This window comes from Neopsephotus bourkii, unplaced genomic scaffold, assembly GCF_033783945.1.
Source record: "Neopsephotus bourkii isolate Nb327-2 ecotype Australia unplaced genomic scaffold, CSIRO-AGI_Nbou_v1 NB_196, whole genome shotgun sequence".
Classification (NCBI taxonomy): Eukaryota; Metazoa; Chordata; class Aves; order Psittaciformes; family Psittacidae; genus Neopsephotus; species Neopsephotus bourkii.
Genome location: NW_026900709.1, coordinates 14023094 through 14249931, shown reverse-complemented (window position 1 = coordinate 14249931; position 226838 = coordinate 14023094). Strand labels below are relative to the sequence as shown.

The window sequence follows — 226838 nt, the reverse complement described above, 5'->3', positions numbered from 1 at the left end:
GTCCTGCTGAAGTGTTCAGAGAGAGCAACTGGGTGGACATCTGGCAGCTGGCAGGGGTCAACCCACCACAGTAGTATATCCACAGTAGGATATAACCATAGTATTTTATAATCTGGATGTTTTGTCAGCCTATCACCATCCTGCAAATGGTTTTGTGTTTTCTGGTACTCCTCCTGGATATCAAACCCATGCTGCAGTTACTCATCTTTGAAAGCTGGTCTGCGATAGACTCACTTATTTAGTGCCAGGTTATTTCCTAGTAATCAAAGACATGACTTGCATCAGAAAACAGTAGCAAGTAATGATGCAATTTATGTATGTCTATAGGTAGAGCTTGCATAAAAAAAAATAAATAACCAAAACGGGCAGGCAGGGTATTAGAAACAAGGAAGACAGATGAATCAGTGGAGAAAAGACATGATGAAACATGGGAAATCTGAAGATTTGATGTTTAGTATAATGAGTCTCCAGCTGGATGCACAGTTAATATCAAAACATAATACTAAGACTCCACATACTGCTACCTACATTAGCAAAACATTAACTCCCCATGAGGTGATTCTCTCCAAAACAAATAATTTCTTATGTATAAAACAATAGCAGAAGAGAGATGAAAAAGTAAAATGCCTACAGGAAATCATGGACAGAACACATGAAAACTTAACTGGGAGCCTAAACCGCTTTCTTTAATAGGGGAGCCACCTGGGGCCACAAAGACTTTCTGGATGGAAATGGAGTAATTTTTCAAAGCATATGCAGTATTAGTAAAAAGCAGACCCTCTCCTAAAAACGGATGTTAGAGACCAAAGGAGATACAGCAGCTCTATTTCTTTTTTTGTAGTTGAATTTCAGCATAGTCCCTTCTGTCTGTCAAGGTCTCCAATACCAGACCACAGTTGGCACCTTGTAGGCAGACTTAACAGCTAAAACAACGATTTAGTATGTGTGAATCCTGATTTATGTCACCTCTAGAAATCTGCTCCTCCTGCTGACAGAGCTGAATGTGGATTATATTTCTTACACTGTTTCTGCTATGAGTAAGAGTAGTTCAGCTCCTGTGCCACTGGTACTTTTCAAGAGTACTGTTACACTGTATAGTTTTTCAGAAAGAACTGTCAAACTCTTCTGCCTTATGGGACCAAAGGCTAAATTACAGTTTTGCGGGCTAAACCAATCTATGCTATTTTATTGGGACAAAAAACCCAACACACAACTGTTTCCCAAGGTACCAAGAGATCTGCTAAAATTCAGAAAATGTTACATGTACCATAAAGCACTTTAATGAACAGCACCATATTTCAGGTGTGCTGCTTTCTCCTTCCTGCATGCTTTTCATTTATAGTTATTTGGTGCTTCTATGCCTATAACAAGTCTTCCTCTGAGACGTTCTGTCTCATAAACAGGATATTTAGCTGTTATGTGAAGGATTGCTTTTCTATTTGGAACAATTGCTGTTTAGAGCTCTTTAGACCTTTAATTGTGTGAAGATATATTACTTCACTTTTTTTGGTAGCTAAACTGCAGGTTTATTCTGTCAAGTAATGATTTAGTCACCTTACACGCTGAGCTGCGTGCATGCTAGTGAAAAGCTGCCGCTGAAACTTAAAGGCTACTCTTTTAACATGAAATTAATGTTCAGACAGGATATCTGAATTATCTGAATTTCTGTTTACATTTTTATATAAAGTTTAAAATATTAAAAATAATGCTTCTAGAAGAGCTTCACTTGCAAGGATTATTTTTCATATTTCCTCCTTCTCTGTAAGAGTTATAACTGTGCAATGCTTTAGTTCTGAAACACTTGCAAAATTGCCAACTGTAAATAAAGTATGTTTGTTGGTTGTTATTGTTTTTTGTTGGTTTTTTTTTTCCCCCAAAGATATGGCTGGCATTAAATGTTAAAAAAAATATTTTAAAAACCCCAAACCAACAAATACCTCCTGCTTTAACAGAGTAAAATATCTCATGCTTTTTAGTAAGTACAAAATACTATTAACACTGTACTTTCTCAAGGCTTGAGGTGGCTCCTGAACTAATAAAACCAATTTGCTAGAAGACATTTCAGACCAAGCTACTGCAGTGTCTAAACCCATAAGCATTTAAAGCATTTCTTGTTATTTTCTTCCAAACAAAAGCAGGTGTATTCAATGTTCACACTGGACACAGTAAACACAAATGTATCATCGTTGCCATCCAAAAAAAAAAAAGGTGAACAGCTGAAGAATGGGAGGAAAAAGAAATCTACTGCTGTAGTGGATCAGTCTCACCAGAATAACATTTGCATCAAAAGGTTGCTGTGAACGGAAAGAACATGACTTTCAGGTTGTTTATCAGAAGTAGCAGTTCTAAACTCAGCACAGATGAGGGTACCTGCACCTGGTATAAACTGAACAACTATTTCTGCCCATAGTTTCCAATATTAGTATTAACAATAAATTCCTTCATTAAGACCTAACAAACATTTGCTTATGACCAGATTGAGAGGTCGTTTCACTTTAGACACATTCCTAAAATCGCATGAAATATGAGCGTAAGTCATCAGGAATTAAAGACAACTCACCACCCTTCTGAATCAGTTGATACACTACAAAACTGGGTAACTACAAAACTGGTACAAAACTGGCATTTTTTCCTTAAAAAGCAAATGCCAAAACAGTGAAGACCACCAACACTGGAAAGACCCAACTATTATTCGCCTGGGTTGTTAGAGAATGAGACTGAAAACAGGGTAGAGACATTTATTGTTACTAACTGAAATCTTAAGAGTCTATTAGTTACAGAAAAAGAGTGATGATAATGCAGTTGTTGTACCCCTCTCCTGATGTTACATCCACCCTACAACTGCTCCTCTCCATCCCTTGCCTGATCAGTTTCACTCTAGGTTAGGAGAATGAGGGGGTGGCAACAGTGACTTATGAGCATTTGGAGTCCCTGCCCAGGAGAAGTATGATGCTCGTGTTTATGATTTGTTCTTCCTCCTTTAGGATCCACTTGAGGTCATTTTTAATCTTTGCTAGTATGCTTCTTCACTGGTCTGCAGTTCCAGTTCTACAGCTGAACTTACTACATATGTTACCTTTCAGATATGTCAGATACCAATTCTTTGTTGTCCCTAAACCCAGTTTTGTCCATCTCCAGGCCTGAATTTTTTGAACTGACCATGAGTAAGACATAGCCATTGGGTCTCCAGTACCAAGACTGCGCCCCTTGTCAATACTCCTTTATGGTGCATGCTAGGTCTTCACTCTTCTAGATCCTCTGCTAGTTCACCAGGCCTGCATACCTCTACACTACATAACTGTGGCTGGGGTGCAAAGGACCTCATTCTACAAAGAGTAACAGTGATGCAAACCTATCGGTATAACCCTTGAACACAAATTAGCCATAGACTCCTGGTCCACCGGTGGAATTGCTGCTACAGATCAGCCAAGGGGACCATGGGTGCGGGCAGGCCGGGCACAGCCAGCGGGCCAAGCCGCAGTCCCGAGGCCTTGCGAAGTCGGTGCAGCCGTCACATTGCACCGCCACCGCGGAGGGGGATACGCGCGGCTCCAGCGCGGCACACTCACACCCATCCCGCACCGCGGCAGCCGGCCGGAACGCGATCCCCGCCTGCCGCGGCTACGCCAAGGTCGGCGAGAGCCCCAGCCGCAGAGATGCTGCCGGCGGACACGGCTTCAGCGAGGCGGGATCCGGACGGAAAAGAACCGCCTCTCCCCCTCCTTTCGTTTCTCCTTTAAACAAAGCGCCTCAGTGTGAAGTTTGACGCTCCTGCGCACGCGGGGGAAAGGCGATGCACGTTTCCCACCTGAACAGCCGGCCCTCAGCCCCGCTCCCGTTTAGCGGAGCAACAGGGGCAGTGCGAGACCGGCTCAGCCACAAGCGTTACCACTGCCAGCACCCAGCTCCGGGGCTTGCAGCGAGTCCCGGAGAGGCCGAGGCTCTGCCCCTGCCCCTGCCTCTGCCTCTGCCTCTGCCCCAGCCCCTTCTCGGACCCGAGTCTGCTCGGCACAGCGACCCGCACAGCTCCACCGCCGTCCCTGCGGGCTGCCTTCGACACCTCTCACCCTCGGCGATCCCCTGCCTAGAGCGGCGCCCCCTCCCGGAAACAGCGCGGCAGCAGGGGCGAGCTCCCATTGGTCTCTTCTCGTTACACCTTCCCGCCTCCTCGCTGCTGAGCGGGCGGTGATTGGCTACTAGTCTTTGTCAGTCGGAGAGGGCGAACCCTGCCGGTGCTCGGGCTGCGCACTCGAGGGGCGGGTGCTGCTGCTGGGCGCCGCGGCGGCTGGTGCGGCTGCAGGCGGAGCAGTGATGCCGGCTGCAGGGCGGCGTATGGCAGCGGGAGCCCAGCACGGAGCGGCGTGCGCCCAGGTGGGCGAGGGCGGCGAGCGTGGCCGGTAAGGTCCGTCCGCGGGGAGGAAGGATGCTTGCCTCCATGCGCTGCCGTTACACCTCGGGCTGATGGGGCTGGCAAAGCTGCGGGCGGCGGTACCGGCGCAGGCGGAGAAGCGGGCGGGCAGGATGCCCAGGGCGGGTGGCGGCAGTGGGCCGCGGCGGGCTGGGGTCGCGGGCGGGTGCGGTCGCCCGCCACCCCTTGCCATGCTTTTCGGCGCGGCGGTCCCAGCCGTTCCTTGTCCCGGTCTCCGGGCGGGACTGGCGCCGCGGTGGGAACTTCGGTGCCGCCGACCGGTTGGCGGCGGCCGGCGGTGCCCGCGGGTGTCACGGCGGGGGGCGACACTAGCCCTTCACTCGGGTCTGCTGGAGTGGCCGCGGTACTGCCCCTTTCGCTCCTCCGTCACCTCGAGAGGGCTGCTCGGAGAGCGGGGTGGGGGCGCACCGCATGGTGCCGCTGGTGCGGGGCTGCCGGGGAGGTGCGGGTGGTCGCTGTGAAAGGCAGACGGCGCCGCGTCCCCGCACCCATCCGGCGGGGTGCTGCGGTCCCGCCTTCCGCAGCGGCAGCTGAGGAGGGGGCAGCAGGCGGGACGGCCCCAGCGGCTGCCGCTCTGCGCGGGGAGCGGCCTGGTGGCGGTGCCGCCGTCGACACTGGGGTGAGCGGCGGTCGCCTTCCCCTCGCGGAGGGGTCTTCTGCCGGCCGCGGTCCCGGGCGCTGAGCTGGGCGATTCACACGCAGCGGAGATGATGAAGATAGTGGCGGTCTTGTGGCCGCAGACCGTAACCTGAAGTTGTTAGAACAGTTCAAAGAAAAGTTAAGCTAAAGTAAGCGTAACGGTGACGGTTGATACGTGACCACTGGCTGTTGAGACGGAGGAATTCCAAAGTTGACTTATCCCTGTGCACTTTTTCATTGTTCTTCAACCTGCTGTACTTTCAGTGATAGAAGAGAATATTGGAAGGCTCTGAAGTGTTGTCAAATCTTGTTCATTTAGAAAAAATAAAGAGCTTTTACATGCTCTTTATAAGCGTTAATGTAAACATTAGGCAAGGATGAATGACCAGTGCGAGCACCTTTGTTACAAATACACACTGTGCTTTGAAGAGCTGAAGCCCAGTTTTCCAGCCGAGGGGGAGGCACTAGTAAGTGTGAAAGATTGGAGGTATGGAATTTATGACTGGTACAGGTTAATATTGTTGCTTCTTGACAGAATGTAAATTCCTAATGAAATTTCAGTTTCTCATACACAACCTGGATAGATCCAGATTCTGGATAGATCTGGATAGATCCAGCAAATGTAGTATTGGCTAACCACTTTTTCAGAAACCTCATTTAGTTGACTGGAATCAATGTCTTCAGAGTATTTTAGGTTAATTTAGGGAGCAGTCCTGATCCAAGTACATTGCTGATAGCCATGATGCAATGTCTGAGATGTGCTCAGTTGTGCCAGTCTGCCTTATACTCCACTTGTGTTTTCCTTGTGTGCCATCTTAGAAAACTTTTTTTGTGTGTGTGTGTGGTGGTTTTATAGCAAAGGCCAGTAGAATTTTTGCCAAGATTGCAGGCTGAAAACACCAAGCCTTCCCCCCCCTCCCTTCTTGTGAGTGACACCACATTTTAATCTGAAAATCTCATTTTTGAGTGGGAAAACTGTAGAACCTTCAGGACATGAGTAGTCTTTATTTGTGATACTCATTTCAGTGGGACTGTTCTTCAGGAGGACCTGCATACAAGAGAATGTGTGCCACTGTATTTGCTACATAGCCCCTCTTTGTCTTAACTTTTTGTTTTTCTCCAGAATTCGTAAACATTTTCTAAAAAATCAAAATATTTCAATTGTATGTCCTCAGAAGGGTGCTCAACTCAGTGTTGATTTCTCTTTGTTAATTAGTAATCAACTTTTTTGGAGCAGGGATTGTCCCACCAATAAAGTGAATATATATCTATTAACTATTTACTTGTTAAAATATTAATCACCTATAAACTTACTAATATTCATAATTATTGTCATCAAAAATATTCATACTCTAGTTAAAGCTAGAGGAGAATGCAGAAATTTCAGATGTGGTTAGCTTGCTTTTCATAGCTTTCTTCTATATAGAAGAAAATGAGTCCATCTGTACGCCTCCCAACTAAAAGGACGCTCATTAAAATAAAAATTCTTTGATTTTCCTAAGGTGCTTTTATAGTAGTATATATATAACAGGGAAGTACTGCTATATGCAATACAATAAGAAACTGGGAACTGAAACAGTCCTGTCACATTCTTCAACCTGCTGCCTATATAGTTGCTTAGATAGAGATAGATACTAAAATATTATTGGTGTAATTTGCCATGAGTAGTAGGAAAATGATTTCTTTTGATACACTAGGGGAAACAAGTAGCGTGCTTTTTTATATATAAGTATGTGTGTACGTTTAGTTGAACCCCTGAAGAGTTGCAGAGATCACAGAAAAGATAAACGAATGAATGATGTATCTCCTAGTCATATTAGATCATGAAAATGGTACACTGATCTTTTTGAAAAAGCTATTGCTGTTTTTGAACTGCAGTTAAAATACTGACTCGTAGCTGTTAGCATGGTCTCCAACAAACACAGTGACTGTAAACGCTGATGTATGGAAGCTTTGCAGAATTCCAGAAAAACAAGTATAAAATGCCTCCACATCCAAGGGTTCCCTTTTTTACTTACTCACAGACTTCAAATGTCTCCTATCTGCTGCTGCCTAACACTGCCATAGGCATATGTGAATGACCAAGATAGCTGTTCTTCAGCTCTTGTGTCTCTTGTGAATGCTATCCAAGGAAGTTAACAAAAGATGGTCTTGAACAAGACATGGGAGTTCAGCTCCTGATGCTGAGGACATAGCCCTTCAACAGAGTAACAGAGGGAGAGAGGTGAATGAAGGTGGGCAAGTTGTTCTTTGACTGATAGGCAGACAGGCATAAATTTTGGCAGAGCTGTGCAGACTGCAGGTGTGTTGGTGGCTGAAAGAAAGGATGTGCAGGAATCTCTCTGAGCCCTGGCGTGGCTTGTAGGCTAGTATTAATACAGAGATAAATCAAGGTGTGATAATGAATTATAAATCTCATTTTTGAGCACACCCCTCTTCTTGTATCATTACCTAAAATGTAAAATGCTCAGTATTTTGCAGGTTTAGTGGGGCCCGGACACTGTTAAAACCTTCTTGCATTCTGATTTTGTAGCTCTCAATTTAACCTCTCAAACAAATGGAAGTAATCTAGATATCTGCAATAGTTACTGTACTTTGTTATTCCCTTTAGAACTGAAATGTGTAATTTAACATATAATGTATCACAGCATACATTCATGAAATAAATAAGTATACATTCTTTCTTTCTGACTAACAAGAAGTTACCAAATACTGGAGAGGGAGCTAATGGTTAAGAGTGAAGTGGGTAAGAATATGCTATGCAGCTGAAACCACACGAGAATTGTGTTGAGCTATATTATTAATTTCTTTGGAGCATTGCCAGCATACCTTATTCTTTTGCAGAAGGTGTTCTGTATTATCAGAAGGCTCAAAGCATTTCAGTTATGATATGCCCATTTCATGTATAAATACCTATCCTAGAAGGGCAGAGAATACCTTGCAGATACTGACTTCTGCATTCATATTTTTTAAGACTTCCCTCTGTGTACCAGTAAACTAACTCTTGCCATCTTTTGAGACGTGGTATGGTAAAAATGTGAATGACTAGTATGCCTAGCCTTCTTTCTCTTCAAGCTGTTCTGCAGCTCTGCTGTTTGAGGAGCTGATGTTTGTTGCTTTTGTCCCTCAGCAGGTGGCTACATTTTCACTGAAATAGCAGATCCTGCTGTGGAACAACATCTGTGGCTTTGTGGGGGTCGCACTAGCTGGAGTAATTCAAATATTTCCTCCTGGGTCTGACCCTTATTTTTGTTTAAAGATATAGTACTAATTTATTGCTTAATATACGATATTGTAATTTAGTGTTTATAATGAAGGTCTGCTATTACTCAAAACCTGTGGCATCAGAGAAAAACTGAAATTAAGAATATCAGAAAAACTCTATTGGGTCATACCAGTGGCCTTCATACGCAGGGTTTGGTGTCCAGCAGTGACATTAAGGGATGCTATTTAGAGGCTGTAGGTAAGCCTAGCCACTTTATGTATCTGTTCCCATGTATTCTTCCTGCATACTTAGTTTTCACATTAGGGATGGTAGGTATATATAAGGCTCAGTGTTTTTAGAGCCCATTTGTGGAACTGCCAACTAAGAACTTGCCTTTTTCAAACTTGCTGATGCTCATTGCCTTCACAACCTCCTGTGGTAGTAAGTTCCAGAAGCTTACCACTAGCTTTGTAAAGAAGCACTTTAATCTTTTATAAACTAATGTTGTACTAGCTTTGTCGAATACCCCTCAGATCTAATACTGGAGGGCAAAGCAAGCAAAAGTTCTACATTAGTTTATTTACCACCTTCATAATTTGATTGATCATATCTTGCTTCAGGCTTCTCTCCAACTGAAGAGCATCCTTAGTCTCTTTTTCTGAGGCAGGCACTCCATCCTCCTGATGATTTGTTTGCCCTTCTCTGACTAGAATCTGTTCTTGAGATGCAGAGACCAGAACTTCAGACACTACTTGAGATATGGGTAGACAACAGTTGTATAAATGTGCTTTGTCGTGTTCTTGGTGCCTTTCCTCATGATGCCCAGTATTTTGCTGGGTTTTTTTGATTGCTTTTGAAGATAAAACTGTTTCTTCGAGGGGTCTGTCTATAATGACTCCTAAATCTCTTCTCTAAATTTCTTCTTCTTCTTCTTCTTACTTGCTTTAGAGTATTTTTCAGTAGATATATTAGCTTACATATATCTGCATTGAAGCTAATTTGACATCTTTTTGTCCATTCTGAGTTTTGCAAGGTGTTTCTGGAGGTCTTTGCTGTCAGCATGGCATTAGTTCTGTGCTTGAAGTCAACCTAATGGCTTTGTCCTAATTTTGCCAAAAGGATCATTCCTTATGATTTTTTTCATGTGTGCATCTGAGAGAGATAAAAGCCTGGTGGCAAATCAGCCAAGGTGTTCATAATGTTAAAAATGGCTAGTACGTAACATAGATTTTGCTTTTTGCTGTTTCATTTTAGTGTTTATTCTCATTTGGTGGTTGGTTGGTTTGTTTGTTGTGTTTTTTTCTCTGGACCTCAGTACATAGGCGCTCAGAAGAGTGCCAGGTTAAGACTGTGTCCAGAAACTCAGACCAGATTAAAAAAAAAAAAGAAAACTCTGCAAGATACAATTCATAACACATAATCCAACTGCAGCAAATGGGAAATAAGAATGGTGGCATATGGTATTTGATCCACATTGATTGCTGTTAAAATTATGCTTAATTAAAACTAAAGAAGCTTTTAAAAATATCGAGTGCCAAGTGATGTTTACTCAAATAACTTTAATGCTTTCCTAGCCTCTCTACAGATTCACTACATAACAGTCTTAACTGGAATATCGTCTAATTAATCACCTTCCATTTGTGAACTACATTCTGCAGTAACATGAAAATAATAAGCAAAGCTTTTCCCCTCCTCCCTCCCAGAATCATCAGCCAAATTAGAGGTTAGGCTGGAAGCCCACCATATAGAACGGATTTCTTCATGTTCCTTGTTCAAAACCATGCTAGTCATTTGATATTCAGAGCATGTCACTTAGAAGAGCTGCTGCATTGCAAACAGCATTGAGAGTAAGATTTAAAAGAACATTAGAAATATATTATTAGTGTGCTGCATAATTACTTGGTGTTACTTAGTGACTTCAGCAGTGTGTCTGTGATGGTCCTGTCTTCCTTTCTCCTAGTCACAATGACTCCATCCTTCTTAACCCTTTGCAGAACCACTTCTTTGCACATTAATCTGGCAAAAGACAATTCCTCCCCACTGGCCACTGGTTTAAAAAAACAACCTACCAAACAAAACACTTTCTGCCATCTTGAATCTGCTTCACAGAGGACTGTATGAAGGCAGATAGAAGGGAGGATGTAAAACTATGAAGGTAAATGCAAGAGAAGAGCAAGATGGTTGAAAGCCAGCAGTTAAATTGCCTTATGTGCTTGTCAACCCCCAGCCTGAAGTGCTGTTCTTTTTCTTAATTTATTGTTGCTAAAGTACTTGGCAAAAGTACAGGCCTGTTTTAGTAGTCAACCTATTGCTTTGTTAATTTAAATATTTAGCTTAAAGAATTATATTTACATTCTCTGAAGGAAGGCCCCAGCTGATCTACTATCTACTGATGAGGTCATCTGCTTGTAAATCTGGCTAAAAGACTGTGATACCAGCTGTAGTTATTTGCAGCAATAGGGTGCTTCTGTTCAGTTTGTTTTGCAGTAAGATGATCCACCAAAACAGCCTTTTCAAGTTAGCATGTATTCCAGTGTATAACAAATATAATATTTCAACTATGTGAATTTAGTAATGAATGGGTGGTTTAAAGTCAGCTTCCTGATGTATTTAATGGGTGCTGTTTACCAGAATTTGCAGTAACCAAAGACAAGGCAGTTGTTTGCCACAGGAAAAGGTTTTAGTGTATTCTCTTTGCGTGGTGTGCTTGAAACTTGCCTGATGCTAGTTCATGAAAAACGTGTTTTTTATGTACAGTAGCTGCAAAGCCATGGTTGGCTTTCTGTTGGCCGATGCAACTCAAGATTAGTTTTATGTGGAATAGTGAGTTAGTTCACGGTAGCCTGCAAGAATGTCATGGATGAACATAGACACTGTTAGTGTGTAGTCTACCCAGTTTTTTTTCTCCTCATTATTTCTAGCCCATGGTAATGGTAATTGATGAATCTGTGTTAATTTAACAGCATACTGATAGAGGAATGCCACTTGCACTGCTTATCTGCCTTAAACAGACTATCATCATAAAAAGTGGAACTTGTCTTCCGTTGTGTCATTGTGACAGTATCTTCTTGTATTAAGATGTATGCAGTCATTCATCTAACATTTTTATAAGGTAATTCAGAATCATCAGCCAAATTTTTCTGGTGTACTTCCCTAGACAAAATATTTTCATGTAGACAGGATGGTACATGTAAAGGAAACCACAGAGCTGTGGGCATCTACAAAATAGTCTAAACCAGTGAATTTTTTCTATGTACCTTTTCTAAGATGACACTTCAAATTTCAAGAAATCATTCAGTTTGTCAGGCAGCTAGTAAGTGTGGCATTAGTATGTTCATGGCATTGTACTGTAAAGATTTTTATAAAGGTTTACTTCAAAGTTTCAGAATTTTCAAGATTTTTCTGTGTAGAAAAATAAAACATTTTTCTTAACTTTTAGACTCTGTGGGAAACTGTGCCAAGCTTTCAAGTAAGCTAGGTGTTTGCTAAAAAGCCTCAGAAAATGCATCTTATTTCAAATGTAATCATAAACCAAATTCTGCTATATGTAGTTCACAACTGCCTTTGCTTAAAATAAGCTAGGAAGTAACATAGCACTTCTAAAAGTTGGCTGAAAGGTTCAAATGTATTAGCATAGCTGATCATACTACAGGTTTTCATTACATGAATTAAGCTTCAGATGAAAGTTTCTCACCAAGATAGCGTCAACTAGGTCAGGATGAGTCTGATGTCTCCAGTCTGCGTATACTTGCTCAGTATTCACCTCTGTCCTATCAGTTTGTTGAAGAGCACTTTATGACTTTTGCTCTGTAATACCTATTGCACAAATATTTTGCTATGTTGCAGCTCAGGTGAAAAAAATATTTTGCAAACTCTGAAGAGAGTGCCCTACTTGCTGGAAATTTTCAAGTGGGGATTTCAGATTACTGTTTAAAGTCAAACATTCCCATTGATAAATTGGGGTAGAAATAGACTATGAAGGTCTGAAATAGAATTTGAGCATCCAATCTGCTACTGATGTTGCAAATTAAATCATATTAAACATTTCACATGGAAAATATACTGCTGCTGAGATAAAATTGTTTTATTCATATATTCTGTCTAGTTTATGAAATTAGAATTCAATGGGGGTAGAATCCAACACATTATGTCCTAGTTACAAGTGAGGAGGAGATACAGAAATACCATATTGTGGGTATCTAACTCAGAATATTTCTCTGGAATATTCTGTTTGGAATATTCGGTAATATCTGGAAAATCTTGATAGGTGTGAGTATGAGCAAAACAAGCTTGCATAGAAGCATCAAACACACACAAAAAATACTTAAGAACTAGCTTCCAGAAGTTCTGGTTATTCAGCAATGCCCTCACTTAAAAGGGAAATGAATTTCTGTTGTTTTACTGGCATAAATTCTAAACATAAGCAGACAGCTCTGGAAAGTTTAAAGCTATGGTGTTTGCTGTGAGCTGTTTTTCATTTGTACAGAAGAAACAGTAATTCTTCCTCTGTAAAATTTGGCATTGATATTCCGTGAAGTCTTCTGCAAAGTGAATTTGGTATTGCATCTCACATTGTAAAACTACTCTTTGTCATTTAACACAATTAGACAGTGTTGTAATCTTATGAATGGTCATGACAAAAGTAGGTGGCAAGAGAATTTGCTAAAAAAAAAAAAAAAAGGCGAAAAAAAAAAAAAGCAAAAACCTTACCTGTAGGTTTTTGGAGAGGGAGGTCATGCCATAGCATCAGTTGTCCACTTCCAGACATTCTGTCATTTCAGTTTTCTGAAACAAAATTCATTAATTATTTTTAGAAAGTAAAAAAGAAAATGACATACTGGAGATGACTCAATAAAAATGGCACAGAAAATAACTAAGGCATAAGTAACTGCTTTTCCTCAGAAGGAAACTCGTACTAGGTATCAAGCCATAGGAAAATATGAGGATGAATTGGATGGTGCAGCAGGAGTGGTGGATTGTGTAACAGGGAGATCACTGCAGTAGGTTTCTGCTGGGTTTTGTTTACCCTGTAAAGACTTCTTAGAACAAAGACACCCCTCCTGGAGGTAGAAAACTTCCACAAGCCTCTGCCTTTGTTGCATTTCATTGCTGGCTTTTGACTGAGGCTTCTGACTGTTGATGGCTGGGTTATTGTAGATTATTATGGCTAGGTGTCATGAGACCACAAGCCCCTTAGAGGCAGGCACCAAGGTGTAGGTATGGAGCCCATACCCATTTTTTTTATAACTTTAAACTATATATTATTATATTAACCACAAAATCTGGGGAAGCTATGTGTAGTTAATGTGTTGTCACAGCTGAGGTTACCTGGAAATCATCTCCTTTGTATTTTGAAAACTCTGAGAAAGGAAGATTTCTTTATAACCCAGTAAAAGTAAGCAACATGTAAGTGCTAATGGAACTTGTCTTTATAAAGTATGTCCCTGTTTTCTATGTGGTCACTCAGCCAAGTTACTGCAAGCTTTCATTTCACTGTGAGATACTTGTTTGAGGTGACTGCCCTGTAGTGAGACTTTTGACATGAGCAAACAAGTGTATTATGTCTGAGCAAGTCCTATGCACTTTGTACAGTTGTCAGTGAAATGAAAGCTTGGACCTGTTGTAATTTCTGCATAAGACTTTTTGGGCTCAGGTCATTTTGACTTTGACTGCATGTTGCATGATATTTTGGAACTTAGGGTCTGCACTATCCATAATTATTATCAATGCACTTCTTTCTAGTAATACATCAGCAAGGGTTCTGCATGGTTTTCCAATTTTCATAGATCTACCCAAACTGTCTTAAAATCTATTTTACTTGTCTTTTGAATTCTACCAGTTTTTATGTTGTTGGGCCAATATGACCTATAAGCAGGGTTCCACTTACACAGTGTGAAGTTGTTTGAAAGTAATTTTTAATCAGTTTCAACAGCATGGCTTCAAGCAGCTGTTGCATGTTTATATTTTTTAAAAGGTGTTTTGTGATTCCCTTTAAGATACAGCATGTGTGCACAGACAGAAAGAAGTGTCGACTCTCCCGTATGTTTAAACATTCACTGAATAGAAAGAGTAGTAATTAATACTGTTAGTTTTAGTATTAGTTACATTACAAATGCTTTTAGTAGTACTTGTGTCGTTGAGTCTTTGAGACTGAGTTATCTGTAGAACAAGATTCTATGCTGTGCAGCAGAGACATGCTGTCAGTTTTGGCTCCCAGACTTCCTGTTGCACTGAGGACCAGAGCAGATTTGCTTAGGCTAGAGATGATCAAGAGCAGGAGTCCTAGCTCTAAGTGGGCAGATCAGTTTCTGAGTTGCATGCTGGCCACTGCATGCTCAAACCAATTGATCCCAACCACTAGAGAGCAGTTGGGAGAGCCAGATGAGATTTGCTGGGTCTGAAAGAGCTCTGAGACAAGGCCATACATGTGTATGTGGTGGCACTTGTATTTATTGGATGGGTGAAGCTCAAGGGTACTACAGTTTGGTCTTCTAGGAGCCAAGTGGCATAAGCCAAATCCGTGTTGGTGCTGAGGACACTACCAAATCAAGTAGTGGTTAACTGGCTTCCTGACAGCTTGTTTCCATTGCAAAGTGGGAACTTCATGTAGGGCCTGGCCTAACATTTCCACAGTGGTGATAAAAATGCTGATCAGAACATTAACTTTTCTCAGTTCAAAAATCCTCCTATATATGCAATATGTACATATTTATTTATGCATGCCTAAATTGTTAATTCATTATGTTGTCCTGTGAATTCTGCAACTGCTATAGTTTTGTATATGTTACCCTTATGTGCCAGGATTACATAACCCACTGGATTACATTTTTGCCTGATTTGCCAAGAGGGGTATAGTTTAAAACCAGGTAGCTCTATTTTGTTATCTGATGGATTGTTACCATAGAGGAATAATAAAATAGTTTTTGTGTTTACTTTTGTATATTTTCCTTGTTGACAAATAAAATCATATAAAACTTTTGAAGGTGATGACTGTGTCTTTCATATGTAAACAATTACAAATTGTTGTACTCTGTTTCTTTTACTATCTAGTGACTTGATAAGAATATAGTTAATATTAGATGGATAAGAATGCCCAAGTTGGAGTACCAGGTTATTTCATGGAATATTAAAATTTTTGTGATCTTTGTCTCAAAGGACAAAGATTTATGGTTTTTTAACAGTACTGAAAGAACCATGGAGATGATATGGGGTTTAGAAAATCTGTAATGAAAACCATACTGGTTCAATTGAGGACTTAAAAGTGGAAAACCACTTTATTTTTACTAGTAAAACTTATGCTAAACATTCTTCAGTGAGATGCAGTGACATGCTTAAAGACAAATAGATTTTCTAGATGTATGAGTAATAGAGCTATATATTGTAATGAAAATTCAGGAGGTGTTTCCTATGGAGCATAGCACTAATATTTCAGGTATAACCAATACAGAACTGATTAAATGGTGTTGGGACTGGTCTTGTTCAACATCTTCGTTGCTGACATGGACAGTGGGATTGAATGCGTCCTCAGCAAGTTTGCCGATAACACCAAGCTGTGTGGTTTGGTTGATACGCTGGAGGGAAGGAATGCCATCCAGAGGGACCCTGACACGCTTGTGAGGTGGGCTGATGCCAACCTCATGAAGTTTAACCATGCCAAGTGCAAGGTCCTACACCTGGGTTGGAGCAATCCCAGACACAGCTACAGACTGGGCAGAGAAGAGATTCAGAGCAGCCCTGCAGAGAAGGACTTGGGGGTGTTGGTAGAAGAGAAAATGAACATGAGCCAGCTTCAGTGTGTGTTTGCAGCCCAGAAAGCCAACTGTAACCTGGGCTGCTTCAAAAGGAGTGTGACCAGCAGGTCGAAGGAGGTGATCCTGCCCCTTTGCTCTCGTGAGACCCCACTTGGAATATTATGTGCAGTTCTGGTCTCCTCAACATAAAAAGGGCACGGACCTGTTAGAACAAGTCCAGAGGAGGGCCAAGAGGATGATCAGGGGACTGGAGCACCTCCCATATGAAGATAGGCTGAGAAAGTTGGGGCTGTTCAGCCTGGAGAAGAGAAGGCTGCATGGAGACCTCATAGCAGCCTTCCAGTACCTGAAGGGGGGCTGTAAGGATGTTGGGGAGGGACTCTTCATTAAGGACTGTAGTGACAGGACAAGGGGTAACGGGTTAAAACTTAAACAGGGGAAGTTTAGATTGGATATAAAGAATAAATTCTTTCCTGTGAGGGTGATGAGGCACTGGAATGGGTTGCCCAGGGAAGTTGTGAATGCTCCATCCCTGGCAGTGTTCAAGGCCAGGTTGGAGAGAGCCTTGGGTGAGATGATTTAGTGTGAGGTGTCCCTGCCCTTGGCAGAGTGGTTGGAACTGGGTGATCTTAAGGTCCTTTCCAACCCTAACTATTCTATAATTCTAAACTGCTTTACAAGGAAAAGTATGTACCATGGTAGCAAGGAGTACTGTAGGCTAATACTGCATCTATCTAAAGATGGATTGTTTTGTGGCAATGAAATATTGTAATAACCTTGTGCACCTCTAGAGAAGAACATCAACTGTAGCTCTCTGGAGTTATTCAAACAATATTATTATTCTGCATAAATAATTTTTATCCAAAGAACAGCTACAATGAACAAACACAAGAATGAAATGTCCATGTTCAATGTTAACAAATGCACAGAAGGCAGGCTAATATATAAGTATGTAGATAGAAATAAAATAATAAGTAAAAATAATTTATTGCCAGATGAGTTTCACTTTGAAGTCCTTATCCAAAGCCCTCTGGACTAACTAAAAGTGATCTCTAAGACCTCAGTTAATTTCAGTCAACCTTGAGCCTTTTACCCTCTTCCATGAGAGGAAAAAGACAGGACTTCCCTGAATTCCAGTGAATTCAGTTTTCAGGATTTAGGTAGCTACTACACCTTCAGTGCATTTAACAGCTTCCTCTTGAACGTAGTGTTGTGGGGCTTTATGGTTTCCATTTCCATAAAAACTGCAACCTGCAGGTTCATCGGGATAGTATGTGTTCTATTTCATAATGTTTGTTTTATCAGGGCTTAGGAGAACTTAGCTTTTGTGGTATTTGTTTACTGTCAGTAATACCTCCTCAATTTTTGGACTATATTCGGTCTGGAAATAGAGAGATAAACCAGTGAAAACTATGTGAGTTTGAGCTAGAAATTTAAGTTGGGAGCATAGTTATTATTAAAGTTGACATGCATTTTAAGGTTTTAAAGGAGTTTTGAATTCTCAGAGGAAAAGGAACTTAGTTCTGTTCATTCAGTCAGGATTTTTGACAATAGTCTCTTCTCCATTTAATGTTTGAGATATGTAACTTTCATTGGTATTAAGGGGAGTTTTGAAAGTACATTCAAGAGACAACAATTTGATATTCAGTAAAGTGACAGAGAGATGATGGGAAAGATCAGATGAATAATATTTTTCTAACCTAGATTAAGAATTTCTTTTGCAGAAAGAAGCTTTGTTTATTTTTTATTTACTTAATATTTAATTATTTATTTTACTGTCTTTTACTTAACATAAGTTTAAAAAATTGTATTTTTAAAAATGGACCAGAAAGTTCAGTTAAAAAAAGGTATGCTCTCTTTTACAAGGATAGTTTGAGAATTCCTAGGAAGCTTATATGTTATTTTTTTTCTCTGAGTGTAAACTATGAAAAACTATTTTTCATTTTTTCCTTTCTGATCCAACTGGATTTTTCATACGTAGGAAGACATGCTATACACATATAGTGCTTTGTTCCTTTCAAATGTACAACTTTTTCTTCATTTGGGGAGTTGGTATAACCCAGTTATTTTTTTGTTATGAGGAAGTACTCAACTGTACTAAAAGGCCTTATCTAGAAACTTTTGAGCCTTTCATTCACTTAAAAGAATATTCACCTTCCCCTCTCTTCTTGGTGTATTATACCTTGTGTGCTGTTATGGAAATTGTTCTTTTGATTATGTCATTAATATATTTACAGATGATCTGACCTTGCAGACCTAAAGCACATAAAGTGCACAGAAAAGTCAATAGGATGTTTGTGAAATGAGAATCTTGATGAACTTAAGACTGTACTACTAATAAAACTTTGCATCAGTCAAGTTGGTATTATGCATCAATATCATACCAACTACACCATATTGAACTCTCTTATGGAAATGCATTTTGAACTCCAATGTTTACACAATGCAGAAGTGATGAATACATGGCTCTAATGGAAATGCCATTTTTTGGTGTCAGGTAGTTAGTTACCCAGTGACACTGAAGATGATTTCTTTGGTTGAGGAATTGGGCATGTCATTGAGCAGTGTTCTGGGTAGGATTCATTTCACTGGCATTTTATTAAATCGGCTAGTTTCTGTATAATGTGTGACTTCTGGTGGCAGAGACATATGACTTCTTACAAAATGCATGTCTGCTTGATGAAGTCAGATGGTCTTCAGGACCCTATTCTAGGGTCATGTCGAAACTTGGCATAAACTTGTATGTGTGTTTCATTTGCAATCTTTTTCAGGGTCAGTTTCACTAGAGGGAAATCTAGCTGCATGCTAGACATGCTATACTTTTTATCACAGAGGTATTGGTTAAGAGATGTGTTGTTTATTGTCTTTCCCTGTCCTCCTGAAAGGAGAGATTTCATTCCCTCTAAAGCTCTGTAATAGTTGCAGAGTTAGATAGAATTTCCAAAATTGAAAATGTAGGTCTGCTTTGCTTTTAATCTTTAGTGTTTGAATTGCTGTTGTCTGTGGCTAGGTAAGAGGTGCTGTTTTCTGTTCTGGAATTGCTGTCTTTTTGGCCATCCACAAGGCTACATGCCCATGGAAGTATATAGATCCTAAATTCTTCAGCCTTTATACCGTTTCTCCTTTGAATTGATAAAATTACATGCACACACTTATTTTTAGACCATTTGCACATATGTTTCCCAGCATGATAGAAAATGGTACAGGAGAACTGGTTGGGCATCATGAGCAATTCTGGAAGCATGAAGGTTATGTGCCTTTTAGAAAATAATGTTGCAGGAGAGGTGTTTTTTTGAAAGCGTACGGTAGTAGGGTTTTTCAGTTGAATTTGGTAGAGGTGACAAGTGTTGACATCTATAGAACCAGAGCTCATCTCTTTATCCACAAAAACAAACACAGCACAAGCAGTAGCAACTTTAATTAATCTCCTCTGTGCCAATGTTTTTTGTATTTTGTAATTTGTCTTTTATAATCAATGCCCAGTGAGCAAATTTATACACAGCTTTAATTTTTGCTTAGTTACTGCCTTCAGTTAAAGGTTTTTCAGGTTTGATTTTAAATTGCCAACGAGTCTGACACTAGTAGTGCTTTATTTCTGATGTGGACAAAATATTCAGTAAATTACTCTAAATAAGCAAAACTACACTAAAATTCTATTCCCTCTGTGTGCATCACAAAGATACCCAAATGACTCCTGTACTAGAAGCAATATAATCACAATAGCATGAAGCTCCTTTATATGTTAATTGACTCAGCTGAGAAAACACGACTGTGTAAGAATGGTATAACACCTAAATTGAGCTGTCTCTTCACTGAACCCAGAGTCAATCATGTGACTTCTAAGAATCTTGTCATTTTTATGTTTAAGTAGAAAACAACAGTTCTGGTAGCAGGATTGCCTGCAAAATCTCGTAAGATTTCTTCTGTGCCCGTTGCTTTCTTGTTTACCAGTATTATATAAAGACAGAAAAAGTGTAAATGAATGTTATTTAGAATAAAAATATCTCTAATTTACCTTAAAAGATTTGCTGTTCAGAAAAAAGAATTAGAGATAATGGAGCTGTAATTTAATAAAGAAGACAGAAGTTAGTTTTGGGATGTTCTCTGTCATTTTGGAAAAGTCAGAAATTCACCTTATGCATCATTAAAAGAGGATGTTGTGATTTGGTAGGGTTCGTTTGCCTATTTGTTTTACTTTCCAGATTAAATTATTTGTTCTAATGTTCACTAATGTCATTTTAGATGCAGTAAAAAATCAGTAGCATATTCACTTGCTTTTCTCACAAGAAACCTGTACTAGGTTTAGAAAAAACCCTCACCACTTCTTGGCAGTTGATGGAATGCAGCACTTTACATGTATATACCATCTTTTAGCCAGGGATTTCTTTCGTTCATTCTACAGGCATCTTTTATTTAGGAGTTGGAAACAAGTGCAGTTATATACAATGTCAAATGGTTCTGTAGAAGTTGCTCCTTGGCCATCTATAATTTAATAGATCTGTATGTACCAGTGCAGCATGAACTCAGTGTAATTTTGTTAGGCCTCAATAGAACTTTCTTTCGAAGCTCGTGAGGTTGTCTCAAACTATAATGTGTTTTTTGTGTATTTTACATATATGTATAGAAAGATATTATTATTAGACTGTTGACTAAACTTTAGGCACCCAAGACAGGTGCCAAAAGCTAATAATTGCAGATGCTAAAGTGTGGTGGTGTAGTTATCACTGGTGAGCTATCAGTAAGAGAACTCTTACAGCTTCACCATTTAGCCATGCTGAAAGGCCAGAGAAAAAGTGACTTTTCAAAACTGTTGTAGAGAGCCTGTCTCATCATCACAGATCCTTGGGTTTTGAGATACTGAGGGATGTTCAGCCTGGAGAAGGCTCCAGGGAGACCTGGTAGCAGCCTTCTAGTACCTAAAGGGGGCCAACAAGAAAGCTGGAGGTAGACTTTTTACAAGGTCATGGAGGGAATAGGACAAAGGGGATGGCTTTAAACAGACAGAGGGTAGATTTAGGTTAGATTTAAGGATGAAATTCCTTACTGTGAGGGTGATGAGACAGTGGGACAGGTTGCCCAGAGGAACTGGCAGTGTTCAAGGCCAGGTTGGATGGGCCTTTGAGCAACCTGGTCTAGTGGAAGGTGTCCCTACCTGTGGCAGGGGGCTTGGAATTAGGTGATCTTTAAAGTCCCTTCCAGTCCATTCTATGCTTGGATCACTAGGAAGCATGCTTTGCATAATGTCAGACCAGCACTGTTGTTATACTCTGGCTATTCTTGTCTGTGTTGACTATCACTATGTTAAGTGCAACAGTCTAAGCAAGATATGGAACCTACTCTAAACAACCATAGAGCTATAAATATGCCTAAAGTTATCTTAACACTTTATTTTGTGTAGCCAAATTAATGGTCCAGATTCAAGCAAACTGGTACCATAAGGTATCAAAGATGCACAGTCTGCTTCAGTCTTCCCCTATTCAGCAATTCCCTCATAATTTATTTTGGTAATGGTTTTGGTTCACCAAGAGAGCCCTACAATGCAGTACAACAACGCCAAACTAGCCATTGCTTGAATGTGCTAATCTAACCAGCCTGGATAACAGCAGAGTTGAAGGTCTGAATTTATTTATATGGAGAGTTACTGTCTGCTGTCACACTCTTTCCCCTGGCAGAGGAGAGAAATTCGTACCTTTTGATACTGTTTAATGGGAGGTTCTGTTCATGTGTGAAGTATTAATTAGCTGTTGTTATTTAGTTCTTTTTAAAAATATGTTGTGTTAAATGAATAAGAATCTCACAACAGACACATCTTCTATTCACTAGGTGTGATGTAAGCATGAGTCTAGTGTTTTTAAACAAGGAACAGTCATTTCTGGCTCTCCCTAGATAATTTACCGAGTTCATTTAAATAGACTTGGGGTAACGTAGGAAGTCTACTTAAAATCTAACAGTCCTTCAAAAGTATTTGCAGTCCCATTCAATATGTGAATTAAGTCCAACCAAAAGATGCTTTCTGTTGTTTCACAAAATAAATCAAGTGTCTCCACTCTTGCCAGCATGCTGGGAGTTTCATTTCCTATGTAAAATGGATTTCTAGTTCATGACATTATTATAATTCTTGTATAAATGGTTAGTTTTTATTGGGAAGGTATTTCTCGTTTTTGAAAAACATTTGATTTTCCTTGGTGCTAAAATTATTGAGGTGGGAGGTTTGCAAGAGAGAAGCTTCAGTATCAGGACCCAAACTAGACAAAGGGCTAAAAATGCATCTTAAGGACCATTAGTCAGAATAATTTGAACTGACAGTAGCCAGCATTGTTTTATATATGAAGTTCATAAAATAGGAGGTTGGTTTCTTTACCTGGAAAAAATACCTAAAGGGGCATATTTTTGCTGCAGTTGCTAGGGAGCAGGTTATACTATATCTGTGGGATACAATGGGAGTCATGTGAAATGCACTATGCTGATAATTTATTTCAAAGTGGTGAGAGCTGAATATTACATTTACAGAGCATATCTCATTGTATAAAATAAGGTGAGATGGATGCTGTTAGTAATGTTACGTGACAGAGCCACTGTGGTATACAAGATATAGTACACGTGTCAGTAGGCTGTCAAGAGCATATCATTCCTTCATGATTCATAAGTTGGGCTATGATTAGGTGAGCAGAAAATTAATACATTGGCGAGATGGAAGAGCAAACCATATGAGAAGGAAAACTGGTACTGGCTCTCTTCAACAGATAGGGAAGGAACAAGGATGTGAGAATCCCAGGTTGTGAATTCTTTTTAAGACAGGTTCACTGACCAAGAGTCTGTTTTGCCAGTAGTATGTTGTTTAACAAAATTAGGATGCAGGAATTATAGAGGGATCTGACTGACCCTGCTCCAAATCGAGGTTGCCATTGCATTTGGGAAAACAGCTGCTTAGCTATGAAATGTCAACATATTTAATAGAAACCTTTTTAATTATTTGGTTATAGAACTTCATCATTTTCTCCCGGAATCTGTCAGGTTGGATGGAGTTATTTTTGTTGAAAACACAGCCTTAACATTTTGGTATTATTAAACCTGTAAATGTAATACGTAAATTACACAACCATAACACTAATTTCTTACTTTTGAAGCATTAAGCATATCCAAAAATTATCCCATTATTGGTAAAGGTTTCAATTTTAATATCATATTTAAAATTTCACAAATATAGTTTTTTATATTGAATCAATACGCTGATACTGCCTTGAAGCTTAAGTTAATTGCTTCATTCCTTTGAGCACTGGTGTGGATTTTTCCCACAAACTGTATGCAGAGATCTAGTGTGTTTTCTTCAGCAATTACTTCATTTGTTCAAAGTGAATTAGAAAATCAGAAATGTTAGGAACTCTCTTTAATTAGATGATTAAAGAACCTGGCAAGCACTGTGATGCTCAAATGAAAACGAAAGGTGTTTCTTAGCACTTTTAGGCCATGCTAGAATTCAGTTAAGACATTAATTGAGCTGTGAGATTAACCTGCCACAAAAGGTTCTGCAATCTCTTGAATTGTTGTATGGCATATGTTTATAGCTCTTGACCAATTTTATCTTTCCAGGCTCAGCCACCTCACCTTGAAGGTTGCTTTTAATAAGCAATCTTACTGTAAGCTGTCTGAAAACATGAGGTTATTTCTAACAGCAATTGGGAACTCATTGGACTTGGCCTTCACGAAACTTTTAAAGCAGATTCTTGACTAATACATACTGTCGAAACACAGCTGAAGTTACTGAAGTTATGACTATGTGCACTAGCCAAGGATCTTTCCACAGAAAACCTTCATAATCTGCTTTTGCAGGTTACTGACTTTCCAACCTTTTCTAAATGGTAGAGGGTTTATTGTTTCTTTTCTTTCTTTACTCAGCTTTTAGGCATTGACTCTTCCTTTTAGCCTCCTTCAAACAGTTTAACTTCTCTAAGTTTTTCATAAAGGTCCAACATTTTTTTCCCCAAAGAGATCTTTGGTATTGAAGCAACATCTCAAATTGATTCTAAAGGCTCTGTTCACTGTTAAGACTTTGTGTGATTCCTTCTTTTGAATAGATTTGTTCCATGCACATTGTACTGTGAAAAAGTTAATTTCAGAAATGTTCCTTATTAAGTGAAATGCAGAAACCTTCTTCTGTAACTTTTTTATATTTTTCTGTAACTGATTTCTATGTGGCTTATAGTTTCATAAGTTTTAATTATTGTTAATTAATGTGTTTTTCATTTAGCTGTTTTGGTTTGCTTTTATGAATGAAGTGTACAAAACTAATCACTCGAAAAAGACCTAGACATTGTACTTGATGTTGTATATAGTTTTCTACTATACCAGTTTCATTCTACCTTACTTCTGAAATAGCATAACATTATCTTTGGTTTATAAAGAAACAGCCTAGCATCTAAAAGCTTTTATTTTTTTGATTTGTCTGTTAAAATATGAAGAATATGAAGTACGTTATTTCTATTCCTCCTTAATTCCTAGTCAAATTAACTGTTCAGACCTGGACAGTGGGCATGGGAAACCCCAAAGCAGAGTCAAATACATTTGCTTTCCTTGGTACAGTAAAAATCTTCGTGTTTTTTAAAATATCTGCTGTTGCACATCTTCCTAAGATATTTTCTTTCAGTTGGAATGGTTGGTACTTACAAGAAGATTGTTGTTTTATTACCAGTAATGATCCTAATACTCATATAAACTGTTTCTTAAAATCCTTGAAAAGCCTGTATAAAAGGTAGTGAGGACTATGAGATTCTTATTATGCATTCTTTCTGAAGCATTAGAACTGCTGGAGCAGTAAGGAAAACATTATTTGTAGTTGACTTTGTAGTTTGGCATTTTTCAAATCTTATTTCCTCTGTTATTTAGAATGGGCAAACCCATCTCACTTGGATCTTTTAGCCATATAAACCAGAATCTGTCTTTTTTTGCTGAAGTCCAGCTCTAATTTCTTAACATCTTTTTGTGAAACTAGACAAAATTTTGTTATATCTTGTTTAAAACAAACCCGTTCAATCTCAATATGCCAGGTGAGTTGTCTGATGTTCCCAGAGATCATGCTTGGTCTTTATAATGAAGTACTATTTTTCCCTTATGCCTGTAAAGGAAGATGTGATTTTTAGGTAAATATCTCTTCATGAAGGGCATTTATAGCAGATTGCAGGCAATTGATACTCTGCTGGAGTTAGTCCTGGTGGTTATATTCACAGAAGTCCGTTACAGCAACATAGTTTAATTTCTGAGATAGCCACTTAATATTCCAAAATGGAACATCTTTCAGGAAGCACATTTCATTTTAGAGACCTCTCTATCTTTATTTGTATTATTATATATAGTAGCATTATATATTGCATTGTTACTATTATAGTATTTTTCCTCACACATATCTAACTTAGATGCCTTTGCACAAGGCAGTGTAAATGTAAAACAGGACAGCAGCCTCTTCTCCAAAGCACTTGAAATTTGCTGTTAATGACTGAGTCCACATTAGGTTTATGAATTATAGGTATCTCTGAATTTGTCATTCTTGCTGTCAAGAAGCAGCATGTTTAAAGGAAAGGAAATATCTTCTAGTAAGTACTATTTTTACAGAGCTTAGCTTGATGTATAATGGCCTTTTTGACAATCCACTGATTTCTCTCTACCTTGGAAGATCTCTTAGATCAAATGAGAATCCAGGGTTTGAGCACAGATACAAAATTTATAAAGTCAACATGATTAGTTATGTCTTGCAGGCAAATCATCTTTGCGCTTCCAGTGTGCTTTCATTTTTCAATACCACTTCAAGTTAATGGAGAAGAAATATTCTAAAACATTACTAGTGGGAAAAGGATGTAACAAATAAGCACATTAACAGTAACCTGTTTTATACAGTAACTACCTATTAAGGTGATATTTGCAAGTGCTAGTGAAGCGTATCTATATTTTGTGGAGAGTGAAAAGCCTCAGCTGTTTATCAAGCTCGTTTATGTGAGCCTGGGGTGGTGGAGGGAAGGTGTTTTTTTGTTTCTGTGTGTTTGGGTTTTGGTGTGGGTTTTGGTGTGTTTTTTCTGGTTTGTTTTTGATTTTTTTTGGGGGGGGAGGGGATGTTTAAAATTGCACTTTGCACAAGATGGGGATTTTCAGGCCCTATGGAGGAAAAGCGTATAGTAATAGTAGTGCATTCTAATTTTACCATTCGCTGTACTTGTTAAATTTGTTGGAAAACAAAATCAAGTAGGCTTTGACACTGGGCTCCTAAAACGCAGAGATTTACAGGAGGCAAAATGAACATTAGTGAAATCTCTATTTCAAGAGCAGCAGTTCCCCAAAGTGTAGACATTCATATATAAGTCCTGAGCCCTCTCAGGGAAATGTTCAGGAATTTGAGGTGTGGCATAGGGAAAATACTTGAATACTGTTTTTTCTCCCATAATCCATAAAAATATCTACAATATATAGCCTGTTTGGCTGCAAGGGTTAACTGAACAATGTTGGGCTGGCAAAACTTGGTTTGACAGCAGTAGTCCCATAAGAAATAGAAGCCAAGTGTTGCCATAATGTAATTATAACCTCTTTGTCAGAGCAATGGTTGGCATTCTGTTTGGCTAGTTTACACCACATACATGCAGTTCTTAAATGTGCAAAGAGTAGTAGAGTAGTTCACAGGTGTAATTGCATGGTGAAATTCTGACACCTTGGGTATATGCCATATCCATATATTCTGTATTAGTGTTACACTCTTCCTGATGAACCTATGAAGTTTGAAATCAAAGTACGTTCTGGGCACAGACAGCAACCACACTGCAAACAAAATCATGGGAGTTTGTACAAGTACTGGTAGACAGTATTCAAAATCTAAATATACATATATATAAAAAAATTGCAGAAATTTGGTTTTGTCTAAGTGTGCTGGTGGATAAGATTATGTAACTTTGTAGAAGCACACTGGCATTTAAGCTGAGAGGATGTTTCAACATTTATCATGGGCATCAAGTTGATGAAAACAAACCAGGTTTTCAAGTGTTCATTTTATCTTTGTAATACGCTATAATAAGGATGTAATCTCTTCTGTTATGGGCTAATCATACACACAAGAGTGCTTCCTTTGTCCATATTTTACTAAAGACATCTTTCTTACCCAAGTATATTTAAAACATTTATATTCTCGCCCTGCAGAGAAGGAGTTGGGGGTGTTGGTCAGTGAGAAACTTAACATGAGCTGGTTTCAGTGTGTGCTTGGAGCCCAGAAAGCCAGCCATATCCTGGGCTGCATCAAAAGGAGCGTGACCAGCAGGTCGAAGGAGGTGATCGTGCCCCTCTACTCTGCTCTCGTGAGACCTCACTTGGAGTATTGTGTGCAGTTCTGGTCTCCTCAACATAAAAAGGACACGGAACTGTTGGAACAAGTCCAGAGGAGGGCCAAGAGGATGATCAGGGGGCTGGAGCACCTCCCATATGAAGATAGGCTGAGAAAGTTGGGGCTGTTCAGCCTGGAGAAGAGAAGTCTGCATGGAGACCTCATAGCAGCCTTCCAGTATCTGAAGGGGGGCTGTAAGGATGTTGGGGAGGAACTCTTCATTAAGGACTGTAGTGATAGGACAAAGGGTAACAGGTTAAAACTTAAACAGGGGAAGTTTAGATTGGATATAAAGAAGAAATTCTTTCCTGTGAGGGTGATGAGGCACTGGAATGGGCTGCCCGCGGAAGCTGTGAATGCTCCATCCCTGGCAGTGTTCAAGGCCAGGTTGGAGAGAGCCTTGGGTGAGATGATTTAGTGTGAGGTGTCCCTGCCCTTGGCAGGGTGGTTGGAACTGGATGATCCTAAGGTCCTTTCCAAACCTAACTCTTTTATGGTTCTGTGATTAGTGATAAAGTCCTCATAATTTCTGTATGATTCAAGTATGTGAAGTGTCAAAACTTAAGTATTGTAACAGAAGAATTCTTATAATGTTAGTTACTAAGAAAAAGGTTTTCAGAATAAAATGGTTTGGGGTTGGTTGTTTTGGGCTTTGTGTTTGTTTGTATTTTTGTTTGTTTGTTTTGGTTGGTCATTTGTTTGGTCTTTGTTTATGTTTTTGTGGGTTGGGGGTTTGGTTTTTTTATTTGTTTGTTTGTTTGTTTTCAAGAGTCACTTCTAAGGAAAGAAAAGAACAAGAAAGGGACTTCTTGGATCTAAAGAGAAAAATAAAGGCTCAGTTAGGATGAATGAAAAATTTGTGCTGTCTCTCAACCTCTGTTGAAGGGCCTTTCCCTGAAATATGATCATAAAATGCCTATTCCTACCTTCCAGTTATATTACAAGATAACTGGCTTGTGTATTTCAATTCTTTAGCCATACAAAGCTGTACAAATCCTACAGTATCTAGGGAAGGAGCCTGAAGTATTAAACACCTAAATATTTAAAGACAAAAGAGAGCTATAAAAAGAAATTAATTATCAGTCCTCAATGGGAATTTGTACCCTTAGTGGATAGCTAGCTAGTCTTTTTGAAAGATAAATACTACATAAGAACCAGTTTTGTAACAGGGAAGACTAATTTCAAACCATGTATTTTCCATATGAGTTATATTTATGCAAAGAGACCCCAAATTAGTGAAAGTGGTACAATCAATGTTCATTGGAAGAATTGTGATGTAATTAAAGTTTAGTCTTCAAACAAGCTTTCTCCTTGGCAGTCCTGCATTTGCTCTTCCTTGCTTGGAATAGTTTGGGCTGCACTAAACACAGGTTAACACATGCATGTTTGCCAAAGATTGAATGGACTATAGCAGAGACATGGGCTGGGGGAAAGAGGATGCTTCTCTGGCATTCTTCATTGCAGCCATGGGCTAGGGGTAGAAACTGTTTCAGGCAAAGAGCACTATAGCTGCTTGAGGCTGTAGCCTAAGGCAGTGTACCTCTACATTATCATTTATGTAGTATAGGTGTTTAAAAGTACATTAAGCAGTTTGGCCTTGATGTGAAGAAGTGATCCAGAGACTCTGAAGAGCAGTGAATCATCTTATTTTGCCATTACACCCTTAATTTTCACTTCAGTGTTTATCCCAGCATTTCCACCCAGTTTATCCCAGCTTTCACTGTCCCACCCATGGGATGGTTGTAAAATTCGTTATTCAAGTTGTTAAGACTAAGAAGAGGTTCTATAGGAGTGACACAAAACAAAAACCCTAGTGAATTACAGCCAAGGTCAAACAATCCTGCTTCTAGTGGAGATTCTGCTATGACTGCTCAGCAAGCAAATATTAAATTTCAAACATTAGGTTTTGATTCATTAAAATTCTTTGGTCCTTCTCAGAGCTCTGTTTTCTGAGAGCAGAAGTGCTTCTACAGTGTAGTTTGTTTAAATTAGATACAAGTGCTGTTGCCTCTAAACATATTTGTCATGCTTGTGGATGGTTTCATATTATATTAGTGGAGATATTTTTCTGGATGAATCAGCTTAGCCCAAATCAGCAATATAACAGAATATTACTTAGAACTAATTTAGTAGTATAGTTGAACATAACATTAAGAATGCCGAATAACATAAAGAATGCTGTCATTCTAAGTTCTAAATACTAGCAATTTAATGGTTAACATAGTGGAGCTGTACACTGAAAATTGCTTTCTGTCCAGGGTTCTAAGGGAATCACCTGTGAGGTTGTTACAGACCACAGTAACTTTGTGCATGACTGGCAAAAGGCCTTTGTCATCAATCTGTCCTGACTAGACTCAGCTGGTGAATGTGGCTTCAGGAGCTACAGGTTGTCTGCAACTGTGTGAGGATCAAGGTGAGGTCAGCCAAAGCAGGTAGCTGCAATCCAGACTATCAAGAAGTATTTAAGCTGAATTGTGTTAAAGCTGACTTAGTAGCCATCTACCCAGGGAGTTACCACCTGTTCCTCCCTACTCACATACTAGCTACTATTTCTAGAGTCACAGCTCTAAGTGGGAAAATCTTCCAGTAGCATGTATACCTTAGTGAGCAGGGAGCAATTAAGCAGCTTCCTTCAGCTTGCTACATTGTGGCATGGTGTTTTGAACCATGACTGACTCCAGTTACCAGCTATAAGGACAGTCAGGCTTGAGTTAAATGATGTTGCTGATTTCTCCTTAATGTAACTTTATTTAAAGTTGCAGGAGTTTCACTGCAAGCCAGTTTTGTTATGATAGTGCCCTTTGGTACTTATTCTATATTCCTCTGGGAATGAAGCTGAGAACTCTGTTTTGTGCTTTTTTGTTGTGTTATTTTTTGTTTGTTTTGTTTAACTGGTGAAGGTACCTAAGTCAGTAACAATTGCTGTCTTCTGAATTTGACAGCTGCTTTTAAAAGGAGAGTAAGAAGGCCCACTAAAAAAGGACATCATTTGTTACTCTTGCGGATTCTGGAGATGCTGCACAGGCATCACATGCTCCATGTGGGTTTATGCTTGTTTAGTGCAGACTTGGTTTTGTTGTTGTTTTTTAGCTGCCAACTAATTTTAAGGAAACTTGTGATCAGCGTTTGCTTGATGATAAATGAAGCAGGTAAACAACTAAGAGCTCTTTGTCTGCTCTTCTGAAGTACGGGACCAGTCAGATTGATAACATCCACAAAACAGCAGTCATTTGCACTTTCCTAGTTTGATGCTGCTATTTTTGGTATCATAAGGTATGTGGCTAGGATGGAATGCCAAAATAAATCATTCCAAGACCTTGACAACAGGGAAGTTGCTCACCTGTTTTGTAAATAGAATGTGAGGCAGTACGAAGATCTTTCAATAGGGCTGTCTGTATAGGGGGGTCCCTTCTAAGTATTAGAGAACCAGAAAGGTAAATGACAGAGTTCCTGCTTTCCTTTTTAGGACAGAAGATCAGCACAGTATGTTGATTAAAATGGTCAGACCTTGTAGTCAGAAGAGAGGCCTCTAAAGGTACAAACTTGTCACACGTTTGTCCATACAATCTGCTTTGTGTCCATGTGTCTGGCTGGTGGGCAGCCTGCAGACCACCTACATGCATTGGTTTAATGCCCTATATTTTTTTGGCTACACCTGACAGGCAGATAGTAGCCTTAGTAGAAGGTGACTTGTCCCAAACAAAACAAGGATTTTCTGCGGCCTAAGCTGGTATGTTCTAGACCCTCAAAGCAGAAGACCTGTCCTAAATATATATGCTGTAATCCTCATGAATCTGTTTGGATTCAGAGCCCCCTGGAATGAAATATGTATATATATATCTCTAATAAGGATACTTCTCTATGATAATGGTGGTTTAATTTCACATTGTTTTGCACCAAAGTCAGTGGTCCCCCAGATAATTAGAACTAATTTAAGTTCTAAATCACTGTTAATACCAATTCAAATTGGGATTACTGTTCTATCATTCACCATCTTTGTTACACATCTGATGACAGAAAAGATGCTTATTAAATGCTGGTATGGCACAGGATTCCTTGGCCTCGCTCCCAGTCATTTATAACTGAAGTGCAAAACAGGCAGGGAGCTAGTTGGGCTTCTGACCCTTTGAGGAGGGCATCTCCCTTTGACAGATCAAGCTATTTCAAACCACAAGTTACGAAACAAGGTTAATAGATGTGAAAAGCAGTTGCCTGCAGACCATAGCCAGCAAGAAAAAGGTTAATGCAAGATTCAGACAAGCAGTAAGCTAGAGAAAGGAAGAAATGAAGAAACAGTTATGTAGCTGCTATTTGTTTACTAGTAACTGTATCTGTTTAGAAAGCTGAAGGAATTAGTTATTACTTTATTTTGGAATAAAAATATTTTATTCTATTTTATTTTTTAATTTTTAAACAAAGCCACCCCTTGGAAAAACTGTTGCTTTCTACTTCTGCATTTAAAATGTGAATTATTTTAATGTAATTCTTTTTATTTATTCTTTCACACTGGAGTGCTTTCTTTAGCAAAGACATCTCATACACAGGAGATGAAATTGCAGTTGACACGTGGATAAATGTCTAAATTATGCTTTATGATGATAAGCATTTAGAGACTGTATATCGTATGTCCAAACCATTTTTTCATACAGAATGTTAACAGCTTTGTAGACAAAAACTGTAACGATGATTGGTACCTGTAGGAAGTAGAATAATGCAGGCAACAAACAATAATGATCCCGTTCAAGCCAAAGGAATACCTAGCCTGACTAATTCTCTAGGGAAAACCAAACAAGAGTTGCTACCATCTTTATTATTTTGTTCTTCATATGGGTGTCCTGACCTATCAATCAGCTTTCTTTAACAGAGCCCAGCTGGCAGGTGACACTGCAGTTTATCAACCTTCGGTAAATAAAATGTTATGCTCCAGAAAAATTCAATTCCCAAAGCCCAGCCCTAAAAATCAAGAAAGCTTCTCTTCTAACTAAAGCACTTACTATCAACATTGTTTTTAAATACAACATTTTTCCTCACTTTTTTTAAAAATACAAGTCTAAACCCAAATTAAAATGAAAAGCTATGGAAACTAGGGGACTAGAAGCTACAAATCTGTTTTTAATAGTTATTAAACTGTTTTTTATTAGGGTTAGCATACAGACTTATCTACAGTTAGGAAGGATGCAAAGATTTGTTATACGAGCTAAAAACTAAAACCTTTTTTGAGTTTTGAATAGTTATAACAAAACCTTATTCTCACTTTCTGAAGCTGCAAGTCCCAAGTTAAAGCATCACAAACCAGTTACTCTGTTGTATAGGATTTTACTGTGTTAAGGTGTATCATAATACATGTAATAATGTTGTCTTTGTCAGTCACTACCATATTGTGGTAGAATGTCAAACTATAAGGAACTAATAAAATCCAAGTTAATCTTTCTTACTATTTACATCTTTCCCTTTACATATTTTGGTGCAGTCCTGTTCTGGAGATGGTGAGGAGTATGAACAGTCAGTCCAGTTATGGAGGCAGAGGTCTGTGTGCAGAGAATCTGAAGTCCACATAAGCTGTCAGACAGCACAAATGTCTTTTCCATCTCCTTCCAACACCTTGTTCTGAAATACTCTCTTAATAGGCTCAGTTTAGTTTTCCAAATACTTGTCTGGAACAAATTGAAACCCAGTTCTTCTAACTTACAGCAGAGAAAAAAATTAATTGGTCTCTGAACAACCTGAACTTCTGAAGACTTTTATGTCTTTGGGCTCTCATTTAAATGATTACATTCTAGCTAAGTCTTCTAATGAAAAGCACTTGCTTTTTCCTTTTCAGAAATCTAAGAAGAATCAGTGTATCGAAGCTGAAAATGCTTTAAGGGGTTATATAAACTTTCCTGGGCTGTGGACATACAAAAATTAAACCTCCTGGAATTCTTTGTGTCACCCTTTATTTGTGACCAGTAACATCTGTAGTCCCCCGTGTTGCAGTTTTGGTCTTAAAATTACTGAAGTAGTCAGGCTGCTTTCTTTTAACTTTTAGGATATTAATAATTTGATGCATTCCCCTTTCTGATCTTTTCCAGTGGCCTCTAGAGCTCTCTGCCTCAGAGAGGTTCCTACAGCATGCTGTTGGTGCAAACTGAAGCATTCAGCCATTCATGGAATCAATGGAGTCTAATAAATCTATTGGCTAAACATCCTTAAAAAGATTCTGGGACCTTCATTGATTGACACTATATGATTAATTCTCCGGTTGCTCCGTATTCTATGTACAGAGTGAATTGTATTACTTTCTAATCCCATCCTCTTATTCAGAGAAGCCTGTTCAGATCTCTAAGGAAATATCTATTCAGACCCTACATCTTCTACCCTCATCTGGGATAAACCACCACACTTTTAAGAAGAATCTTGGTTCTAACTGAAGTATTAGGAAAAATACTACATGTTGTTTTGGGTTTTGTTTGGGTGTTTTTGTTTTGTTTTGTTTTTTGTAAACTGGGCTGCTTGAGTGCTCATATGTTTCTTGATGGGAATAATAATAGTACACCTAATACTTTAAAGGGTTATAGTGCACATTTTCAATGGGAAAGGATTATCATCCCACTATCTTGAAGATAAAACACATGGATAAATGTACTTGAGCAAAAATGAGCTATAAAAATATCTCCAAGAGAAGATAAAATTCAAAAGAATCATCATCATGTAAGACCCCAAATTAATCTCAGATTGATATGTTAGAATTGAGCCCCTTCACTAAATTAAAAAAATTGGAATAATATTCATGGTTTTTCTGGTAGTTACCTTTTCTTACCTTATAGCTGAACGTCACGAAGGACATTATATTCTGATGTATTTGGTAACATCTTACTCAATAACTAGAAATTTATTGAAGTTTATACTTCTGAGTAGCATTAACAGGGAGATAACTGCTACAGATTATGCCCAGTGTGTGGAACTGTGGAACAGTGTCTGGGGGCTTGCTTTGTGTCAGCTCTCTCTTTGTAGATGAAAACCAGTTTTCACTATGGAAAATACAGTAATGTAAGGAAGAATGTGAAAGTCAAGAGAACTTTTTTTCCCAGTTGTTTTTGCTTGTCAGCAGGATTTGTTTTTCTCTACTGAGTGAGGCCTTACAGGCACTGGGAATAAACTGCAGCATTTTTTGTGGTCCCACTGAGAAAACCAGTTTCAGTGCTCTGAGAGAGTCCATCACTGGCCTCTTTTTTTTCCCCACTTGAAGCTGAAGCTTACTTGGTTTTGGCTTGCTTACCTGCTAGTGTGTCGCAAGCCATTCTGCAGTCTCTGGCTGAGTAACTGTTCCTGCCTTCCATAGCAGCATAAGCGAGTCCCGTCCTCATACAGGCCTGCAGATTACCAGTGTGTATTCAAAATGTGCCTTTTCTGTAAATAGTTGTTTTCATTTCAAAGCTGTTTTTGTAACTAAGAGTCTTTGACTTTTATTGGTGGTAGCTAATTGTTATGGCAGATGAACTCACTGTTGAGAGCCAATAGTGTTTCAGCACCTGGAAACAATACCATTTTACGCTGTGGTGCCTTTGGGTGAACTCGGGACACCAAGTTAAGGCTTGCTCTCGTTCTGCCTAGCTTCAGAAGACAGATTCCCTAGTTTTTTACCTTTCTAAAAAATGATGATGCATCAAAATAATGAAAGCTGTCTTGCACATGCACTCCCCTGATACTACATTTGCTTTATTCTATGGTAATTCCCATGAAAACTGAATTACTTGTGTGCTAACAATAAACAGAAGAATCGGGAGCCTTCTACCATTAGAAAATCTACAGCATCTTCTAACAAGACTGTTTTTTTCCTTCCCCTCTCACACAGCTGAGTCAGTCTGTGATGAGGCTTGTAGTTCTTATGTTTCCTAAAACCCAATGTGGATAGCAGGTTCAACTTACTGAGCTTGAAACCATGTGTGACTGAAAACATTACCACAACAGCCTTCCTAACATTACTTGTGGGTGGAACAGGGACAGTCAACATGTATTATGTCACCTTCCTCATCAGCCTGCAATCTAGGCCTGCTGAGGTTTAGATTTGGAACAATATAGGCCAGCATTCAGCTACGTTCTTGTACTGAGGTGAGAGTCGTAACCAAAGCCAGCACCAACAGTGGGAAAAAAATGGGAATTTGTAATAATGATGAGAGATGATATTGACAGTCTGACATGGCAAATCCTTGTTTGCAGTGGGAATGACTTGCAGTTAGCAGATAAGGTCAGACAGAGGATGTTTCCTATCCAAGCCATCATCAGCTACAGAAAATGTTGCTGCTTCACCCCTAGGCAATTGGCCTTGTCATCCACACCTGCCTTTACCATTTTTCCCTGATAGAAACCTGACCTTTTTATTCATGAAGCCTGTATGCTAACTATACACGTGTGTATATCCAGCAAAGAGGGTAAAGGGAGGAAATGTGAGCTTCCATTACCTGAACAAACATTTACATATCTGAACAAATCAACCAGTTCCTTAGTTTGTTCCATAGGGTATTCTGGTAAGTAAATATCTTATTCTTGACTGTATTCAAAGCTGTTTTGTCAAGGAAGGTTATGCATTAAGATTTAAAAGACTTGTATAAATATATCACCCTCCAACGTTTGTTTTTGGTTCTACCTTTGTGCTATTCCTGAATCATCCCATCTGTGGTCTGCATCAACATGTGCATGGATGTACTAAAGGTCGCTGATACCCAGGAGAAAGTTGGGCTGTGTTTTGTTGAGTAGGGAGTACAACTGCTTCGCTTACGCATGCTTCATGGCTAATCCCTCTCAGAGGAGGCATGGAAGAGGTTCATAGGTTTTTTTGCCATTAATTTCTAACCAAGATGTGAAGTTTTGATGTTCCTTTTCAGCCTTGAATTGACTAGCTAAAGAAGCATTGTGCTGTTTGAACCCTCTTCAAAATCACTTGAGGTGTTCATTCCAGATCTATAACAGAATGTCATAACCTCATTGAATATGTCACAACCCAACTCTATATTAATTACATAAAAGTGGCTTTTTTTTTTTTTACTCCACTTTTACCAAATTTATCCCAATATTCATGTGAAGGAAACATTTTTATACCTTTTAATTCCAGTTACACTCTGAGAGTGAAGCATGGCAGAAGTTTAATTCAGTGTCACCTTTTTTCTCCCTGAAGGAATCAGTAAGGATGCAAAGAGTACAGGGAAACAGTGCAAGTTCCTACTGTAGCTTTAATCCACTAAAAGAATCTTTTTCTTATGAATAATATATGTGAAAGAAAGAGCTTCAATGGGTTGATTGGTTCCAGGTGCTCTAACCATGCACCTCAAATGATAACAATGAAAGCAGAATTTTAAGGGATAGGAGAAAGAAAAGACTATCTTTAATATGCTCTTTCAAAAATAACTCCATATCCATTCATTTTATGGGAACTAATCTAACCACACACTTTTAATACATACTGTTTCTGCACTGATCTAGGATTTTGAGTTTTTGTCAGGTATCCCCGCTGTACTTTTATCAAGTTTAAACAAAATGCCTGAATAGGAAGTAGGAGACACTAAGGAAGAAATCAAGCCATACAAAAAAAATAATTGCATATTATATTATAGTAACTGTATCTTATTGCACAGTGAATCAAAAGGACAGCTCAATGATTTTCCAGTGCACTCTCCTGGCACTCAAGCCTTATCTGTGTCATACCTGCTATAATAGTCAATTAAAATAAATTAATTTTCATTTTCACCGTTTGTTGTGCTCTTTCTCCTGCTTAACATTTATAGAGTTGACTTTCCATGAGGTTTTTGATGAATATTGGTGGAAAAGACAGCATACTTTCAGGCTTCTAATCTTTTAAAATAGGGAATAGATTACTTGAAGAACAGGAGGATTATTAAATATTACTTGAGATAGCTAGTAATGGAACCTCTAAGCTCATACTGACTTATTTCTTATTGCCAGTTGAACTTTGTGTAATGTAAATCATAGAACCACAGAACGGTTAGGGTTGGAAAGGACCTTAAGATCATCCAGTTCCAACTCCCCTGCCATTGGAAGCGATGCCTCACACTAGACTATGTTGCCCAAGGCTCTGTCCAGTCTGGCCTTGAGCACCATCAGGGGTGGAGGATTTACCACTTCTCTGGACAGCCTGTTCCAGTGCCTCAACACCCGCACAGTAAAGAACTTCTTCCTTATTTCTAAACTAAACTTTCTCAGCTTAAGTTTAAACCCATTATCCCTTGATTTGCTACAGTCCCTAATGAAGAGTCCCTCCCCAGCATCCTTGTAGGCCCCCTTCAGATACTGGAAGGCTGCTATGAGGTCTCCATGCAGACGTCTCTTCTCCAGGCTGAACAGCCCCAACTTTCTCAGCCTGTCTTCATATGGGAGGTGCTCCAGTCCCCTGATCGCTCTTGTGGCCCTCCTCTGAACTTTTTCCAACAGTTCCATGTCCTTTTTGCATTGAGGACACCAGAACTGCACACAATACTCCAAGTGGGGTCTCACTAGAGCAGAGTAGAGGGGCAGGATCACCTCCTTTGACCTGCTGGTCATACTCCTTTTGATGTAGCCCAGGATATCGGTGGATTTCTAGGCTGTGAGTGCACACTGCTGGCTCATGTTCAGTTTCAGTGCCAAGTCCTGCACTTAGGCTACAACAACCTCATGCAATGCTACAGGCTTGGGGAAGAGTGGCTGGAAAGCCACAGCCGAGGGAACTGGGGCTGTTTAGACTGGAGAAGAGAAAGCTCAGAGAGGACCTTAGCACTTTCTCCAACTACCTGAAAGGAGAATAGAGAGGGGAGGTGGCTGGTCTCTTTTCCCAAGTAACAAGTGATAGGACAAGAAGAAATGGCCTCAAGCTGTGCCAGGGACGATTTAGATTGGATATTAGGAAAAATTTTTTGACCAAAGGGTGATCAGGCACTGGAACAGGCTTTCCAGTGAAGTTGTGCAATCACCATTCTTGAAAGTGTTCAAAAACCGTGTAGATGCCCAGTGACATGGTTTAATGGTAGACTTGATGATCTTAAAGGGCTTTTCTATCCTAGTTGATTCTATGATTTGTGCCTTTCACTTCTCTTTCCAGGTTGCTCTATTACTTGCATCATGACTGTATGAAACCCACAGGAATAATTGAGGTTTACAGTATATAAAGATTTCACACCAGTGTATTAAAACAAATGATGTGTGTCAGCAGATCCGCATCTGTGACTTTGGAGACAAACAGAACCCATGTGTTTCTGGATGCATCAGGAGAACTTGTAGAGTTAAATTTATATGATCCAACAACATGCAACATTTGTAGAATTGCAGCTGTCTTTTCACATATATTCTTAAAATATAAACCATTTTATGTGCTAAAAATCCCGAGATGTAGCTGTTGGGAATAATTGTGGAAATGCAGCTTTCCCCAGAAATGATATGCTTTTGGAATCAGATTTTGAATCCTTTTTGAATCATTTGAAGATGATAACCTACTGTTTAAGGAGAAGCATACAGTTTCTCAGGTTTGTATAATTATACCTTCATCTTGCCAGCAAACTGTGGAAAGTGTTGTAATGGAATGTAAGAGAATGTTTTAAGGGTTTTGGAAGTGTTTTTACTCAGAAAAATCGTTAGTAGTCCTCTGCTACTGTTTTAAAATATCTGTCAAACATGCAGAGAAATGCTTTTGTAACTTATTTTTTAATTTTATTACAATCAGGTTAACACATCTTTCACATTCACATACAGTTACTACGTTAAGAAAATACTGAGGTCATGAAAGAAGGAAATACAGCTATGGCAAACTTGGGTATCCTAGTAGGTGTTTTCCTGTATTATTCACTGAGCTGTCTTTGGTTCAAGTGCCACGTGCAGTGTTAAGAACATGGAATTTCTCCATACTTGGAATTCGGAAGGATTTCGAAGGGCTTCCTGATCAAAATGTGGCTTTTTGCAGTGAAAGCTATGAAACTGCCTACTCATTGCAAGTCTACTAAAGACACAGAGATGGATGACTTTGGATCAGTGATATGCTTTTCTTATATTATTATTTTAGTGGTAACGCAGAGCAGAAGGAAAATCGGAACTTCTCAGTGCCAACATATGACCAAATTATGCAGACAGATTTGAAAGAAATTAATTAAAAAACTGAACACATGGCAAAGGAGATTTGAAGTTTGTCTTCCAAAGATTTTAACAAGTTCAGTTCTGAGAACAAACTAACTCTTGAGGGCACCTATTCCCAATTAAGAACCTTACCGAATGTCTATTAAAGTCATGGAAAAAGACTCCTATTGACCTGGATGACTGTTCAATTAAATCTTTGTCTACTTAATGGCAGATCCCTCACCTTGTCATGCTGATCTTAGTATGAGAGTGTCATTCTGGGATCAGTGTGGACTGGCTAGCAGAGAAAAACATAGCAGAAGAAAAAAATAATGGGATTCAAAGCAAAACTTTTGCCTCCCTTTGCAGCAGTTGATGTTATGTAGAGTTTTAAGAATGGATTGCAAAAAAAATAAAATCAGTTTTGGTAGCAAGACTTTCCTGTAAGTGCTATGCTTTTGTGATGCAAATTGGTGTCATAATTCACAGATCATAGGAAAAGCATTTCACCATGCAGCAGACTACTAAAGAGTGACCTCTCACTGGTTAGGTGTTTTCATATGAGTGATTTGACAGCAGAACAGTCTTGCCGAGTTTACAAACACCTTAAACCATAGTGGAAGGCAGTCGAGTCAGACCAAGAACACAGCATAGTCTCAGCATAGAAAATAGCATGCAATACCTAATAGATTAAGACACCCATTCAGTGAAGGAAGTAAAGGTCAAGTATCACTGAGACAAGAGAAAAATCTACTGCACGTTGTGCTTATATTATGCTTAAATTATAAAGCAAGCTCTATGTTGAAAGTCTATAGTATTTCAAAAAAAAAGAATTTAATAGTACTAAGGATTTATATTACTTCATTTATCTTTTTTAAAATCAAAATATTTATCATACTGAACTCACTTGAACAGATTTGGTTTAAAGGTAGTTATTTAAAGAGAGATAATAATTTTTTTTTCTGCCAGTAGTAACAGTATATGTGAAAAAGACAATCAGTTCTGTCATGGACCAGGATGGTGTGGTTAAGAAACGGAAAACATCTCACTTGGCAGGTTCTCAATTCATTTCTGATGCCTGGCTGGTAAAATATTAAGCCCTTAAACTTACGGAAGATGACAGTCTGAAAATAAAGTGTTACGATTTCATCCACAGAACCCCCTTCTGAATTTCTTTACAGGTGATTTGTACAACATTTTTTATTTTTTAGTATTTATTTCAGGAAGTTTTTTATAAATGCTTGGTTATACACAGATGACCATTAATTCTTCATGCTTTTAGGAACTGCATGAAGTCTACCCAGAAATCTTTTGCATCTGTTACAAGACAGCGTGGTTTTGGTTTTTCTTTGTATTTGATGGGTAATTTAATCTACAAATGGAACGTATATTTTGCTTGCATATTGTTTGTAGCAAAGGCAGTCTACTGTTGGCAACAGAACGCTCTCCCACCTGCTGAAAGAACACTAAAACCTGCATTTTTGAAATGGCACTCAACAGATGAAACAGGAAGACTGCTTCCACAACCCTACATTTATTCATTTTTCTATACTGCAGTTGCCTTTTAAATGCTAGAATGGTAGAAAATGTCATACAGCCCCTACTGGAAATAGGCTTCCTTGTTTACTACTTCCTTTTTTACTCACTATATAAACACACAATTGCAGAAATCCCATTGTTTGCCTGTTCCCCAGCCAATGTCCAGAAGTTTTATTTGTTTCACTAGCTGTACTGAAAACTAGCTTACATGTGTTTTTCTGTAGATTAGCAAATCTATGCAGAAAATAAATGCTCAAAGACAACACCATCTCCCCCTCTATCCCCCCCACCCCCCAAGTTTCTTGCATATGCAAGAATGCTATATAATATTTTAAAACTGCTCAGCTACAGTGCAACAGTAAAATAGCTTGACAGTAAGAACTGTACAATATTTGCATCTCCGTTTAACCTTGAATGCCTTTCTGGGTGCTGTGCACCAAAAAGCTCAAAGCTAGTTTGTTTAAATGCTTTCATACTATTCTGTGTACCTACGTTATGGGACTCGCTGCAGGATTTGGGGGAAAAAAAAAGTGTCTGTGTGATTCAAGCTGCAATCTCATTGGAATTAAAGTAATTTGAGTAACGTCCAAGATTTCAAAAAGGCTTAGAAGATCTCTGATTTCTCCTGCTTGAGAAAGGCAGAATTCCCATGTTCTGTAAGCATAAATTGGCTAGTCTAATTAAAGGTTTATAAAATGTACAAATAAATTACTGTCTTCTTCTGTATGAAACATTGTTTGTTACACTGTTATGATTGCATGTTAAAAGACCACACACAGTGGCAGTGTAGAAGGATTTTACTACTTGGGCATAGACTGAAGTGCATGAAATGCAGAAAATCTGCAGTCACTTTGCAGTTCTGGCACAGGCCTGCTTTTGGTGCAGTGCAGCATGTGCACCAACTCAGGAGCACAGAAACTTGCTCTGTTGGCAGTCCAGAAGGGCAAGTCCCAAGAAAAGTTAAATTAGAGGTGATCTATAAAGCTGTAACTTGCTGTGCTTTGGGTAAAAATAAAAGAAATAGGGAGGGGAAATGAATTTTCAGGGACATGCTTTAATACAGATTTTGAGAAATATTTGACTCTTTGGAGCTTTAAATGACAGTCAATTTAGCTGGACCGATGCACTGACTCAACTTGATTGCATTTTTTTCTATTTGAAAAGTTTGGAATGTCTTTATCTGGTATGGGAGAGCTGTACTCAGTACAAAGTGGTGTTTACTGTCTGGGCAAGATTTGTGGCAATACAGATGGGATGTGCGGATGGCCCACATTTAATTAAGATTGTTAAAATCAGTTGTGAAGTATCTATCTTATCCATTCAGTTTATTCTTTAGAGGGAGAGAATTATAGGAGGAAGAAATAAACAAAACCCAAGACCTACAAACCCAACCAAATTAGCTGCTTAACAGAGATTAGTAAAATGTTGTAATTGCATGCAATTATCTTTAAGTAGATAGAAAAATATGTGCCATTGGAGGTGTAACATGAAGTTACTTCAGACAGCTGTTCTTTTCTACCAGAACAGGCTGTGATCAATTATGTAAAATTGGAATAATATGAAAGCATAATTTTATTTGCTGTATCTTAAGGTGATACATTAGTTCTCACAATTTATTGAGATACTGTGTATTTGTGCATGGTACTGATCTCTGTGGGAGAAAGTATTTTGAAGAAACTTACAAGAACTAGATTTAGTGCTCTTAATTCCATGCTAATTCTGTCCAATTATATTTTTAGTAGGGGGTGCACAGTACCATTGCCATTTAGTGTAATGGTCCGGTCGAGACCTGGATGTTCAGCCATGGCTGAGGTAGAAGTTAAAACACCTGTGGTGAGACAATGGCTTAGCAGCCTACTAGTAATTTCTGAAGATATTGTAAGCTAATTTGTAAGAGGGGTCTTGTCTGGGTTCTTTTGCCCTCAGCTTTACACAGTGTCTCTGACCTAAAGAGACTGATGAAGTCTCCAAGTCTGGACCTGACGAAGCTGATCAGGACAGCCTGCAGACATTTTGAACCAGTGGAGTTCATTCTTCATAAACACGGAGCTCACTTTTGAGAGAAAGTAGGAAAACTTGTTTGTTCTATAAAAAACATTTTCTCAGCAATGCAGCACATAGATTTACAGTTACTTTTTCTTCTAGTAGCTTCGCATATTGATCTTTGGTCATTGCACTGTCCAGTAGCCTGTCATCAGTGAACTGTTAAACTGGCATTTCTCTTTTAGAAGAAGATAACAGTGAAGTCCTAGCTCATTAATGTGAGTTTCCCTATTGATTTCTGTAGCACCTGGACTTTTGATAGTATGAAAAAGCTTTACAGGCTAGAATAGCTACACGTTAATCACTTTGTAATACCTGCACATTTAGAGAATCAGTAAATGTGTAATTCATATAATTTCAGGCTTTTTATAAGTGATGGCATCTGAAGAGGAAAACATATGTAGATAAAAGCTGAATAAATTCAAATAAGACAAGAAATGTCTGTCAATGATGCTAAAGTTATAAAAGTGTATTAAAAAAACAGGTTGAAAGAATAAGGAATGAGATTATCACGTGTTTAACACAGGGAGAATAAGTGACAGTGAAAAGAGGGACTGCTGAATATGAATGTGAACTATGCATATGGCATATATTGTGGGGTTTTTGTTTTTCTTTTCTTAAGCATGTGGGACATATTTTGTCTCATAGCTTTCAGTAACCTGGAGTCAGCCCCTTTTTAAAGTTAAATTATGTTGTTTCTCAAAACAAACACACAAAAATGTAGAAAGAGACTGTGTCATTGTCTTTAAGAAATACGGGTGGAAGATGACAAAGCCAAGTGGTTTTTATACTTAATAAAAATAGCAAGTATTTCTAGTGCATGTGAGGGTAAAGAAATGTTAAAAGATAAAAACATGAGTATTCACTCTGAGGTAAAATGTAGTACAAGCAAATCAAAAGGCCTCTCAGAGTTTCACATCTTGTAAAAGAAATGTTCCTGTAAAGTGTATGTAAATCTAAAGAAAGAAGAATAGAAGAGAACATTTGTCTGAAGTGCTTCTCAGGTGCACAGAGACAGTATCATTTTCAAAGAAAATCTTATTTCTTAAAGAAAGTCACAGATGTCTACATTATTAAATTGCCTTTTATGGAAACTTTTGGAAAAGTTCTGAACATTCATTGTGCAGTATGCATCTCATTTTGAAACTGGCTGGGCTGGCACATCCAAATGCTAAATACTGTACGATATAATATTATTTATTATGTTTCCAGTAAAAGGAAAAAAGATTTATTTTTTTAATCATGAAAATCAAGTCAACACTCCGTTATCTGCAATGAAAACAGACTAGAAGAAGCTGTCTTTCCCAGAGTGGGGGAGAATTTAATTTCATTGCTTTTGAAGCTTGGTGCGCCTCTTTTGACTGGTTCTCCCAGAACTGCTCAGTGTGTGTGCTATGCAAACATGTGGAGCCAGTTCAGGTGTCCCATCTGGGTCTGCCTGGCACAGTGAGACATTGTGGAACGAGAAGTGGTGGCAGGGCATGGCAGGCATGCCCAGACTTGGCTGCACTTTGGCTTCACATTACCAGACAATTTGTGTCCTATTTGGCTTCTGCAGAACCACATTCTGGCAGTACTCCAGAGCTGGTGTCACCTTGTTATAACCAAGCACTTACATACAAATCCAGGCTGCACACAATGCATGTCCAATTCTTTCTTATTTACTGAAATTTTTAGTATGTGATTTCAGAGGTTATTGCCTGAAGTAAGTCTTTAATTTATCTGAAATAAGGAGGAGCTTATTCATTGATCACTGAAATAAGCTTTAGAACTTGTAAAAAGCAAATTGTCCCATTCCTCGTAGAGAAAGGAGAGCTAGGCCAGGAAGCAACACCTGAGAATAACCGCTGGACAGCCACTGCATGTCTGACTAACTCTAATCTTGTCTCACAGGTTTAGCTCCTTTCCGCCACTGTGTTAGTCTTAAGCAGAACAGGCCTTATTTTTCCAGCTGTTTTCAGTGATTCATGTGAAAAAGAAAACATTACAGAAATTAAACATATAGATGGCACCAAAAATTTAAGTCAATTTGCATTCTCTTTTTGTTAGCTTTATCATGGCTGGCACGACAAGGCACGCAGATAATACCATCTGTCTTAGCGTACATTGTAGTATTTTTAAATGCTATTGGCATTAAAAATTGTGGTAGAAAAGGAGAATTTGTCTTCAGTTGACCTTGCCTTTTAATCTTTTCAATTTCAACTGAACCAAAAGGGAGGAGGAGAGCCATCACAAGCATGGCAGCAAACATTACTAGACCTCACATTTCAAGGAGAGAAGCATTTTGGTAAAAAAGAAAGATAGCAGTTAGGATCACTGCTGGGTGAAAAGATGCAGGATGAATTTAACTGTCTTGCTAGGGAGTCCATGCAGGGAAGAGATACCACAAATGAAAACCAAGAATAGATATGGGCTCATAAGACTTGCAGGTTGCAGTACTGCTTGTTTTTGCAGAACTGCTTTGTTTTCTGTCAGAGTTAGCTTGCTCTTCAGTCTACATCTGTTTGTTTGGTACGTCTGCTGCCTCTAGTCATTGCATTGATGGGGACCTCATCTTCCTATCTACATGTAATGAATCAGCAGATACCATGTACTGGATAAAAGAAAGGGGAGGAAAAAGAAGTTTTCTTAATGATATCCTTGTTAGATGAAAGTGAACTGGCTACATCACAGTCTAGATTAGGCACTGATGTTTTCTAAAAATAAGCTTCTTAAATATGCAGAGCTTTAATTTTGCTGTACTTGGAAACATTAAATTATCATTTGCTTTGACTTCTGCTGGTATTTCTGATTATCAGCAGTCACGCAATCTCAGAACTGCCCTTGCAAGACAGTTCCACCTTCTCCTGGCTCGAGTAGTGTATTTTGCAAACAACATCATTATTTTGGATTTTTTCTCGTAACCTTTTTACTAGGTCACCATCTGTTACAGCAGCTGCATGTTTCATGTGAAGTAGACAAGACACTGATTTTGTATTTAGGAACATGCACCTGTGAGAACCGACTGTCCCCTGATGAGCAAAGACCTTAGCTGAGCATAGAGCCAGTGAGGAGTACCACCTCCTAAACTACTGCTATTACTCCCTGCAACCCTGAGACTTTTTCTTGTCCTTGAAACCAACTGGCATCAACTGTAGTAAGTACCTTAGAAATAATGGTAAGCAATAATGAAATGTTTACAAATGTATGACTTAGAGGTGTTCAGCACAATTGGCATGCCATAATGCTTCCAGTTTTGGAAGCATTCAGTTATCAAATGCAAGGTTTGTCTCTGCAGTTCTTGTGGAATAAAGACTATAGATGTTTTTCCTTAAAAGTTACCTTAAAAGTTACAGGATTTGGCTTGAGTATCTTACAGGAATAGATGCAAGAATGATCTGAAAGGGTGAAAGAATTAAATGGCTGAGGCTAATATGCAGCTTTCCGTAAGAAGCACAGATTTAAACAGTGTCAGTGAAATACACATGCTGAAGGAATGCTTAACGTTTAACAGGTAATGGTAGAATAAATCTCTGCAAAGCCTTCTGGGAAGGTAGCAGTAATATCACTGATTTAGGATGTACTTCACATACGTTTGCAGCAAGTGTCCATGCAGGAGACAATAACTAATCTATTCTTTGTGCAAAAAAGGTGTTGGAAAGTGAATTGTTAGCTACTTCTTCATTATATAAAATTATGACTTGTTTGAGAAGATACCAGTTTGGGGTTTGATGTATCATTTAAACTACTTTTTGCTGACAAGTAATAGCTTGTAATACAGTTGGAAAGATTTGCATTTTAGAAGTGCGACAAGATTAAAACCAACCAGCCACAAAAACATCTCCTCTCTCTGGCTTTTTTAACTTGAAATAACAAGTGTGTAACAGATTTCAGCAGCAGTTCAGAGTCTTAAACACTTTCTTAATGACCTTGATCAACAGGTAGGTACAAGTAGGTACAGTTATGGCTGTATATGCCAGCCATATATATGAAGAATGAGTTACCCTATGCAGGAGTCTGCCTCATCTGGTTTTTACACGTATGTAAATCATGTGTATATATTAAAAAGTATCTATTTCCAAGCATATATACATAAACAAAATTATGTATACAATTATGCATTTGTATATATTACTAACAGTAGTTAACTTCTAAGTAGTTCAGGAAATCAGCTTGACTCTACACCACCTCATGATATGACAACCTGCTTTTAATAACAGAAAAAAAACCCGCAGATTTCTATGCAGGTGTGCAGACTAAGAGGACCTCATTGCATCTGGAAGCATTGAAGTGACTGCTGTGAGAGCTAGCTGCAAGTGTGCCAAATGAATACCATGCAGCAAGAGGATGAGTTCTGCTTCAGGCACCTATGGACCATAAATGCCAGTCTGGAACTTTTTGATAGCTGCAGTTTTTTCACAGAAACGATCTATTCACATGAATAATCAGTTTTCCTCAGTCATATTCCTCTTTTTTCTTTTCTCATCAGAAGAAACCCCCCTTTTCTTTTAGCTGCTTTTTCAAATAATTTCAAATTAGTTCATGACTCCACACAGACTTACTTCATCTGCAGGATGACAAAAGCTTTCTTGATCGCATGAATGTAATTTTCTTTTAATGAGAACTCTTGAGACTTCTAACATGAGCAGCAAATATACAAAAATGGTTTCTTTGTTTTTAAGATTCATTCCATGAAATAGTACTAAATTAGGTCAGGCATGAAAGTTTGAGGCTCACATCTCTAGAAAGAACATAACTTATCATTCACTAGTAATAATGTATTTTAATAACATTCAAGTTAAATCTCTAAGCATCCCTATTTGCCTCTATTTGAAACTACTGTAATAGAAATGAAATACTGGTCCCATGTTTCAGATGAAGCTAAAAGTGAGCCCTGTGACTAAACTATGCTGGATGTGGTTTAAAGAAAATTTTCACTATGCATTTTATAGAGCTATTAATACAACTATTTAATAATCAATAATGAGATTTATGAGGCTTCTTAATTTTATTGATTTTTTTTTTTTGCAAAGAGTAGGTCATGTTAGGCATAATATATTTTCTACTTTCATTGCTGAAAATGCCCTTTTCTGTCTTTGAATAGCCAATGCTCAAAAAAGAGAAGTCAAAGGCTATTTTTTAAAAATGTTGTTTTCCTATCACAGTTTTAGTTTTCATTTAGAGTTCTGAAGAGTTTATATGGGGTATCTGCCCACAATTTCTCTCTTACTATTGCACATACCTTGTAAAAATTGTTCAACTTATCTTTTTATAAAAGAAATAATAAAAGCCCATCATTATTTGCCCATTATGCTATGAAGCTTACAATGCAAATAAACTGTATGTAGCAGCTTTGTTAGCATGACAGTGATTATGATCAACACAGAAATTATGTTTAAAAAAAAAACCCCAACGCTCATTTGTAATATGTAACCAGTGTTAGACTGATTTTCCTCTGGTGGAATAATATTTAAAATAGGGTTTACAAGATTTCATTGACCAGCTGGCGTATTTTAATTTTTTTTGCCCTCCACAGGGGTTTTTCTTCTATTTTCAAGTCTAACAGAAGTGATTTTAATTATTATTTCATTACTGTTAGTAATTTAGTCTTTATGAGATAATTGCAGGATGACTGTTCGGATGCCTGATAAGAATTCAGGTACCATCGGAGCAGAGATGGTTTGACTCAGCTGGAGTTAGAGCTATCACAGAAGTAGAGGCTACTAGAAAATCAAGATTTTTCTGCCACTAGTACATTATGGGAAATACGTTAAATAGCAAACAGCAATGCCCCTTAGGTAACCTCTGTCTCATACAACTTTTTTCTAGATTAATTTATGCTGTTTGTTATTTCAGGGTGCAGAAGACTTGGTGATGGGGGAAGGCACTTAAAAGAAAACCAAAGTAACAAAAGCAAAAGGTCTGATAGAAGAAGTCATTAAACTTACTAAGAAAGGAAACTGAATTCCCTTATGGAGGTTGTTCCTCTCAAATAAATTTTTCCTTCAGGTTGACTTTGTGGTGCTGCAGTACTGGGCTAGACTAGACTAGAGACCAGTAGCATCAGGAAATCCAGTGATGACTCTTGCAGGTTATTCAGTTACGGGGTCCCTCTGGTGAATATTTGGAGAACATCTGTCTGACCTGTTTTATCTAAAATCCGTATACCAACTGTATATTTCTCAGAGCGAAAGCTGCAGCATCATCCAGGGCTAGCAAGTGGTACTGGATTTTGTAAAATCTGAAAGTTTAGTGCCAGAGATTCAGGTTGCTGTTCTTTAGGTCTATTCTTGTACGTAACAAACAAAGGACATTTTAGCAGACACTGATGCAAACCAGGAAACCTCTTACTATAGCTTTCAACTCATTAAAGGCCTTCCCAGTTGGCAGTATGAGAATAAAAGCTCTTACAAATGGATGGGGGGGGGTGGGGTGGGGTGGGAGAGGGGAAGGGAGAAATACAAGGAGAAAATAGTGACATGAATTAATGAAGAGTGGATGAAATTCATCAATTTAAAATAGCTGACATGCTGAATAAACTTATTTAAGAAAAGATGCTGTCTTCCAAGAGATAGGAGGAAAAACGTAATGTAGAACCTGTAAAACATCTACTGAATATTACAAATAAGGAAATGCTTGAGAAATTTTAATATTCAATATATTGTTAATGTTTGTGCTCCCTTTAATAAATCCTTCATGAACTTCTGAGAATTAGTTCAGTAAAGAGAAGTCTCTGAAAAATGAGGATGAAAGCAACAGCATTAATATTTCTCCTGAATTTTAAACCTGAACAATTTAGTGCTACCTGCCATTGTTTATACATTTGCACCAGCTGTTATTGTTCAGACTCGTGCTGTGATTCATACACAGAGCACACTCTAAAACTGCATATGCCAAAGAGAGTGTTGCTTCTTGTGTAGTTCTTACTAAGAAACCAGGGGAAATATGGCACATGTAATCAGTTAACTCTGTGTTATGCCACGGTTATGCCAGAGGTGTCAACAGAACAAACAAATGTTTTTTTTCCTGTGCTGAATTAGAACAGTGTTACTTCCACAAGTGTCTGCTACTTACTCAAAGGCAGAAGGTGCTGGCAACTATTTGGAACTTTCAAACAGTGGTTTACAAGAAGTTACCTAAGAGTGCTTGATTGGGAAGTTCTTCACATCTTTGTTCCCCATTTTCCATGTTTGTTAGTCATTGTATTTCTACTCATTCTTCGTTACTAGTTATCATCCCCAAATAGTGCACTGTGTGGACTTCATGTTGGTAGTCAAAAAAATCTGTCCTTTTGGCTTCTTACTGTTTTAGACTTTTTTCCTTTGTTTTCATCCTTTAAGTTGTTACCAGAAAATGCTTAAAATCTGCTCAGGTCAGCAACAGAAAAAGCATATCCCTCATTTGAATAGTTTTTTGCTGAATTATGAGTAAGTGACACTTATACCATAAAAAGATCAGAAGCGGTGTACGTGCTATTTCATAATTATTAAGGTAGAGCTGAAGTTCTGTGTTTATAGGTTGTAACTCTCTGACTTAAATGATACCAATTAAATATATTTATGAAACTTTTAAGAGTTGGAGAAAAAAAAATCACTCTACACTGCAAAACCAGGTCTAGCCATGATTGTGTTTGTGAATGGATAAATAATTCATTATTCAGGGAAATAAAGTGGTCTGAATATTCATCAATATTCTGTTACATGTGAATTAAGTAAATACAAACTGATCTTTTGGGTAATGTTACTGATATGGCTATGTTTTACAGTGTCTACGTGAGAAAATAAATTTATGAGGAAAAGAGCAAGGTAATGTCAAGCAGTGGAAAAGGCAATCAAAACCTTTGAGAGGGCCCACGAAATGGAACTTGAATATATTCACATCTTGACACCAAGGAAAAATTTTGCTTACGTTTTTGTTGGCATTTCTTTAAAAATCTCACACTTGCCTGAAAATGTGGTTGTTGATACCTGAATATGGTGGTGACGATAATACAGTCTTAAATCAGCATATTGGATAACTTCATAATTTTGCACAGAGAAATGTGATTTTCTCTTTCATCCCTTAATGCAATTGTATGTATAGAAAGATTACATACGTACGTTTCATATTGTTTGCTTCTCATGGTCCTATTTAATTTGTTTGGAAAGTTCTATATACAACTGATAATGAATGGCATAAGATGTATTACGAGGCAGGCAACCATTGCTTTTGACTTCATGGAGCAATTGGGGAAGGGGGGGATCTGGCAAATTTTAGTTTGGATTTCTTTTTTTCTTATTTTGACACCAAAGTTAATTTAATATACAGTGCTCAGTATTCCTTAGTTATTCCACAGATAACAACTGTGAAAATCCAAGATTACTCATGGGTGACCCAAAGAGGACAGGACACAAAAGCTTTCATATTCCAGATCTTTTTAAACCAAAGCATGAGCAGGTTTTAGAGTGAAATGAAATGTGGCACCTTCTGTGAACTGAATGAGAAGTAAGGGAAGAGAGGATAAAGCCTCTTGCTTTCTTTAGTATCTCCTTTTTATGACATATTTCTCCCTCTGTAACAAGCATTTACATTTTGAGAAGCCAGAAGTCAAGTCATTTTCTATAAACACATACTGGCAGGGAGGTGTGAACTCCTTTGACATCATTCTGATCCTATTTGAATTGTCAGTGGTTAAAAGTTCACTGCTACCATTCTGAATTCTTTAAGGAAAACTGAAGTCAAAGAGAAGCAGCAGACAGAAAAGTTCCAAGGGGAAAAAAGGGAGAGGGAGAATGAGGGGAAGCAATAGAGAGCTCTCAAGTAGAGCATGGTCAGAGGGAGGATCAAGAAGTGGGGAGGTAACAAGATGGTAAGGAGTGACATTCTCATTTTGCAATGAAATGTGAATACCTGCTATATAGGTTATCCTTCTAGTCCTGTCTATTCATATAGGTCCCCTCCCATGCTTCCCTGTGAGTAGGATAGAAGAGTTTTTGCCTGCCCAAGAAGTAGCAAAGTGATCTAATAAAGAGACTATTTAAATAGTGTTGTGGGGGTTTTGAGGTGTGTCATGGTTTAAGCCCAGTTGGCAACTCAGCCATGCAGCTTACTCCGTCTCAACTTCCTTCCACCCACTCCCAGAGGCATGGGGAGGAGAACTGAAAGAATGTAACTCCCATGGGTTGGCATAAGAACAGTCCGGTAACTAAGGTATAACACAAACTACTGCTGCTACCACCAATAATAATAATGATAAGGGAAATTACAAGGGAAGAGAATACAACCACTCACCAACTGCCGACCGATACCCAGCCCGATTGAGCAGTGATCCCACCCTTTCGGGTAAATGCCCCCAGTTTATATAGTGGGCATGATGTGCTGTGCTATGGAATACCTCTTTGGGTACCTTGGGTCAGGTGTCCTGTCTGCTTCCTCCCAGCTTCCCTTCCTCCCTGGCAGAGCATGAGGCTCAGAAAGTCCTTGGTCAGAGTAAACATTACTGAGCAACAACTAAAAACATCGATGTTATCAGCGCTGTTCCCAGGCTGAAAGTGTGTTGATTTTTTGGCTGATTGGTTTGAACTTTTATATATTATAAATCTGTATGCATATATATAATATATGTATATGTGTATAAACTCATAGAATCATTCGGGTTGGAAAGGAGCTTTAAGATCAAGTCGAGCTGTTAACCCAGCGCTCCCAAGTCCACCACTAAACCTCATTCCCCAGTACACATCTACACATCTGTTAAATACTTGCAAGGATGGTGACTCAGCTACTTCAGGCAGCCTACTCCAATGCTTGACAAGCCTTCGGGTGAAGAAATTTTTCCTAATATCCAGTCTAAACCTCTCCTGGCACAACTTGAGGCTGTTTCCTTTCATCCTACTGCTTATTACTTGGGAGAAGAGGCTGACCTCCACCTCACTGCAGCCTCCTTTCAGTTAGTTATGGAGAGTGATATGGTATCCCCTGAGGCTTGTTTTCTCCAGGCTAAACAACCCCAGTTCCCTCAGCTGCTCCTCCTAAGACTTGAATATAGAATCATAGAATAGTTAGGGTTGGAAAGGACCTTAAGATCATCTAGTTCCAAGCCCCCTGCTATGGGCAGGGACACCTAGCTCTAAACCATATCACCCAAGGCCTCGTCCAACCTGGCCTTGAACACTGCCAGGGATGGAGCATTCACAACCTCCTTGGGCAACCTATTCCAGTGCCTCACCACCCTAACAGGAAAGAATTTCCTCCTTATATCCAATCTGAACTTCCCCTGTTTAAGTTTTAACGCATTACCCCTTCAGATACTGGAAGGCTGCTATGAGGTCTCCACGCAGCCTTCTCTTCTCCAGGCTATAAATGTATATAAAAACATAAATGTATATACAAACATCTAGTATACATATGTATATGTAATACATTTTGCATTATATTTGCATATATTTTTAGAAACCAGATATTTTTACTTTTATTAACTGGCACCCTTTTAGAATACCAAGTTGTTGCCTGGGACTGTTACCCTATTTCAGAGCCTATTTTTAAAGACAATGTCTCGATAACAAAAAACATGTAGCAACTTCTGTTTATGCATGCCGGCAGTTTTAGGGTTGCGTAATGCTAAAAAGAAGTTTGTACTTTGTAAACTTTACTCTGAACACAATGCAAGTGGAAGTCTAAAACATGTTGGTGAATTGACATGCTAATTACTCTTTTATGTCATAATATGCTAGCATACACATAGCGCGATCATTATGTTTTTTTGTGATTCATATGTTCTTATAGTAGCAATTTCTAGTACTACAGAGGTGACATATTTACAAGCTTCATAGAGACCATGATTTCTTTAAACCAACAAAATAATGTTAATTTAAACTAAACAGTCTATTATGTGTTATTTTATAGCTGTCCACACAGAGTGGACCCCTGTGGTGGGTAAATCACTTTCCCACATACATTTCCAAGGAAGCAGGTAGCTCTCAGAGCACCTACTGAGTATAACACTGCCAGCTCCTGGTTATCAGAATTATTTCTTCATTTAAATTAGCAGGGAATTAAAAAACTCACACTTCTATGCCCTCTGGCATGAAGTATAACAATTCTGTTTACCACAGATTTTAGGACTTCACCTAGTAATCTTCAAAACTGAATTCTCGAACAGCTCTAAGGCTGAAAGAAGAGGTCTTCCAAAGAATTGAGCTCCCTCCTGTTGTTGGATATGCACTTAACTCTGCTTTAATCTACTGTATAGGCTAATTACCTAACTGGAAACAAGAACCCCATCACGTCTCAAAGGCTTTTAGTCCAAGTACTCAGAATGCATGATGGAGTGGTAAATGAATGTCAGGGTATTAGGGTGATTTTATACTTTTTATATTTCAAAGGGGAGTGCAGTCCTTTGCTTGACTGGAAAAACAGGACCTCTCAAGCTGAAAAAGGAGGTCTTGGTAGAAACAAAGTTGGGAACTTCAGCTCTATGTAACTGAACTGACTAAAACACTGTCTTGTTTTAGTTTGGTTTAAAGAAGCTAAACATTAGCCTATAATGCCCCCCAAAAGAAAGGAGTACTCTACTCAAAATAACTACAGAGGGTTAAATCATGTTGAAATCAGCTGACTTTCTAGTCATGTGGCAGGCAATAATGTGGGGTTTTTTCAGTGTTTCCTGTAGAGTATGTGAACTAATCCATTGCTCATCTAATTTCTTAAATTGTCTTAGAGGTTGAGAATAGCATTTTAATTACGTTCCTCATTTACCTAATTTAGTTAATCAAATATTAAAATATTACCATGACAGACTGCAATAATATGAAAGCATTTAGCATCAAATATCATTTCATTAAAAGCAAGTTTTAATTTTTCATACTCCTCCTGTGCCTCACAGTAAGCAACAACAATACTAGAGAATCAGTAACAACAAAAGGCGTTGACTCAGGTTTCACAATTTCTTTCTGAATGTGGCAAATTGCTACTGCATTATATAATACTAGAAGACACAAGGTAAAGCAAGTGTAGTTTTTTTCATGTTTAGATCAGCCAGTCTGAAATAAATTAGTCCTAGAAAAAATTATTTTTAGAAAACAAACAGCATTAGACAAAGTGGCTTAATACAGAAGCCTCAAACTGATGTTCACCAGCCTCTGCCATAAGGAAAGATAATTCTGCCTTTCTCTGCTTACTGTTGAAAGTTTGCAGCACTATCCAATGGTTACATCTACTGTTAGAGTTTGTAGTATTTCTCAGACATCAAAAATGTGTTAGTAATCTTTGCATCTATTCGTTAGAATTTGTAGACCTAGCTGAGTTTGTCTTTCAGTAAATTGGGTCCTGTAAGTATGTTGTTTTCATGCGAGGAGGATTCTTGGAATCCAAATATCCCCCTTCTGTCTTACCTAACATACACAACCTGAACTCTCACTCTTTGGAGGCTTTCCTGCGGATTGGTTTTGGGTCTGCCTTTACGCTATAGGCAATTACTTTTGTGTCATTCATTTATTCTAGAAAAGAGCCTTAAAATGAAAGGCTCCTATGTATGTAGAGACTCCTCAGGACTCTGATGATGGACAGAAGTTTCTTTCATTTCCATTACCCTACTATATAAAGCTCTTGAGGCTGACAGTGGAAAGTTAAAATTGGCTGCCAGCTTGGTTAGAGGAGGAGGAACACTACAATACAAATAGCAATGATTTTATCAAATGTATAAAAAGTAGAGCGATGCATGTAGCAGTGAACATGAACATGAGATAATGATACATGTATCAAGATGTTAATTTACTTAATTAAAAGACAATAATTTGAAGTCATTGGGAAAATTGATGGAGCATAGTACTTGTGACCATTTTTTCCTGTTTCTTAACTGAAGCAGCATTGGCTGAACAGACAACACAGCACCATATATTCCAGCTAGGTAGAACCCTGGAAAATTGCTTGTTCTGCAGCAAGAAAACTAAATGGTAAGGTACGTAATGTGGCATTAATTTAGTTGCTTGAAAAATGAAAGTTGGCTTGAGAACTCTGATACACTGATTTCAAGATAGACAGTGAAGAAAAAAGTTGCCCAGATGTCTTGATTTAGACTTGGCTCATCTGGCAAAACTGTTACTGGCATCAGCGTGTCATGATTTCACTCAATAGATGTTTAACAGGTATTATTAGGAAATCAGCAGGAGTATTTTGAAACAGAGCAATTCAGTGAGGCCATGGAGGGAAGAATAACCTCCAGTAGAAGAGTTAGTAATAGTTGCAAGTTACTGCCAGTCTGAAGTTTGGTATATTTGCCTGTCTCATGCATCTTGGGAGATAATATATAGGATATAAAAACGCACTATTTTTTTTGTCATTTTGCTAACACTTAAGTATTAGATAATGTATGTGAACATCTAAACAATAAATGCTGGCTTTTAAAATGAAGTTGTAGGGAGCTGAAGTTTTCTTCACAAAAATAATTACCAAAAGAATATAAAAGGCAGAAATTAAATCAGCCTGAATTCCTTTCTGACATAAAAGGAGATTACCAATTTAAATTACATTTTCTAAAAGTAATTCACAATAAAGTGCTACTTAGAACACTAACTTGCCAATTAAATGTGCCTACTGTAATCCTTTATATTAACCTGGTGACTGCATATTTTGTAATAAATGTAAAATTTTAAAGTAGTGAAAATGCCAAAAAAAAATTTTTAGTAAAATAAGAACTAATGCTCAGAATCCATAAACGTTTTCTTTACCTAAGTGATAATTTCCTGATAATATCCACATTTTATAGCATGTCTATGTCAGAGTGTCCTTATACATCTTAGTTTTTCACATAATTGTACCTTTTTTCATTTAGCACAGTAATGCTTTGTCTGTGGCATGAAAAAGAATGAGCAAATGTCACTGCAGAAAGTCTGCAGTCTCAAGATTCACCCACAGGAAAAATTCTGGAAGCTTTGCTCCTAGTCTACTTTTAATATCTTGCATTCAAAAAAATACTGCAGAGTATTTCCCAAGTGGAAATATTCCATGGTGTTGTCTGAAAAGCAAGACCAAAATCCCCAAACCCATCTACCTGTTAAGCTCTGTCTTTATAACTATGTGCTTTCCTCTGCTTCTTTTTATTAGCCGTTACTGTACTTTTACCTCTCAAGAGAAATGACCTGAAGTCTTCATTCCTTCCACCCTGAGTTTTAAGTGTTACTTTAACCATTGCACCAGTCCCAATTCTAAACCCAAATTTTGGTGTTCTTTTAAAAGAATGAAAATTCAGGGGATTTTCCTGTTTAGAGATGCTTCATACGAGACACCAGCAGTGGTACCAATTTAGGCTACAATTTCCTGTCAGGAATTTGCATGTAAATTGCATGTCAGGTTTGTTTAAGTACCAGAGTCATCCACAGTCGTACATTGGTTGACTATGCCTCACCAAACCAGTTTGATACAAGGTGGCTTTTCGATGGCAGAGAAGGCTATTCGAGAGCAAGCGACATTAATTTGTTCTGAATGGTGCTGACGTCCACATGTTGTGGGTACATCCCACAGCCTCAGCATTACACTTCGAGAGGTGTTGGATTCACTAGTGTCCCTTACATGTAAAATGTTTCCCTGCCCCACTGTTTACTAATAAAATCTGTAAGTGCTTGAGTATTGTTCAGAAGGAAAAATCCTGAAGCTTGCAGTATTCTCATGGAAACAGCCAAGTTCTATCTTTGGCTTCAGTTGGTATTTTGCTATTAATGCAATATCCACCAGCTTCCACAGGTCCATTTCAGGATACTAACACTACAGTACACTGGTAAAAATCTGATACCCTGACAGATGCAAAATACACATTTCAAGGCTCCTTGAGATTAGGCAGGGAGTTAAGTCCTAAATTTGGACCTATTTTTTCTAATTCCTTCTCAATGGCTCTGATAATTGGATTAATCAATATGAAGCTTCTCAGGCATTTTTTGAGAGCACAATATCTGGCTTAAACCCAGCTCAGAAGCAACGCTTAGCACTTTGAATCCTTGGCAGAAATGGCTTTCTTCAGCCCAGAATTAAGTATCGATATTTCTAGAACAGGATGGACTTGGGCCTCCATTTCTATGTGGCTACCTAGAGACTGGTTACTGTAGCAGTCATTTCTGAACATCTTACAGTCCCTGTGGATAACACAGAATAGACTTGGTACCTATTTCAGGACTCTTATTTCCACTAGTGATCAGGGAACTAATGAATATCTGCTGCCTGCAATTTAATCTGTGTTGTAATAAAACCAAGGAAAAGTCTATGTTTCATTTCTCTGTATTTTTCAAAGGATGTTTTCCTTGGCAGATTTTCCTCTTGTCTGTTCATCACCTTCTAATACCCATGATGTGAAACTGCTAAGTATAAATCTAGAAATATTTCTTCTAGACATTTAGCGGGGCTAGTGAGGAAATATTTCAGAAAAGTGGATAATTTAGTAGCTTTTAATATCTTTGCTCACTGTTGTCTGTGAATATATTGCTTTTCCTCAAAATATAGTCTTTTGTTAGTTTTTCCACTAAGATACTGCTATGCAATGTACTATAAGGTGTAACTATATTTACATTGATTCATCTGGTTGACATTCTCCTGTTTGACTATGCAGAGCTAAACTAAAAAAGAAGGTATTAGGAAAAGTAATCTGGAAATAAATCAGTGTTCAGAGGTAGCAGAACGTTTTGTGACTTTCTGCTATTTATAAAATAATGACAGGGCAGGTAGAATGAAAATATCAAGTATTGGAAATAAACATCTGCTTAAGGACTGACTAGCCAGCATGCAGATATTTGAGTTGGCAGGGCAAAAAAATGTACATGTGAAAAGAGCTGTCCTAATCGTACAGAGGTTGTGGGGCATGTGGGATTCACGTAAATGCAGGGAAAACGTCCTACACCAGCCTACAAGATCCGTCTCTTCTAAGAGCTAGGTAACATGGAAGATCTAGCTCAGGTATGTAGGGTCGACAATGCGGTGTATCTTACCATACCAGAGGGAAGGTAAAAAGTACTGTTACAAGAATGATATGCACTTGAAGGAGGATTGAAGTAAGAAATCTCCGTTAGCACAACAATACAGTGAGGATAGGGTGCCTCACAAACTATGGATTTCGGCTGGATCAGAGTGGAGATTTTACTGGAGAGGGAAACTTGAAAGGCAGAGAGATCACAAGTGCAGCTTGTCTCTGTACTACCACAGAAGTTATGTTTAGAACTAGAATAAATCTGAATTTGCCTTTGGATATTATTTAGGTGACAAAGGTGATGAATGAATAGAAGCATGGAGGTGCAACCTCATGTCAGAATTTCATTTTGATGGTTTCTAAATCTGGGAACGTTTGATAAGAACAAACAGAGTGTCTGTGCATACTGCCTGTACACTGCAGACAAAATGTAACTGAGAGGCAAAAGACAGTGGGATTTTAACCCCTAGAGGTTGTACTATTTGTTAAACACAACAGGAATTGAATCTTTTTTCCAATTAATAAATGTATATGGACTGCACTGAGAGAATATTTAGGTCTTGGGAGCTAGAGGAAGAATATACAGATTGTAATGATAGCATAATGAATGTAAAATCATAACATTTTGAGACTCGTTATACATAGATAAGAGTTCAGTATAGTTAAGAATACCCATGTATTCTTGACCTTTCTTTGAAATACAGAAATGGTGCTTAGATGTGAACTTCATTATGGTCTCCAGTGAGACACAGCTATTCATTTTTAAACTGATTAATTTAGGTTAGTGTTGATGAAAGACTTCATAGGACTAAATATGGAGATCTCACGGGCAAGTATACTGTTTTATAAGCAGGTATCACCTGCCTAACTAAATGCTTATAAGTAGCTATTTTGTCAAGCTTTTCTGTATACAAAATAATAATTAAGTAGAAAATGTAAAAATTAAGTTGTGTTACTCCATACATTGAACTTGGCTTTTAGTCTTTGTTATGAAACGTGCTTCCTTAGAAGCACAGATACAAGTAAAAAACCATCATCTTGAACAGCAAATAGAAGCATGCAGGCTGTTCTTCAGTAAATGAAAACTTATAAAGAAAATGGCACCTATGGGATTATGTAATAAATTGTTTCTTGTAAACTGTAAAAGGTAGGAATATGTAAATCATGCACTGGGCAGTCCTTCAGGAAAATTATCTGGATTTGTACAGACTGGGACCATCACTGGGAGTTTCAGTCTAAACAGCAGAATTTGGAAATGACAGGAAATAGAACAGGTTTTCATTCTAGAGATTAGGCATGGTGTTTAGATCATTTAGTGCAAACTGCTGGGCTGTGGCTGGTTAGTGCCTATTGTGTGAATAAATGGACGACAGGAATAGAATGGCTTATTGGCCGGCAGGGTGTTTTAAAATTATAAAGTAGGAATTTTTCCAGCTTTCTGTATATGCTTTCTAATAAAGTGATGCATGCAAAATATAATAAATTATAATTTTTAGCTTATAATTGGCGTACTGTATAGACAGAAATTAAGAAAAATAGAAAATGTGTTTATAATACAAAATTCTGAAATAATTTCACTGTTTAGAAAAATAAAAAAAATTAACTCTATGAAATTGTTACTTCATTTACACCATGTCTCTTGGAGCATGTAGAATCCAACCAGATGTCTTATATTAATTTGAGGAGACAGGAGTGATAAATTTTCAAAGCTCTGCTGACCTTGTAGTAGCTACTGCAGATTGCTGTACCTGAAGATCTTATCTGTTTCCTTTTATGGATAATTTTATCTTTGGCTAAAGGTCAAAATCAGTCTGCTCGATAAGCAATTTCAAATTAAAAGCTGTAATAACAGTTCAGTAAAGTTCTGTCATTCTGCTGCGTAAAGGGATTATACGTAACTATATGATTAAATTTTCTACTTAATTGTCTTCATGTGTTAAAGGAGTCTTAAAATACCCCGTGCCATTGTCAGAATAGCGTACATAAATACATTTTATAACATAGATTTACTGATGTCTGTAAGTTTTGGGGTGTGTTTGCTTTTAAATAGAATATTTTTCATGGGACTTAACTCCAAAGACTTGTCTTAATGCAGTACTTGTTCTGAAGCAATAAGATAAATTTTTAAATAGATGTGTTCATCTTTTGACGTTGAACTCAGGTTTCTGAGTACTCCTAATAGAATAATCTGTCCTACAGGGTTTACTCATATTATCCTGATTTATATCATATAATTGTATAAACACTACTGTTACAAGGTATGGATATAACAGTATCAATACAAACAATACTTCTAAAGATAAATTTACTCACGATGAACTACACTAGAAAAGCTAAAATTTTAAAAAAAGCAAATTTTGTGCAGAAAGGAGGCTTTAGTATAAATAAGGAACTGTATCTTATTGTTAATAACACTAAGTGTATAAAACTTGAAAGTAAAACCCAATTTCTGAACGAATAGAATGGAAAAAAATCTGCCAGATTTGTTCATGTATGCCTTTCTGCAAGGGGAAAAGTTAAGAACAATTAATCTGATAAATTTTAATTTAAGTCTGTTCAGGTTTGTTAAATGATTGTTTAAAGATTTTACTTGAGTTTGAACTTACTGGTCAAACGTATATAGGTTTTATATTAGACCTTGTTTTTCAGGGAAAGCTTAGTCTTCTGTGAGGGTATATGTGCAGGTAAGGACCTGTGTTGAAAATCAAACATTGCAACTCTGTTATTAAGTACAGTTTTACTTGGAGAGGTAATGTCAGGAAGACATCCTTACTTTGGCTGCACTTTTAGATAGTCTGCCTTATTGAGGTTGTTGAACGAACAGAATTTATTCCATATTTAATATGAAATGTAATTTCCTGGGAAACTCAAACTGGAAGACAAAAATCCATTAACCTGGACAATGTAAATCTTTTTTTTTTTAAATGTATTACTAGAAGAAAAGGTGAACTAAAAAAACTTTCTCATTGAAATCCGTTTACTCAGTTGCTTGTATACAGCATGCTAGTACATGCTAGTATGTGTTTAGAGGTGTAATACAAGCTTCAGTACAAGTTGACGAGGTGGCAGCAGTTCAGCCTCAAAAGAAATCTTGGAGCTTCAGGTTGCTGTGCCTTTTCACTTGACCTAAACCCCTTAACCTGCATCTTACCTGGAATGCTACAGAGAAGCACAACAGAGGGCTGAGGACACTGCATTTGAGGCATTTGCAGCTTTCTCTAGCCTAAAGACTTTAGGAAGAAAACTTGATGTTCCCTAGAATAGGCCAGAACACAAACAACGGGGGCAGCAGTTCATAAAGGGAACCTTTGTGACACTGACAATATATACAGTAAAAGCATTCAAAAGCATGATATGGGTTAAAAGATTGTATGTAGGAAGCTGGGGCAAAGGAACAAACCTGTTGGGCCTAAACGATGACTCCTGCCAACATTATTCTTGTGCTCATGTATTCGCTTTTATTCAGGTTTCTTTACTGTGCCCTTTACTGACGGTTGAGTGCTTGGCATAAGCCCTGCCAGCACATTCAAGTCTTTCAGGGAGCAACACTGATCCTCTGTGTCAGAAATCCTGCTTCTTCAGTGCCCTAGGCAGGTCATGAGCGAGTCTGATAGCTGTCCAAGCAGCATGGGCACAGGTTAATGATTACCTTGTCCAGTTTCTGGCCGTTCCAACACAGCCCTGTGCGGCTGCTGGATGCCATCCAGTCAGCAGTTTTCCATTCCAGGAAGCGGTGGGTAGCTGTGATGAAGCACAAATCACAGCTATCTGTGCTTGGCCTGTGCAATAACAGCCCATGGTTGAAAACCAGTCAAAGATAAAAGAAACCCAGGGATTTGGCAATGCTGTTTACACTGGTGTCTGACATCTTTGCTGTTCATTAGGGTACTTGGCTAAACATGCTAAACATTTTTGTGATCTAGCTTGATATTTCATTAATATTAATGAGCCAAGTTTATGCTGTGTGGAGATCTACTGTACCAAAAAAAGTAAAACTACTGCCTGTTAATTAATGTTATTCCAGCCACTAATTTAGTGCCTGTTTCTTTGATATAATCTGTCTAAATTCTTAACTGATTATGCGTAACAGATCCAACCCATTTGTTATGACTAATGAAATCAGGGGCTTCTTAATGGTAACAGATGTCAGCTAATAGGTTTGAACCTCTGTCCTTCTATGTGAATTTTGTGGGAGGTTCTTTAAACTCAAGGCTTCGATGTGGGGAAAGAGAAAACCCTCCCAAAGTAATATGAAGACAGATGTGACCTGTACAGTTCTGCACACACTTTTTCTTTAATATTCTTTATTACTGTGCTGTCAAAATATATTTAATATCATGTAAATTCTGATGTAAGAGAATTAGATTAGTTCTATATCCAGTGAATGACTTCAGTGTTTTGGACTAGTGAAGTCTTGTAGAATTAAGTTGCTGGCCCAGCATGCCATTAGCTTCAGATTATTAATGCAAATTTAAGTACATTAGCACAGTATTTAATGTAATAGGGCCTACCCTTCTTCAGAATTCCTATGACTTTGATGAAAAAAGCTGTCAAAGAAAGAGCCTAGTAATGGCACATATTTAAGTTTACATGTTCCCACACAGTAAATCTGTTTGTTATTTATCGACTGCTGGATTGGGCAAAGTTGGCAAGGTGGGGGTCAGCTGTCCCAACAGTTCCTGTCATAAATCAGTGTAGTAAATGTCTTTTTTTTCACCCAAGCTAACTGGCACAGATCTTTGGTTTCCTATGGCCTCACATAGTCAGGGGAGAGACCATGTGTACAAGGATTTTTTTTGGGGAAGAGGCCTAAGATCCTCATCCATTTCCATTTGCTCTCCTGCTAAGGGACGTTTATGTTCCCACTGCAATGCTATGGCTCATCTGAAGAACTCAGAAGACAGCAGTATTGCACAGAGCATAGCAATAATGGCAGCACAATGGTAGGGCAACAGAGGATGGAACGGAGGTTTGAGATTTACAGTCTTCTATATAAGTCTTAACCTTAATACTTACTATTTTCTTGTCCACTTACTCAATAGGATAGCTTTGGGTGTGGGGAAGAAATCTTCAGAAGTGACATAAACTGTAGTTTTGACAAGTGCCAAATGCAGCAATATGGCATAACTTTGGCAGACATTATTTCTAAACTGAAAATTCCTACTAGAGTGCTAACACAATAAAATAAAAGATGAAAGGGTTACAGCTGCTGTGTGTCAGGTTCAGTGTGTGTCCTGGGTTCAGCAGTAGCAGTCATTTTTTTTTTTCTCTTAGCTGGTGCAGTGCTGTGTTTTTTGACTTTCAGCCTGGGAAACAGCACTGATAACACTGATGTTTTTAGTTACTGCTCAAATGTTTAGTCTGATCAAGGACATTCTGAGTCTCACGCTCTGCCAGGGAGGAGGGGAAGCCGGGAGGAAGCAGAGACCGGACATCTGACCCAAACTGGCCAAAGAGGTATTCCATACCACAGCACGTCATGCCCAGTATATAAACTGGGAGCAGTTACCCAGAAGGGTTAGATCACTGCTCGGATTGGGCTGGGTATTGGTGGGTGGTGAGCAGCTGTATTCTCTTCCCTTGTTATTTCCCTTATAATTATTATTATTGGTAGTAGCAGTAGTGGTTTGTGTTATACCTTAGTTACTGGACTGTTCTTATCTCTACCCGTGGGAGTTGCATTCTTTTGATTCTCCTCCCCGTCCCTCCGGGAGTGGGTTAGAGGGGAAAGGAAGGGGGCTTACATTCTTTCATTTCTCCTCCCAGCGTAAGGGCTGCGTGCTTCTGATTTACAGCCTGGGCTTAGTACACAACAGTGTGGTGGTGTGGTTTAAACACAGCCAGACAGCTTGTGCACTCACTCCCAATGAGTGGTGCCAGGCTGGAAGCAGTCAAGGCCCACGTCCCTCCCTGGGGGCTCCCCCCTTCGCCACTCCCGGAGGGATGGGGAGGAGAATTGAAAGAATGCAACTCCCACGGGTTGAAACAAGAACAGTCCAGCAACCAATGTACAACACAATCACTACCGCTACCACTGACAACAATGGTAAGAGATAATAACAAGGGAAAAGAGTACAATACCACCTGCTGAACAACGAGTCTGACCCGACAGACCCCCTGCCTTCTGGGTAACTCCCAGTTCCCCCCTGGGCATGACATGCTGTGGTATGGAATACCTCTTTGGTCAGTTTGGGTCAGGTATCCTGTCTCTGCTTTCTCCCGGATTCCCCTCCTCCCTGGCAGAGCATGGGGCTCACAGAGTCCTTGGCCAAACCAAAACATCATTGTTATCAGCTCTGTTTCCAGGCCAAAAGTCAAAACACAGCACTGCACAAGCTACCAAGAAGGAGAAAAATGACTGCTACTGCTGAACCCAGACACGTGTAAATTTGAAATATGTCAGTAAGAAATACAAAAATATCAGTTGTACAGAACTGAGTTATCAGAACAGTGCAGCTTAAAACTGAGAATTGAGGATGACAGACATGTTGATGTACTTTTTTTGTGGCCAAAAAGAATCATTTGTAGGATAGAGAAATAGAGTATAAAGTAGTCATAAGATATACTAAGTATCTATGATCTTCAGGAGCATACTTTTCTTCTATGCCTGTTTAATTCAGGTGCTAATTGAGAGTAAAACCAGCAATTATCGTGGTTGATTGGCTAGAATCAGAACAGGGTTTAGCAATGACAAATGCCAGAAATATAAGAGCTGACATATTTGTACTTATATGAGGGTTTTCTGGACATTCAGGCCACATCTAATGCCAAATAAAATTAGCTCCAAAGTCATTCCTTAGTTTAGAGATGAAGAAAACTTACCCAGTAATGCTACTGCTTGAAAATGACCTGCACTAACAAAGTAAAATATGATGGAGTGAGTTCACTCTGGCTGCTGCAAGTAATGCTGAACAGTTTAGATTTGATCCATGCCGATCTTGTAGACAGTTATTTTTGTAACTTTTTCAGATAGGGGAATAAACTCATTTCTTATATATGCTCAATTTGCTGTTATTTTTTCCTCAGTCTTATGTCTAGAGGTAGTTGTTTCAAATAATGCAGTGCCATCACTCTGTAACAACATTTGAGCAAAGTTTCCTCAAGCAGACGTACACAGCCAGTCAGGGCCTACAGGTGAAAAGATGATGGAAAAAAAGCAGCAGCAGCCTCACACTGACCCCAACACTGGCAAGTTTGATCCTTAAGATCACTAAGAAAAAGAACTACACAGCATATAGCCACATCTCCAAATGTCATTGCAGGTAATTCTTGAAAGGACGGACCTAACAGCAAGTCTCCAGGAGAACATCTGCTTCAGGAGGCAGGGGACACAGCAGAATCTGAAGGAAGGAGCAGCCTGGTATCCTGTACTAGCATTGGAAGCCTGTTGTGTCACTTCAAGCACCTGACATTACAAAAGAAGCAAAAAATACCAAGAATATTGAATTACTAGGAACCGAAAAAAAGAACTTTACTCCCCTAAGACTCCACAGTAATACTGCAGTCTTTCAAATATCACCTAACAGATGTGGTAGCTGGAGCATGGTCTATTAGAAGAGGCCTCATAAACTTTGGGGTGTCTTTATGTACTCTTTTCTTCTGCATGACACTGCAAGACCCAGTAAAAGCAGAAGGCTTGATCAAAGTATGTGAAGAATCCAGAAGAAGAACAATTTTTGTATATAAAGATGTCCTGGATTCCAGAGTCAGTTTTGATGACACACTTTGAAGAGTAGTCCTGTCATATCCCGGTTTGACAGATACAGCCACAACGTACTCTGTGACATAAGCTCTCTGCTGATCAGTTCTTTGCAGGATGATTTGGTAGCACAGGGGAAAAGAGGAGATAAAGGATACTTAAGATAAAAGATACTCCAATAGTGATTGTTGTTCTTTGAGATGTTATGTTTAGAGTGGTTTCCAGAATCTGCTTCCCAGTCCAATAGGATGGAGGTGGTAAGGGAAACCTGGGAGATTTTGGCTTTCCAGAGTTTTGCATTGTTACAACGTAGCAGAAACTGGCACTGGATACTTGTGCACCTAAGTTGCTGTTCTAGGGTCCCCAAGCTTACTCAGATGAGGGACAGAGGTCCTGTATAGTAGAAGTCATATTGGCAGCAATATCTTCAACCAAAGATGATAAAAAATGTGGTGCACGAGTCAACCTGTTTTCAAGAAGGAAATGTGATAGATAGAAATTATCTACCATAAGAAAGGCAAATACAGCATCTAGTGATTTAACAGTAGTAGAAGACAATGATGCACCTGAAAACTTCATTCTGTATTTGACCACTTATTACTGAAGGAACCCAAGTATAGAGAAAAACTGTAAATGGGTTTCAGATTTTATTTGCTTTGCCAGAGACATTCTGAATAGCAAAGACCTGATGCAGCACATATCCTCTGAAGGGTGGTGCAAGGATAGATTTAATGATGTTTGCATGATAGCTTGATATTAAAATAAGGATAAAAATAGAGGAGAATAATAGCCGCTCTTTAAAAAAAATTCATTTGGTGTGCCAAGTGTGTCTAAACCCATGTGTAGTGCTGAAACGTTTGTTTTCTTATAGGTTTCTTATAGGTGTCTATAGGTGAATAAATGAGGTACAACTTTCACAAAACAATGGCAGTGTTAAGCTTTCCTAAGGAAATAACTAACTCCATCTTACGTTGTGGGTTGGTTTTCATTTTTATTTTTTTAATTCTTTTTTAAAACTTAAGTTCAAGTGGAAGGACATTAAAACTGTAGTTACAATATTTCTGTGACTGTAAAGGCAGTCAATGTGTTAGTGTGAAGCAAGTTCTGTGTTAAGTCTGATCAGATCTATGGCCAAGGACACTCCAGGCAGAGCTAAAATCTAAATGCAGAAGGCTATTCTGTTGACAACAATAATCCCAGATTATGCCCATTTGTTCAAAGTTATAAAGGAAAGCTTACAGGTGTGAGGCCTGTGAAAAAATATGGTTTTGAAAACTCATTCTGTTTCTGATCTTTCAAGATGATAAATGCACTGCTTTGAGTTTCAGTAAGGAGATTTTAGTGTTTCAGTAAGGGCAAGGATGGACTCACGGGAATAGTTTAAATGAACAACATTCCAGTATGATTTTTTAAGACAAATGTTAATTTTTCATTTTATGACTACTTTCTTTCTAGAAAAATTTATGCCAACTTCATACATTCAGAGGCTGGGAAAGGTAGTATTACTTGGGAAACATTTATAGATGAAACTTCTCTTAATAGGTAGCAAGTTATTGCAGTATGTTAGCGAAGGTTCTCAAATTCAAATGCAAACCCACAGACACAAGGCAGGAGGACTTACAAAAGCAAATTGAGGTACTGTACTACTGTTTCACTCATCTGGGTAGGCTGAATGTGTAAACCCCTTTATATTTAGTGTCAGTAATGGATTTACTGAAGTGTGGTGCTAAATTTTCTGTTTCAAAGGTTTCTCTTTCTGTTCCTTTTGCTAGACATCTCAAAACATGAGCATCAGTAGCAGAAAACCTATCAATAAATCACCTTTACAGAGCAAACACAGAAATACTGGAGGAAGTAAACTTAGGGATAAACTCCTCCATTTTTCCAGATATTAGAGAAATATTTTTATTTGTGCCATTTACAGGCAATCTTGTTACTATGCAAGCTGCTGGAATTGACTGTAATCATTGTGCTATTGTATAAAGGTAGGGAATAATTTTTTCTTTGATGAATGAAAAGCAGCAGTTAGAGGGAAAAATGTTCTCTTTTCACAGGATGTTATTGACAAAGCCAAGGAAACAACAAGTCTTAGGCCATGAAAGTGAATATTTTGGGTTTGGAAAATGAATGATTAGACAAGGAATCCCAAAGCACTTCACACAGGAAGAGAGAATATTGCCTACTCTCAAAACATTCTTATTCTATGGATTTCCCTGAAAGCTCCTTTTAAATCATTATTAAAGTGACCAGAATGCAATAATTCTAGGAAAACAGGGACAACAATCCTAGACATATTGTCAAAATACTGAAATAACACAGAGCAAAAATGAGTTAGATGCACCGTTTTATCCTAAGCAATGTGTTGATAGAGAAAATATTTCATTATGTCAAAATGGAATACAGGAATAATTGTAAAAATATCAATATCTGCATAAATGTATTAGGGAATCTTGTAAATATCAAGAAGTGCACCCATTTTTTGTCACTGGAAAGAGCCTTCTACATTTTTATTGTCTTTCAGTCAGGTTGTTAATAAATACATAACACTATGTGTTTGCAGTTTGAAAATCAAATAATAGAATCATAGAATAGTTAGGGTTGAAATGGACCTTAAGATCATCTAGTTCCAACCTCCATACCACAGGCAGGGACACCTCTCACTAAACCATGTCACCCAAGACTGTGTCCAACCCGGCTTTGAACATCACCAGGAATGGCGAATCATATCAAATTGTTTCAATAATGAAAACTGTAGGTTCATGGAACCCGAAAGTTGCATCATTAAAGGTGCTTAAGCATATTTTGAACGGAACTTTGCATTTCTGAGTATGAAAACCTGTGCAAAAGCAATTAGAACAAAACATGTAGGAGATTCCTATGGACTTTTAGCTTTAGGTTACTTTTCTCCGCATTTATTTTGAGAATGGGGCTGCTGGCTAGAGGTGTGAAGCAGGCCCTGCCTCTTCCTGCTTCTATAGCAGTTTGTTGGGTTTTTTCCTCTTCTGTGAAGTTTTAACATGCCATTTGGGTCTAAGTAAATCACACCAAGAACAAGAGCTGAGATTTTTTTTCAAATGCCTATGTATTTACCAAATCCTACCATGTTTTTAGAAATGCCACATTCAATGATAGCTTTTTTCTTGTTATGTTGTTTGTTGTTTTTGTTTTTTCTTCAGATTGCTTTATTCGCTTTCTGTTGCAAGGGGAATTATGCAAGTCTGTGAGGATAAACATAGGTTTAAATCACATATGTCGTACATTCTTCTGGGCAGCTGCAGCTGCATTTCATAATCTGATTTTAGGTTTGAGTATGAAGCATTATAGGTGGTCTCAAGGCTACAGAATTCACCTAAGGCCTGGACAAGCACTTTCACTGATTAAGATGTTGCAAATTTTTGTTTCCTTTCAAGCCTGTACTTCTCACTGTGCTGATCTCTGGCTTGTTAGGGTTCAGCTTTAGCCTGTCTTCCTTTCTCTGTATAGATATATTATGCAAATTAAGAGAGAGCGTGCCATCTCTGTCTAGCTAGTGGGTCCACATCTCCTCATGCAAAAACCTTATCACTATATAGCAACTTACAACATCACTGTGGTTTTCTACTTTTTGTCATTGGCTACATTTGTCTCAGTAGGGTGAGTGATAAGGTCTTAATTTTTCTACTGTACATATTTCTACAATTTCCATGCTATCAAGGATTTTTTCCCCTCGGCTCCCCCGAAAATGACAATACCCATTAGCTTTCATTGAGCCAGGAAATCTTTGAAGAAATCCTTGTAGGCTATGTGTTAGGAATCCAAGCTGATGCAACAGAATCCAATAGAACATCAGGGAAAAGGCCTACAACACTTAATTTTTCTGTGCTTCAGAATAGTCAGTAATTTGGGACTGAATCAGTCCTCTAATTGACACAAACTGCATATATTCCAGTATTAAAGTAAAAATAAGCTAATATTATGTTTAAGACACTAATTTGGGAAATCCTTTAGTCACTCCCGTGAATTTTAATATGTAGTTCTTGTTAATGCGTTTTCTGTAATTAATTTTGACAACGGATGCTAAAAAGAACAGAATTACTAATTAATTTCAAAATATGTATGAGCAAATCCTGAAATTTCTTTAACTGTAGGAGTTCTAGTATGGGTCCGTTATTGATGAATAATGTAGAAAAAAAGTTATTTATAGTAGGGAATGTTTATTTAATTTTGTCATTAATGAAAAATTTACATGATTTTGAACTTTTTTCTCCCCTGGAACCTGTGTAGTCGTATGGAATCCCAAACTCTGTTATGGTGAAAAAGAATCCATGCTCTCTGTGTAATATTTGAATTAATTTTAAGCTGATTATGGTAAGAAAGCATGATGTAGCTTTACTTTTAGCAACCTTGTTGCAACTGGAATACAAGTATGACTGACAGAGGAATCTGGCACTTGTGCTTCTGTGAATGTACGGAAGCATTTAAATGCACACTAGAATTTAAAAAATATTATTAATTGAAGTTTTAAAGATTCATGGTTATGGGCCTTATAACTTTAAAATAACACTATAAAATGTAAATAATTAATTAAAATAATCAAATATTTCACAAGGTTAAAAATTTGCTTTTTTCTGTTCCTGCTAGCCAAATTGGCATCTAGTAGTACTCCATACAATCCCATTCTGAAGTCCTTCCCCCAAGCATAACATTACATTCCCATTCCTTAATAGTCCATATTTTTATGATCCTTTTATCCATCTGGTTACCTAGATATTAATGTTTTTTTCTGACTACAAATTGCTTTTTTGTTCCAAAAAATAGACTTAAGTCTGGCACTACTGCTCCTAAGTTACACCATTGTACCACCGTATTTAGCTTTATCTTTGTTCTTTCGCCAAGATAAGTGTGTAACAGGCTGTGCAATCTTTGAACAACGATCCTTGTAGTATGGATGATTTAACATCAACATTCCAGGAGAACTAAGAAAACGTACTATCTTTGTTTGAAATGTTTATATCACAGCTACAGAAATGTTCCATAAGCCAACAGATACAAATGATGCCAAATATGCTGCAGCTTTCAATTTTCATTGCCAAGAGTACATTCTGATCTGGCCAAGATCAAGTGGGTTTCTTTTTATTTCTGACAACACAGTGTGCTGGAAAAGTTGTGTACAGCTTTTTTGAAAGAATACAGCTGCAAATCATAAAATGTTTTATTTATGATTATTTGATTAAAGTAATGCACTGAATATTGTCATCACTTTCCAGCCCTATGAAAAATTTGGGCTCCAGCAAAGATTATTTATTGTTAGGAAGGAAATTAGTAAATACAGTCATTGAGTGTTATATTCACTTTAAAAACAGGCTTTCTACTATCAAAAGTGATGCACAGTGTACTGCTCACAGGGCTGGCATGATATCTTGAGGGCTCCAGAAACCAAGTAGTTTCAACCTCCAGATGCTCATTTCTTTTTTTCCATTGTTACAAGAACTCAGAGCAAAATTCCTTTCCCCATGTAGTTTTACTGAAACCATTTCTGTTACTGTAGTGATGAACTAATTCCTATGTCTCTACCCCTTTCTCTTACATTTTCAATCCTTTAGGACAGATTTTCTTTTATCTACTGTTGCTATGTCTGTCTCCATTGACCCGAGTAAGGAGTGCTGATTACTTCTATCTAGGTGAAGAGCAGAAAAAAAAAAAGGGGGGGGACGGGGGACGGGGCGACAGGACACACACGGACAGACACGACCCTTGCAGTATTCTGTTGGAAATTGTTTTTTGATGAATGTAGTCCAGATAACTCTTCCATGCATGTCAGATGTTTCTTGATGCCATTGTGAGTTAACATGGAGACTCCTCAACTTGTGAAAAGGGCAGCCTTGACCTTCTACTTCTATCAACAGGGTATTTTACCTCCCATCGGCTTCCAGGCTGAGCAGGACTGCAGCCTGGCTGACTCTACAACTAAATGGCTGCGTTAGTTATGTGTGGGCAGCTGCTGAGTGGGGTGATTGTACCTTCTCTTCCCAGATTTGCATGGCAGTGCAATGAGTCTGACTGAGCCAACTGGAAATTGTTTGGTTTGTTTGTTGGTTGTTTTTTTGCTACGTTATGTTTTAGCCAGATTAATCCATGATATATATGGTTCAGTTGCCCAGTGATGCAGGGCTGGCCATGAGTAGAGGGAGCAATGGGAATCACATGTCAGTGAGGGACTACACTCAAATCTGATAAAGGTGACTGTACAGCTACAGCTGAATTACAGCATCTTGTCTTGACAAATAAAAGGAAGAGGGGCAGATGAGGTGATCTGCTGTTAACTGACATGAAGCTATCCCATATTTCCCATACACATGGGAAGTTCACAGTGAATTCAACTTCTTACTGGCCCAGGTAGAACTGAAACACACTTAGCTGTCCTTTTTCTGATGTGAGAGCAACTGAATCAATTTCTGTCGTGTTTCTCCCTTTTCCCCAAATGTATGAAGTTATATTAGTGATTTTTGTTAAATAAAGGAGGTAGAACAGTAATGGATCAGAGTAGAAGGATTACAATGACAGAAATGTTCACATTCAGAAAGAGGCAGAAAGCAATTCTAATATTGAGAAAGAGGTAGAGGGGCAGAAAATGGAAATAGCACAGCATATCTATAAATAACTTCCAAATGAATATGCTGTATATGGATCAGATGAAAACATTTTTACTCATACAGAGCTCCTAACCTATCCTCTAGGCAGAACGAATACTCAGATAACAGTATTTCAGGTCAGGATTTCTAGCAAGCTGCAGGTGATGGAGTTCTTATAATCTGTCTCTTTTTAAGTTTGTAAAAAAAAGGCATCAAAAGGAATACAGAAATCAGAAGGAATTGTGGAAAAGAATAACAAAAAATGATAAATAAAAGAATAAACTCAGGCATTGATGAAAGAGCATTAAAGTAATTACGAGAGGAACAGTCCCAAAGTAAATCCATAATACGTATTGTGAGTTAATCTCTGTTGTAAATTACTAGTGTACATTATAGAGTATAATGCCACTACTAAAAGCTAAACAGCATATTAAAGAGCATATTAAAAATACTACTGTGGCAGCCATTGAGACAAATATATTAATACCAGCATGTCGAAGGAGGTGATTTTCCCTCTCTGCTCTCCTGAGACCCCACCTGCAGTACTGTATTCAGTTCTGGGGCCCCCAATGTAAGAATGACATGGAGCTGTTGGAGCAAGTCCAGAGGAGGGCCATGAGGATGATCAAGAAGCTTGAGCACCTCTCCTATGAAAACAGGCTGAGGGAGTTGGGCTTGCTCAGCCTGGAGAAGGCTCCAGGGAGACCTCATAGCAGCCTTCCAGTACCTAAAGGGGCCTGTAAGAAGTCTGGAGAGGGACTTTTAAAAAAAAAAGAAAAAAAAAAAAAGAAAGGAAAGTAAAATAATGCTTACCTTTTAAAAGTAAATAATACATAAATATGACTGGTTTGCAATAAGGGTGTTTTAACGTAATTACAAGTAATTGTTTTTATAAGTACAGCACATATCCAACATGATTTGCAGAAGTGTTGAACTTTTGCTGTTCTTTTGGTAATATTTCTTTTTGTAAGGTACAGGCACCTGTGATCACAGCCTGTGTAACTTGAGTACTCCAGTAGAAAAAGTGTGACACCAATAACCCTCTTGATTTTGTTCCTGTTTTACCCAACTCCTAACCGTGATGCTCTTGTTCCCACTGAGATCCAATATGCCTCTGCAGAACTCCTGCTGCTGGCTCTTCCCCATACAGATAAATACTAGAGTGACATTTCTTAACCCCTCTACCCAGGGAGACAAGATTCACAAGACTGGTAAATGACTGAATAATACAACAAACAAACAAACAAGAGTGATAATATTTAATATTGGCTGTGGTACACAAACTTCCCATTTTCCCATAACCTGGCCGCTCAGAAATGAGAGACAAAATCTGAAGTAGTAGCAGAATCATGTTCTTTATGGGAGACTATTTGCTGCTTGTGCAGAGTTTATGTTTATTAGCTCTACAATTTCAGTTCAACTTCCTTAAAACTTGAATCTGTCTTTTATTATGATGCCGCAGCAGCAAGAACAGGGCAGAAAACATACTCTGAATTCCCACATTACAGAAATGAGAATTTTCTCAATAAATAATATATCAAAACCTGGAGGACCGGATGAAACAGAAAACTTGAAACGATGCTCTTGCAGAGTTTAAAATAGCATGAGCTCATACTTGGTACACAATTATTATAATTTTTTTATGATGCTGTCATGGGAGGCTGTAGAGGGTGCAGCCGTTCACTGGAGCATGGGTCCTCACTTGCTAAGTAGTCCAACATGAAAATACTTCCTGCTTTTTTAAGGAAGAGTATATTCTAATAGGTGGCTTATTTTGTCTCATGCCAAAATCATTTCAAGGCAGTAGCCACAGTAGTGTGCTGTAATGATTCGATTTAAACTATCACTACAAGGACAGAAAATGTCTGGGTGGATGCAAATAAGACTCTGTCTGCTATCATCATAATGATTGTGTCAGAGCTTCCTGATACACTATGGATGAGCTACTTTCCCCCTTAAATGAGCTAAACTCTGTTGAAAGAAATGTCAAAGTTTGAAAAGGTAGCTGAGAATAGAGTGAATACTTCACTGTCTTGGAGAGGCCATGACCCAGCATTGTAAAAACAAATATTTGTTCAATCCCTTTATAGAGTTCACAACACTACTAATAACTGTACCCTATCACTAGGACTATGGTGAGGTTTCTTGCTATGTTATAGTCTCTCGGAAAGCAGAAATCCAGTGGTGATACGCAGCCTTTCTGCCAATTTAGTATTTGTAAGAAGCATCAAAAGGGTACACAGCCCTTACACAATTAATAACTTGTTCCAAAATTATCAGAACACCCTAATTTACTGAATCTTGAGAAAGGTCTTGTTTTTTACAGTATAAAATTGAAAAACATCATAAAAGGAAAACCATTAAGTATTAATCTTAACCTGTGTTTATTTGCCTGTGATTCAGGAGCCTTCTCTTTTGTTTTGTTTTTTTTTAATGGTTATTAATTAGGGAAAAAATAATAATGTTGTTCTTTTTTTGCTTCCTGGAGGCAAGAGGAGAAAACCAGGTTCTGTCAGCTAACAGCCTCATGTGAGCAGTTGTAAAGGTGACCTAGTTAGGTGGTCATGACACAGCCTGACTCTCATCTACAGTGGAATGCCAAAAAGTATTTCTGAAGTTTCTTTTTGGCGCAATTGCTTGCATAGCCTGAACGCTAGAGAACAATAAACAAGAATGCTGAAGAAATTGTCCTTGTCTCAGTAAGGGTGCTTTCTCCCCTCTTGATACGGACTATGAGCCCGTGAATGCTGGTCTAGCTTAGCTGTGTTTTAAGCAACATCTTAATCATTTGGGTTCTCAACAGTGCCCATTAAAAGCTTTTTGTCAAAATATTTTTCAGGAAGATATTACATGCTCATCATTATCAAAATCTCTCAGTCAATAGATACTTGCAAAATATTGTTTATAAAACCCCAAAGTGATGCTTCCTGAAATTTCAGTTTAGGATTTAACTACCACAATTAGGAATATGTCCTAGTCTGACATTTAAAAAGGGACAAACAAAATACTGTGTATTCTTTGTTTTGAAACAGCTTTTTTGAATGAACTTTGTAAAGTCATGAAGAGGATCAAAATCCTTTTGACTTTACTGATAGAAAATTATTTGATTAAACCCAGAGGATTTTGGTAGGAATAAGGATTAATTCAATTAAATATTTCAGAATGCCTTGTTTTCCATTTCGGACCTGAAAAATTTAAGTAGTTGATTTTCAAAGTAGTTCATTTCTAATGAAATACAAAATCTGGTTCCTCTTTATTTAAACTTTGGCTCAGTGTTAAATGTAGCTAAGTTGCAGTTCAAACTAGAATTAATTACTGGCTTTATCAGCTAAATATAATGCATTTGTATTGATAGTTTAGACAAGAAGATACCTGAATACATATGAAACCCACTGTTTCTGCAGTTTAAGGATGAATCAGTAGGAGGACTGAACAAAGAGAGATAGTACAGTCAGTCTTCACCTGACAGAACAAATGGAAATTCGTATCTCTACCAGAATACTGTGGAAGGTAAATCACAAGAGAGAAAATAAATACGAAAGACCAAATAAAAGAGAGTCCGCACACTGAGCTACATGTACAACCGAGGAAATGAGAGGGAACTGAAAGCTACGTATCACACCAGTGTAATGGCAGAAAGCAAATTATGCAAACAATCTGCAGAAAGATTCAGAACACTGGAATATACCAACAGGTTTGTCTTTGCCACAGAAGCAAAACCTCGGAATTGGTTCATATCTTTTATAGCAGTTTCAAGCATTCTGTAACACATCTTCCATGGCCTTTTGCAGAACGTAAAAATTGCTGTATTTTGTAAATTTAAAAATCCCCCAAATCTATGTGAATTATGAGCTGAGTGTCTGTGGAAACTTAAGAACACCAACGTTTTATTTTCTCCGTAGTGAATTTTATGTTCTTTCAAAGGCACTAATCTGATGATAACAGTATGCTGTTTATCCACTGAACTCTACCAGCATGCCTAAAATCTGGAACCGGGGGAATCAATTCTAATGCAAATGAGAGTAGTTTGGTTTCCCTGAATACTGAAGTAAGTCCTTACATCTGCTGAGACTGACAACATGGTTGCCATCTGTCCAGCTAGGAATGTGGCAGCGATAAGCAACACAGTAAAAACCCCAACCTACTAGCTCCCTAGCTGTTCTCTTCTCAGGGCACTCTGAGTCTCATTATCAGGAGGTGAAATGCTCTAGACTTCAGCCAGCACAGTCTTCAGAAGCGTGCAATGCTGCCTGTGTTTAATTTCATAACGAATGTTTTTCAGGGGAGCTGCAAACGTTCTGCTGCAAATAAAAGCAGTAAGAGGCTGACCTCATTAATAATGACGTTGAGTCAGTAGTGTGTGTGAAACTCTTGCCCCCAAAGTGCATATGAGGCATAATCCCTGCTAGTGGGTATTGTGAAAAGTTTACAGAAAAGTTAAATTCTCATCGTTCTTCAGTGCATTGAACACTGGCTGTTACAAAAGCATGGGTATCTATCTGTTAGCTTTCACCACATGTGGGATCCAGGCATTCCGTTATGTGAATCAGAAATGCTGTGAATCTGCCTTGCCATGTGAGGAAGGAGTGTGTCTTTTAGCAGGGCAGTGTTTGGAGGAGTGCCCATGGCTGCAAAGTTGCACTGGCCTCTTTCAGCCTGGAAGCGGATGTGGTTGACAGATCACAGATAAAACTGCTGATTTGGGCATATAGGATCCTGGTGCAGGACTTACTATGAATGGATGGTATTCATAACTCACTGCAGAAGGTGTGAGACAGGAACAAAATGGGAGAGGCTCAGCCTATGACATTTCATATAAAGGTCTCAAGAAAAGAGCAGTAACTGCTTGAACAACTGTAGTTGAATTTCTGTATTCTTTCCTCCTTTTTCAAATTTTGAGTGGATCTTTTTCCCCTCCAACTTTTTTTTTTTCCCCCATAGGTTTTGTCCACTTATCTGCTGTTAACTTCCCACAAGTTTCAAGAACAATAGGGGTAGTGAATCTAAAGAGAAGGATGCAGTTAACACCTAGTCATTCTCCTTGCTGACCAGTAAAAATAACAACAGAGCTGGAACTCTGAACAATAAAGAGCCTCTTAGCCAAAATATTAGTATTTGGAATTTAGTTGCTTTAGTGGTGCAGTTTTTCCTAATAGAAAAACATGCTGAGATGCAAAAAATCTTGGAAAAAATAATGCTTTGCTCTGGCTAGTGAAAGTGGATTCAGTGTGTTATAGAAAAATATGGTTTCTTCCCAGAAATAGCTGATTTTCCTTGCTACGTTTAAAGCATAATGCTACTAACTTTCACCAACAGGAAGATATTTTCGAGAAGTTTTTAGTCTATTTCAGTTTGGTAGTGGCTGCAGTTGGTGTTCTAACACACTTGCAGCTCTTAAAGGAGTTGTGTGCATTAAAAAATGGGGTAGAGACAACTAAAGACCAACACTTACTCATGAGTTAATGTAATAATGTAGTAGAGGAGCAAACTGGTAAGGAGAGCTCGTAAGAGAACCAAGCAGGTGCTGCTGCTAATATGCCTGAAGGGGAAATTGCAATACAGGAAGAGCACACAGGCTACTGTCAATAGTCATCATTTCATCTCGAGGAGACAGTGTTGAATTAATAAGAATGTCAAACAAAAACATATTTGTCCATCAAAAGCATGGAGACAGCTCATACCTAGCAAGACTAAACAGAATTACCTCGCCAAAACCACGTTCTGAACAGAAGACAAGTGATTGTTCTCACTATTGCAAATAAACAGACAAAAGGAAGAACTATGTGGAAAAAAACAGACAAGGTAGCTACATCAAGTACTTAGGATTAAAAAGTTAGGAAATAAATGCCTTGATAACAAGATTACAGTGACCTGTTCATAACCTATGACTTTCTAATATGATTCACTTTAAAGCTACGTTTCATGGTTCCAATTTGATTTCTAGTTGGAAGCATTTTATCTGTTTGAGAATACAGAACCCCCTGAATTTCATCTGATACTGGTTGAAGCTCCTAAATTTTTTTCAACATTAGGTGTGCAACAAAACTATTGTCTAGGCATGTTCTGTGGAATTTAGGATACCAAATGTGCTGGGGGGGGGAGGGAGAAGGGGAGGGGTTGGAAGTTTATTCTCTTCTTTGCTATATTGTTTGCTAGGTTTCTGATCTTAGAGACTCCTCTAATAGCATCCTTATCAGCATTAACTGCATTCTCTCTCTACTCTGTGCTCCCAAGAGAGAATACTGAAGTAAGGCTTTGAAAGGGTGTTAAACTGTGCTACCACAGAAATCAAGAAAGCCATGCTGAGATGGTTTAGATACCTGAAATGACTGCCACGTGGCCAGTTTCATGGCAACCTGTCAGTAGAAAATGTCAGTTTTCAATTTGCCTTTCTCTCCTATAGGGACAGCAAATATTATAGACCTTTTTAAGCCTTGTACTTGACTTGTATTACCAAAACCCCAGTGTACATACAAACCTATCATCCCTAATGTTCAGTATGTCCAAGTCGGACTCCTGAATTAGAATTCTATTTGATGGCGCATCTATTGTATGTTTTATTCACTGTGTATTTGACAAAACTTTTCTATACTATCTTGTAGTGCAAGATATATGGAATTTGAGTTATAATTGTGATACAAGAATAAAAGTCAAGTTTGTACTGTGGTTATAATTGTGTAGCTGAGTATCAGGGCCATTCCTGTGTGCCTACGCAGTGCAGAGTCATCAAATTCCCACACTGGTCCAGGAACTTCCCAGTTAGTCTCCATAGAGATAAGCCCAGAGAAAGACAAAGGAATTCACTGAACACCCAACTGTCTTCACAGCAAAACATTTGACTAATTGTTGCAGGAGGTCTATAAGTGGGAATTTCAGACACTTCTGGAGACTCCCAAAAGCATCCCCTGCTGTGCATAAGGCACTTGGTAGACACTGTATTAATACTTAAGGTTGTTAATTAATGCCCTGGGTAGACAATCTGTCAGTCTGAAGGTGTCCCCCAAACAATTTCTGCAGCATTTTCCTGGAGATGCAGGAATGGTAACACAAGACTGAGTTTTGTATGTAATTAAGATATTAGGAGATGGTTGGTGCATAGTTTAAGGTGGTTGACAGAAACAATCATGCATAGACTGGGATAGTCACTTAGAACTCTATTCAAAAGATTCCAATAAATTAGCTTTTGTCTGTTAACAAATAGTCAAATGAGTGTCTGTGCAACACTAGTAAATGTGTGGAGATGGACTGAGTTGTTCTGGAGAGACACTTAAATTTTTCAAACTACTAGTTTAGCATGCAGCCATGTTCTGCTCAGCAGCTGCTTCTGATGGTAGGATTCACTGTCAAGTGACAAAGCTGAACAAATTCCAAGTCTAGAACTTACAATATTTGTATAACTTTTTGTACTGCTTCTATCAGGAAAAAGGTGTTTTTGCTTAAGACAAAATTCAAAGTAGATTTGGGGAGTTTTTGACAAAGAACAACAAAAAAGAACATCTGTCAAAGCAATTAATTGCCAAATTTTGGAAAGGAAATGAATTGCTGGAAATGTCTAGAAATACTTTTTGAGCAGCATTTGCATGCAAGCTTCAGAGTTGTAGTTTTACATTTGATTTTCATGTCTTATTGTGCATTAAAGGAAATTACTTGCACCTCTCATTGAACATGATAAAAGGATAGCTTCTTCTAATTAATCTGCCTTTAATTTTAAATACAAGTTTGTTGAGTTAGCAAATACACAGTCTTAATTCAAACATTATAGCTATCCTTTCAGGAAATACTTGATGGTACTGATAATGATGTGCTGCAAGTTACCATATTTATGAATTAAGGTATGACCTACTGTGATTTATGTGTGATATCTCCTTTTCGGGGTTTGGTGAAGGTTTGCTGGTGATGAGAGAAGCCACCTTGGGTTTAGTTCATGGTAAGAGGGAAAGTGCTAAATACCATCCTCAACCTGATGAAGGATACTTCGTACTAACAGGCTTAAAAAGAAAGGTAGTGCTATGCAATCTCTGTGAGACAAATGAAATATTTCACAGAGTGAGAGGGTTTAAATGGCTGTGTGACTGGAGGTGTAAAATCACAAGGAGCAGTACTTTCAGATGGATGCTTTTGCATGTGCATATATTTCAGATCCTTAGAATTCCTTATTCAAAAAGCATGCATAAAACCCAAGCTATCTGTTTGGAACAAAAATAATACAATCACCTTTTTTCTTTAAATTATTGTTTGCACACCAAAGGGCATGAAATATTTCTGAAATTCTACAGAGCACTATGTGGATACTCATTATTTATCTATGAATAGTCATTCCGTCAGGAGACATTTCAATTTAGAATCGTACCTGAAGGACTTTCCACTACTTCTCTCTACATATTGATGTCCTTTCCTGACACTTGTTTTTGTAAAAATAGTTGTAGTGTTTGGCTTTAGTTCACACAAAAACTTCATTACTAGTTACAGTTGAGTCTTTGTTTTCAGTGCATCACAGAAACAAAATGAATTGCTGAGATAAAAATATACTGGTTCAAATGTTAAGGTAGGGAGAAATAGATTTGATTTGCAAAAGTATTTTAAGTCTCTTTGCCTTTGGTAACATCAATGTAAAATAATTTTTAGTACTGGCCCTCAGTAAAGAAGATATTAGGTATTCCTCCCATTCCTATCTAGATGTGTATATAGGTAATATAATTTTGATTAACTGAATTTAGAGAGAGCTGGAACTTTCTAGCATCTTCAAGAATCAGCACTGCAAAGCTTTTTTTACTACTGGCTTATATCAGACAAATTGCATAAATCACTTTGGCATCAAGTTTGAAAATATTTCAGAAGTGTCTCATATTTTTAATGTTAGAAGGTACTACAGGAATCAGCTACAGATATTGCACAAAGAAATGGCCTTTGGCAGGATGACTTGCACACCAAACTCAAGATAATCTGGGTCTTGAACATAAAACTGAAATTTAGAAACCGAAGATCTACAGTTTGTATTGTTTGTGCAGCTGTTAATGGCACTGAATCATGACTGCATTAGAACTTTATGATGTGTTGTATGATATACAGTAGATAGAAAAAATAGTGAAAGATCATAAATAAAACTACTTTCAACAACCTAGCATAAATGGTCAGGGATGGATCTTAAATAACATGACTCCACAACTTACGAATAATTTGTGCCTCAGTGAGTTTCAGTTGGCAGGAAAATAGAATTCCTATAAAAATAAAGGGACAAAGCAGCAAACCCGGGTATACTCCAATCCTGTTTTCTTGTCAGCTTCAGAGAAGTACTCTGGTTTTACTAGTTGCAATTCAGGCATTTGTGTTTTGGTTACGTTACTGCTGAGACTATGCTGATGTGGCCACAGTGAGCCCCACAGCTTAGTATTTCACTCTCTCTTACCATATAGATGCCGCAGATTTGTGTTTTGTGAAAGAAGGGAGTATCTGGCTGTTAGAGTAAAGCAAACAGCCACCACAGCCATTCTCTGTCTCTTTCATGGCAAAAAAACATACTGTTGTAGATGGAAATAGCCTTGTAGGCCACAGCACTGTCCATTCAGGGAACAAAGATGCAGGCACAAAGCAGAGGGTACAACAGGAATGACATACAGTATGTTCCCACTGAAATAAATACTGTGTTGTTAAGTACTGAAAGCTAATGGTGTGTAGCTTTTCCACTGGATCTTTCCTGAGCCACAGAAATCTTGTTCAGACTTACCAGCAGAATAAAAAGAAGTACAAGTATTCAGGACATAGGATATAATTTAGGATCTCTGTAAGAATGTCCTTGATCTCTTTCTGATTCTCCAGAATCTGCAACCTCTGTGTGCCAGCATGGAAAGATGACACCACATGGTTAATTGCTACAAGTGAAATGTCGCAAAGGGCTCTTTCCTTTGCAAAGTCTTCCCCTGACAGAGGAACAAGATGACTGGTTCCCTGGTTTGATCTCTATTTCTCCAAGTAATTATGCTTATATCAGTTTAGGATTCTGAATTAGCTGAAGGTGTTCTCTAGGTTAGTTTCTTTTTACTGGTGTGATAGCATATATCTTCAAACGATACGATCAAAGATACAGGACAAGCTGAAATAGCTTTGAAGATCATAAACAGACTTCTGGGAGGTAAAATCTGCATGAAAATTATTTAGTCAGATTAAGATGCAGAATTTGAGATGGCTGTAATAATTCTGGTACAAGGATGACAAATATAAGGGCAGAGATGAGTAAGAGTTTAGGGATCTATATTCTGCATGAGTTCTGGAATTTATTGCAATGAAATAAAGCCAAATTTTTAAGCAGCACCTACTTCAGAATTCAAATGCCTTTTTTATTACACTCGAAGGTGAATAACTTCAGGGAACTTTGTCTGGAGTCCAACATTTATGTATATATACTAAGTACTCCCTCATGTTGTCCTGGGAAAATCAGTTACCCCCTGTTAAGGAATCTGTAGTCTAGCTCTAATGGCTTTTTGATTTGGGGTTTGGTTTGGTGAGGTGTTTTTTTTTTTTTAATTTCACAAGGTTTTGTTTGCATTTGCCATGTTAAAATGTTTTGTGTTGTAAATATTTAAAGGATCATTTTGAGGTGACACAACGGAGGTACATAATGACTCCTGAGATTAGACTCTAACTAAATGGTTAGATTCATGCTAAAAGAAGCCTCTTATTTCAGGTTAACTGCTATTAACCTCAAACACATTCAGAATCGTAGATATCTATTTTAGGCATACTCTGGTGAAGTTCTTCATGCAAGGCAAAGCTTATCCTCATGTAGGAAATCCCTTCATCATTGTTACACCTGCGTGTTATCATCAAAACTAAAAAAGCTTTTCATGGGACCTTCTTAACTCCCCACTATTCAACCCTGAACAGTAGGTCCTTCTGTTTGTCAGGAGAAGTACTTAGATGGCAACAGATAATACTACCACAGAGAAGAGAGATGAGCTAACTCAAGCTGATGTAATCTCAGTTAATAAGAAATAAAAATTTTGAAACTATTGAAGAAGCATGTGTTGCCATATAAAATAATGAGATCTAATTACTGGTTTTAAAGTCTTAACAGATAATTTGACCATTTTTTTTCATCCTCTAAACATTCCATGTTGCAGATGAATTCATTTCACATCATGGAAAACCAATTATATCTTTGCAATTAAGGTATTGAGACATTTTAATTTCATTGAGGCTCAGAAGGCAGGTAAAAGAGTACAGAAGAAAAACAGTTTGGGGAAAAGAGTTGGGACTGACAAAGGCAGCAAGGAATAGAGTTGGAATTGAGAATCTGAGACCTGATGATTAGTACTTTTTTAAAGATGTCTTCTGGTTAGTCTTTGTAGCTACATACAGGGGCCTGACCCTCTTTGCTGCCAGCTGCTTTCAATGATGAGAATAGTTCTTGTGCCCTTGACAGATTGTAGTCAGCATCCACCTTGCTGCATCCACAGGACTGAAAGGATTTTGCTGCTAGTGTATAATTTGCTAAAGTCTCCATATAAACCTGAGCATTATCATTAAATGTCCTGGACAGTTATGAAGTACACATATTAAATGACTCACAGAGAAATATTCAGTCTGTTTATGAAAGATTCTTGCAGAATTTTAAAACAAGAATTTGGGCAGATCTTTTTTCAGTACAGGTCTGGAACACAGTCACAAAGTTTGGGATCTTCTAGCTGCCCAGGTGACAAAGTGGTCATTTCACATCAACTATGAGGTTGTGGAAATGTTGGTTCACAACAAAACCAATTAATATTTTACTCCAATTTATATCACATGATGGAAAGTAGAAACCACCTTTATTGCATCATGTGGCAATAGTTAAAAAAGACCTACAAGGCCCTCTGACAAAAAAAATAAGGAACAGCCTTACATCTGAAAAGAAGATCATTAAAACCTGGAAAGCAACTAAATTTCTGCTTCACTGTCCAAAATCCGGCTTGGTTTTCTTTAGTAGCAATGCATCACATGCTACTACCCAGGTGATGCCTCTCCAGATTATTCACAGTGTTAAAGGAGGAATGCTTTAGGCCACAGGAGAAACACAAATTATTAAAACCTCCCTCTGCACTGGTTCATTGAAAGCTCCCTCTGCACAGGTAAAGGGAAAGAAACCAGAGAAGGGCTAGGAGAATTTTAAGTCAGTGCTGCATTTCTGTTTCTCAGTAGGCACTATTATATCTTTCAGTTTGCAAGGGAGCTCTGAACAGCAAAACATGTTGGAAAAGAGGTTGTCAGAGACAGGGGATTTGCTGCACTGGGCAAACTGCAGCCATTTCTGTTGTAATTGCAGTCACAGAACTGTTCCGGTTTCCCTTTCTACTGAGATGTGGTTTGGTCATTCCACAGCATTATCATAAAGCCTCTGGTTATTTGGTGACATATCAGAGCCAAGATTTGATAACTTATTTTAAAACTCTGTCTTACATAGCTGTGTGCTAGCAGCAGGATTTGATAACTCGCTTCAAAGCAGCATGAAATAGTACCATCTGTCCATTAGCATTTCCAAGGCAAGTATTGTGCACTAGGCCTAGGAAAGGCTGCAGGTCACCAATGTGTTCTCCTTTTGACAAATCTTCATGGGCTGTTTTTCTTGAGATTGAGTTTGTACTTTTATTTCCTCCTGTGGAAGCCTATTTATTTTTCACTGATTTCCATTAAAGTAAGAAAAGCACTGATCCAGAAACAGTTCATGAATTGCATTATCCAGTTTAATTAGAGTGAACAGAAAGTTTCTCCACAGACATAAGAGTCAGCATTCAGCCTAAAATGCAACTTCAGTGATGGCTGAGGCTGGCAATGAACTGAAGTCACAGCCAGTACCAATTAACTCATTCCACTCATTATAGAGTATGTTAAGAATGATGCTACAGCACGTTCTCTGTTTCATTATTTCATAATACATAGTAAACATGTCTGTTTAATTTTTTAATTCTAAATTGTCAGAATCAGTCCAATGATGACTTTGAATTGTTTATACTTTAAGTCAAATTCTTGTTTTGCCTTTTCTATTTGTTTTAAAAATATTTTTGTATCAAGCCAATTAAACATCTGTAGTAACAGCTGATACGCTGTTGTTACCTTACTGCTGCAATAATTTTATGGACAGGACATGAACTTTTGAAGTTCAGTGGTAAATCTGTATTTGGGTATACACCAGCTGTGACCTGTGCCAGGGAAGTTAAAGGAAAAAGAGCAGGCAGAAGCTCCCAGAACATGTAAGTTTAAATTCCATAAATATAGCATGAGGATACCCTCATGCAAGAGATGAAATCATATCAGGTGAAGGCAGATGTCATACAAGTAGTTCTCACATTCAGGCAGTAACTATCTTGTGTCTCATTCTTGGTAGAGACACGTGGTTAGGGAGGACAAGGTTTGACAGAGTCAGGCTGTCCTGGGAAATGTCATAGCTCAGTTTCACCATATTGATACTATATTGTCATAAAATTCAAAATAAAAATATCAAGAGATTCAAAATACTCTAGGGAACTAGTCTTTATAGCTTGAAATGGTGGGAAAACTGCTATATAGTTAGAGGGTATGAGGGTATGGCCAAGGACAACTTAGCCTCAACAGATCACAACTTGATTATTGGGTCACAGACTGCACTAACTGGTGAATTAGACCTAGCATTTACTAATCGTTGTTTTTTTTACACATAATGCCTACAGAACCCATAAATCATACTGTGGATTTGCTGCTGATGTCTTTGTCTTACCTTTGTAAAACGGAATCCTTGTTTCACAGAATGGAATGAAATATCAAAAAGTCAGCATGTACAGTGGAACATAGAAACTAATGCTTCTCAACACAAGAGAGAATTTCTGACAGTTTGCTCCTCAACAAGGAGGACTAAAACAAGCATAGTTGTAACTTTGGTACACTAGCTAGCTAAAAACCCCTCACTTTTGCCAATACAGATTTTACTGTGACCACTTCCAGCTTTAAAGTATGCTTGTTTGGGTTGTCTCTTTCACCTGAGAATTGAGCTGGAAACTTTTCCAGTTATTAATCATATGATAAACCCATCAAAAGTACTGAGAGCACTATATTACATTCACTTACTATACTGTGTAAGTAAAGACAAGAAAAATATGCAGGGTTCTGGTGACCTGAAATGTAGTTTCTTCCAGAGGGCATTGCACAGATAGTTCAGCGTGAGCTGACCACCTGCATTACGGACTCCCACATAGATTGTTCTTTTTTGCAGCAGGTGCAGTCAGTGTTTGAACTGTCAAGTACAAAGTTACACCAGCTACAGTCAGAGTACACAGGAGGACATGAGAGGACAGGGGCAGGATAAAAATGGAGTTGCTAGTGAATAGATTGCTTTACATTATTTCCATTGGTAAGCATGTAATTTTAAAATAGTATTGGCACAGCTTAAAAGGCTAGACTCAAATCCAGCACTCCAGTCTCCTTTGTTACACAAGTCTGACCAGTGAAGTTGTGACAGCAAGCGAGTAACATCCTTCTGCATGGAAAGAATCCATGGCTGTAAAGGAGGTGGCACAAACAAACCTCTCCACAGTTAGCATTATTTTTCCGACGGAAATGCAATGCTGGTGCCTCTGTCCTATTCCAGGACAATATACTGCAGGCAAAGCTAGTTGACATATCTGCTGATCTGCTACCTCCAGCATGTGTGGTCCAGGATCAGGATAGGAGCTTCTTAGAAAAATACATGCCATGCTGCCACCATGGCCAAGGAGCATGAAACTGGGCAGGAGGTGGAAAAGTGGGTCTGTACTAAAAGAATGAGACCTAGCAGGCATGAGAAATGAAATCCAAGTAAACTGAAGTAAAATGGATGGATTAAAAAGAAAATTGATATTTTTTTCTTAGTACACAGTCTGTTACTAATTAAAAAATCGTAAGGTCATAAGGTATTTCTTATGTTACATTAGACCATTCTTGCCTCTTTTACAGCAACTCGTCATAGTTTCTTTCTTATAAGAAAACACCACCACGTTTTTATCTTTTCAAATGCAAGTTGCTCACATGCATAATATACACTGTGTGCTTAGTTTTCATGTAGTGTTTTTACTGGTGAGAGTTTTTTCTTTTAATTCGATATCACTTTCTTACTTTGGAAATAAATCAAGTTTTAAATATTTTCAAACAGAGAAATACAGTTCATTTACATGATTGTTCTACTTATGGATCATGTAATATACACTGAGAATCTGCTGTGGGGGAAAACTGTTTCTCTTTTTCTTTGTGCACTATAATATAGGAGTTTCTGCAGCAATAATTTAAAATCCCTAAATGTGGCTAACAAAATCCTCTATTATTACAGTTCTGGGAAAGAGATCTTTAAATACATAGTTTCTGAAACGTATGGACTTAGGAAATTTAAAAAAAAGGTGGCACTGAACTCTTTGAATTAGGAGAAGCAGTATTAGAAAAGAATACTACACATGAATACTGCATGTGGGTTTTGGTTTTTTTGTTGTTGTTGTTTGGGGTTTTTTTGGTCACTAAATGCTCCTGAGATGCACATCTTCTCTTAGATGTGGTGACATTCTCATAAGCAAAAAGATCTCCAAAACTATCCAGTCTTTGCTGTCACAAATATATCCTTGTTTTACTTATTCAATTGACATTTCTACTTCTCCTAGCACTGGACATCTAGAGGCAGTGTAAATAAAGCAGATATTTAAGCACAGGTAGGTCTGAGAGGCCAATGTATGTGCCTGGCTAAGATGCACATACTGCTGCTGAATGCAGTGCAGTAATACTTTGAGTGGTTAAGAGGTACCTTATGGTCTGCAACTAGAGCATGATGGTTACATGCTCAAGGTTAATCAATAATCACAGTTAGGTGAAGCTGTTACCACAGAATCTGACAGGCAGAAGCTCTTGAATTTTCATTTGCCTCCTTTTATCACATGTGGCATGGTCTCTCTCAGTCACTTGAGCACTTCTAATAAGTAACATCCCTTCTACTCTAGACACAGGGCATGTTGGTGTTTGAAAGTATCTTTTGCTCTCTTCCTGTGCCACATAACAGTTTTCAAGGATTTGTGTGTTTTCAGTAAGTATTTGTTTAGTAACAAAGTATCTCTAGGGAGAGAGGTATTTTTGTTTGATGATGTACAGGAAGATGGAAAAAAGAGCAACTGCTCTTGGCAATGTCATTAGATAATTGTCTGAAGTCTAGGGAAGATTATTTCTTTACCCTGATGGTCCCATGAATAACAAGAATTAGGTATTCTTGTAGAATTCAGCATGTAGTTGAATGGAAAACGTATCTACTGTTCAAACTAGCATTGTATGTGTACCTAAACCTAATATTTTTCTAAACTATTCATTTTCTGTACTCCATCATCATTGGTTCCTTTGTTGAGGTACTAAAGGCTGTCTCTGGCCTGGTATTGTGCATAGATAAGTACCTTCTCTCAAAGGAAATGACACTGGTGTTGCAATGGCATTCCTTTGCAAAAAAAACACCTTTGTCATTTTCTAGTTATATATAAACAATTTTATAAATTTTTTGTCTTTATTTTGCTGCAAAATGCTTTCTCAGGGATGTCCAAATTTATTTTCACTTAATAATATTTCCACCTAATAATAAGCTGGCTTATTTTCCGACCAGAAAAACCTGCTACAGTAAGACATACTAATAAGCGCAGCTGTCTGTTCCTCTCTTACATACAGCCTTTTTACATAAGTGTTAAAGAAGATACTTTTGAATACTCAGAAAAACAGCACTTACGACATTACAGTTCAAGTATGCACAGTTTTGTAAGAATCAGCTAGTGGTTTTTTTCTTACGAAAATACTAGAAGTTTTATAAGAGAATCTCAGGACACAGGAGAACTTTAAAATGAAACAGTAAAAGCCCCTTTGTCACATTCCTCTGTGAACTGGAAATACACTGCACATATAGTAGAACTGGCCATTGTGAATTTACATGTCACTTGAAAAACAATTCTAATACCAGTTATTAAAAACATCTCTGAAATATTGTCTTGAAAAGCTGAAGACCAAAGTTCAAGTCCCTGAAATATATGAAAGGAAGAACAGACACATTAGGTATCTCTAATTGTGCTGTGGCTGCAGGGTTGTAGCTGGAAGGCCTAGAAATGAACTTGAAAAACTCTATTTTTTCCCCCCAAATATCCACCATTGGAAATCCAATATATATAAGAACTGATGATCAAATAGTTCTCCCACCTTTAGTATAATTGGTTCATGAGCTGAAATACACACACCATGTAATCATCACACATACTCAAGACTGCCTCACAAAACTACCATAGTAACTGACTCTTTCATTCTGGACAGTAAATTCAAGACTGTCAAGAATGCCTTCTGTTTACCAGACTTCCCAGTCAGTATCTAATGTGTCAGGAAAACATCAGTGATAAAACAGATTCCAAATGGGAAAATGCCTGACTGAATTTTAAGTTCTGTTCATTGCCAGTGAGAAACCCATAGAATCTCATTCAACAGCAATGGGCACTGGGCCTAGAGTGAAAGTAAAGATAAAAAAAGAATTAACTTGTCTGTATCTAGTCAATGATAGAAAATGAATTTTTTCTTACATTAATTCTACTATATGCAGTGCATATGGCAAGTATAATGGAAAGCGAAGGAAAAATAACTTTGCTTAACATCTTCTAAATATAGAAAAGAGTGAAATGCTGTTTTATCTAATTGTTGAAGACATTGCTAAAAGATGATGATTAGCCAATGCAGTGTGGTGAGAGCAATACAAAGTAGGTTAATCATCAGAAGCTCTTGCAAGCCGTATTAGCCTCTAGTTAGTCTTTTCCCTAAGGTATAAACATAATTTGAATTTCAAAAAAGAGCTTAACAGAACATAGTCCCTTCTTTTCTGTTAAATAAGATCTGGACCATAAAGAAATCAACTTTACCTTTTCTAAATTTCTTTTAATCATCTGATCTGAGTGAGCGAGTAGCCTAAAATTGGGTAGTGTGAATATTCCCATGAGCTCCAGAGAAGATGATGGTAAAACTCCCACCAACTTTTGAGTCCTTGGTCCAAGATAATAAGTACTTTGAAATTCTCCTGCAGATAGATCATCTCTGCTAACTGAGAAAGCTTTTATGCTGTGCTACGTTACATGTCTATGCTTTCCATTCCATGGGGATATAAATCTATATGACATCAGTGAAGTCTGTGTAGCTAATTTATATGACCTGGGCATTTGACACAAAAAATAGCTAGCAAATGATTTCCCAAATGTAATATTCATAGAGATGAAAAGCAAACCTAAGAGGAAAAAACCCCATGATTCAACCTATGACTGTGTGTATGGGAAAGCAGAACGATTTTATTATTTTTCTTTTAACTTCTAGATTTTAAACATTCTAAACCTCAGGTTTTTCCTCTCACAACTCTTAATACAGTTTATCATTGTAGGACTGAAGAGCTGAAGTTTAGTAAGGAATAATAGACTATGTTAAATTTATTTGATCTTAGTGCAGCCATCAGGGGTAGTTATAACAATGAGAATTTTACCTTAAACATACTGAGGATGGGTGAATATTCCCTCCCAACTCCCCTTCTCCAGCACTTCTTGCATTTAAAAAACATCTGCCTTGCTGAGAATATTACGTAATTCAGATGGAAATAAAAAAGAGCCTATTTATTTAAAAAATGTGTATTATTGTCATTGTTTGTAAGCCCAGCATGATTTTTATTAGTTTTCGTGGCTTCAGTAACTACTGGCTTTGTAAATTTTTAGTAGTAAAGAAGGTATTGAACTATGAGCTTCTTAAGCCAAAATATTTGTGTTGCAGCTTCTGTTCCTCAAAATCATACTCAACAAAAATGACAAAAAATCTAATCATAATTGAACAAAAGGTCTCATTATTATTCTACTACTGAAACAAAATTGCTAAAAAAGAAAAAAGTTAAGAAAATCCACTTTTTTTTATGTTTGCCTGTTAAATTCCTTCATCAAAACAATTAAGTTTGGGTAGTAATTCAGAGGGCTAAGTAACTGGAATTCTTGCTAATGAAAATCAAACATAAAGAAGTTACTTAGCTGTTGAAGCTTCTGGATGTGGAGATTAAAGGGCTGGGCATCTTAGCAGTGTAAAAAAGATACTAGAAAGAGAATTGTATACATATTGAAGGTAGTAGTAGAGATTTTCAGGAAGATACGGGATGAAAAGGTAGGGCAGCAAAATTCTGATAGGGAAACACCTGTACCTCACAAAGATGAGCACACCACCTATACAAATGAATTTTACTTGCTTTAGAGTGCATTTGAGGCACAGAGATTAACTAACTGGAATTCCTACCAGCAAGCAACTACATTAGTAATAGATACTGGTATTTCTCAAATACTTGGCAATAATTAAGATAAGATAATAAAAGACATAGATATCAACTAAGGATTTTTTAAAAGTATGTCAGCATAATGAGTTAAAAATAATAAGACCCGCTTAACAGAAATATCAAATTATACATTTGAGAGAGTTTTGCAGTTGTATGCTGATCACATAAACAATATGCAGGGCAAAAAGTAAAGATACACTTCACAGTAATTAGCAGATTAATTAAATACAATAAGAACTGTATTAAAGGCCATGACTAACAAGAAATTTCCCAGCTCAAGCAGCCAATGAATATGATCAGTTTTCCCATCAAACTAGGGTATTTCTGGAGCACAGATTAGCATCAGGATGAAATCAATAGTGCTACAGTCGTAAAAGAGGCACAGAACCAGGACCCCTCTTTATACAAAGGAGTATGAAAGGAGTAAAAAAATCATGGAAAAGTGTAAGCATATGTAATTATTTAATTGAGCTAAAAGAGGTTTAAAGGATTAAGAATAACTACTCTTTTCAATCAGAAAAGCAGCAGGTGTTATTTATTCTTTCATCTGGAAACTGGAGACCAGTTGTTTGGATGTCAGCTTTAGAAAAAATCATTGTGTGATAGTTAAAATGTCCACTGGAAAAGCACAGTTCAATTAAGCATAGTCTGCACAGATCAGTCAGAGAAGGTCATACTTTAGTGACGCGCAGGAGTACTGTGAAGATGTTGTTACCATGACTGATGAGAGGAATTCAGTAAATTTATGATACCCTGATTTGACAGCGCCCTGCCCTCAGAAATTAATGTATATAGGACAGTGTTAGGACATAAGGGGTAACTGAAACTGCTAGTTAAAAATAAGAGGTGGAAAAAATAGATTTAAAAGCTTGCTTTTTCAAGTTGTCATGGAAAGAATTATGTAGGCCTAAATAGAATGTCTAGTACACCCCTATTATTTGGTATAGGACAAAGATACTGATTCTTTTTTTAAATTGCAAATTAATTTCAAGGTTATCTTATTATCTAGATGAATCAGTAGATGACAACCAAAGTTTAGTCTACGCAAAAGTAAACCCATATAAAGAATACAGCGTGCATATACCTTGCATAAGTAGTGCCATTCAGAAATAAGGTGTGAAAAATCCCTGAGCAGTGCCCTTCTGTGTATTGCTAAGGAGAATCACAGAATATCACATACTACCCAAATTTTGAAACGCAATGCATGTTACCAGCTGGGCAACCAGTCCTAACAGGAAAATAATACAACTTTTGTGCCATGCCAAAACATGAGGCCTTTACCAAGCCTTTGTTTGGACAAATTTGTCGCATATGCTTACATTCAGCAGCTTTTTCAATGCCTACCTGGAAGACACAGCAGTGTAAAATTATTTTCCATAAATTCTGTCAGTGCCTCCTATGGAACAAAAAGCTTCCTATACAAATATTAAGCTATCCAACACAACTTAGAAGAGCAGATCTAGCACAGAATAGATACAAGTTTTTGGTTATCACAGGGAAGGTGTCACCTGTGAAATGCAGCAAATTTTCAGCGTAGCTGCTGAAGACCTCAATCAGATCCATATTTGAAATTCTTTTAAGATTTCCCTGTAACCGAAACTTGTGTTATCACTGAACTATTTAAGTTATTAGAAAGAAAATTGACTTTTTCTAGATGATATATGAGACAGTATAAAGTAATCAGAATTATGAAAAATAGTGTAAAAGACCAAGTAAAACTGAGTCAAAATTCTCATTCTGAGAATCAGAAATTATGGGTGCAAGAGATAATCCTGATGGGCCAGTATCACAAGATTCTTAGAATGAATTAAAACTTTCATTTGGGTTTTTTCTGAACTTTTATTTCCCCTTGATCTGGCCCCTACCTTTGTGAAAAGCATTTTCTAGAAGAGGGACAGTCTGCCTCTTCTGGTTCATTTCTTAAAAGATGCTGTGGTCCTTGGAGCTTTCAGCCCTGCTGTAGGTACTGTACACACAGAGGGATCCTTCCCCAGTGAACTCAAGACTTCAGACCCTAACATGCTTTACTGTGCTTCACTGCATGTAATGTATAAACACTAGTCAGTACCCGTAACGCTATCTGTTTCTGAAAACTGAGATTTACAGATGGTAAAGAAACTGATCTGGCTTGGTTAGTGAGACAGTCTTGTAGAAGTTAAAGGAATTAGCACAGATGGAGCGATACCCCATCTGATTATTTTTGAGCAATGGGAAAGATGTAGTTCAGGTGTGGACAATCACTCCAGCTCATTATTATTTTAACCAAGCCATTTTTATGTAAAGGTTTTAAAACAGAACCAAGTTACCATGGAAACTGATTGAAGCAGAGACTTACTGTAAATTCTTTTCTAGACAAGGATAACAGGACTGACAGGTGGGCTGTAAAAGGAATATGAGTGCAATATAAAGTCAGGCGCATATAGTCTGTTTTCTCCTCCAAAAAATGTGTCTTTACAGCTCTGTTTTATCTCTACTATTTTCTACAGTGATATACTGAACATCTTTTGAAAGAAGCTCCACCCAAATGAACGTTTTATTTTGTCATAATCCTTTTTGCAAGGGGATGTACATGCTCTGGGGAAAAGAGCTGAAGGGCAGGGCATTCCACTTACTTTCCCAAACTATTATGTCTTGCCAGAATCATCAGGGAGGAAGAGCCATCACTCAGGAAACACATTTGCATGAAGTGCCCTTTGCTGCCAATGTTTATATTTTGCCTCTGAAAAATGCTCTAGGTACATTCACACCATAGCAGTGTTCTTCTTGTATGATATGAAAGAAGGTAGCCAGGGAATAAAGTCTTTTTAGGGAAGAAATGCCCCATTTCCCCTTCTCAAAAATTTGGAAGATATACCTATTTGCTGCAATCCTATTCAAAGTCAAAATGATTTCACTCCGTAAATATCTTTCTTAGTCTGATGGATATTGGTAAGAATAACAGAGATTAGAGTACACAGCCCCCAAAATACGGTGCCAGATATGTAAGAAGGGAAATTGGCAGAGAACAAACAACACCAGAGCATGTACCTTTTCCACTTGGAATAGTTAGCTGTCAGCACTGGAAAACATTTCAGCATATGAACATGCAGTATTTTTTTTTTACATCTGTGCCGGATGTTTCTACCTGCTGTGCTTAATTTCAGAATCTTATGTTATCATTAGAGAAAAATAGTTCTCTTTTCCAGTATCATTTTCTACCAAAAGGAAGGTGGGAGAATGGGGGGGGATCCTTACTTGAACTCATTCTGATACTCTTCTAGCCTGAATTTTCTGCTTCTTGGTTCCAGCTCCCAGCTGGAGCTGTGTTTGTACATGCCCTCCTGACATAAGCCATAAAGCAGTTTTCCTCTGGATTTTAAGAGGTTTGCTTGTCATCAACAATCATAGTTGGTCCCAGTGCACTAGAATCACAATAGGTAGTCACCTTTTCCAGCATGTTTGCCTTACAGCTAAAGGTAATGGCAACAGCTGGTTTTGTTGACAAAAGTAAATACACTTCTCACCTTCACAGTCTCTGCCTTCCTCAGCAATGTGGGGGTGGGCACATGACAGATGGTTCTTCCTAGCTAATCACAGAAAAAATGGTGTTTGGTGTATGGCATGAATTTCCAGGCAACTAGAATGCTTTTCATTTAATATCCTCCCAGTGAAAAGCTGGACACACTCATAAAATGTGGTACGCTCTAAGGAATCGCATACTTCATGTTAAAGTATATAAAGACGTGACCACAGAAATCTGCAATAAATGATGCACAACCTAACTGGTACTTGTCATAATTTTAATGACTGTGCTTATTATATGTAAAACTTTTTGCCAGCGAGACAAAGAGAAACATGGGGCCAAATTCTGCTGGTTTTAGCCTAAGTTCATCTTGGATTCAAGGCTCTGTGCACCATACTTTGTGTGTCTGAGCTACTGAAGGCTGCCAGTCCATATTCAGTGGCAGGCAGGCTTCTCTGCAGAGGCTTGTTCAGTTCTTGAGACTGAACACTCAACATCTCCATACATTAAAGAGTGGAACCATTTTCATCATTTAAAAGAAGCCACTTTAAGTATTTCTATGCATTTTGTCTTCATTCTGACATAAATCCTACTACAGAAGGGCTAACAAATACGGCTGTTGTGTTTCTCAAGCAAATAAAGTCCCCAGGAATGTAGAAATCATTTTAAAGATAATGGCTTTCATTTTAGAAAATACATCCCAAGAGTCTACAGTAGAGTTCAGTTAAAATTCATTAGTACCATTATACATTCCCAAATTCTGATTATTTTTCATACCTCCTTGTATGACAAAACTATGTCATTTCAAATAATCATGATCAAATTCCCCATACAGGCATCTATAACTATAATGGACTTAATTAAGGAAGTCAGAGGATTACAAATGAGAATGTTAGGAATAGCTAAGTTCATAAAAGAGGACAATATAGTTTTTATTTACAAACTCATGCCTAAATACATGATTGTTCAAAAGCAAAGGTGGAAAAAAGAGGCACAAGAGCTGGAGAAGGGAATGTTAAGAGTTGGGGAAAAGCCAGGAAATAGGTTCTGGAATTAAATAAAATAAAAAAACCCACAACAAAAAACCAACCGAACAACCCATGAAAGAGTGACAAAAGAGAAAAGGAAACAAACCTCCTTTAGATTGCAATTCAGAAAACTGCCATTTACAGTATAGAGGAATTTCTTGTAAGCCTGATCAGAATTCTGTGAAAATCACTGAACGCCGCAGTGTCTCTGATAGATACCTTGTTATAAACTTCAAGATCAGCTCTAAAAGAAAACAGGTAAATGCCGCAACTAGTTTTTGGCACTTCTAAACATGGCTGGTCACTCTGAAGGTTTTGCTTGGGTTTCTAAAGGACAACGTGCCAACACTAGTAGTTTCTGTTTCTCATAAGCTCATGTTTTGTGATTTAAGACACATTATTTCTATGTGTTTGTATTGCCACATTCTTTTCAGAAAAAAAATAATAATTACATGAATGGATTATGTGCATGGGTTTAAGTGGTTACCGATATAAAAATAAGGCTGCAAACTTATTACATCAGAACTTGACCCCAGGTCTCTTGTTCTCTCTCTGTTTTAATGGAAGACAAAAAGAAGAGTAATAAATGCTTTTTATTTACCCATCTGTAACTCTAAGGTATTTGTCAATGCAGGTTCATCAATGTACAGTCCGCACTGGTTTCGTATGTGACAAGGAGGCAAGAAAAAAGTGGAGAACGGCAGTAGAGATAAAGCAGATAAGCAAGAAAGAAAAATTAAGGACAGAAAGTTTCTAAAATATCAGGTAAGGAATTCAGGTGATTCTGTATAAAGTGTGAAATGTGTAATGACTCATATAGAGTAGCTTATGCTTACCTTGCCCCTCCCTACTGTTTCTGAGAATTACCACTTTGTGTGTCTATGGACATATGTATGCACACACACATACCCTACTCCCATACACTCACACAATAAATCTCCTTTTTGAGCAAAATTGCCATTACCCTCAGTGCAGATATTTACTACACTGGTATTTGACATATCTTTGAATGAAATCCATTTTCTGTATTTCATTTTGTTTAAATAAAAGATTGTACTATTTCTTACAGAAAACCAAACAAGCAATACTTTTCCAAAGGAGTAAAAGAGAGTTGTGCTATGTGGTTTACTGTTCTTTCTCAACAAATCAGTTCTAAGTTCTCAAATCTGACATTATCGTAGCCTGGTGCTGATCTCTTGGGGCATTACATGCACACTGCAGAAAAGTATCATGTTTTATGACCTACCTCTTCCTTCTTAGATTGGTGACAGGTGGAAAGGTCATTTGGAGCTTCGACACACTCCTATTTCCCAAGCCTGGGTAGAGAAGAGTAAAAATGTATTTACTAAAGAGCAAATCTAGAAGAACAGTGAGCAACAATTCATCCTTTGCTCCTCTCCTCTGCTGCTTTGGTGAAAAGTTACTGTACCACGTGTCATGACATAGTGAGAGGGGACTCTGTGTTCCCTGCAGCCTAAAACAAGCTGAAAAGCTAAGCTAACTGTATGTTACATGATGCAATGGCTCACGACAGAAACATTTTCTTAATCTCTTAAGTAGACTTACTTCTAGAATAGATTGAATTATATTTTTGCCACAAGCATAAGATGGAAAGAAATACTCAGACATTGGATATCCATCATTTGCCTGTCTGTCTGCTTAATACTTGCCTCTTCTTCCACTCATAAAACTAAAGCTAACGTGAGATGCTCATATAACAACACATGTCAACTGGTAAGAAATGCAGGGTTTCACATTCCTATGTAATATCAGGTTATCACATCCATTTTGTACATATACAAATGAAAATTCCCTTTAGAATTTAGCTGTGTAGGCAAACATTTGTAGAACCCATCTACAAACCACGTTATGCTTATTTTTTAACTTTCACGGAACAGTACCTAATGCTTCCACACAGCACAGTTCAGATGATTGACTCCAAACCTGTGGAAATCCACTACTGAAATAACACATTCTGTGAATCCCCAGGAACAATACAGACATTAAAAACAAACAAACAACAATGCCCAGTCAAGCCTTGCAAACTACATGAAACTCATTATTACTATTACATTGTATCAATTATATGTTGCACAAGTCATGATAATACAATATTGTGTTTATGCTAACTTTCTGAAGTTTGGTAAGCTTAGCACGCTGAGACATTCTGCCTGTTCCTTTGTAGGTTGTTGATTCTTGCAAAATGACGGCTGCTGCGTTTATGTTAAAAAAGGCTCAGAATGTCAGCAAGGATGCTTCTAATGGAAGAAGCAGAATAATACAGCTAGAGTTTCTTTAGGACATGCCATATTCATCAGTTACAAACTTGGGAATGTCATTTTGTAAAAGCTGCATGATAAAAGATGCTGTGTGGTGTACAGCTGACTCTATTTGCCATATGGCATGTTATTATTTTGTGTTACCTTGGGGAGTGCTCTAGAAGCAAAAGAATAGAACACACTCAAGGCATATAGAATAATAAACACAAATTGTATAGTTTTTAATTATAGCAATACGGTCTGTAACTAAAATGGAGATGGAACTAAATATAAGAGTTGAATATGTGCTATACCACTCTCCAGCTACCGAAAAGCAATAAACTCCTATCAGGAATATTTAAAGAGAAGGAAATTGCCAGCCAGCAGCCCTCAAAGTAAGTTGATTCAAAAGTCGGCAAATGCTATGTGCAGTGGTACACACATTACCATAATATGGGTTTACATCAAAAGCACAGTTTTACATGGCGTAGGCTGGAGAAAACTTTTAAATCAGTAATGTCTAAAAATGAAAATCCAGATGTACAGCTGTAATAAAACCATCAAACAAATAATTAGAACAATAAAGTGGGGGGGCTATTTGCTAAAATCAATTAAAGAATCCTAAATTATTTGTGTCAATTTGATATAGGATAAGTGAGCCGTTGACAGGGACTAAGAAATCCCAAAGCAAGCAACATCTTCAAATTTGCAAAAGCTTTACTTTTACAGTACATCAGAATTGACAAGGAGATTGTCATTAATACGGCCAGAACTTAGCCAAGATTTAAGGAAAGTAGGTGCAATGGAAAAGTACTCTTTCATTGTGGCAATATTTGGCTACACATTCAGTTCTTCCCATGCCAGCAAACAGCTTCACCCCTCCCACCTTGCAGTGCCATCTTTGGAGGTGTAGCCTAACTCTTAAGCAAAGCTCAGCCAAAGTTAGATCATTCTTTGGGAGCTATTACTCAGTCACAACTTAAATTTTAAATGACAAATTTTGTGATAGCCAATGACGGAAATGTACAGGCTTGCTGGTTTTGGGAATAGCTTGGATCTAAGCTCCTCAGTCCATTAGATGAGGCATTTCATGATCTGTTACAGGAACAGAATATTTTAAAATTATTCATACTAATTGTGTAATACTTCAGATGACATCTTCAAAACTATCATCTACTCAAGTGTTCAGTTTGAGCAGCCAAAAAGTAGATCACTCCCTTTAGCCAGATCTTTAGCAGAAATAAATCAGAGAAAGCCCAGTAACTCTCAGGATTTCCTATTAGTGGTTATGCATTTTACTTTTCTGTTCGTTTTTACCCGCTATTAGGATGATAATTTCTTTTTTTCTTTTTCTGTAAGACATCCAAGTGACTCAATGTCATTTAAAGACAGCAGACCCTCACAGTAAAATGAGAAGAGGATCACAGCTGTATGACACTTCTAAGCTTCACCCTCCTTGCATTCACTACCCAAACCCACTGGGTACAGTTTACCAGTCTCAAGGTTTGACAGTGCACTAGTTTACATTTGTAAATACTTGCAGCTCAGTGATGGCAGAATGGGCCAAACTGTTGTGCAATTGCAAATTACTGCATCCGTTTTCATTTCTTAGCTAATGTTAATACCAACTCATGACTTGTTTTCCATTTTTATTATCAAAATCTGTGAAGATATCACACGTTTCAGTTTAAATGCCACTCATGCTTATTCCACATTTAACATTCTCTTCAAGCCATAAAAAAGGCTGATGCAAAATGACTGATGTCACTAAATGAGAGTTATTATTTAATGAGAGATAAGAAGTAGGAGAGAGGGAGAAGTAGGGTGGGGTGGGGGAAGGCAGTTTTTGCTATCATACTCAAGGGTATCCTTCCCTTTTAAGTTAGGAATCTTGAATATGTGTTAACTGACAGCTCAAGTTTAAAGACTATGTTATAAACATACCTGCTGAATTAGCAAATGTTTGTCTATTATTAATCTTCTTTAAAGGAAAGATATTATTAGGGTAATATTTGTATACTTTTTTTTTCCTTCTGAGAATGTATTTAGTTCCATAATCATAGAATCATAGAATAGTTATGGTTGGAAAGGACCTTAAGATCAATTAGTTCCAACCCCCCTGCTATGGGCAGGGACTCCTCACACTAAACCATGTCACCCAAGGCTCTGTCCAGCCTGGCCTTGAACACTGCCAGGAATGGAGCATTCACAACTTCCATGGGCAACCCATTCCAGTGCCTCACCACCCTAACAGGAAAGAATTTCCTCCTTATATCCAATCTAAACTTCCCCTGTTTAAGTTTTAACCCATTACCCCTTGTCCTATCCCTACAGTCCTTAATGAAGAGTCCCTCCCCAGCATCCCTATAGGCCCCCTTCAGATACTGGAAGGCTGCTATGAGGTCTCCCCGCAGCCTTCTCTTCTCCAGGCTGAACAGTCCCAACTTTCTCAGCCTGTCTTCATACAGGAGGTGCTCCAGTCCCCTGGTCATTCTCGTGGCCCTCCTCTGGACTTGTTCCAACAGTTCCATGTCCTTTTTATGTTGAGGACAGCAGAACTGCACACAATACTCCAGGTGAGGTCTCACGAGAACAGAGTAGAGGGGCAGGATCACCTTTCAGGATGAAAGATAAGCAGCATCTGACAGAACTAGTGTTTACCTACCCTAATAAATCAAGAATTTACAACTACATTTTTAATACTTTGATTTATGTTATTCTGATTAACTCTGTTATCTCAACAGCAAACACAAATGAACGCATTATTGCATGATAAATTTCAAGTGGAGCATTGTAATGGAAAAATAACCTTTTTAAATACTTAGTGATTTCTTATGAAAAGATAGAAATGTTTACTTAAATGCCAGAAATGGATTTTCAGTATCAGTTCTTCAACCTCAAATCTTATTGTAACACGGTAATTATTACTATTATTTCCTAATAAATTTATAAACTAGTCAAGTCGCACATCAAACAACTCAGGAAAACATCAAGAAAAAAATAAATGAAAAGGCTTAAGAGTTGAATTTGAGGAACGAACTGTGTTGCAAAGTTTTCTCATGACAGACAAAGGTTTTTTCTGCTATTTCAATTCATTTATGCAGTTGTTGCTTGTTTTTTTCTTTACTAATTAATCATGACAGTGCTGTAGTATAATATTGATTACGTTAGACGTGTACACATTTAAAGTCTTCAATTAGTTTAAGAAAATGCAGATAGGCCAAAAATTTGCTATGCTTCAGAGGAAGAATGTTCAATTACATTTAGCAGGAAAATCACCAGTACTTTTGTCTAACCACAGTTTTTAAGTAACCAAAGGGGAAATGGCAACAATAACTTAAGAGAATCCTTATATCAGAAAGAACAGAATCCCAAAGGCATGACTTCCTCAAGTAGTACATTTTGCATGATAGAACCATACTGTCAGCTACTCACCCCAGTTTTAGTGAAATTGCAGTATTTAAAAATTTGGAGGACTGGTTACATAAACTGAAAATTGTTAGCATGGGCAACCTCTGACTTTCACTTCCAGAGGCACTAACACACTTAATTTTATAAATATACCTTTACTTGAAAACTTGAAAACCAAGCAATGACCTGTGCTTTGGGGGTGCCTAAGACCTAGCTAAATATGAGTTTTGTGTCTATTTCAGGGCTTCTTTTGATACGTATTCAACTGTCCTTTCTCATACATTTCTTCCGTAAATATACTCTGCTGGATATTTGCAGTATATTGTGAACAGATGTTATTCCTGCTCTGCTGATTCATGTTAGGGGGCTTGTGTCTTTGATGGGTTGTGAAGGGTGGATGAAACCATACGTGAGAAACACAGAATAGTAAAGAAAATATTTAGGATTTCACTGCTTTTTCTAAATGAGGTTATTCACAGCAGATTATAAACTGGTGATTCCACACTATTCTAAATCTAAATCTTATTATGCCATCAAAACCTGACAGACTTTCAATGTAAATGACTAGTGAAGTCTGAATCCTCATCACCCAGCATGGTCTGTTTCTGCTGTAGTCTGGAAACAACCTCAGTACCATTTAAGAGTAAGGACCGCAATCTGCCCTTCATGGTCCAACAGTGTGATCTGTAATACCAGGAATTTTCAAGGGTGTGGTAAGCAGATCCCATTTCGCAAGCATGGCTTTTTAACTGCAGTGCCTATGTTGCATGTTTGGGCAGTCGAGTCACTAGTAAACTACTGAGTGTTTTGCTATCATTTTGTTCCCAAAGATGTACATGTATGTTCTTGATACACTGTATAGGTTCCAAAAAAAAAAAAAGAGAAAACAATTATTTGAAGTAAACAACAGAATCTTAAAAATTAACAAGATTAAAAATGTTCTGAGTGAGTTCATTTTATTTGAATGCTCAGGTACCACAGTGAAGGCTATGCCACCCTTATTTACACCTCATCTCCAAGGACACTTCATCTCCTACTCAAGCCTGCATCCTAAAAGTAACGTTAAATGCTTTCCTGGAACAGACTAGTGAACTACATGCTCAGATGATCTCTAAAATGTCTTACTGTTAAAGCCATGTGACTGCAGTAACATCATGCAACAAATTATAATTTGTACATGACTGCATAGAAATAAACCTGCAAGCTATCTTAAGTCTTGTTTGAAATAGAAAAAAGGTAGAACATTTTGGTTTTAAACTGGAAAGTACAAGACTGAACGTGCTTAGAATGAAAATAGCCTTTTCTAATTCCTTGCTTACCTCAAAAGGACCATCTGATTTCTATGAAGTGAGTTAAAACATAAGAGCTATAAATTCTTTTCTGCTGTTTAGAATGCTATTGAATTTTTTTTTTGATATCACAAATGACAGTAAATGTGATTAATGGCTGCTGATAATTGGAGTTTCATTCCAGTGGTTATTGCTTGTCAGTAACAATTAATAGTTCCACAAAAACCCCCTTCATTTCACAGTATTAAAGAATGATGGCTTGTGGGAATTATGCAAAACTAGCAATTTCAATTAGATTTTGAATTTTATAGTATATTGAATAACAGTTTATGGTTTTATAATAGCAGTGATGGTTTATTGTTGTATGGTAATGACTCTCATTACATGTATGTTTATCTGGAGAATTACAATTTTTATAGTCATTATATTAAAAATAAAGTGCATGTTACCATTTCTTTAAAAGTAGAGAGTGTTTTGGTCTTTATCAGTAACGATGATTTTGACTATCAATTACATAGGTTTTGTCCCAGTATTTGATAGTCAAGATGCGATGTATAAGGGATGCAAAAAAGTCTTAAGCTGATCAGTATCAAGCACCAGCTGGTATGGCATGTGGCGCAGTCACCCCGTTGCAAGTCTCTTGCCTGCAGTTGGCTGGACTGTAGATGTAAGGCAGTAACTGTCTCATCTGATAATTTCCAGAACTACAGGAAGAGAGGAGGGGAAATCTTCAATAAAGGGAAAGATACTGATTTTGGAGACTCACTGAGAAGCATCCTCACCTTTGGCCCTTTCTCCAGTAGATAACTGCCTGCAATCAGAATTAAAACAAACAAACAAACAAACAAACAAAACAACAGGAAGGGAGAAGGAATCAAGTACTGGCATAGAGAAGCATACAGGGAAGAGAGCAAAAGTTGTGTAAGATACAGCTGATTGAAGACATTGTCTGGATCAGCACAAAATGGTATATAGAGTTTGATGTGAGGGACTGGAAAGGGCATAGTTTCTTTCTGTGACAGCATTAAACCTAATAGAGCAATTTTTTTAAGTTTCTTAACTGAGAAACGAGCAGGCTCTGAAGTTTAACACGCTTATAAGACATTGAAAATATAAGTATACTAATAAAAATTCTGGCCCTCAGGAAGTCTGTGTATTTCTAACACTGGCATCTGTATTGTCAGGATCTGAGTCATAGATCATCTGAAAAAGTGAAAAAGGGAACAGTGTGGAGAAAGAGCTTTGTAAAGTTAACTTCTTATAGCACAACACATGCCGATTTCACTTGCAGAAGAGTTTTTGCCTAGGACTTCCATTGGCTTTAATTTTTTGTTGCAGATAACACAGTTTCTGTGAGAATATTCTAAATAAATGGTTATTCTGCTTTGTCTTTAATATTGTCTTAAAATTTACTGATTATTTGGATTACTTTCCTAATTTAATTGTACTTACAGAAATTATCTAATGAATCTCCCAAATAAAGACAATTCTAGTAATTCATTCTTGTAATATTCTTCTAGACAATGAAACTTGTTAAACAAGGTAAGATGAGAAGCTGTCCCACCGAGCACTGTATTATCTTAACAAACTAGGTTAAGGAAAAAGACAACAATAAAAATAACTGTGATAATTCTAACAAAATTCCAAGTCAAAACTATAGCACACTGCAAGTTCCATTTAAGATAATCATTGTCCATCCCGTAATTACCATTTCTAAGTCAATGCCAAACTCTGATTGAAGTCAATGAGAACAGGAGCAAGACCTTTATTATAATTTTATTAATTGTTGAGTACTTACTAATTGTATGTGTATGTTATGACAGTAGTGCTAGAGACTTTAATCTCATTAATAGAGGAAATAACATTTTACTGCTGCTAAGGACAAGCAGGATTGGTTTAGTCTACACTGTTAAAAATTCTCTCTCTTCTACTCCTGCCTTACTCACAAAAAAATAAACTCAAATAAGAGTTTGGTTACAATTTTCAATGGAAGTCTCATCAGTATTTGCTAACATTTCACAACAAGAAAGGCTACATAATTATACTAATAAGTTTCCTACAGAGTTCTGCATCAGAGCACCTATATTCACATCACTGTTATGCTTATCAGGTGCATGGATTTCAGGCATTTGCCTTCTCTGACTCTCCCTCCTTACTTTCTATAACTTACATTTAATAAGCAGGCAAAAGCTCCTCTGAGCCTTAGTAGCAGGAGATAATTGTTCCATACTCTCCACAGTTTCCTCTCCAGCACTATAACGTACATCAGTTGCTAATGGTTAATTACTTTGTGCACTTGCAGTTCAGTCTCCTGAGGAGTGAAATTAAATTTTGTGGTTTTAGCCTAAGAGAACATGGACGCAAAACACACACACTTAAAAGTTTTTCTGAACATTAGTCAAAGCACTGCCTTGGCACATGAAACAGAGAGTTGCAGGACTGACTTTTATTCCAGGTGGCACTTGACTTGATGTTCACAGATAGCAGCAGTGGCCAGAACTATTTCTTTGCACGTTGATGAGTATACCCTTTCCTCTCTATGAAAGCCTGCTTATTCACTCCTGCAAGAGGCTGTACATACCACTGTATCTGATTAAATAATTCAATAAATTACTCATTCTATCTGTGTTTTGCTTACATTTGCCTGAAACTATCTTGGCAAGAGGCAGCTAACCAGCCTTGGAGCACTGTCAGTGCTGGGAATGAAACACTTGAATTCATTCATCCTGGAAAATTAAGGAGTGCACTGTCATTCTTTGCCCAGACTTAGTTGGGCAGCTAGTATTTAAATGTGTGCACTGAGGAGAACAATTGCATTTTGCCCATTTTCACTAGAAATATTACTGATCCCTCTGTGCATTGTGTAAATTATGCCCAGATATCTTTGGAAAAAAAGAACTATTTGGAAATATTCCAGTGAAAAGGTTTTCTCAAGAAGACCTATCTTCATAAACCGGAAATATTTTTCTGCAGCATTTTGTATTTAATGAATTTTCATTGAATGAAAATCAGATTCATAGGATCCCTTGTCTGGACTCCTGACAGTTTGTTCCAACAGATCCAGAAATTTTCCAGTTTGTTTTTTTTTTTTTTAGTTCTGAGCAAATACAATGTTTTGAGAAAAATATGGATTAGTTCTTTCAAAATGGAAATCCTCTTTTCATAAGCTGTTTAGGGCATATTATTTTCTCTTTTCATGTAAGGTTCTCAAAGTATCTTAGAGGATGATCTCTAAGAGGTACTTTAAGTTTTGGGAGTTGATGGTAACCACTTGGAGCCTTTATAATACTGCAGTTATGTAGTTATGTCAGCATACAGCAAAAAACTACAAACAAACAAAAGAAATCCCATTTGCCTTTTCAGATACAGAACTAGTGCAGCTTTCAAGAAATAATTTTTGCCAGTTTTTTGCCTGCTTTGCTAAGTTTACATGGTAAGCCTCAGTGAGTTACAAATTGTTTCTACTAGAGAGTAGGCTTTATCTTATGATTTATATGACTATCAGTAATGATTAAAACCCAGCAGAATAAAAGGCTTTTTTTTCCTCATGCTAGGTACCAAGCTTAATTAGCATTAATTTAATTCTGAGAGCAACTGTCACTTCGGCTCCCTTATTTCATAGAAGAGCTGCTGCTGAGATATTTTACGTGTTTTTCGTTCCTAGAGGATCCTTGACCTCCTCCTCCTTCCTTTTTCAGTACAAACAGTTTGTATGAAATATTGATATTGTTCTGAGGTTTTTCAAAAGAAAAAAACAAAGCAAACAAACAAACAAACAAACAAAAAACCCTTTTCTATAATTCATTTGGATTTGACTTTGATGAAGGCTCTTCCTCTTCAATTCACAAGGAAACAAGCTGGCTCAAAATTTATTTCCCTTATAAAAGAAGCAAGTAAAGAGCAACCCTCAACCCTCTGGAGAAAAAAACAAACAAAACCCAAAACCAAAGGACACTGGTGATTTGGTTTGGGTTGGTCTTTTTTACAATCAAGAAGAGGGTATGTTTGAGGGAAATAGATAAGTTCTGAATTTAATCAGGGATTTATCAGCCAGCTGTAATAAAAGACCTGTTTTCTAACATTTTTCCATATATTCAAAGCAAAATTCTTTATTTTCTCTAATGCTAGGTTGCAAATATCAGGAGAAGAGCCACACGGTAATTTATCAATGCCTAGAAACACCTGAGTTTGCCATATGGTTTTCCTGTAGACAGAGGTCTGAGTTTCAGCTGTGCAACATTTCAGAGTGAGCTACATCAATTTATATTACAGGGCTATCAGAGATTTCCCCTCAGATAGTTTTAGTAGGACTAGGCATCCTAGACAACATATGCATAAACCTTGGGCTACAACAAGACAGACAGAATTCCTCATACATGTGCATTTCTTAGAATCACCAGCTTTAAATTAGTCATTTAAGAATCAGGTTGGCTGCATTCAGTTCTTTCATCCTATAAGCAACTGAGCTGAGCTTACTTCACTGACTGGTGGGGAAGGTGCGCTACGGTTCAACAGAGTAACACATAGGAAAATAGTATAACAAAAAGCTATCTGCTCTGCCTGGCATCCCACTTCATTGGGGGCCCTAAACACTCTTGAACTGATACTGTATAAAAAAGCATAACATTAACTACTGGTTGTCTTTGCTTATTTCCTCTTGGAAACAAGAATTAGAAAAGAAGCCCTTTAACACTAACTTTTTACTTTGAAAGAAGAATTTCTTTATGCTAAACCTCTCCTGCAAATATTATCAGAGACACCTGTTTCTTTGTATTTTTCTACTGTGGCTACTTTAGAAAGGGCAGTATTCTGATATTTTCTGCAATTATTATGGCCATTCTGCACAAGTAAGACATTCTGTAAGCTCAGAGCTTGAATGTAGGTTAAAGTGATGTAATAAATTATGCAGAACATGATGAGAAATGATTAAATGGGAAAAAAAAGATCTGGAAACTGTGTGAATTTGCACCAAATTCTAAACATTTCCACTGACTATTATTATTTTTATTATTTAATATAAGAGCCTTTGTTTCTTTGAGAGGGAAGAAGACAGCATATATTGCTTGGATAACCACTTATTTTACATTTAAAATTAGAGTCAGTACTCTTAAATTTTAAGAATTCATTTTATCATAGAACCGTAGAATAGTTAGGGTTGCAAAGGACCTTAAAATCATCTAGTTCCAGCCCCCCTCCTGGAAGGGGGACACCTTACCCTAGACCATTTCACCCAAGGCTCTGTCCAACCTGGCCTTGGACACTGTCAGAGATGGAGCATTTTCTAGAACATTTATAAAGATTCAGCTTCCTACATACTTCAAGTTGCTGTTTATAACAATATAGCTGGCTTCTGCGCTTGGACCACAGTAACCCCATGCAGTCGTACAGGCTTGGGGAAGAGTGGCTGGAAAGCTGCCTGTGTAAAAAGACTTGTGGGTGCTGATTGAGGGAGTTGAACATGAGCCAGCTTGTGCAAAGGTGTTCAAGAAGGCATCCTGGCCAGTATCAGAAATAGCATAGCCAGCAGGGCAAGGGCAGTGACAGCACCACCACCACCACCACCACCACCCCCTACTCAGCACTGGTGAGCCCACACCTCAAATACTGTGTTTTGTTCTGGGCCCCTCATGATGACAGACACTTGAGATGCTGGAGCAGGTCGAGAGAAGAGCAACACAACTGGTGAAGGGCCTGGAGCAGAAATCTGCTGAGAAACAGCTGAGGGAACTGGGGGTATTTGGCCTGGAGTAAAGGAGGCTCAGGGGAGACATTCTTGGTCCCTACAACAACTTGAAAGGAGGTTGTAGTGAGGTCAGCGTCAGTCTCCGAAGAAGCAATACAATGAAATAAAATGGCTGCAAGTTGCACAAGGAGAGGTCTAGACTGGATATTAGGAAAAATTTCATGGAAACGGTTGTCAGGCATTGGGATAGGCTACACAGGGAAGGGGTGACCTAGAGGTACTTAAAACACTGTAGATATGGTGCTTAGAGACATGGTTTAGTGGTGGACTTGGCAATGGTAAGTTAACATTTGGACTTTATGATCTGAAAGGTCTTTTCCAACCTGAATGATTCTTTGATTCTGTGATATAACTTCCGCAGTAAAAAAAAATACGCTTTTATGTTTCAAAAAGAAACCATCAGAAACGCAGTGATATGTACAGCAGGCATCTCTACTCCTATGTATTTTACTTGAAAGGTAATGGAAAAATCTAAAATTTCAAGACACAAAAGTGTATTTATGTCCTAAACTGCCCTTTACTAAGAAAGAAAAGCCTTCTTCAGTGTCTTGGTTAGCTGTAGTTAACTAAGGACTCCATATGAAGTTACTATATTAATAAATTATTGTTAAATCAGGTCAAATTACTGAAAGAAAATTCTCAAATGAGGGCTAAATACTGGGAGTTCAAATGGAGATCAGTTCTCTTTTACTATCTGTGTTATGGCGTTCAGGTGCTATGTATGCAGGTTTTTCCTGGTTCAAAAACAAAATAATCTTCAAAGCTCTGTGTTTCACTAATTCCTTATTGTGCTCTATTCCACTGTATAGTTTACTTACAAGTTAAATTCTGTGAAGGAAATCCAAAGTTGTTCATGAGCTCTGTGATAAAATAGTGCTGGGTTGGGGTTTTTTGTATGAGCCAACAATTTTCAAGTCAATAGGGCCATTATAAAACATATTTTAACACTCTTGTAGATTAATAATATGTTAGCAGAAAAAGACATGTTGAGCTTGGCTCAGTTATCCTTCCATCCCAATTATACTGTGACATTAAATCTTGTGACATTTAATAAGAAAGGCCATTTCACCCATGGCTGCCTCAACTGCTGACAATTTATGCAACAGTATTCCCTCCTAAGAAACTATTCTAAAAGAAGAAGGTTTTGTCACATGCTGATACATCTAACTGCCCATGTAAATTAAATAAAATGCAGCAAAATATATAAAATTATTCATCTTACAATTACGTGGTGCCTTTGACAACAGAAAGAGGAATTAACTAGGCTGGCTGTTGTGGTTTAACTCCAGCCCGCAGCTAAGTACCACACAGCTGCTTCCTCACTCCCCTAACCCCAGCAGGATGGAAAGAAGAACTGGAAAAAGTTAAAACCCGTAGGTTGACATCAGAACCATTTAATAACTTAAAGTAAAATATAATAATAACAACAACAATAATAGTAATGGAAAGAGAGAGAAAAAGAAAGAGAGGCATAAACCACAAGAAACACAAGTGATGCACAATACAGTTGCTCACCACTTGCTGTCCAATACCCAGCCCATCCCCAAGCAGCCTCTTCCAACCAACTCTTCTCAGTTTGTGTACTGAGCATGATGTCCTGTAGTATGGAATATCTACTGGATCTGCTCCAGCGAGTCCAGAGGAGGGCCACAAAGTTGCTCAGAGAGCTAGAGCACCTCTCCTATGAAGACAGGCTGGGAGAGTTTGGCTTGTTCAGCCTGGAGAAGAGAAGGCTGCATGGATACCTAATAGCCTTCCAGTGCCTAAAGGGGCCAGTAAGAAATGTGGAGAGGGACATTTTAGAAGGGCATGAAGTGATAGGAGAAGGGGGAATGGCTTTAAGCTGAAAGGGGGTAGATTTACCCTCTTAACTCGTATCTAGATACCTAATCTCTTACCTAATATCTATTTACCTAATATCTAGATTAGATATTAGGAAAAAATTCTTCATTATGAGGATGGTTTGTCACTGGAACAGTTTGCCCAGGGAAGTTGTGGCTGCCCCGTCACTAGAAGTATTTAAGACCAGGAAGAGCAGGTTGGATGGGGCTTCGAGCAATGTGTTCTTAGTGGAAGGTGTCCCTGCCCCTGGCAGGAGAGTTGGAACTAGATGGTTAACTTTAAGGTCCCTTCCAACCCAGATCATTCTGTGATTCTATGATCCTTTGGGATCACAGTTTGGATCAGGTGTCCTGACAGTGCTCTGTTCTGCCTTCTTGTGCGCCTGCTAGCTGGCAGAGCATGAAAGACTGAAAAGTCCTTGACTTAGGATAAGCACAGCTGGCAACAACTAAAACATTGGTGTGTTATCAGACTAAGCCCAAGCACTGCACCAGCTACTGGGAAGAAAATCAACTCTATCCCAGCCGAAACCAGGCCACTGGCATAAATTCTTTTTGCCACTGCTGTAGTATTCATGGACTAAAATAAGAAGAAACCAGGGTAAAAAATAACAAAGTATTTGCATGTAGGTATCTCTCATTTCTTTACAGTGCTTCACATTTGTGAATAGGAATTCACAGATTTAAGTATCTTCAATTTTTTATTAAAAATAAAAAGCCATTAAGCAAAACTTTTAGTGGCACCACTGAATAAGACACTGGTATAACCTTAGTGCTGTCTTCCTCAAGGCAGATCTAAGTGACAAGCTTTAGGACCAGCTCAAGATTCCTTCAGGACAAAAAGCATGCACACTCCTTATTATGGAATGCAAGCAAAGAAATCACAGCTAGCTTCTCATCTGGCTCCAAAACTGGAAGGTGCTTAGCTTGGTTTGTACTGGAAATCACTAGCCTTGCTGATAAGCAACAGGATTTGATCTAGAATTTCCATGCAGCACCAAGCAACAATGTATGAATACGTCAGCTGTTTCTGTAGGCATCTTGAGGATTTTTGCAACAAGTCCCACTGAGTGGGGGTGTAAAACAATGCTCAAACCATTTCAGTTAACTTCTGCCTCTAAAAGTTACAACTATATTGTCAGGTGCATTTAAGACCATCATTTCCATATTTTCAGATAACTGTGGAGTCACACACTTCAGTAAATGGCTTGGCTTTCAGAGAATCTGAGTTCTGAAAGCAATTTATTTTACTCCGTTATTTAATAGAATTTTATGGTAACATGGCACATCTGTTCTATTGTTTAGGTAGGGCAGATGTTTCAAATCAAATATCCAAGCATTGAAGAGCAGGCTAATTGCTGCAGGTGAAATCTCCATGAAAGTCACAAGGACTAAAGGATTGTATCCTGCCTGATTAAGACTGGGTAAAAGAATTGATGTTCATGCTCATGATAAAAGTGAGGACTTTGAGGTTTTTTTGAGGTATTTTGGGGGTTTGGATTTTTTTGTTTGGTTTTGGGGTGCGGTTTTTTTTTCAGGGTGGTGGTTTTTTAGTTTGGTGGTTGGTTTTTTTTCCCCTATGGATCTATTCTTCCCAGCAATCGCTGTTTTACCTTTTCCTACTAAATTACAACATAAAGTATAGGAAATTCAGGTAACAAAAGTCAAAATCAGAAGCTTAATCGTGTCAATCTTTTCAAAGGGTAAGAAAAAAGCAGCTAAACTTTTAACTACTGCATACTATGAAAATCACATGCTTTTACAGATTTGTGGCTAGAGAGAACGATGTGTACTTTTATGTATATTGACAAAAGTTAATCCTGCTGCTCCAGCTTCAGGGCGTACCACAAACTGCTGTGCAGGATGGATAAATGAATGAATCATTGAGCCACGATCTTCATCCTTCTTTGAAAACCATAGTTATTTCCCCTACCAAGTTATGTCAGTGGGGTTTTATTGGTTGGTTTTAGGGTTTGTTTTTTGGGTTTGGTTGTTGTGGTGGGTTTTTTTTTAATTAGAAAATGCCTATGGAGGAATAAGCACTGTATAAAGTCCACTGAAATTATGCATTATAGAAAACACAGTGAAGATGCCCCTGGCAAGGACTTTATAATAGTATCAGATTTCATGCACCTTTTCATGTAATATCTCTATAAAACATTCCGCCTAATAGAGAATAAGACAAAGTGTTTCTACTTGTGGCAGGAGCAGATAAAACTACAACCAGCAAAACACATTAACCAAATAAAAAGCGGAGGGGGGAAACCAAAACAGTGAAACTAAGGTCTGCCTCTTAGCTGTGCTAGTTCTAAAGACAAGAGAGAAGGAAGAGAAATATTCCAAAGCCCAAGGCCATTTTTCTCTTTTCCATTTCTTAGGGATAAATTCATGTTTATAGGAAGAGTCAGATTTTACTGCACATAGAGTACTGAAGCTAAATGCCACCAAAATTCGTTGGCAGAGCTCTGGCTTCTTTAGAAAACAAATGCTAACACTTGTGAGCATTTTAATGACAGGGTGAATAGATTTGCAAAGTTTCACAGTGTACAAAAGCCACAGGGACAGGGCTAGCTGTTGGCACAGAGCAGTCAGCTTGCTTTAAAGCTTGTCGCCTTTGCGTGTGCTGGTAAAACAAATGCTGGCTTTGAACACTTGCTTGCTACTTGCACAACCCTCTCCTGCATGCTGACATTCTGGGCCCTCGTGTCCTTTCAGCAAGAAGAAACCAGAGTTACCTGTGGTGGTACTGTCAGGTACCGTCCCTACCTCCCTCTTCTCTTGGTGTTGGTGGCAGATGCAGAAAGCCCTGCCTTCTCACCATGATCTCTGGTCTCTTCACTCCTGCACCCCACAGGGGCAGCTTGTGCACAGAGAAGGGAGCCCTTAGGAATGGATTTCATCATGGCATTTTGTCATTTTCTGCTACAGCATAAAGTTGATGAAAGTTCTCAGGTTTGTGCTAACATCTGTAGCAACTAAGCCTGACTCATGCTAACTGCTGCAGGGTGAGATCCAGCCTGCCTGGGGAGGAGGAAGGGGTTCTCAGAAACAAGGCAGGATTTAGTCTCTGTACAGAGAAGGGGAAGCCATACCAATCAGGCCACTTTCACCTCTCACTGACATCTCATAGCCAATTCCCCAGATCTTTGCTTCCCTTCCAAGCCTTCCCCCCTCCCCTCACTGATTGAGCATGGCTCTGCCAGTGTTGTGGAACTGACCTTTGTCACTTCAAGACAACAGCCTGGTTTTCGCCATTGCTGAAGAGCCTCAGGTTGCTTTTGGCAGTGTTTCTCCATCGCTCTCTAACCATATGTGCACATTAGGAAGCTATTTTCAGAATATCATCAGCTGCTAGTGAAGACCAGTTGGGGGATTTGGGGGTGGTTTGTTGGTGGTTTTTTTTCTTTTGCCTGTGCACTATTGCTCCTTCAGTAATTACACTAGTAATAAAGACAAAAAAAACCCACATAGACGTCCCTCTACATCACCAACCTTTCTCCTGCTACATAGGAAAACAGGGTATAGGGATTAGCTACCTCATGTTTGTGCATCTAGAGGTGTAACAGAATCTCCACCCCAGAAAGGTTCAGAAAACAAGTAGAAATAATTTGGAGCCTTGGTATAGTATATTTCAGTCCCTGCAACCTCTATCGAGAAATACCAACACTGACATTGAAGGGCTTTGGTTTGTGGACTGTTGTTGGTGTGGCCTTTGAATAAGGGCAGAAAAATATTTTTATTTTTTAATGCATTTTGAGCAAGTATTTGATTAAAACGGGAATTTGGGATTTGATTCTACCTCTGTACAAGCCCCCTGAGAAATTTCCATGCAATTTTCTGTTTTGCACTTATAGCTCTGACTCTGTTTTGGCTACTAGATGTCCAGAATGGGTTCATTAATTATATTCCAGAATTATAACAGAATCTCCAGATGCAGCATTTTGTTAAATTCTGCTTACTTTTCAAAAGTTACTCATCTTCTGTGATCAGAAATGATTTTTACACTGGGATTGTAGAATAATTTATGAAACTCAAAAATAAAATCTGTCATTTTTCCTGTTCTGCATGGAAATTAATGTAACAGATTGTTTAATTTGAATGAGTGCATAAGCACAGTGTTGATGAATGGCTTTAACTATCAACATGACTGGGAGATAGTATTAAAACATGCAACCATCAACAATGCAATTTTTGGAAAGGATGATCATTACCTGTGGATATAAAGGAAATTCCGTCTCTACCATGCAGCAACCTGAAAATTATTTTCGTTTGTGCTATAGCTGAAGAATGATAACTTTGAGGTAGGTGCTCTAAAAACTCAAAACCCCATAGTTCTGGCATGCACAGTGTAAAATGAAATTACTGGTCTTGCTAAGAAAATAATTGTAATTACTTTGATTAGCCTTGCATTACTCTTCACTAAAACATAATTATTAATAACTAACTTGAAGTCCATTTTCTCCTCATTGTAGCTGAGTTACATTAGCAGAGTTATGGGTCTGATTTTGCTTCTTACAAAGTCTGTGGCAGCTTGTCAGCTTGTATTTGAATTCTAATCCCTAGAAAACTTTTCTCTTGATATCTAGCACGGTGTCTCTTTAATATATCCCTATTATTATCAATCTAATAACATGACATAAGGAATGCTCAGAGTCAAAACACTACCCTTTGCTATAAATTGACACACACTGCTGGGACTTCCCCTTATCAAACACTGAGATGTGAGTGACATAATTGTTACAAGTGAGGCAAAGTTTGTAGAGTGTTGCCACATTCTACATGTGACATAGATGGGGAAAAGAAAAAGAAAAAATAATAATCAGCAAACCTAGACTTTCTGTTCACCAAAGCACATCTGTTTTATCTGCCGTAACAGCTGGTTTTAGCAAAGTACGCTATCTCCCTATAACCTCACCTTCTTGGACTGCCACAGGTAAAATGCAGCCACTACAAACATTTTCAGGTAGCGATGATGCCATGGCAACATACATAAGTATTTTTTTCTTTTGCCTATATTAAGGCAACATTCATCTACTGAGAGGGTTGAGAGATTATTCAGGAAGCAAACCAGTTCCTGTAAATACTAGTGCTGCGCTCATTCCCCCTGCAAAATTTTCCTATTTTACATTTATATATTATAATTAAAGTTATCTATCTTGTTTAACACAAAGAAAACAAGATTTTATTCACCATATGTGAGAACTGGGAAATAAGGTACACTAAGTGCTGTCAAGAGCTTACATAGAATAAAGCCACTTTAACCCCATTCATCTATTATAATCTTAGATTATGAACATAAGGCTTCCCTATGTGAAAATGATATGAAAAATACAAGGAACTGGATTTTAAATGGCTGGAGTAGTATATAGCAACTGGAATAACAGAAAGGGTACACATTTTGAGACTTAATTTTAATTGGTAGTTTCCTTTAAGTAGCCTTTTTTTTCCCTAGAGGGTAAACTAGACTCCCAAAAGTATTGCAGTACGACTTTCCATAGCCCTTTCCTATGGGTTTATAGTCCCCTTCCAACAGCAGTAGAACTTGCCACAGGCTTACTGTTTCCATAAACATTAGTAAGTGGTTTCTTTTCACATACAAGGGAAGGCACAAGTGATTTCAGTAACCTTCAGCTGTGCAAGCAAACAGCAATTTGTCACATGCAGGAAGGCCCGTTTGTGTGGAACACGCAGGTGGCTACAACAGTCACACTGACTATCCTTTGAAAGCATGTTCCTTAAAGCTTCAGAAGAAGCAATAATGATAATAATGATCAATGTTTCAAGATAATGCTAAACAGAGTTCTGAGGCTATGACAATGCAGAAATAATCCACTGTAAACATAATTTCTCAATCCTAATGCCTGGAGTCGGAAAATGCTTATGACAAAGTAAAGCTAATGTCTGATTCCACTGCCATTAAAATTGACGGGAATTTTACCCCTCTTCCATGGTAGCAGTTCATAAAAATGTATTTACTGGGGAAAGCAGAAGTAATTCATATGTATGACTGCATGAATGCTTATACATATGCATACAGATATTATAGCTCAGTACATTCATTTTTTTCAAAGTCAGGGTACTTGGAAAAAAACCCAACTCTGTCCTTTGTCTAATTTTATGTTCTTGCATTCTTATATTTTAGTATCATGTCTTCATGTTTCCCATAAGCTTTTGTTTATGTCTAAAAACACACCAGTAATAATAACTCCAAGTTCTTCTATTTCTGCTGTGGGTTAAATTTATATATATACATTATGGCCAAGTTTCTGTTTAAAAAAAAAAAACAACAAAACATTATCTTTGAAATAGGATTTGGATTTCCTTACTCTATTTAAATGCCTTACTCTATTTTAATGCAGTAATTACAATGCAGAACTTTCATGCAATTTCTTCAGCTTTTTAAAACCAAGAACTAGAAGTTTGATAGCAAACTCAAATGAACATATTACATGGTTTATCTGAAAACGCAGAGTCAGATTCAATTAAACGCAATTAACCTCAAAAACTGCCGCCACTTCTGAGGGTGAATAATATTCCTCCCAGCAGCTGAAACTTCATGCAGTGAGAGTCTCTCAACAGGCAATGTACGTCCTTCAGCCCAGAGGGACTGACTCTGCTGAGCTCCTAAATGCCCACATTGTCCAGTTAGCATCACTCCAGGTAATTTGTGCAAATGAAGCACAAATGAAGGACTCTTCATCTTTATAAGAGTTTCTTGTGTATGACAGGTAGAGGAATAGAAGGACCAGTGAACTGTAAATTTTATCAGACCAATTAGCTGTATCTGGGAATAAGGAGGCAAGAGATGCAGACTAACTGCTTTGGTACAAACTTCGTCATTTTAGAATAATTTACAGTAGAAAAAGATGAAATTTTTGTCTCTACAAAGATAAAACTAACAACTCTAAGAGCTCAGTCAGCTGGAAGATCTTGATAGAATTTGACTAGATCTAAAACAATAAAACTTTATAGAAATCAGAATAGTTAGGGTTGGAAAGGACCTTAAGATAACTGACTTCCAACCCCCCTGCCATGGGCAGGAACACCCCACACCAAACCATGTCACCCAATGCTCTGTTCAGCCTGGCTTTGAACACTGCCAGGGATGAAGCATTTAGCATGTCTTTGGGCAACCTGTTCCAGGGCCTCACCACCCTCACAGCAGAGAACTTCTTCCTTACATCAAACCTGAACTTCCCCTGTACCTTGCTGATGCAGTCCTCTGCTCTTGCTATGTCTTGCTGCATTAAGAGTGAGCACAGGCACTTCAGATTAGCATCAACTAGCTCCACTTCCCCTACGATTCTGAAATGTCTCTATTAAGAGACTGGAAAATCATTTGAATATATGGAAATTTTTTTTGTCCTGTATTAAGGAAGACCGAAGGGTTCAGCTGTTCCATGAGATGACCTTTTCTGAACAAATACAAGAGTAAAAGCGTAAATTAGCTATGCTCACATGAGGCTTAGTCCAAGTTACAATGCAACATGTTGTGCAAGGCATTGCTCCAGCACCTTTTCTTGGTACTGTATTGGTTTTTATTGCACTGGACTGGGTGTTATAGTGCATTATTGTACCTCATTAGAGGCAAATATTGCTGTCCTGACTAAAATACTTTGTTAATTACAGGCCTCTCTGAGTTACGATAGCACTTGCTATATAGTACTTACAATGCATACGCAAATGGAGTACAAACAGCACACAACAACATCTAAACTTCCCCCCTGATATGTAAAGAGGCATTATTTGGTGGTGATACTTTTAAAACACTGTGTATTTCAACTGACAGGAAGACACTTTAATAGGGTTTAAAGGTGCAGTGTATAAATTCTACATTTAGATTGTAAACTGCTGCAGGATAACCAAAATCTAAAGCACTTTACTTAAATGCATTTTTATGCTAATATCTAGGGCTCCAAAACTGTACACTGGTGAAGAAAAACAAATCTATTATCCAGCAACTTTTCTGCAAGTGTTTTCTAAATAAATAGCAGCTACATGCATGATAAATAATGCTTTATCACCAAAATGTTGCATTTCTGTGTTGATACTAACTACTATAAAGCATTTTTATTTAATTATAATAACAAAAGGTGTTTGTGTAGTTTTGTATTGAGTAGCAAAGACTAAAAAAAAAAAAAAGAACATAGAAGAGAAACAATAACTCACAGTTTAAGGAAATGGGAAAAGGCCAAAAAAGGACAATAATGGGAGTGGCACAGAGGAAAAACTCACAGAATAGTATATTTAGTACACAGGAAATTAATTCCGATAAGATATAAGGAAAAGCATTAATGAAGACATCATTTGTGTAGTTTGGAGAAATGGAGGATGAGGGCTGACCTAATCATTCTCTTCATCTTCCTGAGGAGGGGAAGTGGAGAGGGAGGTGCTGATCTCTGGTATCCAGTGATAGGATGCATTGGAATGGTTCAGACCTGCACCACGGGAGGTTTAGACTGAACATTAGGAAACATTTTTTTATACTGAGAGGGTGGTCAAATGCTGTAATAGGCTTCCTAGAGAGGTGGCTGTTGCCCCAAGGCTGTCATTGTTTAAGAGGCATTTGGACAATGCCCTTAATAGCATGCTTTAACTTTGTCCAATGCTTTAACATTGGACAATGCCCTTAATAACATGCTTTAACTTTTGGTCAGCCCTGAATCAATCAAGCAGCTGGACTAGATGATTGTTGTAAGTCCCTTCCAAACTTCTACTCTATTCTGAAATGAGGGAAAATGGAAAAATCAAGGAAGCAGGAATGGGTGAGAACTGTCAAGCAGTGAGAAGGGTAGGAGAGGAAAACTAAGGCAAATACAACTGTTCAAGACAGGTATTATGTGGTGATGGGAGGGAATTAGAAAAGAGCTTGATCTTCAAGAAGTCAGAGAGGGTATAAGTGAGAACAATAAGGAAAGGAAGTTTCATTAATAGGAAAAAAAGGAAGATAAAACATTATGGAAACTGCCCTGTCACTACAGGTCAGAAGAAAGCACAGGATAGCCAGCAGCAGACCTGGAAATAAGAACTGGCAGCAAAGCAGGAAGAAGAGAGAATTAAGTTTACTTTGCCGTTTGATTATGGTAGGACATAGAGAAAAAATGTGCAGGGAAAATAGCTGGAGTGAAGGATCAACAAAGAAGTGTTGGGGAGCCACATGTCATCACTTCTTGTTGCAACATTGTAACTAATTGAGATGCCAGTCTCCTGTGGGATAAGGCAGTGTTTCCTGAAACTCAGCTGGACATGACATCTGCCAGGGCTATGTGGATGTTCTGCACTGTGCAGCACACAGACATAACCTCCTGCACTCCATGCAATCAGTACCTTTCATTTACTGAAACAACAGTTCTTGTAATCCTTTGATAGTCCTGCCCCCATCCCCATCTCATTTCTCAGTCAATGGGTGTCCTTCAACAAGTCATCTCTTGTTCTGCTACTATAACTGCGATTCACAGAAAAACTGGATTACACTATAAGTAGCCACGTCTATTTGGACATGTATTTTAATGGATAATTTGAGTTTAACATTAGGTTAAATTCAGGAACACATTAATTGAATATGGAGTTCAAGAAAGAAAAAACAGCAAATAAGCTTCACATTCAAACTAGAGTTTGCTTGCTAACAGCTGCAGAGAGGGTTCCCTACTGCAATATGAAATTCAAGAATCATTTCTCAGAGTTTGTTTCTGCCCAGCATAAACAGACCTGCCTCTCTATTTGCTGATTTGGACACCAACAGCATATTCTCATGGGGATGTACTTGGTAAAATACATCTACTTAGACAGAAGACATCCCTCCCAGATAGGAATACCAAGATTTGCCAAGAGGCTCCTCCCACATCTCCTTTCTCCTGGCTTTTCATTTACCGGTGGGGTTAGCAGGAAAAAAGTACTTTTTGTGTTTGCTAAGGTTTCACACAGGCCTCCATATGCTGCACTCATGCTTGTACCCAAGGCAAACTCCCTGAAACCCTAGCTAAATAGGGGAGGGGGAGGCCATGAGGCACATAGAAGAGCTCATATCATTCTCAGCTTCCCAGTGTTGGTAACCTCGCCCATCATCAGGCCCGGGGCAGGGGGCCAAATGAGGTCAGAGAGTGCCTAACATGGCAGATTTATATGGGCTGTTGATACTCAATGCCTTTTTCTGCCATGCAGTGTAGCTACAACATTCATCCAAGGAATGAGAAAGAACAACCTTTCAAAAAGTACCCTAAATATAAATAAGTGCAACATTTATCCATGAAAAGGATTGGAATTTTGGGTCTCTAGTGACATGTGAAGCAGAGGTAATATCATCTAGGGAAGAAAAAGGCTCAAAGGCAAAGATCCTCTTAATGATACACAAAATTCTAATTAAAATGTCTCAGCAAGCATTGAAATGTATTTGCCACTGATATTATGACATGCATACTGGATTTAATGTGCAATCAGTGCTAATCTATTCCAAGCCTTGCAGTATCAGCAACATTTAAGGCAGACCACAACAGAAATTACACAAATAATGAGGACAGCTCAGAAAGATAGTGTAGAAAGTTCCTCTAAATATCATTCAAGGCAACAGTGAGATTACAAGAAATTCTGTGACCTCAGAAAACTGTCTCACTTCTTTTCTCTCTTATTGTGATTCAGGACTAATGGAGATCTCTGCAGCTGGGTGCAGTATCTGTTCCTTTTAACAAAATGTCAATATTGAGGAAATACGTATCAACACAACTGCTATAATTCTTTAAATCTTACTAATAAAGATTATTCCTGCCTACAGTCCAAACCAAGACTTGTGTGACTGTAGAACTCTAATTCAACTGATCTACTGGAAAAGAGAACATACATAAAGGACTTTTTGACCTTAGTCCTGTTGCTTCATTTGTTCCTTATAAACAAATATACATGCACATGTTTTAAGATCTCTTAGGATGAATATTTTAATGGACTTAGGATGAATTGTTTAATATGATCATTTGCTTACAGTTTAATTGATGCTTTGCTGCTGAAAAGACAAAATAGAATCATCTACAGTCATTTATAATGATCTAGCTTGAAATGACCTATTGTTACTCATGTGGCTTTACTTTAAAAAGTAAATCTCAGTAGCTTTATTAAGGATCATGGGATCAAGCTGAGCAATCAGTTAATAGATCTTTCATACTTTTAAATTATGTAGTGTCTGCTGGACCAAAACCTTTTTCCCAAAGAACATAAGGCCTGACTATGACTGGAAAATGAATCTCAAGTTGCAATCACGAAAACTATAATTTCTTCCTTTTCTACAAAAAGCTTGCCAAGAAAATCCAATGAAATTCAGAAATATGTAGGGGCACCACTGTTAAATGACTTGGAAATCTGAATATCCAAACTTCTTCCATCACCTTCTTCCAAAGTATTCTAAAATCCAAGTCAAGTGTATTTTACTGTTGCACCAGTACAGACCTGCTTGCTTCTCTAAAAGGCCACCAAAATGCCACTGAAGTTAAAATGGATGAGTTAACCTTTTGAGAAGTACTCACAGCACCACAATTATTCTGACCTTTGACTGTACAATCCTTTAACTCTGCTAGCTATTCATTTAATGCCCATTTGTATTTTTTAAAATTATTACTACATGATTGAAAACATTTGTTTGCCAATCCATCAGCTTGTCATGTAGCACTTTGCAATAACAAAGTATTTTGGTACAGGCAGTTTTAATTATTTAACCAATAATAAGTAAGGCAAGAACCTACATGTGGGGGAGGCAAAAACTGTAGGAGGAGCAGAAGCCCACAGAGAATTGGCATGAATTATTTTTGCAGCCATCTTAATGCGTAAATCTGTTTAGATAGATAGATAGATAGATAGATAGATTAATAGATAGATGTTGAGATGAAATAAAGAAAACCAAAACACCTCCCCTCAAAGAAAAAAAAGATGATGGTGGTTACAGCTTATCCTTCAGCAAGAAGCAGAGAGGCTCATCTCCACAGCCATGGAGCCTTCACTTCAGCTGTGACTGGAGGGAGACAGGCCATATCCTGCTAAAGCCTGTAGCACTAAGGTAGAACAAGGATTCTGACCTTGATTCTGTTCATACCGAAAAGGTACTTGCATTGCCTAGAAGTAAAATATTGTCAGCAGTCATGTTAATAGTCTGTCCCCAAACTCCTGCCAAGTTTGGTGACAAGGCTTAGCAGTAGCCTGTCTCCACTGATAAGAATTAACCTGTTGAACTCAATCAGCAGCATACAAGTTGAACCACTAGTGACAGTACATTAAAGCCAGCAAAGTGACTTCACAGCCCAAGTGCTCTCTTGGGCACTTGTGTATGTCCAGAACAGGTTTTCTACACATCCCACCTCTCTAAGTCTGGGGCATCTAAGTTAGTAACACCATTTCAGAGAGAAAACATCCAGTCCAGAAAGCTGAGAAAGTTAGAATACAGATCTGCTGAAATCCCATGTATGAAACATACTTGGAGTGTGAGAAGAAACAGACTTTGATGCCTAAAGGAAATACATAAATCAGATGTGAAATTATCAGATCCAGTAGAAAAGCGTAATAGCAGCAACAAAACAAAACTAGTACATATATTAAGTTCCACTAGCCATGGCAGTACTTTTTAACCTATTTTCCTTTTCAATAGCAACCAGCATGCAATCAATGTAAGGTCTTAAAACTTACTCAGGTGCATTGATAAATATAAAGGCCAGACGGCAAAAGCATCCAGAACTCAGCAGTCCAGTTGGCACTTCCTTATCAACTGGAAATTTTTTCTGCCATATGAAAGAGCAAAATGGAGAGGTGTCAGTTTGAAAAGAATGCAAAATAGACAACTTAAGGAAAATAAGACAGAAAATATATCACAGGACAGTTCCTAGCTATTGAGTAGCTCAGCAACTGGTGCTGAGCACCAACCCTGAAGGCAATAAAAACCCCATTTTAAACCACAATGAGTGCATATAGCTCTGTTTAAGGAAGTAAAGTATTGAAAATACTGAAAATAATACTGAAAATACCAAAAACATTGAAAATATTTTGATTAATAATGTTATTTTAATTGTTTTATAGGAATTTTAGAATATCTCACAATGTCTGTTGCAGCCAGCTGAAAGGATAGTATTATAGCCTGACCTTCCTATACTAAAGAGGTCTGTACATCATATATTTTTCTGCTACTGTATTATATACTGCAACTTTAATGTCTTTCATTTATCTAACATTCTCAAGATATGTATTAACAAAGAAATCTGTTGACAGTGAATATCATTGCAGCATTGATGATTCTTTTAGCACACAAGAACTGTGACAAGTCAGTCTTGCGTTTATACCTTGAGGAGATTTTAATGAGTAAAGCAGCATGCCGAATTACACAAGAGGAAAAAAATCCTAGAAATAAGAAGTTTTAATGAAAGAGAAAACGTCGTTACTGAAGTTTCTGAAGAGGTGAGGAAAATGACATGTTAGCAGGCTTAAATCACAGAGGGGAAAGTAAATATCAAAAGAGAAGAGCTGACTGCTGCATTCCCAGTGGAAATGCCTTAAATTAAAGCAGAGATATGCAACAGTGAGATCTTACAACAATAACCTTTTGAGATCATGTCTGCATTGCAAAACTATTCACAAAGGATAAATAAACCCTTATCCTTCTGTCTCATCCTGCGTACAGGTCCCTCAGAAGTAAAGGCTAGATACTGAAACAGTCCCTTCTCTGGCTGGTCTCATAGTCTGAACAGCATGAATCTAATGCAGCCATTTGTGAACATGAAAGGCTTGACGGGAAAGTGATTATGTTAGGACAAAAAAATGTTCATAAGGACTTCCATTAGATATTGAATTATCAGATTAAATATGCAAAGGCATAGCTATAACATTAAATATCATATCCTGTGAACTCAACTCACAGCATTTTCCTTTTAATGGGATCTTGAAAATGTGTCAATTATATGCCCATATTTTATTCATCCAAATGACAAGTTGGCTTGCTGGTGATTTTATACTTTTCAGGCAGAAATGGTAAACCTGGAAATATACTGGGCTGCAGAATACTACAACCATTCTGTCCCATGAAATCACATCAAATAAAACATACAGAAAGACCACCACCAAAAAAAAAACAAAAAAAAACCAAAACAACAAACCAAACCAAAAAAACCCCAAAATAATGAGATTTTGCTAATTGTGAAAATCAAGCCATTATGTAGAGAACTGAATTATTTCAGTAAAATTACAGCAGAATCCAAAAGCAGAACTCCAGTGGAAGCAAAGAGAACTAGCCTCTCAAAAGAATTCTGCCTGTTTCTCTGCCATTTATCCTCTTAGCCAGCAACTTGCTGAAGGCTAAAATGTAGAAACTTGCACAGTCTGAAACATGCAGGTGTTGTACATCTCTTGTTCATCTCCTCATACAGTTTATCAAACACAAGCCTGAAAAGCTTAATTCTAACACTACTGCAGTTAAGAATGCCCAAAGCATAATATTTCCAAAATTAAAGAAGGTCTTCACATTTCTCACATTGTCTAGATTTGAGTTAGGCCACTGAAAACCCATTTCCAAAACTAAAATCAGACATTCTTACAGTTTCATTTGGTACAACTAAATGTCAGTGGTAACATTGGAAGTGGCATCACCATTTCACTTGGGAAGTAACTGCTAATTAAATAGCTGGGCCTTACATACAGAGACATAATAATGGAAACATAGGTAATTACCAGTATCCAGAATGAAGACATCACGTAGGTTTCTATAACTTTAAAATTCAATAAAACTTGGTATTTTGATGTTACTACTTGTCTAAAATAATGCTTGCTATTACTCACAAAGCTGGGTAAACTGTTCAGTTTATTCAGAAGCAAGGATAACTGTCTCAAAGCAGGAACTGAAACAATTCTCTAACTGCCAAGATCAGTGCCAGAAATTTAAGATAGCATCTCAAGATTTTCTGATAAACTACCAAGAGATTTTTATTTCACTTTACATCTAATATTTGTTTGGTGACTGAGGAAAAAAAGGTACAAAGTTCAACCACCTTGTCTCTGTTCAGTGTAGGAATGTTATGGTTCAACAATGAAAAGATTAGCATTTGGGAATTACCAGGTAAGAAGTGAAAACTTGCCAGGCACTCCAGATGTCAGTTTCTGTAACACACAACTGAAAAGCTTTAATCTCATTCTGTGTTGCAATCAAAAGAGGCAACTGCTTCTCCTGATCACTAATGTTGCTGTAGCTCCAGGATTTAGTTAAAAATACATTAAATTGAAGCCGTTCTTTTCCTGGCCATACATATTTAAAAGCACAGGATTTACAGTTGACTATTTATACATTCTATGTATATTGCAGAACCTGGTCTTGTAATGAACACTACATGTACTATGTTTTCATGCACAAGCTTTTCCATTAGAAGAAAGGAATTTTGATCACAGTCCATTGTGACGTTTTTCAGGGACAGAATTCTAGTTTGCTAATACCAGCATGCATCCTTCCTATCAAACACCAAATTCAAGTATCCCTAACCTGATTCTCACTGCCATAATAGCAGGAATAATGCACAATAATGTAAAATAAGATTAAACCACAACAGTGTAATACTGCTGTTTATTTCATAAACTAGACACACAAACCCCAAAGCATTAGACCTGGAGCACAGTCAGCTAGGAATCAAAAGTGTCTTTATCTTAAAAATGGGAAGATACAAAAATAAAATGCATAAGGAAACATTACAGAAAGCCTTTTGGGGGCTGAGAATGGAATAATGTTCTAGAAGTGGAGAAAATCTGTTCTCAAGGACATGTGGTAAACTATCATTTATCACTCTCTCTAAATGTATGATATAGATGTATCATTAATAACATTTTACTCTCAATAGTGTACAAACTAGGGTCTGAAAGTAATACAGTAATTTGTAAAACCAGCATATGTTCTTGTGATAAGTGGGAAGGAATATCCTCTCAAAACTGCATTTTTGCTTTACTGGATATAAACCTGTGAGGAAACATCTAAAATCTGCCAGTTGTTGATAAGCACAGGCAAATTTATAGATTCTTGCACAAACTAAACATTCTGTAAATTTCCAAAGGAATGTTGTTTTAATATCCTTTTTTTTAAAGCCCCAGTTCCTGGAAACTATTCCAGTAAGACATTTTGGAAATAATTTCTATTGATCAACTTTTTCATTGAAAAAACCCAGCATTTTAGTTATATATGTGCAATGGTTTTCAAACCCTGATTTGGATCTGGTACCAAAGAATCCACCAAGGATAGTTTGCTGAATATTACAAGCATGGTAATCCAGCAGCAGGATTTACCCCTCTGGCATAAGAGACCAACTGCATTTTAAATAGAATCTCCTGTCCTTGGAGTTACCCAGAAGCCATCTGGACACAGTCCTGGGCAGACAGCTAGAGGTGGCCCTACTTGAGGTGGGAGGTTAGACTAGATGACCTCCTGAGGTCCCTTCCAACCTCAACCATTCTGTGATTCTGTGAATTACGGGAGTTGTAAGCCCATGTTAAAGCACTCTGAAACATGCAGCTACACACACTGTTACTACTAGAAATTAATATATCATGCTATGTAGTACTTCAAAAATAAGCACTCGAGCCATGCTCTTCCCATTTGTTAGCCGTGACTAGCCAGCCTGTCCCAAATACCTGCCTACGGTCTAACCAAGGATCCAGCAGACACTTGGTTATATGCTTACTTTCAGATAGATAAATAGTCTAGCAGAGTCAACCCTCACTTTTATATGCTTGAAGGCAAATATGCCCATAAATGCCTTTACATGTGGTTGCCTTTAGTAGAGTAATATGGTACTTAGAATTTATGATTTACAGTGTTTATTAGTCCTTTGAGCACTATCTATATTTTGAACTCAGAACCAGTCATGTTAAAATAACACAAAACCAGTGAGAAGAAATCACATACCTACTCTGAGTCATTTCAAAGTCAGCACATGATCTCTCAACAGTAGATTTGTGGAAATGATTAATAATTTACTTGTCATTCATAATTTAGTTGACAGTTTTTGCCTTTTTTTAGCTACTAATGAAATGCCTGAGTGGATCACAATTTTCTCATATTTATTATTCATTACAACTATTTGCTGAATAATTTCTGCAAACAGTTCCTCTTTTGTAGCTCCATCCCATTGTGAATGTTTATTATTCAAAATTTAGTCTGTGAAACTAATTACCTAAGCCATATATTAGACTCTGTTCAGTGTTTGCCTGAACATTGTTCTTCTAACCAATATATGTTCTCCGAACACTCTTTCCTCCAGTAGAAACTTAAATTGTATTCTTCTGTGAACACTCCTTTTGTAAAGTTATTTGTTGGAATGTTCATAAAAAGCAAACACTGTGAAATCATTGAATTTTAAGATCTGTACAAATATTGGAGGATATTTTTTCTTCAGGACCAACTAAGTCTGCTGATAAAAGACAGCACTATCTCAGTTATTGACCTGTTACTCAAACAGCCAAACATGGTGATCCTATTCTCCTCCTCATAGTGAAAACAGGACCATTGTAGCATCAAAACTGATGCCTTTTCATTTCCACATTTCTTGTACCCAGTTTTAACAAGTATTGCAAGCATTGCTTAAAGCAATATGGCAGTCACCAAAGTGCTACTTTGTTGCATTTACTGGGAAGGTGAAGAGTAAAAGGGAAATACACAAAATGAAAGTACACACATCACACACCTCTCCTGTAGCCCCCAAAATGTCACATAACTGACCTCCAAGTGTTTGTGGAGATTCCCCTCACATGCCAAGACCTTAAAGCCTTCTAGTTTTGTTTTTTCTGTTTAAATTGGATTTCAGATTTTTCAGACTTGGCATTCATTTCCTCATGTTTTCAGATTCCTTTCAGTAACCCTTAGCACCCAGCAATTTTTTGAGACTGATTTAGCAGCGAGGACTTTAAGGAAAACACCAACTATTGTGAGAAGTGTGTAATAAATCTGAGAGACCTGACATTGTTGAAAGGCAGTAGTGTTGCAGAGCGCTTTTACAAATTTGAGAGAGGTGAAATATTTGCCCAACTTCACACAGCTACCCAGCAACCCACATCAAGCTACTGCTCAATGCTATCATTAAGAATTAGAACTGAAATAAGATTTAAGTGACACACAAACTCACAAAGGCCTTTCTGCAGAGGGATGAATTTTACACCAACTTACCTGTCAAAGGTTAATTTCATCTGAACTCAGAGGCACTAATACTATTAATACTAGCAAAAATTTGATTCAACATTCAATGATTGTTGGAATTAATAGTTCCACTGGATTCTAATGAAATCATGTAGAATTTGACTCTTCAGGGAACAACTCTAGAAAATGGTACAAATGCAAAACAATTTTGAAAAATCTTTCTCCATTTCCACCAGTGGGTACTAAGACAATTCAGCCCTATCTTTCTTTCAAGGATGTCACATATTATTCATGGAATTATTACTTACATTCTCTTACCAGGGCGCTTTGATCTTTGTGCTGGTGCTGCTTGTGTTTACAAAATGGGAATGGTGCAATGGGAGGAGTGCTTTAGAATAAAAAAGCATTTGGAGCACAAGACTGATTCAGAATAGTAGAAAAATGCAGTAACTTGGATGTATTTCAATCTGACAAGATTCTTCTCAAGAGAGAAGGGTTGGATTTTTTCCTTGTCAGAAATTCTTTTGAGAGCTTTTTGTATTCCTTTCACAAATTCTACATATTCCCTAGCTATTATCTCTCCAAGTTATTGCCCACAATAATATGGATAATTATTCCAGGATCATCACTCCTCATAAGTCTCCTAAAGGTTAATGCTTTTTTCCAGCTGGAAATCTATTCAGTGGTTACATTTCTCATTATCTCTTCAGAGGTATATTGCCTGTAGACAATTGTGGGTCTTTCTGCTCCCAGGTTAGGAGCTGAGATTTTTCCCTTTATTATGCAGTGTCTTGGTGTGGATGAATACCATGTACAGCACTCCCATAGGCAAGTGTAATGCATTTCATGTCACAGAGCCAGCCACAGTTAAGAAACGATACACTGCCAGCTACATTATGAAGTATTCCAAGCACTAGTTGCTGTATTTTCTGAAAATTCAATTTTTTTTACAGCTCCAGCAAGAAACCTTGCTTATCTAACACAGGTATTTTTAACTCAGCTTTAATGTTAGCTCCCAAGTCATAGCAAGGTACCACAGCTAGCACTGGCCACAGCAAATTAGCTCTAGATTCTGCCATCATCAGTTCTAGAGTTTATACCATTTTTTTTTTGTTAAGATGGTGTGAATGCTAATGAATCCTGTAACAAACTCCTGAGATTGTTCCAGGAGGCACATAGCTGTTTCATTATTTAAGCAAGAAAAAGTTTTAGTGAGTGCCTGCATAAGGTCAAGAAAATTTTTCTTAAAGTACTCTAATGTGGTTACCCTTTAAACTAAAAAGGAAAAAAACAATCAATAAGAAAAAACACCTACAAAAAAAAAAACCCATACTTCTAGGACACATATAGTTGCTTGGTCACAAGATGTCAGGAATTTGCATCTCCTTCCCAAATATACACTATGTGTACCTGATGGCCTACCACCTTAGATTCCTTCAGATGCCTTAGCTGGTACCATCATAGCAGTGGAGATAAAAACATACTGAAAACTAAATACATACTCTGGGATTCTTCCCTTTGTTCCCATTTATGATTCCGTTTAGAAATGCAGGAGTTATTTGTGAAAACTGACACTAGTATCATATTTGAAATGAATTCTAAAAGGTCCAGCAAATTAAACCTTGTTGAGATGTGTTTTCCTGTGTTGCCAGGATAGGTTCATCAGGACAATCTAAATCTGCCAGTGGTCCTCCAAAAACCTTTTAGCAAGCCTGAAGTAACACTGCCATAGAGACGGAGACAGATGACATTGATACAGAAAGACAATTATACTGAGCTTACTTCTAATTGCTTGCAAAGAGTACACACAGAATGCATGTGCATGCTTCACTGGAAGAAAGAATTATATTTTTAAAACCTCAAAGACAATTTGGGATTATAATCGTACAGGACAATTATTTTTTCCTCGGGTTATCAAAATACAGAATAATTTTGCAACCAATTACATGTTTTCAATTTTGCATTCTTCTTTCCTCGGCATTAAAACAAGCTTCCATGAACTTAACAGAATTTAATAATATCTTAACTAGCTGACAGCGCTGTAAGTCTAAATTGCGTGTCACCTTGCAACACTAGTTCGTATAAATGATTTCTTTTTCCTTTCAGCAATCTACTGAATAATTTCAAACACTGCTGATGAAGGATTACTTCTAGACAAATATTTCGTAGTGAAATATCACACAGAAAATAAAATTCCTTATTTGGATGTAGACAGCATTTCCTGGAAAGCATTTAATAGTAATTCAGAACCTTTTTACTGACAGCTGCTCAGCAGGACAAAATCTCTTCATTTGATTAGAGTCTCAAGGCAGTCTCATGGAGGTTGTTACTGAAAGAGAGTCATTAGGGTTCTCTCCTTTTCATGAGACTCTTAATCTCAGGGTTGTGGGTTCGAGCCTCACATCGTGCACCAAAAAGAACTGTTGTGGTTTAAACCCAGCCAAACAGCTCGTTCTCACACCCAGTGAGTGGTGCCGGGCAGGAAGCAGTCGAGTCCACCCCCCCCCGGGGGCTCTCCCCTTCCCCGCTCCCGGAGGGATTGGGAGGAGAATCGAAAGAATGCAACTCCCACGGATTGAGATAAGAACAGTCCAGCAACCAATGTACAACACAAATCACCACCACTACCACCAACGACAACAACGATAAGAGAAAATAACGAAGAGAATGCGATACCACCCACCGAAAAACAAGTCCGACCCAGAAGACCCCATGGCCTTCCGGGTCACTCCCAGTTACCCCCCCACCCCGAGCATGACATGCTGTGGTATGGAATACCTCTTTGGCTAGTTTGGGTCAGGTGTCCTGTCTCTGCTTCCTCCCGGATTCCCCTCATCCCTGGCAGAGCATGAGCCTCACAAAGTCCTTGGTCAGGGTAAACATTACTGAGCAACAACTGAAAACATCAGTATTAAACACTGTTCCCATGCTGAAAGTCAAAACACAGTGCTGCACCAGCTACCAAGAAGGAGAAAAATTGACTGCTACTGCTAAACCCAGGACACCTTCAGACACAGGTATATTGAAATGTGCAAGGAGGTTTCCTTTTGATTGCTTAAAATAAACATATGTATTTATTATGAGTATGTTTATATTCATGTAAAAACTAAGGATTAATACAAAATAAAAATGCAAAGTCTGATAAAACTAAGTTGTTGCATAAGAATGTAAAATAGTGGAAATTTTGAGTGATGGACTGAAAAACAGTGTCACTGAAACAGTTGCTTGAGGGTACAGTTTGTTATGGTAGTCTGGTTTATTTGCTATATCACTGTCTCTACTTAGCTGTAATAAACCACAAATTATAATTCTGCCAATTAAAGGATAAGGGAAAACTGTTCATTCTGCCTAACACTTGAGGTTTTTCTGATCATTGCTTCCTACTAATATTTAATGTTTAGAACTTCCTTTGAACTTATTTAATGTTCTCCTTTCCCCAGTGACATAGAGGTGAATTAATCAGACCTAAAAGATGGCAAAGGCTTTAAGAGGTATAAATGAAGAAATTCAATTAGCCACTCAGATTCCCAAACAGAATTGATTTAAAAAAAAAAAAAACCACAAAAAAACAACCCAAAACACACAACCAAAAATAAGGTAACTCTGAAGTCTTTTCTTCCCTCCACTGTGCCCACCTGTAAGTAACAAAATGTCAGGTTCTAAGGAGACATGCCTCAATTTACCTGCACAGTACTGACAATCTGTTCATGACCATAGTCATGCCTCCCTGTGCATGTGTTTCATAATGAAGTCAGTGGAGGACGGAGGCTTACTCCTGACTCCGTTCAGGACAGTTTCAAAGATAAATTAGATGCACATTATGGAGACTTCTAAAAAAACAAAACACACACAAAACTAGTTTGCTCAGTTTTATCTCCAGGATCAGATTTCTCTTCAGCTGGATTACAGCTGACCATATACCCACATGGTCCCAATAACTGTGAAGAATTCTTCATTATGTTCTTGATACTTATCCTTCTGAAGCTGAATTTAGGTTAACATAATATCTTGGGTATACTTGTCTTTTACGTTCCTAAGTGTACATGTCCTTAATCTAATACACCTTTCTGCTGGGGGGGGAAGAAAAAGAAAAGAAAAAAAAAAAAACAACCCCTATAAAACCCCCGAACAGCATACTGCCTTACTGCCTGTGAATTTATTCACTGCCTGATCTCCGTCTTCTCCACTTCATGCATGAAAGTTGAGCAATATAGCTCAGTTTTGCCACCATAAACACAGTTCCCATGTAAGTGGATTTGGATAAGACAAAATGTTAATCCTGACCTGAACTAACAGTATTTATAACTAATTACACAGGTAGACAGGATTTAGGATGTTAACTGGGTGTTGTACTGCAATGCTTAACTCATAATTGAACAATCAATGGACTTAAGTGAAAAGCTGGCGTAAGGAGTTACTGACTTTCCTTTCTAGCACCATAACTGTTTGTGAAACTGTGCTGTAGATCATGCCACGAACTGATCTGGAACAAAAATAACTCCAGAACTTGGGAAAATACCTTTTTCCCAAGTTAGTATGCTATGCCTTAATATTACACAGTTGAACCAGTACAGTTGAGAGAGCTACCTTTCACCACATGAGGGCAGGGCCATAGGGTCAGGTGCGATTAAACCAGCCTCAGCACCAAAGCCACTGTGTCCTGACTTTTAGCGCCCCGAGTGGGCTCGTCCGGCGTAGCACCTTAGAAGAGAAGCTCTTGGCTCCGTATTTCCAAGTTTTCAAACGTGGCTGCTCACATTATGTTATTTTATTTTTAAGCGGATGCATTCTCCATCTCCGCCCTGTTCCCAGCAGTCTCTGTCAGTAGTTATCTCTGAAAACAGCTTCTAATATAACGACATTGAAGAAGACGCCCATTTGAAAATCTGGCCTTAAAAGAAAGGCATAAAAAAGTCAATTTACTCTGGAATTCCTAGCTTCTAGTACCAAATCACTTTTTCAGTAAAGAAAGCGCCAGAGAAGAATTCTGAAATGTGTTATTAGGTCAATCCAATGTATCTCACTGTGGACCTGAAATACTGGCAGAAATATAAACTAAACAGCGGAATTGGCTGCACCACATAGATCCCAAACATGTGCATTTTGCAAGTGACAGGAGTAAAAATGTCAGTGGGGGTTTTAAGCTAAGTTCAAGAGCAAAGACTGTGAAAGAGATCTAAATACCATGTAAATAAGACAAGTTCTTTTGTGGGCATAAGAGAGAAAAAGAAACATAATTTAACGTATGTCTTGCTAACTTCTGCTTATCTGTGAAATACTAAGCATCATCTTTTTTTTTAATTTAAAAGGAAAACTAAAAAGAAAATCTTGTCACTGCAGTGCACAGGAAAGATGACGTTCAGAGGATGAAAGCCAGATGTGTAGAGAATGACCTTGATTTTTGTAAACCCACTTTTGTTACAGAAACTTAAAGGAGGCTCAGTTGTTATGCTACAGAGAATGGAGAATTGAATTTTATTCCTAATTCTGCCACTGATTCTTGCATGATCTCAGGCAAATTGCTTCAGTCAAAGCTTTCACAAGCAGCTGTTGTGTATTCCACATGGTCTAGCGTGATGTGTCCCTACCCATGGCAGGGGGTTCTTTCCAACCCAAACCTTTCTATGATTGTGAGCTCTCAGTCTGACACACTAAGGATTAGGTCTGCAGAAGTTTTAGTAATAAACAGCTACAAGTGAAGTGAACTGACTTGCTTGTTTTAAAACTCCAGCTCTGGGTAACTATTAAAAACTATGTACTTTCAAAAGTAAAGTCATGACCATTTCATTAGACACTCAGACTGGTCCGTGCTTTGAGGATGTATCACTGTGCCACAGTTCCATGTTGTAAAACGGAGACAATAATAACCACTTATTTTACAGGAGCATTACAAAATGGAGACACTAACATTTGGGAACTCAAATCTCAATACTGTATTTTCAATGGAGCCCATCACTCTTATGAGGAAATCAACAGTATTGTATTCAGAGGAAGGTTTGAATATTGCAGCAAGGAAGGGAGCCACAAACTGAATGAAGCACATTTTTAAATGATATATTGGAAACCTGTCCGTTAAATATGTGGTATCCATCTTGTGACCTGACTGAGGCAGGCTGGGAGTCAGTTGGGAAAGGGTACTGGGCTCTCATGTAATTAAGGGCTCTATCGTTAATGCAAACCCACATTTCAGCCCAAATACTTTAAAAAGTTTGGTTAAGCTCCTAACAATGGATTTCAAACTCTTATAATGAAAAGTTCTGGGAAGCTTAAATATAGTCTTGTTTTCTGTGTCACATCTAACACACACTTATTAGCAAAGTCCTCATGAAAAGAAACATTTGGCAAACTAACACAAGAACAATTTGGAATAGCATTCCAATGCTGGGAGATTAAATCTTTCAAAAGGCTTTATGTTAAGAGAACTTGTAAGACAGAAATTCTCTTTGGAAGGAGTGACTTTCTTAGCTCCTTTTATGCAAAAAGTCTTACTTGGACATGATCTGTTTATGAATTGAGTCTCATTATAATCACTCAAATTATGATCTCAGAGTCTGTGCTACTTAATTAGTATTTAAGTACATGTACTGTAGCTACATTTAATTACATTCCTAGATTTCTGTCTATTATCTGACAGATGATTGCTACTATTTGGCATTCAAACAGCTTCCAAAAGATAGGAAGTGAAAAACCTAATATGAATAACAATCAGCAGTACAGCGTGCTGTTACCCAAAACAAGCCTACAATAAATGCTAAATCATAGACACACAAAAAAGTAGTTGCCAAATCATTATAATCAAAGTATTACAGCAAAAGAAGGCCCTAAACTAAGATTTTCTTTTCTTTCTCCAGTGGTGTTTTATTTTTGTTTAGATTCTGTTTCTACATTTAGTCCTACAGATTACAAGCTTGTATGGTGGTGCCCATTAGACCCTAATATCAAAGGTATCAAAGATGGGGACAGTGATGTTTGCAAATTAGAAAGTAATACTGCAGTTGAGTTATTCTTACCACCAACTTAACATGCATATATTTTTCCAAACTTAGAATCATAGAATCATAGAATAGTTAGGGTTGGAAAGGACCTTAAGATCATCTAGGTCGAATCCCCCTGCCATGGGCAGGGACACCTCAAACGAAACCATCTCACCCAAGGCTTCGTCCAACCTGGCCTTAAATACTGCCGGGGATGGAGCATTCACAACCTCCCTGGGGAACCCACTCCAGTGTCTCACCACCCTTACAGTAAAAAACTTCCTCCTTATATCCAATCTAAACTTCCCCTGTTTAAGTTTGAACCCATTACCCCTTGTCCTATCACTACAGTCCCTAATGAAGAGTCCCTCCCCAGCATCCCTATAGCCCCCCCTTCAGATACTGGAAGGCTGCTATGAGGTCTCCATGCAGCCTTCTCTTCTCCAGGCTGAACAGCCCCAACTTTCTCAGCCTGTCTTCATACAGGAGGTGCTCCACTCCCTTGGTCATCCTCGTGGCCCTCCTCTGGACTTGTTCCAATAATATACTAGGAGATGTTAAGCTTTCAGTGTGTACCCTCCGTGTTTGAGCCAAATGGTCATGGATTGGCCACAAAAAGGAAACAGAGATAGTCCATGTCTGCCTGAGAAACACTAAATAAACATAGTCCACAGCTTCCACAGATCTCCAGCTTTGCAGCCTTCACAAAAAAAATGGAGTTTTATATTCTGCAAAGCAGTGACACTTTCTGACTAGAAAATCAGAAAGTAAACCCAAGAAAGTAAACCCTACGTAGCCATACCCTCCTCTCTCTCCATCTGGCAAAGCATTAAACCTTTCAAAATATGGAAAGTTACATCTCAAGCCTGGACTTTAAATAACGTCATATGCTGAAATACCATTATTTCTTTAACCCATTACCCCTTGTCCTGTTACTACAGTCCCTAATGAAGAGTCCCTCCCCAGCATCCTTATAGCCCCCTTTCAGATACTGGAAGGCTGCTATGAGGTCTCCACGCAGCCTTCCCTTCTCCAGGCTGAACAGCCCCAACTTTCTCGGCCTATCTTCATATGGGAGGTGCTCCAGCCCCCTGATCATTCTCGTGGCCCTCCTCTGGACTTGTTCCAACAGTTCAAAGACCTCTCCTCAGTTCCTCCAAACACTGTTCATTTTGTCCACATAGGGACCAGTAGGGAAAAGAAGAAAGGTATGAATAATGCATAGTAAAGCTTGCTGAATTTCTTCTCATTTAAAATTGTTCTTTAAGCTAAGTTTCCTGAATACCTTTAAGATAGACTTTGTTAAGTGAAATAATAGTTGAACTCCTGCATGAGACTAAGGTTACTGCTGCATATATGAGCAATGTGAAAAGGATTTATAGGGACAGAAAGTGGGAAGATTAAACAAAAGTGGACAGCTAATTCAGCTCATGGACTTAAACAGCCAAAAGCTAACTTCTTCCCACGCAACACTAGTGCTAAAATCACAGCACAGCTCAATGATATGAAAATCTTGACTTAGCCTATGCACACAAAGGCCATTTTCAACTATCTAAAAGATTTTTGATGTCCCTTTGCTGACAGGATTACACTCCTGTGCATTACAACTCAATACAAGATGAGACTGGGCTGTTCTTTACTTAGAATGTTTCCCAGTTCAGGGTTTCTGACCCAAAATTTTGTGTTTTAATTTAGTTATCCATTGACTGTTTTATTATTTTGTAACCAGAAAATCAGTGAGCACTGCAGTACCCTTAAAACTCCTGTGTCATTTCATTGGTTCTTTGAACAGATTGTAACTACAGCATACAGCAGTGGTTATGCTGTGAGACAAAATTCCACAGGATTCTGCCTAACATTCTGGAAAAGGACTTAAAAAGAATAAATACACAAGAAGCGATCTAGCGCTCCTAAGGATCTGATTGCTATTGCTTAAGGGCATGCTGATTTACCTCACTATTGGGAATGTGTTTGTTGGATTTTTCACCATCCTCTCATGTGACACCATCTATTTTTAATGTTGGCACATTTACATTTTAAAACAACCCAGAGACCCAGCTTTACATATTTATCTTGCTAAATGTGAATGAAATTCAAACTGAAATGCATCAACTAATTCTGCAGACACCCAAGGTATCTGTTCCTTTCCCTCATTTCTCCATAACCTTTCACTTGATCTATAAATCCTGTAGCTTGCTTGGTGTAACAGACTGTATTGTCATCATAATTTCAATTCTGTTTAAAATCTCACAATATTTTATGAGGTATTTGTCTTAGGTTTTCAGGTCTTTCAATCAAAACTTTTTACAAGGAAGTCTTAATCTCTTTTACTTGCAAATTAAAACTGCACTTTTAGGTGTTACAGGGCTTAAAGATTACTTTTCTAAATCCCCCAAATACATAAAATTATAAAGAACTCCATGAATAAACAACATTAACAAGGAGAATCAGAGATTGACAGACCATTTTACAACGGTAACCGAAGTGTTAAGTCTAGCCTTGTGCTGAAATTATCATCAAAGTCTCTGCTCAACTTCCCATTTTGTTTATTAGATGGAATATCTAGTTATGATTATCCTAAATTCAGAACTGGAGAAATCATGAAATGTAAGAGCTAGAGCAATAGAGTATTACCAAGTAAGGAAGCTAAGCAAGCAAAACCAAAAGGGGAATTGTACTCCAAGTGAGAGATCTAGGAGTAAGAGGAGGAATTGGGCTAAAGAGCAAGCCACAAGAGAAGGATGAGCTGAAGTATGAGCAAACTAAAAAGCAACTTCTTGAGTGTCCTAGAGGAAAAACCTATGCCAGATGGGTAAGCAGCTACTGGTCAGGCTAAGAGACCACTCTTCACAGTCCTAGTAGACAAATTACAGCTAGATGGCTGATGTATCGAGTCTCAAAAAAAAAAAGACACCACATGCATCCAATTGAATTTTGTAAATATAGGACAATTTCATCCACAAATATAGCACAAATGCTTAAAATATATTAAATACTGCTATAGACAGTATGTAATAAGCGACCTGATAGATCATTGTGAGGTTTGACTTGCCAGCGATTGTTTGACTTGCCCATTGTTGCTTTCTGGTTTTTATCTTGGTCTTCATTTTAGAGACAGATTTTAATGAGATCCACAACTTTCTCCTTATATGTAGGTATTTTTCTTAAAATGGGCAGTACTTTGTATGTGTGAAAGCAAATGTACATGGCTGTAGACAGATTATTTCATATGGTGTAGCAGAAAAAATGTCTGCAATGCCTGTGTGAACCCACCAGCATAGAGGCAGACATAGTGAAGAGAGTAAAAGTGTATTATGCTCCATCTGCAGCTGAACACTCTGTCAGTTGCCAGAAAAGGGGAAGAGGGATATAGGGGAACACAGACAGGTGACAGATACAAAGAGACAGAAGTTTAATAGCAAATATACCAGAAAAAAGGGCATGAAATAATTTGATACAGGTGGAAGTTGTCAGTTTATTGGTTTTTTTAATAGACCTGTACAGATATGCATAGCGCTTTGTCATACAAAAATTAAATTGATACAGATAGCTGAAGGAGTAGAGATGTGAAATCAGAATTGGTATGAAGAGAATATTAAAATGAACTAAATTATCAGGAAATAGGAACCACTTTATCCTCTGGTCACTGCAATAAATATGCAATGAATTATTCTGAAAAAATACTAAGTACCTTCCTAATTGCCTATGGTGTCACTGTACAAGTAGGGTGCTCAGACAGGAATTAGTGATAAGCAGATAAGCCATCCATAATAACAAGAGGTGTAAGAGTCCAAAACACATTATAGCAAAAGCCACACCACACATAGACATATCGAAAGAAGAGGCCTGATATCCTAAGCAGAGATTATTTCCTGAATGGGAGTCCTATCAAAAAACAACCTTTTCTAGAAACTACAAGAACACCACACCAATAGAACTGCTTGTAAAGTCCACAAGAAACTGGTTATTTTTTGCTCCCAAAATCACAGAATCACAGAATGATTTGGGTTGGAAGGGACCTTAAAGATCAACTAGTTCTAACCCATCTGCCACTGGCAGGGGCACTTTCCACTAGAAAAGGTTGCTGAAAGCCCCATTCCACCTGGCTTTGAACACTTCTAGCAATGGGGCATCCACAGCTTCTCTGGGCAACCTGTGCCAGTGCCTCACTACCCTCACAGTGAAGAGTTTCTAAAAGCATCAGAGTCCAGAAACATTGTCTCAGAATACATCTTTCATATTTGTACACTCTTAGTTGTTCTGAGTAATGCAAGACTTTTATTTATTCCATTAATACTTGAATTCTTGGAGGGAAGTGAATGGGGGAAGGATTTTAAAAGAGCCAAGAGTGATCAAAGACACTGATTGAGATCTACAATAATACTCAGCTAGGGCCAGTTTCTCACATTCTGATGCAAAAATGAGAGTGTATTATAATAGTTATGGATTACCCACCAGCAAGTGCCATTTGGGGTGCCACCACCTATGGTCTTCTTTGTAGAAAGGAAGTAACTTGCATGAAGGTTGAAGTAACAGAATGAATCTGATTAGCTTTCTTTAAAGTTAATTATAGCATAATTACTTGTTTTCTTTGTTTTCTCTAAAATGAGCACAGTGAGGAGAACGGATAGATACATGTATTATACATATGAATTCCTATTCGTGTCGGGTAAGTCACTGTAGAAATGCTTTAAAGTTAACAAACCTCCATTCTATACAGATAAAAATATTGCATTCCTGCTTTTAATATGAAAAGGATAAATTATTAGTTGTGTAAACAACTTTTGAATTTCATGTCTGGTACTGCAGAAGCAGTATCAGTGATTTCTTTTCATACATTTGAGATGTATAAAGATAGGCAGCAAACACTCGCTCTTCAGAAAGTCCCCACTTTTCTAAATTTTTTAAAATGAAGAGTGAAGAACTTTCATTTTTGTAACACACAGCAGAGCTTATTTTTATTTCTAGTGCTGTGAAACACTTATGGTTTATTATTCAGTACTTGATAGGAAGATGAGTGTTATTTACAACTCTAAATGATTTTGATTTTTTTAAATCTTTGATTCGGTTTCACAAAGCAGCAAAACGATGTTTTAGATTAGATGCATGAGAGAATAAGAACTTGCTGGAAAACAAACGACTCGAGCATATTTCTAAGGAGAGAAAGAATAAAACACATTTTCCTAAAGGACAGGGAGTTATTTTTATCTGTCTTTCTTATGTTTAAGTGCTTTCTTTTTTTTTCTTTTAATGAGAGTGCTATGGCAGACAATTCATGTTTTGGTTGAATACAGAGCAAGCAGCAAGCTAAATTATATACTCAATACAAATCTCATGCAATAATGATAAAATAAGTGTAAAATGACTGTAACCAAAGCAGATGCTTTATGAACTAAAGTCTTCTCTAAATTCAGTATGTGTAGGCTACATAAAGAAAATGGAAATGCACTAAATAAAAGATGAAATCATAGACCAGACTGGCCAAAAGTTTTAATGAGACTGTAAAATATTATGATAAGCCTCTGTTTAAAATATACTTGGCCTTTGTCACTGCGGTATAAAGCAGACAAAAACCTAGCGAGATGTCAGGAAACATAATTAGAAGTCAAGCTGGCATGGAATTATGGTCCTCAACAAACACAAGGAGCCAATTCTGAGCCCCTGGCCTGTGGTGAGAAGTTCTGCTGAATTCAGCACAAAGAAAGAAATAACTCAAATAATTGTGGGCTGCAGGACTAGACCTTGGTCATTATTTAATATAAATACTGTAGAGCTTCAGTCTAGTAATGGTGGCATGAACTTTGCAATGAACAGCTATTCAACAAAGGGGTCAAAAGTCTGCTGCTGTTACTAAAGAAGCAACCACTTAATTTCAGGCAGCATACAGATACCCTGCTTCCAATACATAGGAATCATTACAAAAGAAATGGATATTTATAGTCAAAGTTATTATCCTTACATTGTCATATACAGACACACACATTACTCTTTTATTAGATTAGTTTAGATTAACTTCAGGTTTGTTTTTTTCTAACTTTGAGGCTGTGTTTTAATAGAGGCATTTCACAGAAGGTTTAATGTTTAGAATTGGGTAAATTCCACTCAGCTTAGCAAGGACAAAACTTGCATAATAGGGCTGCAATTAAAGATCTTCTAGGAATAAAATTTCTCCTGAAATATCTAACATTTCTAAATGAAAATACCATCAGAACAAATCAATGCTTGAGGTTCAATTCTAGGTTTACAGAAATAGCGATAGAAAATAAGAATGAGAAAATATTTCATTGTGAAATATGAGTTTTCAGCATAGCCAGGGGGTTCTGTTTTTTCATCAACAGTTCATCAGTCTTTAGCTTAGAGTACATCAAGTATGATAATGGTCATAACTGTTTTCTGTTCACTTAAAAATATTAGTAGTGAAACTTACTGAACTACTCCGGCTTGATTAAATGCATAGAAAAAGTCAAGCACTGGAATGCGTATTTTCCCATGCCAGAGCATACAATGACATATGTCCTACACCCTTCCTTTCAGATGGAGTCAAGGGAATAAGGTAGCACAATGCCTGTGAAAGATAGCTGGCATGAAATAAGTCATACACCAGACATTATCCCTTGCAGTGATAAATGCTTTGGTGAGCTGGATGTCTAGGGGAAAAAAAGAGGGCTGAGGAAAATGAATGTGCCTTAAACATGATCTTCATTGTTCTAATGAGTTATTTAGTTACACATCCCTCTCCCACTGCTAAGTAGAGGAGTATATCCTGATAGCCATTCTGCAGAACATTCATCATCAGAAAATCAGGTACCTTACACAAGCTTGTCTGCTTAACACCTTCTTATTTGTGCATGTACCCAGTATTTTGTATTTGTATGTGTCGGAGGAAGTTCTGCATATACAAATTCTAAAAGTATTCAAGACAAAAAAAAAAAATTTGCTAAAATGGTTGCCCTGAGTAACCAGAAATTCAGAACTGGATATTTTTAGAATTATTTAATTCACAGGTGGTCCTATACTAACCGTATACAAAGAACAAGATGCATTTATTCCTGTTTCTATCACTTACAATTATTAATACTCAACTGTTAGAACTAAGCATTTAAAAAAGGCTTCCAAAGTTCCCAACCTTTTTCTTCTTCAGTGTTCTAGAAATCATTTTTGATGCTGCTGCCACTTTCCCCTCTCCCCCCTCAAAAAACTTGATATTGCATGCTTTATGTAAACTTCCAAATTAATTGCAGTAATTTTTCATGTGACTATTTAGTAAGAATTAAAAACTAAAAAAAAAAAAAAAAGGGGGGGGGAAGGGCTTATTTAAAAAGGGCGTGGAAAAAAGAACAGTTAAATAACAAAGAATAGTTAATAAGGGCAAATAAGGACCTTCAGTATACTGAAAGATTCCCTTTTTTCCTTCCTTTTTTATTTTTACAGAAGATTCATGTTCATACCTAAACATTTTTGAGACTTCCGTGCATTGTTTGTTGCATTCTGCAGTAACAAACTCACTGCTAGAAGAACCAAAGCCACATAAATACTGGTTTTGGGGGCGGTGGAAAAAAAATGGCATTCAGTTTCTAGGTCAGTTAGTGAGCAGCAGCTCATAGCCACAGTGCTCAGACCTCACAGGAATACATTTCCCATATTCTTACTGCATAGATACATGGATACAAAACCCTCTGCATCTCATACGGCAATTTAAACCATACAATTTTATTGATTTTACCACAATTTCTCCTGAAGGCATCTAGCTGGTTTGCTTGGGAAAAAAGCTTCAAGTCAACAGGTTATCTGAGGTGTGGGGGACCGTGGAGTCAGAGTCTGGACAAAATATTGACAGATAGGTTTTCTGAAGATAACACAGGTTTTCTGAAGGTAACACATTTCTCCTTCTTAGTCCCAGCACTTTTACACTTGCACTTTCCCTATTTTCTTGCTATGTGTTCCTCTATTTTTTTGCTATCATATTTCTTCAAGTTTTATTTCTAATAATCACTTTTGTGATTATAAGATGTTTTTTAATGGTGTAGCTCCAGTCTTTAAGCTCCTTCATACCTTCATTTAGTCTTTTCTTCTTCATATTATTTGCTGTTTCTCTCTGTTTATTTCTCATTGTATGGTCCTAACCGCCTCCCTTACAATCAGTTAAGCCTTTGCCAACTGATCTAAACTGGCTTTAGCCATGGTTTAAAAATGTTAAAACCTGCCTCAAGCCTTTATACTTCTGTCTTCCCCTTCATAAAGAAGAGGTTGCAACTTCTATAAGAACAATCAGTGCCAGTGCTTGCCCAGGGCCCTTCTTCTCTTTTTCTTTTGTTTTAAGATTGCAGAATAAGTAACTAAGTATAGTAGGTAAGAATCCCGAGAGATACAAGCAGAAATGGTGCCAGCAACCGCCAGTTACAGTGAGCTTTAAGTTTCTTCTTTAATGCACTACTTAACAGTGAAGCAGCAAGACAGAGCCCAAGGTTCTTACTAATCACTATTTTGAGCTCCAAAATTAAGCAGAGACATATTCAGAACAATTCAGTAGTAATATTTTCGTGTAAGGACACATGTGGGGTGAAAATAATGTTATTTACAGACTATATTCAATTCATCTGTGTTGAAAATAAGAATAATAAGGACAGGGGGTGGGGAGGTTGGTTGGTGCTGGGACCACAATACCTAGTGTTCTGGAATTACTTTCTACCAGTAGAAGTATTAAGGCTTTCTGACTACTGGCTAAAATATTTCTGAAGAATGGCTGAAATGCCCACAGCGATCTTCCGATAGCCAGTCACACCTGTATGGAGGCACACACAGTTGAAGTGGGGATTCTGAACTCCAGGCCTCCCAAACTCTTCCTAGCATGTTCTTTTACCAGTTACACAGGTTATACTATTGTCTCCATAATCCACTCTGTCATTTGTAGTAATTTGCATTGTTGAAATGAAACCAAACTGAAATAATTCATTTGAAAGGTTTTTTGTTATCTGAAATAATTATAGCTATAGCTTAAACTTAGGCTTCCAATTTCATATACAGAATGGAATCTGTTGTGTGGTTGATATTAGCAACTAAGCCATTAGACTAATTCATATGTATCATATGCATATACCTGGAGAACAGAATACACGTGTTTCAACTTGCAGCTTAGATGATGAAGCTCAACTCATTTGCAAACAATTGTCTGACTGACAAAAATACAGAAAGAAACAATGCCTTGGTAACAGTAATTTCCTATATAGGAATCTTGTTGCATAATCAGCTCTTAGCAGATACTCCAAATGCAGCGAATATACTGTGCATTTATTCCTACTTGTACTTGTACAGAAGATTATGACCTTTTCTTTGACATGTATTCCCCACAGCTGTTTCACAGTCATATTAGTTTAATAAGATAATATGTATGGACTCTCTCTCCAAGGAGAATAGTGGAACCAAAACTACAGTGATGATAGCTCCAGGAAGCATTTAAACTAGCACACCATCTTTTGTAGTGGGTAGAAACAAGACCAAGCACTTGAGTTCTGACCACTTCAAATGATTTTCCTCTTTGCTTCAACTTAGATTAGCCTTAGCACTTGGGTAACAGTCTTCAGTACGTAATAGCTGAAAACTGCCAGGAGATTTTTTAAACAAAGAACCCTCTTCTCTGCAGTGCACGGACATACTTTCTCTCCCACAACAGGGCAAGAAGCCCTAGATTTGGTGATCAGCAAGAGCCTTGTACAAGATCACTCTCTTTTCTAAAAGCATTCCTCTAGAGAATTAAAAGTGATCAAGCAGTCTGAAAAAGGGCAATCTCAGCCTGGGCTGGATACAGGTCAAACGTATAAACGAAGCTGCACATCAGTTAGACTTGCTGCTGATAAGTATTGACAGCAGCATGGCCTTTCCCCTTTCCTTGGACCATCTTCTCTTCAAGTCTAACTTATATAGATCAAAATAATTATACTGCTCTGTCCTGGGTTCAGCAGTAGCAGTCATTTTTCTGTCTTAGCTCGTGCAGTGCTGTGGTTTTGACTTTCAGCCTGGGAACAGTGCTGATAACACCGATGTTTTTAGTTGTTGCTCAGTAATGTTCACTCTGACCAAAGACTTTGTGAGTCTCATGCTCTGCCAGGGAGGAGGGGAAGCCGGGAGGAAGCAGAGACAGGACACCTGACCCAAACTAATCAAAGAGGTATTCCATACCACAGCACGTCATGCCCAGTATATAAACTGGGGGCAGTTACCCAGAAGGGGGAGATCACAGCTCGGATCGGGCTGGGTATCAGTCACTGGGTGGTGAGCAGTTGTATTCTCTTCCTTTGTTATTTCCCTTATCATTATTATTGGTGGTAGCAGCAGTGGGTTTGTGTTATACCTTAGTTACTGGACTGTTCTTATCTCAACCCATGGGAGTTATATTCCTTCAATTCTCCTCCCCATGCCTCCGGGATTGGGGGGAGGAAGGGCAGGAAGTGAGTGAGCAGCTACGTGGTTCTGTTTACTGGCTGGGCTTAAGCCACGACATGCTCTTCTGTACTACTATCAAGATGTTCCTGACACTACATGCTGCCAGGTTTCAACAGGATTAAATTTTACCAATTAGGGCAGACTCATTAGTGGCCATTACTTTTAACAGGGATTTAAGAGTGGCTGCTTTATGTGTTGCAGTCTTGTTTGTTTTCAAAAGAACTGTAGTAACAGATAGTAGATTCCAGTCTTAGTTTGAATTCTACAGCAATTTTATGCTTTCAAAATGGTTAAGTTATAATTCCTTTCTATCTTTGAGGTACAAAAATTAGAAAGAGTTCCTCACTGTTTTGACCCCGTTTAAGATTTTAAATGCTCTTTCTCGGATAGATGGCTTAAGAAATTTTTATAGTTTATCTCTGACCTGCTTAAAGGAAACATTTCATACCTATTTTATTCCAAACTCAAAGTGGAAAAGAAGCAACAGTGGGGGAGAGGAAGAAGTTAATGACTATGGAAACAGGGAATTTTGTCAGAAGTCCCCGTTGGGGGAGGGGGTGGGGGGGGAAGTGGCAATTTCATTGATGTTTCTGCACCTAAAAAAAAAGCAAAGCTATTTTTTAATCTAACCAGCCTTTTTTCATATGAAGACAAAACACCAGATTTGATTTACGTTTCATTCCAAAAGTACTTAGTCTAACTCTAAAAATTAGTATTGTTTAATTAGAAAATTATTTTGAAAAAGTTGAGAAAAGTTTAGGTTTTTTTATTCCAAGTATTCATAGGAAAATTTAAAAGCAAATGAGATAAAAATCTTACAGCCAATTCTAAGATATTTGACTTACAGTCTTTTTCATACTTTTGCCTTTGCTGTACCATGCAGGGCCTCTATGCAAGAAAACTTCCTAATATAAACTCAAGAAGAATAAGAGCAGTTCCATATTCTGACTTACATTTCTTCATTTCTCAAATATTCTCTATACTAGTGTAATTTCTATTTGTACTCTACAATTCTGAAAGTCTCCTAATTGCAAGACATCCTAAAATAGATGTAAATTGTCTGGATGGGCATAATCCAATTTCTCATGGGCAGGTGTTCATATAAAAATCATCAACAAGTGGGCAGTTATTGGTGAGGGGTGTTAGGAAATTATTTGGCTCAGAGCTGAACTTCCTATTTAACCACAGGGATGACCAAATTAAGTCAAGGTCAAGTATGTGACAGAGCAGCTGTGCCATGCAGCAGATAAGGACTGCTGGTATATAAATAGTAAATTTGTTTTCATTTTCTAATCCACTATTCGTGTCTTGCAATTCAAGGCTGCTGCAGGAGAGATAGTGGCTTTCTGCACTCAGCCTTTAATTTAGGCTTTCCAGTTTCAGCTCCTTCCCAGGCTGCTTGAAGCCTTTCTGGTGGAGCAAGACCCTAGCACTCAGTGCATCACTTCAGTAGCTCACCTCTGGTTTGCAAGGAGAGCTTTACTTTACAAGGAAAGTTTTACAGCTGTCAAATATGGCAGAATAACCAGCTAATGTTCCCCCCTCCAGAATAATAGAGATGTTTAAATCTCCCTAACAGAATGAAATGACTGAACTGGGGGTGAGCTTCTTGTCTGCAGAAGATTTTACTCTCAGATGTAACCCATCTAGAACGCCTGGTAATCATTATAAATATGCTTTTAACATAGAGTGGGTTTGGATTCTGTAATGCTTTGGCTGAATAATGTATAATTTTCTGTTTCAGTAAATGAAAATAAATTGATTTATGGCAGTTAATGTACAGGTACTGAAAACGGTGACTGTGATTTTTTTGGTACCCATCAGTCGTCTTACTCCATCTGTTTCCTTCACTCATTACACTGGAATCCTGCTTCACAAAATGGAATCCAAACTCTATCTACAGCACAGTGTAAGTTACCTAGTTACCCAGCTGAAAGACATTTTCAAAATAAATAACTCTCCTTGTACTCTGTAGAAGGCGACATCGATTTCGTTGTTAATATATGTATGTCTGAGCAATCCTTCTTTCAACAAAATATACAACTGTCAGTAAATTTCCTTTAATTTCAGATTGTGCACTTCAAAATAATACCATAAAGGCTCATCATTTTAATCAGTTATTGATTACACCTTGGGGACTTTCCATCGATTCTACTTGATGCTGCTTTTAAAATGGTAAGTTCCTACAGAACTGCATGATATTATAAACTGGTTTAGATTTTTATGGCTAATACAGTAGTATAAATGCACAGTATTGTATGATTTCATTGGATAGTATAGCTTGTATTAAATTGTATTGACTGACTTTTTTTACTCTTTAACAGTTCTTTGGCCTGTTAATGATTAAAGATTTTGCTTTGACTCTTTACACTACATGTGTTTAACAGGAAAATAAAACCTAAGAAAGCCCTCCCACCTTTACTGTCCAAGATAGAAGGTACAATAAAAAGGCTGAAATTATTTTTTCTGAGAAATTTTTCATAGCACAAATACAAGAGCCACTACTAAAATCTATTTGTTCTATGGGATACTATAAACAAAGGATATTTTCATTATTGTCTCATCTTTAAGGCACTGTGGTGAGGTCATTTGAAGGTTGAGAAAGGGGGGAGTTGCTGTTGCGCTATAAAAGGACTCACAGTTTAAATATAAGTATTTCAGTAGTCATGGTGTTTTTCTTTTCTATACTAACACAATACCTACAATACTTGTTCGACGTATCTACATGCCCTAAATACTTTGCTTTATGCATTTACCATTTCATTATTAGCATCCTATTAAAAGGGAATAGTTAGATTTCTTCTGCAGCTACAAAGGACTTCTGACTGATGGTGAACTTATACATAATAAAACATACAAGAATGTTAACATGCAGAATACAGTTAACAGGAGCAAGTATTTGAAGACAACTTTATGACCAGGATGATAGTAACACTACTTATCATTTTGGGGGGTTGTTTTGTTTTGTTTAATCCCACGTTATTTTGCCAAAATGTCAGTAGTATAACTGTCCATAAGAATTTTACTGAATCAAAAGCAGTAAATTACCAAACCTCTTGAGACACAGAAGGAGTGTTTATAATATAGGGGATTTTAAAAATACATAGTGAGAACTTAAGTTGGAAATTAAATGTTTTCCAAAATGAAAAATGAAACAAGCTCTGGTACTAGCACTTTGTAAACAGATATTTCATGTTAGAGATTCATTATATTGATGTATGTGACTAACAAAAATGAGGATTGCAGTCCTTTTAATCTTCATGTGTACATTTAAATGCACATAACCCATTTCTCCTTTCTATGGCAGAGTTTGAAGTACTTACAAATGAAAGCCAAAACCAAATGGCTGGCATTAATCATACAGAAAAAAAAAAATAAAGTCTGTATAGCTCCTGTGGCCTTCCCGAAAGCATTAACAATAAAGTATTTGCATAAAGTTACAGCAAGAAAACACTTATATGTGAGAAAACATGCATCTTTTTGACATCTGCAAGCCACCTCTCTTGATCTGCTCTATAAATAGCAACTATTTGTTGAGAGACTAAAACCAAGACAGTGTCCTGGAAAATAAGAGAGACTGTATGTTTTAGATATATTCAAAATAGTGTGAATAGATCTGTATCATACAGATACACAACTATCAAACACATTTGAATTATAAATCTCTTTTGGTCTAGTCTTCCTCCTTTTCCAAGCAGTGGTTAAACTTCCACTAACTCCTTTCAAAGCAGTATCAGCCTTGACTCGTTCTTGCTCTAGTAATATTTTCTGGCCCACAGAGTATCAATATTAACAATGACTGTCAGAAGACCTGTACAGGCTCCAGTGAAAAAAAGTATTCATTTCTCTAAATGAATGCCTGAGCTCTGACTTTCAAGTGAAGACAGAGATCAGCAAGTCAGCTGCTGTTCGTATTGCTTTCTTACTCATAATAAAAAAAAGGAGGCTTGCGAACTGCTTGGTAGTATAATCCCTTCCTTCCCACGAATTTGATGTAAGTTTTCTTATAAAATAACTTTATTTCCCTGCTTTGGTTATATATATAACTTTAGAAATAAGTATGATCCAAGGCTAAATTCCAAACCCAAAAGTTGACACAGTATAGGGGGTCAGCAGTGAGGTTGAAATTTCAGATTAATATGGTGACTTAATCCTGTGAAGGTGGGTGTAAGGGCTTCTCAGTTTCAAGAAGTGCTTCAGCTGCTGTCTTTTTAATGTTTCCCGGACTCACTGCAGAACTGCATATCAAGCTGTTTCTTAGAGCAGATAGCAACCTGTTTATATTTTGGCAAAAGGAAGCTGCAAAGGACAAATAGAAGGCACTTCAGCACACAGTGCTGTAGAGCAGTGTTAGAGGGACTGAAATGGAACCAAACAGGGAAAGTTATCTTCCTTGGGAGCTAGGGGGAAGGAGGTAGCCGAATGGAGTCACAGAGCTCAGGTAAGTTCAAAGCTGCATGCTGCATTTCACAAAACTAAATCAAACCATGGCCTTTATTTTTAGACATCTGCATGAAGAGAAGGGAGATTAAGATGCCAGAAATTATTATCCTTCACAGGCAGAGTCACTCAGGAATCCAATCTGTATGAGTGCAGATACTTGCAAACATCGATTCACCAGGATACAGCACTGAGCTACAACTCACACAGTTTTAGTGCCGTGCAACAACCCAGCAGTCAAAAAACTTATCCCATTAGAACAGTGTACAAATTGACAGTCTGCTATGCTGCTTTGCAAAATCATCATGGGAGCAAATATCTTTAGGTTTGCCTTAACCTACCATCTGTCCACACAAAAAGTCAAAATGCATGCATTTACACACATTTTGCTAGCCAGTAGCAGACATCAAGCATTATTCCTTTCCCCCACCCTTCTCTTTAATAGGGAGATGAGATAAGAGAAAGTCTTCAGTCATGGCATATACATTTTCTGTGAAAAAAATAAACTAAAGAAACTGGATAAGTATCAGTGTGCAGAAAAGCACAGCCCAGGTGGAATACACAACCCAGTGCACACTCTCTTTGTCTGCTATATACTGCAGAATATTTACACAAATATAGGGAACCGTCAGTGGCAACAGGAGGCAGCACTTGTATTTTAGACCAGTCCCAGTCAGTGCCTTCAGAGAGCTATTTGAAACCAGCTGGGCATTAACCTAAATAGCATTTACTTGAGTTCAAAATAAATTACACATTCTTGGTCCTAACTTCCTGTTTCAGAGTGCAACAATATTTTAGTTTACCCTAAAGCGAGGACAAAATGAATCATGTAAGTCTAAGTGGATGCATTAAGCATGCTAAATGAGGAATGGGCATAATCATTTAAAGCAAAAGCAATTAGATCATAGGAATGCATTTAAATACTTACAGCAGCAATTATTTCATTTCGAGCTACTTGAGACTATGAGACCATAACCTGAAAATTTAGTCAATTACTTTTGATTTGTAGACAAGTGCTAAACTACAGGATTTTAGCTTTCCATGGTTAACTGATCAGAACATGCTTTTCTTTCATTCTTGGTGTTTAGATTTTATTGTTAATGCAGGAAATCTACATAATCCTGAAGGTGCAGTATCGAATATATGGAACTTAATATAAAAATAACAAGGCCTGTTGCACTTTTTGGTAATTCTTCATATTTAATTAACATAAAACTTCACTTCTGAATTTTAATTCACTGACTAATAGCTTCATTAACATACAATTATGATTACCTGTGGTGTTTCATGTCCCTCTAGAAGGCTAACTCAAAAACATACGGACTTTGGAGAGGGACAGTGGCAAGTAGAAACACACTGGAAACAGCCTTAGGTTGCATTACTGAAAGCAAAATTCCCTGTACAAACTCAAATTGAATGGGATCTTGGAGGTGACAATAGAAGGGGGATTTCATAAAGCAAGTTGAGGGAATGATGACTGGAGGAACCTGGCAAAGGAAAAACAGAAGATTCCTCAAGAGGAGATACAACAAAACAACTATCTGAATTAATATAAAGAAATGTTGACAATGACTTCACACAGCCTTTTGAAAGACTGGGAAATAAATTAGAAGGATTAAATAGTGTCTATCAATTGTCAGAGGGATATGCCTCTTGTTTCTCCCCATCTTATTCATCATCAAGTTCAGCATTATCAGTAGAACATTTTTCACCTTCTCTTACAGAGTTACAAACAGCAGTCCTGATGCCATGAGCATGGCAAAAGTTACTCAGCTGTGCCCAATTTTCTCTGCTGCTGAATCATCTATCATAATCAATGTATTGAAGAATAAACCCAATAGAGTTTTCATGATGGCAACCTGAGGAACTATACTAAAATGAGAATTATGTATGTATATGCAGAGTTTAGCCCTCTGTAGAGGACCCAGGCTTTGCATGAAATTCCTCTTCAGCTTGATAGGCAAACAAGAACAAAATACACTGATCTTCAGCTCAACATAATGCAAAGCAAAGAGGTGAAATTTCACTTTAGTGTCATATCTTGCAGAAAGAAATAACGTTTGCTTGTTTTATTTATGCAAGTTTAGAGGACGCTGACATACATAGACGTAAAAAGGAGGATCTTTAAGCTCCCTTCCAACCCCAACCATTCCATGATTCCATGATCACGAAAATATGTGCAAAAATAAATATATTCTGTTCTTGAACTTACTTGAACTTACACAGTTACAGTAACTGCCGTATTAGTGAATGACAAACATCTCGGGTAGACTGAAAACCATTTTTCTGTTAGAAGTGCATTAGAGATATAAGCTTAGATTTTGCTAATACACCAAGAGTTAAGCTCCAGGAAAAATCAATAGTGTGTCACTGATTGCAAAATTTAAACAAAGTTAACAGATGTCTACTGTTAGAATTTTCATTATGCCATTGTAAGACCTCTGGAATGTATTTTTTGTAGATGGCCTGTCTTCTCTAATGGCATAATTTTGCAGAGAAGAATCATGTGATGAATGATTAATATACTGAAGTGAAAAGAAGTTGAAAAAGGGGTAGCGAATGTTTTATGGTTCTGTTAATTTATTTTTCCTCTATGAGTAAAAACACTTCACAAAAGGAAATTAAATCTTTGAAGAGTAAAATATGCCAGTAAAAAGACAGTCTCCTCTATGTAAAATAATACTATATATACGTAACTTCTTCGAAGGCAAAGAAGCAAGCCAACAGCACAACATGTCTGGCACAGTATCAGTATAGAATATCAGGGGAAAGGAGAGAAAGTTATGTTTTGAAATTATATTACTATCAGAGCAATAAAGATGTAGACAATAAAGATGTAGATTTTTAGCTGATAACAATGTCTCTCAAAAAACACTAACCCCATTTATCAACTAAAACTAACATTTGCCCCTCCTTCAAAAGCAGGCTGGGAAATGAATCTTTGTGCTATCTATACAGAGCACACAGCCTGGATATAACTTATTTTAGTTAGTCATCATAGCTGATTTAAAAGCTATGTGGACATTGCTACTCAGACATTATTATGGACCAAATGGTCAATTCTCAGCCTCCTCCTATCTGAACCCAGGGGGCTTGTCATCAGCAAGTTATGAAAACACTCAGCTTCTACCAGGCTTTTCATTCTTCTGCTCTGAAAGCACTAGGAAGGTCCTATAACATGAATTTAACTCGGGTGGCAATCACATAAGGCATTGTTGTACATGCCAGGTTCCACTTTCCCTCATCACATGGTAAGAGTTTGAATATTCATAGACATCAAAACAAGTATGAACATTTTTAATGATGGGAATTCAGTATAGCAGTGATGTTTCTCTCACCCATGTTTTTTCTGCTTCTAATAAACACATGAATACTGTCATGTCCTTACCATTTGCCTTAGAATGATTTCTAAACATTTTTCTCTGTCCATAAGTCTTTCCAAATCTTGTTGCCTCACCTTTAATCACCATGTTATTATCTAATGTCCCAATTAGTAGTAAGTTATAATATAATTCAGCTAATAAATAATCATTATCTTAACCTAGACTTTGTAATCATAGGAGCATAACTCATTTTTTCCACCAAGTACTTCAAAAAGTAGCAGCCAATAACAAATTTTAACCTTTAATATCACAGTAAGAAGAATGAGTTTTGCCACCAATTTTAATAGGACTAATCTTGTATCTAATTAATGTATTCTTCTTAACAAGACAAAAGTCAATAAGCTTCCAATAGAAAATTCTAATTTCTTTATCGGAGACTTCTCTAAGAAGTATTTTTGACTTGTACCTAGACAACTGACCCAGGGTGCTGCAGGATACAGCTAGCATAGCATTATACTTCTCACCCAGAAATAGAATAGACTGTACTGGAGGCTTAGCCTAAATCATATTTAAGTGTAGATTCCAAAGACTATGAACTAAAACACAGCACCCTGAATTCCATCTTCTATCTTCAGAAACACCTGGATTCCTATCTTCTTCATCCAGATAACTCTATTGAAGAGCATTGATTACCCTGGTATTTGTTTCAGAAATAGAAAGCTAAAGCATACAAAAACACTTGTCACAGCTAGAAGACACAGAACAAAACATAAGTAAAGTCTTTTGTGGTATATAACTTAAAACCTTTTTTCTGACACTAGCCTGAAAAGGGCCAGGAATAAGGAATGGACATGTTTGTATACCTAGAGCCCAAAGAATCTGATGAGATTTCATAAAGAAGAGCTTATAGCATTGTGCTCCCAATCAAGTAAGTCTGCAGCAACTCCAGCTTTAAGCAATGTAGAACAAGCTAGATTTTATCACCCAGAGGTGGCAAAACCTGAAGGAAATATTGAGAGAAACAGTATTTCTTGAGTCTAAATTTCCATTTCCACCTTGAATACAATTCTAACATGATCATGCAGGTGAATTTAAATTTAATGAATTCTGTGTAAGAAAAAAGTCTGTTTACAAAAAGAAAACTCGTATGACACAAATATATGAAACAAACTCCTTTCGTCAAGCATGGATGAGAATTCATTTAAGGTTTCTTTCTCCAGTGGGTATTTAACAGAAGTTTTATTCATCTAATTGCTTTTAAAATGACAAAAATCAGTGTTTCTTTCAAAACAGGTATGAACCAAAGTTAACTCATGATGAGGCTTGAATTATCTTTAGTTCCTCCTCTTCAGATTTTTTTTTTATGAAAGAGATTTATGAAGAGGTTCAGTTGTGTGTGCCAAATTAAGGTTGTAATGACTGATAAACAGATAGGATATCATATTTGAAAACAGAATCTCTTCTATCAAAGAAAAAAAAGGTGCTCCTGAGTACAAAGGCAGTATGCTTTTTTGTCTCACTATATGTAATACTGCCATTATCCTTTCTTACTAGACAGCATATTAGCTAAGAGCTTCACTTCCTGTCCTCTTTTTTTGTTCACTGATCATAGCATAGGGATGTGGATAAGACTAAAGAGTCATTCTGGGAAAAAAAAAAAAAATTGAAATCTAAAAAAAACCAAAACAAAACAAACAAGACCCCTCTGCACCTCCCCTAAACTCACCAATATGCTACATCCCAGCCTGAAAATTGCTTCAGTAACAGAATGACAGACAGAAGCCTCTGAAGATGATGAAGTGGGCTTCAAATACATATCCACAAGAAAAGTATATTATAATATTCGGAAGTCTCTTTGTTTCTTTTCATCAATACCTCTTGAATTTTATACATACACAAAATTCAAGATTTTTGTGCTCAAACAGAGAGAAAAAATCTACTTTTTTAAGACTTGAGTTTTATGGAAACATCAGTGATATTTCTGAAAATGGACCTGCCTAAGATGACTTTGGATCTTTAAACTGATAGACAGGATGTGTGTCTTTTAGATCATTGTCCCCTCAGCTTAGGAAGAACCAGCACTTTGAACTTTAGAATACATTATTTATCTATTTGTTTTTGAAATTACAAATGAGTGGATTTATGATTTTTTTAAAGATAACTTCAATTCTTTCATCCAAGATGTCTTGTGTAAACAGAACTGATGAGCATTAAAAGCATCAGCATAACATATATTCACTTTCACTGTTTTGCTACAATGCCCCTAAGTATAGAAGTGACAGTTATTGATATATGCAAGCAAAATTCAGGCCCACAAAGAGATGTATAATTCATATGTTAGAATGTTTTTGCATGTATGTGGATTATCTTTACAATCAATTCACAAGAAAATAGGAAAGGTTGGGTCCTAGAGGGTACATTTTCAAAGCTTTATACAGGAGTTACACTCATTAGTTCTATTAATGAATAATAGAATTAGTGTATACACCACTTCTGTGGCTTTCTGAAAGTTCCACGTTTAGACAAAACTTAAGAGGATGAAATAAAAAAAAAAATTAAAAATCCTAATAACATGTCAACCAGTGATTATGCCTTTCTATTCATGTATAAGCTGCTCAACAGTACTTTTATGTTTTTGTTGGAATTACCACTGCTGGAAAGCAGTAATTCAGAGACAGATTTTATTGTTTTGGCTACTAACATAGAAATATTCCTGTCCTGCTGAATCTTCCGTTTCTTCTTTCCACACTGTAAAAACAGGCACCTTGATATCTCTATAAAAGATACTACCCAGCATAACCATGTCCTCTACATTAAAAAGGACATACAAGTTAATGAAATGTAGGATCAGCATTTCTCTGGCAGCGTCTGCACATATTCTGGTTGCCAAGCTACAAAATACATTCAAACTTTTTGGTTTTTCATATATAAAAACAGCTTTTGGGAAAAGTGCCCAGACAAACATCTGTGGATGAGTGTTTTTTTATTTGCTCACAGAATAGACACTGCATCATAAAGATCGAACTTATCCACTTTGTCTCTCACAGGCAATCTAAAAAAAAATCCACATTTGTTGCCTGAGGATTCACCTTTCTTATCTCTTTAATCTTGAAAAGAAGGACCATGAAAGGAATCAGGTGAAGTCAGTTTTCACAGTTACTATGCTAGATGATCTTTTTAGGCAACAAATCGAAACCACAAGCTCATTCCACACAACCTGCAAAACAATTTCCATATAAAATGGATTTTGACCAGAGTAAACTGGCATATAAGAAAGATTCTGGTCAAAAAATTTATATCAGATATAAACTAGTTGAAATTCCTTCCCAGTGCCGTGTATATCCATTAAACCCTGTAGAATATTTTCAGGCTAAGATATGTTAAACTATTAACTTTTTTCACTCAGAATATGCATCAGAAATATTTGATAAAAGCCTTTGAAGAAAAGTAATTGAAGTAAAAGTTGGACACATGACTAATTTTTCTTTATCTTGAAACAAGTATTATCATGAAAGAAATTACACAGGACTAGTTCTGCTATTAATTTTCAGCAAAGCATGAGCATTTCTACCACTGCCATTATGTATTCTCAAAGCCAAACACAGGAACTTTACCTGAAAACCCAACTATTTCATAACATACATGATTAAAATCCTATTTACGGGGAGGGGGAGAGTGGGGGGGGACACCCTAAAAAAAATTAAATGAGAGGGCATTTTAATCAAAGAGGAAATTTAAACCAATTCGACATTGGCAGACAAGGTATGTCTTAGATGGAGTAATAAGTTCATGCTTTCAAGCTGTTCAGTTTTAGATGAGTTCAATTTAATATTTTTAATTCTATGCAGATATTTTTTTATTCCTGTAAAGTTAGCACAAAAATGGTCTACGCTGTTACAGAACTAGTATCTACTTATTCAATAATTTTCTGTGCACTGTAAAGGGATAAGACAATTGCTTACGAATTCTATGGAATAAATCTTAATGAGAATTCTGAATGTCTCCTACTTTCTAAGTTCAAAGCTAAAGTCTGAAGCCGGAGTATTTTGGACAGTGCAAAACAGGGATCCTGAAACACAGAAATAAACTGGGTTTGGATTACTACCTGCCAATTACACAACAATCCTTGTGAAATACCACCAGAAGATATCCCTTCCCCCAGAATATCATCACACTGGGAAATGAAAAGCATCTCATAAAAGAAAAGTGTTTAGCAATTCCATTTTTCTGCTTTGTGCATCTGGTGTAGTTCTGAATGCACAACCTATATATAGCATCTCTGGATGAAATAACCAAAGGGCAGAACAATGACAAACTCACTGAGTTGCCCAAGCAGAATCTTGCTTCAACTCCCACCCAAGCAGCAAGTTGATATATACAGTGTCGAATAAAAGGTACTAAAAATCACCAATTATACCCTCAGTTTCAAGATACCTTTAATCAATAATTAAGTAACATTCAAAGCACATACCTTACATATTTCTCACCAACCTTGGAGTTTGCTATGAGAGTTATCATGTTTCAATCGCTATTCAAAACACTGAAGCTACCAAACAGATGTGTTGGCCTATATGAGCCCTTCTAGCTAAAATATGGAAATGGTTTAAACCCATATCTCAGTTCTGAGTATTTCTGAAGAAGAAAACAGAATTTGTCATGCTAGCTTTAAAGGGACAGACTACAAGTGTAGAATTAAAATTGCATCAGGGAATGACAGGGAAGGGAAACATTTCCCACTACAGTGACTGAACATGCTGAGGGTGCTGCTGAGACACTGACCTTTGTGAGGAGGGAGATTAGGGATGGGAAACATTACACATCTCTCATCTTCCTTCCCCAGTAACAGCCAGTCACTACAAGAAAGGGTACACTGCACATATATAAGGTGACATATTTCTGTTAGAATGGAGGTATTTATTTGCCCCCTCCATGGTCTGCTGTAATTCATTTCCACTTGGCATTACAATTGTAAACCTCACCCAGTAGGAGTAATAGCACTCCTAACAGCAGGTAAACGGAAGTATTTTAATGCTTTACTTTAAAAAGGATTCACCAAGTTCTGCTTGATTACCTTGTTATAATATTTTATTTGTTCAGCATGCTCCAGTAATTTTAAATTTGCAGTGATACTTCAGTATCTTGGTAGAGCTGATATTCCTTTTCTGCACATATTATGAATTGTTCAGAAAGGTATTTGGAACTTTAAGATCTGCACAGGGCTCCTTGACCCAAAAAGTTGGATTAGTATTACACAAGTCACTAATGGAAAAGTGACTTAGAATAAATTGATTAAAAATAGCTTGGTAACATTGTGGTTAACCATAATTTATATGTCCTATCTCCGGGCAAGTAGTTTCTAACATATGCTTGGTCATGCCTATTGGAAAAGTTGTAATTTTTATATTTAGATATATTTATTTTTTTACAACAGACTAGGAAAAGAGATGAGGGAAAATTCTTTGTAAATCTAAAGGAACATAAATCAAGTAGAATTAGATATTCAGAGCAAAGTAATCTGCAAGTTACTGAAACTCACACTAGCCAATGCTGCTCGTGATTATAACAATCTCTTCATTTACTTCAGAGCTAAGTCAATGTTAGGTTTCAATTTTACTGCCCATGTATGCAATTTAAAATAATAATAAAAAAAATCTATCTTTCCACATGGTATTAAAGGTCTTTCTTTTCATTGCACATGTGATATCAAGTCACAAATACGAAAGCTCTGTTTGTCTAAAGAGGCCACCTGGGGCTGTGCCTTGTGATTATATAGCCTATTTATTGCACCTCTAGCTATACAGTTGTGCATAAATAGCTCATGCAAATCAGATAGATGGCTCCAAAGATCAAACCTTGCCTGGTGCATATCAGGATTTTGTCCATCAAGGGGATAAGAACCAGCCATTACACATCTATTCTATTAAAATGAAAAACACAAGAGAACTTTAAGGTTCTGTATATATTTCAGGAGGTTTACAGTGTTCAAAAGAAACAATAAGGTTAGAGTCACATACAAGTGACTCGATGTTTAGGCTACTCCATGTGCTTTTATTTTCTACCCTTTTTTTTTTCTTATAGGTCATAAAGATTGTCTAAGTGCACACAGATTAGAAATTTGATTGCACAAAAATATGCTCTAATGCACCACAGAGAGACCTGCTTCGCTGTCAAAGAATACAGAAGGTATTCGAGAGAATTTTAACTGACTGGGCAAACATGGCAAAAGCATAATGAGGTTGCATGGTATCTGGTCAAGACTGTCTAGCTCCGTGAGATAGGATGGATCATAATACAACGTAATGATCTGTTCTGACCTCCTTAAGAAGTCCATGAAAACTACAGTTTAGCCTCATGCAAGCTGTAGTTGAGAACCATGACTAGCTATAGGTGGGAAGCTCTAGCTCAACTATAAATTGGGACTGTCAAGAGGGATGAGTGGCATACCTGATTTATTATAATGCATAAATAAGAATAGAAGGAGGGCTAAAAGGCTATGAACAATTGTTAACACTGCATAGCCAAAGGACACTCCATAAACATAATAAAAATGCACATTAGGACACTGTGGAGTGTAAGAAGAAATGCCAAAGTATCATCACACTTTCTCTTCTTCATGTGTAGGTACCATACCCAGAGTAGCTGAGCAGGCTGCATGTTGCCTTTTCAAGGTAGTAGTGAGAAGTCTCAAGCAACAGAACAGATAATTCTTTTAAGTTCTGTTTTCTGTGACAGCATACACAGTCACTGTATAGATAGTGAGAAAAAGCCTGTCTTCCTCCTTCATCCTCATATTGCTGAGCTGCACTAAGTTGTGCAAGATTCCTACTGACTTCAGTGGTTACACTTTGAGCACAATTTTTCTGGAATTCCGTAGCAGTTTACAGTCCACTATAAGTTGTTGATTTACCTTTATTGTTTCTCTTCTTGGCTTTTTACTTAATTAGAGCCATTTACTTAATTAAAGCCAACCATTAAATGGTCTTTTTAACAGCACTCTTAAGATACTAGAATAATTTTGGCTATCATTGCAAACCCAATTGTTTAATTATTTGGAATTTTAAAATAAATAAAAAAACCTGAACACAACTATCTATTCTTTTCTGCTTTCCATGTATGGCTAAACATTTATCAGATCCTTGCAAATACATATATACAAACTTAAATTTTCACAGGATAAAATGTCAGGATGTTCCTAGCAACACACAAAGAATAAAAAGGCTTCATTAGAATTGTGCTTTTCCATCGATGAGGATTTTTCTCAAAATATCAGGTCTTAAAAGGTCACAGATGATAATAGAAAGAAAAAATGAGGAACTAATTTTTAGATGCCTGGAGCACCCTTCACTCACCAGAAGATAGTAAAAATCATGGTACGCTGCAATTAAGCTCTTCTGTAGTTCATACCAGTAACCACGCAGTTAGACCATCCAAAAGTCAGACTTTAATTTTCTAGAAGTCTCCTTCACTGATGGTTGCGTATTGCTGAGAGCAGCTTAGTGTAAAATAGAACTTATGTAGAGCTGAGTAGGAAATTACTGAGAAATTGAAAATCTTGTCCTAAATAAAATTCAACCTAGCATATTTCTGTTAGCAAAAAATACGAAATTGAAGACATTCCAAATATTTAGTTTGGGCACTTACCCTTTTTATGATGAGGACTAAATTAAAAAAAAACAATCAAACCAACAAACAAAAAAAGGTCACAAACAAACAAAAACCCCCATCAACAATAAAAAACAAAACCGATCAAACAAACAAACCACAAAACAAAAATAAACCTGAAAAAAAGACAATAAAAAAGCTCATTAAAAAAAAAAAGAAAAGCTAAAAAAAATAAAAATCTCATCACTGAAAAGATCCAATTTTGAACCTGGAAGCTAGAATATGATGTATGAAGAATTTTAAACCAAAGAAATCATTCTAAGAAAATGTGCTGCATAAATATATATATATGTATATATAAATATATAATAAATAAAACAGAGTATTTATTCAGGGAAAAAAAAAAAACTATTTCAGATTGTAGTATCTTCAGTCAGATAAAAGTGATTAAATGTGTGGTAACTACATACAACATTCCTTCCTGAATAAAGGGCTGGAGCAGTAGTATTGTATGGTGACTGGTTAATAATGTTCTTTTTCTCTATCCTCAGTATTAATTTATGCTCACATATCCTTAATCTTAATGAATATAAAAATATTTGTGAACTTAATTTGGTGTTTTCCTAGTACAAATATTTCAAGCACTGATTCAGCATTCCCCAGATTTGTCACCTCTGTTGTTTTTTGTAGGACAACAGATGGACAGGTTCCTCAAAATCTTAATGCTCCTATTACTAGAAAACCTTTAGCATTCATAGTTTCTTAGTATTTTATGCTCCTAGTCATGTATATAACTGTTGATTATTTGATTGTAATGAATCATGGTATGACAGATCTTTTTACAGATGTTCATTCTTATTAAGAGATATTATTATTCATCATTCTTATTAAGAGATTTGCGACATACACAGACTTTGTATTTAGTAATGCTTATCCTAAAAATGATCAACAAAATATTAATCCACATCTGAATGTCATTAGGAATGTCAGAGAAGCCTTTGAACAGCAAAAGCACAATCTGCCTTATGTACCTGAAGTCCCAAGCAGGGTTGAAAAAACATAACACAGGAGTATATTTTTCATCTTCCTGTGAAAGTGCCAGTACATTTTAAACCATCACTCATAACAGTAAATCAAAATCTCTCAGTATTGCTTGTTGAAACTGGCTTTCAAGATAGAGGGTGAACAAAAAGACCTTTTAGAATAAGTTTGAGGGAATATATATATTGTCTGAACACTGCCACGGACAATCAGTTTTAATAGCGTATGTCCAACAGCATGTATGGTTACTTGCTGTTCTGGGAGCCTGCCAAAGAAAGAAACCTATCTAGAAGCTGGGGAGGGAGAGGGTGGGGGTTGGGTGGGTGGATCAAGAGAAAACTGGTAATAACCCATAACTTTATCTATTGTAAATCCTTTCATTTAGTATCCATCATCATACAATCAGTGTTCCTGACATAGCATTAATTAAATCTTCATTTTAATAGAGAAATACTTTTTAAAAAAGCCTGAAATTCCCTATCTGTTGACAAACTGTTCAGTAAAGCATTCAAAATTTATCCTACTGTGCAACTTTCCAGAAGAGCATCTGAGGATTATTGATGACACAAGCATCACTGAATCATTAACTAGTATAAGACTACCTAAGTTTTTTAGATTGAAAACAGCTGAACAGCAGAGGCCATACACCAAAATAAGCAGGAAACCTTACAGTACCTCTTAATACAGTACCAAATTAAATATCTCTTAAAATGTACTCCCCTTTTAACTTTTAGGAAATGTATCACTAGAGGAGAGTATTTGTTAAAGCAGCAACTGCCTCCCTTTTTTCTAAATAATTTAAATGAACCATATTTCTGACAGACACTGGTAACTCTGGTTAGCAATTTTACTACTAACTAAAAAGCCTTGATGAGACCAGCTTGAGCAGTACCTATGTGGATTCAGTAAATAAAGCTATGTCTGCCCTGAGAAAGTGCGGCACGAGTGTATGGTGACAAACAGCGTTCTGGTTGAACCACTAAGAGAAAACCTTCAACAGCTAATAACAACAGGCCATGGCAGCACTTCAGATGCTGAGCCCAGAGCCCAAGAATCCAGCAGACAGCTGGCAGACAGCTCAGCTTTAATGGAACTCATAAGTTGGATTCTTCCCACTCCTGCACATTCACTGCTACTCACATCACAAAATGCAGCCTTATGGCTTTTCACCTTAACTAGCAGTGTGAGTACCATGCTGCTCAGATTGGAAGAAGGCCAGGCACCATGCCCAAGAGAGGCTAGAGAAGGCAGCGGGCGTTGCCAGTGTCAACCCCTAGTGCAGTGCGATAGGCAGCTGTCAAGCATATTTGCTGCTGGGTCTGTCCCCCTTGCCTCCCCAGTGGGCGTTCTGATCTGGCCCCATGACTTGGTCCAGCCCATCAACCGGGGAATTAAGCTTGGTCCAGAAATACGCTTTTCTAAAGTAAAATGTATTGGAGAGACCCTAAATCCAGACCTGTACCAAATGTTGCATGATCACAGAAACCTAATGTCCATCTGGCCAGCTTAAGCTCTTGCACTTTTAGATTTATGGATATGGAAGAAGACAAGGAGGAGTTTTGCAGCCTACAAGCTCTCTCATCTAAGAATGGAGAGCTCTAATTTTCACTTCCAGAACTATTTGTGCCTTCAGTATTCAGAACAGCAAGGATCAGATGAGAGCCTTAACTTGGAAGGGCTCAAAACCAAAGCAGATACAAGATGTGCAGCTTTCCTTCTTTGCAGCATCTCCTACTTTGCCAGTTTAAGTCCCTGACCACCACTGTGAAGCACTGAGATCAGTGCACATGCCTCAAGCTGACAACAATTTGGAGTGCCACACTGCACAGCAATAAACAGACATTCTTTATTTGTATCTGCCTACACCCTTTTACCAAATCTACCTGTTTGTCAAAGTCAGGACAACAACTAAAGCTGAGACTGAAGAAGCCTCTCAGCTTCTTACAAAAGAAGAATTTATCAAGGAATTTTAAAATATATTTTGACATAGTCTGTGACATAAAAATCAACTTTCCTCCCACAGGATCTAAACAGTTAGGACTCTCTTCTTTCTTGGCTCTTTTCCTGGACTTCTGATCTTTTTTTGCCTTCTCAGTTTATGTCTACAATGCATTTTCAGAGAAAATGGCATGTGAAATTTTAAACTTCTGTTTCCTTTTATATAACACTTCTAATATTCTAACCTGTGTTGGTTTTTTGCTATAGCTGAACACTCTAATTTCTTCAACATACCTCTTCAGATTTTCCAGTAGTCAGTGGCTGCAGTCGTCTAAGCAATGCAGTATAAATATCTGCAACAGTAGGAAAGGCTCTGCTGGCATGTGTTCTTAGGCAAGGGACATACAGGAATACTGAAGTGTCACTTTAAAATAACATTAGTTTCTGAACAGATGTGGAAGAGCTTACTTTCATATTAGTCCATGTAAGCCTACATAATCTCCTAACAATCCGGGATGTAAAATACATGCTTTGTGCATCTCTGCATACTCATTTGACAACAAGTTTGATAGCATGCTTGGCTTGCTATGGATGACTGAAATTTTGCAGAAGCTTTGTTCCCCAACAAGCTCACAGAAATGTACAATTTACACCAAGATTTGAGAAGTGCTCTGTAACTTGTCTAAGTGCTTTTACAGCAGGGTGGATATCAGCACAGTGGATTCAGATGGTAAAACGATTTTAATAAAATCTGAGCTATGCAAATGATGGATGCATTGACTCTCCAGCCCTTACTTGGTACTAGTCCCCCTGGGTATTCCATTTCCTGGTATTCCATGTACTTCCAGGTATAAAAGCCCCATAAAAAGAAATGCTTATATTGTAATTCTCATAAATTATACTTTCACAAGCCCAGCTACACAAAGCTACATTAATTCAGCTGTGTTTTTAAGCGGCAGATGGTTCAATGGGACTGACCTTCTCAGTCTGCCTAATGTCTCCCCTTAAGCCAAAGGTTCATTTATAACTGTCCAATATCACATCCTTTAGACGTCAGTAGACCAAATAGAGGCGTGCTTTTCCTAGAGGACAGAGAAGTGATAAAACATCTCTATAAATGAAAGAAATTACTGTGAACTTCCAGGGAACAGCAGACATTTTCTATCAGTTCAAACTACTTATGCTGCTATTTATAGAAGCTACTTTCATGTTAAGGACTTTTCAAGGCTGATATGGTCTGGTAGAAAAGCCTGTGCACTTTTATGCAGAGCTTGGTATCCAGCCCTAAGTTACAGCCGTAAGTTATAGCCCTAATGAAGCTGGAATGAGTTGAACCTTCACAATTTATATTTTACTGAACAGTGACAGTTTGCAAGACTGTTTTTGAAATCTTAAAATCACATCAGCTTCTATTAAAAAAAAAAAAAAACAAAACAAAAAACCCCACAAAAAGCAGAATTCTAGCAAAATCATAGCTATTCCTAAGATACCTCCGTATCTTTTATTCTAGGTGCCTAGAATAAATAATATTAAATACAAAATACCTGGTTAAAAGCAGCAGTATTCCCTTTTTGTTATTACTGTCCAGTGTTAAAGATGAATAGAAAACATTTTGTTCTTTTAACACTCACTTTAGGCTTAAAAAATCAGAAAAAACAGTGCACTTAAAATAAACCTTTGCTGAAAGCTTTATTCGATGTCTCAGTTGTCACAAAATCTATTACAGTAACATCCATGAGATCTAGAGGTCCAGTACAAAGATGAGTGTATCTTTTATATCCACAGCAGGGAGATTGCTATTTTCTCTCATGTCAGGATGATATATTCAATAAAAAGAGATAATATAAATTTTTGGAGGGTTTGGGGGGTTTGGTTTGTTGTTTGTTTTTTTTTCTTGCATCTCAAAAAATAGTAGAGATCTTAGGAAATTAAGAAAATTGACTCCACCATAGCTAGTGCAACACTTATAAATAAAAAAATAAACTGAATCTTAGGATAAAAACATATACATTGCAAAATTCTATACTTCGGGGGATTAACTGAAGAAAGTCTGTCCTCTGTTCCCTATGGTTTTGTGCTGCATCCCCAAACTTTTTTTTTTTATTCATGTTCCTCTTAAGAAGTTAATTAAATTTTCCATATAGACATGTATCCATGTAGCTTATACCAAAAGACAGCCCAATCTGCTTTTGCTGCATTAATTAGCAGAAGAAATTATCTACAGAAATTTTAAAAGCTGAAGTTGAAGTTTAAGCAGGCAGGGTTTGAAAGCAGGGAGTACCAGGTATAATGAAGGAAAAGACAGAGATGGTTAAAAAAGAATCAGGTTGTTGTCTGGATTATGGCTTTTCATAAGCCATCTGGATAGTACAAACAGTACCAGCAATAGATAAGGGACTGTGTATAAGGGTTAACACCCTCCTCCATGGGTTCAGACCCAACATTTTCCTATTTCACTCCCATCTGATCCTTTATCTGAATCACTTTCTCATTCTCTTGAGTGTATTTTCCTAAATTATCACAGGAAGAGTGGTAGTAGTGTAAAACGTATCTTGAAATCTTAAAACTCCCCTAGAAAGTTTTGTCTTAATTGCACAAAATATAATTGCAGAAGGGCAAAAACAGAAGAGAAAGCAATGGAGCCTGGTTTCTGCCAGCTTTATATAGAGCCAGCATTAGTGTGGCAACTGGTACTGACACTTAATACTTTCAGAAGGTTTTCATTCACTGTAAAACTTTGTAGCAATACTAGAAAATAGCAAACAGTGCTGGGAGAGGTCACAGGAACCTCATGCTCCCTAATGAAGTTTTGTTCCGTGCTACAAAACCAGGGAGCCCACCAAAGCAGAATTCACAAAAATGTCTGATCACTCTCACTTTCATGTTTATACCATCTGAACTGGGTTTTCAAAAACAAAGACTTCTCCACCAAAATAATAGCCCTTGGCAGCATCTGGAAAAATGACACTGCAGTGAAATCTATAACACAGACAGTGAATGGATGTCATGACAAGAGGAGAACAGAGTCTTGCATCAAAAGAAAGTGACCTCACACAGTGATAGTTCGTGAGGATGGGGCAAGCATTGTTAAGAACAATGAAACCATAAAATTATACTATTTCCTCTTCCAAATTTCCCAACAGCTTGATTCACAGCCCTTTCTAATAAGCTGGTAATTAGGAACATTTTAATTATAGGATTGTAAAATGAAGGCAACCAGGATAAAAGGAATCACAAGGCCAAGCTTAGATGGCATAGATTCTACTGATATGGAATATATTTACTTGCTTATTTTAGGCATCTTTGCATTACACTGACCCAATGTAGATTTATGATCTCTGTAATAACATGTAGCAAGGCATTGTGTTCAGAATTAATAGGCGCAGTTATTCAGTAGGGTTTACAAGGCATACAGAACTTCTGCGTCACATCGGATTGACATCTGGGATTTTATTTTTTTTTGGTGCCTAGTTCAGTTTTATAGACCTACACGTAAGTACATATAAATGCATATTCTCTATGTCATTTGAAATGCCAGCACGTGTCAATTTTCCGCTCTCTTTACACGTGTGTATCTCATAACACATGACCCATATTTCTGCAAAGATGGATACATGGGTGAATCCAGCTATCTTCCATCAGCTATATTTCTTCATGTTCATCCAAAAATGGGGCACTAGTCCCTACAACTAACAGCACAGTCTTCTTACATTGTTATTTATGCAGACAATGGGCACATATGTTCAGGTGTGGACCTAAATAGCTTAGGCATGATCAAAGTCAGTTGTAAATACATTACGGGGAGTCATCAAGAGGAAATCAGAAAGGTGCATTACCCGGTAAAGTAAAAACAGTTGTAAACCCACACACATTTAGTCACTTTAAAGAAATTAATGCATTTCCCCAGATTCCTTTTGTAAAATCTCAATCATCTAAATAAATGACCTGTGAAATAAACCTCTAAACCTCTAAATTAGTCCATAAATTTCAAGTCTCTCCCCTACCAAAATCTCTTGAGTCTTTAATGGGACCACGTCTTACTTATAAAACAACCTTTAAGCTTCATAGGTTTATTCCTTTATTCCACAAGGAACATTTCACAAAGAAAAACTACTATTTCTCCCCCCCCCCCCTTTTTTTTTAGTTCCAGGAAATATATCAGAGGAATGAATGGTAAATTCACACACACCAACCTGTTCTAGAAACACTTGCAAACTTATCCAATGAATAAAATACAGCTCTGCTGTTTTGCTTATCTAAAAAAGGCACAGCTAAGCAGCACAGAATAATTTTTTTAAAATTTGCAGTTCTTTTTGAGATAAGAGCTCAGAAAACATTTTGGCAAATAAACATGAACACTGTTAAGTAATCATGATCTAATTATTGATATTGCACAAAAAAAATTACATTGATCATAAATTTTTCATGCCACAAGCTGTAGGCACAACTAGGATGATATATATTGATGACTTTTGCTTTTAGCTGCTTTTTAGGCTAACTAAAATGTCAGGGTTTAGTATCTGTATGTAATTCAATGTAATTCTGCAATTCACATATCTTTATAACATTAGAAGTACAGTCACCACTACAAAAAAAAAGGAGAATTTACTAGCAGATAGCACTCTAGAAGGATTTAGAGAACAGGGAGCAAACCCAATTATAATTTAGCAAATAAAATATTGCTAAATGTCAACTTCTACATGGAATCCATTTCACTTTAAAAGGTGACATGGAAGCAAAAGCAATGTCTCACCTTAGTTATCAAGTTCCTGTAGCAAGAGGGTCTGTACATTAATTGGTTTATTTTGATCTTAAATGTCTAAGTTGTTTCATATCAGTCAGCAGGTTCACAAATGAAAGAGGCAGGCACAAAGATCCATTTCAAGAAACAGACCACAGCAATACTAACTTTTCAACAAGCTGAAGGGCTTTGACAACAAGTTGTCATAGGCTTTTTGATGCCTTAAGGAAGTGCACACACACATATAGGAAATCCAACGTACTATTGCTTTCTTCACCAGCACGCAGCTGTGTATGAGGTGGCACATCTCACAGCTCTCCTTCTATCTCACTTGTCCAGCCACAAATTCACTGTGCCAGGGGTTGACAAGCTGAGCAAGGGGGTGAAAATAGAGAAGGACCTTTTCTTGCATACAAATTCATGGTTTGAAAATGTTACACCTCTTCTTCTGAATAATGTAAGTTTTCCTTGTCTTAAAATGGCACTGCGGCCTGTCACCTCTCTGGCTCTCAAGTACTGGCTTCTTTGCTACCTGGTCTCCAGCACTGCACATTACACCAGACAGCTTGGTGGGTAGGGGAAGACAAGTCATATAACTTGCCCTTATGTGAACACCTGATCACAGACTTCCATTCAGAGATTATTTTTTGATACAGGAATGCAATTTGAAAATACAAATTTTCAGGCCTCCACCACAAATACAGGAGAATGGCTTCAATGAAGCAACAAAAACTTTTTATCGCTGAAGTCTTGCCCTGTAACTCCTACAGGATTTATAGCATTAAATCCCTATTGTCGTTTTAAAGTCTCACTGTCGTATTATTCTTTACTTCTAAGCCTCTTTTTCACCTTCTTTCAATCACAAAAGTTCCCTCAAACCCATGCAAATATATTTTGAAAAAGATTAGTTCTCTCATGTTTAATAAAAGTCTACTTAAATTATTTTTCAGCTTTGTTATCACTGAACATTGTGAAGTCTTCCAATGAAACAAATCCGCTACAATATTAACATTTTAAAGCCTTATTTAGAACATAAACAGTACACGCACTGAACACCCAGACTTTGTTCCACGGAAGCAAAATGAAACAGGATCATTGGATATATTCCCTGTTGTATTGCAAATCACAAACATGCTTCAGTTCCTTCATTGTGTTTTGCATAATATTATCCATAACGCTTTCTTTGTTTACTTTTCATGATTATTTCACCCAGGCCTTACTCAGATCTAGAATCAACCTGTCTCACAGGACAACAATTTCTCTGGCTTTGGGAACGGCTGATTAACTCAAAAGACCCCAAGCCTCATTTTCATTCCTAAATTTGCATCACAAATCTGGAAACAATTTCACAAGCAAGTAACTATATAAACCCTCATCATTTGATTAAACCTGGAGAGATGGGACTCTCTGTGCTGGTGACCAAGCAAGGCTGCTTGTGCACGAATGGCTGTCCCGGCGCCAGGACCACAAGGCATCAGCACTTATCTGGACTCCCAAGATAGCTGTGTCACCAGCACCCATCAGAGCATCTATTTTTCCTCTCCTATCTTTGTGTGTGTGCTATCAGCCGTTCAAATTATCCCTCAGTTCAGTCCCAAATATCACTTTCTGACAGAAATGCCACTCATATTTTGCACCTAGTCAGCAAAGAAGCACACCATTAAATTATTTCTAGTTAATGTCACATTCTAGTTCTGGTTTTATTTCCAGCTCTGTCAGAGAGATGTTAAATTCTAATCAATCCCCTTTAATGTGATTTTATTTTAAATTCAGGAATATATTCTTATTTGGTCTTATAAACATCTTCCACTTCTTTCTATCTACAGGGTCTATATTTAGAACCTTAAATATTTGATTATTACCCTGTTAAAGAAAACCCAAATCTATAGTCTTTTAAAGAATGAAGAAAAAAAAAAAAGAAGTCTTCACTGTTCTGGACCGCTAAAACCTATGTTCAGCTCCACAACTTCTCTCTGTCTCTCAGAAAATTGATTTGCAAGGCTTTGGCATGAGCCTTTGCAGTACTTAAGACAAATGGATTGTATTATTGAATCCAGCCGTCAGGAATCTTACTTCAAAACAAATCAAAACCAGAACCCTTCTTTCCTGCAGACCCACAAAAACCTGGGACAGGAAAATAACTAACACCTTCACAAAAATAAAAGTAGTCTAAATTTTATATGACTAAGCAATGTATAGAAGACTGGTAGCATTTTTATAACAATTAAATGGAAAATACAGGTAACAGTAAACCACAAATAACTCTAAGGTACAAGGACAATCATCACCAAGTAGGCAAAATTAACTAATAAATTCTTGTGCAAAGTTGTCGTTTAATGTGTAGCTGTCAACTGCTTCAGTTTCATTTTGTCCAAGGTTTGGAAAATGAGGTCAGCATAGTTTTCTGCAGATTAATTCAGAGAAAATTTGTAATAACCACAGACTTTCTGAAAAGTAAGCTGTGAGCACGTGAAAATCCTAGTTAGAAAAAAAGTCCTTTTCAGTGTTCAAAAGAAAGGGTAACATCCAGCCATAGCTAACCATGTACATTTGTATACTTAGAGAGACTTCTGCCTGTAGGTACATACATACACATTCACACTCAAATGTGGTATACCAGTAACTAACCATAGGTTTAGTGGCTCATGCTGTTCTCCCACGGATGCACATGGGTAATTAATGTCCACAAATGAGTCCAGGAGCCTTATCCAACCACCAGATTTGGCTGCTGGGTGGAGGGGTCAGCTATGACAGCCAGGCAGAGGAACAGAGAATTTGGGTGCATCAAGCAGTTTCTTAGGAAACCTGCTACTCTTGGGAAATGTAACTGTAATTGTTTGGCCTGTCTGCCTGCCTGGGAATGAACATGGCCCCTGAGCGTACAAAGGCTGGCACTCCCTAGATTCAGCTACTCACATTTGCTTCTAACTTTAGTTTCAACTCGCATCTCCGAGGCTCCTGAATTGTTTTAACCATGTTAGATCTGATTTCTGTCTCTGCTGTGAATGGCCATTCTGTTTTCATCCAAGCAGATGTCCCGTGAGCTCCACTTAACCCGGTCTATTACAGAATTTATTTTTCTCGTCACCAAGCTGCATTTTTCCTTTGATCCATTTAACCAGCCTACATTTGCTCTCTCTGAGGCAAAAAGCAGAGCTATAGCTGGAGGCACTTATTTGCTCTATGACTCTGAAAGAAAAAAAGTTGCGAGTATAAAACCGTATTTCTCTTGCATGCGTTCGGAAAGGCCTACACAGCTTCTGAGTGCAGGAAAAAATGATTAGAGCCAAAGGGTGCCATGTTCCACTTTTCTGTATATGTAAAACCTAGGGCAATGCCACACACCCACCTGCTCACTGAAGGGTCCCACAGTGTGGTATTAGCAGCAGCTGCTTATGGAGGGGTGAGTCAGCACGGATGATCCATCCAAGATTTTTCGATGCATAATATTAACTTCGGCAGAAATATTACACTGGTATTTAAAACTAGATTTTTCTTTCCTACATAAAATTAAAATCACAAAGAAGGAGATAATCATGCCTTTCTACTGAAATCAACATTTATGCCAGTAACTTTTGGCACACCAACAATCCATCTTCATATCTGTTTGTTTTACCAGAAGTTATACCTTAGGCCAAATTCTTTGAGTTTCCAGGATCTGCACAAAATCCCATCTCACCACTTCCCTCACTTGATATACGTCACACGTGTCTCAGAGCACTATCTGTTCCTTGGAAGCTGCCAGCTCCATGCTACTACCAGGCACGACTTCTTAGAGGCTGTCTAAGCCTTTTTCTTTTCATCTTAGAATCATAGAATCATAGAATATTTAGGGTTGGAAAGGACCTTAAGATCACCAAGTTCCAACCCCCTGCCATGGGCAGAGACACCTCGCTCTAAACCATATTACCCAAGGCCTCGTCCAACCTGGCCTTGAACACCATCAGGAATGGAGCATTCACAACATCCCTGGGCAACCCATTCCAGTGCCTCATCACCCTTACAGTAAAAAACTTCCTCCTTATATCCAATCTAAACTTCCCCTGTTTAAGTTTGAACCCATTACCCCTTGTCCTATCACTACAGTCCCTAATGGAGAGTCCCTCTCCAGCATCCTTGTAAGCCCCCTTCAGATACTGGAAGGCTGCTATGAGGTCTCCACACAGCCTTCTCTTCTCCAGGCTGAACAGCCCCAACTTTCTCAGCCTGTCTTCATACAGGAGGTGCTCCAGTCCCCTGATCATTCTCGTGGCCCTCCTCTGGACTTGTTCCAACAGTTCCATGTCCTTTTTATGTTGAGAACACCAGAACTGCACACAGTACTCCAAGTGAGGTCTCACAAGAGCAGAATAAAGGGGCAGGATCACCTCCTTCGACCTGCTGGTCACACTCCTTTTGATACAGCCCAGGATACAGTTGGCTTTCTAGCCTGCAAGCACACACTGCCGGCTCGTTCATTTTCTCATCGACCAGCACCCCCAAGTCCTTCTCTGCAGGGCTGCTCTGAATCTCTTCTCTTAATATCTTAAGGATATTGTCTTCACTGCCCAGTGGGGGATGCAGCACCTACCCCACTGAATTTAAAACTTGAGCATTAGTCTAAGATCCAGCTTTGACTCAGGACAGACAGGTCTAGTGGGCTTAAGAAACTAGTGGTGTGCCTGATAAATCACAACTGCTGATGGTGCTCTGTACGTCTGGGGAAAAAAAAAGCAGTAGATACCCTAGAAGCTGGTCTTTAAAACATAGGTGAGGTGATTTTTCACACTTGGATAGGGTGTTAGAATCTGAAGATAGAATCTTCCATTTGTTCAATGTGTGACATCAGAGTAACACAGTATGAACAGAAAAAGCTGAGACAGGGAAAAGACAAGTGCTGTGTGCTCATCTAGTGCAGATGAACATGTACTGACCTGTGTAAATCACAACCCTACTCATTCTGAATGAAAATAATGATGATGATGATAATGTCACTGTTCTGGTATTTTATTATGAAATATTGTTAACTGCAACCCATATCTGTGTTCAAAAAGAAACAGTCTTATGAAAATAATTTTACTCCGTTCAACTAATTTTTCTCTGGTAAAAGTGGGTCTGGCACTCCTTTGCATTGGTCATTAGAAAAGAACTGCTTTCCTTTTGTGTGAGAAGCGGTACCAGATCTCAAGTTCTATAATGAGCTGTAACAAAGTGATGAAGGTGCAATGAAGAAACAGGCCCAAAATTTCAATACTAGTAGCTGCAATTTCCTGTAAAATTTCTGAATGCTCCAAAGTTTCTATTTCAGATCAATGCATAAATTATAATTTAATTTTATTGCAACTTTTACTATGTCCCTAGAAGCACAGAGCTGTAATTTGCCATTTAGTATAAACAGGAGTATACTTTGCTCTCACTTAACCAAGTAACCTCATTGACTTCAGTGAAACAAGGCAGCATGAGACCAAGCCAAGTCTAACTGCAATTTTAGTATGCAAACTATGTTTGCTATTTATGATACAATAACACATTTTGAAGTGAGAGGTCACGGCTGATCCAATTACATTAGAGCATAAAGACAAATTTGGTCAAAGAAGCAGGAATAGTGTTGTGTGTAACTGTGTTCTGCTTTACTGTATTTTATTTGTTAGCATTTCTATCCCACCAAATTACCAAGTTAATGAAAAGTAATAATACACTACCATAGTGCTGTGCTTTAGGTTAAAAGATGGCTATAGCATGCTATAGTTCTGCTGTTTAATTTAGATCAGATAATGTAAAACTGAAATCTTCGCATTGTTTTTTGGAAACACACTCTATAAGGAAAGAACATATAAAAAAGCATGCTCTATAATTAACCAATATAGCAGTGTTTCAAAGCAAACGTTAGAATATGAAATAAGTGAAATTTAGGGTTGGTGCAACTCCAGTGAAAGGATATAACTGCTTCAAGGTCTGCAAGCAATCTTTAGAGGTTGTATTTTCACATCCCTGCACCCATGTTTTGAAGAGTATGCCCAGCAGCCATTTCACCTCCTCCTCTCCCAGCCCTCAGTCCTGTTCCAAGTGGCATGACTCTGCCTTAACAACATATCATGATCATATACATATCAAATCATTCACGATACAACAGTTTCACAAAATAACCCAAAATTCACAAGTTTCATGTTTATGAAGTCCCCAACTGCCAGACAATACTGTAAACATATAAAAATATCTGCATAGGCATTTTGCCTTACAGCTTGGCAACACAAAATCACTGTAATTATAAGTAATGACGTTTCTGTCAGGCTTCAGTGATGGGAAATCTGGAAAAAAGCTACTCACAGGGAACATCCCTCTCCCTTCCCCATGCAAACATTTATTTAACCATTGCTTTCCAACAAGGGCACAAGGAGAGCTTTCCAAGGATGGCACAGCCTGGGTGAGAAGCAACAAGGAGCTGTTCCACCCACATATGTTAGTCACTACAGAGCCGAAGACCCCTTCATTAACCAAATTTTAGGAGGAGCTCAAGGCAGGGGTAAATTCTGAGCCAATGGCAAACAGTGCAGAGGACAGCTACAGACTGGACATCTCCTGCTGCTCCAGCAAGCATAAGACAAGTCCTGTAATTGGGGATCCACAACTTTGGGTGATTTGTCCTTTGCCTATATTACATCACTGACGCAAATCCACATGGAGATTTAGGTTGTGTTCTCTTCCCTATGTTTTCTATTAAACCATGTTTACATGGGATTAAAAATAGCTGACAAGTAAGGCTCCAATGGTAATGTGAAACAAAGTGCTTTAGATAGTACATGCAGAATTTATACCCATCAGACAGAATCAGAGGAATAAAGCAGGTCGCAGTAAGGGCAAGTCAACTGGCAGACACAACCTCAACTGGTTAGGGCAAAATAGCTTTTTTTAATAGAATCATAGAACCATAGAATAGTTAGGGTTGGAAAGGACCTTAAGATCATCTAGGTCCAACCCCCCTGCCATGGGCAGGGACACCTTGCTCTAAACCATGCCACCCAAGGTTCTGTCCAACCTGACCTTGAACACCATCAGGGATGGAGCATTCACAACATCCCTGGGCAACCCATTCCAGTGCCTCACCACCCTTACAGTAAAAAACTTCCTCCTTATATCCAATCTAAACTTCCCCTGTTTAAGTTTGAACCCACTACCCCTTGTCCTATCACTACAGTCCCTAATGGAGAGTCCCTCTCCAGCATCCTTGTAAGCCCCCTTCAGATACTGGAAGGCTGCTATGAGGTCTCCACGCAGCCTTCTCTTTTTCAGGCTGAACAGCCCCAACTTTCTCAGCCTGTCTTCATACAGGAGGTGCTCCAGTCCCCTGATCATCCTCGTGGCCCTCCTCTGGACTTGTTCCAATAATATACTAGGAGATGTTAAGCTTTCCGTGTATACCCTCCGTGTTTGAGCTACATGGTCATGGATTGGCCACAAAAAGGAAACAGAGATAGTCCATGTCTGCCTGAGAAACACTAAATAAACATAGTCCACAGCTTTCACAAATCTCCAGCTTTGCAGCCTTCACAAAAAAAAAGGAGTTTTATATTCTGCAAAGCAATGACACTTTCTGACTAGAAAATCAGAAAGTAAACCCAAGAAAGTAAACCCTACGTAGCCATACCCTCCTCTCTCTCCATCTGGCAAAACATTAGAACTTTTAAAATATGGAAAGTTACATCTCAAGCCTGGACTTTAAATAATGTCATATGCTGAAATACCATTATTTCTTTATCAGAAGGTTTAAAACGCACAGGTACCTAAGTGGCTTGGGAAGAACACTTGGTGAGGTTTGCTCACTGAATTTTGCTCCTGCCTAGTTCTGATTGGTTTGGGGTGTGAAAACAGGTTGAGATTTTATAAAGTAGGACCCCTATTTAACAACTGAGAAAGTGAACATTGTCCTATCCCCCTTTGGCAGCAATAACAAACATTGCCCACCCAGTTGTGGGAAGAGCGTAGAATGGCCTGGCATCTCTCTTACCAAATTCATAACCAAATAGTGAAAGTGATCCAAGATTCTAGGAGGAGGAAATGCCTGACAACTCACTCACTAACAACTGACTTCAAGTGTGTGATAAATTACATTTTCTGATGTTTTCCCAGACTAGCTTTAAAATTCTGAAGTGATTTGATGTAATCTATTATTGGAATAAAAACATGGGCATCGTTAGAGAAGTGTATTTCACAAAATTGAAAGGTTTAAGAAGCCCAGCCACTGCATAGAATTTGTACTACTTTATTTGGCAATCTCTGTGCAGATTTATCACTTGTACAGCTGTTCCTACTAGGGTCATATCTATAGCAAGTGTAGTTTGTGCTTGAGGATGATACAAAGTTTGCAATAGCACTCCAAAACCATTCTACATTATAAAAATCACTGAGCAGAGTGATTTGCTTACTGTGTGAGTTGATTGGATAGTCTGCTCTGAAAAGCTCAATTTCTCTTCTGTTGATGTGCCTTGGCTTTCAAAGTGCTTCATCTTATTTCTTGTATGGATGATGTGTCATCTGGTGGTCATTAATGTTCTGAAGAGGGTAGAACTTCTTTTCTCCTTAATCATCATCACAAAGTTCACAAAATCATCTGTTTTGAACCACCTCAAGTTTGAGATTTTAACTAAAACTTGACAGAAATGTCAGTGTTCTGTTCAGACATGGCAAGGACATCTGGAAGCTAGGGAGAATTCAGTAAATGTCCTACACCTGTCCTATATAGAGGTTCATCAAATTAGTAGCTTGTAGCAACAAAAACTACACAGCTTGACTTTTAGCGGGTGGCACATATCCCCTGGATGCCCTGGCAGCAACAGAACTTTCAGTGCTTTACTTCAGAGTCTGAGTGAGCAAGAGTCAAAGGGAACTTTTAGAACAAAACAGAAAATGTGAAATAAAATACTCTAAATAAGTACTGGAGATACATTTGCATTAATAAGCATTTATGGACAATTATTTCTACTATTTATGTCCTGTACTACCTGCCGGCATCTTATCAAATGAGATCCCATTAAATCAAGTTTTATCCCTGAACTTAAAAGCTCAGAGTCTAATGAAAAAGAAAAAAAAAAAAAAAAAAGTCAAGCTAAGCAAATTACATAAAACTGTAAGTAGAGAGGAAAATAAGCAAAGTAGGAAGGATAATGGGGGCTAATTAGGAAATTTACTAAGACAGACTTCGTATGCAGGGAGAAGTAGCACTTTTTGTGAGACAATATTATATAGCAGACAAAAGAACAGACATGGGTTTAGGCACGCAACACCAGCAAGGCCTGAAAACCTAAAGGCAGCTTAAGGAATTTCCACATTTAAATTAATTATGGTAATAATCTATAAAATTTGAAAGAAAAAACACCTTTGGAAAAGAAGGTAATGTTAGTAAAAAGAGAGATGATTAAGTCTTGTGGGATAAGCTTGGCAGATAACCAATAAATTATTGTCCTTGGAACACCAAGGGTGTCTTACACTGAAAAATGCATTGTTCCATAAAAAAAGAGTATCTACTGAATACATGATTTGTATTCAAGAGCCCTATGAAATTTCTCTCCTAAGCTCATCTTCCATGAAAGGATGATGTTAAAAGATGAGATGGTATTCTAACAACTATACACTTTTCTCTGTTCTCACATACTTTAATGAATTCACTCAGTGCAAAGGGGTTGTTTTGTTTTCTCTAAAGACTTTTCTTAGGGACATCTGATGCACTGGAGGAAGATTGCTGCACCCTGGAAATCCAATGTGTACAAGTCACTCCATTCCAGGGAGCATTTATTGTAGTGTGTTTTGCATTTATTTCTTGTGTAATGTCTGCTTTATTTACTGTATTTTAGTCTGTAAGAATTTTCTGATGACAACAGTACCAAGAAACAGCAGGTTGTTTGAAGGCAAGGAGAGGGATCTCTGGAAAAAATATTTCATCATATGATCTACTGCCAGGAGAATTTATAATTTAAATATAATCAGCATCTAGTTAATTTGCCTGCTGTTTTATACCAATGTAAAAGTCAAACGAATTACAGTTGTGTTAAATGGGTTTGTTTAAAACAGATTGGGTCAAAATATAGATATTGATACAGTGTAGTCCACCCAGAATATAACTCAAGTTTAATTTTATTACTATTTTTTCAATAAACTTTTAAAAGGAAGCATTCCCTAAGAAACAAATATTCACTTTATTTGACACAGAGATTTCCCCCATCCCCTCTACTTTTGTTCTCTTAAAAATGAATTAATAGATTAACAAAAGAAAACTAGTCAGTAGTTTTGCCATAATAAAGGAAGAACGGAATGAAAGATACAGCAAAGCATAAAAAGTGTAACAGTGAGGCTCTGGAAATCTCAGCATCTCGTTCAAACATGTACTAGTCACTAAAGCAAAGTTCAGGATCATTCCAATGGGAGTTGTGTCTGCATAAAGATAATGAGACCAGAAATTACTTTGAATAAGAAATAGCCTAACTTTCAGTTAATTACCTGATACCAGAGCTTTCAAAAGTAAAATGAGGCATTTCCTTTTGATGTTTTCAAAGAATTCTAACCCTAAAATGGTATCTATCAACTTAAGCAATATTTTGTTTACTTTACTTTGAAGCTTTGTTACCACAAAACCAAAGACATTATTGACTGAAGAATGAACTTGATTTCCCATTTTTAAACATAGATCTTTGAAAACTACATTCAAATTTCCAAGTTTTACTGATAGCCTTTTTGAAAAGTGGAGGAAAAAGGATTCCCAGAAAGGTAACTTTTCCAAGACAAATGTAAAATGAGTGATAACAAGACCTTAATTCTCATTTCAGTCACCCTAATATTCCTTGAATGCTGCCTGAGCAATACATAACAGCAAGGAGCTCATTAGTACCTTTACGTAGTTAGTGACTGGATAGCATAAAAAAAAAAAAAAAAAACAACACTCTGTATTCCTCAAATCAATTTGGAAAAATGCTAAAAGCAATTCTAAGCAATTGAACATATTACAAAAAAACACAGGAAAAGTATTTGCATTCACAGTTGCCCATAAAGAACAGGCTTTTCTGAGGACAGTAGAGGTTGAAAGAGACAACGTTCCCTGGTGATGTTATCTTCGGGGAAGCTGGAGAATGCTAGAAAGGTTGTGCAAACATACTGCCTAGTTCACAGCAGAAGTCAGCTTCAGCTTGTACTGTGTTCATGGTTCTTCAGACCTGGCATGCAAAAACCCCACTTGGAAAGCATGTGCGAGTATGTCCAAATAATGGCCTGGAACTGACACTCTTGTATTAGGCTTCAATGTGTATATATAGTTTTGAGAATTTACTCCACAATAGCTTAGCTACAGTATAGGCCTTCAGTATTTTTAGTATTTAGCACGGTTATTACTGAAAATAAGTAAGCAAAATAAAATAGCTTTCACAGGCTGTTTTTTTCTGATTTATTTTTCAAGCAGAGGGAAACAACTGATAATTCAGAGCTCACAAACTGCTCTCTACAACTGTGCTAGAAAAAAACTGAAAGGAGAACTTTTTGTATAAAAGAGAAGGGTGAGAAACCTGGACTGTACATAACATGTTCCAGCATCATCAATGTTAGATCACTGATGCAGGAGGTTTTCTGACAGACAGATAGCATTGCCATGAGCATGTGCATTAGGCAACTGCTGGGTATGTTTCTTTTGATAACTTCAGCAGCATCTTTATCTCAAATCTTAATTTTAAAATCTGGAGCTGTCATTTGCCAGAGGGGTGTTTAGGCTACCTCTAAAACCCTTGCACTTTCAATGCTAACCTGCTGGTGCTAAGAAGCATTTCCACTGAATGTTTTATTCAACAAGAGCTAAGAGATAGTTTTGTCAGATGTGCTTCCTGTCATCTTTTATTACACTAAATCTTTTGATATTTGAGAAGAAAAGCTGGGAATAAGGATGAAGGTCAGTGACACGGGAGGAATATAAAACTTTTCTTTTACTATTCCCATTTTCATATTTTCCATCAAAACCGCAAATTGCAAATGCCAGATGAGTTTCATTTTTATTTTAATTGCTTAACTGTATGATACTATAACAACTTAATGGCTACGAAGCATATTTGTCATGAGAAACAGGGATTGTAGTCTGACAATTCTAGATTACTGTTCTCTATGCAGGGAATTCAGTGCTAATTGTGCAGTTTATGTGATCTGGTATTTTCAAAGGAATGTCCTAATACATTAGAAGGCAAAAGCAAATATTTAAAGGATTGGAACTCAGATGAACATCTTATTTTTTGAGACTGCAGTAGTGAGCTGTGAATCTCAATTGAACAGACACACTTTCTCCAGCTATTCAGTATTTACATTTCTCATCATGGCAAGAAATAAAAAATAAGATCTATTTAATTATTTCACAGATTTTTAAATGCTTCATTTTTAAAATTGAAACAACCTTTTCATCTCAAAACGTGTTCAGATCTATAGTAATATGGCTTTTGGGGTTCCATTCATATCAAAATTCTGATCATTAATTTTCCCACCACTTTAAGCAGCATCCTCATTAAAGGAGGCGCAGATCTTTAGCTAAAGCCTGAAAATATGAAAGTTGCACTGATCAACAACTGTTGCAACTATCTAATGAGCTCTCATATTGGACTGTACATGTTTACTCTTACATATGTCAGCATCTCCACTACTGGCACCATCCATCCTAAAGAGTCATTTCATCAGAAACAGGCTACTTCTCTTCCCTCTTATCGTGGGTTCAGCTGTAGCAGTTATTTTTCTCCTTCTTAGTAGCTGGTGCAGTGCTGTTTTTTGGCTTGAGTCTGAGAACAGTGCTGACAACACTGAAGTTTTGGTGTTGCTAAGTAGCACTTACCCTGATCAAGGACTTTTCAGTCTCATGCACTGACAGTGAGGAGGGGCACAAGAAGCCGGGAGGAAGCAGAGACAGGACACCTGACCCAACTAGCCAAAGGGGTATTCCATACCACAGCACATCATGCCCAGTATATAAACTGGGGAAGTAATGCAGAAGGCCAGATCACTGCTCAGGTTGGGCTGGGTATCGGTTGGCATGTGGTGAGCAATTGTATTGTGCATCACTTGTGTTTAGTGGGGGTTTTTTTACCCTTCCCTTTTTAGCTTTATATACTCTCCCGTTGTTATTACTCTTATCATTATTATTAGTAGTGTTTTTGTATTATACTTTAGTTACTGGACTGCTATTAAGTCAACCCATGGGGTTTACATTCTTTCACTTCTCCTGCCGGGAGCAGAGGATGGGGGTTGGGAAGGGGAGGGTGAGCAAGCAGCTGTGTGGTTCTGAGTTACCGTCTGGGCTTAAACCATGACACCACTGCAGACTAGATGTAGTGGTTGACACATAGGAGCTGTATGTGCAGTGGCTGTTGCGGTTCAGTTGTCGTTTAGGAAAATCTGAGAGTTACTTTATCTTGACTGCTTTAGGCTCATTTCTGTGCGGTTTGTAAAGCGTAACAGGTAACAGAACACAAAATAGAGTGGACTTACATGCAAGAGTATCAGAAGTCCATCATCAGGATTTTAAAAAATGCGTTTGGCTTGTCTGCTTTGGTTTTATATTGTTATTTTTCTAATACAAAATAGAGACTCTAAAGGCCTTAATTATTTTTAAAATAATGGTACTTAAAATGCTTGAGAGCATGAAAACCTTGATTTGGATACAGCCCAGCTCCTTACTGCCATTTGTTGTTATATTTAGCTCCTACAGTTGCTAATAAAAGAATGCACCATCTTACTCCTAAAAAAAAAACATTACAAAAATGGTAAGCAGACATGCTGGACATGATGGACAAGGCTTAGGGTAGTGACAGGGTAGAGGTGATAATGAGAATTTTAAAAGTAACAACAGAAATGAATGCACAGTCTTTGTGATCTGAAAAGTGTGGGTCCTCTTTGAGTTAGCCACCGCTTCCTTTTTTTTACTAGATACGATACAGTACACAGGGAGTGTAAAATTCCCATCTGGTATTTAAAATTGCAGAAGCCTGACTGGCTCTTTAAATGTTATCATGTTAAAATTGGAAAAGCCAGATGTTACACTTACAAAGCCAATGTAAGTCTTCCTAAAATCCAAGAGCTGCCACTGCTAAATCTAATCTGTCAGCATTGAACAATTAACCAGTTAAGCAGCATAACTTTTAGCAGAGAAATGAAGCATTGTCTGATGTGAGATAAACAGGCATTGCCAAGGCCAACTATAGGCACAGGAGAGAGAAAACCAGGCATCAACAGGACTTTCAAATGACCTTGGTCAATTAGCCTTTCCTCGGAAGACATGATGGGTTTCTCATGCTTGGAGCCTATGGCCGTGCAGTTGCTGCTGATCAGACATTGCTATACACCCCTGGTAGGAAGCTGCAGATGTTCAGTGGTTAACTATCCTTCCATGAGACATCACAGGGGTCAGAGTAGAGCTGTTTCTTAGAACTGTATCTAACATACCAATCTACACTCTGTTCAAAACACTTGAGAAAAAAAAAAAAAAAAAAAACAAATATCGTAACAGGCCTGAAAACATACTAGAAACATACTGTGGAGTAATTTCAGAACTATTTAATACTATTTTGGGTGCTCTTCAATAAAAGACTAAGCAACAAAAAGCTTACAAACAACACAAGACCCATCCCAGTGAAGAAGAAACAAGGGTGGCAGCAACAAGAAGCAGCTTGAGACTCATTTATAAATTTAAATGTCAAAACTGTAACTGGAAACTATATCCATATGTGCACGTGATCTTGGAGCAGAGAGAATTATGAGCAGCAGAAAGGAAGAATCTCTCCTCAAGTAACCTGTGACAACACTGGTTGTGTAAATGCCATAGTCTGTAAGGAGCCACTCTAAAGAGCCACAGTCTTGCCAAACCCACTTTTCTCAGCCACTGAAAAGCACTGCACTCCAAGCTGCTTGCAAGTTGTGGGTCCTTCTAGCTATAGATAGCTGGGCTAGGTTTGCTCTGGGAGTCTTGTCTTCTGCACTGGGATACAAACAACTGCATTGTTCAGGCAAACCCTCAGGCAAAATCTTTCCTAGAACATTCAGTACAAGATACATCTGTTCAAGGCAAAAGAAGATAACTCCAGATAACATTATCAGGCATCCACTGTAAATCAAAGAACTCCTCCCAGATGTCATGCCTATAATTAAATGCTCCATTTAGATAGAAGGCAGAGCAGCAAAATGAGCTGCATGTTCAGTTTTAGCTGGCTTACAGTACTTCTGCAATCACCTTGTTCTTGCTCATCAAGTCTTTAAATTGCTTAATATCCAGTGGACATCAAGAAAAAGTTTCCATCAAGCAGGAGAGCAGAAAATATGTTATTAGGCTGCATACAATCACAATTAATATAAACACGTCCTGAGCAACTCTTCTACCACTCATTGCCCTTGAAAGCTCAGGATTGTCTCAGACCACGAAAAAACACTGAGAAAGTTTAACCTGCATGTATATATGCCTTACCACTTCTAAAAGTGAGACACAGAACTGGAATATTTTATATTTTGAAGCATACCAAAATATAATGCTATCTGTGTTCACATTCATGCTACCCTGAACATGTAGTAGTTGAAATCCTTGTTGACTTCTTAAATGTTAGAACAATTATTGCACTACAGCTGCTTCAGTTATTATTTAAATACCTTATCCACTATTGAGATCAGGCACATTTCCATTCATAGGGAGCTTTAAACATGCCAATCCATACCAGTTTTACATGACCAGTTGGGAAGTAATGGACAAGTTACAGTAACAAAAACAGGGAGGAAAGAACTTGGCATGCTGCATTCAGCTTTGGGCCCCCAACACAAGAAGGATGTGGCCCAGGAAAGGGCCACAAAGATCATCAGAGGGCTGGAGCACCTCTCCAGGTGAAGACAGGCTGAGAGAGTTGGCTTGTTCAGCCTTGAGAAGAGAAAGCTCTGGGGAGACTTTATTGCAGCCTTTACATACTTTAGGGGGGCGTAGAAGAAAGAGAAGGACTTTTTACAAGAGTATGTAATGATAGGACAAAGGGGAATGGCTTCAAGTTGGAAGAGGGTAGATTTAGATAAAAGGAAGTTCTTCATTAAAGGGTGGTGAGACATTGGGAACAGGTTGCCCAGAAAAGTTGTGGATGCCTGTCCTTGGAAGTGTTCAAGGCCGGTTGGATGGGGCCTTGAACAACCTGCTGTAGTAGAAGCTGTCCCTGCCCATGGCTGGGAGTTGGAACTGGATGAACTCTAAGGTCCCTTCCAACCCAAACCGTTCTATGATTCTATGAATTGCAATGACACACCTGAAGCAAATAGCACCATTTATGTTGTTCTCCAATATTTTTAGTCAGACAGACAGACATGTTCTGTAAAGCAGCGCAAGCTGAAGTGGTCTATTACACAGCAGGTAAAAGGCATAGTTTATTCTAGAATAAGAACTGTTCAAGTCCAATTAGAAAAGTTATAGTACTGGAGATAATGATAGAAAGAAACTGTTTTCTGTAAACACTTTGGTTAAGTCTGTAGAAGCATCTGATCACACAGCAGCAGTTTTAAATAGAAACTTGCATGATTCTTGTCTTCTCCAGAATAGTTTTGATGAAAATCTTTTCGTCTGTGTGAATTGAGCTCGAAATTAGTGTTAGACTAACACTATGCATGCAAATCATTCTGAAATCTTCACTAGATCTGTAATATCTGTAAATTACTTTAGCTCTATCCTTTACAATCATAATTTCAGAGAAAGTACCAAATACCTAAAAGCAACTGTCAGATGCACTATATCAAACTATTCTGTTTACGGGGAGTTAAAAGTAGATTTTACAGTGGTTTACAATTTTGCCAGCTGAAAATACTGAAAAACAGGGACCTGTGTGGTACCTCTCTAGTTTGCTAATAGCTACAAAAGCCAGTATGAGCTTTCTGTGGACACTCCTGGATTGTTGGTGGAAAATTACAAAACTAGGTTCCTAGGCCTTAACGCAGATCTGCAAGGATGTCAACATGCGACGTAAAACTGCTAGGCACTGGCTGTAAAGCACAGCTCCCCGCGCAAGGGTTTTGTGCTCGCCACCACTGCTGGGAGGTGCTCTCAAGCCAGCCTCTAAAGCATGCCAGGTCTCCAGCTTCCATCTTTTCCAGGCTAAATGAGTATTGGGTGGGTGAGAATACCATATGCAAAGTATTGTTTTAGCACTGAAAAAATCCTTTACTGTAGTGTTGTAGCACCAGGATTCACCACTGCTTTCATAAAGGAGTTATCCTGCTTTGTAGCTTATCGGATGAGAGGAGATAAGCGAGCACTGCAAACAGGAACAAGATAGTGCCAAGCATTCACAGCTGCTATTAAGTTAAATTGTATTAACAGTGCTGAATTTTGTATAAAACTTGCAACAAAGGGATAGTAGCTGTACTAATCAGGAGTATTTTTCCTAGGTAGGAAGAAAAGATTAAAATAACACTCTACAGCAAGCTGTTACAGTCTTGTGGTCCTGGCAGAGTTGTATTAAAACAAAAAGTCATAGTCCTTAAAAAATATTGCTTTCATTCTTTGGCATTTAATCTAAAATGTCAGTAGTAAAGCTATAGCAAAATGAGTTTAATAGACTATGCAGGCACTAAAGATCAACTGCCAAATGGAGAAGAAAGGCAGAACTGAAATGCCCTGCTATATTCTTTTTCTGCATGTATCAGGTAAAGTTACAGCTAAACAAGGTCTAATAATACTGCAAAAGTAACTTCGCTTTTCTCAGCAGGCTTTCAGAGACTTAAAGGAGATGAGCCAGCAGAGATGATTTAATTGTTTTGCTACCTATTTTTCAGACTGTTTTCTTATGAGGACTGTAAAACACATAACCTATCCTACAGAAGATTGCCCATTCTCTCTGCAGGGCCGTTTTTAAACAGCAGATGCCTAGAGGCACTGTTATTTCATAGGAACCTAATTTGTGGATAGCATTCGAGGCTACAGATGTCAGCTGTATAAAGACAACTCTTTACAGCCTCTCTCTCTCTCCAGAACTTGAGATGTTGGAGCATGCTGAAATTTAAGACCCTCTTTGGTGTCTCTAGAGGTGTACACAGAGAGAGGTAGGTGCCTTAGAATACATAATCTTGTGCTGAAATCTCTAGCTTTGTGATACAAAGCAAACTTTTTTGTCTTCCATTTTATCTTCAGGTGTTGCTGACAAATGACCTACCCCTCAATTCCATCTATCTACTTTAAGAAACTTGCAGTTCTGTTCTTGTCACTGCTGGTTTCATCATTCCTCAAATTAAAAGATGATATGCCTAAACTTTTAGTTACTTGACCAAGGCAACTCAGAAACCATTTTTCATGTCCGATACAGTCTGATAGCTTTTCTTCCGTAGAGCCATATATATCTATAATTTACAGTTTCCTGCCAGTCAGTATAATAATCTGGTATTGCTTGAGGCAGGAAATCCTTTTGGTGGTCCTAATAGAGTGTATAGGCTACCTAAAGAATGTTTGTAGATTTTAGCTGTTGTCATATCACTAAGACGCTGAAAATCTCATCTACACTCCTTCCAGACAGCCTAAGTTAGCAACTCTACTCTTATCTAGGTTGTCAGATCACTCTTGAAAACAGTTGTTTTTTGGAGGTTTTTTGCTGTGTTTTATAGCTCATGGCAAAACAATCTTCTTACATGTGTTTTTTATGCAGGCTGTCACTCTGAAGTACGTAAAAAATATTATGTAAGACTGAATATCCTGCTCTCTTCTGCTACATGGCAAAGATTATTTGTAGTAGTTTATTAAAAAGGTAGTGTATCAACATATTAAGATTATTTTTGTTATCATAAATGTCAGCGCACTAGTTTTAAGTCATCACCACTTTGACTATTTGGGATTGCTGTAAGATTGAATGAACACAGTCCCTGTAACAAAAAGTGTTTATCACAAATAAAGAAGTTAAAGCTGACAGATGAGATGATTGACTTTCACCAAGTGGTTTTGTCTCTAAAACTCTCTATAGAATACAGTGACTAAACTGTGTGCGCATGCCATTTTCAGGGGTAGTTTTCTTCCTAGATGTGTTTAATCACTCTCAAACACCCAAGAGCCAGAAGGTGGATCATTCTGCCATCTTACGAAAGTGCAATTCATATCAGGTTTATTTTGAAGATGAGTGTCAACAGGAAGAAGACTCAAATATCAGTCTGGTGAAAAACTACACACTCTTTAGCTGGAAAACTGTTCTTATTTTTATCTCTATTCATAACTTCATTTAGATGTAAGACGTTATTTTTTTAAAGTTTCCTGGGAAATCCCAAACTCAAAGTGTGTTTCAAAAGCTAATGGATGACTTAATCACAACCATGGAAGAAAATCAGTTGTGACAGCAAATACTTCTCAGTTTTACTTTAGATGTAATATAGAGAAAAATCACAGGCAAACCCAAAGCATTATTATTTTTAGCTGACCTGAGGGATTCAGCAACTTAGGTTTGAGGTACAGAAGAAAAGATGAGCTGCATATTGTCTCTTTCCATCCTAACGGTAGACCACTTTAACCAACATTTGCAGTGAAAACATAACAAATTCATCACTCTCAAAACATTTGGATGAAACCTGTTAATAGGATTGGCCTGATGACAGAGGTCTGACCCTACACGCAAGAAGTGTAGGAACCTGATGAGTAAGTGATTGATATGCTACCTTCAAAACTGCAGCTTGGGATTGCACTTTGCCACAATATTATACAACCCCTGGCAAGCAATGAGCAGTCTAACTCTCGTTACACCATCTGGAGAAAAAAACAACAGCAAAAAAAACCCTGACACATAGTCTGTTTTGGCAAAGGCATGTGTGGGAGAATAGCCTACCTAAGCCAAGAGCTGTCTTCAGATTCTAAAAAGAATCTGGCTGATTCAGAAGCTTGTGACAGCCCCTTACTATGTTTTCATTTTACATCAAAATCAGAAAATCACATCAATCTTTCAAATAGCAGCACATTCTCAAACACTATACTGTTCATGCCCTTTAAAGCTGCCATATACATGAACAAGTTTCCTGTTAAAATCCAATTAGGTTTCCAGTTTAAGTTCAAAGTGATCTCAGGAGAGTCAAAGGTTACAAAGAATCATTGGGTACTGTGAAAACAAATTTAAAAAAATGGACAAAAGGGAGAGCAATTTTTTCAATACTCAAAAAGTGCTTGAACTGATTTCCAAAACATTTCAGTCATCACTGAAATTTAAAACTAAATATTTAATAGGCAGGCAAAGGCTTTTTGGTTTATTACTTGTTTGCAACTGATAGAAGAGGAAGAAAGGAGCTATTTGCTTGGTCTCATTCTTGTATAAGGAAACCCTGGGGCTACTGATACATTCCCTGGAGAAACAAGGGGAACCCTCAGCTTTCTGATGATCTGGTGACATTTGGGTGACATGGTTTAGTGTGAGGTGTCCCTGTGCATGGCAGGGGGGTTGGAACTAGATGATCTTAAGGTCCTTTCCAACCCTGACGATTCTAGAATTCTATCTAAGGCAGGAGTGTGACCATGAAAACTGGTCTGCCCCATCTTGGCCCATCCTCTGGCTTTGGGCTCATCATACCCCTTAGCTGTGCTGATCCAGGCTTTTCCACAACCATGAGGCAAATCAGATTTAGGAACTGATCTGACTTAAAGTATTAACAAATGCATGGATATTTTTATGGCAGTGGCAGCTTACACACACATGTTATATCTCTAATTTCCCAGGTACAGATGCAAAGCAATGTTTCCTATCTTGATCTCCTGTAGTATTTCTCAGCTCCTGAAGACCATCTTCAAAGACAAGGCACAAAGAGCTGAGGGGCAAAGCATCCTCCTTTCTCTTCCTTTTGCTCCCATGGCCTGCAGGCAGGGACTGTTAAATCCCTCTCAGCCACTAAGGGGTTTCTCACTGCTGGGAGGACCATGTCCCAGGTGGAGGTGAAGTGCTGCCTCCTGGCAACCTGGGCTGACCTGAGGACACTCAGCCTTGGCCCTGCCATGTGCCCAGCACCACCCTCCACCACTCCCTCATCTTCTGCAGGAGGAATGGCTAACAAGGGGTTGAGAGGGAGAAAAGATGACCAGGAATAAAGCTTAGGAAAAATAAGAAAATAATTTGACATAAATCATCCCCAAAACTTGCTATTTAGAGTTAAATTGATCCAGCCAGTGGACAGGGGGAGTAATTGAAATGGAGCTCTTTTACCCGGTTTGTACGTATTTTTCACAGAATGAATTAATGCCTCACTGAAAAGGTGATTTGCAATTGGCATTTCAGGCAGCCTTACTGCCTGGCTCTGCAATGGGAATTATTCCCATTGTTGTTCACACAAAGGGAAAATAAACTCAACCACTTTGCTTTCTTTTCCTTGAAATATGTGTCTAAGATCACAGCTTGGAAAGGAAAACAAATGGCAGATGGCAACATCTTCGCAAAGTACATGCACTCTGAGCTATACAAATTAATTTGTTCAAAGAAAAAGAGAAGGAGAGAGCTTTTCTTGGAGTAAGACATAAAACGCTAAAGTTCTCTTTAAAAGTACTGCGGCAGTTCCTAGTTATGTTACATATATACACAGCCAAATGAAATGATCAAGAAATTCTTTACAAGTCTTGCTCTGGGGCATTACTCTTCATTGCATCATTACCAAGAAAGGCTTTTAGAGAATAATTTGAAATGTGCATTTAGATTGTTTGTCTTCCCCTCGCCACACAGTATGGGGAGTCTTCACTCTGGGCACCCCAAGCAGGATTGCCTGTTATCTTTTGTGTAGCGGGCAGAGTTTAGCCAGACACCCCCTGCCTCTACAGCAGCTCTTCCCTGCTTTGCGTGAGAGTGCCAGGAAATCAATTATTTTCTCACAAGCAGCAGGAAAAAGCATTACTCATGTTTGCATCAACTTTCATGTTTCCTGGCTTTTTCCATTTGAGGAGAGTGAGTCAGAGCACACCTTGTTCCTCGCTAGATGGAATGTGCCAGAGGAGACACTGCTGTGTCATCTTATGGACTCCACATCAAGTGTTCAGTCACACAGCAAAGCAGTTCCTCCCATGGCCCATGCAATCCCACAACAGTTGGCCTGACAGCTGCTTTACAGTGTTTCTTACCATTTTTGCTTTGTCCTGCCTTTGATATCAGAATAGCTGGGAAATAAATGGAACCACAGATTGCAGGGTGATTTCAAACTCTCTTTCATTCAAGAGATCTCTCAGATTAAAATAGTGCTGAAAGCAGACCACTGAAAGCAAGATAAGGTTTAGGATGTTGAGGGAGACCTGCACAGAGCTTAAACATGCACAGGAGGTTCCCTGTTGTTTCCAGCCATGCTATGAGCCAAACACCTTCTCCAGAGAAGGTCTGAGTTCATGTTACTTATATAGTACTCTCCTCTGATTCTACTCAAAGAGTAAGCACCTCCAAAGTTTGGAAAGTTATCAAAAGGGGGGTTTGATCTTATGTAAGAAGAAAAAGAATCTCCCAGAAGAATGTCTCTCTGTGAAACCATTCTGTTTAATTCTTACAACCCTGAGGTATGTATCAAGATTTGGACCCTTAACTTGCTTGGCAGATTTTATTACTGTATTACCTCCCTCCTTGGGATATATAGCTGCTCACTGAACTTGTGCTTATAAAATTCTTGAAGGTCCACAAACGGAAAGCTAAGAGAAGCAATCTATATTTTTACACTGTATATTCATGTACCCTTTTTCTCCTTAAGGGTTGGCCTTGAATACATGGATAACTAAGGTATGATTGTATGATTCCCCTTGGGCACAGTGACAGAACATATTTACTGTTTATTGCTTCACAAAGTTGGTTTCTATCAGTAGTGCATTATATTCTTATCCAAGCAGGAGCCGACACATCCCAAAGAAAAGTGAGTGATAAAAAGAGAATTTTATCTGTTGAGCTGCATCAGAATCAAGGCAGACAGCCACCCTCAGTGTCAATGATGCTAATGGGACAGTGCACCAAAGCAGAGCTAAGAAAGCAGTGATTATTCAACACTGCGTGCAAGTCGCTGCATAATCTGGAGTGGCACTATAATCACATGCTTTAGCCATGCCACAGTGGAGGCTCAGTAAAAAGTCAAGCTAGGATGAGGAGAAAGACTGCTTTCCCTGGTTTTCAACTTGGAGTATGCTTCAGGCCATCCTTGACATACCACTACTTTGCCTATGTTTTGGGACATCCTTCAATACAGAGAATGAGTCTACATTTACACCTACATCAACCCACTAGGAAAAAAACAATTACAGGTGGAGAAGCCAACTGGAGAGTTTCCAATTATTCTGAGAAGTTGCAATTGCAATGGTTACGCTTCCCTAGTCACAACAGAAAAAAAAGAGAAAACAAAATGTGCTGGTAGCATAACGAGCTCACAGAAATGGGCACTGTCATGTTTAGGTAAAGACAAACACACATGTCTGCACATTAGGGAGAAGCTTGCTTAGCTCTTTTCCTAGTTACCAGTCACTGCAAATACCATTAATTAGGAAGGTTCGCAGGCAAAAGATGTAAGAAATCAGTTAGTATTCCTGACTGCTCACACAGTTCTTCAGGATTTGAAATTTATGCTCCCTAGAGAAAACTTTGAAAGCACGCATGAAGGACATCTCTAATGACGTAGTCAGTTGAAGCAGGAATTCAAATTTATTCTTTACCAGAAGGCAGTTCATCCTGCAGCTTTATTAGATACCCAAGATTATCAGCCATACTCTGCCCAGCTGGGAGATAAGAGTTATTAACCAAAAAACTTCACCCAAACTGTTCATCAATACTGGTTTGTGAGAAAACTCCCTCAATTTTTGCCTACAACAACTCTCAGAGGGCTCAAGTTAAACTCTGATCTGAGCATAAATGGAAAAGCTGTTAACTGGCTGCTTTCTCCAGAGACAACCAGGTTTCTTTCACTGAGATTCATAGACAATGTTCACAATTTTTATAAAGGGTATAAAGTGGAAAAATAAAGAAACATTCTTTTGGGAAAGAGGGTGGACTAAGTGGGCTTAGCTGATAACCCAGAATGGGTTTACAGTTTAACTAAGGAGGCAGCTACCCATTCACAAACCCAAACAACATTTTTTCAAACTTGTGTCTCAGCTGAGGACACAATTCACTGCACTTTTGAAACACAGTAGAAGAACGAGGACAGATTTACTCCTGGGGATTCACAAGTATATATATTTACCAATTTACTACAACGAGCACTCCTTCATTTGATTCGTCCAAAAACCTCCAGTGACTGTTAGCTCATTTTTAAATCCTTGCCATGAGAGATATGTTTCAGTGTATGTTCTATGAATGTGTAAGTGTAATGTTGTGCAATGGTCCTTTCAACCACAAGCTTCAGAAAACTAAATGCTGACAAATTGTTATGGGTCATGTCTGTGAAATGCTCCATATGTGCTAGCTGAAAGAGCCTGACACTACCTTGCTCTCAAATGTTAGTAGCTCTGCAGAAAATGCCCTCTTTGCAGCTGAAATTTTTCTTGTTCAGTCCCCAGTGTTTCATTTACGTTCAAACAAAACCCCATCTACCATTTAGTAATGACTAAGTGAAAAGAAACGTCTTTATTGTAAAGGCACTTATATATAGCTAGCAACCAGAAGTGCTGGCCCTCAGCTGCACTAAGCTGGGCTGAGATTGGTGGGCCTGTGAACACGTTTACCAGCAGATGATTACACCAGCTCGTTAGCAAGAAATCACCACTCCATGTATTTAAGACAAACAGACAAGGTGATAAATGTCATTCCAGATTTTTTCAATGCAAAGAGGAGGTTAATCCCACTTTTCCATGAGGACTATCCCTTCTCAGCAAAGTAGCTTAGTTGGAAAGCCCAGCTGGTACTCCAGGCACTCAGTGCTGCAGCTGGAGGGGAGGGGGCGCAGCCAGCTGCAGGCAGCTACTACCTGGCTATCTTGGAGCTGCAGGTATTTGTCCCTACCAGATTTAAGGCGATGCTATCAGAAAACCATGCCCAGAGAAGTTCCTGTAAACCGGGGAATCTCAATCACAACTAACCCATCGCCAAAAGGAAAAAGTGTATGTCTGTCTAGGAAATGCTTTTCACGTATTTGAGAACAAGTCCACAGGCTGAAGTCTAAGCCATATTTTCCAAGTTGAAGACAGTTGTTTGTTTGGGAGGTTTTGTTATGTTTCAGTTCTGTGAGAGATAGGTGCAATTTTGAAAGTAACAGCTTGTGTTAAATGTATCACAAGTACTTCACAAAGGGAATTAGAAACCTGAAGCCTAGCTTATAAATAGCTCATGGTGACAAATGCTTCACAAAATTAGCTTCACATTAATTACTGTAATGCAAGCACAAAAAAAAACCTGAACTGCAACCTTCAGGCTCCGGGATGTCTCCAACATGGGGAATATTTCCAGGAAAAAGAAAAAAGAAATGCCCATGTATCCATAGTCACAGCATCCAACAATTTCGCTGGAAATCTGACAACATCTTATGCTTTTTCCAAAGCACAAAAAGTTGGAGCTATGCTATGTCATGGTCACCTAACATTTACAAAAATTTATAGGCTCATTGCTGTGGAAGAAATAGGAAAATAACTTGAATTCTAGCTATTTTTCAGCCTTAAAAAAAATATCTCCATCATTCACCAGTAAAAGATATATAACAATTACAATAAGTATAGGTATCACACAGCTATGCCTGAGATACGGAACAATCCCTCTAGTAACTGTCTGTCAATAACAGCTATGCTCTGAGGTTTTAAAATGTATTTATACATAGCAATAATTAATGTTTCCAGCCTGAAGTGCCCCCAGTTTTAATGAGCTTAGAGGCAAAGTTTCCCAAGCATCATGACTGACACCTGAATGGGCAAGCTGGATTTTAGAACTTTTCCCAGTAAATCCAAAAGTTTCAATTGTTTGTACTTTTCCTCCAATGCCCTGGTAGCATGTGAATTATGGGAAGTAGATTCATTATCCAGTTCAGTGAGCTAGCGTCACCACAGACATTGGAAGTGTTATTTCAGGTGTTCCAGTCTTCAAATAATTGTTACTCCTCCTTTCTGTGACAAAGATTAATTGACAATGGCATTGCTGCTAGGGTAGGCATCTATATAATCAAAGCCACTGTCATTTATTCTTGATGTCATAACCCAGACTGCTGTTTCACAGGCATCACTCTGAATACAAAGGTAATGAAATAGGGAAATTTAAGAAGGGTAAGGCAGGAACAGCAGTATATTTGATTTCAAACACTATTTCTGGAAGGAAGTTTAACCAACTGACTCCAGTAGTTAGGTAAAATTGTTTCATGAGTAATAAAGATTTTGTTAAAGCAGTTGTAAAGGTCGTCCGTCGTTCCCCCCCCCCCGGGATTTTTTTGTTTTGGTGGGTTTTTTTAGGAACTCAAAGCCTCTTTTTTTTTATACTTTATACTTTCATTAGATGCAAAATACTGTTAATGAGTTTGGAGGTGACATGAGCTAAAGATCCTTGCTGTGATATTTCACAACAAAGCACAGCACAATAGCTAAAGAAAATAATGGTTGTGTCTATGGCAACCCAAAGTGAAATCTGTTATTTGCATCAGTTTATAACCATACTGTGATGCAACTTAGGCATTAGTGCTGTAACAGGATGTGATTGATGTAATCACAAATGACTTATCATACCATGACATCACAAAGTGTATTTTAAAATTGTTTCTGAAAAACATTCATGGGAAAAAATGCATGGATCTGACACTTGGCAACTCCTGGACAACTTTAAAAGGAAAAAAAGAAAAAGGAAAAGATTTCTGCTTAAAATGATTCTGCTCTTTCATTTTATGCTCTTCATCTCCTTTCCCTCACCTTTAGTTAGAGCAAAGCATGTATGCTTAAAATGGCTGCTACAAAAGTCCGCAGCAAAACTCCCATTAACAGCGGCATGCAGGGGCTCCAGGTAAATCACTTGCAATCAGCAATAAAGCAAGACAGAGCTGCTGATTGGCACATCCCACATTCTGATATTATTTTGAGTTGAGTAAAATCTAGTTATTAACCATTCTAGATTAATACCTGACTAAGCATAGCCAGTTTGCTAATACTTATAAAGCCATCCATCATAAAGACAGTCCTTAGAGCCTGGTCTGTCATCTCCTTCCACATGGAGTCAGCTGAGTGATACCACTATTGGAGACTTTGGAGAAGGACTAAGTTTCACACACTTTGACCAAGAGCCTTGTTTTCAAACAAATGACCAAAACATTAAGAGGGCTGCTGAAAATGTAATGCTGCGAGATGCCAAATGGGATTTTTAAAAAAAATACATAAAATAAACATTTCAATTTCCCAGGAATGCCAGATTTTATGAAATTGTACTTTCTTTTTCTGGCTTTCAAACCAACTGTGAATACTTTGCCTTTATGAAATACCCAAACCCAGACTGGTGCAGCAGCCAGTTTGGACAAGCTTGAGTCTCGACCTATCACCACTTTGCCCTCCACCACCAGCAGAGGGGGATCTCCAGAGCCAGTTTTATTCAGTCAGCTTTTCCAGGAAGAAAATGCAGATAAAGCTGCCCCATGTAGCCACATCTAGTGCAGACCAGGCTCTTGGTAACCACGGTAGAAGGCAGCTACTCCTCAGTCATACTAAGGCCAACTGTTATCACCCAACTCCCTGAGGAGTGCTCTGTGTGTAAGAAAAAACCTGCCTGAGCAGTGTGTGGCCAACCTAGCAGCTCTGAGGTCTCTGTTCAGAGAAAGCAGGGAAATCTTTTCTGCATAGAAAATACTTCCTGAGCTGCAAAACTTGGAGGCAAATTTATAGCTACAAAGCTCCTGATGTACAAACCAAGCCAGAGAGAAAAGCTGCTCAAACCAACACTGAGATCCCACCTTCATACCTTGCCAGCCAATGAATGGTCTTTCATGCCAAGCTCACATTTCCTAAACAGTGAGTTAGCCCACTCCCATCAGCCACGGTAAATCTGACATTTGCATTGATCAGATTATTCCTAGATATTTCTTACTTTTTTTTATCTTCTGCAATTGAAAATTGTACTTTGCAGCTTAGTCATGGTGGAAACTTTACTTTTTAACTTGCAATAATTCATTTTGAAGCATGAGAAAAAAAGCAATGAAAATAAAGTGTAACTGGTTTATGCAGCGTGACTTGACACTTGAAGAAGAACAGAAAATCCTGGTTATATAGAGATGTATTCATTGAAAAAATATAAGGTAGAATATACAAAAAAAAGTCCCTCATATGCAGATTTGCTTTCTTTTCTACACTTGCAGATGTTGAGCTTACTTTTAACTCTTAGACTCTGCAGTAGCTCATTAAAGGCTAAAGAAGTTTCAGAAGCATGGGCACATTTACTGGAAGTTTTAAAACCTACATTTTCCCTATGTAAGACTCAGAAGCTTTTCATAAAATTCCCTAATGCATAGTCATTGTTAGCTTTTGTTCACATTAAGAGCAGGCAGCAAATATTGAAAAATAATTTATAAGTCCCAAATTTATTTCCAGAGATCTATTGTTCAATTCAGCGATGAAATACAGCATAAACCATCTGCAAACCAGCATTCATGAAAATACAACTGTTAGCTTGAAAGAATCACTCATTCAAATACTTGCTTTCACAGTCAGTTACTGCCTAGGGTAAAGCCCACCATCAGTACTTCTGTGAACAATGAATGATTCTCTATGCACAAATGGCATATCTTAAAACACAGCCTGATTTTCAGAAAATATTTGTCCTTGTTGCCTTCGAAGGCAGGCATGGGAAACGGGCCTCTTTTAACATAGGGCACCTGGGATGCCTCAGAGCGGAACTGATATTTCTAAAAAACACAGACCTGAAATGAATGCTTGTACTTCTCTCCCCTCAACCCAAGAGTGTGGCTCCCACATCTGTTACAGTCCCTCTCCACATATATCCTAGAGAGTAAGGTCTTCCTTTGCAGCATTGATTTGGTTTCAGGCCCATTACACCCAGGCACAGCAGAAGTATTTAGAATATTTAAGAAACCTTCAAATGAAGTTGCCAGAGAGGAGTTTGCAATCTCCTGTTAAATCACCTCTGCCATCTGTCCAGAATTTCCTCAAGAAATTACTATGAAAACATACAGCCAAGAACATAACAGCATCCACAGATTTCTTTGTAGATGTGTTCTTAATGTTCAGGATAATTTTCTTCTCAACAAGATTCAGTAATAAACACAGACTTTTCCTTTGGTAAATTAAGGACTTCATAAAAGTGGAAGACATTTCAGTGTCTTGGTCTGTATACAGATGAAAGCCATGATCATACAAAACTCTCACAAAAATCTCTCTTTGGGGAAAATGGGAAGAGTTTGCCACATTGAGTAAATAATTTAGCAGCTGCATTCCCTCTTTTATTCAGGGAAAGGAATAGGTACATTTTGGCAGAGATGCACAGCGTTAATTTGACTCAGTTGGGCTCTGCCTAACAGGCTCCTGGGTGTCAGGGTAAGCTGCTGCAGCCTCCCTCAGTTTCTCACGCAGGGTCATCCCCAGGGCTTAGCATCCTGACTGCCTCCACTCAGCACCTACATTATGCCTCAGGAGTAGATAGCGTCATGGTATGGGTTACAACTGTGGTCACGCTTCAATAGCTGTGGTTTCTATCATATGCGTCCACCATGATCTAATTACATTAATGCAACTGCACTTAAGATAGGCTTTCTTGAAAGAGAAATATCAACATTTCAGCAGAGACAGCAGTGTTCCAAAATATTGGCAAAATACTGCAGTTGGTGAGTAACTGTTGCTGAACTCATTTGACGTCTGCTTTAAAATTGCCCATGAACAGTTAGCAAGATTCTGAAATGTGCTCATTATCGGGAGGATTATTCTTGATGTGCACTCAGCTTGTAAAAAGTTTGCTGCAAATACAGTCTCCATCAGGTTAATTACTCACAGAAGTTACACAGTGCTGCTTTCTGTACTCCAACAGGGTGGCTTCTCTGGCTCACACAGCACAAGCTGTGAATAGTACAATTAACTGCATGACTTTGATGCACAACATGGAAGCGTGATGCTAAACATTTGCTTTTTGCGATCATCTACTCTAGCAAAGTTTAAGCCTTTTATTACTTATAGTATGACAGCCAGGTTGGGAAAGAGACAGACTGAATTAAAACATTTTTTAAACAAGGATCCAAGAGCTTAACATTGCTGATGCCCTGATAAAAGCTTGCTTTCACCCCAGAGAACAAAGGAAAGGAGGTGACACTTTCCTTTGCCTGTGCCAATATCCCCAAACATGATGCACCCAGTCCCAACTGACAAAAGACAAAGCTGATAAAAAGCTTTCTGTTCTCCCTGTGACAACCCATATCCAGCTGCTAGAGGGTCTTCAAATTTCAACACCAAATTCAAGACCATCATGGCAAAACTACAAAATATACTGAATCCAGTATCATGGACTAGAAATACAATGTATTAGTGAATTTGCTACCCATTTTAATATTTAAGGCAGCTTTTGTCATACATAGTATTGAGTAGGTTAAAAATGTTCTGAAGAGCTTCTGAGCAAACTGCTAAAGGATCCACAATAGCATGTTGACATTGAAGTACTTTCAGTTGTTACTTAGATGAAAGTAGTGGCCTTAGTTCATAGACTTTATTCGTCCTCTTTTCCAAGTGAGTAACTACCAAAAATGTTTTAACACACTAATCCATGCACATTGATTTTTACACTCTGATTTCATTCCTTGTAATTCACATCCTTGATATAAAAGTCCTACATAGTGCATGGCTACAGTATTTAATTTCAGGTCACAACACATGACAAGGAAAAGGTTTGCTGTCACAGACTTTACACTCTGAATAATTTTGCAACCATCAACACAGGAGTAATTCCAGGATAGCCCAAGTTAGGCACTTGTTTAGGTCTTTGATGAATTAGTATAATCTTAAATATCAGAATTTGGCAACCTCTTAAATTCTTGACTGGTAAGTCACCACAAAACAGGTATTTTACTGCTTAGTTCATGTCTTTCCGCCTAATCGATCTATTTTCTTGCTTGTGCAAGCTAAACATTATTGGAATTTCTATGCAGGAGCAGTGAGTGCTACCAGAAATAATTTGTAGGAGCATTTGCCCTATGGCCAAAAAACAACCCCCAAACCACCTGACATAGCTACTTATCTAACCCCCTCTGGGAACCTACAAAGAGAGAGATTATCCCTGAAGGTGCCAATAATCTCAGCTAAAACAGCAGACCAAAACTGCTCAGCAAATTTTGTTACGTTTGCACTATTTGCCAATTTTGTTTGTGCTATTTTCTTCCAAATGTTGCCCATGTATAGAAAAAAGATCTAGTAAAGCAGGAAGGTGAACTTTAATCGTCACATCTTAACCTCACAGCTGAGTAGGAATAGCTGAGAGACCCATCACAGGAAAGCAGAAAGCTGTCTTATTGTTTTTCACCTCAATCTTCCTGAAAAATAATTAAATCTAAAACTTCACTCATCAGGAAAATTATAGCTAGTTCCCTCTTAACTACTTCACCTGCACTCCAAAATTACCACAGAAAAAAAGACAAACTTGTTTCAAGAGAAAATTCAAGGGTCAATATAAGAAATATTCTTCTTGGACAGTTACCTGTAGATTTCATAACTGAGCAAAAAATTCTCTACAGTAGCTTGGAATCTTTCTTCAAAATAGTCTAAGAGTTTTGTGGCCTCTAATCCTTTCAGAGTACACAAGATTGGACATCACAGCCAATTACTGCTGTACAGAGACATTGCTGAACTGAAGAGATGTTTTCTGTAATTTTGTGGTTTGTAAGAAGCACTGGTTACAATTTTCTTCTCAGCTATTTGTTCAGTATTGATGGTAACTAATGCACATGCCTTTATTAAAGAAATTATGTATAAGAGACATGATTAGAGAATGCAATATAGCTTCCTAAAATAATTCATCACATGCAGAATATTAGAGGTATTTGTGAGTCTTAATGCTGGAGTCCATTAAATACAGTGACCCAAGTAGCCCTCACTCTGTATCTCTGATCCACTTCTGTATTTCTTTCTTAACACAGTCTTCTAGACCTTACAATTGTATGTTTTTGATACATTATGGCATTTCACGTTTACTCTTTTTCCTGCTGGGGTTTCTGCTGGAGGCAGTTATCAGAGATTCACAACTAAGCCAGAAAGAAAACCAACCTACCAGATCAGGGAAGTGTTCTGCCTTTCTCACAACTGTGTCTCAGTGACCCCAGTGGGTTGATACAGAAGGACAGACCTCCTATCCAGACATTACAGTAGGCATTTGTGTATATATTTATCACAACTGTATTTATTTAGAAGGGTGTATGTGCCAAGATCACTGTATTTTGCAGCCCTATGGGGCAATTAAAGGCTTCACTTAAATATACTGCTACTACCTCGTGGGAGTGGATCAGAAACCCCAAGTCTTGTGACAAATAGTGAAGGACATCATATTCAACCTCTACCTCATTAAACTTCCTCAGTATTAGGGAAAAGAAACTGAGGAAGCTGTGTAACAGGCCACAGATTCACATTATCCTATTTCATTGAAGGAGAAAGGGATATGTAGGTTCTGGTCATTAAATAATTAAAAGTGTGCATAATGAAGGCTAGCAGGACAGTACTACCTATAAATCTGTAAGAAGAATATAGTCTGTCCATATCAAGTAAACATTCAGATGGTGTCTCTTCTGTTTTCACATCTCAGTGTGAAATGGTAGAGAATAACAGCACTGTAACTGATAGCCTACATAAAGAAGGCCTCTGCACAAATCCTAGGTCACCTGGCAGGAGACCCTGCCACAGAGCCACCCTCTCACTCAGTTTTGGAGAAGGGAAGAAGAGATCATACATACCCAACACAGGGGAGTGACAGGCTCCTTAAGAGGCATTTTGAAGTAATCCAAGCAACATGTCGAAGCGGTATGGAAACAGAAAGGACATTCCTAAGACAGGTCTTCTCCTTTTCAGCTGAATCCATATATATTTTGTTCTGTCCAAGGTAATTACTAAGTATTTAAAAGACTATTGTGTAAAGCTCATCTGTTGCGTGCGTCTACTATCCTTTAGCACTGAAACAATGCAATGGCAAAACCAAGGAATGTGGAGCCTACAGGCACCCTCCAGTGACTGGTGTGCCTTGGAGGAGTCAGTGCTGGTACAGCAGGCTTAATGCAGCTTGTCTCATTTCCATGAAACAATGATAAACAGAAATGGTTCCCAGGAAACATGCTAAGAGCAAAGGAATCTTCAGGGCTGGCATACTCCCCAGATCCAAGGAAGCTTCAAAGCTCCTTAGTGCTGGAGGCAAGGCTGGTGCAGCAGCAGGGATGCAAGAACCCCAGGCAGGTATGCAAGTGCTCTGCATGCTGGCCAGTGAAATGATACTGTTAATATGCTGCCATCACGATTCGTCTTATGTGGTATACCAATGATGCTTGCTTATGAAACGTAAAGACTGGTTTTGGGGGAGAGGAGAAGGAAGCCATCAAGAATAACTGAAATACATTCATTTATTTCTAGACTTTTATGAAGTCCACTCTGGCCCTGATCTTTACATGGGTAAGACAACATACGTTCTCTCTCTCTCTCTCCTGCATCTTTACCAAGTTCAATTCTTTACCAAGCACACCAAACTATGCTCCTTGTTAGCAGAACTGACATTAACATTTAGACCAAATGAAATTTGTAGGCATCCATATGTATATTTGTGACTAATGCTATTAATCCTAAATTAAAGTACATGATTTTTCATTTTTTAAATAATTTTTATGTGTTCCATGGCATATTTTGAAAGATTGTCCAGAAAAAAATGCTAGCAAGCAAGAAAATGCTAGGAACTAGAAAATTATTTCATATACTTTTAAAATTACCTAAATAGCCAACATACCATGCACGCTAAACTTCTTTTATAATCTATGAGAAATTATCAATCATAAAAGCATGACTTTGTGTTGTACTGCTATATTCTAGTTGCACTATCTCGCATTGTGGTACCTCATGAGATTAAAAATAGGATATCCGAGAAGTGCATTAAGATATTTAGCTTATTAATGTCCAATCATATTTAAACTCATTTTTCTTGCCATTGGCTTTTATGATCTAGCAATGGAAAATTTTTCTTCATATTTTTCAGAAATAACAGAAAATTCCAAGAAATGGAAGCTGCTGCTAGTAAAAGAAGAAAAGCTGAGTATCACCACGGTTAATAGCTCCTATTTGAGATCCATGAATGATTACGGAGTTACTGTCCTATGTCGAACTTTCAAGTTTCATTAATAATATGCTGCCTTCCTGGGACATAGGTCCAGTCCTGATACGAAGGCTATTTATTCATTGCATGGATGAATAGAGGAGCTAGAGGAACAATGGCTTCAAAGGTCTCATGCCTATACGTCTTGACAGTAGTTTGCTGGGCAAGTGCTCTCTGGTACTTAAGTATAACTCGCCCTACTTCTTCCTACACTGGCCACAGACAACTCAGTAGCGTAACCATAGCCAAAAAAAATGTTTCCTTTGGCAACATAAGAACTCGACCTATAAATCCACATTCCTTTGAGTTTCTTATCAATGAACCCAACAAATGTGAGAAGAGCATCCCTTTCTTGGTCATTCTTATCAGCACAACTCACAAAGAGTTTGATGCAAGGCAAGCCATTCGAGAAACGTGGGGAGATGAAAACAACTTTAAAGGAATCAAAATTGCCACACTGTTTCTTCTTGGAAAAAACACAGATTCAGTGTTAAATCAAATGGTAGAGCAAGAAAGCCAGATTTTTCATGACATTATTGTGGAGGATTTTATTGACTCTTATCATAACCTCACTCTGAAAACACTGATGGGGATGAGGTGGGTAGCAACGTTTTGTTCAAAAGCAAAGTACGTTATGAAGACAGACAGTGATATTTTTGTAAATATGGATAATCTTATTTATAAGCTGCTCAAACCTAACACCAAGCCAAGGAGAAGGTACTTCACTGGATACGTTATAAATGGAGGGCCTATAAGAGATGTTCGCAGTAAGTGGTACATGCCGAGAGATTTGTATCCCGACAGCAATTACCCACCCTTCTGTTCAGGTACAGGCTACATTTTTTCAGCTGATGTAGCAGAACTGATTTACAAAACCTCCCTTCATACCAGACTTCTTCACCTTGAAGATGTGTACGTCGGACTCTGTCTTCGGAAGCTGGGCATTCACCCTTTCCAAAACAGTGGCTTCAATCACTGGAAAATGGCCTACAGCTTGTGCAGGTACCGCAGGGTAATCACAGTGCACCAGATAACACCAGAAGAAATGCACAGAATTTGGAATGACATGTCCAGCAAGAAACATCTTAGATGCTAAGATTTTTACAGATGTAAATACTTCTTTTTTAAAAAAGAAATTTTGGTTTAGTCTGGTTATTTTTTGACAAAGTGGTCTGCTGATTTACAGGTTAAACTGTGGGATACTGTGAGAGGATTTTTAATGACTGATTTTTCATTCTTGTTTTGACTACTGGTTTACAGACTTCAGGCTCTTTTCATCAGGACATTACACCAACTGAAAGGATCTAGAGTCAAATCTCAGATTTTGTATATTATCCTCTATCACACATATCAGCTCCTGCATCTGTATGTAAAAGGACAGTAATAAACTGTTACAAGCTGCTTAACAGTTCATGCCCCAGCCTCTCAGATAAGACTCAGACCCTAGAAATGAAGACTTACAAACATACTTTCATACGCTTTTAACACCCTACACCCATATGTATTTAGAAGTTTGTTAATAAACTGAGCAGTATACATTTGCACTGACCTTATACACCTGTACTGACATGTATATTTTATAGTACAATGTATGCAATTCCCAAGCAGCTTACTGATGGTATAATAGCAGAATTTAGACAGGTAAGAACATCAAAGTCTCATAAACCTTAGAAAAAAATCCACACACTGAAGTATATATTTATTGACCAAGTGGTATTCCTTTAAATTATTTCAGAAGATACCCCATATCTTTCTGCTGCCTAAAGGAACTCTAAAAGATGAAATACCATTTTAAAATAAAGTAGAATCTGTAGATGAAATAAGACAGGGGAGATGTATGGAAAATTACCTGAGAAAACATACATGAGAAAAGTATTAATGTCTTTCAACTTTTAATTTCATAGCAAGGCAATGTTTTCATTAGTATGAGTGGATCTCTCCATTGTCTTGCATAAGCAATATATATTGAGTGACAAGCATCAATAACCAGCATATTTCTTCAACATTGTTCAGTGCACTATTTACTGACAAAAAGTAACACAAAAGCAGCTTTTTGAGAGTAAGCTCTGCTTTTTGCTACATGAATGAGAATCTCACAGATTTTTAACAGTGTAGAAAAGTAGGAATCTCAAGAGATTCCCCAGAGCATACAACAGAAATCAAATACGCAAACTTTTATGCAAGTTTCATAATGTGCTTATGTCTTCTGAATATGAATGTTAATGAAATGTCATGAAAATTATTTCAAGGAAAATTTTTTGGTAAATTCAAGACACCTCTATTCAGCACCTTCTAACAAAGAGTTAAAATATTACATTTCTCAACAAATAAGTTGGATTGAAGAATTCCTAAACAAATTACACTTATACAAAAGTCACCAAATATATTACTAGCTGCAGGTTATTCAAACTGTCCACAGCACACACACAAGTCTCATTCGTTTCAGCTGACATTACGTGTAACATATGAAAAACTGTTAAGTCTGTATGTTATTCAGGATGTCTATAAAGTTGTCAGAAATTAACTGAGTAAGAATTTAAAGGAAAACTCTGACCTGACTTTGTCATAGGTGTACATAGCTCTTTATAACAGTAAAAAGGGAATGAAGATGCTACCCCAAAAGGTTTGCAGTTTCATGATAAATTGTTAGTCTTATTCATTGATGCAGCACTATCATTTTGAAAGGGACTACTTGTAAGTAAGGTAAACTGTACCTGGCCTTCAAGCCACAAGCAATTTTTCAAACAAATGTACTTCAGATCTAAAGGTGAAGCTATACAACAGACAGCCCAGGAGTTACTGCTAATCAACAGCAGCTTGTGCACCCTTCATAAATGAAGATCAGTAATTTTATATATTGACTCTCTTGCAGTATAATTAAGATTTATCCTTCCCTAGTTGACCTAGTCCTTGTTAAAGTTGTTCTTGCTCCCTATAAACTCAGAACTCTAGCTAAACAAGGTCCAACTAATTGCATAGATGAATATAACACATACATGAATTGGATGAAGTTCAGCTTTTCTTACCCAAGCCCTAGAATATGCTTGTTTAGAAAGGGAAACAAGGGTGGGATTCATCCCCAGCCATCAGGTAGATCAGACAGCATGGATGTCATCCTAGCAGGAACACACTTTGTAGTAACTCCAACCCAAAGGGTGCAACCACTTCTGCTACCCCTCTGCACAGCGCAGTAATTTGGGGTTTCTGAATCCACAGCCAAATGGATTTGATGGCCTTACTTCTGCTCATGCTTGTGGCTTTGGAAGGCAGCAGGACTCCCAAATCCAGACACCTCAGGGCTTAAGAGGCATGGTAGGCAGCCTTGAATTTCCCCTAGTACAAGTAGACTGCATTAATGATTGGTAGGTAGCCTTTGAAAACAGTATCTGAAAAAAAAAAAATGTATCTCCTGCCATTTATAAATAGATAGATCTTCAGAAATGTAAATGTTCATCTTGAAACTGATGTACATAGTTCTAAGGCATTTTCCTCTGTATTCAGCTGTATATATGTGTAAAGTCTGCTTGCTATGTAATATTCTGTTATGCATGGAGCTGAGATAGGCATTATATTTGTCCAGTGTTTCAAGAGCCTTAAGCATGTGTGCCCTAACTTTTGAATGTACAAGATCTTTTCTTTTATTGACAAGTGAATTTAAAAGAACACAAGAAAAGCCTAATTTTCTACGTCTGTTAATTTTCTGATACTAGACTTCACTAGTTTGTTACACTGAACAAATTTATTATTTTCTCTTTGCTCAGAAATTGCAATATTGCAACCTAAAAAGAGAGCAATATGTCTGTCTACACATAGGGGAAGCTTGCTACCCTTCCACTCAGTAGTATTTGTGCCACATGGGGTCCTGTTCACAAACAAGCGTTTGCATTAGGCTACCTTTAATCAAAGAAATACTCATGTTACTTAAAGGTCATTTTGTTTCACTGGACATGGGACAAATGCCAACTCATTTTGTTTCACTGGGCATGGGACAAATGACAACTAGGTTAAAACATGCTGGCTTCTAGTCACTTCAGAAGTGTGATTATAATCACATTTTGATTCCAGAAGGTACATGGACAAAGCACATTGGTTGAAGAAGCTAGGGGGGAAACTCCTCTCTTTTAGAATGACTTTTTCCCAAAAGCATTTTTTTCTAAAAGCCTGAGAGTATTTAAACAGAAGTCTCAAGGTTCATTCTCCATCTTTCCTAATAATAATGTTAAGTGTCAATTCTGATTCTTTATTGGGATTTTTTTTTTTGTCTTTATAATGTAGATGGCAATGGCAATTTGTAAATGAAGAGTGTAATTAACTAGAAAAGCTTGTCAACAGTAACCAAACATTACGTGTAACATTATATATGGCTGTACTTATGTATTTATTTGTCTAAATTGTATATATTGTTTTATCTATAGTGTCTGTAGGAGTGCATTCTTTTAAAGTATTATTTACAGTTTTGTGGGATTGCCAGCAAAGCTGGTAACCGAGATACTATTTTTTTGTATCAATGTCAAATAAAAAAAAATTAAGAACAAAAATTAAAACCTGAAGGTGTCCTGTAAGTTTTCTTCTTCACTTCCTTCTAGAAATGCAAAGGGTATTCTCTGAAAACACAACACCAGGGAATAGGCTCAGTTTTCAAAAGGGAGAATATGGTGCTGCAAAAGCAGATCTGTAAAAAATAGTTGGAAAAAAATGCAGCAATCTTACAAATCATAAAGAGATGCTTTAAAACAACTAAGGCTTTCACATACACTAAAAACCCCTCTAATCACTTTCATTTTCTGTCATTTTCACCGTGGCAGCCCGAGTCTAATTGCAATACTTACATGGTGTTTAATTAATATACAGCTTGGAGATATATAGATATTAACACTAGTAGGATGGATTTTGTGTAGCTTGATTATCTTAATTACAAGCATTCTATTTTCTCATTTACTTAATTGATTGTCATAGATTTCCAAAGAAATTTGCACTGCCCTAAGTGAAAACAGTACATAAAAAAAAAAAAAAAACAACAAACAACCAAAACATCCCAATGACACAAAAAACTCCAACTTAAAACCACTGAAGTTGGGCTATTCAGGCAGCAACGTGCCACAAAAGACAACTGGTATGACAGGAAACATTGTACAAAATACTACCTACTTTTGACTGGTTAAAAGTGGGAATTTAGGCAGTGGAAGAAGAGAAGTTATCTGGAGGAAAAATTAAAAAAAAAGAAAAAAAACGAATATGCCTTATTGATTCAGCTGCACCTGTAACAGAGTTGTCTCAAGTATCTTCTCTGGTGACATGCCTAACACAGGAAAAAGAAGAGCCATTTTTCTGCTAGGTCTGAGTGTTAGCTGACTCAACATTATAACTCTGCCTCACCTGAAAGAATTAAGGAGAGCAAAAGGCAATTTGTCATGTGAGATTTATCCTTGAGCATTTATTCTGCAAAGGCAGTGGTACATATCAAGCTGTGCAGAATTATGTGCCATTGGCTTGTAATGCAACTTTTATCTGGGGGAGGCAAGTATCCCAAACTTGAGGTGTGCTAAGTAATACCTACCAGTTCTGCAGCTAAATCAAGAATAATTCTAATCCCTACATCCCTTTTCCTTTAGGAGTGCCTTTCTCCGACTTATTTTCTAGCATGACCTCTTTCCTCAAACTGAAAGCAGACCTCTCGGGCACCTTAGTATAGCAGTAAAAGGGGAAAAACAGAGAGCTCTCTACAGTAGTATTTAGGAAGTACTAGCAGGCTCAGAGTACAAAATCATTTAGCACAACAGCCATTCTCTTTTGGCAATAAAGATAGCAGCCATGTAAGTGATGTAGGCCACAACCAGCTGAACTCATCCATCTTGATACACCAGCCATAGGGCTCAAAGTGCATCATGCATAGATCATGCATCAATTCCTGCTTAGCATAAGACATTTATCTGAACATCTTAGAAAAGTTGTGCCAAAGTGTAGAAAGAGCAGAAAGGGGTAAAACATTCTGAAACACTCTAAATTATTTTATTTATTCAACTTCATTAAAATTCCTCCTCAAAAAGAATGTTCTATTTCAAGAAGTTTCAACAGTTATCCATTATACATCTTCATACATCTTGAATATGTATGAAGATTTTACCTTCATACATATTCAAGGCCAATAAAGTAAAACACTGGTCTCCATTACCCAGTGTACTGCATTTGGATTGAGCTGTGTGAGGCAAATCAAATTTGATTGAAGTCACAAGCCCCATCAGTTCATAGAATCACAGAATTGTTTAGGTTAAAAAGACAATTTAAAGTTAACCATCTAGTTCTAACCCACCTGCCATGAGCAGGAACATCTTTCACTAGACCAGGTTGCTCAAAGCCCCATCCAGCTTGGCCATGAATACTTCCAGGGATAGAGCATCCACAACTTCTCTGAGCAACTTGTCCCAGTACCTCACCACCCTTATAATAGAGAACTTCTTCCTAATGTTTAATCTAAATCTACCCTCTTTCAGCTCAAAGCCATTCGCCCTTGTCCTGTTACTACACACCCTTGTAAAGAAAAGTCCCTCTCCAGATTTCCTGTAGGCCTCTTTAGATAGTGGAAGGCTGTTTCAAGGTGTCCCCAGAGCCTTCTCTTTTCCAGGCTGAACAAGCCCAACTCTCTCAGCCTGTCTCCATAGGATAGCTGTTCCAGCCCTCTGAGCATCTTTATGGCCCTCCTCTGTCCTCTTTCAAACAGGCTGAAATCCTTGTGTTGGGGGCTCCAGAGCTGAATACAGCATTCCAGTTGGAATACTATACTCCAGAGTGAGCAGAGGGGGAGAAACACCTCCCTCAACCTGCTAGTTACACTTCTTTTGATGTGGCCCAGGATACATTTGCCTTTTTCAGCTGCAAGCAACATTATCAGGTCATGTTGAGCTTCTTGTCTGGCCAATGCCTCCTCAGGGCTCCACAATCCATCCTCTGCGCAGCCTGTAGTTGTGCTCATGATTGCTCCAACGCATGTAGGACCATGCACTTGGTCTTGGTGAACTTCACATGATTTACATAGGCCCTCCTCTTAAGCCTGTCAACCTGCCCCTGGCTGGCAGTTCCAATGGGGTTTACATCTGTTTGCAAAGGGCTGAATTTCATTTTCTGTGTCCAACATGGTCCTTATGTTTACTCGCAGTGAAATCAACTGGGATATCATCAAGGTGTCTGGGGAAGAACACTGTATTCCAGCCAATACTTCACTCAACAGAAACTTCACCTCTTATCAAATGTAAGCAGGAAGACAAAGAAAGTAGCCATTTCTCCAATTACCCATTAAGCCCACTCCTTATGAAGACAAAGTAGAAGAGAGACCTACAAGTTTATAACCTGTTCAATGAAAGCACACATATAACATTAACTCTCGAGAGGAGAAGGTTCTGTAGTGAGTTATATATTTATCTGGCTCTCTGCCAGTTCACTGCTCCTAAAAAGTCTGTTTGGGAACACTAATAAATACATGCCACTGGCAAAAGCAAGAGTACCCTAGAGCCCTACCTACTTCTTGCAATCACTCCCTTTTCATTCCCTACACAGATTTTATTTTGCCAGTCATTACATTAGGAAAAAAAATGGTGGTATAATGATGCCTTTCCTAAAATTCATTTGTCTGGAAGAATCCCAACAGTCTAATTTAGGATAATGTTCTTCCCCCCTTCATAATGAGACAAGTATAGATGGTCTTTTCAAGTTGGCCTCAGGACTCACTTGTGTCCCTGTAGTTCCTTCTCCTCCATTCATCAGACCTGTCACTACACTCTGAGTGTGGACCCCCTGCAACTCTAGTCTCTAATGTTAAGGCAACACTAAACCTCCTCCCTTTAACCTGTAGTTCAGCTAGCTCTTCATAGTTCCAGTACTAAAGGAGCTCCCCCTCCACACTCACTCAAGGGTAGTAGCCCTTGCCATCACCACAGCTGCCCCATCTCACACAGCCTCTCCAGTCATCAGGTCATTCAGCTGTGGCTTAGCCCTCCACACATTCCTTTTCCCTATCTCCCCTCCTTCTGCCAGCAAGCCCTGGAAAGCTGTCTCCTATCTGCTTCCCTACTATTCACTCTTCTTACAGGACTGTTTGTTTTTTTTCCATTACTAGTTTCCCACAAAACTGAGACTTGCACATGGTTTACCAGTCCCCACTTAAACCCGAAACTGTAAGGTAAGACGAACACATTGACTTTCCACCACATCCTTCTCCTTCCTTTGTTTTCCCCACTTCAGCTTTTTGCTCAATTAAAAAAAAAAACAAAACAAAAAACAAACAAACAAACAAACACCCTTGCCTCTCACTCCAGTCTTCTGCACTTTTAATCTGCTTCAATCTAGAACATTTCCATGTTATTTCCATCACTCTTTCCATTTTCCCAATGTTATTTTACATACCATCCTCCCATCTAATGCAGCTGTTCAAACCAGCCACAAAAATTACAGCACAGGGTTTTATGAAGAGATGGTCCCTCCCTGAAAGGTTTACAGTCCTACACTGTCCAATACCTGACAAAGTGAATTCAGTGAGTTTCAGAGGACAATTAATAGTTCAAGAACCTTTTCTTCAGCATTGCCTGGCCTCGTTTTAGGTATATGGAAAAAAAACCAAAACAGCCCGTCTTTCATCTTGTCGCTGCCTGCAGAGATTATTGCACAGCTTAACATCTCAGTATCAAGTGCTTTTATATTTTTATTATTATTATTCCTTATTTCTTTTATTTCCTCACATAGCCCTAAATAGTTCATCAGAATTCAAAACAGCACTTTTTCACATTTCATTTTAACTTCCATTTAATCAAATATGCCTTATTCCATAATTTCAGTGTTTTAACCTTTTTATCTGCTTCTGCCCCCTATGTTGCCTCCACTCTCCTCATAACTTTCTAATAGCCAGGCATCTGCACAGAATTTATTACAAGATTTGCATGAAGGCTAAGCACAGCTGTACTTTTCCTCTATTCCAGTTTTTGAGGTATCAACAACTGTGTTACTAGATTAGTTTCACCAGACAGGACAGCTTGTCTTACATTATCACATAAGAGAAAATTTTGCTAGCATTAGAACAGAAAGCAAGTCTACAGGGCTATAGACATGGCAGGTGTCAACATACCCATGCCATTTTACACACCGAGGATGCCCCACCTCTAGAAACGTTCAGGTTGGACAGGACTTTGAGCAACCTGATCTAGTAAAAGGTGTCTCTGTCCATGGCAGGTGAGGTTGGAACTATGTGATCTTTAAGGCCACTCCCAACCCAAACCATTCTATGATTATTTTTTTTAAATATATCATTAATGAACTTTCTTTATATAGAACACCATTTCCCCTCACAAAGGACACATAAAGGGCCAGATCAGTCAAGATAAAGTCATCAAGGTGAACTGAGTCATCAAGGTGTTACATTTGCCGTCAATTTGAAACCACTCAATTTCCAGTTCTACCAAGTTTTAGTTGCAGGATGGTTTATGAAATGAAGAATTACTGTCTCTGGGGAGTGGTATCCTGTACTGATGAGGGTGACTTGGTACTTCCTGAGCACCACTTTATTCTGACCAATTACTGCATATCTGTACTTTGAATTACAAGCTCAGCCGATACCAAGGTTGATGGCAGGCTGCTTTAATTGGTCATTAAAAGCCAATATTATTTACTGCCTTGTTACTTGGATTCAGAATTTCTACACATGGGGATAAAACTAATGGGCTAAAGAATATATACAGCATGTAATTAAAACTACATTTTTTAATAGAGGAACATACATGCACGCAACGCAAGTGCTGGCATATACTTAGAAGGACAGGTTATGGAAGTATACATTTTAACTTGCATTATACTGCGATTCAGCTGTTACTTCAAACAGATGGGCGAGTCGTGCAACATTTTTTAACTGATTTAATTACTTGTAAAAGCATTGGCTTGTGTTAATTAGGTGCAATAAATTACACAATGGTTCAGAGATTCCTTTAAAAGTGGTATTGAACATGTAGTATTGATAGCAAAACAAACTAAGCCTCTCAAGCCAGTATCTGACAAAGTAGTTACTGGCTATTTGTGTTATTGAAACAGAAATGAGCAAAAAACCCCACCATTCACACAAAACCCAGCCAGACAGCTTTTTCACTCACTCCCCCCTCTTCTTGTCCTCCCCCTACTCCTGGAGGGACGGAGAGGAGAATCAGAAAGAATGCAACTCCCACAGGTTGAGATAAGAACAGTTTAGTAACTAAGGTATAACACAAATTACTACTGCTACCACCAGTAAGAGTAATGGTAAAAGAAATAACAAGGGAAGAGAATACAACACCTCAGCACCAGCTGACAGACAACTTGCCCCCAGCCTGACCAAGCACCAACCAATACCTCCTCCAATCCTGCAGTCCCAGCCCTTCTGGGTAACTCCCCATTACATCCTGGGCATGACGTGCTGTGGTATGGAATACCTCTTTGGTCAGTTTGGATCAGGTGTCCTGTCTCTGCTTCTTCCCCGCTTCCCTTTCTCCCTGGCAGAGCATGGGGCTCACAAAGTCCTTGGCCAAACCAAAACATCATTGTTATCAGCTCTGCTCCCAGGCTGAAAGTCAAAACACAGCACTGCACCAGCTACCAAGAAGGAGAAAAATGACTGCTACTGCTAAACCCAGGACAGTACCTAACATAACAGGTATTATTGTATATTTGCACCTCAGAGATAGATGAATGTCATGAATATCATGCAGACAGTATATCCATCTATATGCTTAGAAGAACAATCAGACTAAGTAAACGTAAACTGATTACTGATTACTGTTACTCTCCCCCCAAAACACACTAGTTTAGTATGCAATTGAGGTAGCTAGTGTGGAATTATTACTGTTGCCTTGTCTAGCAAAGTCATTTACTAAAACATGAATCATAAGGAAGAAGGTCCACAGGTTAATCTGAACATGTAGTAGCCTACGAAATATCTAGACCTCCACTCACTTTAAAGTTCAAGCTCCAAATGTTGCTTCTTGTCTTGAATTCCAGGGATATCCTGTAATAAAAACATTCATGCCCAAGAAGCATGAAGGTTTTATATGAAAATAAACTACAATGAAAACAATGCATCCAGTAATACATTTAAGTAGACAACTAGAAAAACATCTCACCCACTAAGTACTACAGAGGACTACACCCTTATAAGATAAGCCAACAAAATCTGTAAGCAAGAGTGGTTATTAAACACCCTGGTTGCAATACCAGGAAAGCAGAGATAAGCAAGGGAAGCCTCTTCTCAATAATGAGGCTGGCAGGTGCTTCCCACCTCCAAGAGAAAAGGCTGGCCTCATAGCATGGCTACTTAAGAACACAAACAAAACATATCCTGAGCCACTGAGATCCTATGGATCCTATATCCTGAAGACCTACATCAGCCTCAGATTTGGGTGCTTGCTAGCATAACCTGGCAGAAACCTTGCAAGATCTTTGGTCAAACCTTGCTACAAAGCCGTCGTGGTTTACGCTCAGCCATAAATCAGCCACACAGTTTCTCTCTCACTCCCCCCCGGCCCTCCACCTCCTTCCCAACCCCCCCCCCCCCCCCCCCGGAGGAATGGGGACAGGAGAATCGAAAGAATGCAACTCCCACGGGTTGAGATAAGAACAGTCCAGTGACTAAGGTATAACACAAATCACTGCTGCTACCACCAGTAATGATAATGATAAGGGAAATAACAAGGGAAGAGAATACAATACCACCTGCCGATACGCAGCCCAACCGAGCAGTGAAACTAGCACTTCCGCATAACTCTCACTTTACACCCTGGGTATGATGTGCTGTGGTATGGAGTACCTCTTTGGTTAGTTTGGGTCAGGTGTCCTGTCTCTGCTTCCTCCCAGCTTCCCCTCCTCGCGCAGAGCACGAGACTCACAAAGTCCTTGGTCAGAATAAACATCACTGAGCAGTAACTAAAAACATCGGTGTTATCAGCACTGTTCCCAGGCTGAAAGTCAAAACCACAGCACTGCACCAGCTACTGAGAAAAAATGACTGCTACTGCTGAACCCAGGACAAAAGCTTACACTGGGGAACACTACATTTTACATAGGAGAACAAATCATGCTGCCCCAAACTTTGCATTTCAGTATTCCAAGGCCATAAGGAGAGTGAAACCTTAGCAGATAATGTCTCATTTGTGAAAGATCCTCTATATCCTGGACATTTTAGATGATGAAGCATTTGAAATATTTGTATGGTTTTGAAATTGCTGTGCTGGAAATGTCACTGAAAACAAGCTTGCACTTTTATCTTCTTCTAAACCCAAGAGAAATACCACTTCACAAGAGTGTAGTACATTTGTTTTGAATGCTGGAACAGCCACATCAGAAAGTAAACTAAAAACCATATGGATTGTCAGTGTTATTACTACCACCTGCCCATGTTTTCCCTTTCCAGCTCTGATCAATCTTATTTCATTCTCTTCTTTCCCATGCCTTTAATTTCAAAAGTACCTAACAGTCTGCGGGTTTTGTGGGTTTTTTTAAATGTACCACAATTTCAGTAACACTGCATTTTGTTTAAGAGGGAAAAGGGCTTAACGTAGTGTAAACATTTTTAAAGAAAAATGGAAAAAATGGCATGCTGAAAGTTGTACTTGCATGAACACAGTGGCTGGCAACATACACATAAAATACAGAAACAAAGGGAGAAAGATTTTGTTGTTGCTTGACATGTGCCATAAGGATGAGCAGCAAGGCATGAGGAGTTTAGAGTGAGCAGAACTGTCATTTCCCAGATTTTACTTTTTATTAATCATACTATTATCTGAGAGCAAGGAAACCTGATCCAGTCAAATACTGGGGACTAGGTAACCTTTTAGGGTACCTTCCAGCCCAAATTCTATTCTATGAAAGGAAGCAAAAGCAACATTGCTGCCCATAGGCGAAGAGACTGCACAGGAGAAGAAACAAGGGAGATAAGGACTGGACATAAAAACTTGGGAGCTGCAGAAACTTTAGTAGAAGTTATATGCTACAGGTGACAAAACTGTCCATATCTTTGAAACCTATCCCAGATAAAAACAAAGCTTTAGAAAAAAACACGTGTTCTGAAATTTTGTGTAAACCATCTGAAATCTCATGTTCACCACTGCCTCTGACCCACAAGTTCAATCCCAGTTTCCTGCAATGCTAAGACATGTATTTACTCTTTAAGCAGTAATTCACAATGGGTGAGGCAACATCATCTGGGGAATTCGCAGCTGCCTGGGACACACCAGACTATTGGCAACAGCTTTATCTTAACAGTTCTTAAAGTATGTATTTGTGAATCTGCACTTTTAATCATATCAGTACCTACACGATGATGAAAAGCAGCATTTTCAAGAGGAGTAGCATGCACTCTGTGTTTGATCCACAACTCTTTCTAATGTGCCTTCCAATAAATTCAATTCCTAACAGTGCAGCTAAGCCAAAAATAGATATTTGATATATAAAATTTAAATTACAACATAGATAATTTCTTCCATGCTCATTTGAAAGAATATCTAAAACAGAAAGAAGCTGGTAATATATACTTAAATGGTATACACCAAGAACTTAGTTAACCTCACCTGCCTGTTAAATTTTAATTTATATAGGTGCTATTTTGTATCTTTCAAAGTAAATGCATTATATCCTTGTTCCTAAATTTGCCAATATCTGCACTAAGAGGACCTTATATACAAATTAAAATATTTATTTGTATTAACTTACCATAATATAGTTCAGTTCTACAAGAATAGGTAATCTTTGAAATCCTCTCCAAAAGACAGTAATTTTGCCTTTAACCGCAAAAATTATTTACACAGATAAGAGACTTCTTTTGTGACTAAGACAAAGATTATGATCTTTGGTAGATAAGCAACAGAAGCCTTAATTTCCACCGTCTGTTATGTATTTATATTAGCTAGTGTTAACATGCACACATATTTGTCTCCAACAGAAGCTTTTAAAGACTTCTCACTGAGATCTGAGCATCTAAGCAGTTGAAATGGTTTTAGTTTGGGATTTTTTTTTTTCAAATGCTTTTAAAAGTAGCAACAAATTGATTTACTTTGTCAAGCATTAGTAATGCTCCATTAGCTTGATTTGTGTTGACATACAAACAGAACCCAGGACTAGTCTGAAAAATACAAGTTCACAGGTGACAGCCAAGGAAACACATGTATGTACATACCAAGAGCTCAGCACTTGCTGTAAGAAAGGACCAGTTAGGTACGCATCTTCAATACCAGCTACAAAGTGGGTTTGGACTTTTAACCCCATATTAGATGTAAATCTGCAGACATCAAAGCTCTGGTTTGGTTTTGTTCACAATTATAGTGGAAGCTTTTAAAACCCACAATGTCTGGCTGGAGTAAATCAAACCTGGGGGATTTCGTATTACAGGATGTTCAGAAATTGCTCAGCAGCTAGTGCAGCTGCACCTGTCTCCAGTGCTGACTGTCAAGAACTAAATCACAGAAAGCTGCAAGCAAGCTCTGAAATGGTTTCATGGAAGGGGCAGTTCCCAAGCAATAGCAGTTGTAACTTCTGAAGACAGTTTGCACATACACCTCTGCAGGAACCACGTGACATCTGCAGGTCCTGGAGATTTCCTTGTTCGGCAGCAGGTTGTCCACAGAAAGGGCAAAGAGGAAGGAGATGGAACATGGCGCCTGACAGCTCTCATTTCTCTCACGTCAAGTGCTGCAAACGCTGGGACCCACACAAAGAAATAAATTTTCTCATAAAAAAAAAAACAACCTAAATTTTAGAATAGAAGGAAAGGAAAATAAAGTATTTTGGGAACTGCAAGGTTCACAACTGTTTTATATAAATGTATGTGTGCATGTGCATGTAAATTAGGAATGAAAATACTTTGGAAAGCTGAAAAGGTATTGATGTGATTTTTTGAAAAATCACATGCCACTAGTAAAATGAAGTGGATATGTGAAGCAGTGGACTTTTGTTTGTTTAACAAATTGCTACCATGTATTACTTTCTAGACAGGAAGCAAGGGCAGCATATAAACAGAGAGCTGCAACAAAGGGTGCATACATCTCCAGGATGGATTTAATTCTTTATCAGAAACTCTGTCCTCATCCTGAAGTTTTCTAAGTCGCGTAGCTCAGTACAAAGCGAGTACTAAACCCACCAAGTAAAAATAACTGAATTTACAATAGGTACGTGTGCTTGTACAGGGCAAGAGAACCAGAGTTCAGGTACTTGCTTTCAGGCCCCTATGCATGTACAATACAATAAAATACACTCTATCTGCTGGCTATGCTGCAAATCCTACTGCACAGAATTCTTTCCTCTTCTCTTTAACTGTATGTTAGATATAAATAATGATCACAGAGGCTATGTAGTAGCAATGTTCTGGAGGTCCACACGTGCTTATCCTCCCTGCACTCCATGTAGACACAAGGCTTGCTCCCTCTGTGCTCTCCAGCAACCAAACACCAGCAGCACAGCCCTGAGGCAATTGAATCAGTCCTGCCAGAGGGCTGCTGGGCTACCTTTAGCATAGGAGCTGAACCACCTCCAGAAAAACCACCTCCAGAAAACAGAGTAGACCTAGCTGAATATGAATCTGGAGAAGGGCTCTGAGAGGAGAGATGTGAGAGAAGACAGGGTGGCCACATGGAAGAACGCAACAGGGAAAGGATCTTTGTCCCCTCAGCGGGGACAAAGCATGAGAGAAGTTGAAAGAAGAGCACAAGGAAAACAAGCACCCTGAGCTGCAGCTCTGCTTTTGAAGTCAGCGACTGTAGTACATTAGTAAAATAACTAAGTTACTCTCCTTAGGAAAAAATATTTCCAACCGCAAGAACAGCAGAATTGTCTGTTCCCTTGGTTAGTGGCTTTTACACGCCACTGATGATTTCCATGTACCTGCAATAACCACCATGCTGTCTGCAGGCTGCCTTGGGAGCAAAGTGCACTGCACCCCAAACACAGTGGGGCAGGGCAAGCAGTACTTCCCAACTTCCAGCGTGGCTAAAATAAAGAAATCATTTTCATGGACTATTTTTGCAAAAGTTGCTTCTTTCTTCCAGGAGCACCCACGAGGGACGCACCAGAGCCAGCACAGGGCCCAGCATAATTCCAGCTCCAGCAGCACAAGGTGGGGCTGTCCCCAGCCCTCGTCAGCACAGCTCACCAGTCGAGGAGGACATCTGTGCAGCTCTGCCAGTACCCCAAGTGCTTTACATCTGCAAGGATCTCTCCACTATCCTAAGATGGCTCTTTATAAAGCTCCTACAAAACCATGCTGACTTCTAACTGCATTTAGAGCCTCTATTTTAGATGAGGTTTTTCTGGATTTTTCAAGTCAACATAATATCTGGCTTATACAAGTTTACTTTTAAACTTGTCATATGAATGATGATGACAGTACAGCATGGAAAAAACAAAGTCAACACTATGAAAGATAAACATATGGGGGCATATGGAATTACAAAATATTACAGCATATGCATTGCCTTGGCAATAATTAGCATAAATAAATACATTAAAAGGTATATTTGATAAGTAGCAGCCCCACGGACACATGGCATATGCAACAAAGCAAGCCTTTTGCAATTAATAACCAGTCAAAATTTTATCTTAGGCTAAAAACCACTTTTTGCCTCAACCAAATTTGAGAATGTATTATCCCCATGTTCCAGTGTTTCAAAGTACATCCCTGATTAAACCCAAATGGTACTAAACATTTTCAGGATCCCAGTTTCACAGCAAGTAAAGCACCATCATGGTTTTGTAACACTGAAAGCACACATCTAACACACCACAAACTGGAAAACAAACCTGTGTACTCCCCTGGACTGAAGCAGAATGTTTAACTCACTTTGTTGAAATTTTTTCACCTAACAGCTGCCTGTAGTTTAAACTGACATCAATCTGATTTGCTACAGGGTCACTGGAGTACTCTTCCAAAAGAGTATTTTTAGGCCTTTGGTTTATACCAGAAGAGGGGAACAATACCAAATTTACTTCATTACTGTTACTCTTATAATATACTCTTATGTTGCCTAAAACAATTAAGGCATATGTAAATGCAATAGCCCCAGTCATTTTTTGAATTAAATACATATAGCCTTACTATAAGACATTATCTGCAATTACTTTATTAAAAATCAAAATCTTTGACTATGAAAAAGACCTTGCTGAAGTACGCTGACAACAGACTTAGACATAATGGTAAAAAAAAGGGAAAGTAACTCACTTGCTTAAACACAGCTCTGCTTTGATTTCCGCAGGCTGATCCAAGCTATGCTACCTTCAAACAGGACAGACCTCAGAGATTCAGACCTTTGTTGGCCTTATAAATCCAACAAGGAGGTACTGATACTGATATACAACACAAATCTGTGAACACAAAAGTAGTTTTAAACTAAATTATAATTATATAATGCTAAGTTGTAGCTCGACAGCTCTCATCCAAGTGTCCAGATTTATCTTTGTGAAAATCCTTCTGGAAAATAAAAAAATATCAAGCAACACACAAGCACAGGACTTCCTTCGCCCTTTCAATCTTTTGAGAAGCACCAGGTTTACGGATGACTTGACTGTGCCCCATCTGACAGACAGATTTACAAGGTTAGCACTGAACCTAATCAGAAACAATCAGAAAACTCTTCCTCTCCAGTGTCATTTTCTGCCTGGATGGCTCTGCTATGCTATTATAAATAGGAAAAACTTGCAGCATAAGCAGGGTGGAAGACTTCAGGGAGATTTTAGTAATCACCTTCCATTCAAATCATACCTACTCTTTAATCACGATTGGATCTTTTTCTATTTTATAGCCCCAGGAGTAAACTGAGAAGCTCATAATCAACACAGGGAGTGAAATTTTAGTCCCACTGAAGCTGTCATGAAGCATTATTAATTCATGGGGCCAAGATTTCTATAATGGTCCTTCCCTCTGGATTCTCTGTTCTAATTTAAGGTGTTTTTCTCACCCCTTTTTCTATCTCTCATAATATAGGGTAAATGATTCAGTGAAGTTAAAGTTTGTTTTAATCAGAGGTGCTATAACAAGGCAAAGAAAGGAAAACTTAAACCAACCTGAATTCAACAGGATTTTGAGCTGATTCTCTGAGATACTGGGAATAGTTCCAGTTTTAACAACCCCAATCACATAACTATCGCACTGTTCCTTAATGTGAACACTTACTTCACAAAAATCTTTCCAGAGGACTCAAATTTGTTAGGAATTTTATTTCATTTTACAAATTGCACATTCTGCACTGTCAGAAAGATACAGCTTTCAGCTTGTGCTAAAAAACTCTCCAACCAAAGCAACCTACTAAACCACGAAATCTATTTCTTGGTCTAAGTACAAAGTCCTTTACCTCTATAGCGAAAAGGCACAGAAAGTTTACCTTTAAGAAGGTACTTTTTGCATTGGAATAGAGCACTGCTAACTTCTTGCTCAGCACATTCAGGGGCAAAGGCACAGCTCACATCAGCCTCAGTTCCCTGCAATGCCAATGAGCAGCCTCACACTGGCTGCAACACTCACACTGGAATGCCATCCCACCAGGCAGAGCAGGAAGGGAACACTGGCCACAGGACTGACTAAACCACTGGGAAGCTTGGGAGAAGAGGGAGCGTTGTCGTTCACACTTCTCTGGTTCTTAACAAACTCATGTTTGCTGACCATTTGATGTTAGACTTCTTTCTTTAATTTAGCATTGTATTCTTTCTTGGCAAATAACAGAGCACTACCACAATGCAGGTCATTAGCCAAAGACACTCATTTGCCAGAACAAAACAACCGAACTTTGGATAACCTCAATAACCCAAATACCAACAGGTTAATAATGGTGTACTCAACCTTCTTTGGTGTATTGAACAGAATAGTAACTCTTAGACATATAAGGAACTTTCCTTGTAACAGTCTTCAGAATATTTCCATTTCCTTTATGTTGTGAACCAGCACAGGTACAGGCTCTAACAAAGTACATGAACCTCTGAGGGTAACTTTTATGGTTGTTTTTTTTTTAGTTTTTTTTCTTCTCCCAATACCAAAATGCTTCCTAAAGCTAATTCCAAGCTTTTAAAAACAGAGATGCGGGGAGAAACAGTTATCTCCCCCTTGAAGAGGATTTCCTATTTAGCACTATGCAGTCCATCTTCCAAAACACAGAAGTTTTGCTTCTGGGAGATGTAAAAACACCTAAATAGGCAAAAAGATTGTATGTCATGAATAGCACAAAGTCCACATCCTCAAAACCACCAGGCTTACTCTGGTTCTTCTGGTTCATTATTTCTAATTGCCTGTTGATGACAGCCACACACACTGTCGTGTCACCAAAATAACCTTAAATTCCTTCATGTTTTAGATGTTATACCTCAAGTGTCCTCAAAGGAAACAAAGCTCAATCTAGTCACAAAACAAGAAAAGCCTTTTGCTCAATGTAAATCTAAAGAAGCCTGGCACTCCTATGAATGAGCAACATCTTTCCTTAATGAATATGAATTATTACATGGATGGAAAAGAACCAAATAACCATTTAGTTTCCTCCCAGGAAAAAAAACAAAAACAAAAACAACAACAAAAAAAAAAAAACAACCAAACAAAACAACCAAACAAACAAACAAACCAAGAAAAACAAAAAAAACCAAACACACACACAAAAGTTACATATTCGAATGATATTTTCACTAATTCTTAAAATTCACACCTCTTGGGAAAAATAACACAAGGAGAAGCATGTGTTTTCCATCTATGATGGAAAACCAGATTTCCATCCAATTCTGTTTCTCATAGCTGCTGTTCTACATAAATGCATCCATTTGCGCAACTGATTTTCTGCACCCTACGGAGACAATAAAACAAGCACAGCCTTTCAAATTCACATCTGAAAATCAAATGGCAAAATATTCGTATCCTGAAGTGGACAAGATTACCTCTCTACTGGTTTATGCAGCAAAAATTAAATATTTCTCCTTCTTACCATAAACTCTCCCAAGTCCCTGTAATTGCTCATTGATCCACTACTGCCCATAATCTGAATGTTATTAGAAACAGACAACGTAACAACTACTAAAACATCTGAGATTACAATGACTATGCAACAGCCTGACAAGCATCAGTCTAACAATCATAAAGCAGCTATAAACCCACATTTTTATGTGCACTGTAATGTAACTCTTAGTCACTAAGAGAAAATTAATAACTAAAATGTTACAATGCTCAACCAATATGCCTGGATAGTTCATCAGTTGGGCCACTGGGTAATAAAACACAAGGAAAACAGACTTTGCTGGAGTTTTCATGGTTTGAGTAAATCCAGCTGCTCCATCAGCTCATTAGCACAGTACATGCACAGGGAACTCGAAGATGCGGGCTCCTGCTGCTTTTCCAACTTCTCATTTTAAAGTAATTAGTATTCTCAGTGCATGCTCATGGATAACTACATTGCAAGAGGGTGGACAGGCTGCCCACTTGATGCAGTGGGAAAACCCACAGCAACTGACTAAATAAAGTTACATCACAGTGGATCCAGAGGCAAAAAAAAAAATAAAAAAATATACCAATTCCTGTTTGTTATCAACGAAGTCTCATATTTTATTTCTGCATAAAATAGAAGGTGGGGGGGGAGGGATAAGAGGGCAGCATCCTCTACTCCCCACTGAACAAAAATCAGCACACAATTGACAATGTTTTAGGTCTGTGTCAGATTTATCATCAGAGCTAAGTGATTTCAGGCACATGCTAATTTCACCATCCAACATCTTTATGTAGAGGTAGGTGGTGAAAAAGAAAACAAATCTCTGATTAAGAAAAGCATGAGGGGGAGGCACACCATTTACACACTGCACACGGCATTCCCTCTCACAGAAATAATAGTGTTTAAAAACATTCTGAAGAGATGCCCCACAATCAGATTTTATAGGATCACTCTGGAAGCCCCCAGACTGGAGATTTTTAATTAGACTGAGGTGGCTCAAAAGGCACACATTTATCTTCCTCTCGGGAGAGAAAGTGGGGGGAAGAAAATTCGGTGATGTTTCCTGGCATATTTCCCAGATTCTCCTTCCATCTCCATGCATAAAGCCGAAGTGCGCTCTGGGGCTGGGAGGTCTAGAGAGGAAATTGTGGTAGGAATCACTTCTAGAAAGCAAAAATAGTTCTCACAACTAACTAGCTGCATTGCAGCTTGAATGTAACCCTCTGTATGTGTCAGTGAGAATATCTGAGCTCAGCACTTGTCAGAGCAAAGAGATGTGCACTCCTGTTCTCCTGGCATGGAAAGGATACGTTGGCAGAGTGGGAGGCAGCTTTTCCTGGCCTGAAGCCCACACTAGAGTCCCAGGAAGAAAAAGGCTGGAAATATCCCTCCTCTGCACTCCCTTACACATGTACAAACAAGTTTTTCTCCAGATCTGGTTTGGTGCTAAGCTAAATTCTATGTTTATATTCATTATTTTTAACACATTGAAAATAATAAATACAGAGCTATGTTTCATTGACTGACTTCCATCTCCGTCCACAGCACAGACCTACTTTCAGCACACTGAAGCAGAGCACACTGGGAGGGCTGACTCTGTGGGCATTGACATTCATTGGCCCAGAGAGCCTGCAGATGCGCAGCTGCAAGCACAGCCACATAATCATCACTTACAGATGATTATATTTTTAGAATCATCTAGTTAAGCCCTATTTTCCTGGCTTCAAGGACAGTTTTATGGTAGCTCACCTGTTCCAGCTTCACCTTGTTAATTAGTAACCTCTTCCTTCAAACACAGGCAGGTGCTCCAGCCAGCAACAGGCACCAGGTATTGCCCAGCAACACCTTTCTAACAGGAGCACCACAGCTGCTTTGGGGCAGGTCATGGGATACACATGAGAACTGTACCCAACTCCTAAATGCTTTTCACCTAAACATGAATAAATTCATAGTTGCAGGTTTTCTTTTTTCCCTTGTTATTCATCAGAGAATACAAATACAGTATTCAGAAAGCAAATTCCTATTATATTTGGTGCCTATTTCTACTCCATCATCACCTGCACACTACTTTCTACAGCAACCTAGTGTATATTTTTACCTTCCCCCACATAACTGCAAGAATAGACTACTTACAAACCTCCTATTAACAGACCTTTCTTTCAGATCATTGTCCCTCTGTACTCATTTAGCTCACATTGTATTTATTCACAATACCTTTGCAGCAGGAATAAAACCCTAAATTAAAAACCAACTCAGCTGCAATAAGTAACACTGCTGCATGAATTTGCTTTCTCACTGAACAAAGGAAGCTCAGTGAAGCATTGGTATGTTTCTGCATCAGACTGCAAGTGAGCAACAACTGTTAGAGCTTTATCTTGGTACAGTGCTGCTGACTGCTTCAATTAAACTACTACGCTCTTCTTTATTTAAAC

At 38.0% G+C, this 226838-nt stretch overlaps 1 protein-coding gene across 14 annotated transcripts; it reads left to right on the top strand.

Annotated features, from left to right (window-relative positions):
* Positions 1–4210: 4210 nt before the first annotated feature.
* On the top strand, positions 4211–205913 carry B3GALT1 (beta-1,3-galactosyltransferase 1). 14 transcript variants are annotated; one of them, XM_061343336.1, is made up of 6 exons: positions 4211–4397; positions 97737–97867; positions 148969–149092; positions 149256–149360; positions 203734–203772; positions 204347–205913. In XM_061343336.1, the coding sequence occupies exon 6, from the start codon at positions 204555–204557 to the stop codon at positions 205557–205559; it is 1005 nt and encodes a 334-aa protein (XP_061199320.1). In that variant the 5' UTR covers positions 4211–4397; positions 97737–97867; positions 148969–149092; positions 149256–149360; positions 203734–203772; positions 204347–204554; the 3' UTR covers positions 205560–205913. The 14 variants fall into 14 exon arrangements, 10 of the variants coding, with proteins under 10 accessions (XP_061199320.1, XP_061199353.1, XP_061199303.1 ...); XM_061343369.1 differs by lacking the exon at positions 148969–149092 and having other exon boundaries at positions 4211–4371; XM_061343319.1 differs by lacking the exon at positions 148969–149092.
* Positions 205914–226838: the final 20925 nt, after the last annotated feature.

Excerpts from the sequence above, each read along its gene's own strand:
- B3GALT1 (XM_061343389.1), top strand. The coding sequence starts at position 204,555 with ATGAATAGAGGAGCTAGAGGAACAATGGCTTCAAAGGTCTCATGCCTA.